General features: G+C 43.3%; 5 protein-coding genes, 4 long non-coding RNA genes and 1 pseudogene across 16 annotated transcripts; 6 read left to right on the plus strand and 4 right to left on the minus strand.

Moving 5' to 3' along the window:
- Window positions 1-9,345: 9,345 nt before the first annotated feature.
- Window positions 9,346-16,001, minus strand: Gm7347 (predicted gene 7347). 2 transcript variants are annotated; one of them, NM_001378635.1, is made up of 5 exons: window positions 15,839-16,001; window positions 14,690-14,849; window positions 13,210-13,353; window positions 12,391-12,574; window positions 9,346-11,646 (listed from the first exon to the last, which is right to left on the minus strand). In NM_001378635.1, exons 1-5 carry the CDS (start codon window positions 15,975-15,977, stop codon window positions 11,470-11,472), a joined length of 804 nt encoding a protein of 267 aa, NP_001365564.1. In that variant the 5' UTR covers window positions 15,978-16,001; the 3' UTR covers window positions 9,346-11,469. The 2 variants fall into 2 exon arrangements, with proteins under 2 accessions (NP_001365564.1, NP_001365565.1); NM_001378636.1 differs by having other exon boundaries at window positions 9,346-12,574.
- On the plus strand, window positions 27,909-28,941 carry Gm6089 (predicted gene 6089; annotated as a pseudogene).
- On the minus strand, window positions 39,639-46,731 carry Gm10471 (predicted gene 10471). Its single transcript, NM_001177579.1, has 5 exons — window positions 46,552-46,731; window positions 45,408-45,567; window positions 43,876-44,019; window positions 43,057-43,240; window positions 39,639-42,312 (listed from the first exon to the last, which is right to left on the minus strand). Exons 1-5 carry the CDS (start codon window positions 46,643-46,645, stop codon window positions 42,136-42,138), a joined length of 759 nt encoding a protein of 252 aa, NP_001171050.1. The 5' UTR covers window positions 46,646-46,731; the 3' UTR covers window positions 39,639-42,135.
- Window positions 45,555-48,693, plus strand: Gm52807. Its single transcript, XR_003955877.1, has 2 exons — window positions 45,555-45,740; window positions 46,395-48,693. It is a non-coding gene; the product is annotated as a predicted gene, 52807 (long non-coding RNA).
- A 7,437-nt stretch (window positions 48,694-56,130) lies between these two features.
- On the minus strand, window positions 56,131-62,813 carry 5031410I06Rik (RIKEN cDNA 5031410I06 gene). 2 transcript variants are annotated; one of them, NM_207657.3, is made up of 5 exons: window positions 62,620-62,781; window positions 61,471-61,630; window positions 59,995-60,138; window positions 59,176-59,359; window positions 56,135-58,431 (listed from the first exon to the last, which is right to left on the minus strand). In NM_207657.3, the coding sequence occupies exons 1-5, from the start codon at window positions 62,756-62,758 to the stop codon at window positions 58,255-58,257; spliced, it is 804 nt and encodes a 267-aa protein (NP_997540.2). In that variant the 5' UTR covers window positions 62,759-62,781; the 3' UTR covers window positions 56,135-58,254. The 2 variants fall into 2 exon arrangements, with proteins under 2 accessions (XP_030110476.1, NP_997540.2); XM_030254616.1 differs by having other exon boundaries at window positions 56,131-59,359; window positions 62,620-62,813.
- Window positions 61,618-67,105, plus strand: Gm46905. The gene is made up of 2 exons (XR_001784828.2): window positions 61,618-61,803; window positions 62,463-67,105. It is a non-coding gene; the product is annotated as a predicted gene, 46905 (long non-coding RNA).
- Window positions 67,106-72,230: 5,125 nt separating this feature from the next.
- On the minus strand, window positions 72,231-78,892 carry Gm10220 (predicted gene 10220). The gene is made up of 5 exons (NM_001134299.1): window positions 78,679-78,892; window positions 77,526-77,685; window positions 76,072-76,215; window positions 75,253-75,436; window positions 72,231-74,512 (listed from the first exon to the last, which is right to left on the minus strand). Exons 1-5 carry the CDS (start codon window positions 78,815-78,817, stop codon window positions 74,336-74,338), a joined length of 804 nt encoding a protein of 267 aa, NP_001127771.1. The 5' UTR covers window positions 78,818-78,892; the 3' UTR covers window positions 72,231-74,335.
- Window positions 77,673-81,734, plus strand: Gm46906. The gene is made up of 2 exons (XR_001784829.2): window positions 77,673-77,858; window positions 78,522-81,734. It is a non-coding gene; the product is annotated as a predicted gene, 46906 (long non-coding RNA).
- An 18,599-nt stretch (window positions 81,735-100,333) lies between these two features.
- Window positions 100,334-124,309, plus strand: Gm34067. The gene is made up of 2 exons (XR_389787.1): window positions 100,334-100,480; window positions 123,765-124,309. It is a non-coding gene; the product is annotated as a predicted gene, 34067 (long non-coding RNA).
- Window positions 124,310-135,679: 11,370 nt separating this feature from the next.
- On the plus strand, window positions 135,680-221,779 carry Gm7361 (predicted gene 7361). Of its 6 annotated transcripts, none has more exons than XM_006535787.4 (9): window positions 135,680-141,800; window positions 142,317-142,458; window positions 182,999-183,208; window positions 195,031-195,229; window positions 198,190-198,315; window positions 216,355-216,514; window positions 217,773-217,916; window positions 218,552-218,735; window positions 219,479-221,779. In XM_006535787.4, exons 4-9 carry the CDS (start codon window positions 195,190-195,192, stop codon window positions 219,653-219,655), a joined length of 831 nt encoding a protein of 276 aa, XP_006535850.1. In that variant the 5' UTR covers window positions 135,680-141,800; window positions 142,317-142,458; window positions 182,999-183,208; window positions 195,031-195,189; the 3' UTR covers window positions 219,656-221,779. The 6 variants fall into 6 exon arrangements, with proteins under 6 accessions (XP_006535850.1, XP_006535852.1, XP_006535854.1 ...); XM_006535789.4 differs by having other exon boundaries at window positions 142,317-142,384; XM_006535791.4 differs by lacking the exon at window positions 198,190-198,315 and having other exon boundaries at window positions 135,683-141,800.
- Window positions 221,780-288,358: the final 66,579 nt, after the last annotated feature.

Consider the following 288,358-nt stretch of genomic DNA (forward strand, 5'->3'; position numbering starts at 1 on the left):
CTCCTTCCAAACTCTGCCAAATTAAAGCACATCTGAGCATTAGACTTTGGCAGAGTTTTGAACACTCAATGCCCATTGCAAATTCTTTCTATCTTAACTCCCTCTGCAGAGCCTCCTTCTGACTCTTAAAGGGGTTGGGGGAGGCAGAGACACCTTCCATTACCTTGCCTCCCTCCGGAGCACAGCCCTGGCCTATGTAGCAAGCACAATGACACCTGCTTTCTGGCCTTTGCTACCTCTTGTCCCTTCCCAATCCTAACGTTGTAAGACTTGGTCCAGATCTCCCAATCCAGATCTCTGGCCAACAGGAGAGTAGTTGACCAATGGCTCTTTCCACTGAGTGGCTCACTAGTCCTGAAAATAAAAGTTGCTAGCATTCTCCATGTCCTGCACACTAAAGAGGTGCACAAGCCACAGCCCAGAACACTGCTCTAATGCCTCCCATCTCATGGTAGACAGGCTGAATACTTTGGTGTGTATTCCTAACTTTGACCTACTAGTCTAAAAAAACCTCTTCATTATTGACCTCTGTGAGCCACATGATTGGGACAATGACTTGATTAGTATTCACATATGGGTGAAAATGTCCTTAGATTTTCACAAGTCTATACCTGTGATGGTTTGTATATGCTTGGCCCAGGGAATGACACTATTAGAAGGTGTCAGAGTAGGTCTGTCATTATGAGCTTGGGCTTTAAGACCCTCATCCTAGCTGCCTGGAAGCCAGTATTCTGCTAGCAGTATTAAGATGAAGTTGTAGAACTCTCAGCTCCTCCTGCACCATGCCTGCCTGGATGGCACCATGCTCCCACCTTAATCATAGTGGACTAATTTGAATCTGAAAGCCAGCCCCAATTAAATATTGTTCTTATAAGAGTTGCCTCGGTCATGGTGTCTCTTCCCAGCAGGTAAACCCTACCTAAGACAATAATTAATAGAACTAGTTTCTATTCGAAATAAAGACATTTTTCTATATTGATTTGTACAAAAGCCAGAAAGATCCATGGACTTTTTTTTGTTGTTATCCCAACAAATCTCTTTATTGACATGTATTCTAGAATGTACCCCTCACATAGCATCCTCATAGATTACATAATTTCATTAACAGTGCTGTGTATTAATTTTCTCATTGCATTCTCTGTCCTCATTTCCTTATATATTTCCCTGCACTGTTTAGTTTAAATGTTTACCATTTGTCTTCTTAGTAGAATATTGATGGAAAAAACATCTTGTGTCACCAAGTATAAATACCTCAACCTCTATTTGTGCTTCATGTGCTTCTATTAATTAAAAAGGGATGTGTTTTGTGTCTGTATGTGTTCTGTGTGTGTGTGTGTGTGTGTGTGTGTTTGTGTGGATATACAGATACACGCACAAATGTGGTCCCTAATACGATTATTTCATGGCTGCTATTATATATTCCAAGCATCTAGCAAGGAATAATATTATGCTAATGATTATGCCCTCTTGCTCAGGAGTCCACAGTCTTCCTATGTATAGAGGCATACACAGGTATTTATCCTGATCTGCACACATGTGCCTGTCTTCCTGATCTGAACTAATGTGCCTGTCTTTATTTCCTGATTATATAACTTGAATTTTATATGGCCTGGAGAAAGAACATACAAATTCTTACCTGTTGTGCCCGCTCATGACCACCAGCAAGAACGACGCGACCACCAGTCCTTCTAACAGCAGTTTATTCAGTCCTGATTCTTCTTGTTTATATCTCCCCCGAACCCTGGGCCTCTCACTCCTTTTATACTCTCTCTCATCCACGCACCGCAGGCCACGCCCCCTTGCCAGTCACGAGGCTTCAGCTAATCAGGGCAGCAGGGGCAAATCTCCACCAAATTGGATTCACCTGTATCCTGGTACACCTGCGCAGCACTCAAGATGTTTGTGTCTTATATGAGGAAGTCAGGTGCAAGTCATATGACTTAGCTGCAGTCCCTGGCGCCTTTGGGACTGCTGCCACACCTGCTCCCCACAATTCCCCCTTTTTTCTTTTTTGGCAGAGAGAATGTCTGTAGATAGCCCCTTGCAACCATGCCCCTTACCTGTCTTTGGGAGACAAACAGCATTGGTTTGATCACTTTCTTAGGTTGGTGACATGCCCAGGGAGTCTTATCACTGACTACCTCTTAATCATGCCAAGCCACTCCTGGGGAGATTGTGTTTTGCTTGTGGCAGGTGCATCAAAAGGCCAGGATGTTAATTAACCTATGGCCAGATCTTAATTGCTGCAAGCAAGCCTCATGGGTGAAGGTAGAGGTCTGATCCCCAGTGTGCAAGCATAGGGGCCCTACACAAAACCATCCCTTAGGCTCATCACCCAGAGAGGTCTTGGCCAGCTCCCGTGTCGTTTTTCCTGGGGGAAGGGAACTAGGACACTGAACCTTCATGCAATCAGACGTGCCTTCTTCCACAGGATGCCAACAGCAAGCTATCCTCTGTGCAGTGCTTAGCCTCGCACCCCACGGCATAACGCAGCATAATTTCTTTTAGAATGGCAAACCGAATCTGAGGAGATTGTCCCGCCTCCACTGCAGCAAAAGCCTACGCTACCATGGCGAAAGTGCGGGCTGCACACTCTGCACCTAACACATGTGCCAAACACAAAACACACACACACTATAACAAGCATACATCCCAGGGCTCTCATCCCCGCTCATCTTCCCTGAAGCAAGGGATAGATGGCCAGCGGGGCTATCTCTTTAGGGGGAATTCAGGGATCAAAAAGCATGGAAAAATTTGAATGTCATGTCGAGCTGGTATCGGCTTCTGGAATACCGAAAGGATCTCCCATCTCGGCTCCATTGTTTGTGCTTGTGGGAATATCCACCACATCCACAGGGGCAACTGGATCAGGAGCCTCATTCTTGCTGCGTCTCACCAATCTCTCCGGCACCCAAAGAGGTTCCGTCTGGTCCTGTGGAAACACACAAACAGACCCTCTTGCCCATGTCAACACCTGATCTACTCGATCCCCATGGGGGATGGACACAATACCTCGTGGTGACGATACCATAACCTCAATCACCTGTGTGTCCATCTGGGGAGTCAATATGAGAGTCAAGTTTTCACTAACTTCCCCTCTGTTAGGCAATGATTTCCACGCCCTTATAGGAATCTGATTCACCTGCTCAAACACCTGCACTGGATATCCTGTCTGTTGTTGTGCAAATCTACCTTGATCAAGCAGCATATCCCTATCCCATGCTGGATTTCCTGCAGCAACGTTAGCCACTGCCTGTTCATTTGCAAATTCAATAAGGAAGGCTTTCCAATCTAAATACTGCCCAGGTGAAAGGTATGCCTTCACCAAGCCTGCCCAATTTGACAGCATCATGCAGTGTCTATTCAAGGCCTCTACTTGAGCCACAGTATAGGAAGCACTTAAGCCATATGTCCGCACGGACTCAGCCAAATTCCCAATTACTTTGAAATCTAGAGGCTCATGATATCTCTGCCCTGCTTGGTCAGTGAAAATAGGACATCCCAGCAAGGAGAATCTATCCTCTCTCCAGACCTCCGGACAGAAGGTCTGCCTATAGGTGGCTGCCGAGGAGGCATAGGGAGGGGGCGCAGAAGCTAATTCACCTTCCTCCTCCGCCTCGGCTCTTTTATTTTGTCCTTTCTGTCCACCTGATAACACTGTGTCTCCTTTCTTTTTCCTTTTTCTTTTTAAGCCCTTCTCTTCCTCCGACATACTCTCTTGTTGCTCTGTAAGGATTTCCTGACCTGTCTTGACTGCCTCTCGATTCAAACAGTAACAAAAGTCCATATATCAGAACAAACAAGACCAAAACTATCAGACCTACCCACAAAGGGTTAATGGGAGAAAAAAGCATAACTACACAGCGAGGATCTATTGATCACTACACTGAGGTTATCATAGTCCCTTAACTTGTCCCCAAACCGGGAACCTTAACTTGTCCCAAAACCAGGAACTTTAACTTGTCCCAAAGCTGGGAACCTTAACTTGTCCCAAAGCCGGGAACCTTTCGTTACCTTGTGCCTGCTTCCTGGCAACTTTATGCTTGCCTCTATTTTATCCGAGGTCCTTCCCAAACTCCTGGGTTACTTTGTGCCTACTTCCTGGCAACTTTATGTTCACCTCTATTTTATCCGAGGTCCTTCCCAAACTCCTGGGGTCGAAAGTTTCACTCACCGTGAACTTACCCTGCCAGCAACCACTGACTGCTGAAAGTTCTGAACTGGTGGAGGAGTCGGTTCCCCTTACGGGCCACCAATTGTCGCGCCCGCTCTCGACCAGCAAGAACAACGCGACCACCAGTCCTTCTAACAGCAGTTTATTCAGTCCTGATTCTTCTTGTTTATATCTCTCCCGAACCCTGGGCCTCTCACTCCTTTTATACTCTCTCTCATCCACGCACCGCAGGCCACGCCCCCTCGCCAGTCACGAGGCTTCAGCTAATCAGGGCAGCAGGGGCAAATCTCCACCAAATTGGATTCACCTGTATCCTGGTACACCTGCGCAGCACTCAAGATGTTTGTGTCTTATATGAGGAAGTCAGGTGCAAGTCATATGACTTAGCTGCAGTCCCTGGCGCCTTTGGGACTGCCGCCACACCCGCTCCCCACACTTACCTATATTGACAAAAACATAAATAAAATGTCTCAATCCATGTGTGTCTTTAACTGTTCTTTTACAAGATACTTCAGTCAAATTCCGCAACTCACTTTGCCTCAATCCACTTTACTTTTCTTTTTTTTTTTAAATTAGGTATTTTCTTCATTTACATTTCCAATGGTATCCCAAGAGTCCCCAATACCCTTCTTCCCACTCCCCTCCTCCCCACACACTCCCACTTCTTGGCCCTGGTGTTCCCCTGTACTGAGGCATATAAAGTTTGCAAGAACAATGTGCTTCTCTTTCCACTGATGGCCGACTAGGCCAGCTTCTGATACAGATGCAGCTAGAGACACAAGTTCTGGGGACAGGGGGGTACTGGTTAGTTAACATTGTTGTTCCACCTATAGGGTTGCAGACCCCCTTTAGCTCCTTGGGTACTTTATCTAGCTCCTCCATTGGGGGCCCTATGATCCATCCAATAACTGATTGTGAGCATTCACTTCTGTGTTTGCTGGGCCCCAGCATAGTCTCACAAGAGACAGCTACATGAGGGTCCTTTCAGCAAAATCTTGCTAGTGTATGCAATGGTGTCAGCATTTGGAGGCTGATTATGGCATGGATCCACAGGTATGGCAGTCTCTAGATGGTCCATCCTTTCATCTAAGCTCCAAACCTTGTCTCTGTAACTCCTTCTAAGGGTGTTTTGTTTCCAATTCTAAGAAGGGGCAAAGTGTCCAAAGTTTGGTCTTTGTTCCTCTTGAGTTTCATGTGTTTTGCAAATTGTATCTTGTATCTTGGGTGTTCTAAGTTTCTGGGCTAATATCCACTTATCAGTGAGTATATATTGTGTGAGTTCTTTTGTGCTTGGGTTACCTCACTCAAGAAGATGCCCTCCAGGTCCATCCATTTGCCTAGGAATTTCATAAATTCATTCTTTTTAATAGCTGAGTAATACTCCATTGTGTAAATGTGCCTCATTTTCTGTATCCGTTCCTCTGTTGAGGGACATTTGGGTTCATTCCAACTTCTGACTATTATAAATAAGGCTGCTACGAACATAGTGGAGCATGTGTTCTTGTTACCAGTTGGAACATCTTCTGGATATATACCCATGAGAGGTATTGCAGGATCCTCTGTCCAGTTTTCTGAGGAACCACCAGACTGATTTTCAGAGAGGACCCATGGCTCTAGCTGCATATGTTGCAAAGGATGTCCTTATCTGGCATCAATGAGAGGGGATGCCCTTGGTCCTGTGAAGGCTAGATGCTCCAGTGTAGGGGAATGCTAGGACAGTGAGGTGGGAGTTCTTGGGTGCATGGGTGCGTGGGGAAGTACCCTCATAGAAGCAGGGGGAAGATGGATGGGATAGGGGGTTTGGGGAATGTAAACTGGGAAAGGGATAACAGTTGAAATGTAAATGAATGCAAAACCCAGTAAAAACCAAATTATTAAAAAAAAAAAAAAAAAGAATCACTGGCAACATGCTTCCAAGTCTAGAAATGCTTTGCAGTCTGGAAGAGAAAATGAGACACTGTGATCCACACTGCACATTAAGGACAGCTTAGTCTGGTAAGGGCTGACATGAAATATTATTTCATATAACAAGTGCCAGTAGAAAAATCCAGGATAATGTATACATCTGGTAGCATTTACCAAACAAACCACACAATGTTGTGAGGACCCATACTTGAGTAGGCTTTGTAAAACCCAGGCCCCTTCCAGTTCTAAGATGGAGAAGGAGAACCAACCACTATAGTAGTATCTTGGCAGTGTGGGCTAAATCAAGTTTCACCCACTTTCCACTGTGTTGCGGATGACCCTTTCTCTGGCTGAATCAGTTCATAAAACCCAGAGGAACTGTGCCAGTGTATAATCAAACCTCTACCCTGCTTGTGTAGGTGCTGAACTTTTAAAAATCCTGCCTTTCCAGCAACTCTTTGTGGAAGCACAGGATTAATTCATTCACACATTAACTCTCTGATTGATCTCCACGCAGAGTCAGTTCCATTCAGTAAAACTCACCCAACACGTACTTCCACAATATACTCTTATATCTGCTATGGCAAAAGGGGAGCTTCAAATGTCCTTCCTAATTAGCAACAACAAAACACAGCAAGTGTATGGTCAAGGACAACCGCATCTATCAAAGCTATTTCCCAGAGTGACTTTGAAGGTTATCATATCTGGTGTGTGGTTATCACTGATGCTGTATTGCAAGCAAAACTGAGGCAGGTGACTCTGGCCTTCCTGATTTATTTTATATACTTTTGTGATTGTTTTTATTTCATCAGCAGCTGTAGAGCAATGACTGTATATTACTCAGTGTTTGGCTACAGAGTCATGAATGAATGTGTGTTACAGAGTACTATATGTTAGGAGTATGAGAATTCATGACAACGTGGATACAGTATGGTGGTGAATACATCTTAGTGTGTACATGGGGTAAGCCACTTGATCCACACACAAGAGACCATCACCTCGTGTATCCCTAGGTGGCTATGACTTCACACATATACAGAAAAGGATAGCTGGGTCTGGGTTTAGTCAGAGAAGATGCAACTGACCCTAAAGAGACCGAGGTCTCTGGAAGTTCAGAGGTCTGGTGGGGTGGGTTTGGGGATCCCCGTTCAGAGGAGGGGCAGGAGAGAGGTATGGGATGTGGAAGAGAAAGAGGGCAGATCTGGAGTTTAAAAAAACATAAATAAAACAAAAGCATAAAAGTGTTATTTTTCTTGTGTTTCAGCCTTGCTTTTCTTTCTAAGCAGAGTAAGTTTGTCACCTTTCTGGATAGATAGAATTAATAGGAGCTAGAAAGTTGAAAGCAAAGATGGCTATTATATCAGTATGGGTTCAGAACATCACCAAATCAAGGACAGGGTGAGGGAGTGAGTAATGGAGCCAGCTGAGAGCCACAGCCTCATGACTGGAGGCCTGAGCATGCCAGGCTTCCCTGGGCCTCACTCAGTCCTCACTCACCTCACAAGATGAGGACTTGCTCTTGCTTGTAGAGAGTAGAACATTGATCACTGTGACCACTAGGAGGCGCAGTGATGAGGGGTCAGGACTAATTCAATGATGTGGGCAGATGGTCTGTTACCCTGCAAGTTGGGTGTGGTATCAGAGAAGGAAGAGTGGGTGAGCATAATCAGGACTGACATTTTCTCAGAGCCAAGCTCTAAGTACAGCCTTGGGCAAGTGGGCCCATCATACTGAGCTTTGGCTTCCTTTTCTGTCATTGATGATAAGAATCCAGACCTCACATTGATGTTGTTTAAGTGAGATTCTGAGACAGCTGCCTAGCTATTGAAAAGAGATCAATATTATTGCTTATTACAGTGTAGACCCAGGGCCTTCACTGGGAATAACAACAATAACAATTGTTTTAGCAGCAATAATAGTAAACGAAGGAATCATTGTTAGGTTTTTCCCATCCTTTCTTTCAGTCAGGTCCAAATTTAGGAGTGCAGAGGACTGGGCCTGGAGACTGCTGTAGCTGGTTCAGATTCACAGTTGCTTAGCTGGCCCCTCTGGAGAAACAGTGAAAGCCACTTTTGGCTACTTAGGTCCAAGGCATGCATAGGTAGGATAGCCTCTACTAGTCACATGCATGGTGGTGGCTGTCTTGGGTTGAATCATTGTCCCTTGCACTGCAGCTCAAGGCTTTTCTTAGGATTAAATCAGGGAGAACTTAGGGGGATTTGACCAAGAAGAGACTTTTATGAGATGTACAGCAAATCCCCACTGTGACAGGCGGCTTTGTTATGAATACCTTCCTTATAAACAGTCCTGGAAATGCCTGAGTCACTTTTTCCACGGGAGGCCACACAGCATGGTAATTCACTTTATGTAGCCTTCCCTTCTGGATTAAAATTCCATGTAGAGAATAAAGTAGATCCTATGACATCTGTACTCTTAAAATTGATCTGTGTGGACTGGGGTTTTGTTTTGTTATTTTTTGTTAATTTTTGTGGTTTCTGAGCCTATTTGTTTGCAAGAGGAGTATGTATTCTACAGGACTGTGACTGTAGCAATTCTGAATTTGTGTGGAGGGAAGCATGTTCCAATATTCCATTCTTTCAGTAAGTAAACTTTTTTATAACCCAAATTTAAAAACTATGTACAAATTACAGAAGCTGACAGAATAGTCTCTTACATGTAGAAATATGGATAAGATTAGACACAGCAGGGGATAATAGGTGTGTATGCTGAGTGCTTACAGCAGCTGGCCTGCCCTAGGCCACCCAATACTCTTCCAGATTCCCCCATCACACCCTTCATTCCACCACCTAACCTGTGCTTATGTTAAGACTCCCACTTTGCAACAAACTTATCAGACAGGGCTTTTACACAGTTTGGGGAGGGGTTGGATCACAGACAAAAGAAACAGAGCATGGGGGATCTTTTATTTTTTTCTTCAAGTTGGACAGATTGCTACTATGCTTAGCACAAAAGGAAATACATGATTGTAGCTTTTAGCAAAAAAAGAAACTTAAAAAAACCCAAAACCAAAACAACAAAACATAAAAACAAAATTCAATCCATGCTAATTTGGTTAGGGACAGGCAAGATGATCTCAGTAACCTCGAGTGGCCAGCCCCATGCAGCACTCTTGCCCTGTTTCCCATGGTTAGCTGCTGCCAGGCTGTTCATACTTCCAATGCCATCCACCACCTGTGGCTAGCCTACAGTGAGCTGGCTGCCACTCACACTTCCCCTTTACCTCTTAAAATAATAACACAAAAGACTTGTAATATGCCAGCCAAATTTATTAGGGGAAATCTACAAGCACAAAGTGCCCATTCAAGCAATACAAAACTCAACACATATAAATACAACCTGCACACTTAGATCAGGAAAATGTACCTACATTACTCTATTTCCCATTTATGAAATCCCCAGTTATTTTTGGACACTAGGGCCCCGTAGTCTAGCACCATCTTCCCATTCCTCTATCTTTGTCCTCCGTTCCCTCTCTCTTCTCCATCACACTTCCACTCTCTAATATTTCAGCTCTGCATTTCTTCCCAATTGTCCAATAAGAGCCTCTAGCCTTATCTGACCAATTAAGATTTCCCCTGACTGCACCTGTGTTTAGGGACTCTTGAGGGAGCAGAACACACAAACTTCAATCCACAATTTTCCGTCTACCCCATTTTGTCCAAATAAAAGGCTCTGAACACAGAACTGCCAGGGGTAACATCAGAGCCCTGCATACATACCTGGCAGCATAGGACAATGAGTATGAGCAGGTCAGGCACTGTACCTACACATCTCCTGAGATTTCTCCACTCAACTGGACTTGATCCTGGCCATCTAAAACAGCACATTCTCTGGAAGGACAAAAGCCAACTGCAGGAGGTGTGGGGATGCCTCACAGGTTAGCGCACCTGCTACTCTCTAGAAGACCCACATGGTGCCTAACAACCATCTCCAGGAATGGTTGTGGTTCCTTCTTCTGTCCTCTGAGGGAAATGTCCCTCAGGAGGAGCCACATACAGTATTACATTCAGTAGGAAAGACACCCATTCACATAAATGTTAAACATAAGTCTAATCAGCAACAGCAAAAACACAGCAAGTTTATGGCCAAGGACAGCAGCATCTATCAAAACCTATTTCCCAGCAAGCCATGGAAGGTCATTATATCTGCTATGTGGTTAACATTTGATGAAGACCAGCTTGGAGAATGCCTTAAAGAAACAGATGGACTACCGCTCTGCTGGCAAGTAGCAAAGCTTTACTGATTTCTACAGCTTAAAAACATGGGGTATGACTTTGCAAATTTTGCTCAAAAAATAACATTTTTACTTAGTTGCATCTGGCAAACAATATTATCAATTTTGGAGTCATTTTCTCATAACAAGAATGAATTTCAGAAGAAGAAACTGTTATCTGAAGACCCAAGGACATCTTCCTCTCAGGGTAAATATTAACTCTTGACTAGGAAATGGAAAAACTCTGGCTCACAGAAAGTCATGTTTAGACATCCCTCCCTTTCAGGAGGAACGACCCCTGAACTTTCTCCCAGTTAACAGCTCTGACCCTTTCAGGCCAGAACCAAAGGGAAGCCATTGTTCTCCTCAATCACTGATGTTCTATTGAAAGTAAACTGAGGCAGCTGGCTCTGGCCTTCCTGATTTATTTTATATTCCTTTCTGAGTGTTTTTATATCCGCAGCAGCTCTAGAACAATGGCTGTATATTACTCAGTATCTGGTTCACGGGATCATGAATGAATGTGTGTTATAGAGTGCTATATGTTAGGAGTAATAGAATTCATGACACCATGGATGCAGTATGGCAGTGATTACATCATCAAGTGTGTGTCCATGGGGTAAGTAAAATTATCGACACAAAAGATCATCACCTTGTATACCCCTAGGTGGCTAGGCTCTGACTTTATTATACAGCCCTGGCTGCCTGGAACTTACAAAGATGCATCTCTGGATGTGAGTTCTAGGTCTACAGCAGGGGATAGAACACCTGAATAAGGAAGATGGTCTCAAGAGTCACTACTTGCAAATCAATTTTTCTGCATAAGAAATAGAATTTTTAAGAAATAGGTTTTAAAATTCAATTAATATAGAGATAAAGGCAAAAACAAACAATGAAATACAAGAACAAGAACATATAACTTCTAAATAACATAACAATAACTCAAAGAACAAAAATGAAAACTTCAACCAAAACTCTAAAGGAAAATTATTGTTCAGCAGCATTTTTCTGCACTTTTAGCAGCACAGCCCTCCAGGCTGCTGCTCCTCTTGGACACTTGGTAGCAGTGCAGCTGCCTCAGTTTTCTACCAAGAGTCGTTGTCTGAAGAGAAAAGGGAACAACGCCCTGAATCAGCCATGGCTTCCTCGTTAGGGCCTATTCCCACTCAGGACATGTGCTATAAGAAGATTCATCTGAGGAAGATTCATCCGAGGAAGATGATGGGTGCTGGGGATGGTGCTCAGCAGGAGCCTCCTGGCATGGCAACTCATTCTGCAAGATGCTGTCTTCTTCAGCTGTGGCCAATCCCAGCTCTCTTGCAGCTTCTGAGACCTGGGAGAGGAAGGCAGTTACTAAGACACAGGAATGGTGGGGATGGGCATGGCCGCTCTCAGGCTGCATTCTCCCACTTCCTCAACTTTACTTGACAGTCAACATTAATATTTTAACTGAAATTACAGATTTGAAAACTGCAGACAGGCAAAGTATTCAAAAACAGTCACAAAACAGGGACTGAAAAAGATCAACTCAGGCTTCTATCAGCTCCAAACAAGAACATGGCAAAGGAAGAGACCTCAGTGGATTACAGGAAGAAAGGAGAAGGCCACATGCCACCCAGATCAATGATAATGAGAAGTACTCATTTGACATTTGTACTTGGCTCTAATCCCTCCAAGGTGAATTGACCTAGAATGTCATATGACCTCTGCCTGTCTCCTGTCTAAGGACCCAGGACTCACTTAAACCTCCACATAGCATTCCACCTATCATGAAGACATGCATGCAAGAATGTGACATGTTATTCACCTGTCACCCTGAGTGGAATGCAGACTAAAGCAGAGTTGAAAATACACTTGCCAGTGGTAACAGTGTCTCAAAAGAGGCTAATTCAGTGTCTCACAAGAGGCTAATTTCCCAGAATATTTGTGTGAAGACAGAGCAAAGAACAGCTACATTCCATGAGGAGGGTGGCTGCTTGGAAGTATGGACTAGAAAGTTGGCGGGGGGAAGCAAAGATAGATCTAATGTGTCAATGGTATCAGATAGTCATAGCCTGACTGAATTGTTTTTCCCTACCTGATTTTCTTGAGCTTCCAGGTTGCTGGTCTTCTCCTGTTCATCTTTACCACTCAGGTTCAACTCCACCAAACGTTGTTGAATGATGGCCCAATCAGCATGTATTTCCTTGCTCTCCTGCTGCAATATCGCCAACTTCTTCTTTATAAGATTCTCCCCCAGCAGGATCCGGGTGTGCAGGTTACTGGAAACACAGTCTGCATGTTAAGATCCTGCAGCCTCCTCCTCCCATTTCTACTTACAGGTCCCATTAACCTGACCTGTACCCTGGTTCCCATGAAGACCTAATACAATCCACCTCAATACATCCATGACAGCTGTACAAACAGCAAAGAGCCATTTCAAGGAAGAAGAAATTTTTGCTGTAGTCCAAACACCAAAAAGGGTCCATGTTTCTCCAAAAGAAAGAGAGATCTCCATCTACCTATGACAACCAATGCATTGGGGCAATCCCAATTAGTAGGCTGCACATGGAATCAGGGAAGTCAGTAGAACCACAGGGAGGGCACTCTATCGTTGTGTTACACCTCAGTTAGCTCTGTAAAACCTGCCTGAGCCCCAGAGGCCCAGTACAGCATAATAACCTTCTCATGATCTGAATCACTTGTCTGTCTAGAGGCTCCAGAGGATGCCTGGAGAACACTGGCAGTGGTAAGAGTCTCTTAGAGGCCTAGGAAAACTGAGTCCAAAAGATCCAAGGCAAACTGATGGCTGAAAAGCAGAAAGGGTAGAAGGAGACCTGCAGACTCTCCAGACCAGAAACAAAGGAAAGTAGAAACGGCCATTTCACAAGGGTTGGCCTCCCTGACAAGAACTTACCGATAGAAATTTTTCTCCTTCTTGAGCTCCTGATTGTTCTCTCGGGCCTCCATGTTCTTCATCTCTAAGTCGTGTAGAAATGTCATGATCTCCTTCTCCTTTAATTTCAGTTCTTTATAATGTCGAGTTTGCCTGTGGTAGGGCCTGACCCCAGGAAGACAGAACTCCATGAACTTAGGCTTTTAGTAACACATGAACTCAGGCTGGGTCCTGGACTACTGCAGCCATGGAAACCACACTCTGCATTCTAAATGCTGGGATTTTCTTATCCTTGGGAAACTGGCTATCCTAGTCCCAGAACACCAGAAGCTGGGCATCCAGATGGAGGGTGACCTGGCTCTCTGCCTTACTCAGTAGTGCTGAAGGGCAGACTAAACAGTTATGTTCTCAGGAGCCTAGGCTACGGGTCTTTGCCCACCAGACACCTGTGATGGTGTTTCTCCTGTTTTCATAAAGGGGATTCTAAATCCTGGATACCTAATAATGTAGAGACAGATATTACATATAATTCTGGAGATGAGGCCAGAAATCTCCACAGATATATAATCTGCTCAATAGATACAAATGTATGAACACTTCTGACCACATAGTCAAAGTGCAATGCTATTTAAAGTGGGGACTACCAGACCTCAGGACCCACCTCACCTGGAAACTGTTAGGCAGGTAAATCCTCAGGCCAAAACACCTACCCCTAGATTCCAAATTGTGGAGAGAAATAAAAACATACAAAACATCTTCACAGGTCAGTACCTGTGCATGCACATAGACTCACAGACTTAGACCTATACACAAGATGGAGAAACAAAGAGTGAGAGAATGGGGGGGGAGAGAGAGAGAGAGAGAGAGAGAGAGAGAGAGAGAGAGAGAGAGAGAGGAGAGAGAGAGAGACAGAGACAGAGACAGAGACAGAGACATAGAGACAGATAGAGGCAGGCAGACAGATAGACAGACAAAGACAAAGGGAACACAATGACAGGTAGAATAATGTATGCAACATTACTGCCTCAGACTATAAGGCACACAGACAAGGAGGGACAGGCATGAACTTCAGGCATTCTAATCAAGCACTGAGAAGAACCATGTGGGGACCAGGCCCCTCCAGCTGCTACCTGGAGGTGCCAGCACTGTCACCTGCGAGACAAGTAAAAACACAACTACAAACTCCCATCACCTAGAAACCTGCTGTCACAGGCTTTCCAAATGAACCATAGGAAATCATCACTGCCTCTATCCCTGAGTTCTTCACTCAGACTCCAAGTTCCTCTTTTCAAGTGGAGGGAGCAGAGGAGTCTATTACCCTTCTCACTCCTGACAAATCTTCAGGTGCAGCCTCTCCTCTAATTAGGATTTAGGGGCATGAAGTGGGGCCCAGGTATGTTCTGGTGGCATAGCTTCCTAGAACCCACACCTTTAAAAGCATAAGATGAGGGAGGCATTGCAGACCCCAGACTGACACCACAGGTTTTGGAGCAATGTATACCTCTTGTTCATGGATCCCTCGGTCACGTAGATCAGGCGATCTCTCAGCTCATTTGTCTCCTTGGTAGTGAGCTGGATCTTTTTGATCAGCTCCTTCTCTTCCTTCTCAAACTGCTTTTTGCTTTTGACAGGTACAGGGGATGTTGTCTGTCTGTGAGCCACTGTACGTAGATGAATACCAGAATATTAGATGTGAGAATGCAAAGAGTGTAGACTGACCACAGAGAAGGAAAAATGCCTGTAACCTCGTGACACCACCAAGAGATTGGTGCCAGCATGAGATTTCTTCTCAGTGGATCTCAGTTCTACCATCACTCTAGAGAGATCAGGCGATGTAAGTAGGCAGATGTTTCCTCATTCTCCTTAAACATGCTTATGAGGACCAGAGAGATGTCTTCTCCAGGGTACAATTTGGCTTCAGAGCCCTGAGCCCTGTGGTTTCACAAGTCAGATGATAAATACACTATTCAAAAGTATTTGAGATCTTGGAGATGCTCCAATATCCTACCTGTTACTCTAAGCCAAGGAATTGGCTTAAAAAGTCATGCAGGGGGCAGAACATAGTCAACACATTGATCAATTTCCCAACCCGCCCCTAAACACAAAACATCCCAGAAGTAGGAATAGAATCCCCCTGTGGGTCTATCAACTGATAGTTGTTTACAGTGTAGAAATGCCTGCCCCCTACAATTGGTGATAAAGAAAGTTAAGGTAGGAACTGTCACAAACAGGAGGTCAGAGTAGTTCTGAGAACATGAGGTCTTGGTCTGGAGCACCATTCTCTCCCTGTCACTAATGTCAGATAACTACAGGAGCTAAAAGAAGCCATGGACTGAAGTGTAGGATTTCCTTCCCTAAAACTGGCATAGCTTAGACCCGCTGTCACTCCTGATGGTCTCATTCTGTCCCCATGTAACACCCACAATACCCAGTGCAAAAAAAGACTTGAAGTTCATGGCATAACAGCTTTGACCTTGTCAATTCCTTCCTTAGGGGATGGAAAAGTACTGTTCTGAAATCCTTGATGTTCAAGAATTGTGATAACCATGGAAATGTTTTCGCTACCCAGAGTCTCCAGTTCCACATTACTGGAAAGGCCAGCTCAGGCCACCCCTACCAGGAAGCTCAACATCCACTTCCCAGGACTTACTGCACATTCGCCAAGTCCACCTCCTTCGTCCTTCATTCCTCTCAGATGGAAGGTCAGCATCCTTCCTCCCCTCTCTGGTCTCTCTCCCATCCACATTGACTCTCTGAAAAAGTCTGCAGAGTCGGGCAAACAAGGCCATCACTGCAATGTCCAGCCTCTGACTGAGAAATCTCAGTGGGTTTGTTGTCACTACAACACTGGTGACATCACGGAGGTTGCTAAGAACTCTCCAGGAGACAATAGAATGTCCAAGAAGGGACTGCTGATGTCATGGACTACATACAGCCTTTGGTTCCCTGCTAATGTTTCCCTGTACTGATAGGAAAATGAGCTGCCCTTTCCTGGGGCATAGCCATTGAGCACATCCTCCTTCCAAAGCCAGGGTTTGCTCTAGGCTTGATTGGCAACAACTAAGTAATTCCTATGTATCTAACTGAGTGTTTCCTTTCCAAACCCTTCTCAGAAATATCTCATCCTACCTTAAATTTTCCTCAATCAGCAGTAGGAGCCATTAAAAGCTACTGAGAAATCATACCAGTTCGAATATGCAGCCAAAATCTACTCCTGTCTCATCATGTACAGGTGCATGAAATCTCATCCAGGCTGAACCTGCAGGGCTGGGTGTAGTGTGGGTGTGTGTTAGGGGCCACACTCATGAAGCCTTGTGCTTAGCATTTGAAATTTGCCCCAAGATCCCTTAGGAGGGAGACTTGCAGTCATCATGCAGTCATCACTCAGTCATTATGCTTCTGACAACAGTCTAGAGATCTGTTGGCAGAGGAAACTGAAATATTGGAGCCACCAATGAGTGGCCCTCAGATTGTGTGGGGGCTTTTCTCACTGCACCAAACTCACCAATCAGTATTGCTTATAGCCCTCTGTGTGCTAGACCATGAGATTTTGTTTGTAATAAATAATATATTCAACAGAGTTGCAGATGTGCAGGTAGAAAGTGTAGTCTAATACTATAGACAGGTTAGTTGACAGAGCAAGGGTCTAGCATCTTGTATTTGGGTTCATGTTTGGATCCACAAACCACACAAAACCCAATCCTAGTCAAACATCAATGATTCATTAAATGCAGACCCTAAAGTTGATTGATCAGAACCATAGCTCAGGTTTTGGGGGTTGAGCCATAGCTTCAAAAATCTATCTTTGTTAACTTATAAAGACAAAAAAACCGAAAACCAAAACCCTAAAACCAAAACAAACAAACAAACAAAAACAAATGAAAAAACACAATTAGTTCATTTAAAGTTAGGGAAATATTCAGTGGTCTGTTCTGATCACACCATTTTAGATATAACTGCATACTGTCCTTTAATTGGAGGGGTCCCATGGATTGGTTTATGGACCATTGTAAGATTAACAAACCTCATACAGAACACAACAGGATGTGGATACCATGACTTTGCTCTGAGTCAAGTTGTTTTTCTGTGTTGATGATTGGCTGTCATATGACAGCAACTATCTGAAATAGGGGGCAGACATAGAACACAATGGCTCTTGCTATACTGGGCAGTACATGCATTAGCATTAGATTATCTAGGTCTCTCACAATGACCAGTTCTGTGTTCATAGTACTTGGAGACCCCACTTGGAAGCCCAAATATATGAACGTGGAAGCAGAATTGTCTGAGCTCAAGGTTAACCTGGTCCACATGGGGTATTTGAGACCCTGTTTCAGAAAACAACACTGAAACACACGCTACATGCAAGGCCTCACTAGCCAATTCTGGTCTATTATAAAGAACTTACCATTCTCTCCCTTCCAGTCTTTCTTTCTGGGAAGATGGAGACGTGAAAATGATCTTTCCATTCTAAGGACCATGTTCTCTTTTCCCCTCAGCCCACAATAAGAACAAATGAAAGTGAATACCATCATCTGAACAACTGAGTAATATCCACTGCTGCTAGCGTGGTACTGTGCCGATGATAATCTTAGCTTCCTTAATGTTGCTGCACCAGCAGGAAGTATTAAGTGTTGAGGCCGAAGCTCAGAGAACCTTTCAAGGGGCTAGAGAGAAGCCATCAGAGACTCTCCACTTCCTTGTCCTGAGATGAAATCCAGGAACACAATGTGAACTTGGTTGCTAATTAACCATACATCATACTTCTACCTCCACCTTTCTATGTTCAGTACAGGAAAGTGTTCATGCACCTCCATGACAGGTTTATCTTGATATATGTTGCAGGGCGCAGACTTTTTAGAGAGTTGCGTGTAGTCAAGAAGTTGGTGAATTCAGTAAGATGTCAAGACTATCAATAACAAGTGACCACACTGTATTTGTTTAAAAAGTTCATTAGCTGAAAATTGAGCATAAGTGAGGAGTGGGACACCTGCACTGTGCCCTGGCATTTTTGTGCCTAGACACGGCTCAAAGGGAAGGTGTGAGGACAACTTGGGTTCCTCTGAATGGACAGAGTAAGGTGAAATAGGCACTGACCAGGCTGAGCAATACTTCTGAGGCCCCTTATTACAGGTAACAAACACATTCTCTGTCCACCTTCCAAAGAGCTTCTGTTGAGACCATGGATCTTGTAAGGTAAGGCTATAGTAAGGTCACGCAGACTTCTTTCCTAGTGATACAAAGGTCTCTCTGATAAGGCTTGCCCCATACTATATCTGTAGCAAATTTGTTACAAGCCAGCAGTCTATTTCATGCTCTTCCTGTAATATGCTTCCCAGTCATGGATGTAAAACCTTTCAAGGAGCTAGACAGAAGCCATCAGAGACTCTCCACTTCCTTGTCCTGAGATGAAATCCAGGAACACAATGCTAACTTGGTGGCCAATTAACCATGCATCATACTTCTACCTCCACCATTCTGTGTTCAGTACAGGAAAGTGTTCATGTACCTCCATGCCAGATTTATCTTGATATATGTTCCAGACTGGGACCCTATAGGTGGAACAACAATATTAACTAATCAGTACCCCCACTCAGAACTTGTGTCTCTAGCTGCATATGTATCAGAAGGTGGCCAGGTCGGCCATCATTGGAAAGAGAGGCACGTTGGTCTTGCAAACTTTATATGCCTCAGTACAGGGGAACACCAGGGCCAAGAAGTGGGAGTGTGTGGGGAGGAGGGGAGTGGGAAGAAGGGTATGGGGGACTCTTGGGATGCTCCAACTCCATAGCTGTTCAGGACCATCACCTCATTACATTCCTACCCTGTTGAAAAATATCTTAATAAAAACTCCTTCAAAACTCTGCCAAATTAAAGCACATCTGAGCATTAGACTTTGGCAGAGTTTTGAACACTCAATGCCCATTGCAAATTCTTTCTATCTTAACTCCCTCTGCACAGCCTCCTTCTGACTCTTAAAGGGGTTGGGGTAGGAAGAGACACCTTCCATTACCTTGCCTCCCCCCGGAGCAGAGTCCTGGCCTATGTAGCCAGCACAATGACACCTGCTTTCTGGCCTTTGCTACCTTTTGTCCCTTCCCAATCCTAATGTTGTAAGACTTGGTCCAGATCTCCCAATCCAGATCTCTGGCCAACAGGAGAGTAGTTGACCAATGGCTCTTTCCACTGAGTGGCTCACTAGTCCTGAAAGTAAAAGTGGCTAGCCTTCTCCATGTCCTGCACACTAAAGAGGTGCACAAGCCACAGCCCAGAACACTGCTCTAATGCCTCCCATCTCATGGTAGACAGGCTGAATAATTTGTTTTGTATTCCTAACTTTGACCTACTGCCTAAAAAAACCTCTTCATTATTGACCTCCGTGAGCCACATGATTGGGACAATGACTTGGTTAGTATTCACATATGGGTGAAAATGTCCGTAGATTTTCACAAGTCTATACTTGTAATGGTTTGTATATGCTTGGCCCAGGGAATGTCACTATTAGAAGGTGGCGGAGTAGGTGTGGCCTTGTTGGAGTAGGTCTGTCATTATGAGTTTGGGCTTTAAGACCCTCATCCTAGCTGCCTGGAAGCCAGTATTCTGCTAGCAGTATTAAGATGAAGTTGTAGAACTCTCAGCTCCTCCTGCACCATGCCTGCCTGGATGGCACCATGCTCCCACCTTAATCATAATGGACTAATTTGAATCTGAAAGCCAGCCCCAATTAAATATTGTTCTTATAAGAGTTGCCTCGGTCATGGTGTCTCTTCCCAGCAGGTAAAACCCTACCTAAGACAATAATTAATAGAACTAGTTTCTATTCGAAATAAAGACATCCTTTCTATATTGACTTGTACAAAAGCCAGAAAGATCCATGGACTTTTTGTTGTTGTTGTTATACCAACAAATCTCTTTATTGACATGTGTTCTAGAATGTACCCCTCACATAGCATCCTCATAGATTACATAATTTCATTAACAATGCTGTGTATTAATTTTCTCATTGCATTCTCTGTCCTCATTTCCTTATATATTTCCCTGCACTGTTTAGTTTAAATGTTTCCCAATTGTCTTCTTAGTAAAATATTGATGGAAAAAACATCTTGTATCACCAAGTATAAATACCTCAACCTCTATTTGTGCTTCATGAGATTCTATTCATTAGAAAGGGATGTGTGTGTATGTATGTGTATGTGCGTGTATGTGTGTTTGTATGTGTTCTGTGTGCATGTGTGTGTGTGATTGTGTGGATATACAGATACACGCACAAATGTGTGCCCTAATAGGATTATTTCATGGCTGCTCTTATATATTCCAAGCATCTAGCAAGGGATATTATTATGCTAATGATTATGCCGTCTTGCTCAAGAGTCCACAGTCTTCCTATGTATAGAGGCATACACAGGTATTTATCATGATCTGCAGGCATGTGCCTGTCTTCCTGATCTGAACTAATGTGCCTGTCTTTATTTCCTGATTATATAACTTGAATTTTATATGGCTTGGTGAAAGAAAATACAAATTCTCACCTATATTAACAAAATCATAAATAAAATGTCTCAATCCATGTGTGTCTTTAACTGTTCTTTTACAAGATACTTCAGTCAAATTCCACAACTCACTTTGCCTCAATCCACTTTTCTTTTTTTTTTAAATTAGGAATTTTCTTCATTTACATTTCCAATGGTATCCCAAGAGTCCCCAATACCCTTCTTCCCACTCCCCTCATCCCCACACACTCCCACTTCATGGTCCTGGTGTTCCCTTGTACTGAGACATATAAAGTTTGCAAGACCAATGTGCCTCTCTTTCCAATGATGGCCGACCTGGCCAGTTTCTGATACAGATGCAGCTAGAGACACAACTTCTGGGGACAGGGGGGTACAGGTTAGTTAACATTGTTATTCCACCTATAGGGTTTCAGACCCCCTTTAGCTCCTTGGGTACTTTATCTAGCTCCTCCATTGGGGGCCCTGTGATCCATCTAATAACTGATTGTGAGCATTCACTTCTGTGTTTGTTGGGCCCCTGCATAGTCTCACAAGAGACAGCTACATGAGGGTCCTTTCAGCAAAATCTTGCTAGTGTATGCAATGGTGTCAGCATTTGGAGGCTGATTATGGCATGGATCCCCAGGTATGGCAGTCTCTAGATGGTCCATCCTTTCATCTAAGATCCAAACCTTGTCTGTGTAACTCCTTCTAAGGGTGTTTTGTTCCTAGTTCTAAGAAGGAGCAAAGTGTCCACAGTTTGGTCTTTGTTCTTCTTGAGTTTCATGTGTTTTGCAAATTGTATCTTGTATCTTGGGTGTTCTAAGTTTCTGGGCTAATATCCACTTATCAGTGAGTACATATTGTGTGAGTTCTTTTGTGCTTGGGTTACCTCACTCAAGATGGTGCCCTCCAGGTCAATCCATTTGCCTAGGAATTTCATAAGTTCATTCTTTGTAATAGCTGAGTAATACTCCATTGTGTAAAAGTGCCTCATTTTCTGTATCCGTTCCTCTGTTGAGGGACATTTGGGTTCTTTCCAACTTCTGGCTATTATAAATAAGGCTGCTATGAACATAGTGGAGCATGTGTCCTTGTTACCAGTTGGAACATCTTCTGGATATATACCCATGAGAGGTATTGTGGGATCGTCTGTCCAGTTTTCTGAGGAATCACCAGACTGATTTTCAGAGAGGACCCATGGCTCTAGCTGCATATGTTGCAAAGGATGGCCTTATCTGGCATCAATGAGAGGGGATGCCCTTGGTCCTGTGAAGGATAGATGCTCCAGTGTAGGCGAATGCTAGGACGGTGAGGTGGGAGTGTGTGGGTGCGTGGGGAAGTACCCTCATAGAAGCAGGGGTAAGATGGATGGGATAGGGGTTTTGGGGAAGGTGAACTGGGAAAGGGTTAACAGTTGAAATGTAAATGAATGCAAAATCCAGTAAAAACGATATTATTAAAAAAAAAAAAAAAGAATGGCTGGCAACATGCTTCCAAGTCTAGAAATGCTTTGCAGTCTGGGAGAGAAAATTAGACACTGTGCTCCACACTGCACATTAAGGACAGCTTAGTCTGGTAAGGGCTGACATGAAATATTATTTCATTTCACAAGTGCCAATAGAAAAATCCAGGATAATGTATACATCTGGTAGCATTTACCAAACAAACCACACAATGTTGTGAGGACCCATACTTGAGTAGGCTTGCAAAACCCAGGCCCCTTCCAGTTCTACTATGGAAAATGAGAACCAACCACTAGTAGTATCTTGGCAGTGTGGGCTAAATCAAGTTTCACCCACTTTCCACTGTGTTGCGGATGACCCTTTCTCTGGCAGAATCAGTTTTTAAAACCCAGAGGACCTGTGCCAGTGTATAATCAAAACCTCTACCCTGCTTCTGTAGGTGCTGAACTTTTAAAAATCCTGGCTTGCCAGCAACTCTTTGTGGAAGCACCGGGTTAACTCTTTCACACATTAACTCTCTGATTGATCTCCACGCAGAGTCAGTTCCATTCAGTAAATACTCACCCAGTCACCTGGAACAAGTACTTCCACAATATACTCTTAGATCTGCTATGGTAAAAGGGGAGCTTCAAATGTCCTTCCTAATTAGCAACAACAAAACACAGCAAGTGTATGGTCAAGGACAACCGCATCTATCAAAGCTATTTCCCAGAGTGACTTTGGAGGTTATCATATCTGGTGTGTGGTTATCACTGATGCTGTATTGCAAGCAAAACTGAGGCACATGACTCTGGCCTTCCTGATTTATTTTATATACTTTTGTGATTGTTTTTATTTCCTCAGCAGCTGTAGAGCAATGACTGTATATTACTCAGTGTTTGGCTACAGAGTCATGAATGGATGTGTGTTACAGAGTACTATATGTTAGGAGTATGAGAATTCATGACAGCATGGATACAGTATGGTGGTGAATACATCTTAGTGTGTACATGGGGTAAGCCACATGATTCACACACAAGAGACCATCGCCTTGTGTATCCCTAGGTGGCTATGACTTCACACATATACAGAAAAGGATAGCTGGGTCTGGGTTTAGTCAGAGAAGTTGCAACTGACCCTAAAGAGACCGAGGTCTCTGGAAGTTCAGAGGTCTGGTGGGGTGGGTTTGGGGATCCCCGTGGACAGAGGAGGGGCAGGGGAGAGGTATGGGATGTGGAAGAGACAGAGGGCAGATCTGGAGTTTAAAAAACATAAATAGAACAAAAGCATAAAAGTGTTATTTTTCTTGTGTTTCAGCCTTGCTTTTCTTTCTAAGCAGAGTAAGTTTGTCACCTTTCTGGATTGATAGAATTGATAGGAGCTAGAAAGTTGAAAGCAAAGATGGCTATTATACCAGCATGGGTTCAGAACGTCACCAAATCAAGGACAGGGTGAGAGAGTGGGCCTTTGAGCCAGCTGAGAGCCACAGCCTCATGAGTGGAGGCCTGAGCATGCCAGGATTCCCTGGGCCTCATTCAGTCCTCACTCACCTCACAAGATGAGGACTTGCTCTGGCTTGTGGAGAGTAGAGCATTGATCACTGTGACCACTAGGAGACGCAGTGATGAGTGGTCAGGACTAATTCAATGATGTGGGCAGATGGTCTGTTACCCTGCAAGTTGGGTGTGGTATCAGAGAAGGAAGAGTGGGTGAGCATAATCAGGACTGACATTTCCTCAGAGCCAAGCTCTAAGTACAGCCTTGGGCAAGTGGGCCCAGCATATTGAGCTTTGGCTTCCTTATCTGTCATTGATGATAAGAATCCAGACCTCACATTGATGTTGTTTAAGTGAGATGCTGAGACAGCTGCCTAGCTATTGATAAGAGATCAATATTATTGCTTATTACAGTGTAGACCCAGGGCCTTCACTGGGAATAACAACAATAACGATTGTGTTAGCAGCAATAATAGTAAACAAAGGAATCGTTGTTAGGTTTTCCCCATCTTTTCTTTCAGTCAGGTCCACGTTTAGGAGTGCAGAGGACTGGGCCTGGAGACTGCTGTAGCTGGTTCAGATTCACAGTTGCTTAGCTGGCCCCTCTGGAGAAACAGTGAAAGCCACTTTTGGCTACTTAGGTCCAAGGCATGCATAGGTAGGATAGCCTCTACTAGTCACATGCATGGTGGTGGCTGTCTTGGGTTGAATCATTGTCCCTTGCACTGCAGCTCAAGGCTTTTCTTAGGATTAAATCAGGGAGAACTTAGGGGGATTTGACCAAGAAGAGACTTTTATGAGATGTGCAGCAAATCCCCACTGTGACAGGCAGCTTTTTATGAATACCTTCCTTATAAACAGTCCTGGAAATGCCCGAGTCACTTCTTCCACAGGAGGCCACACAGCATGGTCATTCACTTTATGTTGCCTTCCCTTCTGGAGTTAAAATTCCATGTAAAGAATAAAGTAGATCCTGTGACATCTGTACTCTTAAAATTGATCTGTGTGGACTGGGGTTTTGTTTTGTTATTTTTTGTTATTTTTTTTGGTTTCTGAGCCTGTTTTGTTTGCAAAAGTAGTATGTATTCTACAGGACTGTGACTGTAGCTATTCTGAATTTGGGTGGAGGGAAGCATGTTCCAATATTCCATTCTTTCAGTAAGTAAACTTTCTTATAACCAAAATCTAAAAACTATGTACAAATTACAGAAACTAACAGAAAAGTCTCTTACATGTAGAAATATGGATAAGAATAGACACAGCAGGGGATAATAGGTGTGTATGCTGAATGCTTACAGCAGCTGGCCTGCCCTAGGCCACCCAATACTCTTCCAGATTCCCCCATCAAACCCTTCACTCCACCACCTACCCTGTGCTTATGTTAAGACTCCCACTTTGCAACAAACTTATCAGACAGGGCTTTTACACAGTTTGGGGAGGGCTTGGATCACAGACAAAAGAAACAGAGCATGGGGGATCTTTTATTGTTTTCTTCAAGTTGGACGGTGTAGTGGCTATTCCTGGTTGTCAACTTGACAATATTTGGAATGAACTACAATCCGGAATTGGAAGGCTCACCAGTGACCCTTATCTTGAGGCTTGGAGATCCTTATCTGGATCTTGGTTTCGAGATCTTGAGCCATAGTGGCTATGGATTCCAGAAGATTGAATCTCCAAGTTTAAGGAAAACACCTTTAATCTGGGCTACACCTTTCATCTGGGATTAAAGGTGTGGTGGAACACACCTTTAATCTGGGCTACACCTTCTGCTGTAGACAGTATAAGAACATTGGAAGAAGGGAGTCTAGCTCTAGCTCTTGCTCCTTCGCCTGCTTGCTGCGTGAGACTGAGTAACTGCTAGATCCTTGGACTTCCATTCACAGCTGTGACTGAATCATTGTTGGGAATTGGGCTGCCGACTGTAAGTCATCAATAAATTCCTTTACTATCTAGAGACTATCCATAAGTTCTGTGACTCTAGAGAACCCCGACTAATACAGACAGATTGCTACTATGCTTAGCACAAAAGGAAATGCATGATTGTAGCTTGTAGCAAAAAAAGAAACTTAAAAAAACCCAAAACCAAAACAACAAAACATAAAAACAAAATCCAATCCATGCTAAGTGGTTAGGGACAGGCAAGATGATCTCGGTAACCTCGAGTGGCCAGCCCCATGCAGCACTCTTGCCCTGTTTCCCATGGTTAGCTGCTGCCAGGCTGTTCATACTTCCAATGCCATCCACCACCTGTGGCTAGCCTACAGTGAGCTGACTGCCTGAGCCTGCAGGGCCGGGTGTAGTGTGGGTGTGTGTTAGGGGCCACACTCATGAAGCCTTGTGCTTAGCATTTGAAATTTGCCCCAAGATTCCTTAGGAGGGAGCCATGCAGTCATCATGCAGTCATCATGCTTCTGACAACAGTCGAGAGATCTTTTGGCAGAGGAAACTGAAATATTGGAGCCACCAATGAGTGGCCCTCAGATTGTGTGGGGGCTTTTCTCACTGCCCCAAACTTACCAATCAGTATTGCTTACAGCCCTCTATGTGCTAGACTATGAGATTTTGTATGTAATAAATAATGTATTCAACAGAGTTGCAGATGTGCAGGCAGAAGGTATAGGGAAATACAATGGACATAGGTTAGTTAACAGAGCAAGGACCTAGCATCTTGTATTTGGGTTCATGTTTGGCCCCCCAAATCACACAAAACCCAATCTCAGTCAAACATGAATGATTCATTAAATGCAGACCCTAAAGTTGATTGATCAGAACCATAGCTCAGTTTTTGGGGGTTGAGCCATAGCCTCAAAAATCTATCTTTGTGGGCTGGTGAGATGGCTCAGTGGGTTAGAGCACCCGACTGCTCTTCCGAAGGTCAGAAGTTCAAATCCCAGCAACCACATGGTGGCTCACAACCATCCATAATGAGATCTGACTTTCTCTTCTGGTGTGTCTGAAGACAGCTACAGTGTACTTACATATAATAAATAAATAAATCTTTAAAAAAATATCTATCTTTGTTAACTTATAAAGACAAAAAAAAAAAAAACGAAAACCAAAACCCCAAAACCAAAACAAACAAACAAACAAACAAAAACAAATGAAAAAACACAATTAGTTCATTTAAAGTTAGGGAAGTATCCAGTGGTGTTCTGATCAGACCATTTTAGATATAACTGCATACTGACCTTTAATTGGAGGGGTCCCATGGAATGGTTTATGGACCATTGTAAGATTAACAAGCCTCATACAGAGCACAACAGGATGTGGACACCATGAATTTGCTCTGAGTCAAGTTGTTTTTCTGTGTTGATAATTGGCTGTCATATGACAGCAACTATCTGAATAGGGGGTAGACATAGAACACAAAGGCTCTTGCTATACTGGGCGGTACATGCATTAGCATTAGATTATCCAGGTCTCTCACAATGACCAGTTCTGTTTTCACAGTACTTGGAGACCCCACTTGGAAGCCCAAATATAGGAAAGTGGAAGCAGAATTGTCTGAGCTCAAGGTTAACCTGGTCCACATGGGGTATTTGAGACCATGTTTCAGAAAACAACACTGAAACACACACTACATGCAAGGCCTCACTAGCCAATTCTTGTCTATTATAAAGAACTTACCATTCTCTCCCTTCCAGTCTTTCTTCCTGGGAAGATGGAGAAGTGAAAATGATCTTTCCATTCTAAGGACCATGTCCTCTTTTTCCCTCAGCCCACATGAAGAACAAATGGAAGTGAGTATCATCATCTGAACAACTGAGTAATATCCACTGCTGCTAGCGTGGTTCTGTGCCGATGATAATCTTAGCTTCCTTTAGTGTTGCAGCCCCAGCAGGAAGTATTAAGTGCTGAGGCCAGAGCTCAGATAACCTTTCAAGGGGCTAGACAGAAGCCATCAGAGACTCTCCACTTCCTTGTCCTGAGATGAAATCCAGGAACACAATGTGAACTTGGTGGCTAATTAACCATACATCACACTTCTACCTCCACCTTTCTATGTTCATTACAGGAAAGTGTTTATGCACCTCCATGCCAGATTTATCTTGATATATGTCGCAGGGCGCAGACTTTTTAGAGAGTTGCGTATAGTCAAGCAGTTGGTGCCCTCAGTAAGATGTCAAGACTATCAATAACAAGTGACCACACTGTATTTGTTAAAAAAGTTCATTATCGGGATTATGGATCTGGACGTCTGCATGTGGTTGCTGGTTTAGGGTGCTGCTGTAGTGGCAGTATGTCCCGCTGCTGTCCAGAAGTGAGGGATCTGAACTGCAGCAAGAGCCATGGAGGGCCAGTGGGTGGAGGAGCTGCTGGCCAAGGCAGAGCAGGAGGAGGCTGAGAAGCTGCAGGGTATCAAGGTGCACAAGGAGCTGGAGCTGGGCAACCTGCTGGCTTTGAAAGGCAACCCCTGACTGTGCTGTGCCAGGCTGGGCCATCGCAGGAGGTGGAGCTGCAGGCCCTGGAGTGGGACAACAGGCAGCTGCTCATCAACCAGCTGTGGGGGCTGCCAACCGAGCGCGTGGAGGAGGCAGTGGTCGCGCGTTTGCTGGAGCCCGCCACTCGCCTGCCCCGCGAGAAGCTGCTGCCCCGACCATGGCCGCTCACATGCTGGCAGCAGTTCGCGCGCCTTAAGGGAATCCATCCCAAGAAGAAGACCAACCTCGTGTTGGACAAGAAGTGTGGCCAGTGGCGGCGCTGTTGGGGCTACAAGCGCTCCCGGGATGACACTAAGGAATGGCTGATCCAGGTGCCTGGGAGAGCAGACCCCATGGAAGACCAGTTCGCCAAGAGGACTGAGGCCAAGAAAGAACGCGTGGCCAAGAATGAGTTGAACCGTCTGCGGAAACTGGCGCGCGCGCACAAGATGCAGATGAGCAGCTCAGCAGGCCTGCACCCTACAGGACACCAGAGTAAGGAGGAGCTGGGCCGCGCCATGCAAGTGGCCAAGGTTTCCACTGCTTAGGTGGGAAGCTTCCAGGAGCGCCTTCCCAAGGAGAAAGCTCCCAGGGGTTCTGGCATGAAGAGGAAGTTTCAGCCCCTCTTTGGGGACTTCGCAGCCGAGAAAAAGAACCAGTTGGAGCTACTTCGAGTCATGAACAGCAAGAAACCTCGGCTGGATGTGACGAGGGCCACCAACAAGCAGATGAGGGAAGAGGACCAAGAGGAGGCTGCCAAGAGGAGGAAAATGAGCCAGAAAGGCAAGAGGAAAGGGGGCTGGCAAGGACCTTCGGGCAGGAGAAAGGGCGGCCCTCCGGGTCAGGGAGAAATAGGAAAGGAGGCTTGGGAAGCAAAAAGCATTCCAGGCCTTCTGCTTTGTGGGAAGCCACATGTGCCGTTGCTGAGTGGCACTGACTACTGCTGGCCACCACGCATAAGATTGGACAAACAACCAATGTGTACATATGCAGTAAAGTTTTTTGCAAAGATACTGCCTGGCCCAGGCATGATAATGAGGTTCTGTAAGGTACTGAGAGTATAACCAATCAGATGTGAGACATGCAAATGAGGTATGATAATGAGGTTCTGTAAGGTACTGAGAGAGAGTAGCCAATCAGATGAGGAACATGCAAATGAGGCTTAGTGCATAACCAATCCGGGTGTGAGACACGCCCCTCCTAGGCCTATAAAAGCAGCACCAGTTCTGGGCTCGAAGTCTTTTCGCCTCTACAATCAAGCTCTCCCAATAAACGTGTGCAGAAGGATCCTGTTGCAGCGTCGTTCTTCCTGGCCAGTCGAGCGCGTGCAAGAAGTGGTGCCAAAACACGGGACAAGAAACATCTTCAGGTACGAGCAAAGACCCCCTGCTACAGGGAGGATTCAGAACTGCATCATGGGGAAGGAGTGGTTAATAAAGGTTCCCGTAAAACAGACTGCTGAGAAGGATCCAGAGTGGATTCAAAACTCTTCAGCTGGGGAACGGTGATAATGAAGTGTTCCTGCAAAACAGACTGCTAAGAAGGATCCGGCGTGGATTCAAAACTCTTCAGCTGAGGAACAGTGGTACCGGTAAGTCTCCCAAATTGATCCCCAGGTTAAAGGGGGATATGTTTTTTAAGAAAAAGAAAAGGGAAGAAAAATAAAAGGAATCAGTGATAAAGAAAAGGAAATAGTAAAGGGAAAGAAAAGGGAAAGGAAAGAAAAAAAAAGGAAAGAGAAAAGGGAAAGAGAGAAGAGAAGGAAAGAAAGGATTGGGACAAGTTAAGGTTCCCAGTTTTGGGACAAGTTAAGGTTCATGAGTTATGCTTTTTTCTCCCATTGACCCTTTGTGGGCAGGTCTGATAGTTTTGGTCTTGTTTGTTCTGATATATGGACTCTGTTACTGTTTGAAACTGTGTGTAGAGGCAGTCAAGACAGGTCAGAAAATCCTTACAGAGCAACGAGAAAGTATGTCGGGAGAGGAGAAGGGCTTAAAAAGAAAAAGGAAAAAGAAAGGAGACACAGTGTTATCAGGTGGACCAGAAGAAGAAAGTATACAGCAAGCTTATGGCTTGCTTAATGAAACTTTAAAAAATAATGGCTTGATTATTGCACCAGAAAAGGTACAGCAGTCTAATGTTAGTCATTTTCTAAGAGCCACTATTACTTTACGATGTGTCACCCCACAAAAGATTAGTATAAGAAAAGATCATCTAAAGACACTAAATGATTTTCAAAAATTATTAGGAGATATTGTCCTACAGTGTGGTAAATGTGTAGAATTTATTAATACCCCTTCCGTGGGTGTTAATCCTCGCGGATTGCGACCCCTAGATGTTTGGCAAATGGACGTCACGCATATCCCATCTTTTGGGAAATTACAATATGTACATGTAACCATCGATACCAGTTCTGGTGTCCTACATGCCTCTCCCTTGACAGGGAAAAAAGCAGTTCATGTCATATCTCACTGCTTAGAGGCTTGGGCTGCATGGGGCAAGCCCCTAGTGTTAAAGACAGATAATGGTCCTACATATACTTCTTCTAAATTTAGCCAATTTTGCAAACAAGTGCAAGTAAAATATATTACTAGATTGCCCTATAATCCACAGGGCCAAGGCATCATTGAGAGAGCCCACCGCACTCTGAAACAATATTTACAAAAACAGAAAGGGGAAATAGAGGCTATGACGCCAAAGATGGCTCTATCCCTTACAATATTTACTCTTAATTTTTTAAAATTGGATGATGCTGGAAGATCACCAGCTGAAAGGCACGGACAATGGCCTCAATCGCCCAATGAAATGGTCAAATGGAAAAATGTCCTTGATAATAAATGGTATGGCCCAGATCCTATCTTAATCAGATCCCGGGGAGCTATTTGTGTTTTTCCACAGGGTGAAGAAAATCCACTTTGGGTCCCGACACGACTGACAAGGACCATGAAAGAGCAAGATGAACCCCAAGATGATTCTCCTGCTCCTGATGATTGAAACCAGGATAAGTATACCTTTATGGGCCATAGTAAGATCATGGCCAGTACCTTTACGAGTACATTCCAATTCTTCTACCTAGCCTTTGTTTTTTGCAAAGGAATGTTTTTTGGATGTGCCTTATGCACGACAAACTCCTCAAGAGTCACGGGTGTATAAGAGTACTAGTTTTCATTTAAATTATATATTATGCTTTGTGCATAATGTAGATAAACCTTTTACACCCTGTATACTTTTAAGAAAAAGATTATCTCTAATTGGGCAGATCAAATTAATACTGCTGACACTATAAGTCAGATAGCAGAAAAAAACGTCTGAAGCATTGCTTACCCTGCAAAGGGTGGATTCTCATATCACCTCAGGGTTAATGTTAGTGAATCAGAGAGTGGATATTTTACAACATGACATGGAACAGATGATGGATGTCATACAAATGAGTTGTGTGGCATCCACTTCGCATGTATGCATTACTCCCAATAGGTATATTAATAATTCTCTTATTAAAAGTACAGACCTATCAAATTTCCTGAAGGGGAACTGGTCGCAGGAGCTGAAAGGGTTACAGACGAGGTTGCAGATACAGATCCTGAACCTTAATGGGACCAGAGTGGAACCAGTGACCCTTGGAGACTTTACCTCTTGGCTTACCTCTGCTTTTTCTTACTTTAAGGAATGGGTGGGAGTGATTTTGTTTGGTGCTGCCATATGCTGTGGACTGGTGTTCATGCTCTGGTTGGTATGCAAATTCAGAACCCAACAAAAACGTGACAAGGTGATTATAACTCAGGCACTTTTAGCTATTGAAAACGGCTCCTCCCCTAAAATTTGGTTATCTATGCTCAAGAATTAGTCAGCATGAGATGGGATGAGAGAGACTCAATGATCATTGATCAGCCCTTGCTCATCAATAGGGTGATCATGATTTCCCCACTAATTCATTTTTTGGCTGGCCTCTTTTGCAGAGTTCGCCCTAGGTCATTTAGCAGTTATTGTCACACAGCACTGCAGTATCCAGAGACGGGCAACTTTCCTCGTTCACAGTCCAACCTAAGACATGGGGCCCGGTGGCGATAGGGTTACCCTATGACGGGTAAGGCTGTGATATTAGAAGAACAACCTAAAACAGGAGCCACGGCGGATGGGCATAATTGCACAGGCCTAGTCCAGCCTCATTTTATTAAAACAAACAGGGGGAGATGTGGGAAGCCACATGTGCCGTTGCTGAGTGGCACTGACTACTGCTGGCCACTACGCATAAGATTGGACAAACAACCAATGTGTACATATGCAGTAAAGTTTTTTGCAAAGACACTGCCTGGCCCAGGCATGATAATGAGGTTCTGTAAGGTACTGAGAGTATAACCAATCAGATGTGAGACATGCAAATGAGGTATGATAATGAGGTTCTGTAAGGTACTGAGAGAGAGTAGCCAATCAGATGAGGAACATGCAAATGAGGCTTAGTGCATAACCAATCCGGGTGTGAGACACGCCCCTCCTAGGCCTATAAAAGCAGCACCAGTTCTGGGCTCGAAGTCTTTTCGCCTCTACAATCAAGCTCTCCCAATAAACGTGTGCAGAAGGATCCTGTTGCAGCGTCGTTCTTCCTGGCCAGTCTAGTGCGCGCAAGACTGCTTTAGGTGGCAAGAAGAAAGGAGTGCTGCCCCAAGGTGGGAAGAGGAGGAAGTAGTGTTCTCCCCTCAGGACCTGTTCTGAAAAGCTGGGACTGTACTAAAAGTTAACTTGGGCGGTATAGGTGGCCGCTGCCCTCAATGACATTTGACATTAAAGGTACGGGTTTGCCTTCCCTCGAGTCTGTGCTGGACGAATTAATAGAGACACTGACTGGAAATTGGTGTATTTTGAGAATATGAGAATTATAGAAATGATATAGCCAGAACCAGGAATAAGTTAAGGACTGCCTTTTTTACTTTACTTTGGATACTGCATTATAGTAGATTGGTTTCAACATTTTTGCATTATTTTTATAACAAAGCTTGTGTATTTATCAAAGCGGGGAGGGCAGGGGAAAATTATATCTACCTGTGATTTGCAAGTACTGTAAATGGATGCAGGTACCTGGTGTTGCTTTTAACTTTTACTGTCGGTAGAGGTTGTATGTGAAGCCAGTAACCTGGGCACCAATGTGGAGTGTGCTTGAGAAAAACAAAGTAGTTACAGTGGTTCTAAATAAGACCCCTTGTATTAGGAAAACTTTGGCACTAAATATAATATTAAAAGTAGAGTGCTTTTTGATGTTGGTTCGGGTGATGCATTTAGCCAATGGATTGCTTTAAGTGATAAACTGGAACCACACTAAGTAATGTTAATTAACCTTGTTACTCCAGAAATAGTTGTCATTTTGTTTGTAACCGGTGGCTTTTGTTTAATTGGCTTGGGTTTTAGATATTGTCAAGTGCAGGGCTGGCATTCACTATGGAACCAAGGCTGCCCTGGAACTCAGGGCCAAGTGCTGAGATTATAATCGAGCAGCTACGCCCAGCAGCAGATTTCATGGTTATTTCTGTCCTAGATGTTTTTTCCCTGTTTCATTGTCTTATTTTGTTCTTAATAAACTTATCTTTGCATAATTAAAAAAAAAGAGTTCATTAGCTGAAAATTGAGCATAAGTGAGGAGTGGGACACCAGCACTGTGCCCTGGCGTTTTTGTGCCTAGACACGGCTCAAAGGGAAGGTGTGAGGACAACTTGGGTTCCTCTACATGGACAGAGTAAGGTGAAATAGGCACTGACCAGGCTGAGCAATACTTCTGAGGCCCCTTATTACAGGTAACAAGCACATTCTCTGCCCTCCTTCCAAAGAGCTTCTGTTGAGACCATGGATCTTGTAAGGTAAGGCTATAGTAAGGTCACACAGATTTCTTTCCTAGTGATGCAAAGTTCTCTCTGATAAGGCTTGCCCCATACCATATCTGTAGCAAATTTGTTACAAGCCAGCAGTCTATTTCATGCTGTTCCTGTAATATGCTTCCCAGTCATGGATGTAAAACCTTTCAAGGAGCTAGACAGAAGTCATCAGAAACTCTCCACTTCCTTGTCGTGAGATGAAATCCAGGAAAACAATGTGAACTTGGTGGCCAATTAACCATGCATCATACTTCTACCTCCACCATTCTGTGTTCAGTACAGGAAAGTGTTCATGTACCTTCATGCCGGATTTATCTTGATATATGTTCCAGACTGGGACCCTATAGGTGGAACAACAATATTAACTAACCAGTACCCCCTCTCAGAACTTGTGTCTCTAGCTGCATATGTATCAGAAGCTGGCCTAGGGGGTACTGGTTAGTTAACATTGTTGTTCCACCTATAGGGTTGCAGACCCCCTTTAGCTCCTTGGGTACTTTATCTAGCTCCTCCATCGGGGGCCTTGTGATCCATCTAATAACTGATTGTGAGCATTCACTTCTGTGTTTGTTGGGCCTCTGCATAGTCTCACAAGAGACAGCTATATGAGGGTCCTTTCAGCAAAATCTTGCTAGTGTATGCAATGGTGTCAGGATTTGGAGGCTGATTATGGCATGGATCCCCAGGTATGGCAGTCTCTAGATGGTCCATCCTTTCAACTATGTTCCAACCTTGTCTCTGTAACTCCTTCTATGGGTGTTTTGTTCCCAATTCTAAGAAGGAGCAAAGTGTCCACAGTTTGGTCTTTGTTCTTCTTGAGTTTCATGTGTTTTGCAAATTTTATCTTGTATCTTGGGTGTTCTAAGTTTCTGGGCTACTATCCACTTATCAGTGAGTACATATTGTGTGAGTTCTTTGTGCTTGGGTTACCTCACTCAAGATGATGCCCTCCAGGTCCATCCATTTGCCTAGGAATTTCATAAATTCATTCTTTTTAATAGCTGAGTAATACTCCATTGTGTAAATGTGCCTCATTTTCTGTATCCGTTCCTCTGTTGAGGAAAATTTGGGTTCTTTCCAACTTCTGATTATTATAAATACGGCTGCTATGAACATAGTTGAGCATGTGTCCTTGTTACCAGTTGGAACATCTTCTGGATATATACCCATGAGAGGTATTGCAGGATCCTCTGTCCAGTTTTCTGAGGAACCACCAGACTGATTTTCAGAGAGGACCCATGGCTCCAGCTGCATATGTTGCAAAGGATGGCCTTATCTGGCATCAATGAGAGGGGATGCTCTTGGTCCTGTGAAGGCTAGATGCTCCAGTGTAGGGGAATGCTAGGATGGTGAGGTGGGATTGTGTGGGTGTGTGGGGAAGTACCCTCATAGAAGCAGGGGGAAGATGGATGGGATTGGGGGTTTGGGGAAGGTGAACTGGGAAAGGGATAACAGTTGAAATGTAAATGAATGCAAAACCCAGTAAAAACGAAATTATTAAAAAACAAACAAACAAAAAAAAGAATGGCTGGCAACATGCTTTCTCTGGCAGAATCAGTTCATAAAACCCAGAGGACCTGTGCCAGTGTATAATCAAAACCTCTACCCTGCCTTTGTAGGTGCTGAACTTTTAAAAGTCCTGGCTTGCCAGCAACTCTTTGTGGAAGCACAGGGTTAACTCTTTCACACATTAACTCTCTGATTGATCCCCACGCAGAGTCAGTTCCATTCAGTAAATACTCACCCAGTCACCTGGAACAAGTACTTCCACAATATACTCTTAGATCTGCTATGGCAAAAGGGGAGCTTCAAATGTCCTTCCTAATTAGCAACAACAAAACACAGCAAGCGTATGGTCAAGGACAACCACATCTATCAAAGCTATTTCCCAGAGTGACTTTGAAGGTTATCATATCTGGTGTGTGGTTATCACTGATGCTGTATTGCAAGCAAAACTGAGGCAGGTGACTCTGGCCTTCCTGATTTATTTTATATACTTTTGTGATTGTTTTTATTTCCTCAGCAGCTGTAGAGCAATGACTGTATATTACTCAGTGTTTGGCTACCGAGTCATGAATGGATGTGTGTTACAGAGTACTATATGTAAGGAGTATGAGAATTCATGACAGCATGGATACAGTATGGTGGTGAATACATCTTAGTGTGTACATGGGGTAAGCCACATGATCCCCACACAACAGATCATCGCCTCGTGTATCCCTAGGTGGCTATGTCTTCACACATATACAGAAAAGGATAGCTGGGTCTGGGTTTAGTCAGAGAAGATGCAACTGACCCTAAAGAGACCGAGGTCTCTGGAAGTTCAGAGGTCTGGTGGGGTGGGTTTGGGGATCCTCATGGACAGAGGAGGGGCAGGGAATGAGTAATGGGATGTGGAAGACACAGAGAGCAGATCTGGAGTTTAAAAAAACATAAGTAAAACAAAAGCATAAAAGTGTTTTTTTCTTGTGTTTCAGCCTTGCTTTTCTTTCTAAGCAGAGTAAGTTTGTCACCTTTCTGGATTGATAGAATTAATAGGAGCTAGATATTTGAAAGCAAAGATGGCTATTATACCAGCATGGGTTCAGAACATCACCAAATCAAGGACAGGGTGAGGGAGTGGGCCATGGAGCCAGCTGAGAGCCACAGCCTCATGACTGGAGGCCTGAGCATGCCAGGCTTCCCTGGGCCTCACTCAGTCCTCACTCACCTCACAAGATGAGGACTTGCTCTGGCTTGTGGAGAGTAGAGCATTGATCAATGTGACCACTAGGAGGTGCAGTGATGAGGGGTCAGGACTAATTCAATGATGTGGGCAGATGGTCTGTTACCCTGCATTTGGGTGTGGTATCAGAGAAGGAAGAGTGGGTGAGCATAATCAGGAATGACATTTCCTCAGAGCCAAGCTCTAAGTACAGCCTTGGGCAAGTGGGTCCATCATACTGAGCTTTGGCTTCCTTATCTGTCATTGATGATAAGAATCCAGACCTCACATTGATGTTGTTTAAGTGAGATGCTGAGACAGCTGCCTAGCTATTGAAAAGAGATTAATATTATTGCTTATTACAGTGTAGACCCAGGGCCTTCACTGGGAATAACAACAACAATAACGATTGTGCTAGCAGCAATAATATTAAACAAAGGAATCGTTGTTAGGTTTTTCCCATCTTTTCTTTCAGTCAGATCCAAGTTTAGGAGTGCAGAGGACTGGGCCTGGAGACTGCTGTAGCTGGTTGAGATTCACAGTTGCTTAGCTGGCCCCTCTGGAGAAACAGTGAAAGCCACTTTTGGCTACTTAGGTCCAAGGCATGCATAGGTAGGATAGCCTCTACTAGTCACATGCATGGTGGTGGCTGTCTTGGGTTGAATCATTGTCCCTTGCACTGCAGCCCAAGGCTTTTCTTAGGATTAAATCAGGGAGAACTTAGGGGGATTTGACCAAGAAGAGACTTTTATGAGATGTGCAGCAAATCCCACTGTGACAGGCGGCTTTGTTATGAATACCTTCCTTATAAACAGTCCTGGAAATGCCCATGTCACTTTTTCCACAGGAGGCCACACAGCATGGTAATTCACTTTATGTTGCCTTCTCTTCTGGAGTTAAAATTCCATGTAAAGAATAAAGTAGATCCTATGACAGCTGTACTCTTAAAATTGATCTGTGTGGACTGGGGTTTTGTTTTGTTATTTTTTGTGAATTTTTTTGGTTTCTGAGCCTGTTTTGTTTGCAAGAGGAGTATGTATTCTACAGGACAGTGACTGTAGCTATTCTGAATTTGGGTGGAGGGAATCATGTTCCAATATTCTGTGTTTTTTGGGCCCCTGCATAGTCTCACAAGAGACAGCTATATGAAGGTCCTTTCAGCAAAATCTTGTTAGTGTATGCAATGGTGTCAGCATTTGGAGGCTGATTATGGCATGGATCCCCAGGTATGGCAGTCTCTAGATAGTCCATCCTTTCATCTAAGCTCCAAACTTTATCTCTGTAACTCCTTCTAAGGGTGTTTTGTTCCCAATTCTAAGAAGGAGCAAAGTGTCCACAGTTTGGTCTTTGTTCTTCTTGAGTTTCATGTGTTTTGCAAATTGTATCTTGTATCTTGGGTGTTATAAGTTTCTGGGCTAATATCCACTTATCAGTGAGTACATATTGTGTGAATTCTTTTGTGCTTGGGTCACCTCACTCAAGATGGTGCCCTCCAGGTCCATCCATTTGCCAGGGAATTTCATAATTTCATTCTTTTTAATAGCTGAGTAGTACTCCATTGTGTAAATGTACCACAGTTTTTGTATCCATTCCTCTGTTGATAGGCATCTGGGTTCTTTCCAGCTTCTGGCTATTATAAATAAGGCTGCTATGAACATAGTGGAGCATGTGTCCTTGTTACCAGTTGGAACATCTTCTGGATATATACCCATGAGAGGTATTGCGGGATCCTCTGTCCAGTTTTCTGAGGAACCACCAGACTGATTTTCAGAGAGGACCCATGGCTCCAGCTGCATATGTTGCAAAGGATGTCCTTATCTGGCATCAATGAGAGGGGATGCCCTTGGTCCTTGAAGGCTAGATGCTCCAGTGTAGGGGAATGCTAGGACGGTGAGGTGGGAGTGTGTGGGTGCGTGGGGAAGTACCCTCATAGAAGCAGGGGGAAGAAGGATGGGATTGGGGGTTTGGGGAAGGTGAATTGGTAAAGGGATAACAGTTGAAATGTAAATGAATGCAAAATCCAGTAAAAACGAAATTATTAAAAAAAAAAAAAAAAAGAATGGCTGGCAACATGCTTCCAAGTCTAGAAATGCTTTGCAGTCTGGGAGAGAAAATGAGACACTGTGCTCCACACTGAACATTTAGGACAGCTTAGTCTGGTAAGGGCTGACATGAAATATTATTTCATATCACAAGTGCCAGTAGAAAAATCCAGGATAATGTATACATCTGGTAGCATTTACCAAACAAACCACACAATGTTGTGAGGACCCATACTTGAGTAGGCTTTGCAAAACCCAGGCCCCTTCCAGTTCTAAGATGGAAAAGGAGAACCAACCATTATAGTAGTATCTTGGCAGTGTGGGTTAAATCAAGTTTCACCCACTTTCCACTGTGTTTCGGATGACCCTTTCTCTGACTGAATCAGTTTTTAAAACCCAGAGGACCTGTGCCAGTGTATAATCAAAACCTCTACCCTGCCTCTGTAGGTGCTGAACTTTTAAAAGTCCTGGCTTGCCAGCAACTCTTTGTGGAAGCACAGGGTTAACTCTTTCACACATTAACTCTCTGATTGATCCCCACCCAGAGTCAGTTCCATTCAGTAAAACTCACCCAGTCCCCTGGAACAAGTACTTCCACAATATACTCTTCAAAAGGGGAGCTTCAAATGTCTTTCCTAATTAGCAACAACAAAACACAGCAAGTGTATGGTCAAGGACAAGGGAAGCATGTTCCAATATTCCATTCTTTCAGTAAGTAAACTTTTTTATAACCCAAATTTAAAAACTATGTACAAATTACAGAAACTAACAGAAAAGTCTCTTACATGTAGAAATATGGATAAGAGTAGACACAGCAGGGGATAATAGGTGTGTATGCTGAGTGCTTACAGCAGCTGGCCTGCCCTAGGCCACCCAATACTCTTCCAGATTCCCCCATCACACCCTTCACTCCACCACCTACCCTGTGCTTATGTTAAGACTCCCACTTTGCAACAAACTTATCAGACAGGGCTTTTACACAGTTTGGGGAGGGCTTGGATCACAGACAAAAGAAACAGGGCATGGGGGATCTTTTATTGTTTTCTTCAAGTTGGAGAGATTGCTACTTTGCTTAGAACAAAAGGAAATACATGATTGTAGCTTGTACCCAAAAAAAAAAAAAAAAAAAAAACCTTAAAAAAACCCAAAACCAAAACAACAAAACATAAAAACAAAACCCAATCCATGCTAAGTGGTTAGGGACAGGCAAGATGATCTCTGTAACCTCGAGTGGCCAGCCGCATGCAGCACTCTTGCCCTGTTTCCCATGGTTAGCTGCTGCCAGGCTGTTTATACTTCTAATGCCATCCACCACCTGTGGCTAGCCTACAGTGAGCTGGCTGCCACTCACACTTCCCCTTTACCTCTTAGAATAATAACACAAAAGACTTGTAATATGCCAGCCAAATTTATTAGGGGAAATCTACAAGCACAAAGTGCCCATGCAAGCAATACAAAACTCAACACATATAAATAAAACCTGCACACTTAGATCAGGAAAATGTACCTACATTACTCTATTTCCTATTTATGAAATCCCCAGGTATTTATGGACCTTAGGGCCCTGTAGTCTAGCACCATCTTCCTATTCCTCCATTTTTGTCCTCCGTTCCCTCTCTCTTCTCCATCACACTTCCACTCTCTAATATTTCAGATCTGCCTTTCTTCCCAATTGTCCAATAAGAGCCTCTAGCCTTATCTGACCAATTAATATTTCACCTGACTGAACCTGTGTTTAGGGACTCTTGAGGGAGCAGAAAACACAAACAGCAATCCACAACTTTCCCCCTACCCCATTTTGTCCAATTAAAAGGCTCTGAACACAGAACTGCCAGTGGTAACATCAGAGCCCTGCATACATGCCTGGCAGCATAGGACAATGAGTATGCGCAGATCAGGCACTGTACTTAGACATCTCCTGAGATTTCTCCAATCAACTGGACATGATCCTGGCCATCTAAAACAGCACCTTCTCTGGAAGGACAAAAGCCAACTGCAGGAGGTGTGGGGATGCCTCACAGATAAGAGCATCTGCTACTCTCTAGAAGACCCACATGGTGCCTAACATCCATCTCCAGGAATGGTTGTGGTTCCTTCTTCTGTCCTCTGAGGGAAATGTCCCTCAGGAGGAGCCACATACAGTATTATATTCAGTAGGAAAGACACCCATTCACATAAATGTTAAACATAAGTCTAATCAGCAACAGCAAAAACACAGCAAGTTTATGGCCAAGGACAACAGCATCTATCAAAAGCTATTTCCCAGCAAGCCATGGAAGGTCATTATATCTGCTATGTGGTTATCACTTGATAAAGACCAGCTTCAAGATCGCCCTAAAGAAACAGATGGACTACCGCTCTAGTGGCAAGTAGGAAAGTTTTACTGATTTCTACAGCTTAAAAACATGGGGTATGACTTTGCAAATTTTGCTCAAAAATAACATTTTTACTTAGTTGCATCTGGCAAACAATATTATCAATTTTGGGGTCATTTTCTCATAACAACAATGAATTTCAGAAGAAGAAACTGTTATCTGAAGACCCAAGGACATCTTCCTCCCAGGGTAAATATTAACTCTTGACTAGGAACAAGGAAAAACTCTGGCTCACAGAAAGTCATGTTTAGACATCCCTCCCTTTCCCCAGTTAACGGCTCTGACCCTTTCAGGCCAGAACCAAAGGGAAGCCATTGTTCTCCTCAATCACTGATGCTCTATTGCAAGTAAACTGAGGCAGCTGGCTCTGGCCTTCCTGATTTATTTTATATTCCTTTCTGAGTGTTTTTATATCTGCAGCAGCTCTAGAACAATGGCTGTATATTACTCAGTATCTGGTTCACGGGATCATGAATGAATGTGTTTTATAGAGTGCTATATGTTAGGAGTAAGAGAATTCATGACACCATGGATGCAGTATGGCAGTGATTACATCTTCAAGTGTGTGTCCCTGGGGTAAGTAAAATTATCGACACAAAAAATCATCACCTTGTATACCCCTAGGTGGCTAGGCTATGACTTTATTATACAGCCCTGGCTGCCTGGAACTTACAAAGATACATCTCTGGATGTGAGTTCTAGGTCTACAGCAGGGGATAGAACACCTGAATAAAGAAGATGGTCTCAAGAGTCACTACTTGCAAATCAATTTTTCTGCATAAGAAATAGAATTTTTAAAAAATAGGTTTTAAAAGTTCAATTAATATAGAGATAAAGGCAAAAACAAACAATGAAATACAAGAACAAGAACATATAACTTCTAAATAACATAAAAATAACTCAAAGAACAAAATGAAAACTTCAACCAAAACTCTAAAGGAAAATTATTGTTCAGCAGCATTTTTCTGCACTTTTAGCAGCACAGCCCTCCAGCCTGCTGCTCCTCTTGGACACTTGGTAGCAGTGCAGCCGCCTCAGTTCTCTACCAAGAGTCGTTGTCTGAAGAGAAAAGGGAACAACGCCCTGAATCAGCCATGTCTTCCTCGGTAGGGCCTATTCCCACTCAGGACATGTGCTATAAGAAGATTCATCTGAGGAAGATTCATCCGAGGAAGATGGTGGGTGCTGGGGATGGTGCTCAGCAGGGGCTTCCTGGCATGGCAACTCATTCTGCAAGATGCTGTCTTCTTCAGCTGTGGCCAATCCCAGCTCTCTTGCAGCTTCTGAGACCTGGGAGAGGAAGGCAGTTACTAAGACACAGGAATGGTGGGGAAGGGCATGGCAGCTCTCAGGCTGCAGTCTCCCACTACCTCAACTTTACTTGAGAGTCAACATTAATATTTTAACTGAAATTACAGATTTGAAAACTGCAGACAGGCAAAGTATTCAAAAACAGTCACAAAACCTGGGCTATAAAAGATCAACTCAGGCTTCTATCAGCTCCAAACAAGAACATGGCAAAGGAAGAGACCTCAGTGGATTACAGGAAGAAAGGAGAAGGCCACATGCCACCCAGATCAATGATAATGAGAAGCACTCATTTGACATTTGTACTTGGCTCTAATCCCTCCAAGGTGAATTGACCTAGAATGTCATATGACCTCTGCCTGTCTCCTGTCTAAGGACCCAGGACTCACTTAAACCTCCACATAGCATTCCACCTATCATGAAGACATGCATGCAAGAATGTGACATGTTATTCACCTGTCACCCTGAGTGGAATGCAGACTAAAGCAGAGTTGAAAATACACTTGCCAGTAGTAACAGTGTCTCAAAAGAGGCTAATTCAGTGTCTCACAAGAAGCTAATTTCCTAGAATATTTGTGTGAAGACAGAGCAAAGAACAGTTACATTCCATGAGGAGGGTGGCTGCTTGGAAGTATGGACTAGAAAGTTGGCGGGGGGAAGCAAAGATAGATCTAATGTGTCAATGGTATCAGATAGTCATAGCCTGACTGAATTGTTTGTCCCTACCTGATGTTCTTGAGTCTCCAGGTTGCTGGTCTTCTCCTGTTCGTCTTTACCACTCAGGTTCAACTCCACCAAACGTTGGTGAATGATGGCCCAATCAGCATGTATTTCCTTGCTCTCCTGCTGCAATATCGCCAACTTCTTCTTTATAAGATTCTCCTCCAGCAGGATCCGGGTGTGCAGGTTACTGGAAACACACTCTGCATAGTAAGATCCTGCAGCCTCCTCCTCCCATTTCTACTTACAGGTCCCATTAACCTGACCTGTACCCTGGTTCCCATGAAGACCTAATACAATCCACCTCAATACATCCATGACAGCTGTACAAACAGCAACCAGCCATTTCAAGGAAGAAGAAATTTTTGCTGCAGTCCAAATGCCAAAAAGGGTCCATGTTTCTCCAAAGAAAAGAGAGATCTCCATCTACCTATGACAGCCAATGCATTGGGGCAATCCCAATTAGTAGGCTGCAAATGAAATCAGGGAAGTCAGTATAACCACAGGGAGGGCACTCCATCTTTGTGTTACACCTCAGTTAGCTCTGTAAAACCTGCCTGAGCCCCAGAGGCCCAGTACAGCATAATAACCTTCTCATGATCTGAATCACTTGTCTGTCTAGAGGCTCCAGAGGATGCCTGGAGAACACTGGCAGTAGTAAGAGTGTCTAAGAGGCCTAGGAAAACTGAGTCCAAAAGATCCAAGGCAAACTGATGGCTGAAAAGCAGAAAGGATAGAAGGAGACCTGCAGATGGTCCAGACCAGAAACAAAGGAAAGTAGAAATGGCCATTTCACAAGTGTTGGCCTCCCTGACAAGAACTTACCGATAGAAATTTTTCTCCTTCTTGAGCTCCTGCTTGTTCTCTCGGGCCTCCATGTTCTCCATCTCTAAGTTGTGTAGAAATGTCATGATCTCCTTCTCCTTTAATTTCAGTTCTTTATAATGTCGAGTTTGCCTGTGGTAGGGCCTGACCCCAGGAAGACAGAACTCCATGAACTTAGGCTTTTAGTAACACATGAACTCAGGCTGGGTCGTGGACTACTGCAGCCATGGAAACCACACTCTGCATTCTAAATGCTGGGATTTTCTTATCCTTGGGAAACTGGCTATCCTAGCCCCAGAACACCAGAAGCTAGGCATCCCGATGGAGGGTGCCCTGGCTCTCTGCCTTACTCAGTAGGGCTGAAGGGCAGACTAAACAGTTATGTTCTCAGGAGCCTAGGCTACGGGTCTTTGCCCACCAGACACCTGTGATGGTATTCCCCCTGTTTTCATAAGAGGGATTCTAAATCCTGGATACCTAATACTGTAGAGACAGATATTATACATAATTCAGGAGATGAGGCCAGAAATCACCACAGATTTATAATCTGCTCAAGAGATACAAATGTATGAACATTTCTGACCACATAGTCAAAGTGCAATGCTATTTAAAGTGGGGACTCCCAGACCTCAGGACCCACCTCACCTGGAAACGGTTAGGCAGGTAAATCCTCAGGCCAAAACACCTACCCCTAGATTCCAAATTGTGGAGAGAAATAAAAACATAGAAAACATATTCACAGGTCTGCCCTGTGCACGCACATAGACTCACAGACTTAGACTTATACACAAGATGGAGAAACAAAGAGTGAGAGAATGGGAGAGAGAGAGAGAGAGAGAGAGAGAGAGAGAGAGAGAGAGAGAGAGAGAGAGAGAGACAGAGAGAGAGAGACTGAGAGAGACTGAGAGAGAGAGAGACACAGAGAGAGAGAGACAGAGAGAGAGACAGAGAGAGAGACAGAGAGAGAGAGAGACAGAGAGAGACAGGCAGACAGATAGAGAGACAGAGACAAAGGGAACACAATGACAGGTAGAATAATGTATGCAACATTACTGCCTCAGACTATAAGGCACACAGACAAGGAGGGACAGGCATGAACTTCAGGCATTCTAATCAAGCACTGAGAAAAACTTTGTGGGACCAGGCCCCTCCAGATTCTACCTGGAGGTTCCAGCACTGTCACCTGCGAGACAAGTAAAAACACAACTACAAACACCCATCACCTAGAAACCTGCTGTCAACGGCTTTCCAAATGAATCATAGGAAATCATCACTGCCTCTATCCCTGAGTTCTTCACTCAGACTCCACGTTCCTCTATTCAAGTGGAGGGAGCAGAGGAGTCTATTACCCTTCTCACTCCTGACAAATCTTCAGGTGCAGTCTCTCCTCTAATAAGTATTTAGTGACATGAAGCGGGTCCCAGGTATGTTCTGGTGGCATAGCTTCCTAGAACCCACACCTTTAAAAGCATAAGATGAGGGAGGCATTGCAGACCCCAGACTGACACCACAGGTTTTGGAGCAATGTATACCTCTTGTTCATGGATCCCTCGGTCACGTAGATCAGGCGATCTCTCAGCTCATTTGTCTCCTCGGTAGTGAGCTGGATCTTTTTGATCAGCTCCTTCTCTTCCTTCTCAAACTGCTTTTTGCTTGTGACAGGTACAGGGGATGTTTTCTGTCTGTGAGCCACTGTACGTAGATGAATACCAGAATATTAGATGTGAGAATGCAAAGAGTGTAGACTGACCACAGAGAAGGAAAAATGCCTGTAACCTGGTGACACCACCAAGAGATTGGTGCCAGCATGAGATTTCTTCTCAGTGGATCTCAGTTCTACCATCACTCTAGAGAGATCAGGCGATGTAAGTAGGCAGATGTTTCCTCATTCTCCTTAAACATGCTTATGAGGACCAGAGAGATGTCTTCTCCAGGGTACAATTTGGCTTCAGAGCCCTGAGCCCTGTGGTTTCACAAGTCAGATGATAAATACACTATTCAAAAGTATTTGAGATATTGGAGATGCTCCAATATCCTACCTGTTACTCTAAGCCTAGGAATTGGCTTAAAAAGTCATGCAGGGGGAGAACATAGTCAACACAATAATCCACCCCCCCCGAAACACAAAACATCCCAGAAGTAGGAATAGAATCCCCCTGTGGGTCTATCAACTGCTAGTTCTTTGTTTACAGTGTAGAAATGCCTGCCCCCTACAATTGGTGATAAAGAAAGTTAAGGTAGGAACTGTCACAAACAGGAGGTCAGAGTAGTTCTGAGAACATGAGGTCTTTGTCTGGAGCACCATTCTCTCCCTGTCACTAATGTCAGATAACTACAGGAGCTAAAAGAAGCCATGGACTGAAGTGCAGGATTTCCCTCCCCAAAACTGGCATAGCTTAGACCCGCTGTCACTCGTGATGGTCTCATTCTGTCCCCATGTAACACCCACAATACCCAGTGCAAAAAAAGACTTGAGGTTCATGGCATAACAGCTTTGACCTTGTCAATTCCTTCCTTAGGGGATGGAAAAGTACTGTTCTGAATTCCTTGATGTTCAAGAATTGTGATAACCATGGAAATGTTTTCGCTACCCAGAGTCTCCAGTTCCACATTACTGGAAAGGCCAGCTCAGGCCACCCCTACCAGGAAGCTCAACATCCACTTCCCAGGACTTACTCCACATTCGCCAAGTCCACCTCCTTCGTCCTTCATTACTCTTAGATGGAAGGTCAGCGTCCTTCCTCCCCTCTCTGGTCTCTCCCATCCACATTGGCTCTCTGAAAAAGTCTGCAGAGTCGGGCAAACAAGGCCATCACTGCAATGTCCAGCCTCTGACTGAGAAATCTCAGTGAGTTTGTTGTCACTACAACACTGGTGACATCATGAAGGTTGCTAAGAACTCTCTAGAAGACAATAGAATGTCCAAGAAGGGACTGCTGATGTCATGTACTACATACAGCCTTTGGTTTCCTGCTAATTTTTCCCTGTACTGATAGGAAACTGAGCTGCCCTTTTTTGGGGCATAGCCATTGAGCACATCCTCCTTCCAAAGCCAGGGTTTGCTCTAGGCTTGATTGGCAACACCTAAGTAATTCCTATGTATCTAACTGAGTGTTTCCTTTCCAAACCCTTCTCAGAAATATCTCATCCTACCTTAAATTTTCCTCAGTCAGCAGTAGGAGCAATTAAAATCTACTGAGAAATCATACCAGTTCAAATATGCAGCCAAAATCTACTCCTGTCTCATCATGTACAGGTGCATGAAATCTCATCCAGGCAGAGCCTGCAGGGCCGGGTGTAGTGTGGGTGTGTGTTAGGGGCCACACTCATGAAGCCTTGTGCTTAGCATTTGAAAGTTGCCCCAAGATCCCTTAGGAGGGAGACATGCAGTCATCATGCAGTCATCACGCAGTCATCATGCTTCTGACAACAGTCTAGAGATCTGTTGGCAGAGAATACTGAAATATTGGAGCCACCAATGAGTGGCCCTCAGATTGTGTGGGGGCTTTTCTCACTGCACCAAACTCACCAATCAGTATTGCTTATAGCCCTCTGTGTGGTAGACCATGAGATTTTTGTATGTAATAAATAATATATTCAACAGAGTTGCAGATGTGCAGGTAGAAAGTATAGGCTAATACTGTAGACAGGTTAGTTGACAGAGCAAGGGCCTAGCATCTTGTATTTGGGTTCATGTTTGGATCCACAAACCACACAAAACCCAATCTCAGTCAAACATGAATGATTCATTAAATGCAGACCCTAAAGTTGATTGATCAGAACCATAGCTCAGGTTTTGGGGGTTGAGCCATAGCCTCAAAAATCTATCTTTGTTAACTTATAAAGACAAGAAAACCGAAAACCAAAACCCTAAAACCAAAACAAACAAACAAACAAAAACAAATGAAAAAACACGATTAGTTCATTTAAAGTTAGGGAAATATCCAGTGGTCTGTTCTGATCAGGCCATTTTAGATATAACTGCATACTGACCTTTAATTGGAGGGTCCCATGGATTGGTTTATGGACCATTGTAAGATTAACAAGCCTCATACAGAACAAAACAGGATGTGGACACAGTGACTTTGCTCTGAGTCAAGTTGTTTTTCTGTGTTGATGATTGGCTGTCATATGACAGCAACTATCTGAATAGGGCACAGACATAGAACACAATGGCTCTTGCTATACTGGGCGGTATATGCCTTAGCATTAGATTATCCAGGTCTCTCACAATGACCAGTTCTGTTTTCACAGTACTTGGAGACCCCACTTGGAAGCCCAAATATAGGAAAGTGGAAGCAGAATTGTCTGAGCTCAAGGTTAACCTGGTCCACACGGGGTATTTGAGACCCTGTTTCAGAAAACAACACTGAAACACATGCTACATGCAAGGCCTCACTAGCCAATTCTTGTCTATTATAAGGAACTTACCATTCTCTCCCTTCCAGTCTTTCTTTCTGGGAAGATGGAGAAGTGAAAATGATCTTTCCATTCTAAGGACCATGTTCTCTTTTCCCCTCAGCCCACATTAAGAACAAATAGAAGTGAGTATCATCATCTGAACAACTGAGTAATATCCACTGCTGCTAGCATGGTACTGTGCCCATGATAATCTTAGCTTCCTTTAGTGTTGCTGCCCCAGCAGGAAGTATTAAGTGCTGAGGCCAAAGCTCAGAGAACCTTTCAAGGGGCTAGAGAGAAGCCATCAGAGACTCTCCACTTCCTTGTCCTGAGATGAAATCCAGGAACACAATGTGAACTTGGTGGCTAATTAACCATACATCATACTTCTACCTCCACCTTTCTATGTTCAGTACAGGAAAGTGTTCATGCACCTCCATGCCAGATTTATCTTGATATATGTCGCAGGGCGCAGACTTTTTAGAGAGTTGCGTGTAGTCAAGCAGTTGGTGCCCTCAGTAAGATGTCACGAATAAGAAGTGACCACACTGTATTTGTTTAAAAAGTTCATTAGCTGAAAATTGAGCATAAGTGAGGAGTGGGACACCTGCACTGTGCCCTGGCGTTTTTGTGCCTAGACATGGCTCAAAGGGAAGGTGTGAAGACACCTTGGGTTCCTCTACATGGACAGAGTAAGGTGTAATGGGCAGTGACCAGGCTGAGCAATACTTCTGAGGCCCCTTATTACAGGTAACAAGCACATTCTATGTCCTCCTTACAAAGAGCTTCTGTTGAAACCATGGACCTTGTAAGGTAAGGCTATAGTAATGTCACGCAGACTTCTTTCCTAGTGATACAAAGTTCTCTCTGATAAGGCTTGCCCCATACCATATCTGTAGCAAATTTGTTACAAGCCAGCAGTCTATTTCATGCTGTTCCTGTAATATGCTTCCCAGTCATGGATGTAAAACCTTTCAAGGAGCTAGACAGAAGCCATCAGAGACTCTCCACTTCCTTGTCCTGAGATGAAATCCAGGAACACAATGTGAACTTGGTGGCCAATTAACCATGCATCATACTTCTACCTCCACCATTCTGTGTTCAGTACAGGAAAGTGTTCATGTACCTCCATGCCAGATTTATCTTGATATATGTTCCAGACTGGGACCCTATAGGGGGAACAACAATATTAACTAACCAGTACCCCCACTCAGAACTTGTGTCTCTAGCTGCATATGTATCAGAAGGTGGCCAGGTCAGCCATCATTGGAAAGAGAGGCACGTTGGTCTTGCAAACTTTATATGCCTCAGGACAGGGGAACACCAGGGCCAAGAAGTGGGAGTGTGTGGGGAGGAGGGGAGTGGGAAGAAGGGTATGGGGGACTCTTGGGATGCTCCAACTCCATAACTGTTCAGGTCCATCACCTCATTACATTCCTACCCCGTTGAAAAATATCTTAATAAAAACTCCTTCAAAACTCTGCCAAATTAAAGCACATCTGAGCATTAGACTTTGGCAGAGTTTTGAACACTCAATGCCCATTGCAAATTCTTTCTATCTTAACTCCCTCTTCACAGCCTCCTTCTGACTCTTAAAGGGGTTTGGGTAGGCAGAGACACCTTCCATTACCTTGCCTCCCCCCGGAGCACAGTCCTGGCCTATGTAGCCAGCACAATGACCTGCTTTCTGGCCTTTGCTACCTCTTGTCCCTTCCCAATCCTAATGTTGTAAGACTTGGTCCAGATCTCACGATCCAGATCTCTGGCCAACAGGAGAGTTGTTGACCAATGTCTCTTTCCACTGAGTGGCTCACTAGTCCTGAAAATAAAAGTGGCTAGCCTTCTCCATGTCCTGCACACTAAAGAGGTACACAAGCCACAGCCCAGAACACTGCTCTAATGCCTCCCATCTCATGGTAGACAGGGTGAATACTTTGGTGTGTATTCCTAACTTTGACCTACTAGCCTAAAAAAACCTCTTCATTATTGACCTCCGTGAGCCACATGATTGGGACAATGACTTGGTTAGTATTCACATATGGGTGAAAATGTCCTTAGATTTTCACAAGTCTATACTTGTGATGGTTTGTATATGCTTGGCCCAGGGAATGACACTATTAGAAGGTGTCAGAGTAGGTGTGGCCTTGTTGGAGTAGGTCTGTCATTATGAGCTTGGGCTTTAAGACCCTCATCCTAGCTGCCTGGAAGCCAGTATTCTGCTAGCAGTATTAAGATGAAGTTGTAGAACTCTCAGCTCCTCCTGCACCATGCCTGCCTGGATGGCACCATGCTCCCACCTTAATCATAATGGACTAATTTGAATCTGAAAGCCAGCCCCAATTAAATATTGTTCTTATAAGAGTTGCCTCGGTCATGGTGTCTCTTCCCAGCAGGTAAAACCCTACCTAAGACAATAATTAATAGAACTAGTTTCTATTCGAAATAAAGACATCCTTTCTATATTGAATTGTACAAAAGCCAGAAAGATCCATGGACTTTTTGTTGTTGATGTTATACCAACAAATCTCTTTATTGACATGTATTCTAGAATGTACCCCTCACATAGCATCCTCACAGATTTCATAATTTTATTAACAGTGCTGTGTATTAATTTTCTCATTGCATTTTCTGTCCTCATTTTCTTATATATTTCCCTGCACTGTTTAGTTTAAATGTTTCCCAATTGTCTTCTTAGTAAAATATTGATGGAAAAAACATCTTGTATCACCAAGTATAAATACCTCAACCTCTATTTGTGCTTCATGAGATTCTATTCATTAGAAAGGGATGTGTGTGTATGTATGTGTATGTGCGTGTATGTGTGTTTGTATGTGTTCTGTGTGCATGTGTGTGTGTGATTGTGTAGATATACAGATACACGCACAAATGTGTGCCCTAATAGGATTATTTCATTGCTGCTCTTATATATTCCAAGCATCTAGCAAGGAATATTATTATGCTAATGATTATGCCTTCTTGCTCAGGAGTCCACAGTCTTCCTATGTATAGAGGCATACACAGGTATTTATCCTGATCTGCACACATGTGCCTGTCTTCCTGATCTGAACTAATGTGCCTGTCTTTATTTCCTGATTATATAACTTGAATTTTATATGGCCTGGTGAAAGAAAATTCAAATTCTCACCTATATTAACAAAATCATAAATAAAATGTCTCAATCCATGTGTGTCTTTCACTGTTCTTTTACAAGATACTTCAGTCAAATTCCGCAACACACTTTGCCTCAATCCACTTTTCTTTTTTTTTTAAATTAGGAATTTTCTTCATTTACTTTTCCAATGGTATCCCAAGAGTCCCCAATACCCTTCTTCCCACTCCCCTCCTCCCCACACACTCCCACTTCTTGGCCCTGGTGTTCCCCTGTACTGAGGCATATAAAGTTTGCAAGACCAATGTGCCTCTCTTTCCAATGATGGCCGACCTGGCCAGTTTCTGATACAGATGCAGCTAGAGACACAAGTTCTGGGGACAGGGGGGTACTGGTTAGTTAACATTGTTGTTCCACCTATAGGGTTAGAGACCCCCTTTACCTCCTTGGGTACTTTATCTACCTCCTCCATTGGGGGCCGTGTGATCCATCTAATAACTGATTGTGAGCATTCACTTCTGTGTTTGTTGGGCCCCTGCATAGTCTCACAAGAGACAGCTACATGAGGGTCCTTTCAGCAAAATCTTGCTAGTGTATGCAATGGTGTCAGCATTTGGTGGCTGATTATGGCATGGATCCACAGGTATGGCAGTCTCTAGATGGTCCATCCTTTCATCTAAGCTCCAACCTTGTATGTGTAACTCCTTCTAAGGGTGTTTTGTTCCTAGTTCTAAGAAGGAGCAAAGTGTCCACAGTTTGGTCTTTGTTCTTCTTGAGTTTCATGGGTTTTGCCAATTGTATCTTGTATAATGGGTGTTCTAAGTTTCTGGGCTAATATCCACTTATCAGTGAGTACATATTGTGTGAGTTCTTTTGTGCTTGGGTTACCTCACTCAAGATGGTGCCCTCCAGGTCCATCCATTTGCCTAGGAATTTCATAAGTTCAATCTTTGTAATAGCTGAGTAATACTCCATTGTGTAAAAGTGCCTCATTTTCTGTATCTGTTCCTCTGTTGAGGGACATTTGGTTTCTTTCCAACTTCTGGCTATTATAAATAAGGCTGCTATGAACATAGTGGAGCATGTGTCCTTGTTACCAGTTGGAACATCTTCTGGATATATACCCATGAGAGGTATTGCGGGATCCTCTGTCCAGTTTTCTGAGGAACAACCAGACTGATTTTCAGAGAGGACCCATGGCTCTAGCTGCATATGTTGCAAAGGATGGCCTTATCTGGCATCAATGAGATGGAATGCACTTGGTCCTGTGAAGGCTAGATGCTCCAGTGTAGGGGAATGCTAGGACGGTGAGGTGGGAGTGCATGGGTGCGTGGGGAAGTACCCTCATAGAATCAGGGGGAAGAAGGATGGGATTGGGGGTTTGGGGAAGGTGAACTGGGAAAGGTATAACAGTTGAAATGTAAATGAATGCAAAATACAATAAAAACGAAATTATTAAAAAAAAAAAAGAATGGCTGTCAACATGCTTCCAAGTCTAGAAATGCTTTGCAGTTAGGGAGAGAAAATGAGACACTGTGATCCACACTGAACATTTAGGACAGCTTAGTCTGGTAAGGGATGACATGAAATATTATTTCATATCACAAGTGCCAGTAGAATAATCCAGGTTAATGTATACATCTGGTAGCATTTACCAAACAATCCACACAGTGTTGTGAGGACCCATACTTGAGTAGGCTTTGTAAAACCCAGGCCCCTTCCAGTTCTAAGATGGAAAATGAGAACCAACCATTATAGTAGTATCTTGGCAGTGTGGGCTAAATCAAGTTTCACCCACTTTCCACTGTGTTGCAGATGACCCTTTCTCTGGCAGAATCAGTTCATAAAACCCAGAGGACCTGTGCCAGTGTATAATCAAAACCTCTACCCTGCTTCTTTAGGTGCTGAACTTTTAAAGTCCTGGCTTGCCAGCAACTCTTTGTGGAAGCACAGGGTTAACTCTTTCACACATTAACTCTCTGATTGATCTCCATGCAGAGTCAGTTCCATTCAGTAAAACTCACCCAGTCACCTGGAACAAGTACTTCCACAATATAATCTTCAAAAGGGGAGCTTCAAATGTCTTTCCTAATTAGCAACAACAAAACACAGCAAGTGTATGGTCAAGGACAATCACATCTATCAAAGCTATTTCCCAGAGTGACTTTGAAGGTTATCATATCTGGTGTGTGGTTATCACTGATGCTGTATTGCAAGCAAAACTGAGGCACATGACTCTGGCCTTCCTGATTTATTTTATATACTTTTGTGATTGTTTTTATTTCCTCAGCAGCTGTAGAGCAATGACTGTATATTACTCAGTGTTTGGCTACCGAGTCATGAATGGATGTGTGTTACAGAGTACTATATGTTAGGAGTATGAGAATTCATGACCGCATGGATACAGTATGGTGGTGAATACATCTTAGTGTGTACATGGGGTAAGCCACATGATTCACACACAAGAGACCATCGCCTCGTGTATCCCTAGGTGGCTATGACTTCATACATGTACAGAAAAGGATAGCTGGGTCTGGGTTTAGTCAGAGAAGATGCAACTGACCCTAAAAGACCGAGGTCTCTGGAAGTTTAGAGGTCTGGTGGGGTGGGTTTGGGGATCCTCGTGGACAGAGGAGGGGCAGGGGAGAGGTATTGGATGTGGAAGAGACAGAGGGTAGATCTGGAGTTTAAAAAAATAAATAAATAAAACAAAAGCATAAAAGTGTTATTTTTCTTGTGTGTTCAGCCTTGCTTTTCTTTCTAAGCAGAGTAAGTTTGTCACCTTTCTGGATAGATAGAATTGATAGGAGCTAGAAATTGAAAGCAAAGATGGCTATTATACCAGTATGGGTTCAGAACATCACCAAATCAAGGACAGGGTGAGGGAGTGTGCCATGGAGCCAGCTGAGAGCCACAGCCTCATGACTGGAGGCCTGAGCATGTCAGGATTCCCTGTGCCTCACTCAGTCCTCACTCACCTCACAAGATGAGGACTTGCTCTGGCTTGTGGAGAGTAGAGCATTGATCACTGTGATCACTAGGAGGCGCAGTGATGAGGGGTCAGGACTAATTCAATGATGTGGGCAGATGGTCTGTTACCCTGCAAGTTGGGTGTGGTATCAGAGAAGGAAGAGTGGGTGAACATAATCAGGACTGACAGTTTCTCAGAGCCAAACTCTAAGTACAGCCTTGGGCAAGTGGGCCCATCATACTGAGCTTTGGCTTCTTTATCTGTCATTGATGATAAAATTCAGACCTAACATTGATGTTGTTTAAGTTAGATGCTGAGACAGCTGCCTAGCTATTGAAAAGAGATCAATATTATTGCTTATTACAGTGTAGACCCAGGGCCTTCACTGGGAATAACAACAATAACGATTGTGTTAGCAGCAATAATAGTAAACAAAGGAATCGTTGTTAGGTTTTTCCCATCTTTTCTTTCAGTCAGGTCCAAGTTTAGGAGTGCACAGGACTGGGCCTGGAGACAGCTGTAGCTGATTCAGATTCACAGTTGCTTAGCTGGCCCCTCTGGAGAAACAGTGAAAGCCACTTTTGGCTACTTAGGTCCAAGGCATGCATAGGTAGGATAGCCTCTACTAGTCACATGCATGGTGGTGGCTGTCTTGGGTTGAATCATTGTCCCTTGCACTGCAGCTCAAGGCTTTTCTTAGGATTAAATCAGGGAGAACTTAGGGGGATTTGACCAAGAAGAGACTTTTATGAGATGTGCAGCAAATCCCCACTGTGACAGGCGGCTTTGTTATGAATACCTTCTTTATAAACAGTCCTGGAAATGCCTGAGTCACTTTTTCTACAGGAGGCCACACAGCATGGTAATTCACTTTATGTTGCCTTCCCTTCTGGAGTTAAAATTCCATGTAAAGAATAAAGTAGATCCTATGACATCTGTACTCTTAAAATTGAACTGTGTGGACTGGAGTTTTGTTTTGTTATTTTTTGTTAATTTTTTTGGTTTCTGAGCCTGTTTTGTTTGCAAGAGGAGTATGTATTCTACAGGACTGTGACTAGCTATTCTGAATTTGGGTGGAGGGAAGCATGTTCCAATATTCCATTCTTTCAGTAAGTAAACTTTTTTATAACCCAAATTTAAAAACTATGTACAAATTACAGAAGCTGACAGAAAAGTCTCTTACACGTAGAAATATGGATAAGAGTAGACACAGGAGGGGATAATAGGTGTGTATGCTGAGTGCTTACAGCAGCTGGCCTGCCCTAGGCCACCCAATACTCTTCCAGATTCCCCCATCACACCCTTCACTCCAACACCTACCCTGTGCTTATGTTAAGACTCCCACTTTGCAACAAACTTATCAGACAGGGCTTTTACACAGTTTGGGGAGGGCTTGGATCACAGACAAAAGAAACAGAGCATGGGGGATCTTTTATTTTTTTCTTCAAGTTGGACAGATTGCTACTATGCTTAGCACAAAAAGAAATACATGATTGTAGCTTGTAGCAAAAAAAGAAACTTAAAAAAACCCAAAACCAAAACAACAAAACATAAAAACAAAATCCAATCCATGCTAATTTGGTTAGGGACAGGCAAGATGATCTCAGTAACCTTGAGTTGCAAGCCCCATGCAGCACTCTTGCCCTGTTTCCCATGGTTAGCTGCTGCCAGGCTGTTCATACTTCCAATGCCATCCACCACCTGTGGCTAGCCTACAGTGAGCTGGCTGCCACTCACACTTCCCCTTTACCTCTTAAAATAATAACACAAAGACTTGTAATATGCCAGCCAAATTTATTAGGGGAAATCTACAAGCACAAAATGTCCATGCAAGCAATACAAAACTCAACACATATAAATAAAACCTGCACACTTAGATCAGGAAAATGTACCTACATTACTCTATTTCCCATTTATGAAATCCCCAGTTATTTTTGGACACTAGTGTCCCGTAGTCTAGCACCATCTTCCCATTCCTCTATCTTTGTCCTCCGTTCCCTCTCTCTTCTCCATCACACTTCCACTCTCTAATATTTCAGCTCTGCATTTCTTCCCAATTGTCCAATAAGAGCCTCTAGCCTTATCTGACCAAATAAGATTTCACCTGACTGCACCTGTGTTTAGGGACTCTTGAGGGAGCAGAACACACAAACTTCAATCCACAACTTTCCCTCTACCGCATTTTGTCCAAATAAAAGGCTCTGAACACAGAACTGCCAGTGGTAACATCAGAGCCCTTCATACATGCCTGGCAGCATAGGACAATGAGTATGAGCAGGTCAGGCACTGTACCTACACATCTCCTGAGATTTCTCCACTCAACTGGGCTTGATCCTGGCCATCTAAACAGCACATTCTCTGGAAGGACAAAAGTCAACTTCAGGAGGTGTGGGGATGCCTCACAGGTTAGAGCATCTGCTACTCTCTAGAAGACCCACATGGTGCCTAACAACCATCTCCAGGAATGGTTGTGGTTCCTTCTTCTGTCCTCTGAGGGAAACGTCCCTCAGGAGGAGCCACATACTGTATTACATTCAGTAGGAAAGACACCCATTCACATAAATGTTAAACATAAGTCTAATCAGCAACAGCAAAAACACAGCAAGTTTATGGTCAAGGACAGCAGCATCTATCAAAAGCTATTTCCCAGCAAGCCATGGAAGGTCATTATATCTGCTATGTGGTTAACATTTGATGACGACCAGCTTCGAGAATGCCTTAAAGAAACAGATAGATTACCGCTCTGCTGGCAAGTAGCAAAGCTTTACTGATTTCTACAGCTTAAAAACATGGGGTATGACTTTGCAAATTTTGCTCAAAAAATAACATTTTTACTTAGTTGCATCTGGCAAACAATATTATCAATTTTGGAGTCATTTTCTCATAACAACAATGAATTTCAGAAGAAGAAACTGTTATCTGAAGACCTAAGGACATCTTCCTCTCAGGGTAAATATTAACTCTTGACGAGGAACAAGGAAAAACTCTGGCTCACAGAAAGTCATGTTTAGACATCCCTCCCTTTCAGGAGGAACAACCCCTGAACTTTCTCCCAGTTAACGGCTCTGACCCTTTCAGGCCAGAACCAAAGGGAAGCCATTGTTCTCCTCAATCACTGTTGCTCTATTGCAAGTAAACTGAGGCAGCTGGCTCTGGCCTTCCTGATTTATTTTATATTCCTTTCTGAGTGTTTTTATATCCGCAGCTGCTCTAGAACAATGGCTGTATATTAATCAGTATCTGGTTCACGGGATCATGAATGAATGTGTGTTATAGAGTGCTATATGTTAGCAGTAATAGAATTCATGACACCATGGATGCAGTATGGCAGTGATTACATCATCAAGTGTGTGTCCATGGGGTAAGTAAAATTATCGACACAAAAGATCATCACCTTGTATACCCCTAGGTGGCTAGACTATGACTTTATTATACAGCCCTGGCTGCCTGGAACTTACAAAGATCCATCTCTGGATGTGAGTTCTAGGTCTACAGCAGGGGATAGAACACCTGAATAAGGAAGATGGTCTCAAGAGTCACTACTTGCAAATCAATTTTTCTGCATAAGAAATAGAATTTTTAAGAAATAGGTTTTAAAATTCAATTAATATAGAGATAAAGGCAAAAACAAACAATGAAATACAAGAACAAGAACATATAACTTCTAAATAACATAACAATAACTCAAAGAACAAAAATGAAAAATTCAACCAAAACTCTAAAGGAAAATTATTGTTCAGCAGCATTTTTTTGCACTTTTAGCAGCACAGCCCTCCAGGCTGCTGCTCCTCTTGGACACTTGGTAGCAGTGCAGCTGCCTCAGTTTTCTACCAAGAGTCGTTGTCTGAAGAGAAAAGGGAACAACGCCCTGAATCAGCCATGGCTTCCTCGTTAGGGCCTATTCCCACTCAGGACATGTGCTATAAGAAGATTCATCTGAGGAAGATTCATCCGAGGAAGATGATGGGTGCTGGGGATGGTGCTCAGCAGGAGCCTCCTGGCATGGCAACTCATTCTGCAAGATGCTGTCTTCTTCAGCTGTGGCCAATCCCAGCTCTCTTGCAGCTTCTGAGACCTGGGAGAGGAAGGCAGTTACTAAGACACAGGAATGGTGGGGATGGGCATGGCCGCTCTCAGGCTGCATTCTCCCACTTCCTCAACTTTACTTGACAGTCAACATTAATATTTTAACTGAAATTACAGATTTGAAAACTGCAGACAGGCAAAGTATTCAAAAACAGTCACAAAACATGGACTGAAAAAGATCAACTCAGGCTTCTATCAGCTCCAAACAAGAACATGGCAAAGGAAGAGACCTCAGTGGATTACAGGAAGAAAGGAGAAGGCCACATGCCACCCAGATCAATGATAATGAGAAGCACTCATTTGACATTTGTACTTGGCTCTAATCCCTCCAAGGTGAATTGACCTAGAATGTCATATGACCTCTGCCTGTCTCCTGTCTAAGGACCCAGGACTCACTTAAACCTCCACATAGCATTCCACCTATCTTGAAGACATGCATGCAAGAATGTGACATGTTATTCACCTGTCACCCTGAGTGGAATGCAGACTAAAGCAGAGTTGAAAATACACTTGCCAGTGGTAACAGTGTCTCAAAAGAGGCTAATTCAGTGTCTCACAAGAGGCTAATTTCCCAGAATATTTGTGTGAAGACAGAGCAAAGAACAGCTACATTCCATGAGGAGGGTGGCTGCTTGCAAGTATGGACTAGAAAGTTGGCGGGGGGAAGCAAAGATAGATCTAATGTGTCAATGGTATCAGATAGTCATAGCCTGACTGAATTGTTTTTCCCTACCTGATTTTCTTGAGCTTCCAGGTTGCTGGTCTTCTCCTGTTCGTCTTTACCACTCAGGTTCAACTCCACCAAACGTTGTTGAATGATGGCCCAATCAGCATGTATTTCCTTGCTCTCCTGCTGCAATATCGCCAACTTCTTCTTTATAAGATTCTCCCCCAGCAGGATCCGGGTGTGCAGGTTACTGGAAACACACTCTGCATGTTAAGATCCTGCAGCCTCCTCCTCCCATTTCTACTTACAGGTCCCATTAACCTGACCTGTACCCTGGTTCCCATGAAGACCTAATACAATCCACCTCAATACATCCATGACAGCTGTACAAACAGCAAAGAGCCATTTCAAGGAAGAAGAAATTTTTGCTGTAGTCCAAACACCAAAAAGGGTCCATGTTTCTCCAAAAGAAAGAGAGATCTCCATCTACCTATGACAACCAATGCATTGGGGCAATCCCAATTAGTAGGCTGCACATGGAATCAGGGAAGTCAGTAGAACCACAGGGAGGGCACTCTATCGTTGTGTTACACCTCAGTTAGCTCTGTAAAACCTGCCTGAGCCCCAGAGGCCCAGTACAGCATAATAACCTTCTCATGATCTGAATCACTTGTCTGTCTAGAGGCTCCAGAGGATGCCTGGAGAACACTGGCAGTGGTAAGAGTCTCTTAGAGGCCTAGGAAAACTGAGTCCAAAAGATCCAAGGCAAACTGATGGCTGAAAAGCAGAAAGGGTAGAAGGAGACCTGCAGACTCTCCAGACCAGAAACAAAGGAAAGTAGAAACGGCCATTTCACAAGGGTTGGCCTCCCTGACAAGAACTTACCGATAGAAATTTTTCTCCTTCTTGAGCTCCTGATTGTTCTCTCGGGCCTCCATGTTCTTCATCTCTAAGTCGTGTAGAAATGTCATGATCTCCTTCTCCTTTAATTTCAGTTCTTTATAATGTCGAGTTTGCCTGTGGTAGGGCCTGACCCCAGGAAGACAGAACTCCATGAACTTAGGCTTTTAGTAACACATGAACTCAGGCTGGGTCCTGGACTACTGCAGCCATGGAAACCACACTCTGCATTCTAAATGCTGGGATTTTCTTATCCTTGGGAAACTGGCTATCCTAGTCCCAGAACACCAGAAGCTAGGCATCCAGATGGAGGGTGACCTGGCTCTCTGCCTTACTCAGTAGGGCTGAAGGGCAGACTAAACAGTTATGTTCTCAGGAGCCTAGGCTACGGGTCTTTGCCCACCAGACACCTGTGATGGTGTTTCTCCTGTTTTCATAAAAGGGATTCTAAATCCTGGATACCTAATAATGTAGAGACAGATATTACACATAATTCTGGAGATGAGGCCAGAAATCTCCACAGATATATAATCTGCTCAATAGATACAAATGTATGAACACTTCTGACCACATAGTCAAAGTGCAATGCTATTTAAAGTGGGGACTACCAGACCTCAGGACCCACCTCACCTGGAAACTGTTAGGCAGGTAAATCCTCAGGCCAAAACACCTACCCCTAGATTCCAAATTGTGGAGAGAAATAAAAACATACAAAACATATTCACAGTTCTGTACCTGTGCATGCACATAGACTCACAGACTTAGACCTATACACAAGATGGAGAAACAAAGAGTGAGAGAATGGGGGAGAGAGAGAGAGACAGAGAGAGAGAGAGAGAGAGAGAGAGAGAGACAGAGAGAGACAGAGAGAGAGACAGAGACAGAGACAGAGACATAGAGACAGAGAGAGGCAGGCAGACAGATAGACAGACAGAGACAAAGGGAACACAATGACAGGTAGAATAATGTATGCAACATTACTGCCTCAGACTATAAGGCACACAGACAAGGAGGGACAGGCATGAACTTCAGGCAACCTAATCAAGCACTGAGAAGAACCATGTGGGGACCAGGCCCCTCCAGCTGCTACCTGGAGGTGCCAGCACTGTCACCTGCGAGACAAGTAAAAACACAACTACAAACTCCCATCACCTAGAAACCTGCTGTCACAGGCTTTCCAAATGAACCATAGGAAATCATCACTGCCTCTATCCCTGAGTTCTTCACTCAGACTCCAAGTTCCTCTTTTCAAGTGGAGGGAGCAGAGGAGTCTATTACCCTTCTCACTCCTGACAAATCTTCAGGTGCAGCCTCTCCTCTAATTAGTATTTAGGGGCATGAAGTGGGGCCCAGGTATGTTCTGGTGGCATAGCTTCCTAAAACCCACACCTTTAAAAGCATAAGATGAGGGAGGCATTGCAGACCCCAGACTGACACCACAGGTTTTGGAGCAATGTATACCTCTTGTTCATGGATCCCTCGGTCACGTAGATCAGGCGATCTCTCAGCTCATTTGTCTCCTCGGTAGTGAGCTGGATCTTTTTGATCAGCTCCTTCTCTTCCTTCTCAAACTGCTTTTTGCTTTTGACAGGTACCGGGGATGTTGTCTGTCTGTGAGCCACTGTACGTAGATGAATACCAGAATATTAGATGTGAGAATGCAAAGAGTGTGGACAGACCACAGAGAAGGAAAAATGCCTGTAACCTCGTGACACCACCAAGAGACTGGTGCCAGCATGAGATTTCTTCTCAGTGGATCTCAGTCCTACCATCACTCTAGAGAGATCAGGCGATGTAAGTAGGCAGATGTTTCCTCATTCTCCTTAAACATGCTTATGAGGACCAGAGAGATGTCTTCTCCAGGGTACAATTTGGCTTCAGAGCCCTGAGCCCTGTGGTTTCACAAGTCAGATGATAAATACACTATTCAAAAGTATTTGAGATCTTGGAGATGCTCCAATATCCTACCTGTTACTCTACGCCAAGGAATTGGCTTAAAAAGTCATGCAGGGGGCAGAACATAGTCAACACATTGATCAATTTCCCAACCCGCCCCTAAACACAAAACATCCCAGAAGTAGGAATAGAATCCCCCTGTGGGTCTATCAACTGATAGTTGTTTACAGTGTAGAAATGCCTGCCCCCTACAATTGGTGATAAAGAAAGTTAAGGTAGGAACTGTCACAAACAGGAGGTCAGAGTAGTTCTGAGAACATGAGGTCTTGGTCTGGAGCACCATTCTCTCCCTGTCACTAATGTCAGATAACTACAGGAGCTAAAAGAAGCCATGGACTGAAGTGTAGGATTTCCTTCCCTAAAACTGGCATTGCTTAGACCTGCTGTCACTCCTGATGGTCTCATTCTGTCCCCATGTAACACCCACAATACCCAGTGCAAAAAAAGACTTGAAGTTCATGGCATAACAGCTTTGACCTTGTCAATTCCTTCCTTAGGGGATGGAAAAGTACTGTTCTGAATTCCTTGATGTTCAAGAATTGTGATAACCATGGAAATGTTTTCGCTACCCAGAGTCTCCAGTTCCACATTACTGGAAAGGCCAGCTCAGGCCACCCCTACCAGGAAGCTCAACATCCACTTCCCAGGACTTACTGCACATTCGCCAAGTCCACCTCCTTCGTCCTTCATTCCTCTCAGATGGAAGGTCAGCATCCTTCCTCCCCTCTCTGGTCTCTCTCCCATCCACATTGACTCTCTGAAAAAGTCTGCAGAGTCGGGCAAACAAGGCCATCACTGCAATGTCCAGCCTCTGACTGAGAAATCTCAGTGGGTTTGTTGTCACTACAACACTGGTGACATCACGGAGGTTGCTAAGAACTCTCCAGGAGACAATAGAACGTCCAAGAAGGGACTGCTGATGTCATGGACTACATACAGCCTTTGGTTCCCTGCTAATGTTTCCCTGTACTGATAGGAAACTGAGCTGCCCTTTCCTGGGGCATAGCCATTGAGCACATCCTCCTTCCAAAGCCAGGGTTTGCTCTAGGCTTGATTGGCAACACCTAAGTAATTCCTATGTATCTAACTGAGTGTTTCCTTTCCAAACCCTTCTCAGAAATATCTCATCCTACCTTAAATTTTCCTCAATCAGCAGTAGGAGCCATTAAAACCTACTGAGAAATCATACCAGTTCGAATATGCAGCCAAAATCTACTCCTGTCTCATCATGTACAGGTGCATGAAATCTCATCCAGGCTGAACCTGCAGGGCTGGGTGTAGTGTGGGTGTGTGTTAGGGGCCACACTCATGAAGCCTTGTGCTTAGCATTTGAAATTTGCCCCAAGATCCCTTAGGAGGGAGACATGCAGTCATCATGCAGTCATCACTCAGTCATTATGCTTCTGACAACAGTCTAGAGATCTGTTGGCAGAGGAAACTGAAATATTGGAGCCACCAATGAGTGGCCCTCAGATTGTGTGTGGGTTTTTCTCACTGCACCAAACTCACCAATCAGTATTGCTTATAGCCCTCTGTGTGCTAGACCATGAGATTTTGTTTGTAATAAATAATATATTCAACAGAGTTGCAGATGTGCAGGTAGAAAGTGTAGTCTAATACTATAGACAGGTTAGTTGACAGAGCAAGGGTCTAGCATCTTGTATTTGGGTTCATGTTTGGATCCACAAACCACACAAAACCCAATCCTAGTCAAACATCAATGATTCATTAAATGCAGACCCTAAAGTTGATTGATCAGAACCATAGCTCAGGTTTTGGGGGTTGAGCCATAGCTTCAAAAATCTATCTTTGTTAACTTATAAAGACAAAAAAACCGAAAACCAAAACCCTAAAACCAAAACAAACAAACAAACAAAAACAAATGAAAAAACACAATTAGTTCATTTAAAGTTAGGGAAATATCCAGTGGTCTGTTCTGATCAGGCCATTTTAGATATAACTGCATACTGACCTTTAATTGGAGGGTCCCATGGATTGGTTTATGGACCATTGTAAGATTAACAAGCCTCATACAGAACACAACAGGATGTGGACACCATGACTTTGCTCTGAGTCAAGTTGTTTTTCTGTGTTGATGATTGGCTGTCTTATGACAGCAACTATCTGAAATAGGGGGCAGACATAGAACACAATGGCTCTTGCTATACTGGGCAGTACATGCATTAGCATTTGATTATCTAGGTCTCTCACAATGACCAGTTCTGTGTTCATAGTACTTGGAGACCCCACTTGGAAGCCCAAATATATGAACGTGGAAGCAGAATTGTCTGAGCTCAAGGTTAACCTGGTCCACATGGGGTATTTGAGACCATGTTTCAGAAAACAACACTGAAACACACGCAACATGCAAGGCCTCACTAGCCAATTCTTGTCTATTATAAAGAACTTACCATTCTCTCCCTTCCAGTCTTTCTTTCTGGGAAGATGGAGACGTGAAAATGATCTTTCCATTCTAAGGACCATGTTCTCTTTTCCCCTCAGCCCACATTAAGAACAAATAGAAGTGAGTATCATCATCTGAACAACTGAGTAATATCCACTGCTGCTAGCATGGTACTGTGCCCATGATAATCTTAGCTTCCTTTAGTGTTGCTGCCCCAGCAGGAAGTATTAAGTGCTGAGGCCAAAGCTCAGAGAACCTTTCAAGGGGCTAGACAGAAGCCATCAGAGACTCTCCACTTCCTTGTCCTGAGATGAAATCCAGGAACACAATGTGAACTTGGTGGCTAATTAACCATATATCATACTTCTACCTCCACCTTTCTATGTTCAGTACAGGAAAGTGTTCATGCACCTCCATGACAGGTTTATCTTGATATATGTTGCAGGGCGCAGACTTTTTAGAGAGTTGCGTGTAGTCAAGCAGTTGGTGAATTCAGTAAGATGTCAAGACTATCAATAACAAGTGACCACACTGTATTTGTTTAAAAAGTTCATTAGCTGAAAATTGAGCATAAGTGAGGAGTGGGACACCTGCACTGTGCCCTGGCATTTTTGTGCCTAGACAAGGCTCAAAGGAATGGTGATAGGACAACTTGGGTTCCTCTGAATGGACAGAGTAAGGTGAAATAGGCACTGACCAGGCTGAGCAATACTTCTGAGGCCCCTTATTACAGGTAACAAACACATTCTCTGTCCACCTTCCAAAGAGCTTCTGTTGAGACCATGGATCTTGTAAGGTAAGGCTATAGTAAGGTCACGCAGACTTATTTCCTAGTGATACAAAGGTCTCTCTGATAAGGCTTGCCCCATACCATATCTGTAGCAAATTTGTTACAAGCCAGCAGTCTATTTCATGCTGTTCCTGTAATATGCTTCCCAGTCATGGATGTAAAACCTTTCAAGGAGCTAGACAGAAGCCATCAGCGACTCTCCACTTCCTTGTCCTGAGATGAAATCCAGGAACACAATGCTTACTTGGTGGCCAATTAACCATGCATCATACTTCTACCTCCACCATTCTGTGTTCAGTACAGGAAAGTGTTCATGTACCTCCATGCCAGATTTATCTTGATATATGTTCCAGACTGGGACCCTATAGGTGGAACAACAATATTAACTAATCAGTACCCCCACTCAGAACTTGTGTCTCTAGCTGCATATGTATCAGAAGGTGGCCAGGTCGGCCATCATTGGAAAGAGAGGCACGTTGGTCTTGCAAACTTTATATGCCTCAGTACAGGGGAACACCAGGGCCAAGAAGTGGGAGTGTGTGGGGAGGAGGGAAGTGGGAAGAAGGGTATGGGGGACTCTTGGGATGCTCCAACTCCATAGCTGTTCAGGACCATCACCTCATTACATTCCTACCCTGTTGAAAAATATCTTAATAAAAACTCCTTCAAAACTCTGCCAAATTAAAGCACATCTGAGCATTAGACTTTGGCAGAGTTTTGAACACTCAATGCCCATTGCAAATTCTTTCTATCTTAACTCCCTCTGCACAGCCTCCTTCTGACTCTTAAAGGGGTTGGGGTAGGAAGAGACACCTTCCATTACCTTGCCTCCCCCCGGAGCAGAGTCCTGGCCTATGTAGCCAGCACAATGACACCTGCTTTCTGGCCTTTGCTACCTTTTGTCCCTTCCCAATCCTAATGTTGTAAGACTTGGTCCAGATCTCCCAATCCAGATCTCTGGCCAACAGGAGAGTAGTTGACCAATGGCTCTTTCCACTGAGTGGCTCACTAGTCCTGAAAGTAAAAGTGGCTAGCCTTCTCCATGTCCTGCACACTAAAGAGGTGCACAAGCCACAGCCCAGAACACTGCTCTAATGCCTCCCATCTCATGGTAGACAGGCTGAATAATTTGTTTTGTATTCCTAACTTTGACCTACTGCCTAAAAAAACCTCTTCATTATTGACCTCCGTGAGCCACATGATTGGGACAATGACTTGGTTAGTATTCACATATGGGTGAAAATGTCCGTAGATTTTCACAAGTCTATACTTGTAATGGTTTGTATATGCTTGGCCCAGGGAATGTCACTATTAGAAGGTGGCGGAGTACGTGTGGCCTTGTTGGAGTAGGTCTGTCATTATGAGTTTGGGCTTTAAGACCCTCATCCTAGCTGCCTGGAAGCCAGTATTCTGCTAGCAGTATTAAGATGAAGTTGTAGAACTCTCAGCTCCTCCTGCACCATGCCTGCCTGGATGGCACCATGCTCCCACCTTAATCATAATGGACTAATTTGAATCTGAAAGCCAGCCCCAATTAAATATTGTTCTTATAAGAGTTGCCTCGGTCATGGTGTCTCTTCCCAGCAGGTAAAACCCTACCTAAGACAATAATTAATAGAACTAGTTTCTATTCGAAATAAAGACATCCTTTCTATATTGACTTGTACAAAAGCCAGAAAGATCCATGGACTTTTTGTTGTTGTTGTTATACCAACAAATCTCTTTATTGACATGTGTTCTAGAATGTACCCCTCACATAGCATCCTCATAGATTACATAATTTCATTAACAGTGCTGTGTATTAATTTTCTCATTGCATTCTCTGTCCTCATTTCCTTATATATTTCCCTGCACTGTTTAGTTTAAATGTTTCCCAATTGTCTTCTTAGTAAAATATTGATGGAAAAAACATCTTGTATCACCAAGTATAAATACCTCAACCTCTACTTGTGCTTCATGAGATTCTATTCATTAGAAAGGGATGTGTGTGTATGTATGTGTATGTGCGTGTATGTGTGTTTGTATGTGTTCTGTGTGCATGTGTGTGTGTGATTGTGTGGATATACAGATACACGCACAAATGTGTGCCCTAATAGGATTATTTCATGGCTGCTCTTATATATTCCAAGCATCTAGCAAGGGATATTATTATGCTAATGATTATGCCCTCTTGCTCAAGAGTCCACAGTCTTCCTATGTATAGAGGCATACACAGGTATTTATCATGATCTGCAGGCATGTGCCTGTCTTCCTGATCTGAACTAATGTGCCTGTCTTTATTTCCCGATTATATAACTTGAATTTTATATGGCTTGGTGAAAGAAAATACAAATTCTCACCTATATTAACAAAATCATAAATAAAATGTCTCAATCCATGTGTGTCTTTAACTGTTCTTTTACAAGATACTTCAGTCAAATTCCACAACTCACTTTGCCTCAATCCACTTTTCTTTTTTTTTTAAATTAGGAATTTTCTTCATTTACATTTCCAATGGTATCCCAAGAGTCCCCCATACCCTTCTTCCCACTCCCCTCATCCCCACACACTCCCACTTCATGGTCCTGGTGTTCCCTTGTACTGAGACATATAAAGTTTGCAAGACCAATGTGCCTCTCTTTCCAATGATGGCCGACCTGGCCAGTTTCTGATACAGATGCAGCTAGAGATACAACTTCTGGGGACAGGGGGGTACAGGTTAGTTAACATTGTTGTTCCACCTATAGGGTTTCAGACCCCCTTTAGCTCCTTGGGTACTTTATCTAGCTCCTCCATTGGGGGCCCTGTGATCCATCTAATAACTGATTGTGAGCATTCACTTCTGTGTTTGTTGGGCCCCTGCATAGTCTCACAAGAGACAGCTACATGAGGGTCCTTTCAGCAAAATCTTGCTAGTGTATGCAATGGTGTCAGCATTTGGAGGCTGATTATGGCATGGATCCACAGGTATGGCAGTCTCTAGATGGTCCATCCTTTCATCTAAGATCCAAACCTTGTCTGTGTAACTCCTTCTAAGGGTGTTTTGTTCCTAGTTCTAAGAAGGAGCAAAGTGTCCACAGTTTGGTCTTTGTTCTTCTTGAGTTTCATGTGTTTTGCCAATTGTATCTTGTATAATGGGTGTTCTAAGTTTCTGGGCTAATATCCACTTATCAGTGAGTACATATTGTGTGAGTTCTTTTGTGCTTGGGTTACCTCACTCAAGATGGTGCCCTCCAGGTCAATCCATTTGCCTAGGATTTTCATAAGTTCATTCTTTGTAATAGCTGAGTAATACTCCATTGTGTAAAAGTGCCTCATTTTCTGTATCCTTTCCTCTGTTGAGGGACATTTGGGTTCTTTCCAACTTCTGGCTATTATAAATAAGGCTGCTATGAACATAGTGGAGCATGTGTCCTTGTTACCAGTTGGAACATCTTCTGGATATATACCCATGAGAGGTATTGTGGGATCCTCTGTCCAGTTTTCTGAGGAACCACCAGACTGATTTTCAGAGAGGAGCCATGGCTCTAGCTGCATATGTTGCAAAGGATGGCCTTATCTGGCATCAATGAGAGGGGATGCCCTTGGTCCTGTGAAGGATAGATGCTCCAGTGTAGGGGAATGCTAGGACGGTGAGGTGGGAGTGTGTGGGTGCGTGGGGAAGTACCCTCATAGAAGCAGGGGTAAGATGGATGGGATAGGGGGTTTGGGGAAGGTGAACTGGGAAAGGGTTAACAGTTGAAATGTAAATGAATGCAAAATCCAATAAAAACGATATTATTAAAAAAAAAAAGAATGGCTGGCAACATGCTTCCAAGTCTAGAAATGCTTTGCAGTCTGGGAGAGAAAATTAGACACTGTGCTCCACACTGCACATTAAGGACAGCTTAGTCTGGTAAGGGCTGACATGAAATATTATTTCATTTCACAAGTGCCAATAGAAAAATCCAGGATAATGTATACATCTGGTAGCATTTACCAAACAAACCACACAATGTTGTGAGGACCCATACTTGAGTAGGCTTGCAAAACCCAGGCCCCTTCCAGTTCTACGATGGAAAATGAGAACCAACCACTAGTAGTATCTTGGCAGTGTGGGCTAAATCAAGTTTCACCCACTTTCCACTGTGTTGCGGATGACCCTTTCTCTGGCAGAATCAGTTTATAAAACCCAGAGGACCTGTGCCAGTGTATAATCAAAACCTCTACCCTGCTTCTGTAGGTGCTGAACTTTTAAAAATCCTGGCTTGCCAGCAACTCTTTGTGGAAGCACCGGGTTAACTCTTTCACACATTAACTCTCTGATTGATCTCCACGCAGAGTCAGTTCCATTCAGTAAATACTCACCCAGTCACCTGGAACAAGTACTTCCACAATATACTCTTAGATCTGCTATGGCAAAAGGGGAGCTTCAAATGTCCTTCCTAATTAGCAACAACAAAACACAGCAAGTGTATGGTCAAGGACAACCGCATCTATCAAAGCTATTTCCCAGAGTGACTTTGGAGGTTATCATATCTGGTGTGTGGTTATCACTGATGCTGTATTGCAAGCAAAACTGAGGCACATGACTCTGGCCTTCCTGATTTATTTTATATACTTTTGTGATTGTTTTTATTTCCTCAGCAGCTGTAGAGCAATGACTGTATATTACTCAGTGTTTGGCTACAGAGTCATGAATGGATGTGTGTTACAGAGTACTATATGTTAGGAGTATGAGAATTCATGACAGCATGGATACAGTATGGTGGTGAATACATCTTAGTGTGTACATGGGGTAAGCCACATGATTCACACACAAGAGACCATCGCCTCGTGTATCCATAGGTGGCTATGACTTCACACATATACAGAAAAGGATAGCTGGGTCTGGGTTTAGTCAGAGAAGATGCAACTGACCCTAAAGAGACCGAGGTCTCTGGAAGTTCAGAGGTCTGGTGGGGTGGGTTTGGGGATCCCCGTGGACAGAGGAGGGGCAGGTGAGAGGTATGGGATGTGGAAGAGACAGAGGGCAGATCTGGAGTTTAAAAAAAACATAAATAAAACAAAAGCATAAAAGTGTTATTTTTCTTGTGTTTCAGCCTTGCTTTTCTCTCTAAGCAGAGTAAGTTTGTCACCTTTCTGGATAGATAGAATTAATAGGAGCTAGAAAGTTGAAAGCAATGATGGCTATTATACCAGCATGGTTTCAGAACATCACCAAATCAAGGACAGGGTGAGGGAGTGGGCCATGGAGCCAGCTGAGAGCCACAGCCTCATGACTGGAGGCCTGAGCATGCCAGGATTCCCTGGGACTCACTCATTCCTCACTCACCTCACAAGATGAGGACTTGCTCTTGTTTGTGGAGAGTAGGGCATTGATCACTGTGACCACTAGGAGGCGCAGTGATGAGGGGTCAGGACTAATTCAATGATGTGGGCAGATGGTCTGTTACCCTGCAAGTTGGGTGTGGTATCAGAGAAGGAAGAGTGGGTGAGCATAATCAGGACTGACATTTTCTCAGAGCCAAGCTCTAAGTACAGCCTTGGGCAAGTGGGCCCATCATACTGAGCTTTGGCTTCCTTATCTGTCATTGATGATAAGAATCCAGACCTCACATTGATGTTGTTTAAGTGAGATGCTGAGACAGTTGCCTAGCTATTGAAAAGAGATCAATATTATTGCTTATTACTGTGTAGTCCCAGGGCCTCCACTGGGAATAACAACAATAACGATTGTGTTAGCAGCAATAATAGTAAACAAAGGAATCATTGTTAGGTTTTTCCCATCCTTTATTTCAGTCAGGTCCAAGTTTAGGAGTGCAGAGGACTGGGCCTGGAGACTGCTGTAGTTGGTTCAGATTCACAGTTGCTTAGCTGGCCCCTCTGGAGAAACAGTGAAAGCCACTTTTGGCTACTTAGGTCCAAGGCATGCATAGGTAGGATAGCCTCTACTAGTCACATGCATGGTGGTGGCTGTCTTGGGTTGTCCCTTGCACTGCAGCTCAAGGCTTTTCTTAGGATTAAATCAGGGAGAACTTAGGGGATTTGACCAAGAAGAGACTTTTATGAGATGTGCAGCAAATCCCCACTGTGACAGGCGGCTTTGTTATGAATACCTTATTTATAAACAGTCATGGAAATGCCTGGGTCACTTCTCCTTCCACAGTAGGCCACACAGCATGGTAATTCACTTTATGTTGCCTTCCCTTCTGGAGTTAAAATTCCATGTAAAGAATAAAGTAGATCCTATGACATCTGTACTCTTAAAATTGATCTGTGTGGACTGGGGATTTGTTTTGTTATTTTTTGTTATTTTTTTTTGGTTTCTGAGCCTGTTTTGTTTGCAAGAGGAGAATGTATTCTACAGGACTGTGACTAGATATTCTGAATTTGGGTGATGGGAAGCATGTTCCAATATTCCATTCTTTCAGTAAGTAAACATTTTTATAATCCAAATTAAAAAACTATGTACAAATTACTGAAGCTTTCAGAAAAGTCTCTTACATGTAGAAATATGGATAAGAGTAGACACAGCAGGGGATAATAGGTGTGTATGTTGAGTGCTTACAGTAGCTGGCCTCCTCTAGGCCACCCAATACTCTTCCAGATTCCCCCATCACACCCTTCACTCCACCACCTACCCTGTGCTTATGTTAAGACTCCCACTTTCCAACAAACTTATCAGACAGGGCTTTTACACAGTTTGGGGAGGGCTTGGATTACAGACAAAAGAAACAGAGCATGGGGGATCTTTATTTTTTTCTTCAAGTTGGACAGATTGCTACAATGCTTAGAACAAAAGGAAATACATGATTGTAGCTTGTAGAAAAAAAAAAAAAACTTAAAAAAAAAAACCCAAAACCGAAAAAAAAAAAAAAAAACATAAAAACAAAATCCAATCCATGCTAAAGTGGTTAGGGACAGGCAGGCTGATCTCATTAACCTTGAGGGGCCAGCCCCATGCAGCACTCTTGCCTGTTTCCCATGGTTAGCTGCTGCCAGGCTGTTCATACTTCCAATGCCATCCACCACCTGTGGCTAGCCTACAGTGAGCTGAATGCCACTTGCACTTCCCCTTTACCTCTTAAAATAATAACACAAAAGACTTGTAATATGCCAGCCAAATTTATTAGGGGAAATCTACAAGCACAAAGTGCCCATGCAAGCAATACAAAACTCAACACATATAAATACAACCTGCACACTTAGATCAGGAAAATGTACCTACATTACTCTATTTCCCATTCATGAAATCCCCAGTTATTTATGGACACTAGGGCCCCGTATTCTAGCACCATCTTCCTATTCCTCCATCTTTTGTCCTCCATTCCCTCTCTCTTCTCCATCACACTTCCCCTCTCTAATATTTCAGATCTGCCTTTCTTCACAATTGTCCAATAAGAGCCTCTAGCCTTATCTGACCAATTAAGATTTCACCTGACTGCACCTGTGTTTAGGGACTCTTGTGGGAGGAGAACACACAAACAGCAATGAACAACTTTCCCCCTACCCCATTTTGTCCAATTAAATGGCTCTGTACACAGACCTGCCAGTGGTAACATCAGAGCCCTGCTTACATGAATGAGTATTCATAGGTCAGGCACTGTACCTACACATCTCCTGAGATTTCTCCACTCAACTAGACTTGATCCTGGCCATCTAAAACAGCACATTCTCTGGAAGGACAAAAGCCAACTGCAGGAGGTGTGGGGATGCCTCACAGGTTAGAGCATCTGCTACTCTCTAGAAGACCCACATGGTGCCTAACAATCATCTCCAGGAATGGTTGTGGTTCCTTCTTCTGTCCTCTGAGGGAAACATCCCTCAGGAGGAGCCACATACTGTATTACATTCAGTAGGAAAGACACCCATTCACATAAATGTTAAACATAAGTCTAATCAGCAACAGCAAAAACACAGCAAGTTTATGGTCAAGGACAGCAGCATCTATCAAAAGCTATTTCCCAGCAAGCCATGGAAGGTCATTATATCTGCTATGTGGTTATCACTTGATGAAGACCAGCTTCGAGAATGCCTTAAAGAAACAGATGGATTACCGCTCTGGTGGCAAGTAGCAAAGCTTTACTGATTTCTACAGCTTAAAAACATGGGGTATGACTTTGCAAATTTTGCTCAAAAAATAACATTTTTACTTAGTTGCTTCTGGCAAACAATATTATCAATTTTGGAGTCATTTTCTCATAACAACAATGAATTTCAGAAGAAGAAACTGTTATCTGAAGACCCAAGGACATCTTCCTCTCAGGGTAAATATTAACTCTTGACTAGGAAATGGAAAAACTCTGGCTCACAGAAAGTCATGTTTAGACATCCCTCCCTTTCAGGCGAATGACCCCTGAACTTTCTCCCAGTTAACGGCTCTGACCCTTTCAGGCCAGAACCAAAGGGAAGCCATTGTTCTCCTCAATCACTGATGCTCTATTGCAAGTAAACTGAGGCAGCTGGCTCTGGCCTTCCTGATTTATTTTATATTCCTTTCTGAGTGTTTTTATATCCGCAGCAGATCTAGAACAATGGCTGTATATTACTCAGTATCTGGTTCACGGGATCATGAATGAATGTGTGTTATAGAGTGCTATATGATAGCAGTAATAGAATTCATGACACCATGGATGCAGTATGGCAGTGATTACATCATCATGTGTGTGTCCATGGGGTAAGTAAAATTATGGACACAAAAGATCATCACCTTGTATACCCCTAGGTGGCTAGGCTATGACTTTACTATATAGCCCTGGCTGCCTGGAACTTACAAAGATCCATCTCTGGATGTGAGTTCTAGGTCTACAGCGGGGGTTAGAACACCTGAATAAGGAAGATGGTCTCAAGACTCATTACTTGCAAATCAATTTTTCTGCATAAGAAATAGAATTTTTAAAAAATAGGTTTTAAAAGTTCAATTAATATAGAGATAAAGGGAAAAACAAACAATGAAATACAAGAACTAGAACATATAACTTCCAAATAACATAACAATAACTCAAAGAACAAAAATGAAAACTTCAACCAAAACTCTAAAGGAAAATTATTGTTCAGCAGCATTTTTCTGCACTTTTAGCAGCACAGCCCTCCAGCCTGTTGCTCCTCTTGGACACTTGGTAGCAGTGCAGCCGCCTCAGTTCTCTACCAAGAGTCGTTGTCTGAAGAGAAAAGGGAACAACGCCCTGAATCAGCCATGGCTTCCTCGGTAGGGCCTATTCCCAGGAAGGACATGTGCTATAAGAAGATTCATCTGAGGAAGATTCATCCGAGGAAGATGGTGGGTGCTGAGGATGGTGCTCAGCAGGGGCCTCCTGGCATGGCAACTCATTCTGCAAGATGCTGTCTTCTTCAGCTGTGGCCAATCCCAGCTTTCTTGCAGCTTCTGAGACCTGGGAGAGGAAGGCAGTTACTAAGACACAGGAATGGTGGGGATGGGCATGGCCGCTCTCAGGCTGCAGTCTCCCAATACCTCAACTTTACTGGACAGTCAACAATATTTTAACTGAAATTACAGATTTGAAAACTGCAGACAGGCAAAGTATTCAAAAACAGTCACAAAACATGGACTGAAAAAGATCAACTCAGGCTTCTATCAGCTCCAAACAAGAACATGGCAAAGGAAGAGACCTCAGTGGATTACAGGAAGAAAGGAGAAGGCCACATGCCACCCAGATCAATGATAATGAGAAGTACTCATTTGACATTTGTACTTGGCTCTAATCCCTCCAAGGTGAATTGACCTAGAATGTCATATGACCTCTGCCTGTCTCCTGTCTAAGGACCCAGGACTCACTTAACCTCCACATAGCATTCCACCTATCTTGAAGACATGCATGCAAGAATGTGACATGTTATTCACCTGTCACCCTGAGTGGAATGCAGACTAAAGCAGAGTTGAAAGTACACTTGCCAGTGGTAACAGTGTCTCAAAAGAGGCTAATTCAGTGTCTCACAAGAGGCTAATTTCCCAGAATACTTGTGTGAAGACAGAGCAAAGAACAGCTACATTCCATGAGGAGGGTGGCTGCTTGCAAGTATGGACTCGAAAGTTGGTGGGGGGAAGCAAAGATAGATCTAATGTGCCAATGGTATCACATAGTCATAGCCTGAGTGAATTGTTTGTCCCTACCTGATTTTCTTGAGCTTCCAGGTTGCTGGTCTTCTCCTGTTCGTCTTTACCACTCAGGTTCAACTCCACCAAACGTTGTTGAATGATGGCCCAATCAGCATGTATTTCCTTGCTCTCCTGCTGCAATATCGCCAACTTCTTCTTTATAAGATTCTCCCCCAGCAGGATCCGGGTGTGCAGGTTACTGGAAACACACTCTGCATAGTAAGATCCTGCAGCCTCCTCCTCCCATTTCTACTTACAGGTCCCATTAACCTGACCTGTACCCTGGTTCCCATGAAGACCTAATACAATCCACCTCAATACATCCATGACAGCTGTACAAATAGCAACCAGCCATTTCAAGGAAGAAGAAATTTTTGCTGCAGTCCAAACACCAAAAAGGGTCCATGTTTCTCCAAAAGAAAGAGAGATCTCCATCTACCTATGACAGCCAATGCATTGGGGCAATCCTAATTAGTAGGCTGCAAATGCAATCAGGGAAGTCAGTAGAACCACAGGGAGGGCACTCTATCGTTGTGTTACACCCCACTTAGCTCTGTAAAACCTGCCTGTGCCCCAGAGGCCCAGTACATCATAGTAACCTTCTCATGATCGGAATTACTGTTCTGTCTAGAGCCTCCAGAGGATGCCTGGAGAACACTGGCAGTGGTAAGAGTCTCTTAGAGGCCTAGGAAAACTGAGTCCAAAAGATCCAAGGCAAACTGATGGCTGAAAAGCAGAAAGGGTAGAAGGAGACCTGCAGACTCTCCAGACCAGAAACAAAGGAAAGTAGAAATGGCCATTTCACAAGGGTTGGCCTCCCTGACAAGAACTTACCGATAGAAATTTTTCTCCTTCTTGAGCTCCTGATTGTTCTCTCGGGCCTCCATGTTCTTCATCTCTAAGTCGTGTAGATATGTCATGATCTCCTTCTCCTTTAATTTCAGTTCTTTATAATGTCGAGTTTGCCTGTGGTAGGGCCTGACCCCAGGAAGACAGATCTCCATGAACTTAGGCTTTTAGTAACACATGAACTCAGGCTGGGTCCTGGACTACTGCAGCCTTGGAAACCACACTCTGCATTCTAAATGCTGGGATTTTCTTATCCTTGGGAAACTGGCTATCCTAGTCCCAGAACACCAGAAGCTAGGCATCCAGATGGAGGGTGACCTGGCTCTCTGCCTTACTCAGTAGGGCTGAAGGGCAGACTAAACAGTTATGTTCTCAGGAGCCTAGGCTACGGGTCTTTGCCCACCAGACACCTGTGATGGTGTTTCTCCTGTTTTCATAAAAGGGATTCTAAATCCTGGATACCTAATAATGTAGAGACAGATATTACACATAATTCTGGAGATGAGGCCAGAAATCTCCACAGATATATAATCTGCTCAATAGATACAAATGTATGAACACTTCTGACCACATAGTCAAAGTGCAATGCTATTTAAAGTGGGGACTACCAGACCTCAGGACCCACCTCACCTGGAAACTGTTAGGCAGGTAAATCCTCAGGCCAAAACACCTACCCCTAGATTCCAAATTGTGGAGAGAAATAAAAACATACAAAACATCTTCACAGGTCAGTACCTGTGCACGCACATAGACTCACAGACTTAGACCTATACACAAGATGGAGAATCAAAGAGTGAGAGAATGGGGGAGAGAGAGAGAGAGAGAGAGAGAGAGAGAGAGAGAGAGACAGAGACAGAGACAGAGACAGAGACATAGAGAGAGAGAGAGGCAGGCAGACAGATAGACAGACAAAGACAAAGGGAACACAATGACAGGTAGAATAATGTATGCAACATTACTGCCTCAGACTATAAGGCACACAGACAAGGAGGGACAGGCATGAACTTCAGGCATTCTAATCAAGCACTGAGAAGAACCATGTGGGGACCAGGCCCCTCCAGCTGCTACCTGGAGGTGCCAGCACTGTCACCTGCGAGACAAGTAAAAACACAACTACAAACTCCCATCACCTAGAAACCTGCTGTCACAGGCTTTCCAAATGAACCATAGGAAATCATCACTGCCTCTATCCCTGAGTTCTTCACTCAGACTCCAAGTTCCTCTTTTCAAGTGGAGGGAGCAGAGGAGTCTATTACCCTTCTCACTCCTGACAAATCTTCAGGTGCAGCCTCTCCTCTAATTAGTATTTAGGGGCATGAAGTGGGGCCCAGGTATGTTCTGGTGGCATAGCTTCCTAGAACCCACACCTTTAAAAGCATAAGATGAGGGAGGCATTGCAGACCCCAGACTGACACCACAGGTTTTGGAGCAATGTATACCTCTTGTTCATGGATCCCTCGGTCACGTAGATCAGGCGATCTCTCAGCTCATTTGTCTCCTCGGTAGTGAGCTGGATCTTTTTGATCAGCTCCTTCTCTTCCTTCTCAAACTGCTTTTTGCTTTTGACAGGTACCGGGGATGTTGTCTGTCTGTGAGCCACTGTAGGTAGATGAATACCAGAATATTAGATGTGAGAATGCAAAGAGTGTAGACTGACCACAGAGAAGGAAAAATGCCTGTAACCTCGTGACACCACCAAGAGATTGGTGCCAGCATGAGATTTCTTCTCAGTGGATCTCAGTTCTACCATCACTCTAGAGAGATCAGGCGATGTAAGTAGGCAGATGTTTCCTCATTCTCCTTAAACGTGCTTATGAGGACCAGAGAGATGTCTTCTCCAGGGTACAATTTGGCTTCAGAGCCCTGAGCCCTGTGGTTTCACAAGTCAGATGATAAATACACTATTCAAAAGTATTTGAGATCTTGGAGATGCTCCAATATCCTACCTGTTACTCTACGCCAAGGAATTGGCTTAAAAAGTCATGCAGGGGGCAGAACATAGTCAACACATTGATCAATTTCCCAACCCGCCCCTAAACACAAAACATCCCAGAAGTAGGAATAGAATCCCCCTGTGGGTCTATCAACTGATAGTTATTTGTTTACAGTGTAGAAATGCCTGCCCCCTACAATTGGTGATAAAGAAAGTTAAGGTAGGAACTGTCACAAACAGGAGGTCAGAGTAGTTCTGAGAACATGAGGTCTTGGTCTGGAGCACCATTCTCTCCCTGTCACTAATGTCAGATAACTACAGGAGCTAAAAGAAGCCATGGACTGAAGTGTAGGATTTCCTTCCCTAAAACTGGCATAGCTTAGACCCGCTGTCACTCCTGATGGTCTCATTCTGTCCCCATGTAACACCCACAATACCCAGTGCAAAAAAAGACTTGAAGTTCATGGCATAACAGCTTTGACCTTGTCAATTCCTTCCTTAGGGGATGGAAAAGTACTGTTCTGAATTCCTTGATGTTCAAGAATTGTGATAACCATGGAAATGTTTTCGCTACCCAGAGTCTCCAGTTCCACATTACTGGAAAGGCCAGCTCAGGCCACCCCTACCAGGAAGCTCAACATCCACTTCCCAGGACTTACTGCACATTCGCCAAGTCCACCTCCTTCGTCCTTCATTCCTCTCAGATGGAAGGTCAGCGTCCTTCCTCCCCTCTCTGGTCTCTCTCCCATCCACATTGACTCTCTGAAAAAGTCTGCAGAGTCGGGCAAACAAGGCCATCACTGCAATGTCCAGCCTCTGACTGAGAAATCTCAGTGGGTTTGTTGTCACTACAACACTGGTGACATCACGGAGGTTGCTAAGAACTCTCCAGGAGACAATAGAACGTCCAAGAAGGGACTGCTGATGTCATGGACTACATACAGCCTTTGGTTCCCTGCTAATGTTTCCCTGTACTGATAGGAAACTGAGCTGCCCTTTCCTGGGGCATAGCCATTGAGCACATCCTCCTTCCAAAGCCAGGGTTTGCTCTAGGCTTGATTGGCAACACCTAAGTAATTCCTATGTATCTAACTGAGTGTTTCCTTTCCAAACCCTTCTCAGAAATATCTCATCCTACCTTAAATTTTCCTCAATCAGCAGTAGGAGCCATTAAAACCTACTGAGAAATCATACCAGTTCGAATATGCAGCCAAAATCTACTCCTGTCTCATCATGTACAGGTGCATGAAATCTCATCCAGGCTGAACCTGCAGGGCTGGGTGTAGTGTGGGTGTGTGTTAGGGGCCACACTCATGAAGCCTTGTGCTTAGCATTTGAAATTTGCCCCAAGATCCCTTAGGAGGGAGACATGCAGTCATCATGCAGTCATCACTCAGTCATTATGCTTCTGACAACAGTCTAGAGATCTGTTGGCAGAGGAAACTGAAATATTGGAGCCACAAATGAGTGGCCCTCAGATTGTGTGTGGGTTTTTCTCACTGCACCAAACTCACCAATCAGTATTGCTTATAGCCCTCTGTGTGCTAGACCATGAGATTTTGTTTGTAATAAATAATATATTCAACAGAGTTGCAGATGTGCAGGTAGAAAGTGTAGTCTAATACTATAGACAGGTTAGTTGACAGAGTAAGGGTCTAGCATCTTGTATTTGGGTTCATGTTTGGATCCACAAACCACACAAAACCCAATCCTAGTCAAACATCAATGATTCATTAAATGCAGACCCTAAAGTTGATTGATCAGAACCATAGCTCAGGTTTTGGGGGTTGAGCCATAGCTTCAAAAATCTATCTTTGTTAACTTATAAAGACAAAAAAACCGAAAACCAAAACCCTAAAACCAAAACAAACAAACAAACAAAAACAAATGAAAAAACACAATTAGTTCATTTAAAGTTAGGGAAATATCCAGTGGTCTGTTCTGATCAGGCCATTTTACATATAACTGCATACTGACCTTTAATTGGAGGGTCCCATGGATTGGTTTATGGACCATTGTAAGATTAACAAGCCTCATACAGAACACAACAGGATGTGGACACCATGACTTTGCTCTGAGTCAAGTTATTTTTTCTGTGTTGATGATTGGCTGTCATATCACAGCAACTGTCTGAAATAGAGGGCAGACATAGAACACAATGGCTCTTGCTATACTGGGTGGTATATGCCTTAGCATTAGATTATCCAGGTCTCTCACAATGACCAGTTCTGTTTTCAAAGTACTTGAAGGCCCCACTTGGAAGCCCAAATATAGGAAAGTGGAAGCAGAATTGTCTGAGCTCAAGGTTAACCTGGTCCACATGGGGTATTTGAGACCCTGTTTCATAAAACAACACTGAAACACACACTACATCCAAGGCCTAATTTACCAATTCTTGTCTAAGAACTTATCATTCTCTCCCTTCCAGTCTTTCTTTCTGGGAAGATGGAGCAGTGAAAATGATCTTTTCATTCTAAGGACCATGTTCTCTTTTTCCCTCAGCCCACGTTAAGAACAAATGAAGGTGAATACCATCATCTGAACAACTGAGTAATATCCACTGCTGCTAGCGTGATAATGTGCCGATGATAATTTTAGCTTCCTTTAGTGTTGCTGCCCCAGCAGGAAGTATTAAGTGCTGAGGCCAAAGCTCAGAGAACCTTTCAAGGGGCTAGACAGAAGCCATCAGAGACTCTCCACTTCCTTGTCCTGAGATGAAATCCAGGAACACAATGTGAACCTGATGGCTAATTAACCATACATCGTACTTCTACCTCCACCTTTCTACGTTCAGTACAGGAAAGTGTTTATGCACCTCCATGCCAGATTTATCTTGATATATGTCGCAGGGCGCAGACTTTTTAGAGAGTTGGGTGTAGTCAAGCAGTTGGTGCCCTCAGTAAGATGTCAAGACTATCAATAACAAGTGACCACATTGTATTTGTTTAAAAAGTACATTAGCTGTAAATTGAGCATAACTGAGGAATGGGACACCAGCACTGTGTCCTGGCTTTTTTGTGCCTAGACACGGCTCAAAGGGAAGGTGTGAGGACACCTTGGGTTCCTCTGCATGGACAGAGTAAGGTGAAATGGGCACTGACTAGGCTGAGCAATACTTCTGAGGCCCCTTATTTCAGTTAACAAACACATTCTCTGTCCTCCTTCCAAAGAGCTTCTGTTGAGACCATGCACCTTGTAAGGTAAGGCTATAGTAAGGTCACGCAGACTTCTTTCCTCGTGATACAAAGTTCTCTCTGATAAGTTCTTCTTATCAGAGAGAACTTTGTATTGCTAGGTATGGTATGCACCATACCATATCTGTAGCAAATTTCTTATAAGCCAGCAGTCTATTTCATGCTGTTCCTGTAATATGCTTCCCAGTCATGGATATAAAACAAACAAAAAAAATCTTGGCTCAGAGCAGAGTTATGCTGTCCATGTACCCTGTCACGTTCTGTATGTTATGAGGTTTGTTAATCTTATGAAATTCCACATCTATATGTTTCACATAAGACTTCAAATTCAAGGTCAATATGAACTATTATGTCTAAAACAGCTTGAGTCAGGGCAGCATTTCCAGCCCTTGTGCGTGAGCTCTTTGTGTTTTTTTTCATGGAGCTGCCCCTAAGAAATGCCTAGCATACAGTTTTCAGCTGTTACCCTGGTTGTTCAGTCATGGGGTGTGCATTCAATAAACCTTCCCTGTTTAACTGAATTCAGTGTTTCTGTGGTTTGTTTGGTGACTCTTGGACAGAAATACTTCCATTCAGCAGCACATAGGACATTGAGCCAAGATTGCCTAGTCGGCCATCACTGGAAAGAGAGGCCCATTAGACACACAAACTTTATATGCCCCAGTACAGGGGAACACCAGGGCCAAAAAAAATGAGAATGGGTGGGTAGGGAAGTGGGGGGGGGAGGGTATGGGGGACTTTTGGGACAGCATTGGAAATGTCATTGAGGAAATTACATAATTAAAAAAAAAGAATGGTGATATCTTGCCATAAATTATGTGACAAGGGGGAAAGGGAATTTATCCCTTATGATAAGGATCAGGGGTAGCTTGATGCTTTTTAGGTTTCTATTTGCCATGTGCAACAGCTTCAAGAGCCCATTTCTGATGTCCTTGGAGTCATCGTGTTCCCATGATGATGCACTCAGACATGCCTGGAAACAACCAGGACACTTGTCAGAGAGCTTGATTTCTATAAGGGAGGAAATATTGTTAATTTGTGCTGCACAATTTGGTCACATTGTAAACCCCAAGATTGTGTTAATTCCTGAAAGAAAAAAGGAAAAAAGTGAAAATCCTTTTTATGGTGTAGCTCAGCTCTAGCTCAGACCTATAACCCAAGAGCTTTGAGGGTACTTTTTTCCTGTGGCTCAGGCCTAGCACGCTCACTTATTGCCAAGCAAAATAAAGTCAACTCCAGGTCAACAGGTAGAGCAACTAACCAGTTGAAAGGGAATGAAATTCCTCCCGACACATAATAATCAGAACAACAAATGCACTAAATAAAGATAGAATACTAAAAGCAGTAAGGGAAAAAGGTCAAGTAACATATAAAGGCAAGCCTATCAGAATTACACCAGACTTTTCACCAGAGACTATGAAAGCCAGAAGAGCCTGGACAGATGTTATACAGACACTAAGAGAACACAAATTCCAGCCCAGGCTACTATACCCAGCCAAACTCTCAATTACCATAGATGGAGAAACCAAAGTATTCCACGACAAAACTAAATTCACCCATGATCTCTCCACGAATCCACCCTTCAAAGGATAATAACAGAAAAAAAACCAATACAAGGACGGGAACCACGCCCTAGAAAAAACAAGAAGATAATCCCTCAACAAAACTAAAAGAAGACAGCCACAAGAACAGAATGCCAACTTTAACAACAAAAATAACAAGAAGCAACAATTACTTTTCCTTAATATATCTTAATATCAATGGACTCAACTCCCCAATAAAAAGACATAGACTAACAAACTGGCTACACAAACAAGACCCAACATTTTGCTGCTTACAGGAAACTTATCTCAGAGAAAAAGATAGACACTACCTCAGAATGAAAGGCTGGAAAACAATTTTCCAAGCAAATGGTATGAAGAAACAAGCTGGAGTAGCCATTCTAATATCTAACAAAATCGACTTCCAACCCAAAATAATCAAAAAAGACAAGGAGGGGCACTTCATACTCATCATCATTCATTTACTCAAAGGTAAAATCCTCCAAGAGGAACTCTCAATTCTGAATATCTATGCTCCAAATACAAGGGCAGCCACATTCATTAAAGAAACTTTAGTAAAGCTCAAAGCACACATTGCATCTCACACAATAATAGTGGGAGACTTCAACACACCAATTTCACCAATGGACAGATCATGGAAACAGAAACTAAACAGGAACACAGTGAAACTAACAGAAGTGATGAAACAAATGGACTTAACAGATATCTACAGAACATTTTATCCTAAAACAAAAGGATATACCTTCTTCTCAGCACCTCATGGTACCTTCTCTAAAATTGACCACATAATTGGTCACAAAACAAGCCTCAACTTATACAAAAATATTGAAATAGTCCCATGCATCCTATCAGATCACCATGGACTAAGGCTGATCTTCAATAACAAAATAAATAATAGAAAGCCAACATTCACATGGAAACTGAACAACACTCTTCTTAATGATACCTTGGTCAAGGAAGGAATAAAGAAAGAAATTAAGGACTTTTTGGAGTTTAATGAAAATGAAGACACAACATACCCAAACTTATGGGACACAATGAAAGCATTCCTAAGAGGAAAACTCATAGATCTGAGTGCCTCCAAAAAGAAACTAGAGAGAGCACACATTAGCAGCTTGACAACACACCTAAAAGCTCTAGAACAAAAAGAAGCAAATTCACCCAAGAGGAGTAGAAGGCAGGAAATAATCAAACTCAGGGGTGAAATCAACCAAGTGGAAACAAGAAGAATTATTCAAAGAATCAACCAATCAAGGAGCTGGTTCTTTGAGAAAATCAACAAGATAGATAAATAGATAAACCCTTAGCCAGACTCACTAGAGGGCACAGGGACAGCATCCTAATTAACAAAATCAGAAATGAAAAGGGAGACATAACAACAGATCCTGAAGGAATCCAAAACACCATCAGATCCTTCTACAAAAGGCTATACTCAACAAAACTGGAAAACCTGGATGAAATGGACAAGTTTCTAGACAGAGACCAGGTACCAAAGCTAAAGCAAGATCAGGTTAATGATCTCAACAGTCCTATATCCCCTAAAGAAATAGAAGCAGTCATTAATAGTCTCCTAGCCAAAAAAAGACCAGGACCAGATGGGTTTAGTGCAGAGTTCTATCAGATCTTCAAAGAAGACCTAATTCCAGTTCTTCACAAACTATTCCACAAAATAGAAACAGAAGGTACTCTACCCAACTTATTCTATGAAGCCACAATTACTCTGATACCTAAACCAAAAAAGGACCCAACAAAGATAGAGAACTTCAGACCAATTTCCCTTATGAATATCTATGCAAAAATCCTCAATAAAGTTCTTGCTAACCGAATCCAAGAACACATCAAAACAATCATCCATCCTGACCAAGTAGGTTTCATTCCAGGGATGCAGGGATGGTTCAATATACGGAAATCCATCAATGTAATCCAGTATATAAACAAACTCAAAGACAAAAACCACATGATCATCTCCTTAGATGCTGAGAAAGCATTTGACAAAATCCAACACCCATTCATGATAAAAGTCTTGGAAAGGTCAGGAATTCAAGGCCCATACCTAAACATGATAAAAGCAATCTACACCAAACCAATAGCCGACATCAAAGTAAATGGTGAGAAGCTGGAAGCAATCCCACTAAAATCAGGGACTAGACAAGGCTGTCCACTCTCGCCCTACCTATTCAACATTGTACTTGAAGTCCTAGCCAGAGCAATTAGATAACAAAAGGAGATGAAGGGGATACAGATTGGAAAGGAAGAAGTCAAAATATCACTTTTTGCAGATGATATGATAGTATATATAAGTGACCCTAAAAATTCCACCAGAGAACTCCTAAGCCTGATAAACAGCTTCAATGTAGTAGCTGGATATAAAATTAACTCAAACAAGTCAATGGCCTTTCTGTACAAAAAGGATAAAGAGGCTGAGAAAGAAATTAGGGAAACAACACCCTTCTCAATAGTCACAAATAATATAAAATACCATGGCGTGACTCTAACTAAGGAAGTGAAAGATCTGTATGATAAGAACTTCAAGTCTCTAAAGAAAGAAATTAAAGAAGATCTCAGAAGATGGAAAGATCTCCCATGCTCATGGATTGGCAGGATCAACATTGTAAAAATGGCTATCTTGCCAAAAGCAATCTACAGATTCAATGTAATCCCCATCAAAATTCCAACTCAATTCTTCAACGAATTAGAAAGGGCAATCGGCAGATTCATCTGGAATAAAAAAAAACCGAGGATAGCAAAAACTCTTTTCAAGGATAAAAGAACCTCTGGTGGAATCACCATACCTGACCTAAAACTACTACAGAGCAATTGTGATCAAAACTGCATGGTACTGGTATAGTGACAGACAAGTAGACCAATAGAACAGAATTGAAGACCCAGAGATGAATCCACACACCTATGGTCACTTGATCTTTGACAAGGGAGCTTAAACCATCCAGTGGAAAAAAGAAAGCATTTTCAACAAATGGTGCTGGCACAACTGGTGGTTATCATGTAGAAGAATGCGAATTGATCCATTTCTATCTCCTTGTACTAAGGTCAAATCTAAGTGGATTAAGGAACTTCACATAAAAACAGAGACACTGAAACTTATAGAGGAGAAAGTAGGGAAAAGCCTCAAAGATATGGGTACAGGGGGAAAATTCCTGAATAGAACAGCAATGGCTTGTGCTGTAAGATCAAGAATCGATAAATGGGACCTCATAAAATTGCAAAGCTTCTGCAAAGCAAAAGACACCGTCAATAAGACAAAAAGGCCACCAACAGATTGGGAAAGGATCTTTACCTATCCCAAATCAGATAGGGGACTAATATCCAATATATATAAAGAACTCAAGAAGGTGGACTCCAGAAAATCAAATAACCCCATTAAAAAATGGGGCTCAGAGCTGAACAAAGAATTCTCACCTGAGGAATACCGAATGGCAGAGAAGCACCTGAAAAAATGTTCAACATCCTTAATCATCAGGGAAATGCAAATTAAAACAACACTGAGATTCCACTTTACTCCAGTCAGAATGGCTAAGATCAAAAATTCAGGTGATAGCAGATGCTGGCGAGGATGTGGAGAAAGGGGAACACTCCTCCATTGTTGTTGGGATTGCAAGCTTGTACAACCACTCTGGAAATCAGTCTGGCAGTTCCTCAGAAAATTGGACATAGTACTACCGGAGGATCCCGCAATACCTCTCCTGGGCATATATCCAGAAGATGTCCCAACCGGTAAGAAGAACACATGCTCCACTATGTTCATAGCAGCCTTGTTTATAATAGCCAGAAGCTGGAAAGAACCCAGATGCCCCTCAACAGAGGAATGGATACAGAAAATGTGATACATTTACACAACGGAATACTACTCAGCTATTAAAAAATGAATTTATGAAATTCCTAGGCAAATGGATGGACCTGGAGGGTATCATCCTGAGTGAGGTAACACATTCACAAAGGAACTCACACAATATGTACTCACTGATAAGTGGATATTAGCCCAGAAACTTAGGATACCCAAGATATAAGATACAACTTGCCAAACGCGTGAAATTCAAGAAGAACTAAGACCAAAGTGTGGACACTTTACCCTTTCTTAGAAATGGGAACAAAACACCCATGGAAGGAGTTACAGAGACAAAATTTTGAGCTGTGACGAAAGGATGGACCATCTAGTGATTGCCATATGCAGGGATCCATCCCAAAATCAGCTTCCAAATGCTGACACCATTGCATACACTAGCAAGATTTTGCTGAAAGGACCCAGATATAGCTCTCTCTTGTGAGACTATGCCGGGGCCTAGCAAACACAGAACTGGATGATCACAGTCAGCTATTGGATGGGTCACACAGCCCCCAATGGAGGAGCTAGAGAAATTACCCAAGGAGCTAAAGGGAACTGCAACCCTATAGGTGGAACAACAATATGAACTAACCAGTACCCCGGAGCTCTTGTCTCTAGCTGCATATGTATCAAAAGATGGCCTAGTCGGCCATCACTGCAAAGAGAGGCCCATTAGACTTGCAAACTTTATATGCCCCAGTACAGGGGAACGCCAGGGCCAAAAAGGGGGAGTGGGTGGGTAGGGGATTGGGGGGTGGGTATGGGGGACCTTTGGGATAGCATTGAAAATGTAAACGAGGAAAATACCTAATTAAAAAAAAAAAAGAAAGGGAATGAATATAACTAAAGAGAAGGAAGGTCTTTTTTTTTTTTTTTTGGTTTTTTGAGACAGGGTTTCTCTGTATATCCCTGGCTGTCCTGGAGCTCAGTAGGGTAGACTAGGCTGACCTCGAACTCAGAAATCCAGTTGCCTCTGCTTCCCAAGTTCTGGGATTAAAGGTGTGTGCCACCACTGCTCGGCCTCAGAAGAAAGTTGGTTTTTTGTTTTGTTTTGTTTTGGTTTGGTTTTTTGTCTATTATTTTATTTTATTTTATTAGATATTTTTTATTTACATTTCAAATTCTATCACGAAAGTTCCCTATAGTCTCCCCCTGCCCTGCTCACCTACCCACCCACTCCCACTTCTTGGCCCTGGCGTTCACCTGTACTGGGGCATATACAGTTTAGTTGAAGAAGGATATTTAAGACAGTGTGGAGAGGGATAAAGAAGGCTTTCCTTTTGGGAAGTCAACAGGGTAGGAAGGTCAGCTGGGTGCTTTCCCTGTCTCTCTGAGATGGCTACTTAGTCTTCATTGGTAAAGTTAAATGGCTGGCATATATGTGGGTTTTTTTTAACATATTTATTAATCATTCCATTGGATTACATCTCACATGATATAACACTTCCTGGTTATCCTCCACCAACCCCTCAAATTACATCTGCACTCTCTCCCTCCACTTTGCCTGGATGAGGATTCTCCTTCACCCATCCTGCCTTTCCTGCCCTACTGATTCAGAAACACAGTACACTGGGGCATCAAACATCCACAGGACCAATGGCCTCCCCTCCCATTGCTTTCATCAAGGCATTTCTCTGCTACAATGTATCTGGAGCTATAAATCCCTCCTTATACAGTCCTGGGTTTGTGGTCTACCATCTGGGAGCACTGTGTCTGGTTTGGTGTCTGAAGACAGGATGGATCCCCAGGTAGGGCAGTCCCTGGACAGTCCTTCCTTCAGTCTCTGCTCCATTTCTTGTCCCTGTTCTTCCTTTACTCAGGAAGGTTTCTGGGTTAAAATCATTGAGATGGTTGGATGGCACCATTCCTTGACAGAGGGCATTGGCAGGGGCTGTGGTGGAGGTTGGGGTTGTGGGGGAGGCATATCTATCTACTGGAGGTGGTCTCTAGGTTCTATCTCCCCCTTCTCTGTTCATTTTGACTAAATTCATCCTCTTTGGGTCTAGGGAGCCTCTTGTTTCCCTGATGTCTGAGACCTTCAAGAGTCTAAGCCCTGTTCCTCATCCTCCCACCCACTACATGTTTTTTTCTATTTCCTGACCTCCTGTACTTCTCTCCCATCCCTTCCAGTACCTGATACTGCCCACCTTATTTCCTCCCCCTCCTCTCACCCTCCCAGGTCCCCCTCTACCTCTATCTCCCATAATCATCCTGTTCCCCCCTTAATGCAGGATTGAAGCATCTCTACCCTTGTCTTCATTTTAAGCTCCACATGTTCTGTGAGTTGTATCATATATATCCTGAGCTTTTGGGTTAATATCCACTTAACAGTAAATACATACATGTCTCTTCTTTTGTTCATGGGGTTACCTCACTCAGGATGAAATTTTCTGGTTCCTTCCAATTGCCTGTGAATTATATGAAGTCATTGTTTTTAATCACTGAGTAGTACTCCATTCTATAAATGTACACATTTTCTGTATCCATTCTTCTGTTGAGGGACATCTGGGTTCTTTCCAGCTTCTGGCTATTATAAATAAGGCTCCTATGAATGTAGTGGAGCATGTGTCCTTGTTCCATGTTGGAATATTTTTGGGTATTGCCCAGTATTGGTATATCTGCGTCTTCAGGTAAAACTATTCCCAATTTTCTCACGAACCACCAGGTTGATTTGCAAAGTGGTTTTATCAGCTTAGAGTCCCACCAGCAATGGAGGAGTGTTCCTCTTTTTCCACAGCCTGTCCAACATCTGCTATCACCCGCATTTTTGATCTTAGCCATTGTGATTGGGGTAACATGGAATCTCAATGTTGTTTTGATTTGCATTTAAGTGATGAGTAAGAATGTTGAACATTTTTTGAAGTTCTTCTCAGCCATTCGAGATTCCTCTTTTGAGACTTCTCTGTTTGGCTCAGTATTCCAATTTTTAATAGGATTATTTGGTTCTCTGGAGTCTAACGTCTTGAGTTCTTTGTATAGTTTAGATATGAGGCCTCTATCAGATGTAGAGTTGGTAAAGATCTTTTCCCAATCTTTGGGTTGCCATTTTGTCTTATTGACAGCTTCCTTTGCCTTACAGAAGCTTTTCAATTATATAAGTTCACATTTGTTGATAGTTGATCTTAAAACATAAGCCATGTTTTTTCCATTCAAGAAATTTACCCCTGTGCTCAAGTATTCCAGGGTCTTCCCTACTTTCTCTGCTACTAGATTCGGCATATCTGTTTTTATGTAAAGGTAGGTCCTTGATCCAATTGGAATTGAGCTTTTGACAAGGAGATAAGGATGGATGAATTTGCATTCTTGTACATGCTGACTGCCAGTTGAACCAGCACCATAAATTGAAAATGCTGTCTTTTTTCCACTGAATGGATTTAGGTCCTTGGTCAAAAATCAAGTGACCACAGGTGTGTAGGTTCATCTCTGGGTTTTCCATTCTGTTTCAATTCTTCACCTACATGTCTCTGTACCAATACCATGCAGTTGTTATTACAACTTCTCTGTAATACAGCTTGAAGTCAGGGATGGTGGGATTCTTCCACAAGTTCATTTCTGAATAATTATCACTACCTTGGGGTTTTTTTTTGTCATTTGTTCAAAATGATTTTGAAAATTGTTCTTTCTAACTCTATGAAGAATTGAGTTGGAATATTGATGGGGATTGCATTGAATTGGTAGACTACTTTCAGTATGATGACCATTTTTACTATGTTGATCATGCTAGCCTATGAGCTTGGGAGATATTTCCATCTTCTGAGTTCTTCCATTTCTTTCTTCAGGGATTTGAAGTTCTCATTATACAGATCTTGCACTTGCTTGGTTAGAATCACACCAAGATATTTTACTTTATTTTATTTGTGATTATTCTGAAGGGTGTTGTTTCCCTAATATCATCTCAGCCAATTTATACTTTGAGTAGAGGAAGGCTACTGATTTATTTAGAGTTAATTTTATATCAGTCATTTTGCTGAAGGTGTTTATTAGTTGTAGGAGCTCTCTGGTCAATTTTTTGGGGTCATTTTGTATACTATCTACCATCTACAAATAGTGATAGTTTGAATTCTTCCTTCCAGTTTGTATTACTTTGACTTCCTTTTGTTATCTTATTGCTCTAGCAAGAACTTTGAGTATTAAATTGAATAGATAGGACCTTGTCCCTGATTTTAATGGGATTGATTTGAGTTTCTCTCCATTTAGTTTGATGTTGGCTCTTGGTTTCTTGTATGTTGCTTTTCTTATATTTGCATATGAAGCTTGAATTCCTGATCTCTCTAATACTTTTAACATGAATGGGTGTTGTATTTTGTCAAATGATTTTTCAGCCTGTAATGAGATGATCATGTGGCTTTTTTCTTTGAGTTTGTTATATAGTGAATTACATTGATTGATTTCCATATACTGATCCATCCCTGCATTCCTGGGTGAGACCTACTTGATCATAGTGATTGATTATTTTGATGTGTTCTTGGATACAGCTTGTGAGAATTTATTGAGTATATTTGCATCAACGTTCATAAGGAAAATTGGCCTGGAATTCTCTTTCTTTGTTGGGTCTTTTCATGGTTTAGTTATCAGTATAACTGTGGCTTCATAGAAAGAATTGAGTGGTGTTCCTTCTGTTTCTATTTTGTTAAAGAGTTTGAGAAGTATTGATATTAGGTCTTTTTTGAAGATCTGATAGAGTTCTGTACTCAACCATCTGGTCCTGGGCATTTTTGGTTGGAAGACTTCTAATGACTGCTTCTATTTCCTTGGGGGATATGTGGTCATTTAGATGGTTTATCTGATCATGATTTAATTTTAGTACCTGTTATCTGTCTCGAAAATCATCCATTTTATCCAGATTTTCCAGTTTTGTTGAATATATTCGTCTGCATGGGATCTAAATTTTTGTTAAAGTTCCTCGCTTTAGGTTATTATGTCTTCTTTTTCATTCCTGATTTTGTTAATTTGGATACCGTCTCTGCGCCCATTGGTTAGTCTTGCTAAGGTTTTATCTATCCTGCTGATTTTCTCAAAGAACCAACTTCTAGCTTTGTTGATTCTTTCTAGAGTTCTCTTTGTTTCTTCTTGGTTGATTTCAGCCCTGACTTTGACAATTTACTGCCATCTACTCCTTTTGTGTGTATTTGCTTCTTTTTGTTCTAGAACTTTGACATGAACTGTTGAGCTTCTAGTGTATGATTTCTCCAATTCCTTTATGAAGGCACACAGGACTATGAATTTTGCTCTTAGCGCTGCATTCATTGGGTCCCATAACTTTGGATATGTTGTACCTTCATTTTTATTAAATTCCAAAAAGTCTTTAATTTCTTTCTTTATGTCTTTCCTGACCAAATTATCATAGAGTAGGTAGTTGTTCAGCTTCCATGTGTATGGTTTTTTATTTTGTTTTGTTTTTTTGTTTTTTATTGCTGAAAACCAGCTTCTGTCCATGGTGGTCCAATAGAATACGTGGCATTAATTCCATGTTCTTGTATCTGTTGAAGTTTGTTTTGTGTCTGACTACATTTATAATGAAATTTTCTATAGATAGCTGTTAAATTAATTTGCTCCATAACTTCGTTTAGTTTCACTGTGTCTTTGTTTGTTTTCTGTTTCTATAATCTGTCCATTGGTGAAATTTGAGTGTTGAAATCTCCTAGTATTATTCTGTGAAGTTAAATGTGTGCTTAGAGCTTCAGTATTGATTATTTTACAAATGTGAGTGTCCTTGCATTGGCTGCATACATGTCCAAAACTGAGAGTTCATCTTGATGGATTATTCCTTTGATCAATGTGAAGTTTCCTTCTCCAACTTTTTTGATAATTTTTGGTTGAAAATCTATTTTATTGGCGATTAGAATGGCTACTCCAGCTTGTTTCTTGGGCCCTGTGTTACATCCATTAGCTGACTGTGAGCTTCCACTTCTGTGTTTGCCAGGCCCTGGCATAGCCTCACAAGATACAGCTATATCAGGGTATTTCAGCAAAATCTTGCTGGTTTATGCAATGGTGTCAGCGTATGGAGGCTGATAATGGGATGGATTCCCAGGTATGGGAATCTCTAGATGGTCCATCCTTTTGTCTCAGCTCCAAACTTTGTCTCTGTAACTCCTTCCATAGGTGTTTTGTTCCCATTTCTAGGAAGGGGCAAAGTGTCCACACTTTGGTCTTCATTCTTCTTCAGTTTCATGTGTTTTGCAAATTGTATCTTTTATCTTGGCTATTCTAAGTTTCTGGGCTAATATCCACTTATCAGTGAGTACATATCACATGAGTTCTTTTGTGATTGGGTTACCTCACTCAGCATGATGCCCCCCAGGTCTATCCATTTGCCTAGGATTTTCATAAATTCATTCTTTTTAATAGCTGAGTAGTACTCCATTGTGTAAATGTACCACATTTTCTGTATCCATTCCTCTGTTGAGGGACATCTGGGTTCTTTCCAGCATCTGGCTATTATAAATAAGGCTTCTATGAACATAGTGGAGGATGTGTCCTTCTTACCAGTTGGAACATCTTCTGGATATATGCCCAGGACAGGTATTGTGGGATCCTCCAGTAGTACTATGTCCAATTTTCTGAGGAACCGCCAGATTGATTTCCAGAGTGGTTATACAAGCTTGCAATCCCACCAGCAATGGAGGAGTGTTCCTCTTCCTCTACATCCTCGACAGCATCTGCTGTCACCTGAATTTTTGATCTTAGCCATTCTGACTGGTGTGAGGTGGAATATCACGGCTGTTTTGATTTGCAATTCCTGATGGTTAAGGATGCTGGACATTTTTTCAGGTGTTTCTCAGCCATTTGGTATTCCTCAGGTGAGAATTCTTTGTTTAGCTCTGAGCCCCATTTTTAATGGGGTTATTTGGTTTTCTGGAGTCGACCTTCATGAGTTCTTTATATATATTTGATATTGGTCCCCTATCTGATTTAGGATAGGTAAAGATTCTTTCCTAATCCGTTGGAGGCCTTTTTGTCTTATTGACAGTGTCTTTTACCTTACAGAAGCTTTGCAATTTTATGGGGTCCCATTTGTCGATTCTTGATCCAACAGTACAAACCATTGCTGTTCTACTTAGGAAAATTTCCCCGGTGCTCATATCTTTGAGGCTTTTCCCCACTTTCTCCTCTATAAGTTTCATTGTCTCTGGTTTTATGTGAAGTTCCTTGATCCACTTAGATTTGACCTTAGTACAATGAGATAGGAATGGATCAATTCGCATTCTTCTACATGATAACCGCCAGTTGTGCCAGCACCACTTGTTGAAAATACTGTCTTTTTTCACTGGATGGTTTTAGCTCCCTGTTCAAAGATAAAGTGACCATTTGTGTGTCGGTTCATTTCTGGGTCCTCAATTCTATTCCATTAGTCTACTTTTCTGTCACTATACCATTACCATGCAGTTTTTGTCACAATTGCTCTGTAGTACAGTTTGAGCTCAGGCATGGTGATTTCACCAGAGTTTCTGTTATCATTGAGAAGAGTTTTTGCTATCCTAGGTTTTTTGTTATTCCAGATAAATTTGTAGATTGCCCTTTCTAATTTGTTGAAGAATTCAGTTGGAATTTTGATGGGGATTGCATTGAATCTGTGGATTGCTTTGGGTAAGATAGCCATTTTTACTATATTGATCCTGCCAATCCATGAGCATGGGAGATCTTTCCATCTTTTGAGATCTTTAATTTCTTTCTTCAGAGACTTGAAGTACTTATCATACAGATCTTTCACTTCCTTTTTAGAGTCACGCGAAGGTATTTTATATTATTTGTGACTATTATGAAGTGTTTGTTTCCCTAATTTCTTTCTCAGCCTGTTTATCCTTTTTGTACAGAAAGGCCATTGACTTGTTTGAGTTAATTTTATATCCAGCTACTTCACTGAAGCTGTTTATCAGGTTTAGGAGTTCTCTGGTGGAATATTTAGGGTCACTTATATATACTATTATATCATCTGCAAAAAGTGATATTTTGAATTTTTCCTTTCCAATGTGTATCCCCTTGATCTCCTTTTGTGGTTGAATTGCTCTGGCTAGGACTTTAAGTACTATCTTCAATAGGTAGGGAGAAAGTGGGCAGCCTGGTCTAGTCCCTGAATTTAGTGGGATTGTTTCCAGTTTCTCACCATTTACTTTGATGTTGGCTACTGGTTTGCTGTAGATTGCTTTTATCATGTTTAGGTATGGGCCTCAAATTCCTGATCTTTCCAAGACTTTTATCATGAATCGGTGTTGGATTTTGTCAAATGCTTTCTCCGAATCTAACTAGAAGATCAAATGGTTTTGTCTTTGAGTTTGTTTATATAGTGGATTACGTTGATTGATTTCCATATATTAAACCATCCCTACATCCCTGGAATAAAACCTACTTGGTCAGGATGGATGATTGTTTTGATGTGTTCTTGGATTTGGTTAGCGAGAACTTTATTGAGTATTTTGCATCGATATTCATAAGGGAAATTGTTCTGAAGTTCTCTAACTCTGTTGGGTCTTTCTGTGGTTTAGGTATCAGAGTAAATGTGACTTAATAGAATGAATTGGGTAGAGTACCTTCTGCTTCTATTTTGTGGAATAGTTTGTGAAGAACTGGAATTAGATCTTTGAAGATCTGATAGAACTCTGTACTAAACCCATCTGGACTTGGGTTTTTTTTTTTTTTTTTTTGGTTGGGAGACTCTTAATGACTGCTTCTATTTCTTTAGGGGATATAGGACTGTTTAGATCATTAACCTGATCCTGATTTAACTTTGGTACCTGGTAAATGTCTAGAAATTTGTTCATTTTATCCAGGTTTTCCAGTTTTGCTGAGTATAGCCTTTTGTAGAAGGATCTGATGGTGTTTTAGATTTCTTCAGGATCTGTTGTTATGTCTCCCTTTTAATTTCTGTTTTTGTTAATTAGGATGCTGTCCCTGTGCCCTCTAGTGAGTCTGGCTAAGGGTTTATTTATCTTGTTGATTTTCTCAAAGAACCAGCTCCCCGATTGGTTGATTCTTTGAATAGTTCTTCTTGTTTCTACTTGGTTGATTTCACACCTGAGTTTGATTATTTCCTGCCATCTACTGCTCTTGGTGAATATACTTCCTTTTGTTCTAGAGCTTTTAGGTGTCTTGTCAAGCTCCTAGTTTGTGGTCTCTCTAGCTTTTTTTTTTTTTTTTTTTTGGAGGCACTTAGAGCTATGAGTTTTCCTCTTAGAAATGCTTTCAATGTGTCCCATAAGTTTGGGTATGTTGTGTCTTCATTTTCATTAAACTCTAAAAAGTCTTTAATTTCTTTCTTTATTCCTTCCTTGGCCAAGGTATCATTGAGATACCTTTCCACGTGAATGTTGGCTTTCTATTATTAATGTTGTTATTGAGGATCAGCCTTAGTCCATGGTGATCTGATAGGATGCATGGGACAATTTGAATATTTTTGTATCTGTTGAGGCCTGTTTTGTGACCAATTATATGGTCAGTTTTGGAGAAGGTACCATGAGGTGCTGAGAAGAAGGTATATCCTTTTGTTTTAGGATAAAATGTTCTGTAGATATCTGTTAAATCCATTTGTTTTATAATTTCTGTTAGTGTCACTGTGTCCCTGTTTAAACTGTTTCCACGATCTGTCCATTGATAAAAGTGGTGTGTTGAAGTCTCCCACTATTATTGTGTGAGGTGCATTGTGTGCTTTGAGCTTTACTAAAGTTTCTTTAATGAATGTGGCTGCCCTTGTATTTGGAGCATAGATATTCAGAATTGAGAGTTCCTCTTGGAGGATTTTACCTTTGATGAGTATGAAGTGTCCCTCCTTGTCTTTTTTGATAACTTTGGGTTGGAAGTCGATTTTATTGGATATTAGAATGGCTACTCCAGCTTGTTTCTTCAGATCATTTGCTTGGAAAATTGCTTTCCAGCCTTTCATTCTGAGGTCGTGTCTGTCTTTTTCCCTGATATGGGTTTCCTGTAAGCAGCAGAAAGTTGGGTCCTGTTTGTATAGCCAGTCTGTTAGTCTATGTCTTTTTATTGGGGAGATGAGTCCATTGATATTTAGAGATATTAAGGAAAAGTAATTGTTGCTTATTATTTTTGTTGTTAGAGTTGGCATTCTGTTCTTGTGGCTGTCTTCTTTTAGGATTATTGAAGGATTACTTTCTTGCTTTTTTCTAGGGCATGGTTTCCGTCCTTTTATTGTTTTTTTTTTTTTTTTCTGTTATTATCCTTTGAAGGGCTCGATTCATGGAAAGATAATGTGTGAATTTGCTTTTGTCGTGGAATACTTTGGTTTCTCCATCTATGGTAATTGAATGTTTGGCTGGCTATAGTAGCTTGGGCTGGCATTTGTATTCTCTTACTTCCTGTATAACATCTGTCCAGGATCTTCTGGCTTTCATAGTCTCTGGTGAAAAATCTGGTGTAATTCTGATAGGCCTGCCTTTATATGTTACTTGACCTTTCTCCCTTACTGCTTTTAATATTCTATCTTTATTTAGTGCATTTGTTGTTCTGATTATTATGTGTCGGGAGGAATTTCTTTTCTGGTCCAGTCTATTTGGAGTTCTGTAGGCTTGTTGTACATTCATGGGTGTCTCTTTCTTTAGGTTTGGGAAGTTTTCTTCTATAATTTTGTTGAAGATATTTGCTGGCCCTTTAAGTTGAAAATCTTCATTCTCATCTACTCCTATTATCTGTAGGTTTGGTCTTCTCATTGTGTCCTGGATTTCCTGGATGTTTTGAGTTAGGATCTTTCTGCATTTTGCATTTTCTTTGCTTGTTGTGTTGATGTTCTCTATGGAATCTTCTGCAACTGAGATTCTTTCTTCCATCTCTTGTATTCTGTTGTTGATGCTCACATCTATGGTTACACATTTCTTTCCTAGGGTTTCTATTTTCAGAGTTGCCTCACTTTGCATTTTATTTATTGTGTCTTCTTTCCTTTTTAGTTCTAGTATGCTTTTGTTCATTTCCATCACCTTTTTGGATGTGTTTTCCTGTTTTTCATTAAGGACTTCTGTTTGGTTGTGTTTTCCTGTTTTTCTTTAAGAACTTCTACCTGTTTGGTTGTGTTTTCATGTTTTTCTTTAAGGACTTGTATCTGTTTAGCAGTGTTCTCCTGTATTTCTTTAATTGAGTTATTAAAGTCTTTCTTGATGTCCTATATCATCATCATGAGATATGATTTTAAATCTGTGTCTAGCTTTTTGGGTGTGTTGGGGTGCCCAGGACTGGCTGAGGTGGGAGTCTGTGTTGTGATGATGGCAAGTGGTCTTGGTTTCTGTTAGTAAGATTTTTATGTTTGCCTTTTGCCATTCAGTAATCTCTTGAGTTAGTTGTTATAATTGTCTCTGGTTAGAGCGTGTTCCTCTAGTGATTCTGTTAGCCTCTATCAGCAGACCTGGGAGACTAGCTCTTTCCTGAGTTTCAGTGGTCAGATCACTCTCTGCAGGCAAGCTCTCATCTTACAGGGAAGGTGCACAGATATTTGGCATTCAGACTTGCCTCCTGGCAGAAGATGAAGGCCCAAAACAGGGCCTGACCCAGAAGCTTTGTGGCTTCTGCCTGTCCCAGAAGCTGTCAGCTTCTGTAGTCCATACTCTCACCTGCACAGACTAGTCTCAAAGGTATCGGGAACTAAGATGGCTCCCCAGGTGCTCTGACAAAGCCCTCCCAGGTGGGGCAGACACCTCTCCTCTGGCAGGGAAGCTGCCCAGATGTCTGGAGCCCGAAACAGGGTGTATCTCAGAAGCTGTGTGGCTTCTGCCTGTCCCAGAAGTTGTTGGCTTCTGTAGTTCACACTCTCACCTGTGCAGAGTAGTATTGGAGGGATCCAGGAACTAAGATTCCTGTGTGCTCCAGTAAAACCTTCCCAGGCAGGGCGGATACCTCTCTTCTGGCAGGGAAGATGCCTGGATGTCTCTAATTAGCCTTTCTGACCAAAATAAAATACAATGGGAACCTATATAAGGTTTTGTGTCCATGTCTCTCAGATCTAATCTTATAAATGGCCATGAGTGGGGCCCTGGATAAATCTGTGTCAGGTATGAGGGGTGTTTAGTGTGGTATATGTGCTTCTAGGGCTTGTGCATTTTGGGGTCACCTACCTCCTCTGTCTGTGCAAGAGAAATGACATATACATTACGATCCTGAAGAGATTTGACCCATCTCCCACAAAAGCCAGGTGAAAACAAAACAACATCCAACCTTTCAGAAGTCAAGGATGTAGTATGAGCCAGATCTACTTACTGAAGGTAGATTGGCCAAGGGCAACAGCTTATGAGGTACTTTACTTAGAGCATTAGGGTGTGTCTGGGACTAGTGAAATATTAGGATCAGGAAGAAGGAAAGATGAGGGTGGCCATGCTGAATCCTCATCACTGCTTGATAGAGGCCTTTTCCATTAGCTCTTACCAACTCTGGCCCCCTCTCCTAGCATCATACTGACTGGAACATAAAGCGCCCCATTTGGTTCCCAAATGGAGGAAGCTCTAAGCTGGTAACCTAGGAAGAGGAATGAGAGAAAGAAATGGTGATGTTAGATCCTAGTGTGGGAGGAAGTCACATAGAATTTTCTATTTTAGGGGATAAGTCCTGATGTATCCATCTCTGGTTGGACTTTATCCATCTTCCAGGATCCTCCAGGGTTGGTGGGAATAAGCACCATAAATGGCAGTCTGAAACTGTCCCATTGCTTAACATTTGCAAAAGCTCAACCATAGACTGGCCATAATCATTGATCTATTTCATAGAAGGAAAACTCAGAGGAAAGGTAAACAACCAATGTGGTCATTGTTCCTATCTGGTGATAGGCATGGGGTTTCTAGCTCTTGATTCCAAGAGGTAAAAATGCAGGTATTAACAGGGCCATCTGTCTCTGAATGTGCAAGGGCAAGGCTCCTGTCTGATTCTTCCAGCTTCTGGACATTGCCAAGGGCTGCCTTACATTGAATGGGCTATAGTTCTGGACTGAATGAAAAAGAGACAGGTAGCTGAACACCAGCATCCATCTCTTCTTGCTGACTGTGGGTGCAGTGTGACCGGCTGCTTCAATATCCTGCTGCTATGACCTCCCCACCACAATATAGTATATCTCCTTGACTTTTGAACCAAAATAAATATTTCCTTAGGTTGCTTTTGCCAGATGTTTCAACCCAGAGATCAGAAAAATAACACAAGGGGGAAGGGTGTGGGGTTGTCTTTTATTTTGGTTCACAGTTTGGGAGGATACAGTCCATCATGGTGGAAAGAGCAGCAGCAGGGATGTGAAGTGGCTAATTACATCATGCAATAGTGTAATTATGCAACTAGTCTACAGTCAGTAAGCAGGGAGGGAACAGGAAGTGGGGCAGGGATACCAAACCCCGAGTCTTCCCTCCCCTCCAAAGACCTATTTTTTCCAGGGAAGCTTTAATCCTTAAAGATTCCACAACCATCCCAAACTGCAAGACCAAGTGTTCAAACACATGAGCCTGTGGGAGACACTTCAGACTCAAGGCGCAGCAGCTGGTGACTGGCAGTCAGTTATTTGAACGAAGTACCTGAGACATACCCACTTTGATCTGCCGTGGCTGCCTTTCTGACTTTTCTGTTTCCTATGGTACCTGCAGCTTTGCCCTTGGGCAGGGCCCTCTGGAAAGCAAGCCTCAGAAACTAAAGCCAAGCTGCTGGTTTACACTAAATCCTAAAGAGAGAATCTGACCCTGCGATCAGTGGGAATAATCTGGTTCTTATCATAACAGTCTTCTTTTACTGTCCCTGCAGCTGTTGTTATTTGCCACTGGGAAAATGTCTCCTAAGATGTTGTTTGCGGTTCTGATAAATCGATGTCTTCTAAATGAAGTGCTGTCCAGGCTGGCTGTTATGAATTCTGCTGGAGCAGCCCATTGCATTTTGGCAAGAGCATCCACTTGGGGTGAGCCCTGTATTAGCATTTTAATTGCTGTCTGATTGCTTTCCTGTTGCCAGACTCAGCCCACAAAGGTACAGCCAGCAAGTTTCAATTAGTTCTTATCCTGTGATTTACGGGGTCTATAAAGAGCATCTCCCTGTAGCACTTGGAAAGTAATACCCTTAATGTACTAAAAGCAATATAGAACATTAAAGCAAAAGAATCGGCTGTACGAAGGTGTGGGTACCCAGCGGTGCTGGGAAAGGTCCTATTTGAAGGATGGCTTTCTTGGTTGGCTTCTCACTGAAATAAAATGAGACACAAAATCCAAAGATCCTCTGAATCCCACACTAAGCATTGTCTCCTTAATGTGAAGGCATTAGTCAACTCTTCCCCTTTGGTATGTTTTATTTTCTGGGACAGCTAGTTCATCAGAATGACATGCACCTGCGGTGTGGATTTCTTTCTTTTTATTTTTTAATTTTTTTATTTTTTATTACTTATTTTCCTCAATTACATTTCCAATGCTATCCCAAAAGTCCCCCCACCCCCCGCTCCCCTACCCACCCATTCCCATTTTTTGGCCCTGGCATTCCCCTGTACTGGGGCATATAAAGTTTGCCTAACCAATGGGCCTCTCTTTCCAGTGATGGCAGACTAGGCCATCTTTTGATACATATGCAGCTAGAGTCAAGAGCTCTGGGGTACTGGTTAGTTCATAATGTTGTTCCGCCGATAGGGTTGCAGATCTCTTTAGCTCCTTGGATACTTTCTCTAGCTCCTCCATTGGGGGCCCTGTGATCCATCCATTAGCTGACTGTGAGCATCCACTTCTGTGTTTGCTAGGCCCCGGCATAGTCTCACAAGAGACAGCTATATCACGGTCCTTGCAACAAAGGCTTGCTAGTGTATGCAATGGTGTCATCGTTTGGGGGCAAATTATGGGATGGATCCCTGGATATGGCAGTCTCTAGATGGTCCATCCTTTTGTCTCAGCTAGAAACTTTGTCTCTGTAACTCCTTCCATGAGTGATTGTTTCCAATTCTAAGAAGGAGCAAAGTGTCCACACTTTGGTCTTCGTTCTTCTTCAGTTTCATGTGTTTTGCATATTGTACCTTATATCTCGCTATACTAAGTTTCTGGGCTAATATCCACTTATCAGTGAGAACATATCGTTTGAGTTCTTTTGTGATTGTGTTACCTCACTCAGGATGATGCCCTCCAGGTCCAACCACTTACCTAGGAATTTCATAAATTCATTCTTTTTAATAGCTGAGTAGTACTCCATTGTGTAAATGTACCACATTTTTTGTATCCATTCCTCTGTTGAGGGGCATCTGGGTTCTTTCCAGCTTCTGGCTATTAAAAATAGGCTGCTATGAACATAGTGAAGCATGTGTCCTTCTTACCGGTTGGGACATCTTCTGGATATATGCCCAGGAGAGGTATTGTGGGATCCTCCAGTAGTACTATGTCCAATTTTCTGAGGAACCACCAGACTGATTTCCAGAGTGGTTGTACAAGCTTGCAATCCCACCAACAATGGGGGAGTGTTCCTCTTTCTCCACATATTCACCAGCATCTGCTGTCACCTGAATTTTTGATCTTAGCCATTCTGACTGGTGTGAGATGGAATCTCAGGGTTGTTTTGATTTGCATTTCTCTGATGATTAAGGATATTGAACATTTTTTCAGGTGTTTCTCAGCCTTTCGGTATTCCTCGGGTGAGAATTCTTTGTTCAGCTCTGAGCCCCATCTTTTAAGGGGGTTATTTGATTTTCTGGAGTCCACCTTCTTGAGTTCTTTATATATATTGGATATTAGTCCCCTATCTGATTTGGGATAGGTAAAGATCCTTTCCCAATCTGTTGGTGGCCTTTTTGTCTTATTGACGGTGTCTTTTGCTTTGCAGAAGCTTTGCAATTTTATGAGGTCCCATTTATCGATTCTTGATCTTACAGCACAAGCCATTGCTGTTCTATTCAGGAATTTTTTTTCTGTGCCCATATCTTTGAGGCTTTTCCCCACTTTCTCCTCTATAAGTTTCAGTGTCTCTGGTTTTATGTGAAGTTCCTTGATCCACTTAGATTTGACCTTAGTACAAGGAGTGAGGAATGGGTCGATTCGCATTCTTCTACATGATAACAACCAGTTGTGCCAGCACCATTTGTTGAAAATGCTGTCTTTCTTCCACTGGATGGTTTTAGCTCCCTTGTCAACGATCAAGTGACCACAGGTGTGTGGGTTCATTTCTGGGTCTTCAATTCTATTCCATTGGTCTACTTGTCTGTCACTATACCAGTACCATGCAGTTTTTATAACAATTGCTCTGTAGTAAAGCTTTAGGTCAGGCATGGTGATTCCACCAGAGGTATTTTTATCCTTGAGAAGAGCTTTTGTTATCCTAGGTTTTTTGTTATTCCAGATGAATTTGCAGATTGCTCTTTCTAATTCGTTGAAGAATTGAGTTGGAATTTTGATGGGGATTGCATTGAATCTGTAGATTGCTTTTGGCAAGATAGCCATTTTTACAATGTTAATCCTGCCAATCCATGAGCATGGGAGATCTTTCCATCTTCTGAGATCTTCTTTAATTTCTTTCTTCAGGGACTTGAAGTTTTTATCATACAGATCTTTCACTTCCTTAGTTAGAGTCATGCCAAGATATTTTTTATTATTTGTGACTATTGAGAAGGGTGTTTTTTCCCTAATTTCTTTCTCAGCCTGTTTATTCTTTGTGTAGAGAAAGGCCATTGACTTGTTTGAGTTAATTTTATATTCAGCTACTTCACCGAAGCTGTTTATCAGGTTTAGGAGTTCTCTGGTGGAATTTTTAGGGTCATTTATATATACTATCATATCATCTGCAAAAAGTGATATTTTGACTTCATCTTTTCCAATTTGTATCCCCTTGATCTCCTTTTGTTGTCGAATTGCTCTGGCTAGGACTTCAAGTACTATGTTGAAGAGGTAGGAAGAAAGTGGGCAGCCTTGTCTAGTCCCTGATTTTACTGGGATTGCTTCAAGCTTCTTGCGGTGTGGATTTCTTGTATATTTTCCCTATGAAGCCCCCTTTAGGTTCACAAGTGTTTTCCACTCTCCAGGCCACCTGCTTGTTTTAGTTCCATATGTTAGTTTTTCCTTGTTGTCTGTGTTTTTTTGTATCTGCAAAATACATGGACTGGGAGATAGCTCAGTTAGTAAAACTGCTTTCTGTGCAAAGATGTGCCCCCAGATGTGCATACAATGCATTCACATAGACATGTGCATGCATGTACACACACACACACACACCAATGACAAAATGGACAGATGGCCCAAATAGATATTTTACATCAAAGAAGGTAAAGTAGCCAACAGGTGTTTGAAAAGTTTCTTGATATTAGAATTGGTAAGAAGAATGCAAGACAAGTTTATAAAGAAATGCCACTTCACACCTATTGAGATGACTGTCACCAACAGACAAAACATAACAAATGTGAACCAGAAGTGGAGAAAAAAGAATCCCAGCACACTATTGTGGGAAGTACATTGTGGCAGCCATGAAGAAAAACAGTATAGAGGCTCCTCCCAAACCCCCAAAACTGACAGCACAGCTAGCATGGACCAAGAGGTCCACTTGGGGACAGTGCTGGGGTCATCTGTCAGGCCGAGTCTGCAGCACCTTCCTGACCCTTGCTGACCTCCTGCCCCAATTTTCTTTCTCTCTTGATGTGAACTAAAGAATCCAGGATTTCCCTTTCACATGGCAGATTTCAGGAACTGACATTCTCCCCACTCATGTCTCTCTGTGTGAGAGCTGCTTAAGAAACTCTCACCTGCCTGGTCTGATAGCCAGACCTGCTGGACCTCATTCTGTGCCCAGCTCAGAAGGAAGGCCTGCTCCTTGGAGGCTGACAATCTGGTGGACAGGCTTGAGGTCCTCACCGGTCTGCTCCCATAGATCAGATTCTCTTGTCTACTCAGTTGATTCTGAGTGGCAGAAGTGGTTTTCCCCAAACTTTGGAAGTATTCATTTCCAAAGGATCTGTTAGCCAGGGCCATGTCATTTTGAAAGGCTCCTCCATTTTTGATGACCCAATGTTCTCCAACTGCTACTTGTTGGCTACCTCTAGCAACAGCCAATTGCAGGCCAAACCAGAAGCCTTTCCATCTTCCTCCCCTCTTTCTATAAGCAGGGACCCACTTTCCATGTGAGCCTAAGCCCTGAACATGTTGGCTGCTGTCTGGTTTTGGCACTAATAAATCCTTGAATAAAATTCTTGTCCCAAAAGATAATTGATATAAAGGTCCCCATGTCTCTAAACTTGAAATACTTCAGATTCTACAACACATGAGACTTGAACTACATGTGATTTTCCTTCTCCTTAAATTTAGTTCTTTGTGTATGTGTGTGTTTGTGTGAGTATACATGTGTGTACGTGTGTGTGTTTGTATGTATGGGTATATGTATACATATGTATATGTGTATACATGTGTGTATGTGTGTTTGTGTATGAGTATACTTGTGTGTACGTGTGTGTGTTTGTATGTATGGGCATATGTATACATATGTATATGTGTATACATGTGTGTATGTGTGTTTGTGTGTGAGTATACATGCATGTACATGTGTGTGTGTACAGGTATGTGTGTGTTTGTAAGTGTAAGTATACATGTGTGCATGGAGGTTAGAGGTCAATCTAGGATGTTGTTCTTGTCTTTTGAGATAGGGTCTCTCACTGGCCCAGAGCTCATTAGGCCAGGAATCCTATTGTCTCTGTCTCCCCAGATCTGGAATTACAAACATGTGCTCCCGTACCTGGTTTTAATGTTGACTCTGCATATAGAACTCAGTTTAACATGCTTACGTAACAGCCACTTCACTGACTGGACCACCTCCTCAGTCTTCTGTTATGCTTTTATTATGCTCAAAGCTCCCCTTTCATGATGGAAGTCCAGGCTTCCACCTGACACTGAAGACTCTGATAAAATGAAAGCAGTCTCTTGTGGAACTGTTTACATCCCAGTCACTGTGGGTTGTTTTCAGGAGATGAGACACAGCTAACAGTGGTGGTGGCAGAAGTCTGTTAGGGCAGTCCTCCAGTCTCCTTACCACACACTAGAGGTAGCGACACAAGGGGAAGGAGGCTGTGGTGTTTTGAATGAGAATGCTCCCATCAGCTCATACATTTTATACTTGGCCCCAGTTGGAAGTGTTTGGGAAGGGTTAGGGGAGGTGGCCTTGTTGGAGAGGTGTGTCACTGGGGCAGGCTTTGATGTTTCAGAATACCTGTGTCATTCCCCATATTTCTCTTGCCTTGGAGTTTTATCTCAAGATGTGGGCTCTCAGCTACTGCTCTAGTGCTATGCCTGCCTGCTGCCATGCTCCCCACCATGATGGCCATGGACTCCAACCCTCTGAAACCGTAAGCCACAAGTTAAACACTATAAGTTAAAAACTATAGTTAAAAACTATAAGTTGCATTTATCATGATGTTTTATAGCAATTCTGTGACAGATATCTTCCCTGATCACTCTTCACTTTATTTATTGAGGCAAGGTCACTTGCTAAACCCAGAGGTCCCTGATTCATATAGCCCAAGTAGCCAGTGTGTCCAGGGTCTCTGCCTCTAAAGTGCTGCTGGGATTATAGGTCAACCGCTATGCCTGCTTGGCATAGGATTCAAATTCTGAGGTTTCCATCTGAGCCCTGGAACTGACCCTGTGCCACAGCTCTCTGTGCCGAAAGGCTACTTGGTATCATCAGAATCCATTTCTCCCAACACAGCAAACCCTGGATACCCCAACACACAGGAAAAGCCAGACTCTGATTTAAAATCGCATCTCATGATGATAATAGAGAACTTTAAGAAGGACATAAATAACTCCCTTAAAGAAATACAGAGAGCATAGGTAAACAGCTAGAAGTCCTGTCTTAGTTAGGGCTTTACTGCTGTGAACAGACACCATGACCAAGGCAACTCTTATAAAAACAACATTTAATTGGGTCTGGCTTACAGGTTCAGAGGTTCAGTCCATTATCATCAAGCAGTATCCAGGCAGGCATGGTGCAGGCAGAGCTGAGAGTTCTACATCTTCATCCAAAGGCTGCTAGTGGAAGACTGACTTCCAGGAAACTAGGGTGAGGATCTTATGCTCACACCCACAGTGACACACCCATTCCAACCAGGTCACATCTATTCCAACAAAGCCATACCTCCAGATGGTGCCACTCCCTGGTCCAAGAATATACAAACCATCACATTCCACTCCATGGCCCTCATAGACTTGTTCAAACACAAGAGTCTGTGGGGGCCATACTTAAACATAGTATAATGCAAAATGCATTTAGTCCAACTTTCAAAGTCCTCATAGTCTATAGCAGTTGCAACAATGTTAAAAGTCCAAAGTTCAAGGTCTCTTCTGAGATTCATTCAACTAATTAACTGTAATCCCTAAAGCAAGGCAGGAAATCAGCTGGGCAAACTCCAAACTCCGCAGATCTCCACTCCTTTTTCATCTTTGTTGACTGCAACAAACTGCTTTCTCCTGGGCTGGTTCCACTCCCTGTTAGCAGCTTTCCTCAGCATGTATCCCATGGCTCTGGCATCTTTAACTTCTTTGAGTCTCCAAGGCAATTTCAGTGTTACAGCATCTTGTATCAGTGTCTGGGATTCCACTTGATCTTTTGGACTCCTCCTAAGGGCTGGCATCACTTCTCCAGATCTGCCCTCTGTAGCACTCTAAGCTCAGGTTGATCCACTCCACTATGGCTGCTGTTCTTGGTGATCATCCCATGGTACTGACCTCTCCAATACACTGGGGTGTTCCACTCCAACTAGGCTTCATCAATAGCCTCTCATAGGCTCTCTTCATGGTGCCAAGCCTCAAATCCTTTCAATGACCCCTTCAGTCCTGGGCCATCAACTACAGCTGAGGCTCTACCTTCTCACAGTGCCAAGCCTCAGCTGTTCTTCATGACACCTTCATGCCTTCAAAACCAGGGTGATTCTTACACATGACCAAGTTCAGCTGCAGCACGAGATACAACCTTGGCTATCTCTGGAACACAGCTTCTTTGTGCTCCCAGAAAACACTTCCCAGAAGAGTTCACCTCAGTGATGCTGGTCTCTTCATAGTCACTGCTAATTTCTTAGCTCCATCTAACCAGCATCAATTGTCCCAGTACTTCCTTCCATTCTTAACTCTAGAGCCAGAGCCACATGGCTGAAGCTGCCGAGTTCTGCTGCTTGCAGGAATTAGAACATGACCCCCTTGTACTATTACATCCTGGCTTTATGTTTTCCAAATCCTTCATTGCCCAAGGTTGGCTATCCTGGATCTTGCTCTGCAGATTGACCTTGAATGCAGAGATCAGCATGCCTTACTCCTGGGATTAAAGGTGTGTACCACCATGCCTCAAGATCTCCATACCAAGATCCAGATCAGAAACTTCTATCTCCAAGCCTCCAGATAAGGGTCACTGGTGAGCCTTCCAATTCTGTACTGTAGTTCATTCCAAATATAGTCAAGATGACAACCAGGAATAGCCACTACAAGTCCTTAAAGAGGAAACACAAAAATCCCTTAAAGAATTATAGGAAAACAAAACCAAACAAGTGAAGGAATTGAACAAAACCATCCAGGATCTAAAAATGGAAGTAGAAAAAACAAAGAAATCATAAAAGGAGACAACCCTGGAGATAGAAAACTGAGGAAAGAGGCCAGGAGTCATAGATGCAAGCATCACCAACAGAATACAAGAGATAGAAGAGAGAATCTCAGGTGCAGAAGATACCATAGAAAGCATTGACACAACTGTCAAAGAAAAGGCAAAATGCAAAAAGCTCCTAACCCAAGACATCCAGAAAATCCAGGACACAATGAGAAGACCAAACCTAAGGATAATAGGCATAGAAGAAAGTGAAGATTTTCAACTCAAAGGGCCAATAAATATCTTCAGCAAAATTATAGAAGAAAACTTCCCTAACCTAAAGAGAGAGATGCCTGTGATCATACAAGAAGCCTACAGAACTCCAAATAGACTGGACTAGAAAAGAAATTCCTCCTGCCACATAATAGTCAAAACATCAAATGCATAAAACAAAGAAAGAATATTAAAAGCAGTAAGGGAAAAAAGTCAAGTAACATAAAGGCAGACTTATCAGAATTAGACCAAGCTTCTCACCAGAGACTATGAAAGCTGGAAGATTCTGGAGAGATGTCATACAGACCCTAAGAGAACATAAATACCAGCCCAGGGTACTATACCTAACAAAGCTCTCAATTACCATAGACAGAGAAAACAAGATATTCCATGACAAAACCAAATTTGCACAATATCTTACCACAAATCCAGACCTACAAAGGATAATAGATGGAAATCTCCAACACAAGGACAGAAACTACACCCTAGAAAAAGCAAGAATGTATTCTTTCAACAAACCCAAAAGAAGATAGCCACACAAATGTGATTCCATTGCTAAAAACAAAAATAACAGGAAGCAACAATCACTATTCCTTAATATCTCTTAATATCAATAGATATTTCCCCACGCCCCCCCCCAAAAAGACATAGACTAACAGACTGGATACCCCAGAGAACCAAATAACCCTATCAAAAAATGGGTAACAGAGCTAAACAGAGAATTCTCAACTGAGGAAACTCGAATGGCTGAGAAGTACCCAAAGAAATGCTCAGAATTCTTAGTCATCAGGGAAATGCAAATCTAAAGAACCCTGAGATTCCACCTCACACAAGGCAGAATGGCTAAGATCAAAAACTCAGGTGACAGCAGATGCTGGCGAGGATGTGAGAAAGAGGAACACTCCTCCATTGTTGGTGGGATTTCAAGCTGGTACAACCACTCTGGAAATCAGTCTGGTGGTTCTTCATAAAATTGGACATAGCACTACCTGAGGACCCAGTTTTACCATTCCTAGGCATATACCCAAAAGATGCTCCAACATGTAATAAGGACACATGCTATGTTCATAGCAGCCTTGTTTATAATACCCAGAAGTTAGAAACAACCCAGATGTCCCTCAACAGAGGAATGGATACAGAAAATGTGGTATATTTACACAACGGAGTACTGCTTAGCTATTAAAAACGTTGACTTCTTGAAATTTGCAGGTAAATGGCTGGATCTAGAAAATATCCTGAGTGAGGTAACTCAGTCACAAAAGAACAACCATGGTATGCACTCACTGATAAGTGGATATTAAGCAAAGGGCATGGACTATCCATGATACAACTCACGGACCACATGAAGCTCAAGAGGAAGCAAGACCAAAGAGTGGATGCTTCAGTCCTACTTAGAAGGGGGAACAATACAATCAAGGGGAGTAGAGGGTGGGAGAGACTTGGGAGAAAGAATGGAGAGGGAGGGGAAAAAGAAGGACACAGTCAGGTATGGGAGGAGATGGAGGAGATGTACAGAGGGTCAGGAAATTGAACAGAGGTGTGTAGCAATGGGGGATGGGGAACTTGGGGTAGTAACCAGAAAGTCCCAGATGCCAGGAAAGCAAGGGCCTCCCAGGACCCCATGGGGATGACATTAACTGAAATTCCCCCACAGAGGAGAGGGAGAACGTGTTGAGACCATAACTAGAGGTTAGGCATGGCATCCCAGTTAAGGAATCGGGCCACCCACACATATCCAAAAATTTAACCTAGAATTGCTCCTGTTTAAAGGGAATACAGGGACAAAGAGTGGAACAGAGACTGAAGGAAAAGCCGTCCAGAGACTGCCCCACCTAGGGATCCATCCCACATGCAGACACCAAACCCAGATACTATTGCTGATGCCAAGAAGTGCTTGCTGACAGGAGCCTAATATAGCTGTTTCCTGAGAGGCTCTGCCAGTGCCTGACCAATACAGATGTGGATGCTCATATCCAACCATTGGATTTGGCACAGGGACCCCCGTGGAGGAATTAGGGGAAGAACTGAAGGAGCTGAAGGGGCCTTATCTGGCATCAATGGGAGGGGAGACTTTTGGTCCTGTGAAAGCTTGATGTAGAGGAATGCTAGGCAGGTGAGGTGGGAGTGGGTGGGTTGGTGGGAGAGCACCCTCATAGGAGCAGGGTAATGGAGAATGGAATAGGGGTTTTGCAGAGGGGAAACCAGGAAAAGGGATAACATTTGAAATGTAAACAAATAAAGTATCCAATTTTTAAAAAAATGTGAACTAGACTGGAAAAAAAAAGCAAAAAAAAAAAAGGATTCAAATTCTGGTCCTCATGGGTTTATCCATGGATCCATTTCCCAGCCTTTAGAAGTATTAGATCACTGGAGCTTTTAGCAGTATTAGATCACTGGAGCTGAGTAAATGGGTTTGAATGCTGCCAATGTACATTTAAGGTCTTGGGTCTATGTACTGCATTCTGTCTGAATGCTTTGAGCAGGTGTTTGGGCCGTTCTGATCACAGGGATGACACATCACTGGTAGAACACTGGTGACTCTGCGGTGCCTCATGTTACTGAGGACATTCCCACAGCCACATGGAACTAATTACCCTACTGTGTTTTGTACCATCTATTCATTGGATCTTGGATTTCTTTTTAAACTGTCGCTGTAGAAGGTGTAACTATAATAGCAACCTTAGCAGTTGTAAAACCTCTCTGTATTTTTAAGGCTATAAAAATTATCCAGGACCTCCTTTCCCTGACTCCTTTAATGTCAGGGTTTCCAGAATAACAGAGCTAGTGTTACTTGGTCAGCAGGGAAGCAGGGCTTCCTGATGTCGACTTTCACTGCTGCTTGACTGGTGGTACCTTGTGTTCTTAAGACCTTTACCTGAGAACTGGCCCAGGATAGGGAGCCAAGTGGGGAGTAGATGGCACACTTAATTTTACAAGTCTTTAGACGATCCCTGCACCCATCACAGGTCAGCACAGTTCTCACCTCACCAGAGATGGCTCTTTGTGCAATAGATGGCAGTTCCAACATAAACCCATGATTTACCAAAGCACACAGGATAAATGCTTATGAAATGCTCAGCCACAAATAGATATCTATCTATCTATCTATCTATCTATCTATCTATCTATCTATCTATCTATCTATCTATCTATCTATCTAGGCTTAGTCACCATTTAGGAAGAGGGGGTAGAAAGACAGCAGAAGCCAGAGATCAGGAATGTTCAGGATCAGCAGAGTCTCCTGGACATGACAGGGTGCTGTACTCATGAGATCACACAAGAACAAGCCATTGTCTGTTCCAGCACTGATGGGAAGAGGCTCACAGTTGGTGGCTTTTGGGGGAGGAAGAGTCAGCTTTTTCTTTTTTTATTGGATGTTTTCTTTATTTACATTTCAAATGTCATTCCCTTTCCTGATTTCCCCATCCAAAAACACCTTCCACCTATCACCTCCCCCTCCTCCTGCTCATCAACCCATCCACTCCTGCTTCCCAGCCCTGGTATTCCCCCACACTGGGGCATAGAGACTTCACACAACCAAGGGCCTCCCCTCCCATTGATGTCTGACCAGGCCATCCTCTGCTACATATGCAGCTGGAGCCATGAGTCCCACCATGTATACTCTTTGGTTGGTGATTTAGTCCCTGGGAGCTCTGGGGGTACTGGTTAGTTCATATTGTTTTTCCTCCTATGGGGCTGCAAACCCCTTCAGCTCCTTGGGTCCTTTCTCTAGCTCCTTCACTGGGGACCCTATGCTCAATCCAATGGATGTCTGTGAGCATCCACTTCTGTATTTGTCAGGCACTGGCAGAGCCTCTCAGAAGATAGCTATAGCAGACTCCTATCAGCAAGCACTTGTTGGCATCTGCAACAGTGTTTGGGTTTGATGATTGTATATGGGATGGATCTCCAGGTGGGTCAGACTCTGGATGGTCATTTCTTCAGTCTCTACTCCAAACTTTGTCTCTGAGACTCCTTCCATGGGTGTTTTGTTCCCCTTCTTAGAAGGATCGAAGTATCCACAGTGTGGTCTTCCTTCTTCTTGAGTTTTATGTGGTTTGTGAATTGTTTCTTGGTTATTCCGAGGTTCTGGGATAATATCCACTTACCAATGTGTTCATAGCATGTGTGTTCTTTTGTGACTGGGTTTCCTCACTCAGGATGATATCTTCTAGATCCATCCATTTGCCTAAGAATTTCATAAATTCATTGTTTTTAATAACTGAGTAGTACTCCATTGTGTAAATGTGCCACATTTTCTGTATCCATTCCTCTCTCGAGGGGCATCTTGGTTCTTTCCAGCTTCTGGCTATTATAAATAAGTCTGCTATGAACATAGTGGAGCATGTTCTGGGTATATGCCCAGGAGTGGTATTGTTGGGTCCTCAGGTAGTACTATGTCCAATTTTCCGAGGAACCACCAAACTGATTTCCAGAGTGTTTGTACCAGCTTGCAAGCCCATTAGCAATGGAAGAGTGTTCCTCTTTCTCCACATCTTCGCCAACATCTGCTGTCACTTGAGTTTTTGATCTTAGCCATTCTGCTGAGATCATTCTGGTGAGAGGTGGAATCTCAGGGTTGTTTGGATTTGCATTTCCCTGATGACTAAGGATGTTGAGCAAGAGGGCTAATATCCAATCAAGAAGTTAGACTCCAGAGAAACAAATAACCCTATTAAAAGTGGGGTACAGAGCTAAAGAAAGAATTCTCAACTGAGGAATACCGAATGGCTGAGAAAGTCAGTCTTCTTTAGGGGAGGTAGGCAGGGGTCAACTTTGATCCAGCGAATGACTCCACCCTTGGGAGTATATGGGCAGCTCAAATTGGATGTGTTAGGTTATTAAAAATAGAAAAGAGGACAGGAATCTGGGTGGAGAAGGGCTGGGGTAGATCTGAGAAGAAGGAATATGATCTAAATATATAGCATACACATATAAAATTAACAAAGAAATACAAATATGATGTTAAAATGTTTGGACAGGTTAATAGCAAACCAATGTTCTTACAGTAATATTTAACTTTTTTTCTTTTTCAGTTCTCCATTTTTGTTTCAATTCAGTAATATGAAGGGACAAAGCCAAAGGTGGTGATAGTGGTTTTGTTCAAGTCAATCTTTTCACCTTTGTATTTTCCTCAAATGGTAACACGTTTTCAATGTTATGTAAAATATGGTGCTTGGAGATGGTGTGGCAGAAATTCACATGTCCCATGTCTCGAGAGAGGGCAGAACATTTTGATAGTGACCAGGTTGGAGGAGCTCTTTATGGCCACAGCCAAGATCTGGTGGTGACATTACACGATTTAGAAACATCCTTAGATGACTCTATTGAGAAGATGAATGGACAAAGGCCTGGAAGGCCCTGGGGGAATGAACATAAACACATGAGTCTCCCTCAGCTCAGCTGGAGATGGGTGCTAGATTCATGTTGTTACCACCATTGCTGAGAGGGTGGCTTGAGGGAAGCATTGCCAAGGACCAAAGAGGTATCCTCAACCCAGATCACTTGCCCCACTCTGGGTGCCATCCTATCCTATCCTGGTTGCTAAGGGGTGGCAACTTAAGCAAAGCAATTACCATGCTGATGGAGTAGTCAGGGAGTGGTGAAACCTTGCACTCTAAGATCTGTGGCCTCACCACCAATCAACAGGGTCTTGAACCGTGTCATAAGGAAATAACATCACTCTGACGAACTGCTGATGCCCAATATCTATTATTGCAGTCGGTAAGATAAATCTACTTTTATAGGCTATTTGCTTTTGAAGGGGAAAGCTCTTGGAAATTACATGTGGGCCCATTTTTCTGTCAACAAGAGTAGTCCAGGCGATTGCTGCTTTCTTTATTGGGTCTCAGGCTTCAGGAGAAGAGGCTATCCATCATTCAGTTGGTCTGCCACACAGAGCTCAGGAGCATGGTATTGAGGCACCTGTGGATAATGTTTGAGGAATCAGAGGACAGGGATCCTGGCTCTCCCACAAATGGCCGGGAAGGGAAAGGTGAAGCCTCAGTTGAACCTGTGGGTACCAGACCCTGGCTGGGACATCATGCCATAGGACTCATAGCATCTTTAATAAGGAATGCTCTGACGAACTGCTGATGCCCAATATCTATTATTGCAGTCAGCAAGATAAATCTACTTTTATAGGCTATTTGCTTTCCAAGGGGGAAAGCTCTTGGAAATTGCATGTGACCCCATTTTTCTGACAACAAGGGTGGTCCAGGAATAGTCAGAAGGAGAGGGGAACAGGAAACAATTGGTGGAGAGGTTTTAGAGAGATCTTGAATCTGTAGGGCAGCTGGCCTAGAGGAAAGGTGGTAGCCAAGTCAGGACTGTTCCATTGCTTTCGGTTTACTCAGTGATCTTGAGACAATTACTCCATCAATAATTCCCTGTAAACACTTGAACTTCATTTTTCTTTCTCTTCACCGGCCCCTTCCTCTGCCTGCTGATTTACTCAGAACATAGTTATTTCTTAGTATTTCCTTAGGCATTTGAAAGTACTTTTATCATGACTTATTGGAAATGATTCAAGTACAAGGGAAAAAAGTACTGGAAATGCTATGCCTCTTGGCTGGAGATGGTGAGCTCAGTGGTGATGGCCCCGGGCCTTGGATGCCAGCGAGTCTCTGAGCTCTGAACAAATATAATTAGGTCCATAGCTGGCCAAGTGATTCACTGGAGCTGAGGCAGCCTTCACCAGTTTGAAGAACGGGTTCAGAGATGAGATTGTGCCCTACGAGTCTGTAGGAAGTCATAGTACCCTCTGGGTTCATGGGTGTTAAGCTATTCCCAGAATTCCACTAGAGAGCCTACAGGAAGATGAATTTAGAGCTGATCCCAGATGTACCCTGTGTGCGTGGATCAGCACCTCGGAACCACAACCATGGCCATTCATCTCCCTCTGTAGTAATCCTCTGCAGAAAGTATAACCGGTAAATGACCCTGACCAGAGGAAGTCAAGACTTCAGCTGAGCACTCACAATGGCTGTGCTTGCGACAACTCCCAGCAAGGACTTTGGAATGCAGCCAATCCATTAGAGAGACTTGTAGTTTCTGAGCATTCTTCCGTCTGTATACTCACTCAAGGTCTCTGTCTGATTTGGGGAAAGTACCATTTCCACATCAGGAAAATTATACTCACAACTCTCAGGAACTCCAATTTTGGCCGGGAGCCACAGCAATGAGTTTACTAGAAGTGAGGTGGCTAGATGAAAGCCATGTTTATTGCATTCACAGTTTTCAGGCTAAATTTCTGACAGAATCATCTTCCTGGAGGAAAAGTCATGGTTTCAGCCCACTGTGGCTGGGATTGCATAGCAGAACAGCTAAGTTCATGGCAGTGGGAACAGGTACTGGAAGTCATGCTCTATATTGTTGGGGATCAAAAGAGGAAGAATAAGGCTGGAGCTACAGGCTGATATAAACTTTTAAGGCCTGCTCCTCACAGCAGGCTACACTCTACTTCATAGATGCTACTGTATCCCTAGGTCATATCACCATCTGGGGAACTTATATGAAAAGCATTGTGCTACCCAGGTGTTGGGGCTCATATCTTTTATCCCAACATGTAGGAGGCAGAGGCAGGTGGATTCTTTAAGTACAAAGCCAGCCTGGTTTACATAGTGAGTTCCAGGTCTGCCAGGGCTATTTAGTGAGATTCTGCTTCAAAACAGACAAAGGAATCAACCAACCAAGATCCTAAGAGAGACATTTCAAATTCAAGCCATAATATTTCTCTCCTGGCCCCAAAGTCTCATAACTATCTTATAATGAAAACTATGCTCAGTCCAACATCTGAGTTCCCATAGTCTTAAGCATTCCAACATTATTCAAAAGATCCAGATTCAAGGACTTTTCTGAGGCTCAATAGAAGAAGAGTTGTATGTGTGCGGCTCTCTTTTGGGGCAGAAGCAGCTTTCCTAATAGAGATTGCTTATTGCTGTTGTTTGAAACCTCCTCAGGTCTCTATTTCAATTCCATTTCACCCCCACAGCCTCATGCATTTTCTTGTTTGGGGGCTCTCTATGAGGACTCCAACCCTGCTACACACTAGTTTGTGAAGGTCTCTATGACCCTATGACCCATGCCTGCAAACTTAAGACCATGTGCAGATGTCAGGTCGAACAGTAGCCATGGGCTCCTCTTGGATTGTGTTTGCACAATCTTCTTAGTACTAGAGTGGCTAAACTCAGGAAACAACTTTCTCTGAGCATGGTGTACTGGTACATCTCTTCTCAAAAGGCTTTGAAAAGGGTTTGCTGTTAAGCCTGCAGTGGGTGGGACCTCCCCAATTCCTGAAACACCCTCAAGACATTCTTCCTATTGTTCCAGCACCAAAGACTTGGGTTTTTAAAGGCTTACTTATTTTTATCGTTTGACAGTCCCACACATGTATATGACGAACATTAGTTAGTCCTTATTCTCAATTACTTCTCTGTCTCCTTCTCCCACCAAAACCCTTCTTCTTTCCCATAAGTCCCTTCCTGCTTTCCTGTGTGTCCCACCAAGGTAACTAGGGCTGCTTACCTGAACATGGGTGAGAGGTTTCTTCTTAGATCATGGGCAATTTATTGGTGGGTACACCAGGGAAGAAAATGACAGCCCCTCTCCCAGCCACCATTAACTATCAATCTTCCCTCAGGGAGGGATGGGGGGGCTTCATGAGCCTTCCTCTACTTTCATAAGGAAATGTTCTCATTATTGTACAGGTAACCATGGCTGAGTTAGCGTGTGAGTGTGTCAGCCACGCCATGCCCAGAAGACAATGTGTTCCATCAGTCTTCCCATCTGCTGCCTCTTAAACTGTGTCCTTTTTTACATGATATTCCCTGACCCTTAGGGGTGGAGGAGTGTGATGGATGTTTCATTTGGGGCTGAGAACTCCTATCTTTCTTATTCTATGCACTTTGACCGGTTGCAAGTCTCTTCAGTAACTGCTGACCACTGCTTCTTTGATGAGGCTGAGCTGTACCGACCTGTGGGTATAAAATATTTAGTTGACAGGAGGGATGGCTCAGCAGTTCAGAGCACTTGTCGTTCTGTGCAGGGCCTGAGTTTGGTTTCCAGCCTCTTCATGGTGCCTCACAGACATCTGTAACTCCAGTTCCAGAGGATTTGATACCCTCTTCTGACCTCTGTAAGCACAAGACATGCATGTTATACATATGTATATCTAAAGGCAAAATATTCATACACATAAAAATAAATCTTAAAAAGCATAAATATTTAGAAGGCAGTTTTATGTTGTGTCAGTTTAGTAAAATAACAGTAGTGTCTTAGCTAGGGATTCCATTGCTATGATGAAACACCTTGGCCAAGTCAACTCTTATAAGGACATTTAATTGGAGAATGCTTACAGGTTCAGAGGTTCAGTCCATTATCATCAAAGTGGGAAGCATGGCAGCATCCAGGCAGGCATGGTTCAGGAGGACATGAGAGTTTTATCTTTTCATTTGAAGGCCACTAGGAGAAGACTGACTCCCAGGCATCCAGGAGGAGGGTCTTAAAGCCCACACACACAGTGACACACTTCCTCCAACAAGGTCACACCTCCTAATAGTGCCACTCCTTGGGCCAAGCTTATTCAAGCCACCACAAGTAGTATGTTCTCTCCTATGACATTACCAGCTTTAGATTCTAGGCCATGTTCATAGTATATTGCATGAGTTCTCCTCTGTGGAGTACTCCTTAAAGCCCACCCAGATAGGCATTTGTGCTACCATTACACAGATGGGTACATGTTGCCAGACAGGTTGTTATTGTAGCTCAGGGGGTTCACACTTGGCTTCACTCTAATTGAATTAACTTCTTTAACAACTGCCTCTGTCTGCAGCTTTGTATGTACTCCTTCTCTGACTGAATTGTGCTTTTCAAATCTATTTGCTTTGCTGTTTGCTTCTGATTCTTATCATAAACCTGGTTAAAGACAGTGAGTAATAACCATGCTGCATTCTTAATGCTATGATGTCTTGAAATTTCCCTGGCAAGATAAGTCCATTATTTTTTTAATTCAGACCATCAGTTTTTTAATTCACCAAGATTTCAGGAAGTGGGCAAAATGGACATATTCTTAGAATGCAATAAGTATAGCCTTCAGTCCTGTTTGCAATAGAATCTCATGCCCATCTTTACTGCTCTTGCTTCTATTGGTATTTAGAGCTCTTAATGCCTACCAGAACCACCTGCTAGTCTCTGTAACAATCCAGAGTCATCTAGCCAACACCCCCAATTTCTTTTACATTCTTCCTTCCAATCAGCTCTAAAGTCGAGGGCCTATAAAATCAAGTTCAGTCGTGACAATGACCCCACTTCTATAATACCAGTTTTCTGTATTAGTTACTTTCATGTTGCTGTAACAAAATGCCCTACTGGTGCAACTAAGTGGAGGGAGTTTTGTTTTGGCTGAATGTTTCAGTCCACCCACCGTGTCAGAAAATGCACAGGGCAGCTGAATTCATGGCGATGGGAGTGTAAGTCAGAGGCTGTTCATGTCATAGTTAATCAGGAGGCAGATCTAGTGAGAGACCAGGACTAGGGCCCAAGTATAACTTTCACAACTCTTCTTTCGTTGGCCCACATCCACCAGCTGCATTCCATCTCCTAAAGATTCTACAGCCTTTCAAATATTTCCTCCATCTAGGGAACCAGCATTCAGAACAAGAGCCTGTGGGAGAATCTTTCAAATTCAACCATAACAGTAGCTCGGGACCTTGGGGTGCATGGTGGCTCAAGCCTGTTATCCTAGCACTTAGAAGGCTGAGGTAGGAGGATTACTGTGAGTTTGAGGCCAGCCTGTGCTACATTGTGAATTCAAGCTGGCCTGAGCTAAAGAGTGAGACCCACAGGGAGTAGCTGTCCCTCTTTGCATGGTGCACAAAACAAGTATTCACTGGTGACAATTCTACACCAAGATGACAAGCTTGGGAAGCACCCCGGTGTCAAGCAAGGAGTCCATGGCTTTCCTGGGTATGTACATCTACCAGCCTCACCTCATGCCCTTCATGTTTGTGCCTCCCTCCCTGCAAAGCTCCCCGTAAACCAGGCCAACTTCACCTACAAGAAAACAGTTATCTGTGTCTTTCCCACTTTCCTCTCAACCTGCAGTAACTAGCAGGTCATGCAGTGACACCCGGCAGAGCATCCTCTTCTGAGTGTGGCTTCTTTGTGGTCTATGTCATTGGAGGTGGTCACCTGCTGCTGGGTGTTTCCCCTGTGCTCTGCTCCACTGTGAGGATCTACACCTGTCTGTCTGTCTGTCTGTCTGTCTGCATGTTCACTTCTGTGGTTTACTTTCATATCTTTTACTATTCACAGATGCACTCTTTTCAAAAAAATATGTATTTTACTTGTAATTACACATAATGTGTCTCTGTGTGGGTATGTGCACAGATGCCCATGGATGCTGCAAGAGGGAGTCAGACCCTTCATCTAGGGTTTTAGGTGGTTGTGACCTATTCAGGGTCAGTGCTGGGAACCATACTCAGGTCCTCTACATTACCACTCTTAGCCCTGGAGCCATCTCTCCAGCTCCTAAATTTCTGTTTTGTAAAGTTCTTCAGAAAATGTTTTTATTTGTTCACATAGCTATACTTATAATAAGTTCATAGATACTCTTGTTTTAAAAGAATTACTTTGGTATGTGTATGTGTGTTTGCTTATGTGTGTGACTGTGGGTTTGTGTGCCCTGTCATGCACATGGAAGTCAGAGGACAACCTCAGTTGTCATCTTCAACTTCTACTCTGTCTGAGGCAGAGTCTCTTATTGGTTTCTGCTGTGTACACCAGGTGATCTGGCTGTCAAGCTTCTAAAGATTCTCCCATCTTGCTGTAGTAACCCTGGGATTATAAACGTGCACCATCCCATGCGGCTTTAAGTGGGTCATGATCTGAGGATCTGAACTTGGGTCCTTTTGATTATGAGGCAGTGTTTTGCCCATTGAGCTATTTCTCTAGCCCCAAATCCATTGTCGTTTACTTTCTTGTTTCTTAGTATATAGCCCAGGTTGTTCTTGAACTCATGGTAATTCTCCTGTCTCAGATTCCTGAGTGCTGGTATTGTAGAGCCACCATACCTGGAGAAGCACCATAGCTTCTGTAAATGAAGCAAGCAGCATAATGTTCTGTTTTCTATCTCTTCTCTACCATTGAAAAAAGTTTTCTGTTCATCTCTACAGTGTCAGACACATGGCATTTGTGTTTCACAGGGTCATCAGTCCTCTTAACCAATTTAGACTTTTCTACTGCAAAATACAGACAAACTCCACCTTGGTTGGTTTGGTTTAGTTTAGTTTCCCTACTCAGTCCTAAGATGATCTGTTTTCTTCAGGGAAGGTTCCCAGAGGCAGTGGTGTTTGGATTTTCTGCAAAAGTGTCTGTTGTGTTCTGTATGGAGATATAGCACTGTTTGGCCTGACTCGAAACCCCTGACTTTCTCCTTACTCAAGGACCTGGAAGCTATCATGCTTTTGTCTTCTGGCATCAGGTGCTGCTGAGGCAGGCCAGGCTTCTTCCTGTCAGAGTGGGTTTATCTTTTCATCTGGCTTCAAGGATTTTTTTTTCTTTTGGTATATTTGGGTTCAATAACTTTAATGGCCTAAGTTACAGGGTCAATAATTCTAGGCTAATTTTTTTTCCTGGTACACTGAATTTCTTATAAATGTATATTATAAAAACTTGCAATTCAAAGAAAGAGTTCTTAAATTATAAATTAAATTTGTTCCATCACTTCTATTTTCTTTAAAATATCCAATAATGTATTCATGAGCTTGCTTTCCCCATTTCTAGTTCTGTCTTAAGTTTCTTCAGTCTCTGTTTTCACTGTACTTACATCTGTAATTTAGAAAGCTTTGTTTTTATTTTTAAAGTGTGTGTGTACCCCTCTCTCTCTCTCTCTCTCTCTCTCTCTCTCTCTCTCTCTGTGTGTGTGTGTGTGTGTGTGTGTGTGTGTGTGTGTAGTTTGAGCACATGAATGCAGGAGCCTGAGGAGGCCAGAAGAGGGCATCAGATACCCTGGAGCTGAGTTAGAGGCAGTTGTGAGCTGCCTGATGTGGGTGCTGGGAACCCAACTTAGGTCCTCTGCAAGAGCTTTATGTTCTCTGAGCCATCTCCCCTGCCCCTCCTTGCATAACTTTTATCCTTTGGGGGAACTTAGCAGTTTTATCACTACCCAGTTCTCATTCCAGATTCCCCTCATTCTGTGGGGTGCTTTCACTTCCTCCTTCAACGTATCCACAAGTTTGTTCACCTATGCTTCCCCCCAGCCTCATTACCTTTCTCTCTCCTGAGTGACTGTTTCTGCGTGGTGTTTTTCCTTTGTAGAGGTGGTTCATAAGAGGAAGAAAAAGTGCACGTGAGATGCTGGTCTACTTTCAAGTGCTATGTGGCAGTGCTTCTTAGTGATCCTTTTCTTCTAGCATAGTCTCCTGTCTCCTGTCACAAACAGCATGACTCCTGTCACAAACAGCATGGCCAGAAGCAACTTACGGGAGCAGAGGGTTTACTGCAGGTTCATGGCACACACAATCCATCATTAAAAGAAATAAGGGCAGAAAATCAATCCTGAACTTGAAGCAGAAACCATGGAGGAGGGCTATGCTTAGCCAGTTTTCTTATACTGCTTAGATTATCTGCCTAGGAGTGGTGATGCCCACAGTGGACTGGACTTTCTTCACCAGCAAGACAATTCTTCATAGGTGTATCCACCAGGTAATTTGTTCCGGGCAATCCTTCAATTGAGACTCTCTTCTCACAAGACTCTAGGCTGTGTTAACTTGACAGTTTAAGCAAACCAGGACAATTATCTTGCAATAATTGTCATTAAATAAGTTAGACCTTCTTGGTGACTTGAGGGTCTTCTAGATTCTTTTGCTGCTGCCATAGAAGCAAATGTTTCCTGAGCAGCTTTGGTCTTAACAGTAAGATGGACAAAGAGCTCTGACTGGAACAGTTCTTCCAAGATGTATAATGTATACATACTCTAAAATATGCTACTGAGGGCTGACTTTCAGTGATTAGTTGGAGCCTTCTTTTTGGCTGAGAGTGACTGATTAAAAATCATTAAGAACAGAGACTGAGAGATGGCTCAGTAAAGTACTTTCCCTGAAAACACGAGGGTCCAAGTTCAAACCCCACATAAACCCACATAAGAAACCCACAGACCTCCTAGTTTAATTGGTGAACCCAGGCCATTGAGAAAACCTGTTTTTTAAAAAGAAGAAAAAGTAGAATCAGGTATGAAATACCCCCTTCCTTCGTGGATGCCCTAGCCTGGGTGGGGCTTGGCAGGCAGGCTTTAGAGAATGGAAGGCCAGAGGTAACCAAGACAGTGTTCTGAGGGTGATGGTGGGCACAGCAGTGTGGGGGTACTATAAAGGGCAGTGCTCTATGGAGTAGCTGCGATGGTTTGTCCTTCAGGTTTGGTAGGTGGTGAGTGAAGTGCGTCTGAGGCATTCAGAATGTTGATGGTAGAGAATCAAGTCCACAGTCACAAACACAAGGGGTGTGGCCGCCTGGAAGTCTGGAGAGAGAGAGAGAGAGAGAGAGAGAGAGAGAGAGAGAGAGAGAGAGAGAGAGAGAGAGAGAGATTTCTGAATTAGATCTGGTGACCACAGGCAAATGATTCCTGTCTGAGTCCCTCCTTCAGATGCAGGACAGGGGGTGGGGCCTCTGTGACCTCCTCTTCACAGCAATTTCATTATCAGAGTCAGCCTTGGAAACAGGGTTGGACAGCCTGTCTCCTGGCAGCCAGTCTGCTCCTGAGTCACTGCTCTTCTCCGAGGGCCTGTTCTGCGGGATGTTAGCTTTGCCTAGTGCCAAGAGCGAGAGAAAGAGAGTGCCAGTGACTGGAGGATCAGGTTATATGAGTGTTTATTCGTAAACAACAATAAAACAAATAGAAAGTGAAATGGGGTCTCATCCATTCCCACACTTACTTCACTCACCCCCGGTCTGGCATATGCCGTAGCCTGGTTCCGATGGCTGCGCAGGCAAGGCCTGCAACATTTCCTGATGTGCTTTGGTACAGAGTTGGGGTGTCTGGAATCAATGGGCTGGCTCCAGGGATGAGCCAGTCTCAACTCAAAGAGTCTCCCTTGGGCCCTGGGACCTGGCCAGTTGCAATTGCCAGACCGGGGGTTTTTAAGTCTCTTTCAGCTCAAGCATTCAGTATTATGTTATCTGACATTGGGCCTTATCATCCTTCATTCACACACTCCAGGCTTGGGTTCCATGGTAACATTTTAGCCAATCAAAATTGAGGCTTTCACTTAGTCAGGGCATTTACCTTATCACATTTCACACACACACACACACACACACACACACACACACACACACACACACAGGACTGGGATACATTGGCCTTTTCTTTTATATTGCTTACATTTATTCTCTATACCTAGACACCAAGTGGGCGGAACAGTAGTGCCATGGACTGCGAAGGAAGAAGAGTATGAAGAAGAGCGGCTGCTGGCTTCCTAGGCCCGTCCTCCAGCTTCTGGAACTTCAAGGGATTTGACTTGATTACAGGAAGTCCCAGCAATTGCAAAAAGATGAAATTGTTGTCACCATCCTACACACTGCCACTGAATTCTTTTCTGAACACCAGTCCTGCTACTAACCCCCCAGTGTTTGCAGACTCTCTGGCATGCAGTCTCTGTTTTGAGACCTTCAAGGAGGAACTGTGCACAGTGAATCTTTGTGTTCCCAGAACTTACACCACTTGTGCATAAGAGCCGGCCTGATGCTGAAGGCCATCTTCATGTTATAAAGTTGCTAGGTTCAGAGCTGGGGCCATGGCAGCCCTAAGTAGTCAGACTCAGCCATCAACTTCAGTGGGCTAGTTAGGCAACTAAAACAGCAAAAAACACACAGAGAAAAAGTGAGCCAGAGAGAAGGGGGTGGGGAAAGGGAGAGAGAGAGAGGGAGTGAGGGGGAGAAGAGGAAGGGAGAGGCAGAGACTGGGAGGGAGGGAAAGAGGAGAGAGATGAGGGGGGAGAGAGAGGGAGGGAGAGAAGAGAGGGGAAGAGAAAGAGAGAAAAGAGATAGATATAGAGAGAGGTAGGGAGAGAGAGGAGAGAAAAGAAAGGGAGAGGAAGAGAGGGGATAGCTGGGAAGAAGGGGAGGAGAGAGAGGGAGGAAGAGAGAGAGAGGAGAAAGAAGAGAGGAGAGAGAGACAGAAGGACAGAGGGACAGAGCAGAGGAGGGAGAGGGAGGGAAACAGGAAGGAAGGGAGGGAGGGAGAGTTATTTATTCAATGTGGCCACATTAGGAAGAGAATGAAAGTCACCAGTGATTCTCCAAGTCCGTCTTCCAGGTGCTGACCTGAGGATTAAGTTAAAACAGAGGGCAAGAGATGAAGTAGAAATTTCTGGTTTCTTTGGAGACTCAGTTGTGTCATGTGTTTCCCAGATATTTTTCTGGAAACTAACTTATGAGAAGATGTTTTGCTGAGGACAGACATTTGGTGTTTTCCTGGAAGCAGCCTGATAAAAGGGTTGGTGATGTTTTGCTGGAGCGGATGCTTGAGAGGAGAGAGTAAAAGTATAATCCAGCAGACAGTGGATGATGCTCTGGCATGGGCTCACCTTGCCCTTCTTTGCTGGTCTTCACTGGGCTTTGCTGACAGCACTCTGGTATTGATTAGCCTTCCTTTCTTGGCTGATCATTGTTTGTTGTGATGGTGTTTGCAAATGGATCGAGCTACCTCTGCTAATTCATGTGAACTGATCTGCTGATATCCTGACAGTGAAGATTGCAATCACCCCAAAGAACTACTTCTAAACAGGCCCACATCCTCCTTTGCCCTATTAACCTTTCCTTTCCACTACTTCTGGTGTGTGGTTGGCTAGAAGGAAGGTTAAAGCATTTAAGAACCCTTATTAAAGCATGATAGGTGAAGAGATATACAGAACTAAGCAGTTTCTGCTCATAGTGTGGTCCTGCCCATCCTCATAGTCTTGGCTTTGTCTGTCCTACACGGAATCTGACAAATTGTCCAGAACTGTGGGAAATTCTTACCAGGATACAAGTTCCCTTTGGTACCAGACTTTGGGTTTTTCCCTCTCCTATGAAGATTCTCCAGGACATTTCAGTATTCTTGGGTTCATTTTTTTTTCAATAATCCTTCACACAGAGGGCATAAGTTCTTTCTAAAATGTCCTCAATTTTGCTAGGACTGTTATATCCAGGACTGTAATTTTTCACAGTTCCATGGTCTTTGAGTTAAAGCTAAGTGAATCAGTGATAGAGATGGCTAGTCACTGACTAAGACCAGGGCTATGGCTGACCCAGCCAGAACCCTTCCAGTTAGCATCAACTATCCCTTGTGGTCCCAGGGCTTCACTATGACCAACCCTTGTGTTGCAAGTATGTTCTAAGTGCTTGGAGGCTCCTCCCAGAGGTGGAGACGAGGGCTGATCTCTCTTTGGGTGAACAGAAGACTATGCTAAGGATTGTTTGAGGTTGGGTGTGGATTGTGTCAGGGCTTGGAGACCTGACAGACAAAACTTCAACTAGGAGCAAGTTTTATTAAAAAAAAAGTGTGAAACTCAAGAGTAGGCAAAAAAACCTTGGCTCCACTTCCTTTGGTTATCATGCTATGGTATTTTCTAGTGAGTCCACCTGGGGCTCATTGGGCTTTCTTAGAAGTAACTGTGTTCAGTGACAACTGATTAAGATTCAGAGGTTTACAACCCTGTGAAATGAAAGGGTGGCTCATACGGTCACAGGTACTTTGAAGTTGCCTTAGCTGAAAGCAGTTTCTCCTGTAGAGCCCTCAAGTTCACGTTATCAGGATGCAAGCCTGGTATCACAGTCTTCCTTTTGCATGTCTCTGCTTTCTTGAAACTTTGGATGAAATATCTTAACTCTGCTTGGGGGTCTGCTAATTACTAAGGAGTGTTTTTCAAGATCCACTTATTTTTATGTGTATGAGTACTTTGCCTGAATGCATGCATGTATACTGCTTGCCTGGCTGGTACCTGCAGAGACTGGGAGAGGATGGTGGATCTCCTGGAATTGGAGTTAAGGATGATTTTAAGCCACAGTGTGCAAGTGGAAACAACACAGGTTCTATTCCAGAACCCCAAGTGCTCTTAACAGATGGGCCTCCTTTCTCCCTGCCCCAAGACTGGTTTCACAAAGAGCCCAGAACTCATCTCATTCCCCACAAGGATGAAGTTACCAAGATAAGTAGCTGAGGCATGCAAGCTTTTAGGGGGTCTTGTTCTATACTGTAGTCTAGTCTATAGTCCTGTCCTAAACCAGCAGTCACCTCAGATTTTAGGAGTAGCAGCTTTCCAAACATCACCCCTTCATGTGATCACTCCAGAAGCAAAGAGGAATGCTCTCATGGGAACCAGCTTGCTCTAGCAATAAGGACTCTTCAAACTACTCTGTTGCAGTTGCTAATAAATACTACTCAAATCGACCAGGTGGCAGCCGTGCATTTCTCGATACCCACCCCAATGTTCTGGGTTCCCAAATGAAAGAAACATGCACGCACGCACCCACGTGCCCGCGCGCACACAGCCTTAAACAGCTCAATGGCTGGGCTACTTCCAAATCTCCATGAGGCTAACACACTGTCCCCTCCGGGAATCCTGAGTTATTATTACTTACTGAGACCTATATTCCATCTTTGCTGCCCTAGATGCAGTCATGGGGGCGCTGGGGCTGCTCTTCCCCAGCTCTCATATGTTGGCTGTCTCTCTGTCTTGCACTTCTCAGACATGGAATCTACTCCTCTCCTGGCATGGCAGCTCCCTCCTTCTTCTTCCTTTGGTCCCTCACCCGGGAATCCTAAAAGTCCCACTTCTATGTCTCTGCCCAGCCATTGGCCACCAGCAACTTTATTTACCAATCAAAACCAAATGGGGACAGGAACCCTCAGTATCTTATACATAGAGGCATGGAGATTCTCCTGCAATTTTGGGGACCAAATTAATACAATGCATTGAGCATCAAACCAAGTCCTCAACACTGCTCTGTAGATCAGAAAAGAGGAGATGACAGACAGATGGCATAGTGACTAGGATTCCTTGCTCATGCATGCCTCTAACGCCCAATTCTTCCTCCATTTCACCATAAAGATTATGTCATCCCTCAGAAATGGGCAGACACCCTCAGCTGTTGTCTTTCTGTGGGAGTTGTGCTGACTCAATCTTCTCTGCCTTCCCTCACTTTGGGGTGAAGGGCTTGACTGGGCATGTGAAAGCCCTGAGTCAGGCCTCTGCTCCAGGACTCCAGTTACAGTGGAAAATGAAAAATGTTCTGGTCTTGATGCACAGCAACAAAGGTAAAGATGAGGTTTTGTTGTCTAACACCAGCAAAAGAGATTAAGATAATTACTTTGTATGTCTGGTGTGTGTGTGTGTGTGTGTGTGTGTGTGTGTGTGTGTGTGTGCATTTGCATATGTATGTATGCTGAGGAATGCAGAGGCTAGACGTCGGCCTGGGGTGTTGTTCCTCTGGAGCTGTCCACCATGTTATTTTGAAACAGGGTCTCTCATTGGACCTGATGATCTCCACTGAGTAGGTTATGGTGGTCAACTAGCCAGTCCAGGGATCCCTGTCTCTGCATCTCCGCTTGCTTGCATGCCCATTGTTTTACTAGGGTGTTGGAGATTAACCTCAGTTCCTCACACTTGCATGGTAAGCACTTGTGCCTGAGCTACCTCTGTAGACCTCAGGATGCTTTTACAAAATTCTCTACCTTTTCTTATATTCTGCTTTCTGTTTTCTCTTTCCTGCCCTTGCTTCATTATAGGATCCTTCGCACCCTCACCTCTCATGACCCACTCTCTCACAGTGACAACCACAGCAGCTTGCTTCTGTTTTCTTGTTTCTTCCTGTCAGGTCAGAGGTGGAGCCTGCATGTTCCCAACTCCAGAACATGCCCCAGGGGCATTCTTCAACAGTAATAGTTAATTTCTTTGTGAATAGCACAGAAGAATTCCCATTGCAAATCTGGCTCATTGAGCCTCTGTATGTTACTCCCTGCAGGAAGCAATATATCTATGTGTCCTTAACTGTTTCTGCAGATCAGGGCAAAGCCAAAGTAGAGGGGAGAGGAATAAATTATAGGATGAATGAAAATATACACAGGACCTCTGCAGTTTTGTCTGAATCCATCGCTAGGTTCTAATCAATAAAATGTATTTTTTTATTATTTGATAGCCCACTCTAATATAATAGGGCAATAAATACCGATGAAAGTGTTCCCAGTGAGCAATCCCTTTTGGAATAATGACTATTTGATTATAGAATGATTTGGCTTTTAATTTACACCAGTGCTTAATGTGTTCTGTTAACTTAATATCCTCCCAGTGGTAAAAGTGCAGCCGCACTCCAAGGCAGTGATGAATGTAAACGCAGAGGGAGCCTCATTATGGAGTTGGATCCTGTGTGGGCATGTCAGAGTCCTGTGGCCTGCAGAGCCAGCTTCCTGCTGCTGGGGTGCTGCTTGGTCTGGCTGGGCCAGGGGTGGAGGAACACAGTGGAGGTGGCTGAGATCTTGTTCTTTCTGTCCACCTCTTCCTTTGCTGATTTGTGGGTGTAAAATAAATACACAAGGCATCCATTCATCAAGAGAACTTTGAAAGCCTACTGTGTGGCAGCCAAGTTTAAGAGAAGTATTAAGAGAAACAAATCCAGAACGCTAAGGATTGTGGGCCTTGGGAAATCTCTCTGTGTGATGAGAGTGGACACTGGCTCTGGGTGTCAGGGAAGCTGTAGTGAGAAGCTGGTTGCCTCTCCTTTCTGACTTCAGCTATTAGTGACTTTCCCCAGCTTTGATCACCAAGAGGCACAACTGCTGTACCCAAACTTTCTCAGATGAAGCGTTTAACCTGTGAATCCAATGTCATTTTTAGCTCATTAAACACACAGGCTGTACTCAGCCTCATGCTCACCTGTGTTAGCTCCTCCCACTGCTCCATACTCCCTAGGCCACTGTCTTCCTGGCTTTGTGCATCCTTAGACCCTCACTTGGCCCCCTGGGTGTTCCTGTTCGGCTTGTGTGGGCCCTGCTCTGAGACAGTTCTTGAAAGGGCAGCAGACGAGCAGACTTTCCCCTTCCATAATCCTGGCCCTCCAGATGGTCACTGCGAGCTCAGAGGACAGTTCAATATTGACACAAAATGAAACTTACAGTCAAGCTAATCAAACGTGTGCATAATTACATACACTATGGTCATTATGCTTCTTGGTAATGAGACATGGGTGATTAGCAGCTTTTGAGTGGCTGTAATTAGGCTTGCTTGTTGGAGTCAGAGACTGTGCTGGGTGTGTGTGACTGTGTGTGTGCAAGCCCACACTTGTGTGTGTGTGCACTAGTGCATAGGAATGTGTGCATGTGAATCTGTGCAAGTGTGCATTTGCATCAGTGTGCATGTGTGTGCAAGTGTGAATGCATGAGTGTGTGAGTACCTGTGTGCATGTGAATATGTGTGTGAGCATGCATGGGGAGAGAGAGTGCTGGAGCAGAGGGAAGAGCTTTGGCCCCTTACAGTGCACAGGGAAATGGTGTCTTCAATAACACCAGTTATGCCCGCATACTTTATCCACCTCACTGGCTCCTCCCTGCTGAGCATCCCTAAAGCACTTTCCCAGTCTCTTTTAAAACTTTTTATCCCTTCCTCTGATTGAAGAAGAGTAGGGCCTCAACAGGCCAGCTACTCTCATGGAAAAGAAAGCCTCTGCTTCAAGTTTCCTCTGGGTGTGTCCCTGGCAGCTCCTTGGATGGGCAGGCAGGGCTAGTGGAGCCTTAGGGTGGATTGTGAAGAGCTGAGCCAGTGTGTCTCAGTCTCTGACTGAGGAGGTGTTGCTTGGGGTCATCTTTGTCTGACTTACATTTGTGTTCATTCTCTCCTACCACAGTAGTAATCTAGTAAGGGATTACTCACTAACCATCTGATGAATTCAGATGCTCCTATGTAGAGGGTCCTCCATATCAGGTACTCAGTATACTACAGGGAAGTTAACCTTGAATATGAGCTTACATGAATAATCAACAAAACGTGTGTGTGTGTGTGTGTGTGTGTGTGTGTGCGTGTGCGTGTGCGTGTGCGTGTGCGCATGCATGAGAGAGAGAGAGAGAGAGAGAGAGAGAGAGAGAGAGAGAGAGAGAAAAGAGACCATCTTGCAGAAAGAACAGAAGAACAATAGATTTGCTTCCCAGCACTGGAGGAAGCAGACATTTTATAAACATACTTAAAGTGTTAAAACACACCAAAAAGCCACATGGAGCCATAACACATAGCAGGCACATCTTAAAGATAACCAGAAAGTAATCTTATAACTAATCATTATGTTACAGTTGTAGAACAAGAGACAGAGAAGAGGAACAAGAATAACAGGAAGAGCTTTGTAAATCAGAAGATAGATCCAGGGAAACTGACCTTAGTGTAGAACAAATTAAATAAAAAAAAATAAAAAAAAAGAATGTTGCACACAGGAAAGAGGACAGAAGGCAAATATTTCTTTGATTATTTTTTTTCCCCTGCTTTTAGACCCGCTATAGTTTTCTTTCCATTCTTGGTAGCTAGGTAGATTTCAACTTCATGTGCACTGAAGTAGCAAGGAGCACATTTTGGGTTCCAAAAGAATCCATTGTGAGCTATTCTGAAAGAGTAGTAAACTCAGTGCTCCAAGGTATGCTAATCATAAAACAGATAGTGACATTCCTCCACCCACCCACTTCCTGAGTTCAAGGAGTATTCATTCAAAGAAAGTCACCCTGACCATACTAGAAGCTGCAATGCAAATGTGCTATTGTTAGGAGCTCTTAGAAACTTTCTTGAGAGTTAACAATTACCAGGTATTCCTTGTGACACCTGTGACTTTGTACTTCCTTGTGACTCTTATCTGGTATTTTTGGTATTTTCCAACAACGCCCTTCCCACCTCCTTGAGTTGTGGTTTTTTCCTTTAAATACCCCCTTACTCAGCTACTCGGGGCGCCACAGTCCTCTACCCCTGCGTGGTGTATGACCGTGGGCCCGAGAGCGCTCTTGAATAAAAATCCTCTTGCAATTTGCAGCAAGACCGTTTCTCGTTGGTGATTTTGGGGTGTCGCCTCTCCTGAGTCAGAACGTGGGGGAGTCCTCACGTTGTGGGTCTTTCAATTCCTTTGAAGCAGTGATCGTTAAGCACATTGACCGAAAGCAAGTTGGAGTTAGACAGTGAGTGCACCTGTCACCTGGCTCACTCAGAAAGGTTGTTTTGGGGAGGGATTTTGAAACCCGAAGTCTCTCTCTCTCTCTCTCTCTGTCCTTCTATTGTTACAGGAAAATGGGAAAGAGAAACACACCCTCAGAATAGCCAGTAGAGACTGAGTAGGGATTGAAAGTATTTATTTACTCTGGTCGAGTCAGGGGTACCTGCTGGAAATCTCAGCCCGTGGTCCACGGCTTCTTGCATAGCTATAGGGCACTCAAGGTCATACCAGACCCTTCTGTTGTTGATGGGTTTAAATTATAGCCTATGTGACAAGGGCCATGCATGGGAAATGAGCCTATGTGATGAAGGACCAAGAGCAGGAAATTCCAGCAGCAAGCACATTAACAGGAGTGGAAAGAAGGTCAAGCCATGCAGGTCCTTCACCGGCAGCCACAATGTAAGGCAAGGCACTGTGGTTACTTCCCAATGGACTCTAGCCTTTTCCTAACTGACTACAATAGTATTATTTAATAAGTAAATTGTGTTACTATATATAAACTAAAGTGTGGTTTAAAAATGTTGCAGGCCAGGCGTGGTGGCACACACCTTTAATCTCAGCACTTGGGAGGCAGAGGCAGATGAATTTCTGAGTTTGAGGCCAGCCTGGTCTACAAAGTGAGTTCCAGGATAGCCAGGGCTACACAGAGAAACCCTGTCTCGGAAAAAAAAATATGTTGCAGACATGGATATCAGAGAGTAGAGTGGAAAATGCAATGTATGTATACAGTACTTACAAGGCATGGGGAGAAAAATATTTAACAACAAAGCTTTATACTGATAGAAAATTCTGAGCATTTTTCATACTTAAGGGAATATCTGAGCTGTGGATGGATGAGGCACGAGAATGATTTACAGCAGTGCACACCATGCCGAACCCATAGATCATCAAAAGGAAAAAACTGAAGAGCCTTATATGAAGGAGGAATAATTAGATAATAAGCAGAAGCCATATTGTCAATAAGTGTAACAATGTAATCAAATATCTTTCAATCAGATTTTATACTCAGCTAAACTTTCATTAGAACCTGGGGAAAATGCAGGCATTTTATGTACATAAACAACAATTTGCTTCTAAAAAATGGTTTACAAGAGACTAGAGTAAATGAATCAACAACATACAATGAAGGAGGGAAGCGGGGAACCAAACAATCAGATTGAAATAAAGACTAGACATATATCTATTAAAACACCATTATCTGTTTTATAAAAATAATAATTTGGGAATATAAAGGGAAAACTACTAAAATATTGATTTTAGAAAGAATACATTCTATTCTGATTCTGTCTGTGGCTCCATAACATGTATCTGACAAACCTTTTGGTTAATCCATGTGCCTAGCTTCCCTCAAAACAAGTGCCCTAGCACTTACTTAGAATCTTCTGCTTGCTTTGAGATCTAGCATTCCCATCTTAGCCTTTGAGACCCACTGCTTCAGCTGCAAGAAGGGGGATTTCTCCAGCCTTCTAGAACTTATGGAGGAGGGAGAGCTGCTGTCTGCAGACTGTGTCTGCCAGGGACTGCTTTTGGTTGAGATGCTCTGTAGCTTACAACTGATGGGACGCTGATGGAACTCTTTCGACCACAGCCTGAAGCCTGCAGAGAGTAATCCTCACTTCTTTCATTCGGTGTCCTAATGCCACAAAGACTTTCAGAGTTTCTATGTTCCCGTTCCAGTTTCTTTTTTCTCATTTGGATCATTACTCATGTGTGGCAAATAGAAATGTCCCTTGTTTGTTTTCCCTTTTCTGTCTGCTCACTTCATTCTTGGAGGGAAGGGAAGACAAGAACTTGGAATAAGAATGAACTATCTAAAAAATAGCAGCAACAACAAAACAGAATGGACTGTCTCAATATTTATACTTGAGAACATTTGTATATCTTTAAAGTTCACAAAAATTATGCAAAAAACATGAAAAGTGGAACAAAAGATGCATGCAGATTCATCATGGTAATTACATCTGGGAGGGAGGAAGAGTAACAAGATGCAAAAGAGGAGAACATAATTTTAACTATGTACACAGAGTTCTTTATGCAAAGTATTCTGAAGCAAACAATGAGAGAGTTAATTAGCTTAATTAGTTCTTGCTACTTGCCAGTGTGCTCCTCTTCCTAGGGTATAGCAAGTTTCCAAACAGCTAAATTACACATCTCCATGGGCCATCTGGAGTGATAGGAACTCAGGCTTCATGATAGCACAGAACAAGGGTCTTCTGGGACAGGCATCCTCTTGGCGTCATGGTGAGAAAGTGAGTGTGTCATGCCAAGGGAGAACATTTTTATTGCATGACTAAGGGTGGTTAGTACAGAGTCGTGGATGCTAGTACTATGCCCTAAGCCTCTTTGTGAGGGTCACAGCTTTGGGCACCTACCTATTACTGCCTGGCTTCCAGAGATTCCCTTTGGTCCATTCTGAGAAAAGGTCATGATAAGCAGATGAAATGAGAGGAACTCACCCATGACTCATTGAGCACTCCGGATAAATCCTCTGATTCTGTAACACTGTTCAGAACTTTGCTTCTAGCACATCTATGGTGTTACTAGGTAGGAATCATGGCAACAGCTTCAGAGAACTGGTTCTGTTTATTGGGGGTGGGAAGAAGGGGTATTTATGTACTTGGGATGGTGGCCAGGGTCTCTAGTGACTGTGTACCATTGACCAGGGCAGAAGTGCTGGAAGGTGCTTTATCTACATACTCAGGGGCTGTAGGATCTCCTGGGGGGAAAATTGTATAAGGTCAAACCAGAATTGAAACCTGATAACTGTCAGGGTAATAAATTCTTACTAGAGTTGATAGGGTGCTTTATGGTGGCAGGTTGAAAGACAGAATGTAGCCAACACCTGCTGTCCTCATGTTGGAGGTATTCAGGATTGATGCTCCCTTGACCATAACCCTGGGCCATTATAGTCCCACAGTTGCATAAAGTCTATGGCTCAGTGGCACACTGGAAGGCACCAAGTGGTCATCACCAATGGATTCCAGTCCAGTGTTCTCTGTACCAATGGTGCTGGGTGACCTTGCACCATTCATCCTACCTTGCTGTGTCTTCCTCTCCATCTGCAAAGTGATGTGAAGCTGGATGGGAACTTGCAGGCTTTGGAACTATACTTTACTGTGCCTCTTGGATGTTTGTATCCAGCTTCATCAGAGAGTTAGGTGGACACTAGGAAAGCACCATGACAAGTAGGCTGTGTTAATAGGATAGAAGAAGAGATGGTTAGCTGTGCACCTTTGTTCTGATCTCTCCATCAGCCACTCTTGCTCATGCATGGGAGCATATCACAGTATCTGTGCACTCTGGAGCTCCCACTGGCTCATTCAGGAAACCTGTGAAGTGGGAAATGTCCTTATTCCGTTGCACACACATGACACTAAATGCAAGGTTTCTGTGTACAAGTGACAAGTAGCAGAGCAGGAATGAGGGCCAAAGAATTAGGGTTGAAATGCATTCCATGTATGTAGATGGCAGGATGCTGAAGGCAATCAGGAGTAGGTTCTGATGATCTAACGTGGGCCACAACGGCCATAGCTACTACTGCACTCAGACTTTAGTACTGTTCAAGGTGCTGACAGTGAGCAACTCTGTGCTCATCCTTAAGTGAGATATTTATATACACCCCACCATACCACCAAGGCTCAAAGAACATCATGGAAGAGGGGGCGGAAAGAATGCAAAAGTTGGAAGATGTGGCAGATTGCTGTGAAATGCTGTCCTCTAGCTGTTGCTCACAGACTCACAATGGTTGTGGTGATTTACAGAGAATCTGCACAATATCACAACAGTTAATTCCAGTGTGAATTGGAAAGCGACTGCCAAGGCCCCATCCACAGCTGAGGAGATCTTGTTGGCTGATAGCTGCTGGGGGAGTAGGAGTTGCCTTTGTTAGGAGAGCAGCCCATGTGCGTATGGGTAACACTAATCGGACTCTGTGGCTTGAAAGAATAAGTGAGTAATTGTAAAAGGGGCATGAAGTTGTGAGGGAGAAGTTATAGAGAGGGCCCTGAGAAGAGCTGGGGTGGGGGTGAGGGTGATATGATCAAGATACATTGAAAACATGTACGAAACTTTCAAAGAGTAAATAAAAACTAAAAAAAAAATATATTCTAGAGAGTAGAACTTAAAAGAATCTTACCTCTTCACATACAGTAAGTACAATGTGATGGGGAACATGTTCATTAGTTTGATTTAATAATTTGAATATAGATGACACTGTAAACATACATATAATTTTAATTTTCGCCTGTACCTCAATAAAGCTGAAGGGAAGAAAAGGAAGAAAAGGGTAAAAGAAAGAAGAGTAGGCGGACCATTGTTTTCAGTTTTATATCGAACTCCCTGTCCCTGCCAACCTGCAATCAATCCTTCAGAGATGCCCTGATTTCAATCTTGCTTGTCCAAATCATGCTAGAGTAGAGTGATACACAACAAAGGAACCTCTGTAGGGCATAAAAGCTGATATTAGTTAGCAAATCAGATCCAGTGCACAAAAAATCTGTGTCCATGGATAAAGCTGTGAGAGAATGGAGTTGCTGTTGGAGGCAACATTGTTTTACCTACAGCACAGTGCCCCCTCCCACTCAGGGAAAGGGAAAAGCACATCTCATTGTGTCCTGCTTATGACCATAGGAATGATGTGTTCACGTGGAAGGGAAGGGAGTCTTAAAAACCACTAGAGTAAGGAAGGAAACAGGCCTCTTCAGCACCTTTGGAACTTAGTGGGAACTAATTGGCCTTAAGTAATGTGCATTTGGCTTGGCAGTGACAAGAATATGTGCCTATGACCGATGTTGCTGTCACTAAGTACATGATGGACCTCCAAAGGGATCCAGGCCCCGGTCTACCTTTGTTGATGCTTCTCCTCTCAAGAGAAAGCTTTTCTTTTGATCAAAGTGCACAGAAGGATATGTGCCAATGACATGTATTAGACCACGTCCTTGAATGAGAAGTCATGGTGGAGAGGCAAGGCTGGGGAGACCAGGACTTCCTGTCGGCTGCAGCCAGCACTCCATGTAGGATCCTGACTCTGCCTCTTTGACCTTGATCTTGAGATGGCTCATGTTTTAGACTCTGCTGACCTTGCAGATGATGCAGAGTGGGGGTGAGAATACATCCACAGAGGAAAGCCTGGTGCAGCCAGCTCAGGTAGCATTTTCCCTTCAGGCCACACCTCCTTCCTGCCTTTCTTTCCCAGGTCCTTCCTGTGCTGGCTGTGTCCATCTGCATAGTCTTGCAGTTGGTGGGAGAAGCCAATTCTCCATGGCCTCAGAGCTTTTGCTGCTCATAACCAGCGGGCTTTTGTCAGCTTTGCATCCATGTGGCTGATGACCTATTCTGGCCATGTCTTGGAAAGCAATGACAAGTGACACAGAAAAATCCGAGTTTTCAGCTATCTTCATAGGAATAGTAATCACTGTGGCTGTTCTTAAAAATTTCCCCACTCTGACACCTTTGTCTTCGATCCCTAATAATTTATAGAAATGCCCCCGGTTGTCATTGAAGCCGCCTGTTTCTAACCCACTCACGGAACTCACGGTGATGGTAGTTGACTTGGTCCTCCTTGCCAGCATGGTGCTGCATGCTGTCATGTCTGCACTCGGAGGTGATTAGAACAGTCCTGCTCAGAAATCATGGTAGCTTAGCACGATTCCTTAGAGATCGAGAGAATACCTTCCCAGGGAGTGGCATGAATTGCACGTGGGAATGGGGGATTGCTCAAAGCTCAGAGTCAGGTTCTCCAGTAGCCCATTGTCATTATTAATACATTTCTGACTGAGGAACAGAGAATTAGCTTGCTTCTCCTAGTCTTCCTGTAAAATTTCAGAACTTCTAAATAACAGGGAATACTGATGTCTGTTTGGCCCACCTCCTCATCCACGTGACTGTTGTTGGAACACATTCAGGGGCAGGGATGTCTTTGCCAAAAACTTGGTCCATTTGGGCTCTTTGTGTTGGATTATATCTCCCTCCCTAGAGCTTTTAGCAATTGGACTTAGTTTTTTCCTCTGTATGAGCCCCCTGCACTGATAGATGCATTAGTTCTTCCTGGGAAAATAGAAATTTAGTTTTTCAAAATGCATCTATCTCTAGATGGTTCTTAAAGAGTGGTGCCCATCCTATGAAGAGGTAGGGGAGGGAAAATCCTCTATTGTGGGGGAATGTTCCCAGGGCTTGTATAGGCAGTGGGTTTTCCCTCTCAGAAGGCCAGGTCTGTTGTTCTCAGCTGCAGGAGGCTGGGGGAATTTGCAGATAGGGAGCCACAGGAAATCTATTGTCTCACAAGTATCCATGAACTCTCTCCATCCTCTATCCATATAGGTTAACTTACAAGTGCTTCTTAAGGGTTGAAACTACTTCCTTCTGGCTTCTGTGCTCTCCCTGTGTGCCATTTTGATGGATAGTAATTTTTTTCCACAATGTAAGCCATTTTGACATGAAGAGTGTGCTTTTCCAAGGCACTTTGGACTGATCGTTTGCCATCCGCCTTTGACAAAGCTACATATTATCAGAAATACCAAAGGAGCAGCTCGACTCTCCACCATAACTCACATTAACTCACTCGGCATATTAGGCCCTGAAATTCTAATACCTCATTTTCATGACAAATGACGCAACAAGAGCCCAAAATGGCTGCCATGAATTTCATTGCTGACTGAGGCCACAGGGGAGAAGAACAAGCAGACCGCTTAACCTCTCTGCTCTCCACAAAGTCACAGGAGGATAAGAAGCTGACCATGCATTAAGGCTGCCACTTCCTTGGCCTTGGTGCCTGCCCTAGTGACTTTGAGTGGATTGGATTCTGAAGATATGAACCCATCAAGAAAACAGGGTTGTAATGGTTACATCTGATACTATCTGGAAATGGTCTCTGGATGAGGGCCTGATTGACAGCCTCTAGATAAAGGGGTCTTCTCCCTAACACATCAACCATGTGCTCTCTAGGGGATGGCTGAGGGCATTGTGTTTCCCAGCAGTTTGTGAGCTTTCATTTTATACACTTGATATGCAATTAGCAATAGGATTCTGTGTTTGCCTTAAGCCTAGAGAAACATAGAGGAACTTCTGACCCTCATGGAAGGTACCCTAGCAGCAAAACCACAAGAGTTTTGTGTTTGTCAAGCTTTTTCACAGAAAACAGAACTGGTTGGATATATGTGTGTGTGTGTGTGTGTGTGTGTGTGTGTGTGTGCATATGCACACATGTATATGCATGCAGGATGAAGACTCATATTCTGCTTCTTCTCAGCCCTCTGATCCTGTCCTGGGTTCTGGATGAGGTTGCTTAGAATTGAGGCCTCTGGTTGGGTTGCTTTACTGTGCTTAGTCTTATGGTTAGGGAAAGTCTGAGAACTTCAATGCACTATGTTAAGCTTTGTTGAATGCATGACTTAATTTAATTCTTCTAACATGCTTATACAGTAGATACTATAATCATCAATTTAAGAAGTAAATAGTTCCTTCACTGTTAAAGTGCATAGAGTTTTATGTCTGATGTCTTTTTCCTGGTGGGTAATCTCTCATGACTAGCATGATTGCAAATGGTGTGTGAGCCATGGCTGGTGGCATAAGGGCTTGTATTGTTTGTTTACTCTTTACAGAAACACAGCATCAGAGAGTAGTGTCCCTTAGCTCTGTCTTAATGAAGTCCTAAATGGCAAAGACACTGTGTGGCTAACAATTCTACAGTCCCAAAAGCATTTACCAGGTCAGCAAGTCATTCAGCTGGGGAAGAGAATGAAATCTAAGGAAGAGAGAAACAGTGTAGGGAGGGAGGATGGTGTATCTCTAGAACACTAAGAAGGGGCTGTGGCCTCAGTGTTATTCAGACTACCAGGTTTAGATTCTAGAGATATAATTACACATGGTTCAGCTTTGATCCTTAAGTCAGACCAAGAGCACAGGCAGTCACAGCACAGTGTAATGTGTCATGCAATCATGGTGTCCTGTAAGAGAGGCTTCTAATCCAGCCTGGTGAGTCAAGAATGTTTTCCAGAACAGTGACAGCTAGGTGAAATTTCAGATGATGACAAGGTCCCATTCTCCATTGCTAAACTGACAATGAATGTGCTAGGTACCACCCTCCAGTCTCATCACATTGATGTATTAATGGGTTCCATGAAAACTCACAGTTGAGTGCTTTGGAACAGTGGACACTTTCTTCATCACCAGTCTCAGCTCTGTTCTACCACTGTCTGACATATGTGTTCATGCTTTCCCATGCACACCTTCTCCCTGGAGACATACAAACACACATGTGTGTATTTCAGCTTGGGGATGCTTGCATATCTTTTCTCATTTGGTGGCTATTCTTTGAAGGCTTGAACTCATGGCAGAAGAACTGTTTAATAGCCATGGCATGATGGGACCTAAAGCTAGAGAGCAGGTAGCAAATGCTAAGCAAGAGTAAGGTGATAACAATGATTGTAGCCAGCAGTGGAATTAGAATGACAGTCTGGGATGACTGGCAAAGAGCTATAGAGATGATCAGCCAAAGTGTAGGGTTAAGGGCAGCTTTTGAAGTTATCCTACACCTGTACAACCAAAACAAACCAAGAAGGGATATTTGGAAGATGGATCAGATTGGGACTTACAACTACTGTCTAAAGGACTGCCAGAGCGGTAAGAAGGCTCCAGCAATACAATATTTGTATATAATTATTGTCCTATTTTCTAAAAGGAGTGGTGGCATTTATGCAGGTAACATGCATTTGGAAATGGAAAGACGCAAGTGTTCTAATGATGCTTGGGCATCAGTGGAGTTGATATCAATGGCAGTTAATTATCATCATATCAAAGTGTCATCATAGCATTATGCATTACCCTAGCCCAACCTTTCTTAGAGTAAGGAGATGTGCAGAACTGTTGATATGTGAGGTCTTGTTCAGACTGACTGGTTTTATTGTCAATTTGGGATCTAGAATTATATAGAAGAAAAACACCTACTGGATATGTTTCTAGGTTGGGATAATTGAGGTTGGAAGACTCACTCTAAATATTGATGATGCCATTTTGTAGCCTGGGTCCCAAGCTGAATGAAGAGGAGAAAATGAGCTGAACATAGTATATCTCTTTCTGTGGTTTCTGACTACAAAAACAAAGTAGGCAGCTACCTCACACTCCTGCTGCCACGACTTCCCCTCCAGGTGGACTGCACCCTCAAACCTTGAGCCAAAACAAAGCCTTTCTTCCTTAAGTTGCTTTTGTCAGAATAATAGAAAAAGTAGTTAGTAGAGAAAATTGGTACCAGAAGTGGGGTTGATGTACTTCACCATATAGCTTTTATGCTTAAGGAACTGGTTTGCTCAAGGAATATGGTAGACTTCAGAGCTAGACAAATACCAGAGTTCTATAAGCAGAGGTTAATGGTTCACTCCTGGTGGGAGTTTGAAAGATCAGAATGATAATAGAAATGTGGATAGAGGGAATCCTAACCAATAAAATCTAGAGGTGACAGAGAAAGCAGCAATAATTGTTAAAAAGATTAGCTTCAGTAAAGTAAAGCCTTTCTTCTCATCAAAAAGCTCTATCTTATAAAAGTTCAAGTTCTTTTGGAAGGGTCTAAACCAGCATCCATTTCTTTCTGACACCTGACTACAGACATAAGGTGTCCAGCTGCCCTGTTCTCACTCACAGCTAGAGCCACTCCTTCCTCCATGTCTTCTTGCTATGGCAGATTTGACTTCAACTCTTCAGTCCTTGAGTTGCTTCACAGTAACTAAAACAAAACCTAACATTGCTTCAGACTGAAGATCTCGAATGGCTATAGGCACTGATGAGCCTACTGTACATGTCACCTGAGAGCTGCCTGTCTATAGAATAGATGGAATGCCTGCTTATATAGATTACCCTGTGAAATGGGGCACCAGTTTCCAGAATACAGTTTACACTAACTCATAAGGATGGCCATTGTGTGTTGGATTGCTCCCCAACCACTGGCAGAAAGCATGGGCTTGTCACCTGTCCTTCCCATGGCTTGCCTCACAATTGGGCATCCTGACCACGGATCTGGGCTCTGCAGGAGAGGGCAGCTGGAGCCCAGCGGTCAACACATCCTCATTTGGCTTAAGGTCTGGCTGTGGCCTGTTCAATTCAAACTTTCATCCAGCATGGGGAGCAGACTGTCTTATATCTTCAATCAACAAGAGGAGTCTTCTAGGTGGAGCAAGCCCTGTGCAGCACCCAAATCTGGCAAACCCCTGATGTCTTGATAACAGAAATTGGTATGTTGTGGGTTTGTACATTTATTTATTGTTTGAGAAAGCATACATTTCAGGTCTTTGCTAAAATGTACCAGCTGTGTGATCTGTGCAAATTCCTGACTTGAAAATGGGTGATCAGTCCCACCAATGTTCAGCAAAGCCTTTATGTTTGCAAAGCCACTGGAGACATAATCATTTTAACTGATCTTATTAATAAAAGTGAAGAACCAGAAGGTGGTAGTTTTTTTTAAAAAGGCAGCTAAGGAGCTGCAGCATATCCTCAGGTGATGAGGATATGAGCAACCACACCCAGGTACACAGGGGTGGGTGGTGTGGTGTGAAAGTTTGGTCATATTCCCGTAGGAGGAAGGGGATTGCTCTCTCCTAGTCCCTTCACATAAATTTAAGGCCCTCTTGGTCTCCAGAGAGTCTTCTGAGATGCTCTTGTCACCAAAGCCAGCAGTTGAGGTTTTAGATTGTTCTGTTCTGCTCTGGGCTGGGAGTTGTCTCCACAGTGCATCTTGTGTTTCATTGCAGGTGTGATAGAGAGGGCCAGTTTGCTGGAAGAAGCTGAGTGAATCCATGAAAAGAGCCCTGCTGAAGAGGTAATGGAGAGCGGGGGAGGAGGCACTGCCTGCTGCACAAGCATGAGAAGCCAAGTCTGATTCTCACAACCCAGGTAGAAAATACAGATATGATGGTGTCACGGGGTCCCAGCAGTGGGAGCACACGTCTACAGGAGGCAGTAGGAACAAATTCGGGAGGCAGGAGAGACTTGACTGATTTCCCCATCCTCCTCCAAAACTTGATTACATTTGATGAGAGTGCTTTCTGCTTAGCTGGCTGGCATGAGAGGGATTAAGCTGTAGGGAGCTTTTCACACCTAAGATGTAGCTCATCACCTGAGGATATGCTGCAGCTCTTAGCTGCCTTTTTTTTTTTTAAACTACCACCTTCTGGTCCTTCACTTTTATTAATAAGATCAGTTAAAATGATTATGTCTCCAGTGGCTTTGCAAACATAATTTATTGAATATAAAAAAAAATATGGAAGGGAGGTTAGATACAATCCAAGTTCAAAACCTTGTTTTCCAGACTTGAGAACCAGAAAGAGGCTAGCTTATCTGTGCTGGGTAAACCAGTATACCAGGGACCCTTGTGACCTGAAGCAGCAGGCTCTCTTTGTTCCCTGTGGAGATGGGGGCTGAGCCATGCTGACTCTGGACAATGAGGGGGACATGTACCCCGGAGCCGGCACACCCTAGCACTGTGTTCCCTGCTCTGTCTATCAGAGCACATACACCGCCTTTGAGCAGCACAGCTCTGACATTTACCAGGCAATACCAAGGGATCTGTGCTAGAGAGAATTATAGGATTATGGAACAGCGGGGAAGTGAAAGGGCAATATGGAAATGTGGTGGAGAAAGGCTCCTTGGTGATCAATACTACGAGCTCTGTGTTAATCTCCTGTTTTGTATTTATGACCACCATAAAACTTAGAGCTAGGCCAGCGAAACCCTGGCTGAGTGGGCAGCTGTGAGGGCTGCACAGTCCTTCCCCTAAGATCAGAGAATTGCTCAATCAGTTCTCTGCAGGCACAGAAAACTGATTTGCTAAGATCATGGCTGGTCGGGGTAATGTAGGACCCGTGCAGGGTCCTGCTTTCTCCTTTTCCACTCCTGGGTAGCTCAATCGACGAAGGAGAGGTGAGATCATGCCTTGGGCTCAATTCCTCTGAACTTGCTGGTCTTCTGATACTTGGAAATGACTGTTGGGAGTATGGCCAGACATCAGTACCTTACTGGGAAGCAGCTGGTTCTTGTCTGGGCACAGCTCTTATACCTGGTTCACCTTTTAAGCAGCTGTTTCAGCAGGCAGGCAAGGTTCAGCGCGCTGGGAAAGCCCTAAGTCCAGAAGGAACCATCCTCAGCAGGGCCAGGTGCTGTGGGGCATAGCTGTGTACCTAGTAGGTCTGCAGAATTCTATGGGCAGGTAGCAGAGTGCTGAGCACAGCAGGAGGCTCAGGAGGGATGGAGGGGATGAACACAAGGATGGGAACCCAGATCTTTTCCAAAGGATGGAGGTCATTCTGCATTTCACCAGGAGGCTGGAGACCTTTGGTCACATCCCTGGTCCTCACACTGGGCTGGTCTCAGACATGACAGTGTGTGTGACAGAAAGCACCAGGGCCTGGTGTCTTTGTCCAGAACTCTATAAACGCCATTCTGCCTGCTCTGTTCTTGCTGACAGCTAGACTGTCTCCCTGATAGTCCTTCTGCTGACCACATCATGTGCCAGGGTCCCCTGTGGCCTGCTGCATCTAGCCAGTGACCTCAAAGGTTCTCACCCATAATGGACAGTAGATATGGGGATCAGGTAGTGCAAACATGGGAGGGAGGGTATTTCAGAAAGGGCAGGACACGCCATGCAGAGGTGACAGGAAGCAGAGCACATGTGTCCTGCCTGGTGCTCATGTTCAGGGGAAGACATCCAGCAGACTGGAGCTCATTGCTTACTGAAATCTAAGTTGTCCCGAGAAAGGCATTTGGCAGTGCAGTAAAGGCCATTAGGAGCCCTCCTTGTCTAAAGGTGTTACTAATCAGGTGGCTGGGTTCCCTTTGCTCTACCTGGGTAGAGACAATGGGTGGACAAGGAACTCTCTGGGTGCTGGTTTCTGGCAGCTTCTGTGCTTGATGGCAGTGAGGTGGTGGCAGGTGGGCAGGAGCAGCAGCAGGTGACACCTCTCATGTTACAGCTGTCTTGCAGGCAAGGAGTACCAGGATCCTCAGCTCTGCAGTGGCAGGTGAGCCCACTCTAGTGTAGATCTAGGAAGTCAGGAATTAGGGTTCTTCTGGTCTAGATAGCAGCCAGCATTACAATTTCTGGTCTAGGATAACTCAGCTCTGAATGGCCAGTGGCTTTAATTCTTCCAGTGGCTGGGGCCCTGGGGCCTGTAGCTTTTCTTCCCCGGTCTGCTCTCCATCTTCTATCTACTGCTGGCCTTCTTGTTCCATCTCTGGTCACTCCCTCAAGCTGGTCAAGCTGTCACTTCCTATCCAGCCATCAAGCAGCAGCTGCCCTGTCACGCACCTTAGCCCTCTGCTCTGAAGTCAAGGTCAAGCAGCCGGGTGCCTTGCGATGGGTTGCAGCTGGGTGAGCTGCTCACCGTCTGGTGTTACTGCTGCGGAGTCGCCTTTGCTATCACTGCTGCGTTATTGCCTGACACCTCTTCCTTCATGTCACCAGCCTAGCTCACATCACTAACAGTGGGCAAGGAAAGACCACTCAGAGAAACCCTTTATTGGCTCTAATACTGCAACACTGGGGAGGGGCACTGGAAGGTGTCCTGCAGCTCTGGAAAAGGGATGTTTGTATCAAGCAAGGCTGACCTTCCATGCAAATGAAGGCCAGTGTTTGCACCAATCATACACAACTCTGCCTCTCTGGCACCTGTCACAGCAGTTCCTCTGTTAGCCCAGCAAGGCTTCCACTCTGGCCTAGGTAGAAGTACTAGCAGAGTTGTCTAGAGTCACCAAGGTTTGTGATAGCAAAAAGTCCAGTGTGAACGATTTGAAATAGCCCTGAGAAGGGCTTCAGAAGCCAGAACAAACAGCTGTCATAGTGTGGTTTCCTCAGGGTGTGTGTGCAGTGTTTAAATGGCCACTGCTGGTGTAAGAATAGGCTAACTGGCTGTTTGACTGAGAAGCCTTTTGCTCAACTAAGACAGCCAGGATGGCAAGGGAGAGTGTAACAGTTGCCAGTTAGGGAACCAAATTGCTTTATCCCAGCACCATTCCTTGTACCAAAAAAAAAAAGTATTTTATTTTAAAATTAAGAATGTAGTGTGTATGTGTGCATGTGTTTGTGTATGTGTGTGTATGTTTGTGTGAATGAGCATGCTAGTGATGGTGCCTATGGAGGCCAGAAGAAGCCATCAGATGTGAGCTGCAGATGCCTTGGAGCTGAAGTTACAGACAGTTGTGAGCTGCACAAGCTGGTGCTGGAAACACTGGTCTTCTGTAAGAGCAGGATGTGTTTGTAGCCACCCAACCATCTCTCCAGCCCCACCAGAAATGTCCTGGAACTCACTCTGTATACCAGGCTGGCCTTGAACTCAGAAATCTGCCTGCCTCTGCCTCCTGAGTGCTGGGATTAAAGGCGTGCGCCACCATCGCCGGGCTTTAGTAAGGTTTAACACCTACCCAGGGCCTTAGGGAGAGAATGCTGTCCTTTCTGTCTCAGAGGCTCCTCTCTGCCCATGTCTGCAATGCGGCAGGAGTCTAACTCTGCCACTCCGTGCTTTGATTCTTGCCTTTCAGAGAACATTGGCTTATTTATTGGGGAGCCTCCCTTCTATGGCTTCCTTTCTTTTTGGTTCTGGTTAGGACTGGCTGGAATGGAACTCTGGGTTTGGAAAGTTGGAGGTGCAGGCACGGTCACCCCAGGGTTAGTGTTGCTGGAACTCACACATGTTGGTGTCTAGTAGCCTGGAAGGATGCTCTGGTGAGAGGGAGCATGGGGCAGAGGCTAGCCCATACTGCCGTGGTCTCCTTTAGTCTGGCAGGTTGACTTGAGGCCAATAGCAACTGTTGAAGTGACGGTTTTGTGGTGTACCTGTGTAGCCCGTGAAACTGCACATGAGCTGAGTTCTGTAGTTTTTAGCTCTTGCTCATGATAAACGCTAACATTGCATTACTGTGAAGCCCCCTGACTGTGGGAGATGGGCATTGGCACTTTATTTTATTTATTAGGATACTGTCTTTTTTCTTTTTGTTTATTTCTCTCTGTTTATTTACTTTATTTCTCAAGTCATATGGCAGGAACTATGACCTTTCCCCAACTTATTGGTCTGCATATCTAAAACGTGTGTGTGTGGTATGTGTGTGTGGTATGTGTATGTGTGTGTATATGTGTGTGTATATGTGTACATTCATGAGTGAAACCTATTCAGTAGCTTTCAATTCTTGCCTTTCACCATAGTTTTCAAATGCTAGTATGATCCCCATTCCCTAACTGATTTTATTACACATCTATAATTTTTATTATTAATTTTGTTATGTACTAGAGGAAAGGGGTTATGTGGTCTGGCTTCATGTTTTTTTTTCCTAGAATACAATAAGTTTCGCAAGGACAGACATGGCTCCCTCATTTGCTCTCTATGTCACATGCTGTAGGGACCTATGAGTGCCTGTTATGTGGAATTCTTCCAAACTATGCTTCTTGCCATCTCTAATACCGGCCAGCAGGGGTCGCTATGCTTCCGTTATTCTGAACAAATTTCTTAGGAAGGGGTTATGTCCTCCCCGGGGCTTAGGTACTGGTGTGTTTCTTACCTTCCTGTCCTTCAAGGTGTCATGACTTTGCTGTCTCCATGCAGGTAATCTGACAGTTCATCTATGAAGCCTCAAAATATTCCTGCAGTTAAATTAGCCTGAGTCTGTTCCTGTGTTTGAACTTGTACCTTTGGGCACATTGCTGGGTCTGAACTGTCCAGTGTCCTTTAGTACCACGTTGAGTGGCTTCTGGGGAGAGACTCTTCCCTACGGCCATATGTTCACCTCCTCCTTTCTGTGACTTGCCCCTTTACTGTGCCATAGGCTTGTCATGAAAGTGTGTATGCTGCTGAAGCTGCAAATAACTCTTTGTTATAAATAATAGAACACCCAACTCAAGTTCATTTAAATAATTTAATTGATTTATTGAGCCATGAAACTGGGGAAAAGATACAGAAGTAGGCTGGGATCTAGGCATGGTTTAATGAGGATTTTGTGTCTCTTTCTCTGGGGCTGTCTTAGCTTTGCCCTAAGTTCTATTCCATGTTTCAATCTGTCTACAAATGTTTCAAATGGCTACAAATGGCCATTGGCGACAGCTAGGCAGCTGCCTTCTTGTGCATATTTGGAGGAAAAGGGTGTAGCTGCCAAAATTTCCAAGCCATGTTTCTGGCTCACCATGGCACCCATGGTGGTGGCAGCGAGAGGCCATGTAGTATAGGCACTCCAGTTCTCTCTTAGCAGAGATACTTGATTGGAGGCCATTCAAGATGCCTTCCATGCTGACCATGAAGTCCCACACTGTGACAATGAAACAGTAGAGACTGTGGCAGTGCATGGAGGTGGACAGCCATGATATCAACCAACCACGACTTCAATCAGCCATGACTTCAACCAGCCATGATGTCAACCAACAATGACATCAACTAGTCATGACATGAACCCGTTGGAAAGGGGAATAGAATCAGACAGGCCTTAATGGACAGACAGATATACATGTGCTCATTAAACAAAGGCCCTGAATTTGACTTCCTTGTCTATCAAGAACCCATAGCCCTGTCCTCATCATATTTGGGTACCTGGTGGTGGTCTAGGCAGAGTGTGAGTGTCCTAAGTCAAAGCTGAGTGAGGCAGGTAGAGGAGGGGTAGTGAGACAAAGTGGCAGTGGGGTGGGTGGCTCTTCTACTGGAATAACTTCATAGGTTTTTCCTCTCCTGGAACATTATTTTGATTGCCTAATTACATGCTTTAAGATGAGATTGAATTCCACAAGGAAACACTTGGGTGGAAATGGGTACAGGTAGAGTGGCTTTATTGGCATTCCTAGAGACCTCTGATGAAGAATAATGATATCAACTGCTAATAGATATTTTCAGCTGCTTTAACAGTTAAATCTGCTCCACAGCCAGCTTCACAATTTTACAGCCATTACCAGAGCCCTGTGGGGTGATCTCATAAAACGCATCACATAAATGTGTATTGCAGCCATCTCACAGCTATGATTGGCATTTGAGAGATCCATGGTATCATTTCTTGGTGAGGCAGTCATGAAGGAGAGCATGGAGAGTGGGGAACGGCTGGTTCTAGGGAAGGGGCCCTAGCACTGCAAGGCAGGACCAGGAGCAGGGGCTGGGTGGAGTTAATGATGCATGGGTGCAGGGACAAGTGACAAAAGAAACAAGCAGGGTTGGTAACCAAGGATATGACCCTTTCTACACACTGTGCCTGCTTCAATATTCTTTCTGGTGTTTCATAGATTTTCCAGAATAGGGTCAGCAATGAATGATTTTGAGATTTATTCCACCATTCCCTGGGGGGGGGGTTCTGTGAAACCTTCATAGAGATGTGTCTCTGCTGTCCCAAAAATCCACAGAGGGATGTTCTCTTTGATATTCTCTAGGCCTCTTGAATCTTTGCAGTGGGCCATAAGGGTCTTAGAACAGGAAAGCCAAGGCTAGGAGGCAGAGGAGAAATGCATCTATAGTGTCTCACTGCCTGCCACTCACCACGTTGTCCCAGGCCATGGAACTCTTTTTCCTAGGGTGATTTTGAAACTCAGCAATCCTTTCTAGGCATTGCAAAGTTCAGGTGTGAAACTTACCTCCTCCAGATGAAGGGAAAGCAAGGCAAGGGGCTGCCACTGTTGTTGACAGTGTTAGAGTTTTTTCATAGCTTGAGTGTGGTTCTAACTACACTTAGGCTGGGAAAGCTAAAGTCCAAGCATCAGTAGTATCTTCATCAATGCATCAGATGCTGGAAGGAACAGTCTCTAGCATCACTGCCCTCAGGGCCTGAAAGGGGAATTCTGAGGGCGATGTACCTACTGGCTTGTAGGACTCCAGTTCCTGAAGAAGAAATACAGACTCTGCTAAGACCTGAGAAGAATTCCTATGGCCAAAAAATATAATGAATCAATGAAAAAGGTCAGCAGCTTGAGGGAAAATAGACCATGGCAGGAACAGTCAAAGCTTCTTGGTTCTACAGGGTTTGGGCCATGGTAGTTTGGCTCTGTGCACTCTGGCAGCACATCATGGCAGAGGGACTGTGTCTTTGAATGTCACCTCATTTGCACCCAGCAATAAAACGTGGACATGAGTCGTCATGTACATTATGCTTTCCATGCTTGCTAACAGTTTTAATCACAGTGTTGAAACTATTTAAAATATGTACTCACTGATAAGTGGATATTAGCCCAGAAATTTAGAACACCCAAGATATAAGATATAATTTGCTAAACGCATGAAACTCAAGAAGAACGAAGACCAAAGTGTCGACACTTTGCCCCTTCTTAGAATTGGGAACAAAACACCCATGGAAGGAGTTACAGAGACAAAGTTTGGAGCTGAGATGAAAAGATGGACCATCTAGAAACTGCCATATCCGGGGATCCATCCCATAATCAGCTTCCAAACGCTGACACCATTGCATACACTAGCAAGATTTTGCTAAAAGGACCCAGATATGGCTGTCTCTTGTGAGACTATGACGGGGCCTGGCAAACACAGAAGTGGATGCTCACAGTCAGCTATTGGATGGATCACAGGGCCCCCAATGGAGGAGCTAGGGAAAGTACTCAAGGAGCTGAAGGGATCTGCAATCCTATAGGTGGAACAACAATATGAACTAACCAATACCCCCCTGGAGCTCGTGTCTCTAGCTGCATATGAATCAGAAGATGGCCTAGTTGGCCATCAGTGGAAAGAGAGACCCATTGGTCGTGCAAACTTTATATTCCTCAGTACAGGGGAACGACAGGGCCAAGAAGTGGGAGTGGGTGGGTAGGGGAGTGGGTGAGGGAGCGTGTGGGGGACTTTTGGGATAGCATTGGAAATGTAATTGAAATAAATACCCAATTAAAAATATGACAATGGGTTGATGGGAGGTTAAGCAGGCCTTTTAAGAGAGGACTGTACACCAAGACTCTGTACTTCTCCTGACATTGTCTCAAGCCATCAGTGTCAGTCTTCCAGTCCTGTTGGCGTGTTAGCACATGTTGCACAGCTGGTCTTTACAACCACCATCCACCCATGAGCTGACAACTAGAGAATTATTACATGTCGCTACCTTTTCTTCATGGTTCACACTTATGAAGGGCATTTTGATCAAGTATAGCAAACTGAGAGGGGGCAAAATACAAAATGTATGGCCCAAAGATTAAAGGTGCACCAGGAAGTGGAGTGGAGCTAAACTCTGTGTTCAAGGATGTTAAATGTAATTAAGGGAGTGATGATCACAGGGCAAGATCCCATCCAGCTAGGCTTATTAATGTTTTTGCAGTTGAACAAGGGATAGTTATATCATGTTAGGCATTATTATGATCTGGTTATTGTTTTCATAAGGAGTTATGATTATGCACCAAACTGACAAAAAATAGATTGTGATGGATATTCTCAGTTGTCAGCCTGACTATATGTGGAATGAACTACAATTCAGAACTTATATGATCTTGTGAAAAGCAATTAAAGAAAGCTTAGGTCCAGACATGGTGGTCTATGCCTTTAATCCCAGCACTCAGGAGACAGAGGCATACAGATCTCTGAGTTCAAAGTCAGTATTCAGGGCAAGTGCCATGGCAGCTAAGCTTAGGTAGTAAAGGAAACTAATAAAACAATTGAAAATGTGATTCAACAAGGGGTGCATGTTCCAGCTCCAGAAAGCAGCAGAACTTGACAGCTTTGGCCACGTGGTTCTGGCTTTAGAACTGTTTTAATTTGGATTTCCATTGCTCTGAAGAGACACCATGACCAAGGAAACTCTTATAAAGGCAAACACTTAATTGGGGCTGGCTTACAGTTTTAGAGGGTCAGTGCATTATCATCATGATGGGAAGCATGGCAGTGTGCAGACAGGTGTGGTGCTGGAGAAGAAGCTGAGAGTTCTACATCTTCATCCAAAGGCAGCAGACGGAGTCTGTCTGGATCGCACTAGCCAGACTTAGGTATATAGATGAGACCTCAATGCCCTGCTTCCACAGCAACACACTTCCTCTAACAAGGCGACACCTACTCAAATAAGGCCACATACCTCTTAATAGTGCCACTTCTTGTGGGCAAAGCATATTCATATTACCACACAAATCAAGGATGGAATTTTCCCCTGAAACTAGGAAAGCTGCTGAGGCCAGGTATTTGGCAGGGTTGCCCCTGCACAGTGGCCCAGAAAGGCCATTGTGTGAGGCAGCCAAGGTTGTATCTTTTGCTGGCATCTGGTAATGTGTGTCACCCAGGTGGTACTGGTTTTGAAGGCATGAAGGAGCCATGAAGAGCAATTGAGGGTTGGCACTGTGAGAGGAAGGGAAGGCCACTGGTGAAGGTGCAGCTTAAGTTGCAGGTTATAATCCAGAATTGAAAGGGTCATGCAAAGAAGTTGAGGTTTGGCACCATGAAGAGAGACTTTGAGAGGCTATTGGTGAAAGTGCAGTCTAGTTGCAGCAGAAGACCCCAGCATATTGGAGATGCCAATACCATCATGGGATGATCACCAAGAACAGTAGCAGCAGTGGAGTGGAGTCAGTCAGAGCCTACAGTGCTACAGAGGGTAGAGCTGGAGAAATGACCCAGGCCTTTTGGAGGAGCCAAAAGATCATGTGTGGATCCCAGACATTGAACAAGAATCTATGAAGTTGACATTGCCTTGGAGACCTCAAAATGTTAGAGATGCCAGAGCTATAGGATACTTGCCAAGGAAAACGGGGAGTGGAACCAGCCCAAGAGAAAGAAGTGTGTTGCAGTCAACCAAGATGAAAGAAGTTAGGCATCAGACATAGAGATGCAGAGTTTGAAGTTTGCCCAGCTGGATTTTAGTCTTGCTTTGGTCCAGTATTTTCTCATTATGATGTTTTGGAATTGTAAAGTATATCCTGAGATGTTGGATGCATGTGATCGGTTTTTTGATTTTGATTTTATAGGGGATTACAGTTAAGAGAATGCATAAATCTCAGAAAAGACTTTGGACTTTTAAACATTGTTGAGACTGTGATAGAATATGGGGACTTTTGAACTTGAACTAAATGCAAATTGCACTGTGTTATGGCTACAAGCCTATGGGGACCAGGGAGTGGAATGTGGCATTTTGAATAGATTTGGTCTCCCATATTCATGTGTTTGAATGCTTGGCCATAAGGAATAGCATCATTTGGAGGTGTGACCTTGTTGGAGGAAGTGTGTCACTGTAGAGGTGGGTACACACACACACACACACACACACACACACACACACACATATATATGTACATATATACATACACACACATATATGCATGATCAAGCTCCACCCAGTGGAGCCTAGTCTCCTCTTGGCTGCCTGTGGAGGACAGTCTCTTCTTGGCTGCCTTCAGATCAAGATGTAGAACTTGGCTTCTCCAGCATTGTATCTGCCTGCATGTTTCCATGCTTCCTATCATGATGATAACAGACTGAACCTCTGAAATTGGCCCCAATTAAATGTCTGCCTTTATAAGAGTTGCCTTAGTCATGGTGTCTCTTCACAGCAATGGAACCCTAGCTATGACAGCAGCAATGACCAATTCCTCATATTCTTGGCTCAGGATTGAGGAGTGAGTTTTTGGAAGAGCTTTGAAAGATATAAGAGATTGGACATCAAAAATAAAAGGGGTCTGAGGAGATGGCTCCGTGAGTAAGAATGCTTGCTGTGCAAGCAGGAAAGCTTGAGTTCAAATCCCCACTGCCTATACAAACAGCCTAGTTTGGTTGAGTACCTCTGAAGCCCCAGCATTAAGGGATGGATACATGAATTTCTGAGAGCTCACTGGCCAGTTAGACTGTTGTAGATGAAGAGCTTCCGGTTCTGGTCCATCTTAAAGTAATAATGTAAAGAGAGATAGGGAATGATGTTTGATGTCTTGCTGTAGTCTCTGCATGAATGTGTACACACAGGCACATGCACACACATGCACATGCACACAAACACACACACAGAGACAACCACCCCCCCATACACACATACACAGAGGCCCACACATGTAAGGTGCATTTGAGGTCATTCTATGCTCATGCTTGTGCACTCTTTAACTTGGCAGGACCCAGTAACTCTAGATGAGAGTGGTACATGTGGAGGGATGTCTGTTTCCACAAACCTTTACTATTTCCTCTGTCTCTCTCCTGCCCAGCAGGTCTCCCATTCTCAGGTTTCTGTGTATCCCTTGGCATCCCTCCTTCTCTAAAGCTAGTCAGGTCTCATCTGCTCTATAGACCATCCACGAATACATGCTCATTTCTGTTTTGTTTATAATTTGTTATTTTTTGAGTATTTCATATGTAAGTACTGTGTTTACAACATTTCCTCCTGCCTTTTATTCTCTAACTTCTCTCATGTTTCTCTAAGTCCTTCTCAAATTCATGGCTTCTCATTCTTTATATACACACATACACATACATGTACACACACTCACACAGCTACTACACATACATACACACATTCACACACATACACACACATACACAGGTACATGTACACCTACATACACACATTCACACAATACACACATATACACACATTCACACACCTATACATACATGCACACATGCACATACATATATGATGACTAATGCTGTGACTAATGCAGATGGCAGAGTCATAATTATTATCTTATTAACATATATATGGCATATATGGTTATCATTGGGCATCATATATATGAAATATATGATAAACTATATCAGTCCCTGGAGCAGGCTGATTCTTCCTCTCTCAGCAACCATTGGTTACCTGTAGTATTTCATCTAATGGAGGGCCTTGTGAGCATTCTCCCTTTCACACTGGCATGTCAGCTTCTGTTGTTCAAGTCATTTTTAGGCAGCCATATCATTGAGAGTTCTTGGGTGCAGGTTTCACGTTACATGTCAAAGACACTGTCTTGCAGAAGACATGCAGGTCCTCGACTTGTATACTCTTTCTGATCCCTTTTCATCACAGAAACACTCTCTGAGTGTTAGGCATAGGAGTTGTGCTGGAAATGTGTGAGTTGGGGTTGGGCAATCCACATGAGCTCACTTGACAGTGAGTCCAGTCAGGGACTGGAAGCTACCACAGCATCACAATCCGCTATTGTCTGACAGCAGAAGATGAGGGGACAGCATGAGCTTTGCTGCAGACAGATTCAGACTCCCATATTCATGAGCTGTGATCCTGTACAGGCCACTTATCATGAAGGGTTTCCTTGCACAGAAAATGCAATGGCAATGGTCTTTTCACAGGAAGGTGGTTGTGTGTGCTCATATGTTTAGCTACTATTAAGGACTCTGCATGTATTGTGTTCTAGACATGGGTACTAGTCCCTTTTATACACCTACACATGTAATTTCTTTAAACAAACAACAAAATACTAAGGTCATTCGGGGAGGGTGAGAAGGCTCAGCAGGAAAAAAACAAAACAAAACAAAACAAAACAAAACAAAACAAAATAAAACAAAACAAAACATACTTGCTGGATGGCTTGAGTTCATTTTTCAGAACCCACATAGAATAAAGCTGTATGCAGTGGTCCATATCTACAATATCAGCATTTCTATGCTTAGATAGATAGATGTGGTTAGATAGGGGGAGAATAACCTAGAAGTTAGGTTGGAGCACATCGCTTGGCAATGTAGTTACGGTTGATGCCCAAGGCCTCTGCTCAGGGGTCTAAGGTCTGCTATACCTCACTCTTGAGTTTGTGTTTCTCCATCTGAGGCACCTGCTCTCTGGGAGCTTCCTGATAGCATATTGGGAGTGAGGTGTCTCTCAGAGCCACTTATTATTGGAGGATCAAATTTCCTTCAAGGCTTAGCAAAATCCAGTCTTTAATATTAATCACCACAGAGTAGAAATCATTCAGTTTTACATTAAAACATGAGACTTCTGTGAAAGCATGTGATTTGGTGAGCTGCTTCTGTCCAGGAAGCCATCCTTTCGAGTTTAGTGAAACTGTCTGAGAAGGGCTGGTATTGGTTGTTGATTATGCTTTTATTTTCTTTTTTCTCAGAAGAGAAGGAAGAGTTCTCTGAGATCCAGAGTGTCCCTCAGAGAAAACTCTTCTTAGTATGGCTTGACTGTCACTGTTAGTTCCAAGGAATCTCCAACTCAGATTGGCCTGAATAGTTAGGAGCTTTTTCATCAGGTCAAAGGAAGTCACAACACTAGATTCCCCATCCTGCATGTAGCCTGTGGTCACCAGATAATGAGTTGGTGGTGACAGCTGTACCTGCCCCCTTGCTTGAACCCAGCAGGTTAAAGTTACAGAAGTTAGTGATCACATCTCTCAGTGACTGCCCACCAGCTGGTCTGCTTCAGGTCAACTGGGTACCTCTAATCAATTCCCGTGGGTGAGCAACTAGGTTGGGGCTACCACACAAAGCGTGGGTGTGGCTTTGTAAAGGAAGAAAGGGAGCATCGCAGTGGATGGATGCTTGCAGTGTCTGATGAAAGTGTTCTGCAGGGAGAGAGAGCAATGACCTCTGGAAGTTTGGCCAGGGCTCTGGGGACTTTCTACTGGGCAGTTCTATCCTGTGGTACTGAGGTAATGGAGGGCACTGTGCTGGAAATGTCTATGTCTTGATTTTGATTTCTGTCTCATTTGGCCAGGTATTGATCTGTCTATCATCTATCTATCTATCTATCTATCTATCTATCTATCTATCTATCTGTTTTTCTCTCTCTCTGAAAGAGGGAAAGGAGAAATTATGCTGAGCATAAGAGTTGCTTCTGGGACTGGTGAGATGGCTCAGCGGGTAAGAGCACTGACTGCTCTTCTGAAGGTCATGAGTTCAAATCCCAGTAACCACATGGTGGCTCACAACCACCCATAATGAGATCTGACACCTTCTTCTGGTGTGTCTGAAGACAGCTACAGTGTACTTACATATAATAAATAAATGAATAAATCTTTAAAAAAAAAAAAAGAGTTGCTTCTGACACACAGTACCATCTCATATTCTCTGAAAGTAAATGACTAATAGTCTCAAGTAGTTTTCCATAATATTTCAATATAAAAGAGCACACATTTTAGCAATATAGTTAATTTAAGTTAATATTTTGAGCCAAAATGTTATTGACACTTGGAGTTTTTGCTTAACTCATAGGCATCTATTTGTATATTTATGCAACTATTTTATTCTGTCTATAGATCCTACTTACCCTCTACCATGTAACAGGCACAGACTCACACGCTGGGAAGCTAGATATGAAGCAAAGCAGTCTTAGCCCTCCTGCTGCTCACAATCAGTGTGAGGAGATTCAGAAAACAAAGTAGGAGGATGAAGGAGAAGGGAGACAGTCTGGGCTGCTATGGCTACTGCTCCTTCTCCAGACAGTGTCAGCACTGGGAACTAAGAAAGGGAGGCAGAAGGTATTGTCTCCAGAGGGTGTCCAGCCCCTGGAAGCACAGTGCAGCCCCTTAGGAACTTCCTTAAAGCTTCCTGTTTTCTGGTACATACTGGGCTGCCCCTACTCTCTCACATTAAGAGTTGGTGAGCAGATTCTCATCTGGTTATCTTTGAGCTTTCTAAGTTATTAGCAGACTTCTTCTGCCATCTTGAACATACTTATTTCTGTTTATTTTAAATAGTTTTAAAACAATTACTGGACAGATGATAATTATAGATTTATGGGGTAAATGGGATATTTTAATTCATGTAAGCATTGTATGAAGATCAAGTCAGACTAATTAGCAGATAGCTCACCTTGAATGATTATCACTTCATTCTGTTGCGAACATCAAAATCCTCTCTTCCGGCTATTTTAAAAATACATGGCAAGTGATTTTTCCTTTTAGTTACTTTACTGTTGACACCAGAACCAAATATATGTGTGTGTTTTATCCATTCATTGGTATTTTAAATTTGTGTATCTGTGTGATTATAAGTGCATACGTATGTTTGTGCCCTCAGAGGCCAGAAGCTGTTGGATGTCCTGACATTGGTGTGACAGAGATTGTCACCTACTTCTTTCATCCTCTGCAAGAACAGTGTGTGCTTTCAGGCACCATGCCATCCCTTCAGCTCTCATTTGACACTTTAAAAAACAGATATTTTCATCTATATCCACCTGTGTATATAAGATATAAAAAAAAGTTTTGGAGAAAACAAAAATGATTGGAGAAAAAAAGAGGCACACAGGATCCCAAAAGGAAGCTGATATTATATGAAAAGTCTGTCCTTCTAGTCAATGGGGGCAGAGTTAGCCACTTCTCCATTCCCACCATCATTTTCAGGAGTCTGGGAGTGATTGTGCAGTTCCAAGGGTTGATGAACTCATCCAATTCATTTTAGCAGTTGCTGATATTTTTGTGCTGGAGTTGTGGAGTACAAAGATGGACCAGGCTTGCTCTTGAGAACTGCACTGTGGTCCAGGAGAGGTGACCCAGGGAGGTCCATGGCTGCTGTGCACAGAGCTGCAGAGGGAGCTAGCTGGGCAGGAGTGAGGCCCACAGATCACCTGCCCTGAACTGAGCCCTATTCTAAGGCATTACCTCAGCTCTAACTTCCTCAACAGTGAGATGAAGTTTTTCTTCATCTATAACTTTGGCAAGGACCAGAAGAGTATGTATAATTACGCTGTATTGAGCACTCCCTCAACATGGTGGTGTTGTGTCTGAGTCATGATTCTCATGTGATTTTTCTCTTTTATCTTGAGACACAGGCACCCTGTGCTTCTTCAGGTCTCAGAGCCTGGAGGCTGGAATGATAAGCTTTGTTTGGTTATGCTACTGCCCTTGGGTGGCAAATTCAGTTTTAGGCTGCCTTTCACATGCCCTGAGTAGGTGTTGGTGTTGCACAAGCCCAGCACCATCATGGCAGAAAGGATGAAATGTAGCCTAGCCTAGCTCCTCCTCATTTCACCTGTGGAGCAGCAAGGAGGAACATGAACCCACATCTGCATACACACACACACACACACACACACACACACACACACACACACACATCATTGCAGATACAATACATTAACAAAATTATCAAGAGGGATGGGTTGGAGAGCCGGGCCTGGGAGTCTCCAGCTGCCCTCCCAGCTACTCTGGAGGACTGCCTGAGCTGTAGAATGACTTTGATATCATTCTGAGAGATTAAGAGAGATTCTGTCTCAAGTAAAATATAGAAAAAAGCCTGGGGGAAACACTTCCCTAGTGTGTATGAAGTCCTAGTTTAGGACTATGGCAGGTAAGGGCAGAAAGGGGCTGGTTTCATGCTGGGAGATAGTTCAGACAAGATGGTTCAGTCACACCCTGGTGAACCTTGAAGGGCCTTCCATGTCGTAGTTACTTCAGGTCATGGGAAATTTGTCACCACCACTATCATCATCATCATCATCATCATCATCACCATCCATATACTATGAGAGTAAGCACATCCCAGAGGCTGGGCTCCTTGGGACGCAGATGCTAAAGTTTGCACAGACAGAGGTTATGGAGATGATAGTGACCCCAGGGAAATGCACCGGAGAGTTGTGAAGGAATTTGGATTTGACAAAGGAAACTGCGGTTCTAGTGAGACAGCTTGGTAGCTGTCTTAGTCAGGGTTTCTATTCCTGCACAAACATCCTGACCAAGAAGCAAGTTGGGGAGGAAAGGGTTTATTCAGCTTACACTTCCATGCTGCTGTTCATCACCAAGAAAGTCAGGACTGGAACTCAAGCAGGTCAGGAAGCAGGAGCTGATGCAGAAGCCATGGAGGGATGTTCATTACTGGCTTGCCTCACCTGGCTTGCTCAGCCTGCTCTCTTATAGAACCAAGACTACCAGCCCAGAGATGGTCCCACCCACAAGGGGCCTTTCCCCCTTGATCACTAATTGAGAATATGCCTTACAGTTGGATCTCATGGAAGCATTTCCTCAACTGAAACTCCTTTCTCTGTGATAACTCCAGCTGTGTCAAGTTGACACAAAACTAGCCAGTACAGTGGCTAAGGTGCTGCCACACAGGCCTCGTGACCTGAATTTGACCTCCAGAATCCACATTGTATAAGGAGAGAGCCATCCACTTCTCACAGACACAGAACTGTCCTCTGATCTCCACGTCTGCACTGTCCTGTGTACCCTCAAGCTCAGATGCACCTAATAAAGAAAATAGATTTCAACTAAGGCTTCAGCTGATGCTTAAGTGTCCAAATGGAGGTATGCATCTGCTTCAAACTGTCATCGAATGGAGTAGATACAGCTTGTCCTCAGGGATAGGTAGGGCTAGGTGACTTGGCTCCCTCAGGCCCAGCCTAATTCCTGAAGACAGATTTAGCAGTTATTCATCTTGCTAGAAGAGTATCTTATTCCCTAAGGGTGCCAGGACCGTACCCATTCCACAGAGGAAAGCAAAAGAGCATAGAGTCTCTAGCTAATCCTACTCCAAGGACTTGTCAGTTGTCACCAGCCCTTAGTTAGATGAAGCGGTCTCAATATAGAGCTTCCTTCATGGAGAAAGCCTTTCTAGAAAGAATAAGTAGGGGCTGAGCCAGAAGTGTGTCTAGAAATTGTGTTGACTTGTGTCTTGGCACAAACTCTATCCACCAGCAGCAAACACTTGTGGAGCACCAGCCCTACCCCATCACCCAGGAAAACCACCCCAGTCATGTTGTTCTGTTTCGAGCTGGCCTTGCGTGAACTCCTGGAGCCTGGGAGACAAAGCTTTGCTTACACTCCGCTTGATAACAGATCATTTCTTTTTCTTGGCCCTGGGTGGTGATGAGGAGGTTGATTTATCTTGGTCGATCCTGTCACGCTGTGTCTGATGACATATATTCTGTCTCCCCAACAGTCCAATCGTCAGTTGAGAAATAGTTGAAGTGCTGACAAGGCTCTTGAGGATGAGTCACCTATCATGGTGGAGTCTGTAGGATTAATTCCTTCTAATGACGTTAGTGCTAGGCCATCATTCAAGTTTATTGATGCTGTCTGGTCATGTCAGAAAGATTTATAGGTATCTATATTCATCAGACATAGAAGAGGCCACGAATAACTTTGCTGTCTTTGGAGTATCTTTTTGTGTGAAACAGTTGTTACACATTTAGTAAAGAAAGCTTTTTAATAAATATACATTTGTGTCTTTAGGCTTTCTTCCTGGGGTCCTGAGAGGGGAGTTTAAGAATCTGACATTATCTATGTAGGTTTTATCCATAGCTTCCTCTTTAGATGAGTTTAAAAGAAAAAAAAATTTGTTCTTCAATCAAAGTGTTTCATTTCCTGTACAGGAAATGTTCTTGAGAATTACATAGAAGTTCACCAGGCAGAATTTAATCATTTTAATGTCCATGGCCTTTGGATTTCACATCATTGAGTGTGAAATGATGAGATGTCAGATGACCAGAAAGAAATGGGGTGAACTCGGTGCCACAGATGAGGAAAGATGGGAGAGAAAATGAACTCTGACTAGCCTGGTGTTCCCTTTTCCTGGTTGCCAGTCTTCGTTTTCATGGATGGCGACCCTGCCCATCTTGGGTAGTATTTCAGCATTTGTAAGTTTCAGAGCTTTGCAGGTGATCAGAATGCTCATCTGGGTCCAGTGCCTAGCAGTAAACACTGGAATAGACAGTATCATGTCCCAGGCTAAACTCCGGCTGTACTGGACTTGACCATACCCAGTGTAATTCCACAGAACCCATTGTCAGTCATCTAGCTCCAACAGAGACCAGGAGAGGCACAGTAGTTTGAGCAAGATCATACCAAGAGCAAGCCAGAGTCAGTCGGAGACTCGGGCATTTGTGTCAGGACAGCTTCTCTCACATCTTTATTAGAAAAAGACTAACCAGCATCCCTGCAGGGCTCAGTTATAATTTTCCTAGGAACTCATGTGATATAACGCATGCCTGTGGGCGTTCATGAATGTCTGAGCATGCTGGTTTTGCAAATTGAATCTAATTCTTTTTGTGCAAAGAAAGGAAACAGTAGGCAATAAAATGGGGGAAGGAGAGTTGAGGCAAGAGAAGGGGCAGGAAGTGATGATTAACAATAGAGAAGAGAATAGTCAAAGACAACATATGGCCCAGAAAGAATGAAAAGCATACACGAACGTGTCTGCAATAGACTGAAGCTTCTTCGTTTGAACACATTGTTTCCAATGGAGAGATCAAGGTTATCATTCCACTTAGAAGCACACAAATCAATTATTTAGTAACATGTTAAACTTCCCTGCTAATTATAACTCCTTAAGAGAAGACTCTGGGGTACATCTTTCTCAATACCTAATTCTTGCTTCTATTTTAGCAAACTATTCAAGGCCATCCTGAATCATATACATATTCTTGTACAGTGGAAAGGGTTTTCTCCTTCAAATAGATTTTCCTGTTTCTAGTCTGTGTAAGGACAACAAACAGATAAACAGCTATAAGATGCTGGCAGAGCTGGATATTAAAAGTCAGGGCTTCCAGGGGAGAGTGGGTCCAGTTGCTGGATTGCTGGTCCCTGATGTGTTTACACTGTCAGTTGGAGCCCTGGGACAAAATGGCTGTCCTTCGTGGACATCCTCCAGCTGAGATGTACAAATATTAGCAGCAAGTCAAATATTGTTCTGACTCAAACCCAAGAACAGTTTGTGTATGGATACCTAATGGAAGGCATTGATGGTTTTCCAGCGGGCGGTGAGAAGAACAAGGAAGACTCTAAAACCAGTTGGAAATTGGAGGAACAGGGTGTTGCCAGCTCAAATAGCCTCCAAAATGCACAGCCAGCCAAACTGGGACACCCGTTACCCAGTATTGCTAACTGAGACCACTCTCATAGATGGCTATTAGGCTTGAGGCTGCCTGGCTTCAGAGAGGACCAGAGGAACGTGGGGATTCATACTCTGACCATTATTCACAGTTGATGCAAGCATGGGAGCCCAGCATCCTTGCTTCAGGATAGTGCAGAAGCTGAGATATATCTGTCTTGCAGGATTTCCTGGGGGCCAGGTTATTGCCTGGCTCTTTCTGCTTCTGTTCTGAGCCCTTTCTGGCCCCCAGTAATGGACTCCACCAGGAGCCCTTCTTTCATAATTTTCTTGTGCTCAGCTCAGGTGGGCTTTTGGGAGACACTGGACTACAGAAAAGAGCCTTTTATTTTAGTTTAGCTTTTTTGTTTATTTATTTTATTTCATTTATTTTATATAAATGAGTCTTTTATGCGTATGCAAATGTATATGCACCAAATACATGGCTGGTACACCTAGGGTTAGAAGAAGATATCGGTTCCCCTGGCAGTGGGGTTACAAATGGTTATGAGCCACTGTGTGGCTATTGAGAACTGAACCTAGGTCCTCTGCAGGAACATCCAGTGCTTTTAACCACTGAGCCATTATCCAATGTCCCAGACAAGAGTTTTGGGGTCAAAGCATGAGGATCCAAGATGTTCCATTATTTAGAAACTGTTTGGGCTTTGGGTGTGTCTCTCACAAGCTCATGTGTTTGAACACTTGGTCCCCAGCTGTTAGTGCCATTGTGAGCGGTTGTGGAGTCTTTAGGAGGTGGGTCTACCTGGAGGAAGTGGGACTCTGGTGGTGGACTTGAGGGTTACATGTCATACAGCCATCCTTTCTACCCCAATCTCCCTGCTTCCTGGTTGGTGGCATGTAATAAACATTTGTTATAGTCAGCAAGCCTTCTCTACCACAAAGGACTGAATTCTCTCCAATTGTGAGCCAGAACAAATTCTCTCTCCCTTAAGTTGCTTCTTTAACTTATACTAATAACTAACCTATAACCACATGTCCTGGGGTGACTGCCATGGTCCAATGGATGCTGTTACATTGATTACACGTGTGCCTTGGTGCATTGTGGGAAAGACAAACGTTCCTGGTTTAGGGTCCTGGGAAGGCAGAACATGGTAGCCAACATTGGCTGATAAGCTCTCCAGTCAGTTAGGGAGTAGCCATGTGATCCAGGACTGCATGCAACCACTCTAGGAATAGATTGGATAGGAAAGGCTATTGTTGGGGACAGGCTTTGTATTAAGAAAAAAGTGAGGTGTTACTAGTCTCCACAGGAGTGTGTCGCTGGCTGGTTTGCATAATCTTACAATTTGTGGGTTTTTTTTGAGCTGCACCAGGCATTGCTGTCAGGAAGGTTGTGGGCCAAGGGGGTCTTACCTGCCATTGTGAGGGGTTGTGGAGTCTTTAGGAGGTGGGTCTACCTAGAGGAAGTGGGACTCTGGGACAGGGTGGAGAGGCAATGCAAAGCTGTGTTCTCCATGAATTCCCCCGCCCACGTGACCAGATGCCAGCTGGTCACACAGTATTAAGTCTGGATTTTGGACCATGAACCACAGCTGTAGCTTGCTCAGAATGCTGTGAAAATGACAAGGATGGGCTCGAGTGCCACACCAGCATGCCAGGGAGCACCTCCCAAGTGGGGAGCCAGACACTTGTATGTGCCAAGCTAGGAGCACCTCCCAGGCAGGGAGTGGGAAGCTTGCACACTGATAACTTGTTTTCTCTATGTACCTGCATGGAATCGTTCAAGTCTGAAGTTTTCATTTTGCTCTGTAATTATGCATTAATTCTTTGAGCCTCCTGGGGTATGAGATGAAGCAGGCATATCTGAGTTTATTCTCATCTGTGATGCACCGTGTCCTGCTGATCTGCCAAGACAAGCAAGGCAGAGCCCCTGACAGTGCAGAACCCTGAGGTTGTGGAAACTTAATATGTCGTATGTTGTTTTCTTTTGCTTAAAACCAAACTGAACAATTTCCAATGAAACTGGGTGGGAAAGGGATGTGGAATGTAAGAGCCAAATACAATTTTAAGTTTTATCCAGAAGATCCCTTTTTGTGTCTGACTATCACCACTATTTCCTTATTTAAACAGTTTAAATGATTAGTATTCTGCTTTCCAAATATGGCGCTCCTCCTCTGGGAGGTGATAGCGGTGACCAATTATATGGTTGGCTAGTTGCATATAAAGGACTCATTCACTGGGGTGATGGGCCCCAGTGAGCTGGAGGGTTTCATTCCAGCTGAAGGAGATGTGGCTCAGAGCTTCTAGAGGAGTCTTCACTCTTGGTTTATAAATGGAGATTACAGAAACTGGCAGTGAGTTACAATGCATGGATTCCTAGACAAGGGAAGGAAGCAGAGTGGGGATGGGAAGGAGTCACAGGAATTGAGCCCCTAGTTGGTAAGTCACTTCCTACAGATTTAAGTAGCGAATTTGCTCACATTAAAGTGCAAATTTGTTTTTGAACAAGTTCATCGTGCTTAACACTGGTAAGTAACCACAGCCATCTCCCTGGAGCAGAAAGATGTAGTGCAGCAAGATGAGGATGCTGTCCTCCTTTGGAGGAGTGTTCCATGGGTTCTCTCTGTCTCACCACATTCAGTGGTACCCGCAATAGTTCAATTCTATTCCTGTGAGAATTTGGGAAATGACATAAGTCCCATACTTAAGATTTCTTCTCAGCTACACCAAGGATTAATTACTCTATCATAGAATTATTTCTTTGTGCAAGATATTTCAAGTAGAGTTGGAGAAAAAGCCAGAGGAATCACAATGCCAAGCTATGGGGCTTGATGACTCCAGGGCTCATGAGTAGCTTGAGAGGCAGGGTTTACCTGGGATCTGCTAAATAAAGGTGAGGCAGAGAATGCTGCTTGGTTCTTACCCTCATGATCATGTCTTGTGGGCTGGGGGGCTATGGAGATGTGTTCCAGAAACATCTCTGCCGATGGTTCTGTCTCATTCAATCCTTCAAACAGGGCAGAAGAGAAAGATCAGTTGACAGATATTTACACAATTGGAGAGAAACAGCAGTCTATCCTACCCCACTCTCCTATCCCCATGGCACCCAGGGACCCATGTGCCTGCCCTTAGGGAGGTGTGGGCTTAGACCACCCTGCTGAGGAAAGGTGACTGGCTCAACCCTGGCCCATGGAGACCACCATGACACATGTTAATAATTCCTCAATAAAGTAGGTTTAAATAAAGAAGAATAATAGGTACATGTAAGGCAATGGGCTATGTACAGACGGCCTGGTCTCCAGTCGAGCTGAGGTGTGGAACCCGGTAGGACCTGGTGATAATTCTCACCTACATGGGACAGAAGGCGTTCCCTCATGTCTCCTGGACCCCTGGCTCCTGTCAAAGTTACCCCCCCCACAGCCCCCACAGAAGAGGCTCGTGACTAGCAGTCCACAATGTCCTAAGCTTCCGACCTTCAGGCTAGACTCTACCCAGTTACCTAGGAATAGCAAGATAACAAGCCCACTATAAGAGGGGCTGCTTGGCCCCACCTTGCTCTCTCCCTTTACTTTCTCTCTCTTACTCTCTAAGCTTTTACCTCTCTCTTTAAGCTTTTATACTTTCTAGCCTTTCTCTCTCTCTTTCTCTCTCTCTCTCTCTCTCTCTCTCTCTCTCTCTCTCTCTCTCTCCTTTTCCCCCTTCTCTCCTCTTGGCCATGGTTGGTCTCTCTCTCTTTCTACCTTTTTCTCTTTCCCACTGCCTTTCTACAATAAAGCTCTAAAACCGTAGACTGTCTTTGTTCATCTAGGCCCGGACTAAGGACTCTCGCCTGCATAGGAACCTCTCTCCCTCTTCCCTCTTCCCTCTTCCCATATCTCGGGGCTGAGAGTGTTGCCCTGGGGCCCCTATTCTGTTTTCAGCTCCTCTGCGGTATCCAGCCTGGGATGCCAGAGACTGAGAACCTGGTACCAGGGACTGCCCCTTGTCGACCCCCTGCTGTGTGTGGGTCAGTGGCTTCACACAGCCAGATGCCCACCCGGGACCACGTGGAAAGTGTCCGGCAGTTGTCCTGCATCCACCTGCCCAGAACACAGGAACTCTGGCCGGATGCAGGCTCTCTCCTTACCCCCCTCTTCCCCTACATCCTCAGCCCCGAAGGTACATATATAAAACATTAGCTTTATTTGTATGGTGTGTTCTGCTAAGCCTGAAAGCTGCGTCAGCTATATATTTAAGTGGGCCTTGGAATTACAGAAAGATGGGGTAACAAGAGGGATGTTACCCCTGCTCTTAGAGGCAGCAGACCCCACCATGTACACTGTGAATTCTGTTTCAGCCCAGCAGTTGGACAGCATTGCAGGAGGGGTTCCAAGGCTATAGACCTGATGATTAGACCAACCACTATGTTCAGTGGAAATATAGAGGTGGACTTGGGGAGCACTGTTTCAAGTCCCATGAGCATCTGCACTAGGGCCCGATGGGTGTCACAATTCACTGTTGAGTAGTGCACAAAATGCTGGGGAAGAGTAGGGGAGAGGCCATCAGGCAACAGGTCCAATGCCTCCATCAGACAGAGGGAATATTTGTGTGTCCTACAGCACAGTAGGAAATGACAGCAAGCTGTTGAATTCCTAAGTCTCAAAAATAGCAAGAAGAGACAATTTGGAGTGTTCACCCCACAAAGAAACGATCCATGTTGAAGGTGATGCATAAGCTAATAATCCTTACACAAAGTAGACACACACCCAAACAGCTCATTATGCTCCATTAATATGTACAATTATCATGCATCAATCAAAATGGAAATCAAACAAGAAGTTCAAAATCCAGCCAGGCAGCTTCTCTGTACTTGTCCATACCCTGCTAGCCATTGTTGTGACTATGAGCCTGCCACTAGAAAAGAAACTTGAAGGCTGGACCCCTTGTTGAGAAACACACACACACACACACACACACACACACACACACACACACATTTGTGCAAACATCACTATCACCAATGCCATAGGTATGGCCTCACCTCCAAAGCTCCTCCTATGTCTTAGTTACTTTTTTGTTGCTGTGACAAAACACTTTACCACAGCAATTTATAAAAGAAAACGCTGGGGGATCATGTGTAGTTTCAGAGGGTCAGTCCATTATGATGGGAAGCATGGCAACAAGTAGGCAGGCATGGTGCTGTATCGATAGCTGAGAGCTTACATCTTATTGGACATGTTATGCTACAAATCCTACTAGTTAAAATGTCGATGGCTCTAACATCTACCTTTCTGTAAATAATTTCTAAAGTAATTGTGAATAACAGTGACATTTAATCTTGCAAATTATTTGCATGAGAACGTGTGTTTTTATAGAGGAGAGAGGAAGATAAAGATAGAGACTTATGTGGACACTGTCTCATGAGAACAAATGCAGCAGAAATTGGGGTATTTGAAAAACCCAAAAGGTTGGCACCTGCCAGCAAAGTGGGCAGTGGCCTGGCTGTTCCCTTAGCAAAGCAAATGCTTTGCACCCTTCTTAATGGAAGGTAGCAGCCTGGAGAAGAAAGAGCAGGTCTGGAAGCTATTAGAGCTGCACAGAGCCATTATCTCCTGTGCAAAGACTATTTCTCTAGGAGAAAGGCAGGTCAAGGTGGCAGTAGGCACATGGCATTGTAAAGATAAAATTAGATTTTCCTGTCACTGCTCCTAAAAACCTAGCGATCATATTATATTTCATTTTTCCCCATCACAGAGACCAGCAGTAGATGGCTGTGCTTGTGATCCTGAAAAATGCCAACGAGTAGAATTCTTGTTTTTCATTCTGATCGTTCTGAAGCCGCAGGTGAAGCTGTTAGAAAGCAGGTGCTGAGCAGGGAGGGAGCTGAGAGTCAGCACTGAAATTCTTTCTGCAGTTTGTTGCCCTTGCAGGCTCTGACTCCCTGATAACCCAGGCAGAAGTGAAAAGATCTCAGTGGTAAATTCAGCCATGGAGCTGAACGTGCAGGCGACAGACCCAAAAAGAAGCGGGAAGAGCCTGTCTTGCCCTCCCAGAGGACAATGTCCTGGAAGCTAACATTGCCACTGCAGTAGCAGAAATCCACTATATTGTCCCCCGTACTCTAAATGTGTGCCGCTGGTGTCCAAGGGGGATGAGCATGACAGCTACGGCACTGTGGCTGCTGCCCATGCCCACTGATCGCTCTCCTCACCTACTTCCTCCAAGATTAGAGCAAATTCTCAACTGGAGGTTTTGCTTGGATGCTGACCTTTGCCAAAAGCGTATTTCGAAGGGACTTCACACTTAGCCTCCTTTGTCTTATCTCTTATTATATACACTGCCAATTGCTGCTGTATTCAATTCTGATACAGCGTATTTGCAGTTCCACCCCAGGAAGCCTGCAAACTCAGAATGACTGCTTAATCGTAAATCCCTGAAGTATGCTTTAATCCAAAATCCAATCAAAATGAGAAAACCCCCTGTGCGCATGGCCTTTTCTGTCAATCCACTCTTCTGAATACATCACTCACTAAATGAAATGAGAACAAGAGATAGATTGCATACTGTGCTGAGGGTGTGGGGGAGCCAGGATGTTGTAGAGCTCCTGCTATTTCTTGCTTAGGTATAGAAAAAGAGCTGAAGGAGCTGCCAAGGCTCATCATCTGCCGGCTGCAGCTGGGAGCCCAGCCTTCCTGCTTTGCCTTCAGTGTTTGTCTGCAAGATGGAGGCTTGTCTCTAACTCTTAATTAAAGGGCATGTAATTGGACTCTATAGCATATGAGACCCACACAGGAAATGTACAGGTAGATGGAGTAGCCAGGGCTAAGATCTGAGGAGGGTGAGCAGACCTGAGAGTAAAGTTTGAGATTGGATGCAGTTAAGAAACCAGGAAACGAGTGACTCACATGTCCATTAGCTCAGAACCTGAATACAGGGCCCTCAGAGCCTCCCAGCTGTTTGGTAGTCAACAGGAAGGAATCGCTCTTTCTATCCTCTCCCAGGCTGCCTGGAGCCTTTCTTTCCCCATCTGCCAAGGTCTGATTTGTTCTGTCTTTTTTTTTTTTTTTTTTTTGAGACAGGGTTTCTCTGTGTAGCCCTGGCTGTCCTGGAACTCACTCTGTAGACCAGACTGGCCGCAAATTCAGAAATTCGCCTGCCTCTGCCTCCCGAGTGCTGGGATTAAGGGCGTGTGCCACCACCGCCCAGCGATTTGTTCTGTCTTAAACTCCACATCCATCATGGTACCCTCGAACTCAACTTTCAAATGTGAGACTGTAAAGAAACAGTCTCCTTGATCCCTTCTAACCTGGGGGAGGGTAATTGTGACCCTTAGAAGGGTCACCAATAGTTTCTCATTTGATGCATGGCATACACTTGTCTTCACATCTCTAACACACCCTGTTAGCAGCTCTAAGTAAACATGGCTTCACACGGCACTCCTTCTTCCCAACCTAACACGTGTTGTAAGCATTGTTTTCTGGCACAACCTTTTTCATGTCCTGTTAGAGACACTGGCATCTTCCTGGGATCCCCAGTTGGTCCCTCAAGCAACTTCCTTTGTAGCCGAGATGCAGCTTTTCTCTGAGCATCTTCTCTAACAAGGAGTGCTAGATGTGGGAAGGAAAAAAAAGAGCAATCTTAAGAAATTGGGTTGAAATTGAGTTAGTTACAAAACCAAACAATTTTGATATGTTAAATAAATTTTTTATCAAAATATATAGTAATGTATGCATATGTGTGATATGTGTGGGCATCTATGTAGCTGAAGAAATGAAGGTAGATATAAATATGTATACGAAGGTTGTGTAATGGAGATGTTTCACAGCTCTATCTCTGAGAACACACTGAAGCAGTGACACTCTTTCTGAGTCCCTAGGGCTAACCCAGGAATGGGGAGGAGAGAGTAGGGTTGAGCATGGGGAATTTTTAAAAAAAGGTTCTATATTTTATTACTGGACAAACCACAACAACAATTTAAACAAGATCAAGTCTCCAGGTTAAAAATGTGGAGATCCACCTGGTAAGGTTGATGGATGACCATGATTCAGTATAAACCTTCAGTCTTGCCATTGTGTGGATCTTACAGACTCAGCTTTGTTCTCCTCCAGTGTCCTCTCCTAAACTTGTACCTGATTTTGTTTTCATCTAAATCCATTGAGAAATAAGACAAATTTGCTTTTGCTTCTTGACCAGGAATCACTTGATTCTCAAAGTCTTTCTAGGAGGCATGGTGGGAAGTCAAGTCAGGAATGGCTTTTGATGGTGGAGGAAGGACATGAGCAAACATAGCAGCCAGCATCAAAGGGTGGGATGAGGTGTGTTCACAGAGCACAGCTAGCTCGAGGAACTTCCGACTTCCTGATGAGGGGAAAAACACATCCCAAGAAGTTCTTCCTTCTGAACAACTTCTCTTAATGGCATTGGTGTGGGAGCACTATGAGGTGTTCATGGTGGCAGGGGGCAGTGAATACAGCAGCCCAGCAACAGATGATAAGCTTCCAGTATCATGGAGAAGTCCTTGTGAGGATTGAATTAAACCATGACAATAACACATGATAAACCAATGGGGGAAACAGAATCCTGGTCCATATCAGGGCAGAAACCAAGCTGGAAAATTGGGTGGGGAAGGGGTATTTACCTAGTTGTGAAGATATCTCTACAAAATGCCCATTAAAGGAGCATCCTGGAAAGCACCATCCTCACCTCCTGCTCAGAAGGACCATCCCCAGCAGTAGGAGAGATTGAAACCCTGTGTGGTCCCGCAAGGCAGCTAAAGGGTGTGCTATTCCGCAGGGCAGTATCACCCCCATAGGTGTGGTTTACATAGCCATAGACAATTTAAATTGAAGGACATTTGGGTTAAGGTCAAGGGAGCCAAGCAGAGCCCAGGGAACTGCTTCTTCCACTGAGTACTTGTGAAGACTGGCGATGCCTGAATGGATGGAACACTTGATGGTTGAGCAGAGTCTTCTAAAGCATCCACACGGTGACTGAAGTCTAAGAGCCAGCGTGGCATGTCGTCACATCCGCTCACTGAGGGTTATGTCAGGAACCACCCTTCTTTGTGAAAAATGCCTGCTCATGCCATCTGGATGGCAACTTGCCCCAAATAGTTTAGAAAGACGTTCCTTGTACCATAGTGTGAATTTCTCCTAAGTTCAGGGTTGTTTCTAAAGAAATAACCAAAAAACAAAACAAAACAAACAAACAAAAAACAAAACAAAAACAAAACACCAAAAACCAGAAAACTATGTAGGAATGTTTCACATGTATTATGCTTTTGAATTTTTGTAATTTTTTTTTGTGAATAAAAGCTATTTTTTTTTCAGACATTAAATAAAAAGGCTCATGGAGAAAGTCTTAAACAACATTCCAGTCAAAGTTAGAACTTACTCTTGGGCCTTCTGACTTCTACCCACACCATCCAAATCAGTGCCTATATAACTGTGCCTGCTTTTATCTCTCCCCAAGGATGCTCACAGGCCCCTAGGATCAGGTACCAAGCAGATAGCCTCTCCACAGGGCTCTAGTTCTCCAATTACCATGCCTAAGACTCAACCACATAGGAAACCTGCTTAAAATGCCTGTCTGTACTCCTCCCTCAGTGATTCTGATTCTGTAGGTTTGGAGTAAGAACCAGAAAATTCTGCTTTTTAACAAGCAATCCAAGTGATTCTGACATAGGTCATCCATGGGCCAGACTCTGAGCCTCATTGGACCTGATTAGCTGTCTTCGGTGGCTACTGAAATAAATCTAAATCAGGTGCCATATGTGCAGTCTCATCACCCCGCCCCATGCAGCCCAGAACTTAGAGACAGGGTGCATCACTTGCAATGCAGCCTGCCTCTAATTGTGAAAGTAACGCATTGACCACCTTTCAGGGCATAGCACTTCTTGAAGTCCTGTGGGACAAGTCTGCTGAGTCACTCATCCTTGGAGAAGGAAGGGAGAGTGTCTTGCTTCTTGTTCAGTGAGTGAACACCTCAGGGGCACATCATCACTGGGTGTAGTACCTCAGGGGCACACCATCACTGGGAGCAGTACCTCAGGGGCACACCATCACTGGGTGCAGTACCTCAGGGGCACACCATCACTGTGTGCAGTACCTCAGGGACACACCATTACTGGGTGAAGTACCTCAGGGGCACACCATAACTGGGTACAGTACCTCAGGGGCACACCATCACTGGGTACAGTACCTCAGGGGCACACCATCACTGGGTGCAGTACCTCAGGGGCACACCATCACTGGGTGCAGTACCTCAGGAGCACACACACCATGCTGCTTTAGTTTGGGTATCTTTACATTGTCATATGTTCACTAATCCCCGTTCCAGAAAGAAAGAAAAATGAAGTTAAAAACCAGGTCACATTCACTCCTGCAACCTCTGGGGAGGTGCCTCTGTGACCCTGTGGGAGCCTTCTTTACATTGTCAGGGCTTCATCTCAGACAGCTGAGAAACATCTCTAGTCCCAGAGCAAAATGAGCAATACCCAATTTTCTCGAGTTATTTGGCCAGCATTTTGTGGCCCTGCCATTTGCCTTGGGTTTATTCTCTGATTTTTGTAGTTTTTGCTGGAGCTCTGCTGAATTCTCAGCATCAGGAAGCCACAGTTCTTTGGAGATAGGGTGCTACTTAATGCTTCTGGGCTCGGGTACAAACAGAATATATCAGCTGCAGAGGTCTCCCCTGGGGTAAAGTGCTTGCTCTGCAAGCCAGAGGACCTGAGTTTGGATCTCCAGCACTTAAGCAAAAAGCTGGGCGTGTCTCCATTTGCTTTAATTCCAGTCCTGATGGAGTAGAGACAGGAGGACCCAGGGGCTTGCTACTCAGGCATCCCAACCAATTCTCCAGTCTCACTGACTCACCCCGTCTCAAAACAAACAAACAAACAAACAAACAAACAAACAACATCAGACATCGATGGAAAAAGAGCCCAAAATTGATGTCTACATCCACACGTCTTTGTATGGGTGCGTGCACTCCTGCAAGTGCAAGTGCTTGTAAACAACACACTCAGTAAGAGTCTGGTCTCTGCTTCTATGATGATGCCTTTCTTTTTTCTGTGCAGGGGAGAAAAATACTGTGTCTTCTGTGGTGAGAGGTGGAAGGGCAAATTTCCTCAACAATGCCCTTTCATAAGGGCACCTCATTCATGAGGGAGGGGTCCTCATGGCTCTAGCATCTCTTTAAGGCCCCATCTCCTAATACTGTTACTTTGGTCATTAGGTTGCAATCCCTGAATTTTGGATTCATGCAAACATGAATGTTATAGCACTGATTTTCATAGAAATTGAAGAAGCTATCTTAGCTATCTCTTTCATTCACAAGTGAGTTTTATTTTAATCACCTTGATTAAAGTGTAATTGATTATGTTAGGTCTGAAAGCACCCCACAGAGACCACCACACTTATAGAATAGGCAAGAAGAAGCCAGAACACAAGCTTCCCTGGGAAAATGAAACGTTTTCATTCCCAAGGTTTTAAAATGTTTTTAGGGGGCCTCCCAATCAGATAAATAACTGAACCTTCCAGAGATGGAGTTGGGGTGACTGGATTCAGAACTCAAATACTAAATTCAACATGTCCCCTTTCTCTTCCCCTTTAAAGACTGTTTTATACAAGCTTGTCTGTTTCACTTGGTAAAATGTGGCAGGCCTCATCTCATTGATCTTTCTTATAGTTAACTATTCTGAAAAGCAATACAAAACCAAAAATCTTGTCTCTGAAAACTTTGACATTATGTCCAACAATTGGAACTGGCCTAGGTTTGGTGCCACCCTTCCCTGGGCAGATGAGTGTCTAATTTGGTCTGGCCTGGGGTACATGTTCAGCTCTGGGGCAGCAGGTAGGGAACCAGGCAGGTCTATGTGCCAGCTTATTGCTCAGCTCTTCATCAAGCCATAGGCAGGCGGCCACTGATGGCAATTTTGTGAAGGCAAATCTAAAAAGAACCCATTGTTGGGGGAATTGTCCATCTTACTGATATAGAGATGTTTTAGGCATGGTGGATTGTGATTGAAATCCAGACTGTGGAGGTGAGGACAGGTGGCTGGCTGGGGCTTCCTGGCTGATGAGTCTAGCATACTTGGCAATCTTTAGGCCAGGGAAAGACTCTCAAAATGTAAGCTGGAAGGAGACTGATGTAAAATATCCAGTACTGACCTCCAGCCTCCACGTGAATGCATTTACAGTGCCTCTCTCACAAATCAATACACACACACACACACACACACACACACACACACACACACATACATGCACAGGCATGCACACCACCCCTCCACAGGTTTGCACACACAATCATATGTATCCAGGCACAATGCGTCACATGCACACCCCCATGTACACACACAGCATTTGTGCACACACATAGAGAAGCTGCCTTCAGCAGGAGCTTTGAGTCCAGTTACTAATTACTGTCATGAGAGTGGGGCTCCACAGCCTCTCACCAGATGCAGTGTTCATGATGTGAGTTATTAATGTGGATGGCGGTTTTCAAGTTGCTTTTGCTTAGCATCTGATCCATAACTGGCAGCAATCAGATGGGTCTCCCTTTGACTGACTTCTCTCCTTCTCATTCCTGGTTACGCTTTCATTCCTTGAACTGCTCAGGGGACTTTGGGGTTGCTACCTTGGGTTTGAATCCTAGAATGCTTTGAATATCTTTCTTAGTGAATTTGCCAGCTCTCGGTTTCTTTCTTACTGGTAGAATGAGGTGTATCTGCTTGGAGTGTGGGAGCCACTTGCCCTGGTCAAGTGCAGCATAGCAACTTTATTTAAAAGAACTGACCGGAACATGGATATGTGAGTAAGCCCAAGAGACGCAGAACCCTGACTCCCCTGGGATATGAAGATCTTTCCAATGTATCTCCTTTTAAAACTTTATTATTATATGTATGTGAGAGAGTGGTATGTGTGTGGAGGTCAAATGACAACCTGTGAGAGTCTATTCTTCCTAGGCATCAAACTCAGGTTGATTGACTTGGTGACAAATACTCTTACCCACCAAGCCATCTCATAGGCAATATGGCTTTTGCTTTTAATAAAAAAATGCACGCATATGTTTTAAAGTCAAATTATTTTGCAAAGAACATTAGGAGACAGGCTGTTTCCCTGTCTCAGCTCCAGTCACCCATTCCCCAAAGCTGCCATTTAAAGTATGGCAGCTGAGTGTATCGGATTTTCGTCTATGGTCACTTCCATTTTTCCATCCTGGATGTCATTGGGCATTCTCTCTTGTTTACCTGTGAAGACGATGAGGGCTTAGTGAATTCGCTTGCTGCTCCTCACATGGCTGTGGGCATAAGTTTATGTTGATCACATGCTGGGTTTTGTGTGTGTGTGTGTGTGTGTGTGTGTGTGTGTGTGTGTGTAGGTGTTGAGGCCAGATGTGGACATCAGGCACCTTCCTTAGTTAGGCTTTTCTTTATTATTTAAGACGGAGTCTCAGGCATTCTCCTGTTACTGCCCTCCTACACTGGGATTACAGGTGTATGCTGCTGCTCTGGAGTTCACACTGGTGGTGGGGATGAACTCAGGTCCTCACCGTTATATAGAAAGTACTCTTAACCAACTGAGTCATCTTGCCAGCCACCATAGGTTGGCATTTCCATGACTGTAAATCATGAGGATGTTGGCACTTTGTGTTCTTTACCTCTGATAGAAAATCCCTCTCTTCCTCTTTCCTCCCTCTCTTTCTCTTCTCTCTTCTCTTCCTCTCTCCTTCACCCCCTTTCCCTATCTCCTCCCTCTCCCTCTTTCCCTCCCTCCTTTCTTCATTTCTCTTTCCTATAATGTCTCCCTCCTACTTGCCTCCTCTCCCTCCCCCTCCTCTCTTTCTATCCTCCATCTTCTTTCTTTGGTGTTCTGACTGTTTGTCATTAACTCAATCCCCAATTCTCTCATCTTGTGTGAACCCCTTCATCTTCTTGAGAGAATCTCTCAGGGATGATATCAGGCAAGCCCCCTTATTTTTCCTTAATAACAAGACAAGGTTATCAGCAGTGGGATTCATAGGTGAGGATGGGCCAAGGACTAACTGTGACCTTTCCTCATGTCCCAGATGCACAAGCCCAATGACAGGAGTAATTTCCATTCATTATGGCTCATTAATCTATTTTTTTTTTGTTCTTCCATCTAAACCCATGTCTCAAGTACCTTGATATGACATGCTGCCAATCTAGTCCTGCTTGACTCCTCTCAGCGCCCTTGATTGCTGATGATAGACTCGGACTGACCCCATACTTTCTCAGTCTCCAGGGATGTGTCTCTTTACTTTTCAACCTTCACGGACATGAATGGGAAAAAAAGATCCCAACTGTATTTTCTTTTCTAAATTTTATTTTATTTATTTAATTTTTTATTAAATTGATAACATTTATTTAAAAATATACAACTCAGTATTGACATTTGTTAAGTCATCAAAATAATTTATAATAGTTGAATGCCTCTTAAATATACATGATATCTTCTGAAGTTAAAAGTAATATGCACTCAACCAGTTTTTTGTTTGTTTGTTTGTTTGTTTTGTTTTTTTGAGACAGGGTTTCTTTGTGTAGCCCTGGCTGTCCTGGAACTCACTTTGTAGACCAGGCTGGCCTCGAACTCAGAAATCCGCCTGCCTCTGCCTCCCAAGTGCTGGGATTAAAGGCGTGCGCTACCACCGTCCGGCTCAACCAGTTTTTAAAATCTATTTGGAATATTAAACATGATAGAAGTAGAATAAAATCTCTTATGAAGTCTTCTATGAAAGGAAATTGTGACAAGTTCCTGATTAGACAGAAACCATTCCATCTCCAAGGGAGAATATGCAGCGTAATTGTGGCTTCAAAGAATGAATTGGGTAGTGTTCCTTCTGTTTCTATTTTGTGGAATAGAAGAGTATTGGTATTAGGTCTTCTTTGAAGGTCTGATAGAATTCTGCACTAAACCCAACTGGTCCTGGAGTTTTCTTGTTAGGAGACTTTTAATGACAGCATCTATTTCTTTTTGGGTAATGAGAATGTTTAGATGGTTTATCTGATGGTATCTGTCTAGAAAATTGCCCATTTCATCCAGATTTTCCAGTTGTGTTGAGTATAGTCTTTTGTAGTAGGATCTAATGATTTTTTTGAATTCCCTGTTTCTGTTGTTATATCTCCTCTTTCATTTCTGATTTTGTTAATATGAATACTGTCTCTGTGTCCTCTAATTAGTCTGGCTAAGGGTTTATCTATTTGTTGATTTTTTTCAAAGAACCAGTTCCTGGTTTTGTTGATTCTTTGTATAGTTCTTTTTGTTTCTACTTGGTTGATTTCAGTCCTGAGTTTGATTATTTCCTGCCATCTACAAATTTTCAAAACATTTGTATCATCCTCAAAGATAGCCTGGAACCCAGTTTGTAGCTGCTCCTTCTCTTTCCATTCTGCCAGCCACTGGTAAACCCCAATCCACTTTCTATCTCTAGGATTTATCTAATCTTGACATTTCATACATATGGAATCCTAATGCATGGTCTTTTGCCATGTATCAGAATTTCCTTTTAATGACTGAATAATACCCTACCATATGGATAACTCACAGTTAGTTACCCGTGCACATGTTGATGGACATGAGTGGTACCCCACCTTTTGGCTTTTAGGATAGCTGTAGTATAAACACACACACACACACACACACACACACACACATTTGTTTCCATTTATTTGTAGAAGATATATTGAGGTTGGAATTGCATGCTTACATTATAATGATATACTTAGCTCTTTGAGAAGTTCCCAAATTATTTTCCACAGAGAACAAATGTTTAGGTGTCCACAGGGTCCATAAAAGGGCACTGGATCCGCTGGAGCTGGAATTAAGGACAGTTATGCTGTCATGTGGATTCTGGGAATCAAACTGAGGCTCTCTGAAAGAGCTCTTACCTGCTGAGCCATCTCTCTAACCCCAGTCACCTTATTTTCTGAGACAGCAATCTTTCCTTAAACCTGAGCTCACCACTTTGGCGGGCAGTATTGGCTGTGAGCTCTGGGGATCCCCCATCTCTGCTCCTTTGCATTGGATAAATCCTCCTAGTCATACCAGCCTTTACATGCATGCTGGAGAGCCAAACTCAGGGAGGTCCTTAAGCTTACAAGGCAAGTACTTCACCACTGAGCCACCTCCTAGTTCTGCTTTCCAATTAAAAAAATATGACCACCTTAGTGGATATAAAGTGGTACCACAGTATATTTTCAATTTTCATTTCCCTAAGATGTGCATCTTTTTGTGGGACATCTGAGCATCTTTTGCATGGGAGCCTTCCATAATCGATGTGTTGTTAGCTAAGCATTTTAGCAAACATTCTCAGAATTCACGAAATTCAACGAAACCCTTGCATAGGCATATCACCTAGGGCAATACTCACTTTCCTTGTTGTTGTGACTGACTACCTGACAAGAAGGAATTTAAAGAAGAGAAGGTTTATTTTGACCCTCAATTTGAAGGGATACAGTCACCATGTCAGGGAAGGCTGGGCAATAGGAACCAGAGGCAGCTGGTTACATTATTCTCATAGTAAGGAAGCTAGACGTGAATAGAAAGTGTGGCTCTGAGCCAACCACAGTGTCCCACTTCCCCAGCAAGTCTGTACCCCCTAAAGGTTCCCTATCTCCTCAAACAGCACCACCAGCCAGGGAACGGTGTTCATACACTTGAACCTGTGGGGAGCTGTGCATTCAAACCACCACAATTGGCTTTCTTCTGATGGCATCTGTAGTGCTATAGCCACAGCTTTGGTCCTGTTAGTCCTTAGCCTTTCCTTAGAAAGCAAAATTTCCAGAGAGCTCAGAAGGTCTGGTTTTTTTGTACTTAGTCCTGGAATTCTCGGCAGTGCGTGTCCACTGAAGGCTGTTGCTGAGTCTGGGCTCCAAGAACTCAGATGGTGAGGAAGGAATGCAAGTGTGGATTTCGTAGCCCTCCTGTGCACATCGTCTGTAAGCAGTAAAGAGAGTGGCTAAACTTGGTCCTGGAGGAGGGAAGCCTGGACTCCCATGCTCTTGGTGACTTCCTGCCTGATACCTGGAGATGTTGAAGTTCATGTTCCAGGACTTGAGAGAACCCAGGCAGGCAGGACTTCTGTTGTGACCTTAGCATAGACTTAAGCTAGTAGCTTTTCCATTTGGGACTTTAGGAAGACATTTCTACCTTCTTCTCTCAACAACCACCTTTGGACTTTTGGCAAGTCAAAGGAAGTAAACAGAAAGACTCCTCAGACTCTGTCTGAGGCACAATGCTCACCTACAGCAGTCAGTACCGGTGGTGGTTATTGGATGGTAGAATAGGATCTTCCCCCACCCCGTGTCCTTCTGTTATGGACACCTTGGATCATAAACCTTTGCCTCATGCTGGCTCACTTGCCATGTCATAGGGATGTCCAACAGTATAGAAGCAGCCTGGCTCTATAATACCAACCATCACTGTTTTTATAGCCTATCATCCAGGACCACAGACAAGAGATTATTTCCTAACACTGTTAGGAACTGCATTCCCGCAAGTTTGTGTTATACATTCCACAGCTGTTTGTGGCTTCCCAATACCAGCAGCTGTTGCTGTAAGCTCTGTGTGGACACAAATGAGCACATGCTAGAGCAGGTGCCAAGGCTCCATGCAGAGAACAAGGTTGTGCATCACATTCTTCATAGAATTCTGGCCCCTGGAAACACATTAAGGAGCTCCACAGCATATGTCTGGCAAGGCTGTTATAGCCACCAGAGGATTTTTGGTTGCACAGCTACACATGTGTGGTGTTCAATCTAGTCAACAGGTTTATAAAGGTTTTATTTTGGTATTCAGGTTAGCCAAGATCTGTTTCCCTGAATAATAACTTTTCCTGGTAGTTCTTTTCTTCTTGCTGAGAGAATCCAAACAAATACTGTGAAGGGAGACATGGCCACTGTGAATGAACATAGCCACCATTTCTGCCTTATGTCAGAGTAGGTTTTTCGTCAGAGGTATCCTTGTATTGGTATGTGAAGGAAGTGTTTATTAATTCCTGTCCTCTGAAATGAATTATCAAGGGTGGATGCTTGTCTGAAGTTTCATATTTGACCTTTTCACTATCTACTAAAACTAATTTAATAACACATTTATTTATAACTTTTTAGAATGTAAACTATACTCATATATTTCTTTTGTAGGAATATCCCACGTTACTGCAGGTGAGGTGTTATGATATTTATAGATTTATTGCAGTGTTGGGAACAGAACCCAGGTTTCTAGACCAAGCTCCATCCCAGACCTCTGTTTACTTTGTATCTGCAAACATTTTTAGGATAGCTCTTGTCAACTTCATTTCGTGGCAACTGCATCCTCTTTTTTTTTCAAGTTACATCTTTATATATTGTGTGTTTAGCAACTTCAGGTTTATTATTTTTGCTTTTATGCAGCTGCATATTAGAGCATGCCTACATAATACAAAAGTAATTGTGAATTCCCAAGTCCGTGTGCTCTGCCTTTCACATTTGCCCACACACATCTTTACTGGCCTTCATTTCTGTGTGTTCAAGTTCTAGGCAGTGCCCTTGGAGAGTCTGTCTTCAGTGTCTCTTGTAGGTCTGGCAAATCTTAATGTCTCCTCCATTTTAAGGTAGTTTTACTAACATACTCTTACATCACCCAGTTCACCTATTCTAAGGTACAAACTTCAGTGGTTTTTAGGCTTTTCACAAATGTATGTAATCAAGTTTAAACTGTTTTCATCACCACAGAAAGAATTCCCATTCAGACACGTCTAACCTGCCCCATTCAGCCATGTCTAACCTGCTGCTCAGAACTGCATATGGTGATAGTTACAAACATCCCAGCCTTCATCATAACCTGCTTAAACACTTTGAGATTTTTTTTGTTTTTGGCAACTCAATTAGATGACTCTTGAGCATGAACTCTTGATGATGAAATCACGTCACAGTATTAACTGGTGCCACACACACAAGAACTTTAGTGATCATGCCCCTAGATCTGTATCGAGTTTGATAAGAGCTGATTTGGTCCAGCTCTGATCTGAATTCTGTTGGATGATTAGTTGTATCAGAAGGTCTGTGTAAGGTTCTAATGATCTTGTCTGTGTCCTGGAATCTCAGCTGAGACAAGTGTAGAGTAAATGGTACTCAGAGAATCAAAGCATCCATGCCAAGCAGCTTGTCAGTCTACCCTCCCTGTCAGAACAAGCTTTGACACTGAGACCCACACAGGCAAGATGAGTGGTTGGCCGTATAGACACTTGACTGAACTAAATGGCCATTGTCTGGGATGTAGTTTCCAGCAGGGTGCCATGGAGGTTTGAATAAGAAACACCTCCCTGGGTGAGTCTGGTCTGGATGTTACTATATCTGCTATTCTGCCTCACACAGTAAGGTTTCTGATTTTTCCCTGGAGGCTGGCACCATCCTCTGCCAACTTTTTGAAGCTGTCTAGGTTTAGGATTTCTTGTGCTGGAGGATTTTTTCAGGATGACAGTTTCTCAGCTTTATTGGGGATGAGTGACTATGTTTTCCTCCTTCATATTCCTTTTCAGTTTTCATTTGTTCCTGGTCATTAAATTTGCCCAGGGTAAAGGGTTGTCTGGCTATGTACTGGCTTTGTACCTTTATTCAGAAAAGCTGTTAGTTCCTGGAATCTGAACGTCTAGAGTCCTACTATATTATGATTTATGTGTAAGCCACACAGATGTCTGTGTCTTACATCTGCCTCTAATTGTCATGGTCTGAAAAATTCAGAAATCACATGGATAGAATATATCATCTAGGAAGGTGACTTCAACTCAAGATCTTTTGTAATATGAATGCTTCCCAAATAGTAAGGCCTTAAACTATTTTAATTCCATTGAAACCAACCATTGAAACAATGTTTAACATCTTCAAACTTCAACCTTCTGTCATGAAGGCCATAGTAAGTCAGTAGTTCTGAAATCTATGGAATTTACCTTGTGAGGTATATGAAGGAACTTTCTACTCTCATACTGTCACACTGTCTGCCCATATGGTCACTTGTCATTGCCACATCCCTTGGGCAGTCTACTTTGAGAAGAAGAAATTCACAGATGGCTAATCTATGCATTACTCTCAGAGTTGAGTGCTCTTGCCATGACCCCTGGAAACTAAGTACTTCTTGGAAAAAAATCTATGAAAAAAAATGTTCTCGTTATTGCTGCCATCCCTGTACTGGGTCCGTTGCAAAGATACTCCCAGAATATTATAGCTTACCCAATATATTAGCTTTAGGTTGTTTTATATTATTTTATTATATTTTTATTTTTGTCACCTTGACAATGTCCCTGACATAAACAGCTTAGTAGAGGAAATACTTCTTTTAGTTCATGGTTTCAATAGTGTTGGTCCAGGGCTGGCTCCATGGCTACAGCCTGCAGCTAAGCATCATATCAGTTAACGAGACTGAGCAGACCAGTGCATCTCGTGGTGGACAGGAAGCAGAGACAGAATTCCAGTTCCACAATTCATCTGGACTTCCAGGCTATGTGGTATTGCTGGCATTCAGAACAGTTCTTTTCTCCCTTGGTCAGTGCCCGTCACCTATACATTTGTCAGTCTGATGAAGGGGATGGAAAATACTAGCCATGATGGTCAGGTAACATATTTGCAAATATGAACTCAGAACTATCACATGCCACCCTAGGTAATAAATGTGCGGGTACCACACACATGCTCAGATGCATCCCATTCCATCCTGGGTGGTAACTGTGTGGCACACAGGATACCCACTGGCTCCCTCCCAGCTTCTGAGACTTTGTTGTACTTTCTATCTCGAATGCTCCTGCTTAATTTTCTTATTCTAAACCATTGCTACTCATATTTCAAGGTCGAATATGAATTTTGCCTCTTCTGTGGAATCCGTCTGAACACCGTACCCTCCTGTGAGCCGTGTTCCTGGTTGGACTCACTCCACTTAACATCTTTGCCATCCACTTGAGCACTTGAAGCAGGTTGACTTATCACACAGCATCCCACTAAGTGGCTGGAAGGCAGAATGGCACCTGCATTGCTTGTAGAGTCCAGCAAAGGGCAGACAGTAAGTACTCTTTTGGACTGTATAATTTCAGGGGGGAAATGTTGTCTTTTCATGCCACAATTCAAATTTGCCTTCTTTATGTTTTTACATTTATCTATTTACTATTATTGTGTGGTAATGTATATGTATTTATGTCAGCATGCATACGCCTGGGCATACATTTGAAGGTCTGAGGACAATTTGCAGGAGTCCAATTTTTATGATGTGGTTCCCTGGATTGAATTTAGGATGCTAGAGTTGGTGGTAAAAACATCTACCCCGTCTTTATTTATTTATTTATCTGTTATTTTTTATTAGATATTTTCTTCATTTACATTTCAAATGCTATCCCATCCCATAATCAGCCACCAAACGCAGACACTGTTGCATATGCCAGCAAGATTTTGCTGAAGGGACCCTGGTATAGCTGTCTCATGTGAGGCTTTGCCAGTGCCTGGCAAATACAAAAGTAGATGCTCAGTCATCTATTGGATGGAACACAAGGCCCCCAATGGAGGAGCTAGAGAAAGTACCCCATCTTTATTTTTAAAGTCCATTCTCCAATATAAATTTATGCCATTGTCATATTACCCAGCCCCTGACAGAAGCTGGCACAGTGGCTGTGTGTTGTGGTGTCTGAAGCGTGTCTGTGTTGGCTGTCACAGATGTATTTGCCTGCCTCCTTTATCTATGGTCTTCTTTTTAATTTGTTTTTAATTGCCTATTTAACACACCTAGCAATTAAGGTGAAATGGCTCTTTGACAAATGTGAGTGCTTTTAAATTAGTGCTAATTGCTTTTGTTAATTAAAAGTAATGCTTTATATTGTGTTATTGGTATTCTCCTATATAAAGCTGGATTAATGACTTCCAATCAATCCTCTACTAACACTTTTCTCTGCAATTGCTGGGACTTTGGGGTCTTCCACTTCTGCAGAATGAGGGCAATGGCCTGGACTTCAGAGTGAGATCAATAGGAGACATCTGAAACGGATTCACCAGGAGTTCCTACTGAGGGCAATTTGGGCAGATGTGCCAGCCAGAGTTCCAGCAAGTGACATTCATAGGTCAGGACCATTGGAGAGTAACTTCATAGAGGGAAGGTTCTGAGCTGAGAAAATGAGCGCAAAACAGAGGCTGTTGCTGCCTGTTGTGGACTCTCATTGCTGCCTTTGCATAAGAACGGCCTTCATTACTGGAAGGAGGCTCGCAGAAGACTGTGCCCACTAGCATCGTCTTCCTGGTGGGAGCAGAGATGGTGCAAAAGGCTGGGCTCCACCTGTCTCTGAACAGTTTACTATTGCTGGAGTGGGAGCTTTGGCCCTATAGCTGCTCTTAAGTTGCTCATGCTTGGTAAATAACCAAACTAGGCCCTGGTAAGTTTGCTTCTCTGGGCTGTTGTTGGTGCCTTATGCAGGAGAGAATAAACTTTTGTTCATGTAACCATTCAAAAGTCATGCAATACCACATTTAGGCCAGGGAGTAAGAGAAGGGTTGCCTCCTGCAACTGAAGATCAGACAATAGTGTGGGCTAAGAAAGCTTGGCCTGCATACTCTGTGTCTATGAGCAAAGTTTCGGGCTGTAGGAACTCTACAGAGATAGAAATGGGGCACCAATTTGTTTTCACTTGCCTGCTTCCCTAAGAACACAGGCTATGCCATCCAATGGGGTGAACTTGCATATGGGTCAGAGAGAGTGATAAAATCCATCCAAGTCAGACCTCTGGGACAGTGCACAAAAGACCTGTAAATAACCAGATGAACACATCTGGGTGAACTCACCCGTGAGAAGGTTGAATTTCCTTTCTCTCAACAGTCATTGGTTGCCTGTAGTTTTGTCTCGGGTGAGATCCCTTGAGGTTTCTTTCCCCTTTCTGCAGCAGTCTGTTGATATTACCATTGTTCAAATCTTGTTTATGCAGACATATTGTTGAGGGTTCATGAGTAGCTTCATTGCCATTTCCAGGAGACACAATCTCACAGCAGACTTCTTGGTTTTCCGGTCCTTACTCTCTTTCTGCCCCTATTTTGTGATGTTCTCTGAGTTTTACAGGCAGAGGTTGTGCTGTAGTTATTTCCATTAATACTGGGATCCCCATGATCCATTGATCTCTGCATTCTGACTAGTTGTGACTTTCTGCTATGGTCTGATTCTGCTGTGATGAGGGGCTTCTTTGATGAGGTATAGAAACTGCACTATTGTGGCTATAAGGATAAGTTAAAGAATGGACTTAGGAATTATGCTGGCCTAGTAAAGTGGTGCTAAGAGGTCCTCTTCTGGGATCCATGACTTGAATAGCTTTCAGTAGTTGACTAAGTGTCTATTACCAGGCATGATTTCCTTCCTGTTGAGTGGCCTTAAGGTCAAATAGGTAGCTGTTGGTTACCTCCAAGATAAGAGTGCCACTGTTGCACCATTCGGGATGTCTTGTCATGCTGGTCATGAGCACAGAGTCTCAGTTAGAAGGGGCTAATGATTGTTTCCCTCCATCAGCAACTTACTTAGTACTTTCTGGGCCTACAAAAGCTAGATAGAAGGAGGAAGGCTCTCAGGTCTCATCCAGCTCAAATCTTCTGAGTCCTGTGTCAAAGTGTGTGGTACCTTCAGCAACAGGGATTTATTTTCACCTTCTGAGAGGTGACCATGGGCAACAGCAGTAACTATATTAGTTTTGGAGTCACTTGAGCTACCCTAACCAACAACTTAAAAGGAGGGAACCCATGGTCAGAGTAGGATGTCATTGGAGGATGGTAGAGAAAGGAAGCAATGGAGGGAAAGGGGATCAGGGGAAAGTAAAAGGAAGAAGGCCAGGAGGGAGGGAGGGAGGGAGGGAGAGAGAGAGAGAGAGAGAGAGAGAGAGAGAGAGAGAGAGCACATCACTGATTCTGTTTGTATTTCTATTAGAAATTTATACAAATGTTCAAAGAAAGCAAAAATGATTTCAATACCTTGTAATATTTAGCAATTTTTTTGGGTTTTGGTTTTGGTTTTGTCTTTTAGATTCACTGTGTGTGTGTGTGTATAACTGTCTATGTGCAGGCTAGAGGCCAACACTAAGCATTTTTCTCAACAACTCTCTTCCTTACCTTTTTGAGACAAGATCTTTGATTAGTGAGCACTAGAACTCTCCAGTTTTTGCATCCCCGTGTCTCAGATCATAGGCAGGTGCTGTGGCAACTGACTTTTACATGGATGCTGGGAATCCAAGCTTAAGTCCTCATGTTGGCATGCTAAACACTTCAGTGATAGAGCCATCCTCAGGCCCTACTTCCTACTTCCAGCCCTCAAGTGACTTAATGAATACATAATTGGTCTTAATTTTATCAGAGAGAACAGACTAAATTTGAAAATTGAACTAATGTAAAAAAAATCTCATCATTATTAGAATTTTTTAAAAAGAAATTTACTTTTAAATTACTTTGTGTTATGAAGATGTGTGGTTATATTCAACAAGAATGGCAGGCCACAAAATTGCTAATGATGCTAACAACTACAGACAAATCAGTGACCTATTTTTTTTTTTAAAGCTGAATATTTTCCAACTGTTATAACAAGAAAAACAACAGTGATTCCCCAAACCTCATTGTTGGGAGTTTTATTTACAAGACAATGACTTTAATTTTTGAGGAATTGCTTATTTTTAATAAAAGGAGCAGAAATTGGTGCTCTGCTAACACATTGAGATATGGCTTATGGCATTCAACCACGAAGCAGTACCTTGATATATTTAACTCATGTATTGCATCATCTAAGCTGAAAATTTCTTGTTGACAAACTGTTCCAAGGCCTTCCTTTTGTGAAGGGCTCCTGTGTAGTGGACACACACTAGGATGTGTTGTTGGTGTTTTCTGTTTACCACGACTGATTGATCGTGGCTTGTAGAAGACCCATCTCTCCCCTCCTAATATATGAACATTTTATTGGATGAGTTAGAATTTCCAAAGCTTTTGACACTTGAGTACAACTGAGCTACACAAGAGAAGGAATGGCTTTCAGGTCTAAGACTAAAATATTTACCCATCATTATGCTACACCCCAAGCCTAAATCTCTGGCAGATTTATCTGGAAGGGCAGGTGGCCCACATAACATTAAAGAATCTGTTGAAGGTGTCTGTGGTAAGCCCAGGCACCCATGCTTTTTATTTTTTTTTTGTATGGGTGCTTTGTCTGTATTCATGAATGTGCATCATATGCCTGCAGAGCCTGCAGAGATCAAAAAAGGGCATCACTTGGGACTGCAGTCATAGAGAGTTGTGAGCTAACACTGGGTGGTGGAAACTGAACACTGGTCTTCTGAAGAAGAGCCGGTGGTTTTAACCACCTGGCCATCTCCCTGTGCTTTTTCATATACAAACACCCTGCTTTATTGTCAGTAGCTACTCTGATTCCTTTATAGTGCTTCTCAGAGAGATGTGTCCCCTGCACCTCCACTATGACAACTAATGTGTGATTCTGAGCAACCCTTCCTGAATGGCTTTCTTTCACCATAAATTACAATAGGTGTTTGAACCAATGTAACAAACTTAAGTATAGAAGAAAATTAGCAATTCAGTTCAACAAGTCAATTTATCAGTTCTACAGCAGTCTGAGTACTTTCATTTCTACAGCCCTTTTCTTTTGTGTGTGTAGTATGGAACTTTTGTTGATGTCCCCACAGTGTGCTCTCAACCCTATGGTCAAATGTCATCTGCTTCCAGGGGAGAAATATCTAAAAAACAAACATGCTTGAAGAAATGGAAGTAAGAAAAGTTTTGAATCATATTTATTGATTTTTGCGTCTTAGCTTTTGTTAGTGTAAGAAATTGGTGTGTAAGCATGATGATCTATCTGCACAAATTTCCATTTTCAGACAAATGCTATACTTCCATTCTTTGGTGTCTGTTATATATTTACTTAGTGTTATTTAGACACACAAAGATAATAGGATTATTTTTAGATATATAAAGCCACTTATATGGGACAAAAATGCAGAGAGAAACTAGGGGAAGGAAAGCTATTAGAGGGGGTAGTGGGGGAGGGGAAGGAGGAGGGGAGTGGGCTGGGGAGAACCTGCTCATGATTAAATGTATGGAGAGAATTCTCTCTTTAACAGCAAACACTATGTGAGAGGAATGTATGACAAAAAAAAAAAACAGATTTTGAAAAGGATTACAAAAGATTTGCACTGGCTAAATGTGATAAAATTCTGCAAGTTGCTTAAAACACAGCATTCTAGCCTAAATCTTTGAACCTAAATTATGGTCGCAGGTGTGTCTCTGGAGTTCAGCATTGGCTTATGGTATTGTAGAGGCATTGTGCTGTGGTCAAAAGACACTCTTGTGGTGTGTTGCTGCTAGCATCATGGTGGCCAAGGCATTTGACCTATTCACACTCTGTAGGGCTAAGATCTAAGCATAGGGCAAAGATATCAGGTACTATCTTTCCTTATCCCAGTCTACCACACCCCAATAAGAAAGACTCCATTTTCAAATGCTTGTAGTAGCCTTTCCCCCTTCACCCCAAGAATGAAGATAACTCATTTAAGTTAGGAGTGGCCCTTAATAGGAATGGACAGGACAATCTACTCTGCTGGGACACTTTTTAAAAAAGTCTTTCTGCCTTCAGTGGAACTCTCTCTCTCTCTCTCTCTCTCTCTCTCTCTCTCTTTTCTCTCTCTTTTCTCTCTCTCTCCCCCCCCTCTCTCTCTCTCTCTCTCTACCTCTGCCTCTCCCTCCCCCCATCTCTCCGTGTGTGTCTGTATGGTATTTGTGTGTGTGTGTTCAGGTGATCACAAAGGTAGGGACCAGAAAGCAGGCAGTTGTGAGATGCCCAACTTTGGTGTGAGAACTAATTCCAAGGGCAGGTCAGACTCTTAATATTTGAGCCATCTCTCTAGACCCACATCTGTGATATTCCTGTGATACTCGAGTCCCTCTCCCAAGAAAAGTGTGACATTCTCATAGCTTTTTTCTTCTCCTAGTGACTTCTACTTCCATATGTTGATCCATTCTCATGTGTGCCAGTCTTTGAGAGACCTACCAGCTGCTGCCTTCCTTTGTTCTTTCATAAAGAAAGAGAAGAGTAAGACAGAGACATTGTGTACATGCACAGGTGGAGTTTGAGTAAGACAGAGCCATTGTGTACATGCACAGGTGGAGTTTGAGTAAGACAGAGCCATTGTGTACATGCACAGGTGGAGTTTGAGTAAGACAGGGACATTGTGTACATGTACAGGTGGAGTTTGAGTAAGACAGAGCCATTGTGTACATGCACAGGTGGAGTTTGAGTAAGACAGGGACATTGTGTACATGCACAGGTGGAGTTTGAGTAAGACAGGGACATTGTGTACATGCACAGGTGGAGTTTGAGTAAGACAGGGACATTGTGTACATGCACAGGTGGAGTTTGAGTAAGACAGGGACATTGTGTACATGCACAGGTGGAGTTTGTGGTGTAACTTTAGTGAACACCTGCATTTGAAGAAGACGCAGCTAGAGTTCATGGGCCTTGTAAACCAGAAAAGACCCTTTGAGGTCAATGGGAAAGGGATGGTGATTCAAGCTGTAGGCAGAGACCACAGTACAGTTAGGCAGTCAGTGCTTTCTACATCAGGATCTTTTGTCCAAGATGGCCAAACTTGCAGAGAGGGGGGCTTTTCTAGCTCTTAGTGGCATGCACTGGGGTGAAGTCTTCATTCTGGTATTCCTTAAAGAATGACCAGCAGCCATCTCAGCAGATAGGGGGCTAAATACTTCAGTCCTGTGAGAATATGGTCTTCTAATAGCATTCATTATGAACAGTTATTGTGGTTTTCTGCGTCATTTGCTTTCTAAAAAGATGGCTTTATGAAGGGGTTAGGAGTGTTTTAAGCTTTGAGATAGGAGGGCACCCATAGGCTGTGAAGGCACACCAAAGTTGCTGGAGTGGGAGGCATATATGCCATCATTAGCAGACCTCATGGCATTGCTTTCTGTACATTTTGTCTTGGCAGGCACTGTAGCAATACCCCATTGATTTGCATTTCCCAGTGCCCTGCTGTTGGGGTGCCTATCTCATTACCCATTCTGCTGGGTGTCAGCATTTTTGTGATACAATTAGAGGCATGTAATTCCCAGAAGAAATGAGCTATCTGGAATATTGTGAGATGTGTAATTCAATATTATATGAGCCTGTAACCTAATTGAGTTTCAAGAAACAAACAGCCAGGAGTTTGGGCTGAATAACCTGTCAGACTTCTGGAACCTTTGCTCGTAGGAAATGCCACCTAAGGCAGGGCCAGAAAAGAACACACATACTTGTACTCTTGGACTCAGAAGAGTCATTCAAACTAAGCAAGAACAAAAGTGAAGGCCAATGTGCACAGGTAGGAGTGAGATTGGTTTGTTCTTCTGTTTCCCTGTTACTCAGACTGAGCCAGAGCTGAATTCCATTCCTGTCATTTCAGAACACACCAGCTCATTTGATGAGTTCCATTCTTCAGTGAGACACACTAAGTCCCTTTCATTCGTCATTTAGTCACTAGTTCCTTAGGTCATTTTCTGAGACCCAGGGGGGGGGGGGATTGATTTGTAGAAGGAATTGTGCAAATGATCAGATCATCAACTGGATGGCATGACCTAAAGCTGGGGTAGGGAATCTCGAGGTTGCATCCCCCTTAACAGCAAGGAATTGGCCACCTACCAAGAGCTGCATCAGTCTGGACAGAGAAGTATCACAGCCTCAGGCACACTATGCTCACCTGACCCTCTCTAACTGCAGTGTGGCCCTGTGAAGTCACTTGGTGGCAGGTGCTACCCACTGCCCCTGTTCCCTCTCTTGCGCTGGAGCTAGGATCACACTCTTCCTGCTCCCAGCCTTGTATCTACCACTGCCGCACTCTTTGTCTCCTACCCATCACTGGTGTTCTTACTCTGTAGTAGGTTAGTCTGTTAAGAATTTCAATGTGTAGGCTACTTAATAGTGTGCCCCTATTTACTCTGCAATAGGAAACAACATCAGATAGTGAATCCAGTGTGTTTATGTAAAACAAAGAAATTAAGTCTATTTTATAAATGTCTTAAGACAGCTTAGGTCCAACTATAGATGTAAGGCAATCTCTGGACCCTCGGGTAACACTTGTGCTCTACCCCTACCTAGGCCAGAAATTTAGAGTAAAAGTTAACAGCTAGTTTATGTAACAACCTGAAGACATGGCAAGGTTATATGTGCCTGAAAAGCTTTAAAATGAATATGATGGGATAAAGAAAATGGTACATCTATACAATGGAATACAACTCAGCTATTGAAAACAAGAATGAATCATGAATTTTGCAGGCAGGTGGATGGAACTAGAAAATATCCTAAGTGGGGTTACCCAGATCCAGAAGGACATGCATAAGTGAGACTGAGTCACCAATTGAAGAGCTTACAAGAGCTCTTGCACATATGTAACAGATGTGTAGTTCAGTCTTCATGTGCGTCCCCTAGCAACTGGAGTGAGGGCTACCCCTAAATCTGTTGCATGTCTGTGCAATCAGTTCCTCTGGTTGGGCTGCTTGTCTGTCCTCAGTGGGAGAGGGTGCAGAGCCCAGCCTAGCCCTGCAGAGAATTGGTGTGCCAGGGTAGGATACCTGGGGGCGGGGGGGGGGAGGGGGAAGTGGGCTCCACCCTCTCTGAGAAGGGGGGGGCAGGAAGTGGGCAGTGACTGGGATGTAACGTGAATAAATAAAGTAATTAATAGAAAAAATAAAATAAAGTGAACAGCGATGAACCCATGCATGCATGGTCTTTGTTGAGAAACAGACACACAGGAGTGGTAGATGATGGGAAGATTGTAACCCGTCCCCCCTCCCCAATTACTCAATGAGGAAAGTGGGGAGAGGCCTGTGTTTGGAGCTATGTAAAAACTTTCTCTGTGCTCCCAAGGTGCACCTGCCATTTTGTCTCTGTTGGTGGCTCACAGGGCTATGACAGGAACTACAGTGCTCTTGGTCTCTAGTGCTCACTATCTGGGGCTGTGCCTTTGTCCCTCACATTCTGAAAGTCTTTCCACACTGGACTGACTCCACCTCTTGTTTCTGCTATTATTCCCATCTTTGGAGATGAGAAAACTGAACTAGAAAGAGCTGCAGGAAAGAAACATCCCAACAGCAGGGGGCTGGTTGACATGTACGTACCTGGAGAATAGAGTACTTCAAACCCAGCAACTAAGTTTCCAAACAGAGTCCTAGTGTGCTGGTCCTGTGTTCTCAGGCAGATACTCATGATGTCTCGACCTATGAGAACACAGGACACAGCACAGATGTTGCAGGACCTCCTATTCATCACTGCAGTCCCTCGTGTTAGCCTTGAGGGTCCAGTACAGGCTCTGTTGCTGAATAATGTATTTGAAAGTTCAGCCTGAATGTGATGTGTGAGTGTGGGGACACTAGGGTGCAGAAGGAGCAACGAACTGCTGAAACAGTCACCCATGTCTTTGTCTTCTGCTTGCTGACATGCAGGGACTGGTGCTTGGTGATCAGTTCCATTTATTTGAAAGATGTGATTTCTCCAGTGACGATCAATGGTGGGTGCTGCAGGGGGAAATGGAAAGACAGTGACAAAGAACAAAGAGGCAACATTCTTTTAGATTCAACCCAAATCTCACAAGTACAGAAAGATAGCCAAGTTCAGCAGCCACTTGTTACCATGATGTGACTTATCTGCTACACAACATGCCAATTCAAACAGCGGAAGAATTGTTCAAGACAAGAACAACATGAGTGGTCTTCAGCAGGAATACACTGGGAGCCCAGAGACATACGGATAGTCAAGCCCTTCTGATGTGAACACAGAAGCTTTGAGAGAGTGTGGGTGGCTCCCGGGTAGGCAGCACTCTGGAGCCGCAGGTGACTGTCCGTGGTGGGACTCTCCAGCAGATTGTTACTGTGGGCAAGTGCAGACCCTGGCATCCATGCCAGCGTTTCCTATGGAGCAGAGGGGAATGTGGAGGAGTCTGGGAATGAGCTTCATTCAGCACATCTCTTTCTGGCAATGGGGCCAGCTTATAAAGAAGGAGCTATGTTTAAATAAGGCCCTAAAAATTCAGAGGAGCAAGACATTTTTTATGGGTTTCCTAAGTATTTTTTCAGAGTGTTATTTATGAATCTTGGGACTAATGAATTGTGTTTAATGATAAGGAGTTTATTATTATTATTATTATTATTATTATTATTATTTGTGTGTGCATACATGGGTGTGGATGCATATACATTGTGTGTTCAAGTGTATAGAGGTTAGAAGTCAATGTTGAATATCATTTCTCAGGTGCTGTTTTCCCTTCCTTCCTTCCTTCCTTCCTTCCTTCCTTCCTTCCTTCCATCCATCTTTGAGGCAGTGTTTCTCATTGTCCTGAAATTTGCCAGCTTGGCTAGGCTAGCTGATCAACAAGCCCCAGGGTCTTGTCTATCTCTGTGTCCTTGGCACTGGTATTACACACACATGCCACCAAACCTGGCTTTTCATGTGGATTCTGGGGATTGGACTCAGGTCCTCATGTTTGCCAACTGAGACATCTTTCCAGCCACAAAACATGATTGAAATGTTTATATTTGCCAGTGTTTATCTGTGACTTTTCTGTAACACACACACACACACACACACACACACACACACACATTCACACTCGTACTCACAGAGACAAGGTCATGGAGACAGTTGTACTGAATGATGGCTGGAGTTTGAGGATGCTCAGGTCAGTAGATTTTTAGAAGCTCTGACCAGGAAGACTGTATGGAAAGAGCTCAGAAATCTGCAGAGCTTTCACGTGTTAGCACACTAAGCTACCTTCTCCCTGGATACCATGTGGTCCTTCAGGGACCGAGTCTAAGGGCGTTTGTGAGCTCTACAGAACTGTTAAGATGTTTTATACAATAAGCTGACATTTTGACTACCCAGACAAAAGTGCTGTACCTGCAGAGTGCTGTGGCTGGTGCATCCCACAGGATTTAAGTAGCCCTGAGTCCTGGGATGGCAGGGCAGGCTCTCTCAACCCTGGGACTAGATATTTTAACCTGGTGATTCTTCAATGAGAGTCTTCTGATCCATACACTCCAGGGTGTTTAGCATCACCCCAGAAGCTACATGCCATGGGCTAGTAGTTTGTTCCAGGTAGAAAACAGAAATCACAGCCTAGTTGGGGAACACTTGTTACAAAGCTGAAAAACAAGCTTCAAGGGACTAGAGTAAGCCACAGTTGCCTTATAGTGAAAACATCAGTACTCCCAGAAGGAAGGCAACTAAACTCTTTTGGTACACAGGTTTGTCAGCCCAGCATGCAGACTGGTGACTGCTGTGTGTCTTGTGCTAATACTGTTCACAGTCAAAATGCATCCCTAGCCACAGTGACTGTTTCTGGTGGGCAGTCTCTATTGTCACATTTGCCTCTGTGGGAAGACTTATCTGTCTTAGGGGCCACCTCTTTTCTGGGGTTGCCCAGCTTGGTGACTGGTTGCCAGGGGGGTTCCAGACTGCCATCCTGGCGGTGTAGTGAGAATCTCTTTTGATCCCAACTTCAGAGCCCTTGGTGACTGAACTGGCACTTATATTGGGAGTATGTCGCAGCTCACCTTTGCCCTTCACCTGCTTGTTCCTGGTTTGTTCTTCCTGTAGGCATTGCACTCTTAGGTACTCTCTGGTTATTATCCTTCACAACAGTGTCTACCTTAGTTCAGATTCTAGGGAACTGTAATGCTTAACACAGTAATAACACCTCTACTGTGAAGATACAGGATCTTATAACTCACAACCGATGTTTTGTTTGTTTGTTTGTTTGTTTGTTTTTTGTCTTGTTTCATGATTTGTTCTGTTTTTTTGTTTGTTTGTTTTGATTTGTTTTGTTTTGGCAGGGGTAGTGGTGGACCAAAAAACAGCCAATAGAATAGAAATGGCATATAGGAATTCGCTGGAGAAGATAGCTTCAAAAGGATGATTATAAATATGCTCAAGGGTTTAAAGGAAACAAGGTCTAATAGGTAAAAATCTCATGAAGAAACAGAGAGGAAAAAATGAACGACATGGAGAAATCTCCTGAAAGACACATTCCAGGTGGGTGGGGCTTACACTGCCCAATGTCTGCTTTTGTTGCTTTAAATACCCCTTTTCATTTTCTCCTGGTTTTCATTATTTATAAAATCAGTAACATTTGCATAATGTGCTTGTCTTTCTTTTGGCTTATTTTTCAATTGTTTGCATATGCATGCTTCTATGTGTTCATGTGTGCCTCATGTATGTAATCCCCACGGAGTCCAGAAAAGAGTGCAGCTTATTCCTGGAATTGGAATCACAGGTAGTTGTGAGCTACCTGATATGGGTGCTGCAGAGGACCTGAACTGAGGTCCTCTGAAAGATAAGTATATGCTCATAAACCACTAAGCTGTCTCTCCAGCTCCTTTCATTTTCTCTGTCTCATATTTTCCCTTTGCATCCTTTGTCTTCAGAAGTTTGGCTAGCTTATATCGTGTTGAACACTGATAGGTGGTCTTATTCTGCTTGGAGTGTGTTGGGTTTTTTTGTGTCTGCAAATTCTTATTTCCCATCCAATATTCAACACTTGAATCTGACAATACTTCAGATATTATTTATGCCCCAATATTTTATTTTCCTCTGTAATTCAAATTATACACATTATCTTACTTGATCCTGTCCCATAGGACACAGAGATAATTTTGAAACTTAACCCACTCATACCTTAGAGTTCTGATGAGGCAGCTGAACAGATAAACTCAGTGGGATTGGGCACATTAGTATTAGACAGATTTGACTTTGGGGAAGAGAGTATCAGCAGAGACAAGTTGGAAATTTCACAATGCTAAAAGTTCATTTTACCAAGAGGAAACTCTGACAGAGAAGGATCAACTGCCCAGCTGTCTGGAGTGTGGCCAGCAATGAACTCTGAGTTCTGCCCATCAAAGCTTAGTTGGAGACAGCTGCAATACTCAAAGCCAAACCTTCCCCACTTGCAGTAGTCCAAAGGAGTGAGGCAGACTATCAGACCTACAAACTCCAACCTCCTGTGGGAGATGCTCACTCCAGAGCTCTGCAGAATATTCTAGCACAACCTGGAAACCTCAGGTGTTGATTATCAAGTTAGGATATTGTGTGAAGTAGAGGGCAAGGTTCTAGAACCTTACAGATCATTAATCTGACATTTCCAACACTAATATCTGCCAGACAATCCCTCTCCTACTCCAAAACACACTTGAAAACAAATTTTCCAAACTGCATGAATCAAAATCAAGAATGTTGTTCTTTGTAGTTGTCTATTGAGTCAGGAGGAACCCCAGAGGGTCCTATCAGTTCCCATGCCCTTTTCTTCACTGTTGCTGAAGTAAGGTACTACACCTGGTCCACTGTTGTAGAGGGGCTATAGATATGCCTCAGACTATTGGGCATAAAAGTTTTTATGGCAAGCTGTCAAGACCCAGCAGTCAGCACTAACAGACCTCACTGGTCCTAGCAACATAACATATACAGCGTCTGGTCCCTTAGCATTCTGGCTGGTGAGTTAGAATCACCCACCCTGAGACAAAGTGCTCCCTAGTCCAGATGTTTTCCATTATGTTCAAGCTACTGTGTGTTTCCTGTTCACTAGGACGTTATAATGGAGACCTTTGAAGCAACAGAGGTGAAGCTATCTGCTGACCAACTTCAGGTTGTGGAGCCCCTCTTTTGTAAGGGCAAACCTAGCTGCAAAGAAACCTTAGTCATGACAACAGAAATACCTCTTGAATTGTTACAAGGAGAATTGCATGTGTCCTACTTTGGTGGCTCTTCTCCACGGCAAGGCTGTGGAATTAAATTTGTTTAAAAATCCATCACAGGCCAAGTCCGTAGGCAGTGTATTGTTTTGAATTTGAATCAGCAGTGTAAACAATTTCATGTTTCAAATGAAATTTCTATAAAAACACTCATCCTAGAATACAACATAAAACACTATAGATTTGACAAATAGGCCACGGCTGCTGTGTTGGAAAACACTGGTACAGATGAAAATGTTTTATTCACACCAACTCTTTCCTCTGCTTTGAAACTGAAAATGGTTCCTGTGGCCAGCTTTGGAATCTGTTCCTGGACAAGTGTGGTCTATTCATCTAACTTAAGTGAGATGTGGAAATGTCATAATGCCATTCCATACTTCACCATCCTTTTCTTTGGGAAATCTCTCTCTCTCTCTCTCTCTCTCTCTCTCTCTCTCTCTCTCTCTCTCAGTGGTACAGAGTTCTTTTCTGATAGCAACTGGCCTGGGTCTGGTTCTGGGTCTGAGATTTACCTAAATTTGGATTTGTATTGACTTTTTTCATTTCTGGGACAAGACACTTAAGCATAACAATTTGATGCAGTAAAGGTTCATTCATTGCTTTGGAGGTTTCTTTTGGTGGTCGCATGGTACCATAGATGATGGCCTGTGATGAGGCAGAACCTTGTGGGGGTCGGAGCATGTGATGAGAGCTATTCACTTCATGATGGATAAGAAACCAAGAGCTGGAGAAAGAGAAAGGGACCATAAATGCTATAATTCAATGAAGCACTTCCAGTGACCTACTTTGGCTCACTAGGTACCACCTCCCAAAGTTTCCAGGCCCTCTCTAAAGAATGCTTCCAGCTGATAATGAATGGAAGGATTAACGTAATGCCCATGGAGGGCATTGCATAGTCAAACTTAACTGGGACAGGTGGATGCCTTCAGTTACATTGTTCAAGGAAGCTCAATGAGTTCTAGTCAAAGTAATGGGTGTGACAATGACATCAGACATTGTGGGTTAGGGAACACTGATTCCAGGGCAAGGGGTCAAATAGTAATGCCCACCTAAGAGTATGAAATAAGAGTTGAAGACTTCAGGGTAAAATGTGAGGAGCACAAAAGTCCAGAATTCATGGCTCCAGCCATGGACTTTTATAGCAAGCATGTGTCTCAGACCACAACATTTTAGACAATATGGGAAATCAATGCGAATTAAATCTTTCTTTCAATCAGTAACTTTTGTTTTTTTTCTTCTCTGCCCTAGGCTCCAACCCATTTCTAGAGACAAACATTGGTGCTGTTGCCCGAAGGCCTCTGAAAATTCTGCCAAGGACTCAGACCTCACTGTGCCACCATGGTTCCTTCGGAGTCAGAGCCATCAGTTGCCTCTGTAAGCTCTCTGAACCATGGTTGGCTTACAGTCCTTAGTAGGCTAACACTTCTGGGTATCCTAAGGCTTCTCATCCTGCAAGTGTCACTCTTAGATTTAAGTGCTGGTCTAATTTTATCCCTGCTGTGCTAAGAGTGTCTGCAGCCAGGATTCCCCAGTGGAGTACAGCTCCTGTGACTGTAGATAGACGCTGACGAGAAGCTCACAAACTTACACTATCATTCTCTTATACATAGCACGAGAGTCCTTGTAACACAGACTAAAGAAATCCTGTTTTGGTGAAAGTGGCATAAATGCAGTGTTTTATTCATAAGCAGTTCATTCAAGTGGTTGCTGGGATGATGAGCCTAACGTCTGTAAAGCAGAGAAGCAGGCTGGAGGATTGAGTGAGCTGTTGGGCTCAGGCACTCAATGGGTGTTGTCTTATCTCTCCTGTGCCCCACTCAGGGGAAGGGAGCAGGCTCCTTTAAGGTGCAGGCTTCTAGGTCCACTCTGAGTTTCTATTCTGGTCCCCTCATCTCCCTCAGCCAAAAGGTCTGAGGTTTCTACCACTTAAGCTCCCCATCTCTCCCCTCAGCCATCTTCCTTTACAAACCTAACTGGAAAATGAATCTTTGGACTTAATTAATTAGTAATTTTTCCTGCAAAATCAATTTTCTATGCAGAGTCATTATAGTTCCCTGGAGTCTTCAGATTATGATATTCAAAATCTAAAACTTGATTGTTTTCATTTTCTTCTATTAGTTTTTACTTCAGCTGGTGTCTCTGAAAAATGGCTAATGTGACAATAAGAGGTGTTCCATCATGGAGGAAAATGTTCCAAGACCCCTTCAGTGGAGGTTCAGAACTGAGTCCTATAATTGAATGCTGTTTCCATCTTAACTGGGTGTGGTGGTTTGAAAGAAAATGACCCTGATAGGCCCATAGGTAGTGGCATTATTAGGAGGTGTGGCTTTGTTGGAGAAAGTGGGTCACTGGGTTAGGGAGATGCTTTGAGGTCTCAGAAGCTCAAGCTATGTGGCAGTCTCCTTCTGCTGCCTGCAGATCAGGATGTAGAACTCTCAGCTCCTTCTCCAGTTCCATGTCTGCCTGCATGCTGCCATGTTCCTCATCTCTGAACTCATTATGAACTAAACCTTAGAAACTGTAAGCCAGCCCCAGTTAAATTTTGTCTTTTATAAGAGTTGCCATGATCACGGTGTTTCTTCAAGCACTAGAAACCCTAAAACACTGGAAGTTTATCATATTCTGTGATCATAATTTTTTCCAGTTGAAGTATGATGCAAAATTTGCATGGATTTTTTTTCTCAAAACTTCCTGGATAGAATGTTTGTTCTGATTGCACATCTTTGCAGCTTCATTATATGAATTTCTTCTCTCTTAAGTTAAGAACTTTTGTTTCATTTGCAAAAGAGCCCCTCATAGATTCTTCCCAGCAGGACTATCAGCTTGACTGGATTTAGACTCACCTAGAAGATTGCCGAGGCAGACCTCTGCAGTGACTCTGAGGACATTTCTAAAGACGATCAATCAAGAGTATGAGACTAACTCTGAATGTGAGGCCATCCCCACAGGCAGAGAAGATGTGTCCTTCCTTCCCTGCCTCTTGGTCAATCAAGAAGTCCATAGCTCTGGTAATGGCATGTTCCCACCACCGTGATTATCTGTCAAGCTCATGGGGCCACACAACCAAGACTGAACCTCCTAAAACTGTGACGAAAGAACCAAATTCTTCCCTTGTTAAATTGTTTCTGTCAGACATTTGGCCACTCGATTGTGTGAAGCAGTCAGCGTAAGGTCAGTTGTTAAGAGCCAAAGCCGCTTGAGTATAAACACTGCAGTGCTGTGGCGGTGATCTGATAGTGGAGCAGGCCACTCAGTAACTACTGGGTATGTGTGTTCAATGCAGTGAACGTTCACACCCCAGATAGGACAGAGGAGGATGGCATTCGCGTTCATCACATTCCTCAGAACAGGATTTTCTGCAATTTAAGATAATTATTTATCTCTGAAGTTTCTGTTTAATATTTTTGAGTTATGGTTGACTGTGGGTACCCAGAAGCACAGAAAGCAAGACCGCAGATGAGTGAGCACTGAAATAACCAAATCAAGCGTAGATATAAAAGTGTTATTGTGTTACAAATAACTATATGACTTCAAAAAGTTTTACGTAGCATCCTCTCCCTGCCTCAACATGTTGGGATCTACATCCAGCTTCCAAATTCAAAGTGACTATCCCGCACTAAACCATAACATGGTGTACTATCAAAGCTTTCTGTGGACTGAGAAAAGCTAATCTCTGTTCACTCTTTGGAGTAGTGAGCTGAGCTGAGATACTTTTATTGTTTGAAAACGTCAAATGACATACATTTTTGGTAGTCCCCAGCTAGTTTCTCCTATTCAAGTTCAGTCTCCTGCCACAATGGGGGAGAAGGGGCTATTCACTGAGTTTTTTGGTTTTTTGTTTTATTGTTTTTTGCTTTTTTCATCACTGTGACCAACTCACCTATCACTGACAACTCAAGGAAGGGATTACCTGCATCCACCATGGTAGGGAAGTCATGGCAGTGCAAGCGTATGGCAGAGGATACTTGTATCATGGTGAACCACGAGACAGTGTGCAGGAACTAGAGGAAAGGCTCTACCCTTCAAAGACTGGCTCATAGTGGTCTACTTCTGCTAGCCAAGCTCCATAGCCTCTCAAAATAGCACCATCTTCTGGGGAAGAAGGATTTGAAACACTTGAGCTTATGGTAGGGACATTTCAGATTCAAATCACAACATTCTATGCCTGGCCCCCAAAGGCTCATGGCCTTTCAGAAGGTAAAGTACATGTAGTTCAACTCGAAGAATTTTCAAGGTCTTAATGGTTCCAACAGTCCCTAAAGTTTCTTCTGAGACTCAAAGCAAATGCTCAACTCTGAGCCCTTCTTATAAAAGAAGACACACACCTGGGATACACTAGCACAGAATAAACAGTTGGGGAGTAGCACAAAGACACTGACCAAAGCAGGCCTGAACCCAGCAGGGAAAACATTAAATCCTGCAGCTCTAAGTCTAGCCATGTGGTACTATAATGTGAGCTCCACCAGGCTTGGGAAGCCAGCCTATAGCACATTTGAAGTTTCTCTTGTGCTCGTCCTCCTGAGTGGCTTTTTTCAACAGATGTCTCCTGTTTCTAGCATCTCCTACCTCTGATTACAATGGATTCCCATTGTACTTCAGTTTTAACCCTTACACCTTCATGCACACTTTACCCAGGGTCTTCCTGTAGTGATCATGGCCACACTGCACATTGTGGCTTCATACAATCTTCTCTTAGACTTTGGTGCAGCTTCTATTGCCCTTAAAATCTTACATACCAGATGCCTGCAAAGCCAACACAAATGACTGATGTCAAGCTCTGTGGCCAGCTCAGTAAGTGCCCCCACACCCTTAGTCCAGGACATTGGCAGACCCTGGGCACCTGCATGATTGCACTCGGAAAAATGCTTCCCTAGGTAGCTCTGTTCAAGCAGTGCCTCACTGCAGCTCTTTCTAAAAGAAAATCTTTCAAAACTATTTATTCTTTGTTACCCTGAACCTACAGTGGTGGAGTCTCTGAAGTCGCATTTCCTTCTGTCTTGGGGCAAAGTCTGCAGCTTCTTCGAATTGGTGCTGATCTAATTATTTCGAATGCACACCTGCTTTGTCTGCAGTTTTGTAAGCTCCTTTTTCTGACCAAACTGCATGCTGTTATTACACATGGTTTTTATGTATCCACTCTGATTTTTGCTCCTGATTCACCCTGAAAACTAGCTAAAAGCAGCTACACCACAGACTAGATGCTATACTATATTGAATATTTTTTCCTATCAAAAGTCAAGTCAATTACTTTAAAGTTTAGCTGCATTCCATATGTCAGATGTGGATGAACGATGACAAGCACTGTGTTCCCGAGTTTTGGGAATGATACCTATTCAGATTCCTAGTAGACTCCTTTTTTATACTTAAAACCCCAGGAGCACAGGCTTGCTTCCTCTTTTCAAAATATTTATTTCTGTTTATTTTATATATCTCGGTATTTTGCTGGCATATCTGTGCACCATGTTCATGAAGTACCTGGGGAGGCTGGAAGAGAGTGTTAGAGTCCCTGGGACTTGCTTCCATATGGGAACATGGCCTCTGCAGGAACAGTCAGTGACTTTAGTGCTGAGTCATCTCTCCAACCTTGAGAAAAGACTTTGTGATTCATGGTTAGTAGGGTTTTAATGTACAATGGTGGGTAAGGCATGGATGAATTCAGGGGAGAGGGACTGTGGTAAAGTGTCCTCACAATATGGTGAAGTAGAAAGCATGAAGGCTAGAACCAAGACCAAGTTCATTTCCAAAACCTATCTCTGGTGACTCTCTTCTGCCAAGCAGCCCCTCCCCCATATCTCTTTTTCCCTCCATAGTGCCCTAAAGGAGCTTTGAACCTGACACCAACTAGAAAACAATTGTTTGAATTGCAAGCCTGTGGGGACATTTCAGATTCTAAACAAGCACAGGATTGTCTTCTGCAGGGCTGTGGGCAGGGAGTTCCCTGCCCCTGGTGGGAGTCTGAGATATCCTACCATGCAGGAATCACACCTCAGTTTCTCCTACATGCTGTGTGGATGGATTTCCTCTGCCCACTAAGTACTGCCAATACTATTCTAGGACACCTCCAGCACACATTCAAACTTCCAATTCCTCCTGCAGAGCAATAATGTATCAGTTTCTAGCTGCCCCCCCAGTAGCTCCCTAGGTAGCCACATCCTGGGTGTTGGATTTTGTCAAATGCTTTCTCAGCATCTAACGAGATGATTATGTGGTCTTTGTCTTTGAGTTTGTTTATATAATGGATTACATTGATGGATTTCCGTATATTGAACCATCCCTGCATCCCTGGGATGAAACCCACTTGGTCAGGATGGATGATTGTTTGGTGTGTTCTTGGATTCGGTTAGCAAGAACTTTATTGAGGATTTTTGCATAGATATTCATAAGGAAAATTGGTCTGAAGTTCTCTATCTTTGTTGGGTCTTTTTGTGGTTTAGGTATCAGAGTAATTGTGGCTTCATAGAATGAGTTGGGTAGAGTACCTTCCGTTTCTATTTTGTGGAATAGTTTGTGAAGAACTGGAATTAGGTCTTCTTTGAAGGTCTGATAGAACTCTGCACTAAACCCATCTGGTCCTGGGCTTTTTTTGGCTGGGAGACTATTAATGACTGCTTCTATTTCTTTAGGGGATATAGGACTGTTGAGATCATTAACCTGATCTTGCTTTAGCTTTGGTACCTGGTATCTGTCTAGAAACTTGTCCATTTCATCCAGGTTTTCCAGTTTTGTTGAGTATAGCCTTTTGTAGAAGGATCTGATGGTGTTTTGGATTCCTTCAGGATCTGTTGTTATGTCTCCCTTTTCATTTCTGATTTTGTTAATTAGGATGCTTTCCCTGTGCCCTCTAGTGAGTCTAGCTAAGGGTTTATCTATCTTGTTGATTTTCTCAAAGAACCAGCTCCTTGATTGGTTGATTCTTTGAATAGTTCTTCTTGTTTCCACTTGGTTGATTTTACCCCTGAGTTTGATTATTTCCTGCCTTCTACTCCTCTTGGGTGAATTTGCTTCTTTTTGTTCTAGAGCTTTTAGGTGTGTTGTCAAGCTGCTAATGTGTGCTCTCCCTAGTTTCTTTTTGGAGGCACTCAGATCTATGAGTTTTCCTCTTAGGAATGCTTTCATTGTGTCCCATAAGTTTGGGTATGGTGTGGCTTCATTTTCATTAAACTCCAAAAAGTCCTTAATTTCTTTCTTTATTCCTTCCTTGACCAAGGTATCATTGAGAAGAGTGTTGTTCAGTTTCCATGTGAATGTTGGCTTTCTATTATTTATTTTGTTATTAAAGATCAGCCTTAGTCCATGGTGATCTGATAGGATGCATGGGACAATTTCAATATTTTTGTATAAGTTGAGGCTTGTTTTGTGACCAATTATGTGGTCAATTTTAGAGAAGGTACCATGAGGTGCTGAGAAGAAGGTATATCCTTTTGTTTTAGGATAAAATGTTCTGTAGATATCTGTTAAGTCCATTTGTTTCATCACTTCTGTTAGTTTCACTGTGTTCCTGTTTAGTTTCTGTTTCCATGATCTGTCCATTGGTGAAAGTGGTGTGTTGAAGTCTCCCACTATTATTGTGTGAGGTGCAATGTGTGCTTTGAGCTTTACTAAAGTTTCTTTAATGAATGTGGCTGCCCTTGTATTTGGAGCATAGATATTCAGAATTGAGAGTTCCTCTTAGAGGATTTTAACTTTGATGAGTATGAAGTGCCCCTCCTTGTCTTTTTTGATTATTTTGGGTTGGAAGTCGATTTTGTTAGATATTAGAATGGCTACTCCAGCTTGTTTCTTCATACCATTTGCTTGGAAAATTGTTTTCCAGCCTTTCATTCTGAGGTAGTGTCTATCTTTTTCTCTGAGATGAGTTTCCTGTAAGCAGCAAAATGTTGGGTCTTGTTTGTGTAGCCAGTTTGTTAGTCTATGTCTTTTTATTGGGGAGTTGAGTCCATTAATATTAAGAGATATTAAGGAAAAGTAATTGTTGCTTCCTGTTATTTTTGTTGTTAAAGTTGGCATTCTGTTCTTGTGGCTGTCTTCTTTTAGTTTTGTTGAGGGATTATCTTCTTGTTTTTTTCTAGGGCGTGGTTCCCGTCCTTGTATTGGTTTTTTTCTGTTATTATCCTTTGAAGGGTGGATTCGTGGAGAGATCATGGGTGAATTTAGTTTTGTCGTGGAATACTTTGGTTTCTCCATCTATGGTAATTGAGAGTTTGGCCGGGTATAGTAGCCTGGGCTGGAATTTGTGTTCTCTTAGTGTCTGTATAACATCTGTCCAGGCTCTTCTGGCTTTCATAGTCTCTGGTGAAAAGTCTGGTGTAATTCTGATAGGCTTGCCTTTATATGTTACTTGACCTTTATCCCTTACTGCTTTTAGTATTCTATCTTTATTTAGTGCATTTGTTGTTCTGATTATTATGTGTCGGGAGGAATTTCATTCCCTTTCAACTGGTTAGTTGCTCTACCTGTTGACCTGGAGTTGACTTTATTTTGCTTGGCAATAAGTGGGCGTGCTAGGCCTGAGCCACAGGAAAAAAGTACCCTGAAAGCTCTTGGGTTATAGGTCTGTGCTAGAGCTGAGCTACACCATAAAAAGGTTTTTCTCTTTTTTCCTTTTTTCTTTCAGGAATTAACACAATCTTGGGGTTTACAATGTGACCAAGTATCCTGCAGCACAAATTAACAATATTCCCTCCCTTATAGGAGTCAAGCTCTCTGACACGTGTACTGGTTGTTTCCAGGCATGTCTGAGTGCATCATCATGGGAACACGATGACTCCAAGGACATCAGAAATGGGCTCTTGAAGCTGTTGCACATGGCAAATAGAAACCTAAAAAGCATCAAGCCACCCCTGATCCTTATCATAAGGGATAAATTCCCTTTCCCCCTTGTCACATAATTTATGGCAAGATATCGCCATTCTTTTTTTTTAATTATGTATTTTCCTCAATGACATTTCCAATGCTGTCCCAAAGGTCCCCCATACCCACTCCCTCAATCCCCTACCCACCCACTCCCCCTTTTTGGCCCTGGCGTTCCCCTGTACTGGGGCATATAAAGTTTGTGTGTCCGATGGGCCTCTCTTTCCAGTGATGGCCGACTAGGCAATCTTGGATCAATGTCCTATGTGCTGCTGAATGGAAGTATTTCTGTCCAATAGTCACCAAACAAACCACAGAAACACTGAATTCAGTTAAACAGGGAAGGTTTATTGAATGCACACCCCATGACTGAACAACCAGGGTAACAGCTGAAAACTGTATGCTAGGCATTTCTTAGGGTCAGCTCCATGAAAAAAAACACAAAGAGCTCATGCACAAGGGCTGGAAATGCTGCCCTGACTCAAGCTGTTTTAGACATAATAGTTCATACTGACCTTGAATTTGAAGTCTTATGTGAAGCATATAGATGTGGAATTTCATAAGATTAACAAACCGCATAACATACAGAACGTAACAGGGTACATGGTGAGCATAACTCTGCTCTGAGCCAAGATTTTGTTTTGTTTTGTTTTATATCCATGACTGGGAAGCATATTACAGGAACAGCATGAAATAGACTGCTGGCTTATAAGAAATTTGCTACAGATATGGTATGGTGCATACCATACCTAGCAATACAAAGTTCTCTCTGATAAGGAGAACTTATCAGAGAGAACTTTGTATCACTAGGAAAGAAGTCTGCGTGACCTAACTATAGCCTTACCTTACAAGATCCATGGTCTCAACAGAAGCTCTTTGGAAGGAGGACAGAGAATGTGTTTGTTACCTGTAATAAGGGGCCTCAGAAGTATTGCTCAGCCTGGTCAGTGCCCATTTCACCTTACTCTGTCCATGCAGAGGAACCCAAGGTGTCCTCACACCTTCCCTTTGAGCTGTGTCTAGGCACAAAAACGCCAGGGCACAGTGCTGGTGTCCCACTCCTCACTTATGCTCAATTTTCAGCTAATGTACTTTTTAAACAAATACAGTGTGGTCACTTGCTATTGATAGACTTGACATCTTACTGAGGGCACCAACTGCTTGACTACATGCAACTCTCTAAAAATTCTGGGCCCTGCAACATATATCAAGATAAATCTGGGCCCCTTCTGCTCCACTCGAGCCCGAGTGTACCTTGCCAGCGGACTCGCCCGACACCCGCACGGGCCCACACAGGATTCCCCACGGGATCCTAAGACCTCTGGTGAGTGGAACACAGCGCCTGCCCCAATCCAATCTCGCGGAACCTGAGACTGCGGGAAATAGGGAAGCAGACTACCGGGGCCTGACCTGGGGCACAAGCCCCTTCCGCTCCACTCCAGCCCCAGGGTACCTTGCAGGTGGAGTCGCCTGACACCCGCAAGGGCCCACACAGGATTCCACACGGGATCCTAAGACCACTAGTGAGTGGAACACAACATCTGCCAGGAGTCTGATTCGAACACCAGATATCTGGGTACCCTCCCTGCAAGAAGAGAGCTTGCCTGCAGAGAATACTCTGCCCACTGAAACTAAGGAGAGAGCTACCCTCCCAGGTCTGCTTATAGAGGCTAACAGAGTCACCTGAAGAGCAAGCTCTTAACAGTGACAAGTATAACAGCTAGCTTCAGAGATTACCAGATGGCGAAGGGCAAACGTAAGAATCCTACTAACAGAAATCAAGACCACTCACCATCGTCAGAACGCAGCACTACCACCCCACCTAGTCCTGGGCACCCCAACACAACCGAAAATCTAGACCCAGATTTAAAAACATTTCTCATGATGATGATAGAGGACATCAAAAAGGACTTTCATAAGTCACTTAAAGAATTACAGGAGAGCACTGCTAAAGAGTTACAGGCCCTTAAAGAAAAGCAGGAAAACACAACCAAACAGGTAGAAGTCCTTAAAGAAAAACAGGAAAACACATCCAAACAGGTGATGGAAATGAACAAAACCATACTAGAACTAAAAGGGGAAGTAGACACAATAAAGAAAACCCAAAGCGAGGCAACGCTGGAGATAGAAACCCTAGGAAAGAGATCTGGAACCATAGATGCGAGCATCAGCAACAGAATACAAGAAATGGAAGAGAGAATCTCAGGCGCAGAAGATTCCATAGAGAACATCGGCACAACAATCAAAGATAATACAAAATGCAAAAAGATCCTAACTAAAAACATCCAGGAAATCCAGGACACAATGAGAAGACCAAACCTACGGATAATAGGAATTGATGAGAATGAAGATTTTCAACTTAAAGGGCCAGCTAATATCTTTAACAAAATAATAGAAGAAAACTTCCCAAACATAAAGAAAGAAATGCCCATGATCATACAAGAAGCCTACAGAACTCCAAATAGACTGGACCAGAAAAGAAATTCCTCCAGACACATAATAATCAGAACAACAAATGCACTAAATAAAGATAGAATATTAAAAGCAGTAAGGGAAATAGGTCAAGTAACATATAAAGAAGGGCCTATCAGAATTACACCAGACTTTTCACCAGAGACTATGAAAGCCAGAAGAGCCTGGACAGATGTTATACAGACACTAAGAGAACACAAATGCCAGCCCAGGCTAATATACCCGGCCAAACTCTCAATTACCATAGATGGAGAAACCAAAGTATTCCACGACAAAACCAAATTCACACAATATCTTTCCACGAATCCAGCCCTTCAAAGGATAATAACAGAAAAGAAGCAATACAAGGACGGACATCACGCCCTAGAACAAGCAAGAAAGTAATCCCTCAACAAACCAAAAAGAAGACAGCCACAAGAACAGAATGCCAACTTTAACAACAAAAATAACAGGAAGCAACAATTACTTTTCCTTAATATCTCTTAATATCAATGGTCTCAACTCCCCAATAAAAAGACATAGACTAACAGACTGGCTACACAAACAGGACCCAACATTCTGCTGCTTAAAGAAACCCATCTCAGGGAAAAAGACAGACACTACCTCAGAGTGAAAGGCTGGAAAACAATTATCCAAGCAAATGGTATGAAGAAACAAGCTGGAGTAGCCATTTTAATATCGGATAAAATCGACTTCCAACCCAAAGTTATCAAAAAAAAAAAAAACAAGGAGGGACACTTCATACTCATCAAAGTTAAAATCCTCCAAGAGGAACTCACAATTCTGAATATTTATGCTCCAAATACAAGGGCAGCCACATTCATTAAAGACACTTTAATAAAGCTCAAAGCACACGTTGCACCTCACACAATAATAGTGGGAGACTTCAACACACCACTTTCATCAATGGACAGATCGTGGAAACAGAAACTAAACAGGGACACAGTGAAACTAACAGAAGTTATGAAACAAATGGACCTGACAGATATCTACAGAACATTTTATCCTAAAACAAAAGGATATACCTTTTTCTCAGCACCTCACGGGACCTTCTCCAAAATTGACCATATAATTGGTCACAAAACAGGCCTCAACAGATACAAAAATATTGAAATTGTCCCATGTATCCTATTAGACCATCATGGCCTAAGACTGATCTTCAATAACAACATAAATAATGGAAAGCCAACATTCAGGTGGAAACTGAACAACACTCTTCTCAATGATACCTTGGTCAAGGAAGGAATAAAGAAGGAAATTAAAGACTTTTTAGAGTTTAATGAAAATGAAGCCACACCATACCCAAACCTATGGGACACAATGAAAGCATTTCTAAGAGGGAAACTCATAGCTCTGAGTGCCTCCAAGAAGAAACAGGAGAGAGTACATACTAGCAGCTTGACAACACATCTAGAAGCTGTAGAAAAAAAGGAAGCAAATTCACCCAAGAGGAGTAGACGGCAGGAAATAATCAAACTCAGGGGTGAAATCAACCAAATTGAAACAAGAAGAACTATTCAAAGAACTAACCAAACGAGGAGTTGGTTCTTTGAGAAAATCAACAAGATAGATAAACCCTTAGCTAGACTCACTAGAGGGCACAGGGACAAAATCCTAATTAACAAAATCAGAAATGAAAAGGGAGACATAACAACAGATCCTGAAGAAATCCAAAACACCATAAGATCCTTCTACAAAAGGCTATACTCAACAAAACTGGAAAACCTGGATGAAATGGACAAATTTCTGGACAGATACCAGGTACCAAAGTTGAATCAGGATCAAGTTGACCTTCTAAACAGTCCCATATCCCCTAAAGAAATAGAAGCAGTTATTAATAGTCTCCCAGCCAAAAAAAGCCCAGGACCAGACGGGTTTAGTGCAGAGTTCTATCAGACCTTCAAAGAAGATCTAACTCCAGTTCTGCACAAACTTTTTCACAAGATAGAAGTAGAAGGTATTCTACCCAACTCATTTTATGAAGCCACTATTACTCTGATACCTAAACCACAGAAAGATCCAACAAAGATAGAGAACTTCAGACCAATTTCTCTTATGAACATCGATGCAAAAATTCTTAATAAAATTCTCGCTAACCGAATCCAAGAACACATTAAAGCAATCATCCATCCTGAACAAGTAGGTTTTATTCCAGGGATTCAGGGATGGTTTAATATACGAAAATCCATCAATGTAATCCATTATATAAACAAACTCAAAGACAAAAAACACATGATCATCTCGTTAGATGCAGAAAAAGCATTTGAAAAGATCCAACACCCATTCATGATAAAAGTCTTGGAAAGATCAGGAATTCAAGGCCCATACCTAAACATGATAAAAGCAATCTACAGCAAACCAGTAGCCAACATCAAAGTAAATGGAGAGAAGGTGGAAGCAATCCCACTAAAAACAGGGACTAGACAAGGCTGCCCACTTTCTCCCTACCTTTTCAACATAGTACTTGAAGTATTAGCCAGAGCAATTCGACAACAAAAGGAGATCAAGGGGATACAAATTGGAAAGTAAGAAGTCAAAATATCACTTCTTGCAGATGATATGATAGTATATATAAGTGACCCTAAAAATTCCACCAGAGAACTCCTAAACCTGATAAACAGCTTTGGTGAAGTAGCTGGATATAAAATTAACTCAAACAAGTCAATGGCCTTTCTCTACACAAAGAATAAACAGGCTGAGAAAGAAATTAGGGAAACAACACCCTTCTCAATAGTCACAAATAATATAAAATATCTTGGTGTGACTCTAACTAAGGAAGTGAAAGATCTGTATGATAAGAACTTCAAGTCTCTGAAGAAAGAAATTAAAGAAGATCTCAGAAGATGGAAAGATCTCCCATGCTCATGGACTGGCAGGATCAACATTGTAAAAATGGCTATCTTGCCAAAAGCAATCTACAGATTCAATGCAATCCCCATCAAAATTCCAACTCAATTCTTCAACGAATTAGAAGGAGAAATTTGCAAATTCATCTGGAATAACAAAAAACCTAGGATAGCAAAAACTCTTCTCAAGGATAAAAGAACCTCTGGTGGAATCACCATGCCTGACCTAAAGCTTTACTACAGAGCAATTGTGATAAAAACTGCATGGTACTGGTTTAGAGACAGACAAGTAGACCAATGGAACAGAATTGAAGACCCAGAAATGAACCCACACACCTATGGTCACTTGATCTTCGACAAGGGAGCTAAAACCATCCAGTGGAAGAAAGACAGCATTTTCAGCAATTGGTGCTGGCACAACTGGTTGTTATCATGTAGAAGAATGCGAATCGATCCATACTTATCTCCTTGTACTAAGGTCAAATCTAAGTGGATCAAGGAACTTCACATAAAACCAGAGACACTGAAACTTATAGAAGAGAAAGTGGGGAAAAGCCTTGAAGATATGGGCACAGGGGAAAAATTCCTGAACAGAACAGCAATGGCTTGTGATGTAAGATCGGGAATTGACAAATGGGACCTAATGAAACTCCAAAGTTTCTGCAAGGCAAAAGACACCGTCAATAAGACAAAAAGACCACCAACAGATTGGGAAAGGATCTTTACCTATCCTAAATCAGATAGGGGACTAATATCCAACATATATAAAGAACTCAAGAAGGTGGACTTCAGAAAATCAAATAACCCCATTAAAAAATGGGGCTCAGAACTGAACAAAGAATTCTCACCTGAGGAATACCGAATGGCAGAGAAGCACCTGAAAAAATGTTCAACATCCATAATCATCAGGGAAATGCAAATCAAAACAACCCTGAGATTCCACCTCACACCAGTCAGAATGGCTATGATCAAAAATTCAGGTGACAGCAGATGCTGGCATGGATGTGGAGAAAGAGGAACACTCCTCCATTGTTGGTGGGATTGCAGGCTTGTACAACCACTCTGGAAATCAGTCTGGCGGTTCCTCAGAAAATTGGACATAGTACTACCAGAGGATCCAGCAATACCTCTCCTGGGCATATACCAGAAGATACCCCAACTGGTAAGAAGGACACATGCTCCACTATGTTCATAGCAGCCTTATTTATAATAGCCAGAAGCTGGAAAGAACCCAGATGCCCCTCAACAGAAGAATGGATACAGAAAATGTGGTACATCCACACAATGGAGTACTACTCAGCTATTAAAAAAAATGAATTTATGAAATTCCTAGCCAAATGGATGGACCTGGAGGGCATCATCCTGAGTGAGGTAACACATTCACAAAGGAACTCACACAATATGTACTCACCCATAAGTGGATATTAGCCCAAAACCTAGGATAACCCAAGATATAAGATACAATTTCCTAAACACATGAAACTCAAGAAAAATTAAGACTGAAGTGTGAACACTATGCCCCTCCTTAGAAGTGGGAACAAAACACCCATGGAAGGAGTTACAGAGACAAAGTTTGGAGCTGAGATGAAAGGATGGACCATGTAGAGACTGCCATATCCAGGGATCCACCCCATAATCAGCATCCAAACGCTGACACCATTGCATACACTAGCAAGATTTTATCGAAAGGACCCAGATGTAGCTGTCTCTTGTGAGACTATGCCGGGGCCTAGCAAACACAGAAGTGGATGCTCACAGTCAGCTAATGGATGGATCAGAGGGCTCCCAATGGAGGAGCTAGAGAAAGTACCCCAGGAGATAAAGGGATCTGCAACCCTATAGGTGGAACAACATTATGAACTAACCAGTACCCCGGAGCTCTTGACTCTAGCTGCATATGTATCAAAAGATGGCCTAGTCGGCCATCACTGGAAAGAGAGGCCCATTGGACATGCAAACTTTATATGCCCCAGTACAGGGGAACGCCAGGGCCAAAAAGGGGGAGTGGGTGGGTAGGGGAGTGGGGGTGGGTGGGTATGGGGGACTTTTGGCATAGCATTGGAAATGTAAATGAGCTAAATACCTAATAAAAAATGGAAAAAAAAAAGATAAATCTGGCATGGAGGTGCATGAACACTTTCCTGTACTGAACATAGAAAGGTGGAGGTAGAAGTATGTTGTATGGTTAATTAGCCATCAAGTTCACATTGTGTTCCTGGATTTCATCTCAGGACAAGGAAGTGGAGAGTCTCTGATGGCTTCTGTCTAGCCCCTTGAAAGGTTCTCTGAGCTTTGGCCTCAGCACTTAATACTTCCTGCTGGGGCAGCAACACTAAAGGAAGCTAAGATTATCATCGGCACAGTACCACGCTAGCAGCAGTGGATATTACTCAGTTGTTCAGATGATGGTATTCACTTTCATTTGTTCTTAACGTGGGCTGAGGGAAAAAGAGAACATGGTCCTTAGAATGGAAAGATCATTTTCACTGCTCCATCTTCCCAGAAAGAAAGACTGGAAGGGAGAGAATGATAAGTTCTTAGACAAGAATTGGTAAATTAGGCCTTGGATGTAGTGTGTGTTTCAGTGTTGTTTTATGAAACAGGGTCTCAAATACCCCATGTGGACTAGGTTAACCTTGAGCTCAGACAATTCTGCTTCCACTTTCCTATATTTGGGCTTCCAAGTGGGGCCTTCAAGTACTTTGAAAACAGAACTAGTCATTGTGAGAGACGTGGATAATCTAATGCTAAGGCATGTACCACCCAGTATAGCAAGAGCCATTGTGTTCTATGTCTGCCCTCTATTTCAGACAGTTGCTGTGATATGACAGCCAATCATCAACACAGAAAAAATAACTTGACTCAGAGCAAAGTCATGGTGTCCACATCCTGTTGTATTCTGTATGAGGTTTGTTAATCTTGCAATGATCCATAAACCATTCCATGGGACCCCTCCAATTAAAGGTCAGTATGCAGTTATATCTAAAATGGTCTGATCAGAACAGGCCACTGGATATTTCCCTAAATTTAAATGAACTAATTGTGTTTTTTTCATTTGTTTTTGTTTGTTTGTTTGTTTTGGAATTTGGCTTTTGGTTTTTGGGTTTTTGTCTTTATAAATTAACAAAGATAGATTTCTGAGGCTATGGCTCAGCCCACAAAACCTGAGCTATGGTTCTGATCAATCAACTTTAGGGTCTGCATTTAATGAATCATTCAAGTTGGAAAGAGATTGGGTTTTGTGTGGTTTGTGGGGCCAAACATGAACCCAAATACAAGATACTAGGACATTGCTCTATCAACTAAAGTATGTCTATAGTATTACCCTGTGCTTTCTACCTGCACATCTGCAACTCTGTGAATATATTATTATTTCATGGTCTAGCACACAGAGGGCTATAAGCAATGCTGATTGGTGAGATTTGCTGTGAGAAAAGCCCCCACACAACCTGAGGGCTACTCATTGGTGGCTCCAATATTTCAGTTTCCTCTGCCAACAGATCTCTAGACTGTTGTCAGAAGCATGATGACTGCATGATGACTGCATGTCTGCCTCCTAGGGGATCTTGGGGCAAATTTCAAATGCTAAGCACAAGGCTTCATGAGTGTGGCCCCTAACACACACCCACACTACACCTGGCCCTGCAGTCTCAGCCTGGATGAGATTTCATGCACCTGTACATGATGAGACAGGAGTACATTTTGGCTGCATATTCGAACTGGTATGATTTCTCAGTAGGTTTTAATGGCTCCTATTGCTGATTGAGGAAAATTTAAGGTAGGATGAGACATTTCTGAGAAGGGTTTGGAAAGGAAACACAGAGTTAGATACATAGGAATTACTTAGGTGTTGCCAATCAAGCCTAGAGCAAACTCCGGCTTTGGAAGGAGGATGTGCTCAATGGCTATGCCCCAGGAAAGGGCAGCTCAGCTTACTGTCAGTACAGGGAAAACATTAGCAGGGAACCAAAGACTGTATGTAGTCCATGACATCAGCAGTCCCTTCCTGGACATTCTATTGTCTCCTGGAGAGTTCTTAGCAACCTCAGTGATGTCACCCGTGTTGTAGTAACAACAAACTCACTGAGATTTCTTAGTCAGAGGCTGGGCATTGCAGTGATGGCCTTGTTTGCCCGACTCTGCAGACTTTTTCAGAGAGCAAATGTGGATGGGAGAGAGACCAGAGAGGGGAGGAAGGATGCTGGCCTTCCATCTGAGAGGAATGAAGGACGAAGGAGGGGAACTTGGCGAATGTGGAGTAAGTCCTGGGAAGTGGATGTTGAGCTTCCTGGTAGGGGTTACCTGAGCTGGCCTTTCCAGTAATGTGGAACTGGAGATCTGGGTAGCGAAAACATTTCCATGGTTATAACAATTCTTGAACATCAAGGATTTCAGAACAGTACTTTTCCAACCCCTAAGGCAGGAGTTGACAAGGTCAAAGGTGTTAAGCTATGAACTTCAAGTCTTTACTTGCACTGGGTATTGTGGGTGTTACATGGGGACAGAATGAGACCATCAGGAGTGACAGTGGGTCTAAGCAATGCCAGTTTGTGGGAGGGAAATCCTGCACTTCAGTCCATGGCTTCTTTTAGCTCCTGTAGTTATCTGACATTAGTTACAGGGAGAGAATGGTAATCCAGACCATGACCTTATGTTCTCCGAACTACTCTGCCCTCCTGTTTGTGACAGTTCCTACCTTACCTTTCTTTATCACCAATGTAGCAGGGCATTTCTACACTGTAAACAAAGAACTATCAGTTGATAGACCCACAGGGGAATTCTATTCCTACTTCTGGGATGTTTTGTGTTTTGGGGCGGGTTGGGAAATTGATCATTGTGTTGACTGTGTTCTCCCCCTGCATGACTTTTTAAGCCAATTCCTTGGCTTAGAGTAACAGGTAGGATATTGGAGCATCTCCAAGATCTCAAATACTTTTGAGTAGTGTATTTATCATCTGACTTGTGAAACCACAGGGCTCAGGGCTCTGAAGCCAAGTTGTACCCTGGAGAAGACATCTCTCTGGTCCTCATAAGCATGTTTAAGGAGAATGAGGAAACATCTGCCTACTTACATCGCCTGATCTCTCTAGAGTGATGGTAGAACTGAGATCCACTGAGAAGAAATCTCATGCTGGCACCAATCTCTTGGTGGTGTCACGAGGTTACAGGCAGTTTTCCTTCTCTGTGGTCAGTCTACACTCTTTGCATTCTCACATCTAATATTCTGGTATTCATCTACCTACAGTGGCTCACAGACAGACAACATCCCCTGTACCTGTCACAAGCAAAAAGCAGTTTGAGAAGGAAGAGAAAGAGCTGATCAAAAAGATCCAGCTCACTACCGAGGAGACAAATGAGCTGAGAGATCGCCTGATCTACGTGACCGAGGGATCCATGAACAAGAGGTATACATTGCTCCAAAACCTGTGGTGTCAGTCTGGGGTCTGCAATGCCTCCCTCATCTTATGCTTTTAAAGGTGTGGGTTCTAGGAAGCTATGCCACCAGAACATACCTGGGCCCCACTTCATGCCCCTAAATACTTATTAGAGGAGAGGCTGCACCTGAAGATTTGTCAGGAGTGAGAAGGGTAATAGACTCCTCTGCTCCCTCCATTTAAAAAGAGGAACTTGGAGTCTGAGTGAAGAACTCAGTGATAGAGGCAGTGATGATTTCCTATGGTTCATTTGGAAAGCCTTTGACAGCAGGTTTCTAGGTGATGGGAGTTTGTAGTTGTGTTTTTACTTGTCTCACAGGTGACAGTGCTGGAACCTCCAGGCAGCAGCTGGAGGGGCCTGGTCCCACATGGTTCTTCTCAGTGCTTGATTAGAATGCCTGAAGTTCATGCCTGTCCCTCCTTGTCTGTGTGCCTTATAGTCTGAGGCAGTAATGTTGCATACATTATTTTACCTGTCATTGTGTTCCCTTTGTCTCTGTCTGTCTATTTGTCTGTCTGTCTGTCTGTCTGTCTGTCTGTCTGTCTCTCCCCCATTCTCTCACTCTTTGTTTCTCCATCTTGTGTATAGGTCTAAGTCTGTGAGTCTATGTGCGTGCACAGGTACTGACCTGTGAATATGTTTTGTATGTTTTTATTTCTCTCCACAATTTGGAATCTAGGGGTAGATGTTTTGGCCTGAGGATTTACCTGCCTAACAGTTTCCAGGTGAGGTGGGTCCTGAGGTCTGGTAGTCCCCACTTTAAATAGCATTGCACTTTGACTATGTGGTCACAAGTATTCATACATTTGTATCCCTTGGGCAGATTATAAATCTGTGGTGATGTCTGGGCCTCATCTCCAGAATTATGTGTAATATCTGTCTCTACATTATTAGGTATCCAGGATTTAGAATCCCTTTTATGAAAACAGGAGAAACACCATCACAGGTGTCTGGTGGGCAAAGACCTGTAGCCTAGGCTCCTGAGAACATAACTGTTTAGTCTGCCCTTCAGCCCTACTGAGTAAGGCAGAGAGCCAGGTCACCCTCCATCTGGATGCCTAGCTTCTGGTGTTCTGGGACTAGGATAGCCAGTTTCCCAAGGATAAGAAAATCCCAGCATTTAGAATGCAGAGTGTGGTTTCCATGGCTGCAGTAGTCCAGGACCCAGCCTGAGTTCATGTGTTACTAAAAGCCTAAGTTCATGGAGTTCTGTCTTCCTGGGGCCAGGCCCTACCACAGGCAAACTCGACATTATAAAGAACTGAAATTAAAGGAGAAGGAGATCATGACATTTCTAAACGACTTAGAGATGGAGAACATGGAGGCCCGAGAGAACAATCAGGAGCTCAAGAAGGAGAAAAATTTCTATCGGTAAGTTCTTGTCAGGGAGTCCAACACTTGTGAAATGGCCATTTCTACTTTCCTTTGTTTCTGGTCTGGAGAGTCTGCAGGTCTCCTTCTATCCTTTCTGCTTTTTAGCCATCAGTGTGCCTTGGATCTTTTAGACTTAGTTTTCCTAGGCCTCTAAGGGACTCTTACCACTGCCAGTGTTCCCCAGGCATCCTCAGGAGCCTCTAAACAGACAAGTGATTCAGATCATGAGAAGGTTATTATGCTGTACTGGGCCTCTGGGGCTCAGGCAGGTTTTACAGAGCTAAGTGAGGAGTAACACAACGATAGAGTGCCCTCCCTGTGGTTCTACTGACTACCCTGATTGTAGTTGCACCCTACTAATTGGTATTGCCCCAATGCATTGGCCTTCATGGGTAGATGGAGATCTCTCTTTCTTTTGGAGAAACATGGACCCGTTTTGGCGTTTGGTCTGCAGCAAAAATTTCTTCTTCCTTGAAATGGCTGGTTGCTGTTTGTACAGCTGCCATGCATGTATTGAGGTGGATTGTATTAGGTCTTCATGGGAACCAGGGTACAGGTCAGGTTAATGGGACCTGTAAGTAGAAATGGGAGGAAGAGACTGCAGGATCTTACCATGCAGAGTGTGTTTCCAGTAACCTGCACAGCCGGATCCTGCTGGAGGAGAATCTTATAAAGAAGAAGTTGGCGATATTGCAGCAGGAGAGCAAGGAAATACAGGCTGATTGGGCCATCATTCACCAACTTTTGGTGGAGTTGAACCTGAGTGGTAAAGATGAACAGGAGAAGACCAGCAACCTGGAGACTCAAGAACATCAGGTAGGGACAAACAATTCACTCAGGCTATGACTATCTGATACCATTGGCACATTAGATCTATCTTTGCTTCCCCCGCCAACTTTCTAGTCCATACTTGCAAGCAGCCACCCTCCTCATGGAATGTAGCTGTTCTTTGCTCTGTCTTCACACAAATATTCTGGGAAATTAGCCTCTTCTGAGACACTGAATTAGCCTCTTTTGAGACACTGTTACCACTGGCAAGTGTACTTTCAACTCTGCTTTAGTCTGCATTCCACTCAGGGTGACAGGTGAATAACATGTCACATTCTTGCATGCATGTCTTCAAGATAGGTGGAATGCTATGTGGAGGTTTAAGTGAGTCCTGGGTCCTTAGACAGGAGACAGGCAGAGGTCATATGACATTCTAGGTCAATTCACCTTGGAGGGATTAGAGCCAAGTACAAATGTCAAATGAGTGCTTCTCATTATCATTGATCTGGGTGGCATGTGGCCTTCTCCTTTCTTCCTGTAATCCACTGAGGTCTCTTCCTTTGCCATGTTCTTGTTTGGAGCTGATAGAAGCCTGAGTTGATCTTTTTCAGTCCATGTTTTGTGACTGTTTTTGAATACTTTGCCTGTCTGCAGATTTCAAATCTGTAATTTCAGTTAAAATATTAATGTTGACTGTCCAGTAAAGTTGAGGTATTGGGAGACTGCAGCCTGAGAGCTGCCATGCCCTTCCCCACCATTCCTGTGTCTTAGTAACTGCCTTCCTCTCCCAGGTCTCAGAAGCTGCAAGAGAGCTGGGATTGGCCACAGCTGAAGAAGACAGCATCTTGCAGAAGGAGTTGCCATGCCAGGAGGCCCCTGCTGAGCACCATCCCCAGCACCCACCATCTTCCTCGGATGAATCTTCCTCAGATGAATCTTCTTATAGCACATGTCCTGAGTGGGAATAGGCCCTACCGAGGAAGCCATGGCTGATTCAGGGCGTTGTTCCCTTTTCTCTTCAGACAACGACTCTTGGTAGAGAACTGAGGCGGCTGCACTGCTACCAAGTGTCCAAGAGGAGCAGCAGCCTGGAGGGCTGTGCTGCTAAAAGTGCAGAAAAAGCTGAACAATAATTTTCCTTTAGAGTTTTAGTTGAAGTTTTCATTTTTGTTCTTTGAGTTATTGTTAGTTATTTAGAAGTTATATGTTCTTGTTCTTGTATTTCTTTGTTTGTTTTTGCCTTTATCTCTATATTAATTGAACTTGTAAAACCTATTTTTTTAAAAATTCTATTTCTTATGCAGAAAAATTGATTTGCAAGTAGTGACTCTTGAGACCATCTTCCTTATTCATGTGTTCTATCCCCTGCTGTAGACCTAGAACTCACATCCAGAGATGGATCTTTGTAAGTTCCAGGCAGCCAGGGCTGTATAGTAAAGTCATAGCCTAGCCACCTAGGGGTATACAAGGTGATGATCTTTTGTGTCGATAATTTTACTTACCCCATGGAAACACACTTGATGATGTAATCACTGCCACACTGCATCCATGGTGTCATGAATTCTCTTACTCCTAACATATAGCACTCTATAACACACATTCATTCATGATCCCGTGAACCAGATACTGAGTAATATAATATACAGCCATTGTTCTAGAGCTGCTGCGGATATAAAAACACTCAGAAAGGAATATAAAATAAATCAGGAAGGCCAGAGCCATCTGCCTCAGTTTACTTGCAATAGAGCATCAGTGATTGAGGTGAACAATGGCTTCCCTTTGGTTCTGGCCTGAAAGGGTCAGAGACGTTAACTGGGAGAAAGTTCAGGGGTCCTTCCTCCTGAAAGGGAGGGATGTCTAAACATGACTTTCTGTGAGCCAGAGTTTTTCCTTGTTCCTAGTCAAGAGTTAATATTTACCCTGAGAGGAAGATGTCCTTGGGTCTTCAGATAACAGTTTCTTCTTCTGAAATTCATTCTTGTTATGAGAAAATGACTCCAAAATAGATAATATTGTTTGCCAGATGCAACTAAGTAAAAATGTTATTTTTTGAGCAAAATTAGCAAAGTCATATCCCATGTTTTTAAGCTGTAGAAATCAGTAAAGCTTTGCTACTTGCCACCAGAGCAGTAATCCATCTGTTTCTTTAAGGCATTCGAGAAGCTGGTCTTCATCAAGTGTTAACCACATAGCAGATATAATGACCTTCCATGGCTTGCTGGGAAATAGCTTTTGATAGATGCTGCTGTCCTTGACCATAAACTTGCTGTGTTTTTGCTGTTGCTGATTAGACTTATGTTTAACATTTATGTGAATGGGTGTCTTTCCTACTGAATGTAATACTGTATGTGGCTCCTCCTGAGGGACATTTCCTTCAGAGGACAGAAGGAACCACAACCATTCCTGGAGATGATTGTTAGGCACCATGTGGGTCTTCTAGAGAGCAGCAGATGCTCTAACCTGTGAGGCATCCCCACACCTCCTGCAGTTGGCTTTTGTCCTTCCAGAGAATGTGCTGTTTTAGATGGACAGGATCAAGTCCAGTTGAGTGGAGACATCTCTGGAGATGTGTAAGTACAGTGCCTGACCTGCGAATACTCATTGTCCTATGCTGCCAGGCATGTATGCAGGGCTCTGATGTTACCACTGGCAGTTCTGTGTTCAGAGCCTTTTAATTGGACAAAATGGGGTAGGGGGAAAGTTGTGGATTGCTGTTTGTGTTTTCTGTTCCCTCAAGAGTCCCTAAACACAGGTTCAGTCAGGTGAAATCTTAATTGGTCAGATAAGGCTAGAGGCTCTTATTGGACAATTGGTAAGAAATGCAGATCTGAAATATTAGAGAGTGGAAGTGTGATGGAGAAGAGAGAGGAAACGGAGGACAAAAGATGGAGGAATAGGAAGATGGTGCTAGACTACGGGGCCCTAGTGTCCATAAATAACTGGGGATTTCATAAATGGGAAATAGAGTAATGTAGGTACATTTTCCTGATGTAATTGTGCAGGTTGTAATTATATGTGCTGCGTTTTGTATTGCTGCATGGGCACTTTGTGCTTGTAGATTTCCCCTAATAAATTTGGCTGGCATATTACAAGTCTCTTATGTTATTATTTTAAGAGGTAAAGGGGAAGTGTGAGTGGCAGCCAGCTCACTGTAGGCTAGCCACAGATAGTGGATTCCATTGGAAGTATGAACAGCCTGGCAGCAGGTAACCATGGGAAACAGGGCAAGAGTGCTGCATGGGGCTGGCCACTCGAGGTTACCGAGATCATCTTGCCTGTCCCTAATCACTTAGCATGGATTGGGTTTTGTTGTTTTGGTTTTGGTTTTTTTTTTAAGGGTTTTTTTTTTTTTTTTTTTTTTTTTTGCTACAAGCTACAATCACGTATTTCCTTTTGTTCTAAGCATAGTAGCAATCTGTCCAACTTGAAGAAAACAATAAAAGATCCTCCATGCTCTGTTTCTTTTGTCTGTGATCCAAGCCCTCCCCAAACTGTATAAAAGCCCTATCTGAAAAGTTTGTTGCAAAGTGGGAGTCTTAACATAAGCACAGGGTAGGTGGTGGAGTGAAGGGTGTGATGGGGGAATCTGGAAGAGTATTGGGTGGCCTAGGGCAGGCCAGCTGCTGTAAGCACTCAGCATACACACCTATTATCCCCTGCTGTGTCTACTCTTATCCATATTTCTACATGTAAGAGACTTTTCTGTTAGTTTCTGTAGTTTGTACATAGTTTTTAAATTTGGGTTATAAAAAGGTTTACTTAATGAAAGAATGGAATATTGGAACATGCTTCCCTCCACCCAAATTCAGAATAGCTACAGTCACATTCCTGTAGAATACATACTCCACTTGCAAACAAAACAGGCTCAGAAACCAAAAAAATTAACAAAAAATAACAAAACAAAACCCCAGTCCACACAGATCAATTTTAAGAGTACAGATGTCATAGGATCTACTTTATTCTTTACATGGAATTTTAACTCCAGAAGGGAAGGCAACATAAAGTGAATTACCATGCTGTGTGGCCTACTGTGGAAAAAGTGACTCGGGCATTTCCAGGACTGTTTATAAGGAAGGTATTCATAACAAAGCCGCCTGTCACAGTGGGGATTTGCTGCACATCTCATAAAAGTCTCTTCTTGGTCAAATCCCCTAAGTTCTCCCTGATTTAATCCTAAGAAAAGCCTTGAGCTGCAGTGCAAGGGACAATGATTCAACCCAAGACAGCCACCACCATGCATGTGACTAGTAGAGGCTATCCTACCTATGCATGCCTTGGACCTAAGTAGCCAAAAGTGGCTTTCACTGTTTCTCCAGAGGGGCCAGCTAAGCAACTGTGAATCTGAACCAGCTACAGCAGTCTCCAGGCCCAGTCCTCTGCACTCCTAAATTTGGACCTGACTGAAAGAAAAGATGGGAAAAACCTAACAATGATTCCTTTGTTTACTATTATTGCTGCTAACACAATCGTTATTGTTGTTATTTCCAGTGAAGGCCCTGGGTCTACACTGTAATAAGCAATAATATTGATGTCTTTTCAATAGCTAGGCAGCTGTCTCAGCATCTCACTTAAACAACATCAATGTGAGGTCTGGATTCTTATCATCAATGACAGATAAGGAAGCCAAAGCTCAGTATGATGGGCCAACTTGCCCAAGGCTGTACTTAGAGCATGGCTCTGAGAAAATGTCAGTCCTGATTATGCTCACCCACTCTTCCTTCTCTGATACCACACCCAACTTGTAGGGTAGCAGACCATCTGCCCACATCATTGAATTAGTCCTGATCCCTCATCACTGTGCCTCGTAGTGGTCACAGTGATCAATGCTCTACTCTCCACAAGCCTGAGTAAGTCCTCATCTGGTGAAGTGAGTGAGGACTAAATGAGGAGGCACAGGAAAGCCTGGCATGCTCAGGCCTCCAGTCATGAGGCTGTGGCTCTCAGTTGGCTCCACGGCCCGCTCCCTCACCCTGTCCTTGATTTGGTGACGTTCTGAACCCATGCTGGTATAATAGCCATCTTTGCTTTCACCTTTCTAGCTCCTATTAATTCTATCAATCTAGAAAGGTGACAAACTTACTCTGCTTAGAAAGAAAAGCAAGTCTGAAACACAAGAAAAATAACACTTTTATGCTTTTGTTTCATTCATGTTTTTTCTTTTAAACTCCAGATCTACCCTCTGTCTCTTCCACATCCCATACCTCCTCCCCTGCCCCTCCTCTGTCCACGAGGATCCCCAAACCCACCCCACCAGACCTCTAAACTTCCAGAGACCTCGGTCTCTTTAGGGTCAGTTGCATCTTCTCTGACTAAACCCAGACCCAGCTATCCTTTTCTGTATATGTGTGAAGTCATAGCCACCTAGGGATACACGAGACGATGGTCTCTTGTGTGTGGATCATGTGGCTTACCCCATGTACACACTAAGATGTATTCACCACCATACTGTATCCATGCTGTCATGAATTCTCATACTCCTAACATATAGTACTCTGTAACACACGTCCATTCATGACTCTGTACCAAACACTGAGTAATATACAGTCATTGCTCTACAGCTGCTGAGGAAATAAAAACAATCACAAAAGTATATAAAATAAATCAGGAAGGCCAGAGTCACGTGCCTCAGTTTTGCTTGCAATACAGCATCAGTGATAACCACACACCAGATATGATAACCTTCAAAGTCACTCTGGGAAATAGCTTTGATAGATGCGGTTGTCCTTGACCATACACTTGCTGTGTTTTGTTGTTGCTAATTAGGAAGGACACTTGAAGCTCCCCTTTTGCCATAGCAGATATAAGAGTATATTGTGGAAGTACTTGTTCCAGCTGACTGGGTGAGTTTTACTGAATGGAACTGACTCTGTGTGGGGATCAATCAGAGAGTTAATGTGTGAAAGAGTTAACCCTGTGTTTCCACAAAGAGTTGCTGGCAAGCCAGGACTTTTAAAAGTTCAGCACCTACACAGGCCGGGTAGAGGTTTTGATTATACACTGGCACAGGTCCTCTGGGTTTTATGAACTGATTCAGCCAGAGAAAGGGTCATCCGCAACACAGTGGAGAGTGGGTGAAACTTGATTTAGCCCAACTGCCAAGATACTACTATAGTGGTTGGTTCTCCTTCTCCATCTTAGAACTGGAAGGGGCCTGGGTTTTGCAAAGCCTACTCAAGTATGGGTCCTCACAACACTGTGTGGTTTGTTTGGTAAATGCTACCAGATGTATACATTATCCTGGATTTTTCTACTGACACTTGTGATATAAAATAATATTTCATGTCAGCCCTTACCAGACTAAGCTGTCCTTAATGTGCAGTGTGGAGCACAGTGTCTAATTTTCTCTCCCAGACTGCAAAGCATTTCTAGACTTGGAAGCATGTTGCCAGCCATTCCTTTTTTTTTTTTTAAATAATTTCGTTTTTACTGGATTTTGCATTCATTTACATTTCAACTGTTATCCCTTTCCCAGTTCACCTTCCCCAAACCCCCTATACCATCCATCTTCCCCCTGCTTATATGAAGGTACATCCCCCGTACCCACACACTCCCACCTCACCGTCCTAGCATTCCCCTACACTGGAGCATCTAGCCTTCACAGGACCAAGGGCATCCCCTCTCATTGGTGCCAGATAAGGCCATCCTTTGCAACATATGCAGCTGGAGCCATGGGTCCTCTCTGAAAATCAGTCTGGTGGTTCTTCAGAAAACTGGACAGAGGATCCCGCAATACCTCTCATGGGTATATATCCAGAAGATGTTCCAACTGGTAACAAGAACACATGCTCCACTATGTTCGTAGCAGCCTTATTTATAATAGTCAGAAGTTGGAAAGAACCCAAATGTCCCTCAACAGAGGAACGGATACAGAAAATGAGGCACATTTACACAATGGAGTATTACTCAGCTATTAAAAAGAATGAATTTATGAAATTCCTAGGCAAATGGATGGACCTGGAGGGCATCATCTTGAGTGAGGTAACCCAAGCACAAAAGAACTCACACAATATGTACTCACTGATAAGTGGATATTAGCCCAGAAACTTAGAACACCCAAGATACAAGATACAATTTGCAAAACACATGAAACTCAAGAAGAACAAAGACCAAACTGTGGACACTTTTCCCCTTCTTAGTATTGGGAACAAATCACCCTTAGAAGGAGTTACAGAGACAAGGTTTGGAGCTGAGATGAAAGGATGGACCATCTAGAGACTGCCATACCTGGGGATCCATGCCATAATCAGCCTCCAAATGCTGACACCATTGCATACACTAGCAAGATTTTCCAGAAAGGACCTTCATTTAGCTGTCTCTTGTGAGACTATGCTGGGGCCCAGCAAACACAGAAGTGGATGCTCACAATCAGTTATTGGATGGATCACAGGGCCCCCAATGGAGGAGCTAAAGTACCCAAGGAGCTAAACGGGGTCTGCAACCCTATAGGTGGAACAACAATGTTAACTAACCAGTACCCCCTCCCCCCCACCAGAACTTGTGTCTCTCGCTGCATATGTATCAGAAGCTGGCCTAGTCGGCCATCAGTGGAAAGAGAAGCACATTGGTCTTGCAAACTTTATATGCCTCAGTACAGGGGAACACCAGGGCCAAGAAGTGGGAGTGTGTGGGGAGGAGGGGAGTGGGAAGAAGGGTATCTGGGACTCTTGGGATACCATTGGAAATGTAAATGAAGAAAATACCTAATTAAAAAAAACAAAAAGAAAAGAAAAGTGGATTGAGGCAAATTGATTTGCGGATTTGACTGAAGTATCTTGTAAAAGAACAGTTAAAGACACACATGGATTGAGACATTTTATTTATGATTTTGTTAATATAGGTGAGAATTTGTATGTTCTTTCTCCAGGCCATATAAAATTCAAGTTATATAATCAGGAAATCAAGACAGGCACATTAGTTCAGATCAGGAAGACAGGCACATGCGTGCAGATCAGGATAAATACCTGTGTATGCCTCTATACATAGGAAGACTGTGGACTCCTGAGCAAGAGGGCATAATCATTAGCATAATAATATTCCTTGCTAGATGCTTGGAATATATAATAGCAGCCATGAAATAATCCTATTAGGGAACACATTTGTGCGTGTATCTGTATATCCACACAATCACACACACACATGCACACAGAACACATACAAACACTCATACACACACATACACATACACACATACAGACACATACACACACACATCCCTTTTTAATTAATAGAAGCACATGAAGCACAAATAGAGGTTGAGGTATTTATACTTGGTGACACAAGATGTTTTTTCCATCAATATTCTACTAAGAAGACAAATGGTAAACATTTAAACTAAACAGTGCAGGGAAATATATAAGGAAATGAGGACAGAGAATGCAATGAGAAAATTAATACACAGCACTGTTAATGAAATTATGTAATCTATGAGGATGCTATGTGAGGGGTACATTCTAGAATACATGTCAATAAAGAGATTTGTTGGGATAACAACAACCAAAAAAAGTCCATGGATCTTTCTGGCTTTTGTACAAGTCAATATAGAAAGGATGTCTTTATTTCGAATAGAAACTAGTTCTATTAATTATTGTCTTAGGTAGGGTTTTACCTGCTGGGAAGAGACACCATGACCGAGGCAACTCTTATAAGAACAATATTTAATTGGGGCTGGCTTTCAGATTCAAATTAGTCCATTATGATTAAGGTGGGAGCATGGTGCCATCCAGGCAGGCATGGTGCAGGAGGAGCTGAGAGTTCTACAACTTCATCTTAATACTGCTAGCAGAATACTGGCTTCCAGGCAGCTAGGATGAGGGTCTTAAAGCCCAAGCTCATAATGACAGACCTACTCCAACAAGGCCACACCTACTCTGACACCTTCTAACAGTGTCATTCCCTGGGCCAAGCATATACAAACCATCACAAATATAGACTTGTGAAAATCTAAGGACATTATCACCCATATGTGAATACTAATCAAGTCATTGTCCCAATCATGTGGCTCACAGAGGTCAATAATGAAGAGGTTTTTTTAGGCTAGTAGGTCAAAGTTAGGAATACACACCAAAGTATTCAGCCTGTCTACCATGAGATGGGAGGCATTAGAGCAATGTTCTGGGCTGTGGCTTGTTCACCTCTTTAGTGTGCAGGACATGGAGAATGCTAGCCACTTTTATTTTCAGAACTAGTAAGCCACTCAGTGGAAAGAGCCATTGGTCAACTACTCTCCTGTTGGCCAGAGATCTGGATTGGAAGATCTGGACCAAGTCTTACAACATTAGGATTGGGAAGGGACAAGAGGTAGCAAAGGCCAGAAAGCATGTGTCATTGTGCTTGCTACATAAGCCAGGGCTGTGCTCTGGAGGGAGGCATGGTAATGGAAGGCATCTTTGCCTACCCCAACCCCTTTAAGAGTCAGAAGGAGGCTGTGCAGAGGGAGTGAAGATAGAAAGAATTTGCAATGGGCATTGAGTGTTCAAAACTCTGTCAAAGTCTGATGCTCAGATGTGCTCTAATTTGGCAGAGTTTTGAAGGAGTTTTTATTAAAATATTTTTCAACAGGGTAGGAATGTAATGAGGTGATGGTCCTGAGCAGCTGTGGAGTTGGAGCATCCTTCAAGGGTGGCTCAGCAGAGCAGTTTGTCTTCACTCTGCCTGGCTTATGAGCCTGAACCAATATATTACCCTTCAGAACAGAAGATCCAAGAAACAAATCCTCTGGAAAGCTCAAGAGATTTATATTCACTGGTTTTTCATTCCCATTATATAAGCCAAGCTTTGTGGTGCTAAGGATGGGATGGACAGAAGGCGTCCATGACTCAGATAAGGCTGTGCACCTTGTAAATATCAGGCATGATGTGAGGTCTTGGAGACCTAAAAGATAAGAGAACAGTCCTTCATATTAGGACGGGACAAAGACCCTGAGGGATGAGTACTTGCCTAGCATGTGAGGTCCTGGGCTCCAGCAACAACTAAAACATACAGGCCAATTCTTATTGAGCATTAGAACTCAGTATGGTGAGCTTTTATGCAGCAGATGGGAGGGGCTTTAGCCTCCCTGAAAGGAGGCCACTGCTGGGTCACAATTTTAAAGAGAAGGTACATCGGCAGAGTACTCTAGAATCCGCCATTACTACTTTGATGAACCAAACAACGATCAAAATTAGGGACTATGCTAATAGATACTCAAAACATTTTATTCTAGATTAGCACAGTGAGGGTCAGAGAGGAGGGCAAAGAATACAGATTGTCTCCTAAATTGAGGCATGTCAACAATTTAATCCCAAAATATCGTTAGAATGTGTCTGCTTTGTTGCCGTGATGCATCAGGTGTTCTTTCTGCTTATTGATTTCTGAAAAGTGCAAGTGCAGGAGGCTGGGCTAGGTTCAGTGGGTCAGGCACTCACCATGCAAGCGTGAGGAGCAGAATTTGGATTCTCTTCATCCAGGCAAATGCTGGGTGGCTACGGCAGTCTGATTATTAAAACACCAGATGCACAGATGAGAGCAGTGTAGGAAGACACCCAACATAGACCTTTGACCACACACACATACGGGTACTCTCACTCATGCAAACATGCTTCTACACACACACACACACACACACACACACACACACACCATCTGCTTACAGACACATATACACACATACATAAAACACATCTGCTTATATACACATGCACTCAGATACATACACACTAAGACACACATACCACATGCACATACACAACACACACATGCACCTACACACACACACAGAACTCTGAAAAAAAAAACAGGAATACAGGTTTTCTTTAACACTTGTCAAAAGTTCACAGTGATTCGGCCTCTTGACACACACAGCTTCTGTGAAATGCTGGCATTCACGCAGCAGGTCAGTCACTGAGCACTGTTTTCTGTTTTGAAGATGAAAAATATCCCATTGTGACAAATAATACAAAAATTCACAGCGATGCCTTCAGTAATGAATCATCTGCAGTTTCTGAAGGTGATTGACCGTGTAAGATAGTTTTTTACTAAGTCAAGGGAAAAAAAACCCTATGACTCTAAACACAGTATTGCAAAATATGTGAATTAATAGTTCCTCAGAGATGGTGGTGTCCATGGATTCAAGTTCCTGAATGTTCTCACCAAAGACAGTAGAACACTTTTTTTAAAATGCAATTTGCAAGTTAGTCCTGAATCCTGAGAAGTAATATACTAGTGGCTAGCATATCTAGTTTGCTGTTCTTGGCTCCCCCTGTTTAAATCAACTCTCTGCTTAAGACAGCTTGGCTGGCTTTTCACAGCTGCTTTGTCAATTGAACTGCTAGCATCAGGGTGGAAATTTGGCCCTGTCCTTAGGGTGCTGTTCAGGGATCAATGTTCATGGATTTATGGTTGGTGGAAGTCTCCATTCGTCCATGTCTTGTCATCAGCTGCCCATGTGGGGAGTCACAGGACAACTATTCCCTTTGTGATTCCACAGACTCTCAGATGTGGATTGCTGTCTATATGCAGATGAGGGCAGACGCAAGATAAGGTGAAAGCCTGTGATTGGACAGTAGAAAAGGAAGGTAGGCTGAGAATTTTAGGGATGAGTACAGAGAGTAGAGGGAGAGAAGGAGGAAAGGAGAGGAAGATACAAGATGGAACCTATAGGAGAAGAAGAGGAGCCAGAACCATACAGTTCTGGGAGCCAAAATATTGGGGATTTCTTAGAACTATGACTAAATAATATGTAGGGTGCATTTGCCTCATGTAGGTGTGTAGCCTGTGTTTATATTAATTGAATTTTGAGTTCATTGTGTGGGTGTTTTGTGAGTTGAGAATTTACTAATATAAATCTGACTGATAAATTACAAGCCTCTAGAATTTTGATTTTACTGGGTTTCTGGGATTTGTGACTGCTAACCACAGGGGGCAAATGGTTGGGAATGTGAGCAGAATCCAAAGCAAGAGAACAGCTAGATGGGCGGTCGTTGCATGGGTCTAGCCATGGAGGCAGCAAGATCACTGGGGGCCAAAGAGTAGCTGGTGATAGCATGGGATGATGGCATTTTATATTTTGAGCAACACCCAGCATCCTCAGAGATGTTGCCAGGGCATGGCCAGCTGTTCTCTTTCACAAAGTCAATCTTTATGTAATTGTAATCTGTTCAAGAATCCTGTTTTCATATCTTCACAATGAAAATTGTGTGGTAGAGTCAAGAAAAAGGCCTTGGGGAGGACATCTTTGAATGGGTGGTTTGTTAAAGCTCTGAGCCAAAATGAAGGAAGCGAGTCAAAACAGAACAGACAAGGGACAACCAACTTGGGGTCAGGTCAGGAAACACTTAAGCAAATGAAAGAAGGATAGAATCTGCAACACCTGAAAGCCCTGACCAATCACACTTGTTGCCATGGGAACTGGAGACAGCATCTGCATCAAGGGCTTGCCTGAGGGATCAAATAAAGATGCTCAAAGATGATTGTATTCATCCCCTTTCCATCGGGATTATAGTTATAATTATAAAGGAGAAAAGGTTCATTTAGTTCACAGGTCTGGAGGTTGGTAGCTGAAGCTTCTGCTAAGATCTGGTGGGATATGTCACACAATGAATGGCATCAGGGTGGGACCACATGGGAGGAGTAATAACCTGATGAGACATGGAGGCAGAGAGCAATTCAGGGGGAGGATTGCTCTTTTATTTCAGTCTACCCTATCCAATAGTGGTGTTCCACAAGAACCACTTAAAACCTTTCCAAGGGCAGTGATCCAGTGACCTGGCCCCCTCCCACTAAGCCCCACTTTTTAAAGAGTCCACAACCCAACAGTACTACATAGAGGATCAAACCTCCAGCATGCATCTAAACTATAGAACATAGGAGAGAGTCTCAGCATATAATGCTTTCTCAACCAATTGAGATTTTTATCCCAGTGCCAAGGAGCATGCAAACCCAGAGCAGATGCTAGGTGGCAGTTTAGACATGGCTCTGAGGAGTCTTGAAGCAGTAGATTGTTAATCCACTCTAAACTCCCCAGCAGGTGCAAGCAAACTCCTTGCTACCCACCCAAATGTTTTGGATTCAAAAATGAAACACACACACATGCAGCCTTATTTTTAATATACTCTAAACAGTTCAATGGTTGGGCCACTCCCAAACTTTCACATTGCTAATGTCTCCCCTCTGATATTCCTGAATTATTACTTACTAACGTCTATATTTCATCTCTGCTACTCCAGACCCTATTGAGGGCATGGCCCCTGGGGCTACTCTTCCCTGGCTCTTACACGGTTGTACGCTTTCTCTCCTGCAGCTCTCAGGCTCGATGTTTCTGCTTCCCTGGCATGATTATTCTAAAAACTTCTTCTTCACATGGCCCCTTTCCTGAGAAATCTAAAGTTCCTCCTTTGTTTCCCTGTCCAGCCATTGCCCACTGGCAACTTTTATTTACCAAACAAAGCCGACTCAGGGGACAGACCCTCAGCATCTTACAGGCAGACATGCAGGTTCCCATGTAATTTTGGGAGCCAAATTAACACAAATAGCATTAGAACCAATCCACAACAGAGTCTCAAAGAGAAGAGAGGCAAAAAGATATTTACTAGGTTGGCAAATAATTGCTTGATTTCACCATGAATGTGGGCCCTGCACAGCTGCCTCTTTGGACGTTGCTTTCGTAAGTGAAGCAGAAACTTCTAGTTCTTTGTAAAGTCAGTTATGTCAAATGATGTTTTCCCGGGACACATAGGCGAAAGGATATCTTGCTAAAGCAAACATGTGTAACACTGTTTTCCTGAAGCAGACATAGGCGAAAGGATGTTTGGATATAGCAAACATGTGAAAGGAGTTTGATGAAGGAGTATAAATATGACCCCAGAGACAGTGGGAGCTGAGCATTGAGCCTTGTTTTGGTTTGCTCTTCCTCACTATTCTTCACTAACCATACACATGTGTTGGTTCACTTTGCATAGTGTTGTTGAGCTCAACTTGTAGTAATGCTGCCATTGAGAGAAATTCACCCAACAACTGCTTGTGAGGTTCCTGTGGTGATTTTTGCTTCTGTGTCCTCACCTCAGGCTAGTTAACCAGTCTTGTAGTTTCTTCAGGACTGAGCTACAGCTGCCTGCTGTCTGCTTGCTGAAAGGACTGGACTGCAGCTGCTGGTTCATGCCTGGTGTCTGCCTGCCTAGAGGACTGCTCTATAGTTGTTGAGTTGTATTTGGTGTTTGTTATGGGACTGAACTGCTGCCAAAGAAGATCAAACTCAATCCCAAAGAACTATTGCTGAACAGGTCCACTTCCCCCATATCCTAATAACATTTCATTTCCACTACCTCTGCTGGGTGGTGGGCTAGAGGAGAGACTGAACCCTTAATAAAAGTGGGTTGCAAAAAAATTTATGCCAATAGATGGCACCCAACATGGTTTAACCATAATCGTTAACTCTGCTTCTAATGTGGTAGAGGAAATGGCAGATGATGAGGGGTTAGCAATGTTGCTTCAGGACATTGGCAAAATGGCAGCTTCTGCTACTGGGTGGTCTCCTACTGGGTTCCCAGAGGAGGTTTTCTGTTTTTGCCTTGTAGTGTTCTCATACACTATTTTGAAAAAGTTTGGAGGGAGAGCTGAAAACTCAGAAGGTTCACTCAATTCTCTTCTGCTGGAAAAGATTGCAGAGTTGTCTCTGTACATAGAGAGTTTGCAACTAGAGGTCAAAATGCTTGGAAAGCAAAAAGAGTCACAGGGAGAACAACAGAGTTCAGGCTTGGTGAATGAGACTTGGAATGTACCACATGATGTAAAGGGGAAAGAAATTTGGCCAGAGGTAAAGTGTCAACCTGCTCTGCTATACATACTTTCTCACCTCATTGAGACCAGAGACCTGGAAAAGCAGTAGGCAGCACAGGCACAAAGGGTTAATGTGTAACCGAGTGCACCACCAGAGGATTTGCTTGACCTACACAGGCAACTTCCGTCTTCACAGTCTTTGTGCAGCATTTGCCTGCTAATGATTCCCGCATATAATGAATTGACCTGGTAGAAATACTATATTTAAAGCATTTTAAAGACTATTGTTTTGTATAGTTTACGTTCTTCCTTTGTCAAAGAAATTCTAACTAGCTGGGCTATTCAGCATAGGGTGATTCCCTCAAGATTGGAAGGGATTGGTGTCAGCTGTTCTAGAAGCTGGTCAATAATGTCAATGGTTGTTGTAGTGGAGGCATGAAGCCAGAAAGCAACATAATTTAGCGAGGGGAATAAATGTTACTAAAGACCAGCTGCCTGGTGACGGGTATTATACGACTTACAAGAACAAGTCAGATCTGATGGTGGTGTAATTGAACAATGCCATGTTGCAGCTTTAAGAGCTTGGGATTTGGTTGAAGAACCTGAGAAAAAGTCCACCTCATTTACTAAAATGATACAGGATTATGGAGAAACCTTTACAGGATTCTTACAGAGGTTGAGTTTAGCTGTGAATAGAGCCATATCAGACCCTAAAACTAGATGTCATTGATAGAAATATTGGCCTTAGAGAATGCAAACACTGAATGTCAGAGAGCAAACAGACCATTGAAAGCACATGGAGCCGCTATAGATGAATGGATAAGGGAAACAGCTGGTATTGGTTCTCAGGAGTATAATGCAAATATCATAGAACAAATATCAGAAATCAAAATGGTCGATGTTTTAATTGTGGTGAATTTGTTTATTTCCAAAGAAATCATAAGGCTAAGAGATTCAGAGCTAAAAATAACAGGCATATTGCTTCTAGATAATATGGTAGTTGGAGAAGAGAAGGTTATTAGGATATGGAGGAAGTGGACCTGTTCAGCAATAGTTCTTTGGGGGTGAGATTGATCTTCTTTGGCAGCAGTTCAGTCCCATAGCAAACACCAAATACAACTCAGCAGCTGCAGAGCAGCCCTCTAGGCAGGCAGACACCAGGCACGAACCAGCAGCTGCAGTCCAGTCCTTTCAGCACGCAGACACCAGGCAGCTGTAGTTCAATCCTGAAAAAACTACCAGGCTCACCAACCAGCCTACGGTGAGGCTGTGGAAGCAAAAGTCACCACAGGAACCTCACAAGCAATTGTTGGATGAGTTTCTCTCAATGGCAGTTGAGCTCAACAACACTATGTAAAGCAAACCAATATGTGAGTATCGTTAGTAAAGAATAATGAGGTGGAGCAAAGCAAACCAAGGTTCAGTACTCATCTCCCACTGTCTGTGGGGTCATATTTATACTCCATCAAAACTCCTTTCATGTGTTTGCTGTATCCAAACATTCTTTCACTTGTGTCTGCTTCAGGAAAATAGTGTTCCATGAGATTGCTTTAGTAAGACATCCTTCCACCTGTTTGCCTCAGAAAAACAAAAAACAAACAAAAACAAAAAACAAACAAAACAAAACAAAAAACCACCACCACCACCACCACCACCACCACCAAAACCATCATTTGGCATAACTGACTTTACAAAGAACTAGATGTTTTGACTTCAGGTAAGGACCATAGTGTAACACATGAGGCTATGGAGAACTGAAAGGTTCCATGGGCACAGGGAAAAGGCTTGTCCTCAGGGGCTTCCAAACCTTGTGTATCCCTGTTCTCTTCACAGAGTCAGCAGAGCCGTGAGAGTCAAGTTCATTTGAGACTTTTCCAGGAATATAGCTACTGTGTGAAGCTGGTGTCTCATCATCTGTGTGAATAGTGTGTTTGGGGGGTGAGGAAGGGGGCAGTGTCTGTGGGTGGTGTGTGTATGTATGTGTGAGTATAGGCAGTGTGTGGTGGTGGTGGTGTGTGGGGGGGGGGGAGGCAGTTTTTGGAGGTGGTGGTGGTGGGAAAGTAGTGTCTAGGGGTGATGTGTGTGTCAGTGTATGGGGTGGTGTGTGTGTATGTGTGTGAGGCAGTGTCTGGAGGTGGGGTGTGTGTGTGTGTACATGAATGCTTGTGTGTGTGTGTGTGTGTGTGTGTGTGTGTGTAGGCAGCAGAGGAATCAAATGTTCAGAGCTCCTGATTAGGACCTGCTGTGTGCTAGTAAGCTTTGCTGTTATCCCTTGCTGTCATTTACAGGTGCCAGCACTTATTCTTAGCTAGTGTCCCCATGTGGGTCACTACTGCTCAAAAGCAATGTGTTTACAACAGTGGCTAGATGACAAATCTCCACAGAGCACAGACTTCTCTGAGCCGGCAGTCTCATTGATTGGAATCGTATGTTTTGTTTGTTGGGGGAAAGGTTTGTATGTTTTATTCTGAACCAGTAAACATTTCCCAGACCTGAAGCAACAGAGCAGCTCAAGAAGTACAAGTGATGTTAATGGCTTTGCTGCCCAAGGGCCAGGGCTTCAGAGCCTGCCTGTGATGGAGCTACATCTGTATAATGAGGGGCAGGCGTTATACCCACCCACCCACCCACCCACCCTCCATGCTGGGACTTTGTCTGGCTTGAGCTTATATAGGCCTTGTGCATGTTCTGGGTTCATATGTATGGCTGCCCTGCTGTGTCCAGAAAACAGTTTTCTTATAGTCATCAACTATCTCTGGCTCATCCACGCTTTTTGTGCCTGCTTCCTCACCAGTCCCTGGGCCTTGAGAGGAAGCAATGTGATGTAGATCTTCCTGAATTATCTGGGACGGCAATTTGAACTTTTTGAACAACTTGAAATATATGGGAGAGTTGAAATGTTTTAAAAAAAATCAACCAAAAGTTATTTTAACATTTATAAAACAAATGGCCTAGCAGAGAGAAGGTTTTTTTCAGAGAAACATCTGAGTTTCTCCCTTAGCTTATAAGAATATCAAAACAATAAACCCAAAGAATTAAAAATTTCCTATGACTCCGTGCTAAGGGAAGGAGTAGTTTGGAGCCCCAGTGCCTACCAGAGAGGGAATTGTCTCCCAATTTGGACCACCTTACTGGATAGACTGGTGCCAAGACACTGATGTGTCAGTGTAGGAAAGATCACAACTTGATCAGGCCACATGTATACTTCTGCTCTCTCTGGAAACTGCAATTCCCAGGGGACACACATGCCCATGTCTGACCCCTGTGCCTCTCCACCAACTTGTTTAAAAACATGCTTTGATTTAGAACTTATTGTTTTGATATGAAATTAATACCATGTTGGGATAGAGTTTGGGGGTGACTTGAAGCCCTGTTTCTGGGCCATTCTCACATTTGGCTCCAGAATAAACTATCTCTTATTCCTTCTTAGGTTAGAGCTATAAACATGTCAGTGTCACACTCTGGGGACATTACTGTGGTTGAGCGTAACCTCTCAGCATGGTCCTCACTAGTACAACAGCAGTGTCTTACAGACATATGTAAAGGACAGGTCCTTAAAATACTGGGGAAAGGGCTAGAAGGGAAGAAAAGGTAAATAAAAACAAACAAACAAACAAGGCAAGATGTCTAGTAGAGACAACACTCAAACCCCCTCAGTTTCTCCTTCTAACTTTCTCCTCAAGCGTATGGTTGTAGACACCAGGAGTGTTAATGCAACTGGATGGTGACATCATCAGGCCTTCCAGCTATAAAGGATGTGAGTGTCTAGGTTCTTGCTGCTTTCTGCTGAGTGGGGGCTGAGCTGGGGTCTTGGAATGGAAAGGGCCTGACAAGCCATCTGTGGGCTCTGCAGAGGGGCCAGTTTGTCTTCCTCTCAGACTGCCTGCAGCTAGCTAACTAAAACCTTGGGAAGGGCTTCTGAGCAGAGGACTACAGTGGGGAGAAGGCTTCTGGAAGGGACAGGGAGCAGGAGCGGTGTCAAGTGAACCTCAGTTACAGTTTCATCTTCTTAGGTCAACACAGAAACCAAAGGGTTGAAAGTGGAAGTAACCAAGAGCGGAGGGAGCCCTGATTACCATGTGACACATCTGGATAAGTGTCACTTCACGATCAATGGCATTCAGGTTGGACTTTGCAGTGAAATCATAGCGGGTTCATGGGCCGCCTGTTTGACAGTGGCCACTGCCTTCATTGACAGGGGGCTTCCAGTGTAATGTAAGATGAGGCTGGTTCCAAATGCATAAGAGGTCAGGAGTTTTGAGCCCCTTCATGCAAGAAGTGAGTGGCCTTCCTGAGGGACCACGGCTGTGGGCAGGGCCAGCATTTATACTCTGTGCTTTGTCTAGGTCTCTTGTCTCTGTGCCTCTTTTCTGCTGAGGTCCAGGTTCTGTAGTCCCTGAGCACCTCCCTGGATTGGGTCAGGAAGGGCAAGTCCAAAGAAATGAAATCTGTCTTTTTCCATTTGGCAGTTTGCAAAAGTCTACTAAAACGAAATCGCCTGATATTACTTCTCTAGGCCATGGGCAAACAGCCAGAAGGGGGAGATCTGATTATCTCCTAAACTCTGCCTTGCCCTCTCCCCTCGCCGGCGTTATCTGTGAGGAGCAGGAACCATGATCCAGCCACTCCTCTCTTCCTTTCCAGACCCTTCTCTCATATCCCTGCAGCTTGGTCTCTGCAGCTTTGAGATGTCACTAAGCCTATTCTTGAAGCTGCATTCTTTTCTCAGCTTCTCACCTTGTCCCCTTTGCCCTCTGAGTGGGTTCATTCACTTAGGAAACTGTATAACCCATTATCTGACATCCAGGACTCTTCTGCAAAGTCTCGGCAGAGGCACAAACCAAGAATTCTTGTGGTGGTTTCCATGTTGGGAAGGGCTAGATTATACATGTCTGGGTACTCTGAGGTCTCGGAAAGAACTGTCAGCACTTTCCCATCTATCAGGATTTATATTTTTATGATCTCAGCTTTGAATTTAATGTGGATGAAGGGACAAAATTGGTTTCAAGTCTCACAGGAACCTTGACCTTTAGTGTGAGGAGTTTACTGAACCAATTTATTAAGCCTCTCCATTTCTATATTTGGAAAGAGGATTTCCCAAGGAAAGTGATGGGGGTCCTCTAGTTTGTACTGAGCTATGAGATAATCACTCCATAGCCATCTGGTAGCTGTGGCAACCATGTAGCCATGGGTGAGTAGTAAGGGCTTCTCTCTGCAGTTTAGTGGAGACAATGTAGTTGAGCTGGGTTCTGCAACTAACTTGACTGTGCCTTTTGGCTGGCTGCTGGTGTCTGAGTCCTTTATATCTTGGTAGTACATTCCCTTGGCCTTATCTATCTGTGATCAAAAAGATCTTAGGAATCCCTTTGGGTAATTAAGTGTTGAGGGACTATCGAACTTTTAGATTCATGCTTCACTCCCCTGTTCTGGGTGTCCACCATACCATGTTCCTTACATGTTTGGGTTGTGGTATAAACTTCTAATTTGACATGAGATAGTCTAGATGTTGCAAATACCATGACAGTTGAGTTTCAAATGTTTTTCTCTATTGATTAAAATGGCACTGGATGCAAACCTGTATTTATGTACTTGACACTACATTCACCATTTCTCTCAGTTCTCCTTTCCTTAGTTTTGTAGTCTGAGACTGTCTGAGAAGGAGCCAGATTGAGCTCAGCCATTCCTGAGGCAAGCTTATTGGGAATGGTGTCCTGCAGAGAAACCCACAACGCTGGGCAGCACACACCAAAGATGGTATGCCCAAAACACTGAGCAGCACACACAAGGGGCACACACAAGGGGCAGTGTCAAGTAGAGACATTCATGACACAGCAGCACACACCAGGGGCAGTGTCCTGCAGAGATATCCATGATACTGGGCAGCACACACCAAGGGCAGTGTTCTGTAGGGATATCCATGATATTGGGCAGCACATGCAATATGGTGTCCTGTTAGGTGCCCATGACACTGGGCAGCATATGCCAGGGGTGGTGCCCTGTAGAGCTGTCCCTCATAGTCTCCATTTGTTTGTCAGAATAAGACAGTCTCCTTGAACCCCACTTTCTCCCATCAGATTGATTGTCTTATGGAACATCTATTCACGAAGCAGGACTCCACAGGTCACCTGACACCACTCATGCCCCATGGTAAGTGTAGCTCTGAATCCCATTGCATTCAGGTATCATAGCCATCCATATCCCCTTTGATCATTTATTGGACTGATGGCTGCCTTTAGTGGCTTTCATTTGGAAGCAGTCATCAGTGGGTAGAATTATAGGACTTGACTCCTGTATTCACCTTGCTCCTTCTGTCCTCCATGTGGGTCAGTTCCTTCAGGCATTGTTGGGGTTCTCTCTCTGGTGCATTGCTTCAGGGCTCCAGTCTGCACTGGGCTATGTCAACATTTTCTAGCAATCTGGTAAGGTCAGCTTATAGGTCCTTCTAGCTAGGTCTGGGGAGGAGCCTGAAAAACAACCTCTTAGGAACTTGCTCTTCCCAGTATGCTGCTGAGCTCACAGGGCCCACAAGGTGGCGCATGAGCTGCAGCTATGGAAGATGGCTGTGGACACGTAGTTTTCACACAAGGAAGTCAGAATGTCCATATGGCTGGCCTTTTCTCTCACCTCACGGTTCCATGCTTAAATATTTCCATCTTATATCTGTCCCTAGGTTTTTCTCTTGTAAAAGCAGGCTCGGTTTCCTGTGGTTTCTCTAATAAAGCAAGTGGAAGTTGTTTAAATTCTTGATAACTTGATTTCATCCCGTGGACTCCAGCAGGCATTGAATTTGTTTTTAAAGCCCTACTACCTTAAAGTGATATTCTCTAGTGTTTGGAAAAAAAATCTCATGCTCAACAAAGGATTGTATCTAGACCACATAGGGAACTCTCAAAACCAAAAATATACAATTCTGAAGGGAGCACTGCCGTCCATGTGACCTTATGAAAAAGACATTTAAGTGACTTCCAGATCTGCAGATGAGATGGTTACAGGACAGGGGAACAGATCAGTGGTTATTGAGCAGAGCGGGGTGGGAGGCAAAGGTGTGGCTGTATGTGGTGGCATCGGTGCACCTTGTGATGTTTGGCACAGTTGAATATTAACTTCAGGGAGCTACTGTATGGAGCTATACTTTAAAATGTTCTAGACACAGCTGAGCTTGTGTAGGGATATCTGAACATGCTCTGGGGATTTCACCAGTATCCAATCCTGTTGTTGATGTGGAGTGTTTAAATAAGATGCTATCACTGGGGGAAACTGGGTGACAGTTTCCCTGTAAAGGTTTTGCAACTTCCTGTAGCGTTTTTTTTTTTTTTAATTTGAAAATGCTTAACTACAGAAGTATGTGTGTGTGTGCCCAAACCCTACTTTCTGAGCACATTTCAATATACTATACGATTAACTATAGCTCTCATTAGATGTCTAGACTTAGTCATTCCACATAACTGAATTCTGTGTCCTTTGACCAGAAATTTTTCAAAGTAAGCTAAAAAAAAAAATGTACTGGAGATGAAAAGAATTAAGAAAAAGGTTTACAACAAAGCTGCCATGGTGAGAAAGACACTGGGCTGGGCCTACCATTGCTGGGTTCAAAGTCTGATATGTCTGCAACAGGCAGATGGTCCTGATCAGTGCACTTCGGACCCATGGATCTTAATTGCCTGTTGATACCAAGCAGGTTATGGCTATGAGAATTTTAACTTTTTATAAGGGGACTCAGTGGACTCAAGGAGCTGTTACCAGGAAAAACACTCTCCACAGCCTTGAGCACAGTCAGCATGTGGTAAGGGTTTGCCCCCATGCAGCTGACAGCAATTAAATATTTCCAGCTAGCTAAAATGAGAGGGGGCTTACAAGTGTCCCTCTTACAGACAAGGAACACATATTTGAGATTACTAATGAGCCTCACGACATGTTATAAATGTGTACTGGAAGATCACACAGTGACCTGTAAGTATGTACAATCGAAGTTAAAACAAATATAGGTGGGCTGCAGACAGCTCAGGAAGGAAAATGTATAAAATGAGACTTTGAGTTGGGACCTCTAGTGTATGTGTAAGCAGACAGTTGTGGCAGTGCACACCTGTAATCCTGACACTTGGGAGGTAGAGGCAGGAGGATCCCTGGGGCTCCCTAGCTGGCCAGTCTAGCTGAATCAGTGAGCTGAAGGCTCACAGAGAGACTCAATTTTCAGGGAATAAAGTAGAAAGTAGAGGAAGATACACAAAGTCCTACACCTGATTTCACATACATATTCCTTATGTGCACACACACATACACACACACACACACACACACACACACACACACACACACACGCGCGCGCACACTTCCTCACTATTGAGGAAGACACCTGAAGTTGACCATGTTCATGTATATCCATGAATACATACACATGTATACTGCCCCAAGCACAAATGACACAAATATATGTTATGTTATATGACACAGATGACACAAATGACACAAATATATGTTATGTGCTGGTTACTTTTTGTTAACTTGACATAAACTAGAGTCACTTAGACTCTTGACATAAACTAGAGTCACTTAGAGTACCTCAACTGAGGAATTGCTTCCATCAGACTGTCCTGTAGGCAAATCAGTGGGGCCTTTTATTGATTAATGATTGATGTGGGAGGGCCCAGCCCACTGTTTGTGGTGTCATCCCTGGCCTGGCGATCCTGAGTTGTAAAAGAAAGCAGGCTGAGAAAGCCATAGGGAGCAAGTAAGTGAGCAGCACCCCTTCATGGTCTCTGCTTTAGTTCCTGCCTCCAGGATCCTGCCTTGAGTTCCTGCCTCCAGGATCCTGCCTTGAGCTCCTGCCTCCAGGATCCTGCCTTGAGTTCCTGCCATGACTTCTGTTTATGATGAAGCTGTTATATACAGATGTTATATATAAGCTGAAATAACCGCTCTCTTCTCATGTGACTTTGAGGAAGTGTCTGTCACAGGGACAAGAGCAACTAGGATGAAGTTGCTATCATGTGAACCTGTGTTCACATATGGAAACCCTGTTTATTTTCACATAAAATTTGGCCATGTTTTTAGACTTTTTACCAGACCATTTGGAAGTCATTCATTTGTATGTGTGTGTGTGTGTGTGTGTGTGTGTGTGTGTGTGTGTGTGTCAGTATACAAGTATAAGCATTCTACATGTGAGCTACATCCAAGCCCAGGCTTGTTCTTTTCGTAGCAACTTGTTTACAGGGATAAAACTAAGATAATGTCCCACCACCTTCAGAAAAGCTTCCTTTCCAAGGAGAGAAGAGAGAGAATGCTCAAACTTATTACAAAGTTTTCCCGACCAAACCACTGTCACTGGAGACTTCGTTCTCTGTGTCCACTGTGGAAAGCCAAACTCATCAACAGACTTGAATTCTGGGTTTGGAAATCCCTCTTCCCACTCTCACTTGAAGACATCCTCTCCCTAGACCTGTTGAATTTCCCATTTTCAAGATTGGGGTTTTGTGGCTACTCCAAGGTTATCTTGTTGCTATTTATTTATATTTATTTATGAGATATTTATTTATGAGACAGGGTTTCTTTGTGTAACTTGCCCTGGCTGGCAAGAATTCACTCTGTAGACTAGGCTGGCCTCAAACTCAGAGATCTGCCTGCCTTGCTTGGCCTTCCCAGTGCTGGAATTAAAGGTGTGTACTACCAAGTCAAGCTCTTGTTATTTTTGCATTCTGAGCTGAACCATGAAATATTTTCCTTTTCTATTGAAAACACTGCCAGGCTGTAAAAAATTGAAACTCAGGGACTGCAAAGCTAGTAATTGGTCCATTCTCTCTGCTCATAACCCCAGCATGGGTCCACTCTCCTCTGCTCTCACTACCTCCCGCCCCAGCATGAGTCTACTCTCCTCTGCTCTCACTCCCCCTACATCATGGGACCACTCTTCTCTGCAATCACTCCCCCCCACAGCATGGGTCCACTTTCCTCTGCTCTCACCACCCACACCATGAGTCCATTCTCCTCTCCTCTCACTCTGCCCCCAATGGGTCCTCTCTCCTCTGCTCTCACTCCCCCTACAGCATGGGTCCACTCTCCTCTGCTTTCACTCCCCCCACAGCATGGGTCCACTCTCCTCTGCTCTCACCACCCCCACCATGAGTCCACTCTCCTCTCCTCTCACTCTGCCCCCAATGGGTCCACTCTCCTCTGCTCTAACTCCCTCCCCCCATAAGTCCACTCTCATTTGCTCTCACCAACCTCCCTTGGGTCCACTCTTCTCTGCTCTAACTCCCTCCCCGATAGATCCACTCTCCATGGCTCTCACTCATCTCTTCTAGCATTTCCTCCCTTCCAGATTCCCATGTTCATTTACATGTACTTTTAGCTCTTCTATGTCAACAGAGTCCTACCTCCAACTCTGCAGAAATGCATGCACATTTGCAGGTTATTTACCCTGTGAGCTGATAGAAGCCCCTACTGGATGAAGGGAATGCCACCCACTAATTATTCACATGATATGAAAAAAAAAAAAAAAACCAGCGCTTGTTAGCAAGGATGCCACTTAGCCAGTTGGCTTGTGTCTTAGTTAGGGTTTTACTGTTGTGAACAGACACCATAACCAATGCAAGTCTTATAAAAGACAGCACTTAATTGGGGCTGGCTTACAGTTTCAGAGGTTCAGTCCTGTATCAAGTCAGGGACATGGCAGCATCCAGGAAGTCATGGTGCAGGAGAGGCTGAGAGTTCTAAATCTTCATCTGCTGCTAGTAGAAGACTGACTTCCAGACAACTAGGGTGAGGTTCTTAAGGCCAGGTCCACAGTGACACACCTACTTCAACAAGGCCATACCTCCTAATAGTGCCACTCCCTGGACTGATCACATACAAGCTATCACATTTCACTCCCTGGGTCCCTTAAGCCTGTCCAAACACATGAGTTTATGGGGGTCATACCTAAACATAGCATAATGCAAAATACATTTAATCCAATTTCTAAAGTCCTCATAGTCTATATAGCAGTCTCAACAATATTACAAGTTCAAAGTTCAAGGTCTCTTCTGAGATCCATCCAATGTCTTAATTTGAATCCCCAAAGCAAGACCGGAAACCAGCTATGAAAACTTCAAACTCTGCATCTCCATATCTGATGTCAAAGCAGTCGTTAGATGTTCAACTCCTTTTTCATCTTTGTTGACTGCAACAACCTTCTTTCTCCTAGGCTGTTTCCACTCCCTGTTAGCAGCTTTCCTCAGCAAATAGCCCATGGCTCTGGCATCTTGAACATCGTGGCATCTCCAAGGCAACTTCAATGTTACAGCTTCTTGTTTCAATGTCTGGGATCCACACATGATCTTCTGGGCTTCTGTAAAGGACTGGTGTCACTTCTGCAGCTCTGTCCTCTGTAGCTCTAAGCTCAGGTCAATCCCCTCCACTGCTGCTGCTGTTCTTGGTGATCATATTACTGGCATCTCCTAATACACTGGGGTCTTCTGCTGCAAGTAGGCTTCACCAACAGCCTCTCATAGGCTCTTTTTATGGTGCCAAGCCTCAATTCCTTTGCGTGACCCCTTCAGTTCTGGGCCATCAACTGCAACTGAGGCTGCTCCTTCACCAATGGCCTTCCCTGGCCTCTCACAGTGCCAAGCCTGAGCTGCTCTTCATGACACTTTCATGCCTTCAAAACCAGTACAACCTGGGTGACTCTTATAAGTAGTCCCTTATATTTTTCACTCTAAAGGCATAGCCACATGGCCAAAGCTGCTGAATTCTGCTGCTTACAGGAGCTGGAACATGGCCTCTTTGTTCTATTACACTATCACTAGCTTTCTGTTATCCAAATCTTTCACTACCTAAGCTGAACTCCTAGGCTCTCCAGGAATTTTCTTTGTAGACTTACTGAATTCAGAGATCTGCATGCCTGTCTCCTAAGCACTAGAATTAAAACTGTGGTCCACCAAACCTGGATTTAAGTTTTTCTTCACCTAGAACTTACTCTGTTCTAGACTGGTCTTAAACTCGGAGATCTGCTTGTCTTTGCCTTCTGGGATTAAAGGCATGTACTACCACTCCTGGATCTAAATTTAGCTGGGTGGAATCTTGCCACAAAGTCATTACTCCCTTAATTCAATTTAATATTCTTGAACACAGTCAGCCTCATTTTGCTTCTTGGAGCTCCTTTAATACTCAAATCATATATTTTATAGTTTTCCTTTCTTAGTTTGCTATCCTTATTAAAAATACTCTTCATGAGACTTAACCAAAGAACAAAATCTATGATGTGAGTCTCTGAGACTTCCTTTGTCAATGCAACTAATCTGAGTCTCTTCACCTTAGCCTCAGTCAGAATATTCATACAAGTGCAAAAAAACCATCCATGTTCTTTACCAAAATACTATAAAAACAGTCTCTAGGATTCATACTGAAGTTCTCCACTGTAACCTCTTGGGCCAGGTGTGCACATTCAAAATTACTCTCAATAACAAAGTCTTCCATATTCCCACTAGGATAGCCCATTAAGCCCCATTTAAAGCATTCCACTGCTTTCCAAATCCAAAGTCCCCAAATCCACATTCTTCCAAGCAAAATTATGGTCAGTCTTAACACAGCAAACCCCAGTCCCTGGTACTAACTTCTGTCTTAGTTAGGGTTCTACTGCTGTGAACAGACACCATGACCAATGGTGTCTTATAAAAGAGAACATTTAATAGGGGCTGGCTTACAGGTTCAGAGGTTCAGTCCTGTATCATTAGGGTGGGGACATAGCAGCGTCCAGGTAGGCAGGTGCAGGAGGAGCTGAGAGTTCCACATCTTCATCTGAAGGTTGCTAGTGGAAGACTGACTTCCAGCTAGGATGAGGTTCGTAAGTATACCCCCACAGTGACATACCCACTCCAACAAGGCCACACCTCCTAATTATGCCACTCCCTGGGCAGAGAATATACATACCATCACAGCTTGCTTTTAGGCATTTCTTTGATGCTTAAGTAGCATTAGATGCTGCCTAACTGGCGGAGGGTGGGGGGGGGGGTCTCAGGTTTTCCCATTTAGTAGCCACTTCCTTTTTCTTGTGCATTGTTATGTTTTACCAACTGCTTGAGGATTTTATACAATGCACTTTGATATCATCCTTTCTCAGTTTCCCCCCAACCCCTCACAGACCTGACCCCCACCTTCTTACCCTACCAACACTGGGACCTCTTTTTTTATTTACTGGCTACTGATTCCATTTTTGCTGTCCATACCTGTACTTCTGGGTGTGAGGCTATCCACTGTAGTGTGAGCCACCTTCCAGGACCTCTGCCTTCTTCTTGCCTGAGTGATTTCTGCAGGGAGAGCAAAGGGTAGGGGACATGGAAGCCTTGGTCCCCAGAAATTGTAAAAAGAGCCCACATTTTATGGTTGGACTTGCAAGAAGCTGTGGGTTCTAGGAGAACCTTGGGCCTTATGCACTGCTTCTCTTGACATAAATAATTCATTCTCTTAATTAAGCTTTCTGGCTGATGTTCTGGCCTTTATGTTCCTCTAGTTAATGATAGCAGACTTTGCCATTGGGGAGGGACAGTAAAGCACCATCTCATAGCCACTGGCTCCATTTCACAGTTGTGCTTGAACTGGGGGAATTCCTAGCTCAGACTGACTAAACTCTAAACCAATTGAAAATGGAAGTAAGACACAAGCTTAGGAGACATTACAACTTAGAAATAAGTTGCTTAACTGTGAAAGTCAAAGGAAGAGGTTTGTCCTAAATATGACAAGAACATCCCCTTCCTCCTTCCTATCCTGACTTCACACACGTCAGGTTCTTTTGAACTCAGCTTCTTAAGAAATGTGGGTTAGGACTCAGTACAGTATGACAGAACTGAATGTGGACGTTGTGAAGAATTTGGCAACATGTTTCTCAATGCACAATGGCTAAAATTCATCCAATACAGAATGAGTAAGGAACTTGAAGTGTTTCCAGCAGAGTTGTATGGTGTGCCTTACATGAGTTCGCTGAACGTGTGATGCTGAACACACAACATGTGCACTGCACACTGCACATGCCAACTCATCCTGCAACCACCCAGCACCACCTGAAACATGTCTGCTCAGATTCTAGGTTACTGAAGTTATGAATTGCAGGATTTTTATTGAATGTGGGAAGTGTTTTCTTCTCTTATTAAAAACAATGTTTTAATTCAGAGTGCACACACACATGCTCTATCTATCTATCTATCTATCTATCTATCTATCTATCTATCTATCTATCTATCTCTATATATCTATTTTTCTCTATATATATAATCTGCTGAATTGATTTAGTATTGCTTATATATATATATATATATATATATATGTGTGTGTGTGTGTGTGTGTGTGTGTGTGTGTGTGTGTGTGTGTGTGTTTTGAGATGACTGCTTGAGTTGAATACCCTAAAGAAAGATTGCAAGAACCAGAGGACCATGCCATCTGCTGTGAGTAATGCCTTCTATATATACCAAGGAGTTGCACACATGAAATCTTAATGATATCATCACCCACACAAGACCAACCCAATGACAAACAGCTGATATTCCAATGTGGATGGGGGGAATCTCGCAAGGCCCCACCCCTAGATGGAGAGCCACAGGCAACATCTACTGAGAGAGGAAGAGTCAGATTCATCTCAAACGAGCACCGTGATAAATTCCATTCGAATGAATGGCTTTTGCGGATGAGGTTTAAGGGTTAAGCCTGCAGCTGTGCCTGTGAGGAGCAGATATACTTCTTCTTATGGATGATGGGCATGCTTACTTCTTAAACTTTCACTTCAAAGGACTTACGTCATCTTCTAAGCATGCGTGTAGCACTGCTGTTTTGATATTGGAGAAATGTTTACATACCCTGTCCCAAGGTATCCTCAAGGGTGTCTTTGTAAGCCAGCTGTTTATCCTGCCTCGGGTGATAGAGTTGTGCTTCCCAGACTCTCTTGGCTTCTGTTAGTGGGTACTCCAGTAAAAGTGAGGAGGGTGGAACTAGTCAGGAAGAAGAAAAGCTAGGGACTGGGCTTCACACTGCACTTCAGGCAGCCTTTCCTCTGTATTCCTAACTCTGTCCTGGCAGCCCCATGGGTTCATTCTGTTTGTAGCTATAGACCTGCATCATGCCTGCTGCTGGAAGTGGCACCTACCATTTGTGTGACATGGTGTCCTCATGACTTTGTCCAATACACTGTGTACCTGTATAGGCAGTTCCCACATTAATTTCCCTGTGTTTGAAATCCTGGCCCAGTTTATCTTTCTGACCCTGACTGATGATACTCATCTTGTTTCCCAGCAATTCTTCTATTGATTAAAAGATAACTGTGCTCTAGAGGATAGAGGGAAGAGGAGTTAGCTTGAGGGCAGATGACAGGCACTAAAACACAGCTACGTGGGAGGAATGTGTGCTAGTGGTCCACAGCTCAATAGAGCTAACCCCAGTCATGGCTTTCTATTATATCTTTTAAAACCAGAAGAGAGGCAGCTGAAGGCTCCCAACTCAGATAATAGATGCTTGGGTATACGGGAATGTTGATTGCCTTGAGGATATAGCCATGCTCATTGCCTTGACTTACTGCACCTTCAGTTAATTGTCTACTTTTGGGGTTTAAGCTTCATAAACAGTGCTATTTCTGCATGGTGGGTATTGTTGGAAGCTGGAGATTGAAAGGTCCAAAGAGAGGTGAGAGGATTCATTATGTATTGAAATCTGGTGAGTGCCAAATGTATGAGAGGTGTCCTTCCTGCCCTGAACTCCTAAAGAAGTTGACACCAGTGTGGAAACACTGCTTCTGGAAGTGCCTAAATGCCCAATTCTTGGCTGATGAGTTCTGTCCATGATAGTGGTAGCAGGCAAGGAGTTAAACTTGAGGCTTCTGCAAGGTCAGCATTTTACATCACCGTCCCTCATAGTGCCTGGGTGGGAGTGCAGGGCTGCTCTGAAGCAGAGAACTGAGTGATGCACCATTGCCCTCTTGAGCATTTGTGTAATAAGATTCCTTTAGATTCCTGGAAGGAGCAGATTTGGTATCATTGTTGAACATTTCCAGGAGCCTAAGCTCAGGTTTTCAAAGTGGAAGGAAATGGCCCTGATTTGAGATAGCATTGACTGAATCAGTATGCCAAGTACTGCCTGGAGCCTCTGCCATGTCTTGCCTACACCTGGAGTTTCTGATAGGAATGATTTTAGAAATTGGATTAGGAGGGTCCTCATTAGATACTGCTCTGTGCCTTGAGCGATGGTTCTTTAGGCAAAGCACAGTGTGGCCTCCACTTAAGCCCTGCAATGGCCTCATACAATTTGATGGATCGTTTAGCATTTATCAGCCTTTGCAGCTCCATGCCCAGAAGTGACATTTCCCTGGAATCAAAGTCTTTAAAAGCTTACAGGAGCACTAGATGAGATGGGAGGGTGATTTATTGGACTGCTAGGCGATTCGAAGTTTCTTTGACTGTGGCACAAATGCCGCTTAGTGCCCCGGATGATGATAAATGATGCTCTCATAGGAGTGTGACCTCAGAGAAGGTGTGTCTTACCGTGGTGAGCCAGACAATTTTCTCAGTATAGAATGAAGTTCCCAGCATTTTCTTCTGTGAAGGGAAGTCATGGTCCCTTTGAGGACTGAGTGAAATATAAAACTATAGATCCTTTTATTAGAAAAGTGTGTTTGTAGGCTGCCTAAGTCAAGGCAATGAACTTCATAGTTTCAGGGAGAAACCATAAAGTGGAGGGTGACTGAGAAGATAGCGGACTTTGACCCGTGGACTTCAAACACATACATATGTGCATGCACACCAGCACATACCACACATGTACACCACACCACACACACACACACACACTCGCATATAATTGTTATAATTGTGTGTACAGGCTTTGTAGCAATTGTGGGCTGCAGATGAATGACTGAAAAAAATAGATTACATCCTGCTGACAGATGCTGGAGAAACTGGTAGACATCCTGTGGCTGTACAGTATATATGTTCTATGTATACCAGAAAGCTGCTCAAGGCAGTGTGTGATTACAGCAAGTCAGTATGTGCTCAGACAAAGCCTCCTTAATGCTATAGCTTTTCTATTGCACTTATCTGGTTAGTGGGTGGCTGTGTATGTATGTGCACAAGCATGCAAATGTACATGCGTACATGTATGTGCATGTGTGCACTTGTCATGGCATATGTGTGGAGGTCAGAGGACAATTTGGGGAGTTGCTTCTTTCCACCATTCCAGACCCAGGATGAGATGCTAATTGTCAGGCTTGATGGCAGTTCTTTTACCCATTAAGTCCTGGTGCCAACCCCCATGGAGCAGCAGTTTTACAGATTTGATGCTTTGCAGATGTTTGGATTTGATGCTATCTGACTTTTTTTTCCCCTTTTGTTTCAGACATTTCTATGTGGTTTGCCCTCCTTCCATAATCTAGAAATCTTGCAAACTTACCAGCAGCCTCATCTTTCCAAACCTCATGTTTCTATTTTTCTGTGTTACCCTGTAGGATCTTATGTAATTGGCTGCTCCATCTGTGAGATCTCCTTATCCTGTCCCTTCTCTGCTCTGCTGCTTCCTTTGCTGACTCCTTCTCATCCCACATTGTAACTGTTCTGTGTCCTGGAGCTTCTACCCTCTGACATACTTCATCTCGCTCTGCACTTAATCTCTAGATGTCAGTTTTGTTGCTTTCAGTCTCTCCTGGATACTGGTGTCTCCAACACTGGCCAACACAGTGAGATCTGTTCCATGAATACAGACACTTTCTTCAGATATATAGTTGGGTAAATGAGCATTTGCATACAAATGAAGCTTGTGATTGCCATTGCCCCCACCTACACCCCCAGATGAGTCTGCAGGAACCTTGGAGTTCAGGAGGAAAGGAGCACAGTGCTTACCCAAACATTTGTGAAACATCCTTTGTGCTCTTTATAGCTTACCTTATCTTGACAACCAAGTCCATCTAACAATGCACTCAGATTTCTAGCTTCTAAACTGATAACATTTCTCGGTCTCTCTTCATGCATTTTACAGTGGACCAAAGCAACTACATTTCTCACATAGGTAACCACAGTAGTTTCTCTGCTAATCTCCTGGGCTCTTCTGTGATATTTTAACCATCGTCTACAGCAACCAAGGTGACCCCATACACAGTCATATTACATGATACCAGTTTCTTTCCAAAACCAGGGCCTGTTAGAATGAAAAACAGAAAGCTTCCTTGTATACTTCTATGTCTGTCCATCAGCTTCTGTCACGTATCCTCGTGTGTGTGTGTGTGTGTGTGTGTGTGTGTGTGCAGGCCAGAGGTCAAAGTATGGTGTCTTCCCTAACCTTTCTTGTCCTCACATTTTAGGACAAAGTCAGCCACTGAACTTGCTGCTTCCTGATTTTAGCAAGTCCCTGGGATCCTTCTGACTCAGTTTCCCCAGTCCTGGGATTATAGATTGTTGTTTCTATGCCTGGCTTATTTATATGAATGCTGGGGATCAAGCTCAGCCAATGTGCTTGCACTCTTGTAGATGGAGCTGTCTTCCCGGTTTGCTGTCTCATGCCCTCAGATTCTGTCCTTCATCATACCTAAGCTCACTTAGTGGCGGTGGTGGTTTGAATAATAATGTGTCCCACAGCCTTGGGGAGTTAAATGCTTGGCTCTTGGTTGACAGCACTGTTTGGAGAGGCCTGGGGTCTTGTTGGAGGAAGTGTGTTACTAGAAAAGTTTAAAGTCTAGTGCCATTTCAAGTTTGAGCTCTCTGTTTCCCATTTGTGATTTGAGATGTGAGCCCTTAGAGTCCCTGCTGCCAAGTCTGTGACCTGCTGCCATGATTGCCCACCATGATGGAATTATAACACTATGGAGCAGTAAAGTTGACTCTGTTCTCACATTTTATCTCAGCAATAGAGAAGCAACTCGCACAATGGCTGGCTTTCTACTTCTAAAAATATGTACAGTTTAACTCCTTTGAGGCTAGAGAAGAATTCTAGAAATTACAAAACAAATTAATTATTTTTCACATGCATGCTGACTTATCTCTCCAGTAGGATGTAAACTTTTTGGGAGCAGGGAATCATTTAATGCCACCTCCAGCATTTACCCCTCCAGCTTCTTTTCTGGCTGTGTCAAGTGCTGGGAGGTCAGAGGGAGTTAGATGTAAGGTAACATCTCTCTTGGTTTAAAACTATGAGCCAGGATGAAGGGAGGGAGGGAGGGAGAAAGGAAGGAAGGAAGCAAGCAAGCAATCAATCAAGGAAGGAAGGAAGGAGGGAAGAACTTGCAGCTATAAGAGAGAAATGTGCCAAAGCAAAATTCTGATTTGGGCAGAAATGCATCATTCTAATACATTTCGAAAACTATGGCAAGCTAACTTCATTGATATTTGGTTAGTAATTGACAAAATAGTGTCTTAGTTGCTTGCAAGAATAAATATAATTTCCCAAAGTGCTTAACTGTCTCCCAGACTGTAACCAGGAGAATCAAACTTAATAGAAAATAATGATATTCCTAACTTGAATGGACAACATGCAAGGTAAACCATTGGCTATCTGCCTTTGCCCTGATGGACAGTTTCTACTAGGCTTTGTCTGGTACACAGTAGACTGGTAAGTCAAAAAATATAGAGAAGAAATCTGTACTGTTTTATTCTCCCCATCCAGCTTCAAACACAGCCATTAAAACAAGGAGTGTGGCTTGGCCCTGGGTGGTGCCATGCTCAAGATTGGAGACAGACTTTGCTTCATCTTTTCTACAAAGCTTTGCCTTGTGTGAATAGAAAGCATATGCCTGCTAGGTGATGACCCGAAGCTTCTTTGCTACTGCAAGTATAGTGAACCTCCAGGCAGGAACTATGCACAGAGCTCAGTACTCTGCATGTAGGAAGGAAGACTAAGCACATCCTGTAAATTTTAAGTTGTTGACTCCAAGAGAGCTGAGCAACTTGATTCATTTTCGACAGAAGATATTTCTACCTTGATTAGCAGTCTTAAAGGGCTAGGGGGAATGGGTATAGTGGTATTTAAAATATCAAAATACACAAGGTAAAGTTTATAAATATAGATAAACTATAGAAAATATAAAATATATAAACTATATTTTAAATGTTTCACTTCAATGTAGAGTCAGAGGAACTTGAGGCAAACATACATATAACATATTTTGAGCACACCCACCCTGTATCCTTTCCTCCAATCCTCTGCTGCCCCTCCACTATTTCCCCTTCCAACTTCACTTCTAAGAGTCAAATATGTGTTACTTTCAGCCATAAGCTCTAATTCTCAAGTTCTGGAGAGTAACTGGCAGTAGTGGCAATAGACTGTGATGTTTGGGGGCTCAATGGAACCCCTGTTTGTTTGTTTACTCCTTCCTTCCTTTCTTCCTCCCTTTCTTTCTTTCTTTCTTTCTTTCTTTCTTTCTTTCTTTCTTTCTTTCTTTCTTCCTTCCTTCCTTCCTTCCTTCCTTCCTTCCTTCCTTCCTTCCTTCCTTCCTTCCTTTCTTTCTTTCTTTCTTTCTTTCTTTCTTTCTTTCTTTCTTTCTTTCTTTCTTCTATGTATGTATGTATGTATGTATGTATGCATGTATACATACCTGAGTGTAGATATGTGCACCATATGTATGTAGGAACCTACAGATGTTACAAGAGGTGTTGGATCTCTGGAACTGGAGTTACAGATGGTTGTGAGCTACCATGTGAGTGCTGGGAACCAAACCTGGGTCCTTTGCAATAGCAGTAAGTGCTATTAGCTGCTGAGTCATCTCTCCAGCCCTGATGTTTTATTCTTTTTGATATATTCCTAAGGGGAGCTATTTTTATTACTTCTTCATATCATTCCTGTTAGTGTATACAAATACAACTGATTTTTGTCTGTCAAATAGCTTCCTGATAAAAATCCTTAACAAAGTAAGCATAGATAGAAACAATCTCAACATAACAACAAGAAACCACACATGAAGCCTCCAACAAGCATTAGCCAGATTAATATGCAAGTTCTAATTTCAGTATTTGACACTGGCTAATGCTTGTTAGAGGTTTTTATCTATATGGGGTTTGTTGTTATGTTGAGATAGTTTCTATCTACTCTTGTTAAGGATTTTTATCAGGAGACTGTTCCATGTTGTCAGAAGTTTTGCTGCAATAATTGAAGTAATTAGGCTATCCTTCCTCCTTATGTAATGGCTTGCTTTAATAGTCAACTTCAAAAAATCTAGAATCAGCTAGGAAGAAAGTCTCAACAAGCTGATTATCTTGATTATGTTCATTGATGTGGGAAAACCCAGCTCACTGCGGGTGGCATCATTCCCTGGGTTTGGGTCATGGAGTATATAGGAGAGGAGGAAGTGAGCTGGGTAATAGGAATGCAGAGATGCATTTTCTTTGATCTTGACTGTGGATGTGATGTAAGTAGCTGTTTTAAGTTCCTGCTGCCTTCTGTATTTGCTTGTTCTATTACTGAGGTTAGAATATTAAGTTCAATTATAGAATTGCTTATTTTCTTCTTCAATTCTGTCAGTTTTTGATGTGTGTATTTAGATAGTCTCTTATTTGGTATATAGTTAATTACAGTTATATCTTCTTGGTATACTTAACAAAGATTTGAAATATATTTTGTCTGATGTCAACATAGCCACTTCTGCTTTTACTAGTTACTAATTTCACAGAACACCTTTTTCTAAATTGTGCTATCACTTTGAAAGTGAATTTCTTGTAGACAATTTGATCATGTGGTTTTATCTATTCTGTGGATCCTTGTTTTTGATTGGAGCATTTCATCAGCTATATCTCAAGTAATTGTTCATAAAGAAGGAAAGTTTTTAATCTTCCAATTTGTTTTGTATATGTCTTATAAATTTTTGTTGCTTGCATCTTGGATTTCTATCTTCTTTTGATTTTGGCTCAGTTTTTTTGGTAGTGAAATGTTGACATACTTTATCATTTTCTTTTGTGTATGTTCTATAGCTATTAGGAGTTGCCATGGAGATTAGATTTCGTATCCAAATTCTTAACAGCCTAATTTGAATTTATGGCAGTCAGCTTCATTGCCATGCAGATGCTTTGTCCCTTTACAATTCCATCTCATGTCTTTCAAGTTTGTTCCTGCCACAGAATTACATCCTTAGGTATCAGGTCTTTGAAAACATAATCCTTTTAAATGTAGCAGTGTTACAAATTATACAGTAAACACAGTGTGAAGTTACAAACCAAAATTACAATAATAATATCTTTTAGACTAATCTTTAAAAAAAATCCATTAGTGTCTTAAATCATGCAGGAAACAAAAGTGGAGCTACCAACTAAGGTTATTTGTGATTGCCCATGGACTTACCTTTACTAAGGTCTGACTATTTTACTGCACTTTTGAATTATTGTCTAGTGTCCTTCCATCTCACCAATAGAACTCTTGAGTATTTCTTATCATACAGGTTCAGTTACAAGAAGTCATCACTCCCATCTGGCCTGAAACACTCTCTATAATCCAGTTGGCTTCAAACTTGTGATGTTTGTGATGTTTTAGCATGCTGAGTTCCCATTATGCCCACTTATAATTCACCTTTGAAAATGTTTTGTTTTCTTTTTTTTTTTTTTACATTTTTTTTATTACGTATTTTCCTCAATTACATTTCCAATGCTATCCCAAAAGTCTCCCACACCCTCCCCTCCCCACTCCCCTACCCACCGATTCCCATTTTTTGGCCCTGGCGTTCCCCTGTACTGGGGCATATAAAGTTTGCCTGTCCAGTGGGCCTCTCTTTCAAGTGATGGCCGACTAGGACATCTTTTGATACATATGCAGCTAGAGTCAAAAGCTCCGGGGTACTGGTTAGTTCATAATGTTGCACCTACAGGGTTGCAGATCTCTTAAGCTCCTTGGATACTTTCTCTAGCTCCTCCATTGGGGGCCCTGTGATCCATCCAATAGTTGACTGTGAGCATCCACTTCTGTGTTTGTTGGGCCTCGGCCTAGTCTCACAAGAGACGGCTATATCACAGTCCTTGCACCAAACGCTTACTAGTGTATGCAATGGTGTCATCGTTTGGAGGCTAATTATGGGATGGATCCCTGGTGTTTTCGTTTTTGATGTAGCAATTTTGTTTAATATTTTTTCTTCCAGTATTATGAATCAATCAGCCTGATAACTCTTGGCTGCAGAGTTTTCTGATGAGAAATCCAGTTTTAATCTTATTGAAAGTTGCTTGTATGTGTCAAGTTGCTTCTTTGCTTTTGAGACTCTCTAGCCTTCAAACATTTGATTAATTTATGACTTGGTGTGAGTCTCCTGAGTTCATCTTACTTAGAGGGTTTTTGTTTGTTTGTTTGTTGTTTTGTTTTTGTTCTTACATACCTTGGAGGTGTATGCTCTGTCACTCCTAAAATTAGAGATAATTTCACTCATTGGTTCTTTATTTCTTGTTTAAATTTAGTTTTATTTGTAATTCATTTTTTACACTCCATATTCCATTTTCTGCCCCTCCCCATCCACCCTCCAGACTGCTCCACATCCCATACCTCCTCCCCACCCTGTCTCCAGGTGGATGCCACTAACCCTTACCCCACCTGACCTCTAAACTCCCTGGGGCAACCAGTCTCTTGAGGGTTAGGTGCATCATCTCTGAATGAACACACACATGGAAGTCCTCTATTGTACGTGTGTTGGGGGCCTCATATCAGCTGGTATATGCTGCCTGTTTGGTGGTCCAGTGTTTGAGAGATCTCAGGGGTCCAGATCAATTGAGACTGCTGGTCCTCCTACAGAATTGTCCTTCTCCTCAGCTTCTTTCAGCCTTCCCTAATTCAACAACAGGGAAACCTGCTTTTGTCCATTGGTTTGGTGCAAGTAATTGCATCTGACTCTTTTAGCTGCTTATTGGGTCTTTTGAAGTGAAGTCATGATAGATCCCTTTTTGTGAGGGTTTCATAGTCTCAGTTATAGTGTCAGGTCTTGGGACCTCCCCTTGAGCTGGGTCCCACTTTGGGCCTGTCTCTAAACCTTCTTTTCCTTAGGGTCCTCTCCATTTCCATCCCTGTAATTCTTTTAGACAGAAACAATTATGGGTCAGAGGTGTGACTGTGGGATGGCAGCCCCATCCCTCACCTGATGTCTTGTCTTCCTGCTGCAGTTCCCTCTATAAGTTCCCTATAAGTTCCTATATACTTCCTCTATCAGTTCCCTCTCCCTACTGTTGGGCATTTCATCAAAGGTCCCTCCCTATGAGTCCTGGGAGTCTCTCACCTGCCAGGTCTCTGGTGCATTCTGAGGGGGTCCCCCCAAAACCTCCTATATCCTGAGGTTGCCTTTTGCATTCTTTCTGTTGATCTTCAGGACTTCAGTCCTTTTCCCTCACCCAATACCAGATGAGGTTCCTCTCTACTGCCCATTGTTGCCCCACCCCATCTCTTTACCCCTTCTCTCTCTCTTCTTCTGGTACCCTGTAATACATATCTTGGTTCCCTTCACAGTTTTTAAATGTACTGTTGGTTTTGTTACTTATAACTTTTTCTTTCTGTTCCTGAGATTTAGTAATTTCTACAATCTGATCTTCATGTTCCCCAATTCCTTCTCTCCTCCCTCTCAAATCTGCTTTTGGATCTCTCAAGTGAATCTTTCAACCATCAGCTACTACCATTAGTTTCACTGTCAATTTGATACTACTGAATCACCTGGAAAAAGTCTTAATGATGGAATATGTAGATCAAGTTGGCCTGTGGGTATGTTGCGGGGAATTGTCTTGCTAATTGATATAGAAAGACCCATTTCATGTGTGCCATTCCATAGGCAGGGGGCCCTGAACAATTTAAGAGAGGAGAAAGGCAGCTGAGAGCAACTGAGCAGGTATAGAGTCATACACTCATTATCTCTTGACTCTTGACTGTGGTTGTATGTGGTGCTTTAAGTTTCTCTTATAACTTCTGCACAGTACTGTACTGTGCTTGGAATTATAACCCCACATCTCTCTTTTTTTTTCCAAGTTGTTTTTATGTCAGGGTTGCTTGTTACACAACAGAAATGAAACTATGGTAGCTTCCGTAAAAAACTTAATTTACACTGATGTTTGGCTGTTGCTAAGTATCATATGTAAACTCTAAGCACAAAGACATAAACATCATGAAAGGGGCTGAAGATGAGAGATGTGGCAGTGGCTCAATGGTACTTTACAGAAAAGCTTCAAACCGCCATGTGATGAGTAAGTCAAAAGGACACTCATGAAGCTTGTCTGAGGGCCCTCTCTATGTTCAAGTCTCTGGCAAACTCCCTTACGATTATACAGAATGTATGAAACTAGTAAGTAATCGAAACACATTTTACTTAATCTTGCAGAGAAATTTGGATTGAAACAGGTAATTAATGCTTTGTTTTGAAGACAGCCTAGATGAGAACCTTGCCATTTTCATGGGGTCTACATTTTCTTCATCGTGACCATTTAGAACTCTCCACTCTCCAATTATTTGATGAACTTTTTAGGTCAGAACAGAACAACCAAATGACAAGTCCTGTGACTTGCCCTTTATTATTATATCCACAAAACCTAACAAAGTATGAATTGCATTTCATGAGGTGATGCTGTATTTCTACTTGAATTTAATTCAACTCAGACCTTCATTATTGAGCACCATCTAGGGGCCAGACGACCATGACCTCTATTTCAGACCTTGCCACTTCCCTCTGTGCTAATGACTTACTCTTCATGAGGCACTGGGTCTGTGAAGTTGGATAATGAATGTCCTTGTTATTTCCTGGCATTATTGGATTAATCATACTTTAATTTCTTTATATGTATGCAGTAGGAAGAGGCTGTCATTACTGCTGTTATTACATACAAACCTGCAGTAGGCAGGAACAATGTCTATACTAAACTAAAAACTGGAAGATCAATTGGTATTACTTACTTTTCTGTTGCTGTGATAAAATACCATGACCTAATGTGACTTTTTGAATAAAGTTTTTTTTTCTGAATTAAGGTTCAGAGAGAGAGAGAGAGAGAGAGAGAGAGAGAGAGAGAGAGGACATGGGAGGCATGGCAGCAGGTGGCTGGAGCAGGAAGCTGATTTGTCACATTTCAACCACATGCAGAAAACAAACTGGACTGGAAGTGGGGTGAAGCAAAGAGCACTCAGAGACCTATTCCCTGTGATGTTTGTCCTCTGACATGGCTCCTCTTCCTAGAGGGGCTCTGACTTCTCCTCCATAATATCACTAGCTGGGGACCAAGTGCTCAAATACCTGAGCCAATTCTCATAGGATGTTTCTCATTTTAACCATCACAGTGATCCAAGTATACTGGTTCTTCTATATTTTTCAAGTCACAGAAAAAAAGACGAGAATGATCCAGATATTAAAAACAAAACAAAAATTTATGCTGGCCGACTTGTCCCTGTGTGCTGGTAGAGCCTTTTCTGGTCCAGCTGCTTTCTGTTTGTCTGTGGAGTACATCACCCCTATTGCTGCTTGCTCAGAGATTCTGGAGTCTGGTGATCATCTAAATTTGGAGGGATGTCTGACCTGCAAGCTGAATGCCTCTGTTTTTCCCTCCAGTGTCCTATCAGTCCAGTACTTCTGTAACAATCAATATTGGACACATCATAGAAAGCACTTGGCAATCCATTGTCAATTTGAAACCTCCGGAAACTGGATACCCGTGTTTGGCCTGCTCTTGATTCTCAATTTGGCACATTCTCTGTCTGTCCTCTTGAGTGGGTGCTGTCATTACTAGCATTGGACCACAACAGTGATGAAGGGGTGTCATTTTAAATTAAAAGGCAGGCCAGCTTTCCCAGCTGTGTTCTCCTTTCTGCCTGGCTGTCCTCTCTCTCCAGCTCTGCTCACACTGCACCTGGTCATTCTCAGCCTAGAGGAGAGTTAGCTGCCTCAGCTCCTTGACTCCTCATCTTCCAGGCAGCCTCCTGTGCTGGTGTGAAACACACAAAGTGGCCGGATCACCTGGAAGGGACTTGCCTCACTGTGACCTGGAATAGTGAGGGGTTGGGGTTCCATGTCTAACACATCACAAGGGTGCTTGATCCAGCCATCACAGTCAATTTCTAGATCCCACAAAACCTCTACCTCATGTAATTGTCCTGTCCTTGGTGAGATACCCTTTTATCCTTGATGGTTTCAGATGAAGATGTTGGTGGATAGTAAACAACTCAACATGCTCTGTATATGGCTATGGAAAAGCAGTGTCTGTCCAGTGCCTAGCACTACAGACATGGCTGAAATCTTATTCGTATCTCTCATCATAATTCTACCAAAACCTTCTAGTCACAGGACAAGTGGACAGTATTTTCTGCACCCCTCTGGAAGTCCTTCAGACCAACTGTGGTTGGGAATATATTTTCCCTGATTAAATGTGTACAGTAGCTGTACCCTATATAGTAATACATACTCAGCATAACTCCAAATTAAACATTTCTTCTAAGCAATATATGCATAATTGGTGGGGGGGGGGAATTGAGACTGGAAATCACGTCACGTTAGTATGGGCCAGAGTATTGTCAAACGTTGTGGAAAGAAGCAAGTTTCAGAACTTTGTAGATTTGGGAATTGTGAAAATTAGATCATATGTCTGTCCACTTGTACATCTGTCTGTCTATTCTATCTATCCACTTACCCTTCCTATTTTCCTTCTATCAACTGATCCATCATCTATTGTTTATCATCTATGTCAGTGGTTCTCAACCTTCCTAATACTGTGACTGTTTAATACAGTTCCTCATGTTGTGACCCCAACCATAAAATTATTTTGGTGTTGGTGGAGATGGTACCAAAGAGCTGTAAGTGTGGAAGAGTTGTCTGGTAAGAGCTGAAGCCATTGGATGGGGTGGGAACATTATCATGATTTGTGATGCTGGCTGAGGCTCAGGAAGTGAAAGTGAAGGCACACAGCCTCCTTATCTCCATCACTACTGTAGCCTATTTGGGAGATACAGTTCTCAGCAATCGAGAGAGGATGAAGGACTGCATCTGACAACCTACAAATCACATCACCAGCACAGCTGTCAAATGGTTGGCAAAGTTTTCTACTGGTTGCATTCTGCCTGTAAGCTGCTTATATAGTTGACAGGAAAGTATCCTTGGACGGTCTCAGGATGCAATATATGCTGAATAGAAAGGATGCAGGGAGGTGCAAAGATGACTGAGGATAGAAGGTGATTGGATGGCTTCCTGTATCTACAGAGCTCAGCATGCATGAAGATACAGGATGACATTACCATCATATGCTCATTAGATTAGAATAGGAATAACTCCATAGGCTCATAGATTTGAATGCTTGGTCATTAGGGAGTAGCTCTACTGGACAGGGATTAGGAGGTGTGGCTTTGTCAGAGAAAGTGTGTTACTGGGGATGGGTTTTAAAGCTTCAAATGTTCAAGCCAGGCCCAGTGTCTCTCTGTGTGCTTCCTGTGGATCCCAGATAGAGCTTTTTTAGTTCCTTCTCCAGCACCATGTCTGCCTCCATGCTGCCGTGCTTCCCACCATGATGACAATGGACTCTGAAGTGTAAGCCAGCCCCAATAAAATGCTATCTTTTATAAGAGTTGCCATGGCCATGATGTCTATTCACAGTAATAGAACACTGACTAAGGCAGGGTGAGACCAGGTGGTAAGTACCCACCTTTATGACAAGGGTTTATGTAGTGCTGGTCTCTCTGGTGTCTTTCAGGTGTTGTGGTAATGTTGACTCAGCCAGCTTAATTTACCAGTAAACACAGATTTGGGCTGGTCTGAGACTCTTTTTTTGTCCTAATACCACTTTTGAAATATTAATGGATGCTAGCCCACATTTTGAAGATTCATGATGCAAAGTGAGTGTGCCAAAGCTCAGACACAACTCATTATTACTACACACTAGGCTATTCCTTGATTCTCAGAATTGTTCTTCTACCCAAAGTCTTGGGAGGTTTTTAATCAGGTCACTTTGGGATTGACTCTTTAGTCCCCCCTTGAATTAATTGCTTTCTAAACATGCTTTCTTTAATTAAGTTGTAAATTCAGAGCTTAAGCCACAAGAACAAATACTTCTTAAAAATACACATATTTAGGAGCTGAAGAAGTGGCTCAGCAGTTGAGAGCACATATGGCTTTTGCAGGGCACCTGAATTCAATGGCCAGGATTCATGCTGAGCAGCTCACAACCACCTATAAATTTGGCTTCAGGGGATTTAAAACCTTTGTCCTCTTGAGGTCCCTGGACTCATGTGTGTGTGTGTGTACATGTGTGCACATGCACACACACACACACACACACACACACACACACACACACACACACACACATTTTAAAAGCAATAAAACAAATCCTTAAAAACACAAACCACATTTTCCATCTAGTTATAGATGGAGTGGAGCTCAATGGCATCCTGCCCCACCCAGGGGAGCCAATGGCAGTCTAGGGCTTCTGGCGGAGAAGCAGTAATTTTCGTTAATGACATCGTGCTGTTGAGTTGCCTCAATGCCTATGACTTTGTGGACAAACTCAGCTAAACCCAGTGAGCCACAAAGAAAACCCGACCCAAGGCAGAAAGACATGGGTGAGATAGGAACATAGTGGTAGGAGATGGGACAGTTTGTAAGGGTGGGGGAGGTTGAGAGAGATGGAGGGGTAAGTGCAGGGAGAATGCATTATATATAAATACATGAAATTGTCAATAAATGACAAAGGAAAAACCCACATGTGCCTGCAAGGTAGCAAATGGAAGCAACAGCTGCTTAAATGCACATTCACCACACATAAAGAATAGCATAGAGGAGAACCTGAAACCTACCCAGGGCCCAGGGCTCACCTCGGCCTCTGAGGCTGGCAATGGCACTGCCACAAGAAAGACAAAGCAGGGGACTAGTGACATGCAGGCCCTGAGTCATTCCAAAGCCATCCAGCTGGACAGCTGAGTCAATGGATCCCAGCCTGAGTACAGGGCAGAGACTTGGACTAGTGCAATTCGAGGGGATGCTCCTGTCAGCAGTGTGAAGGATGGAGGCACAGCTCTGCACTGCCATCTGAAGAAGCCCAAGGAAGTCCTTTAACCACAGAATTGGGTTTCATGATGAGGGCTGCCCAGAGAGCTCTCCCAACCTCACATAAAACCTGCCTGCCTCCCAGCAAACAAGTGGGCGACTGCGTGTGATCAGCACATAGGTTTTAGTTCAGAAACCTAGGAGATGTATCTTGGCTGTCACACTGAGCAGAATAAGTAGCAAGGATCCATTGGCGTTATGCCTGTTATCAGTCCGTAACTCATACAGAAGTAATCAATTCTTCATGGCTGAGTGGTGTCCTGTAAGTCTACAATTTCTGATCCCCCTGAGTTCTCTCCCACAAAAGACCACAGTAATCCTAAAGGTATTATCTAGATATGGTGTTTGTCTGCTGCTGGTTAGGCAAATGACAAACCAAAATGCCTGCTCGGGGGAATTAACAATCTCATTTGTCACTAGCTGGCACAGCAAACTTTTGGTCCTCTTTCTTGCTGATTGAGTAATGGTCTCTGAAAAGGAAAGTGAAAGGTGGAATGCTTCTCTGAGATGGGAAAACTGATAAAAGAAATTGACTACTCCAATCTCTCTCATTTCAATGAGGCACTCTTTCTGTTCAGATTAAATGAGCATGTCAAAATAAATAAGAAAGTATGGTTGCTTGGTATGGTGGAAGCTAGGTCCCTGGTGGAGGAAATCAATCTGGAGGTGGGGGGGGTGTAGCACTCACTCTCGAGGAAGCCTTTCTTCTTGTTAGGTGTGGACCCATTTCCTCCTGTCACTGGGACACACTCTAACCACTGTCTGAGCACAATGCCAAGCTTTGCCTTTGGAAGGCACGGTTGGCTTTTCTGAACTGCTGCTACTTGCACTTGGAGCAATGCATCCAGTTATTAAGCCCTCCCTTCTCCTGCCCTTCTTCTATGGTCCCACGAGGGTAGACTTGCCATGTGAGCAGTGGGAGCCTTTTACAGTCATCGATCATTTTGTTTTTAATTTATTTTTTGTAATTAGGTATTTTCTTCATTTACAATTCAAATGCTATCCCAAAAGTCCCCCAGACCCCCCCCCACTCCCCTACCCACGCACTCAAACTTCTTGGCCCTGGCATTCCACCATACTAAGGCATATAAAGTTTGCAAGACCAAGGGGCCTCTCTTCCCAATGATGGCCGACTAGGCCATCTTCTGATACATATGCTGCTAGAGACAAGAGCTCCGGGGGTACTGGTTAGCTCATATTGTTGTTCCACCTATAAGGTTGCAGACCCCTTCAGCTCCTTGGGTACTTTCTCTAGCTCCTCCATTGGGGGCCCTGTGTTCCACCCAGTAGCTGACTGTGAGCATCCACTTTTGTGTTTGCCAGGCCCTGGCATAGCCTCACAAGAGACAGCTATATCAGGGAATTTCAACAAAATCTTGCTGATTTATGCAATGGTATCAGTGTCTGGAGGCTGATTATGGAATGGATTCCTGGGTATAGCAGTCTCTAGATGGTCCATTCTTTTGTCTCAGCTCTGAAATTTGTCTCTGTAACTCCTTCCATGGGTGTTTTGTTCCCAAGGCTAGGAAGGGGCAAAGTGTCCATACTTTGGTCTTCATTCTTCTTGAGTTCCATGTGTTTTGCAAATTGTATCTTTTATCTTGGGTATTCTAAGTTTCTGGGCTAATATCCACTTATCAGTGAGTACATAACATGTGAGTTCTTTTTTTTTTTTAAATTAGGTATTTTCCTCGTTTACATTTTCAATGCTATCCCAAAGGTCCCCCATACCTACCCACCCCAATCCCCTACCCACCCACTGCCCCTTTTTGGCCCTGGTGTTCCCCTGTACTGGGGCATATAAAGTTTGCAAGTCCAATGGGCCTCTCTTTGCAGTGATGCCCGACTAGTCCATCTTTTGATACATATGCAGCTAAAGACAAGAGCTCCCGGGTACTGGTTAGTTAACATTGTTGTTCCACCTATAGTGTTGCAGTTCCCTTTAGCTCCTTGGGTAATTTCTCTAGCTCCTCCATTAGGGGCCGTGTGACCCATCCAATAGCTGACTGTGATCATCCACTTCTGTGTTTGCTAGGCCCCGGCATAGTCTCACAAGAGAGAGCTATATCTGGGTCCTTTCAGCAAAATCTTGCTAGTGTATGCAATGGTGTCAGCATTTGGAAGCTGATTATGGGATGGATCGCTACATATGGCAATCACTAGATGGTCCATCCTTCCGTCACAGCTCCAAATTTTGTCTCTGTAACTCCTTCTATGGGTGTTTTGTTCCCATTTCTAACAAAGGGTAAAGTGTCCACACTTTGGTCTTTGTTCTTCTTGAATTTCATGCGTTTGGCAAGTTGTATCTTATATCTTGGGTATCCTAAGTTTCTGGGATAATATCCACTTATCAGTGAGTACATAACATGTGAGTTCTTTTGTGATTTGGTTACAACACTCAGGACAATGTCCTCCAGGTCCATCCATTTGCCTAGGAATTTCATAAATTCATTCTTTTTAAAAGCTGAGTAGTACGCCATTGTGTAAATGCACCACATTTTCTGTATCCATTCCTCTGTTGAGGGACATCTGGGTTCTTTCCAGCTTCTGGCTATTATAAATAAGACTGCTATGAACTTAGTGGAGCATGTGTCCTTCTTACCAGTTGGAACATCTTCTGGGTATATGCCCAGGAGAGGTATTGCTGGATCCTCTGGTAGTATTATGTCCAATTTTCTGAGGAACCACCAAAATGATTTCCAGAGTGGTTGTACAAGCTTGCAGTCCCACCAGGAATGGAGGAGTGTTCCTTTCTCCACATCCTTGCCAGCATCTGCTGTCACCTGAATTTTTGATCATAACCATTCTGATTGGTGTGAGGTGGAATCTCAGGGTTGTTTTGATTTGCATTTCCCTGATGTTTAAGGATGCTGAACATTTTTTTCAGGTGCTTCACAGCCATTCGGTATTCCTCAGGTGAGAATTCTTTATTTAGCTCTGAGCCCCATTTTTAATGGGGTTATTTGATTTTCTGGAGTCCACCTTCTGAGTTCTTTATATATATTGGATATTAGTCCCCTATCTGATTTAGGATAGGTAAAGATAATTTCCCAATCTGTTGGTGGCCTTTTTGTCTTATTGACAGTATATTTTGCCTTAGAGAAGCTTTGCAATTTTATGAGGTCCCATTTGTAGATTCTCTATCTTACAGTACAAGCCATTGCTGTTCTATTCAGGAATTTTTCCCCTGTGCCCATATCTTCGAGGCTTTTCAAGACTTTCTCCTCTATAAGTTCAGTGTTTCTGGGTTTGTTTGTTTGTTTGTTTGTTTGGTTGGTTGGTTTTGTTTTTTTTTAATTATTATTATTATGTATTTTCCTCAATTACATTTCCGATGCTATCCCAAAAGTCCCCCATAACCTCCCCCACCAATCCCCTACCCACCCATTCCCATTTTTTGGCCCTGGCGTTCACCTGTACTGGGGCATATAAAGTTTGCATGTCCAATGGGCCTCTCTTTCCAGTGATGGCCTATTAGGCCATCTTTTGATACATATGCAGCTAGAGTCAAGAGCTCTGGGGTACTGGTTAGTTCATAATGTTGTTGCACCTACAGGGTTGCAGATCTCTTTAGCTCCTTGGATACTTTTTCTAGCTCCTCCATTGGGGGCCCTGTGATCCATCCGATAGCTGACTGTGACCATCCACTTATGTGTTTGCTAGGCCCCGGCCTATTCTCACAAGAGACAGCTATATCAGGGTCCTTTCAGCAAACGCTTGCTAGTGTATGCAATGGTGCCATCGTTTGGAGGTTAATTATTGGATCGATCCCTGGATATGGCAGTCTCTAGATGGTCCATCCTTTTGTCTCAGCTCCAAACTTTGTCTCTGTAACTCCTTCCATGGGTGATTGTTTCCAATTCTAAGAAGGGGCAAAGTGTCTACACTTTGGTCTTCGTTCTTCTTCAGTTTCATGTGTTTTGCAAATTGTCTCTTATATCTCGGTTATACTAAGTTTCTGGGCTAATATCCACTTATCAGTGAGTACATATCATTTGAGTTCTTCTGTGATTGTGTTACCTCACTCAGGATGATGCTCTCCAGGCCATCCATTTGCCTAGGAATGTCATAAATTCATTCTTTTTAATAGCTGAGTAGTATGCCATTGTGTAAATGTACCACATTTTTTGTATCCATTCCTCTGTTGAGGGGCATCTGGGTTCTTTTCAGATTCTGGCTATTATAAATAAGGCTGCTATGAACATAGTGGAGCATGTGTCTTTTTTACCGGTTGGGACATCTTCTGGATATATTCCCAGGAGAGGTATTGTGGGATCCTCTGGTAGTACTATGTCCAATTTTCTGAGGAACCACCAGACTGATTTCCAGAGTGGTTGTACAAGCTTGCAATTCCATCAACAATGAAGAGTGTTCCTCTTTCTCCACATCCTCGCCAGCATCTGCTGTCACCTGAATTTTTGATCTTAGCCATTCTGACTGGTGTGAGATGGAATCTCAGGGTTGTTTTGATTTGCATTTCTCTGATGATTAAGGATGCTGAGCATTTTTTCAGGTGCTTCTCAGCCATTCGGTATTCCTCAGGTGAGAACTCTTTGTTTAGCTCTGAGCCCCATTTTTTAATGGGGTTATTTGATTTTCTGGAGTTCACCTTCTTGAGTTCTTTATATATATTGGATATTAGTCCCCTATCTGATTTAGGATAGGTAAAGATACTTTCCCAATCTGTTGGTGGCCTTTTTGTCTTATTGACGGTGTCTTTGGCCTTGCAGAAGCTTTGCAGTTTCATGAGGTCCCATTTGGCAATTCTCGATCTTACAGCACAAGCCATTGCTGTTCTGTTCAGGAATTTTTCCCCTGTGCCCATATCTTCGAGGCTTTTCCCCACTTTCTCCTCTATAAGTTTCAGTCTCTCTGGTTTCAGTCTCCTTGATCAACTTTGATTTGACCTTAGTACAAGAGATAGGAAAGGATCGATTCGCATTCTTCTAAATGATAACCACCAGTTGTGCCAGCACCATTTGTTGAAAATGCTGTCTTTCTTCCACTGGATGGTTTTAGCTCCCTTGTCAAATATCAAGTGACCATAGGTGTGTGGGTTCAATTCTGGGTCTTCAATTCTATTCCACTGGTCTACTTGTCTGTCACTATACCAGTACCATGCAGTTTTTATCACAATTGCTCTGTAGTAAAGCTTTAGGTCAGGCATGGTGATTCCACCAGAGGTTCTTTTATCCTTGAGAAGAGTTTTTGCTATCCTAGGTTTTTTTGTTATTCCAGATGAATTTGCAGATTGCTCTCTCTAATTCGTTGAAGAATTGAATTGGAATTTTGATAGGGATTGCATTGAATCTATAGATTGCTTTTGGCAGGATAGCCATTTTTACAATGTTGATCCTGCCAGTCCATGAGCATGGGAGATCTTTCCATCTTCTGAGATCTTCTTTAATTTCTTCAGAGACTTGAAGTTCTTATCATACAGATCTTTCACTTCCTTAGTTAGAGTCACACCAAGATATTTTATATTATTTGTGACTATTGAGAAGGGTGTTGTTTCCCTAATTTCTTTCTCAGCCTGTTTATTCTTTGTGTAGAGAAAGGCCATTGACTTGTTTGAGTTAATTTTATATCCAGCTACTTCACTGAAGCTGTTTATCAGGTTTAGGAGTTCTCTGGTATAGTTTTTAGGGTCACATATATACACTATCATATTATCTGCAAAAAGTGATATTTTGACTTCATCTTTTCCAATTTGTATCCCCTTGATCTCCTCTTGTTGTCAAATTGCTCTGGATAGAACTTCAAGTACTATGTTGAAGAGGTAGGGAGAAAGTGGGTAGCCTTGTTTAGTCCCTGATTTAATTGGATTGCTTCCAGCATCTCATCATTTACTTTGATGTTGGCTACTGGTTTGCTGTAGATTGCTTTTTATCATGGTTAGGTATGGGCCTTGAATTCTTGATCTTTCCAAGACTTTTATAATGAATGGGTGTTGGATCTTGTCGAATGTTTTTTCTGCATCTAACGAGATGATCATGTGGTTTTTGTCTTTGAGTTTGTTTATATAATGGATTACATTGATGGATTTCCATATATTAAACCATCCCTGCATCCCTGGAATAAAACCTACTTGGTCAGGATGGATGATTGCTTTAATGTGTTTTTGGATTCAGTTAGCGAGAATTTTATTGAGTATTTTTGCATCTATATTCATAAGGGAAATTGGTCTGAAGTTCTCTATCTTTGTTGGACCTTTCAGTGGTTTAGGTATCAGAGTAATTGTGGCTTCATAGAATGAGTTGGGTAGAGTACCTTCTACTTCTATTTTGTGAAATAGTTTGTGCAGAACTGGAATTAGATCTTCTTTGAAGGTCTGGTAGAACTCTGCACTAAACCCATCTGGTCCTGGGCTTTTTTTGGCTGGGAGACTATTAATGACTGCTTCTATTTCTTTAGGGGATATGGGACTGTTTAGATCGTTAACTTGATCCTGATTTAACTTTGGTACCTGGTATCTGTCTAGAAATTTGTCCAGGTTTTCCAGTTTTGTTGAGTATAGCCTTTTGTAGAAGGATCTGATGGTGTTTTGGATTTCTTCAGGATCTTTTGTTATGTCTCCCTTTTCATTTCTGATTTTGTCAATTAGGATGTTGTCCCTGTGACCTCTAGTGAGTCTAGCTAAGGGTTTATCTATCTTGTTGATTTTCTCAAAGAACCAACTACTCGTTTGGTTAATTCTTTGAATAGTTCTTCTTGTTTCCACTTGGTTGATTTCACCGGTGAGTGTGATTATTTCCTGCCGTCTACTTCTTTTGGGTGAATTTTCTTCCTTTTTTTTCTAGAGCTTTTAGATGTGTTGTCAAGCTGCTTGTGTGTGCTCTTTCCAGTTTCTTTTTGGAGGCACTCAGAGCTATGAGTTTCCCTCTTAGAAATGCTTTCATTGTGTCCCATAGGTTTGGGTACTTTGTGGCTTCATTTTCACTAATTTCTAAAAAGTCTTTAATTTCTTTCCTTATTTCTTCCTTGAACAAGATATCATTGAGTAGAGTGTTGTTCATTTTCCACATGAATGTTGGCTTTCTATTATTTATGTTGTTATTTAAGATCAGCCTTAGTCCATTGTGGTCTGATAGGATGCATGGGACAATTTCAATATTTTTGTATCTGTTGAGGCCTGTTTTGTGACCTATTATATGGTTAGTTTTGGACAAGGTATCAAGAGGTGCCGCCATTGTGAAGCACCCAGGTGGGCTTATCTCTGATGTTGCTATGGTCTGAAGTGGTCCTCATGTTCAGATGCTGAACCCTAACAGCCAGTGTGACAAAACCAAAGAGACTCAGCCTTTTGGCAGTGATATATATTACCATGTGCACTTGCCACAAATTAGAATTACCTGAGTAGAGAGTCACATCTGAAGAACTCTGACTGTTGATTGACATGGAAAGGTCCACCCTGATTGTGGGTGGGACCCTCTGGTAGCAGCCCAGATAAAGTGATTATGTCACTGGCTTGATTTATTCTGCCGCTGCTGTGGATTCCGTCCCTGATATCAGAACTAGCTTTTCCACCATTGACTAAGGATTAGAGCATTTTAGGAATGCTTGGGGATCCCAGAGCCAGGTAGAGACTGCCAAGGCACTCAACCTTGCAGGCTGAGCAACCACTGGATTGTTGGTTTCCCCAGTAGGAGACAGCCACTGTGGGATGACTCCAACCTCTGAGACACCCAGCACCTCAGCTATGGTTTGGCTGCCGTTTTAACATAAAAACTCTTGATAAATTCTTGCATCATGAGATGGGGCCCTTGTAAGACAGGCCCAAGGGTTTATTCTTCTCATCTCACCATGATAGGTTACAAAGAAAAGACAGACTCTTACTAAACACCAAGTCACATTAACTTCAGGTCTGCAGGAAGGAAAGAAAGAAATTTCTGCTGTTTGAAAACCACCTGGTTTGTGGGGTTTGTCACAGAGTCCACAGAATAAGGCAGGTGTGTTGCCTAGCCACTCTTTGTAATAAGAAAGTGACCCAGTTCTCCTGATAGCACCCAGGCATATGTCTGACTTGAGAATGTTGCCTGGCCAAGGGGAAGGTGGACTTTACCTTCTCCATGCAGGGTGCACTTCAGGGTTGGTAGAGCTGGGTACTTACCACCTGCCACTTAACATTGACCTTCCCCTCATCACATACCATGGGCCCTTGGGAGGGGGGGGGTTTGGGTTGCCTTAGCTATACACTCTGTTGCTGGATCAAACACCCTGACAGAAGCAACTCATGAAAGGGCATGTTCAGGCTCACAGAGTGAGGGTGCCATCCACTGTGGAAGGTAGGCAAGGCTGCAGGAGCTGGATGCAGCTGCTTACATCAGCCACAGTCAGGAAGAGGAGAGGGATGGATGCTAAGGCCCAGCTTACTGCCTCAGTTTTTTTTTTTTTCAGCCAGGAGGGCAGTGCAGGAAATGGGGTTGCCATGTTTAGGGTGGGTCTTTACCGGAACTATCCTAGTCTAGGTAATCAGGCATATGTGTACCCAGAAGTCTGCCTCTAAGGTGATCCAGATAGGTCAAAAATGCTAACCACCACAGGGTCCTCCTCAGCTGTAGTCCTAGCTCTATAGGCTGGTGAGCTTTCCCTCCAGGTCCAGACCCAAGAGTGTTGCTGCACCTGCTTCTGTGCCTGCTGCTGCACCCTCAATGCTCCCTCATTTCCCATTGTTCTCCTTCAATACTGGCTTATCACTAGCCCACAGGTTACTTTGATCTTTAGTCTAAAAGTAGTCTGCTCTCAGATGCAGCTATGTAGTAAGTATAAAATCCAGTTACCCTGCACCCCTGGCTCTTACCCTGTACCCTAGCTCTTACCCTGTACCTCTCCCCACTGGTTCTTACCCTGTACTCTATCCCCTGGCTTGCATCCTGCACCCTGTACCCTGCACCCTGGTTCTTACCCTGTATCCTCCCCACCCCTGATTCTTACCCTGTATCCTCCCCACCCCTGGTTCTTACCCTGTACCCGCACCCCGGGTTCTTTACTTTTATTTCTGTCTTGCAGTGGATTGTGTGCTCTCAGGGTCTTCCTTGGGTTGGTGTTGTTCTTATCAGGATCATGTACCACTTCTCATTATTGGCCACCCTCATTCAACTCTCTTTGAACTACAGATCATTGTTTTTGTTGAGAATGTCACTGATGATACAGTAAGTACAGATGAGGTTCAGCACTGTTCCCACCATCCAAGCTGTGGAAAATACCTAAGAAACCTCTGTCAACAGGAACCAGCAGATGAGTGAATAAAGAGAATGTGGAATGTGTACTTAGTGGAGTATTAGCCCTTGAAGGGAGGCATTGCTGTTTTCAATAACATAGGAGAACCTGGAGAGCATTCTGCTATTTTTGATTAAGCCAAGCATAGGGAGACACAGGTCCTCACTGCTGTTTGAGATGGAGTACTAGACAGTAGTGTAATAACAAGGTACTAGAAATGTGCACAAAGCTTCAGTTATAGAGAAAATTCTGAATGTGTAATGTCCACCGCGATGACTTTAACCACGTAAGTCACATGCAAAATGTACTAAGAAATTTGACCTCAAGTGTTAATACCTGTCTCACTCTCTCTCTCTCTCTCTCTCTCTCTCTCTCTCTCTCTCTCACACACACACACACACACACACAGTCATCAACATCATCATCATCATCATCATGACAGGGTAAGAAAATAAATGTTATCTATCTTGATCACCGTGATTGGATTTGTGTATCAAACCACTTTAAATGCATATAACTTGTATCTGTCAATCAGCCCTCCTTATGGCAGGACACAGAGCATTATCCAGAGGAGCTGGTTGTGACTGCTCTTAGTAGCTGTTCCTGAATGTGTAGCAGAAACAGCCAGAGTCTCCAGGGGAGCCAGCCCGTACAGAAGGTGGATGACATTGGGAGGCAGCTGACTCCACTTTGCTATGGGGACCTTGCTTGGGGACTTTGATAGCAGGCTTGTTTTACAACATAAGGGTTAGAGGCGGGAGCATTGCACTGTTACTGAGAAACTTGGGGCATCCTTAGCTTTGTTGATAAAAGATTTTAAAACAAACTCAGTTTTGTTAGCCTTAGAGAGAAAGCAGGGTGACAAGCTGTAACTCTTGGCAGCTCTTGGGAGGAGGAAGATGAGCAGAGGGACAAAGAAAGCTGCACCCTCTGCAGGGGAATTGGCAAGGTGGGAGGGAATGAGAAAGTCCTGAGGGTCCAGGGGAAGTATGCTCTGGTTTGGGGCCAATATCTTAAAAAGATATAAAGAGAAGAAAAATCAAAACAAACAAAATCTTGTCTAGTGTTAGGCCATGGATCTGAGTTCAGAGGGAACTCCTGTGTCCTAGGACAGAGGACTGTGCCAGCAACAATGCTTTTTAGACAGAAGCTGGGGACCCAGCAGAGCAGGCAGTCCCTGTGGCTGCTGGTAATTGTTTGAACATTAGCAAAGATGGCTTCCCATTCTGTGCTTGCCTAGCTAAGCTGTGATTATAGCTTCTGCCTCTGCCTCAGAGGTCCTGGTTCTCAGACTGCTGAGTTCAGACTAGAATTGACACCATCAACTGTACTGCTGTGAGACACTGAGACCACAATAGGTTTGGTTCTGGGTTTCTTTCCACACAGCACTGATGGGTGCAGAGTTTATACACCTCCATCTTGTGAGCCAGTGCCCTTTAATGATCCCACCTGTTTTAGTCAGGGTTTCTATTCCTGCACAAAGCATCATGAGCAAGAAGCAAGCTGGGGAGGAAAGGGTTTATTCAGTTTACACTTCCACACTGTTGTTCATCACCAAGGAAGTCAGGACTGGAACTCATACAGGGCAGGAACCTGGAGGCAGGAGCTGATGCAGAGGCCATGGAGAAATGCTGCTTATTGACTTGCTTCCCTGGCTTGCTCAGCTTGCTTTCTTATAGTACCGAGGACCACCAACACAGAGATGGCACCACCCACAATGGGTCCTCCCACCTTGATCACTGATTGAGAAAATGCCTTACAGCTGGATCTCATGGAGGCATCTCCTCAAGAGAGGCCCCTTTCTCTGTAACAACTCCGGCTTGTGTCAAGTTGACACATAAAACCAGCCAGTATTCCACCTTTCTCAGCCTCTCTGGGTTTGGTGTGACTTGGGTACCCTGGCCAATCCAATGTTCCTCTGAAGTCTTTGACAGTCAGAACACCTGTTCCAGGTACATATACCTGTATCCCCTTCTGGTCTGTCACCATAGTTGCAAGGCTCATTGCCTTCCTGCCCTTTGGTTCCTATGAGGGATGTGTACACAGAACTTGTTGGCTACTGTGCCCTCTCTTTCATGTGTCATCCCAGAATGCTTCATAGCTCTGAGCAGGAATCTGGGTGTCTCTGTCTTTCTCAGTCTCAGATTCCAAGGCAGTCTGGGAAGGGGCTCTGCAAACTAGTCTCTAGCTAGATGAACTGACCAGGCTGTAGTCTCCCATGTAGGGGATTCTTTGCATTGGGCCACATGTCACTTCTTTGGATGTCTCTATTCTTAGCTCACATTTCAAAATAATGAAGTATGAATAATTTCAGTACCCAGAGCCAAAGAAAATGTCCCAGTGATTTGAGCTGACAACCGCCATAGACCCAAGAGGATCTGAGAAACAGGGCATAAACCTTTGGCTCCTGAACTTGGAGAGTTGGCGTAGGCAATCCCAAAGGACTGTCTGAATGACTCTGAATGGAACTTAATCACATTTAGGAAAATGCAATGATTCTGCTGTGGGACTCACCACCCTCAGAAGTGATCAGCATCTTTTTGGCCTTTTAGATCTAATTTGCAAATGGAAAGTAATTTAAAGGGGACAAATATTGAGTGTTCATTGCCAGCACAGTCTACCAGATTGGATCAGCAGGGAGCTTCTTGGGTTGTGATGATCCACTTGCTTCCTCCAAGAGCTACAGGCAGGACTGGAGGAACCTAGCACCACTCTGTGTTAGTGTGTAGATGAGTGAAAAAGAAAGTGACCTTTCAACAGTGGAAAATTTAATTTCATGATTTTCAAGTCTTGCTGCCCTAATTCCCATATCCTCATGTTTGCTCTGGCTTACAAGTTTTGCCTTTGTCTTCCAAATCTGGGATGAACACCTTTAGAGTCCTACAGCTCAAAACCACCAGGAACACAGTAAGTTGGACTCAAATTTGTCATGTAAGTTGGCTGCTTGATTTGGAAACCATGAGGGGTGGAGGTTCTATCTTTAGTGGTAGGGTCTTTTCAACTCTAGTTGGAATTAAATGTACCCATACAGGTCCGGACACTCGAACACTTGGATTCCAGTTGATGGCACAATTTAGGGAGGCTTTTTGAGGCGTGACCTTGGCAAAGGAAGTGTGTCATCCCCAGCTTTGAGGCTTTCAGAGCCACCTGCCTTGCTCTCTCTGCTTCCTGCTTGTGGTTTAGGATGTGAGCTCTCAGCTTGCTGCTCCAGACACTGTGTCTGCCCACGCCAAACTTTTTCACCATGACAGTGATGAACACTGATCCTTCTGTCACTGTAAGCTCAAATAAGCTCTTCTTTCTATGACAAGTTGCCATATTAGTCAGAGTTCTCTAGAGGAACGGAACTTGCAGATGCAGAATTGAAAAGATCTTACTGAGAGAAGAAGGTAAGACTAGGATCAATAGCTTAACTGGCTATGAAGTGGCTGTTGAGCTTGTCTCCTATTATGACCTGTGCTTAACCACTCTTCTATTGCAGTGAGAGACACCATGACCAGAGCAACTCTTGTGGCACCCAGGCAGGTGTTAGAGCATTAGTTGAGAGAGAGAGAGAAAAAGAGAGAGAGAGACAGAGATACATAGAGACAAAGACAGAAAGAGATACAGAGACAGAGAGATAGAGAAAAGAGACTAGGCCTAACTTATGCTTTGGAAACCAAGGCACACTTTCGCCCTCAAGGCCACAACTCCTAATCCTTCTAATCCTATTAAAAAGTTCCACTCTCCAGTGACTAAACATTTGAATATATGAGCCCATGGGAGTCACTCCTATTCAAACTATCACATGTAATTCAGACAGTGTAACATTGTCTTTGTTCCATCTCCCTCCTCCTGCAAGCTGATTAAACATTCATCTTGCCAACCCTGTTATTTCTTCTGTCAGATTACAACAAAACTGTACTTGAGTTACAGTATAAAAGAAGTGGTCTTAGCAATGGCTGGATATTTGGATGCTTTGCTCATACTTGTCTTCATCTGTAAGTGTTTAACGTTAGACCATGGAGGTCACCAACAACAGTCCATTAAAGTAACCAAGGCTGGCTTTTGGAAGTCCCCAAAGTAATTTCACACTATCCAGGAAGATCATCTTCTGAAGGTCAGCATGGTCATCCCTGGAGGTCATGGGCTGTTTTCCTTTTTGTCTTCATCTGACTTGCTGTCTAATCATATGGTTCCGAGGGAGAGTGTGTACTGCTAAGAATCTCATTATTCTACATATGAGTTCAAGAGCAGCTTAGGCCACATAGTGAGGCTCTGAACAATAACAATGATTTTGCTGAGATTTCATGTGCACACTGGTGCTGTCCTTGAGACTCTGTTTGGACTGAGCTTATGCTAAAGCCATCTGCTTCAGCTCAGCTCCCTTTTCTCCTCAAGGGACCCTCAATCATGCCACCTTGGAGGTCCCATTGGTCTTCTGTTCTACATTATGTAGCCTGGCAGTAGATGGGCTACTCTTGGAGGTTCCAGCCATGGAAATCCAGGGAAACCAGGCAGGACCCCGAGGGATGATAAGCCTCAGCACTGTACAGGAGGCCGTATGGCAGTTGGCTACCACGGTGGCATTCTAGGACAGCTTCAAGTGTCAGGCCCAACAGATTTGGTACATCTTTTAGAAGGCAGGAACGTGCTGAGGACAATGTTGCCTGTTGTAATGATTGACAGAAACAAGGACCAACAGTTTGTCTCCTGAGATGTCAGCAGAGTGACTCCCAGATGTGGCTTGGGAATAGGAAGGCTGTAAAATAGCGAGGCTATGTGTGCAACAGTGCCTCTTTACACTGCAGCAAGCAGAAGGGCTTCTCAGGCTTGTGTGCTCCTCAGTGGTGTGCAGCTGCATCACAGAAGGCCTTCTCTCTTGGAATAATGTTTAGGAGTCAGGTGGGATGGGATTCCTTTGCTCTTATGTGAAGAAGAGGGAGTTGGATGTTTCAGAAAGATGAAAGCACTCTGGAAAAAACACAGCAAGTCTGGAGTCAGAAGGATGGGGCTAGCATAGAAGCTTGTGTGTGTGTGTGTGTGTGACTATGTATTATGTGAATGTAAATGTATGTGTTGTATGCCTATGCATATGATGAATATGAGAGTGTGCAGTGTCTGTGTGGGGTGTGTGTTTTTCAGTCTGTGGAAGCTATCACTAAGAACTGACAAGCCTGATGACATGAAGTGACTTTCTGAGGCCAGACAGGGGGGGGGGGGTGAGACTGGGGGAGGGGGGCTGTGCATGCCAGGGGAAGGTATATCTAGGTCTTTCCTGGGCAGGCTTTGCTCTGGGGTTGTTAGGAACAACATGCCCTTTGCTCATACAGGGGTCTGTTTCCCAGACCATCTGTTGAAGACATAGAAGCCTCAGTTTTCAGAAGACAAACATTTTAAGAATAATCATGTAAGGTAATAATATGTTAAGTGGGCTGGCCGCACACTCATTTCCAAATACATTCATATGAATATCAAAACACAAAATTATATTTCTATCAAGCTGTTTCTAAAAAAACAACAAAAAATTCCACTAGTTAGACTTCAGGGACCCAGGTTTTTTTTTTTTCTATGAATTCATGATTCACATCTTTATGGCTCCAAAGAAATTAGGATCTTCTCTCCTCCCTCCCAGCATGTGCACAAGGTGACCTTCACAGAAGGAGAGAAGGACAAACAGTGGGTAGCCAAGAGAGCAAAAGCACCTTTTCCAGAATCCTGTACTCAGAAAGCATTGGGCAGCATTGTTGTTTTTATTCAATATGCAAATTACTTGGTCCTGACTAGCTTCAAGGAAAGCTTTGAGAAAATCAAACCAGATCTTTGTCTGAAAATTCACTTATATCCAGAGCTCTTAATCTTAGCATCTTTCCAGAAGACTAGCCTTCTATCCTTTCTTCCCTATTCTGCCTAATAAGGACCAAGTGTTGGCCTCTGTTCCTTTTATATGACTGTAGGCTGCATATGTGACCCCCTCATACTTCCACCTCAAATCTGGTCGAGCTTAGAGTAGGGACTTTGACAACTGTCCACCTGGCAGTCTGTGGGCACTTAATGAGGACTGATCCTGAGTATTAAAGCAGCCAGCCTCTGGGGTACCGAAGTCTTAAGATGGAATCAGAGGGGCATTTAAGGTGACTCAACTTAAGGAACCTGGAAGTCAAGAGTGGGTCTTGGGTTTTACACAGTGTAATACTTGTGCGAGAATGGGCAGACAGATATGTTGGTTATATCTTGAAAACCTGAAAAGGCAGCTTAAATGTCATATCTTACTTGTTTTTATAATATGTTGCATTTGCATGGAAAAACTTAACATCTAGTACACACACACACATACACACACACACGTATGTGTGTGTGTGCATCTGTGTATGTATGTGTATATTTAGAATAGCTTCCCTTAGGTGAGGGTGCTGTGCTAGGTATTTGTCTTCTTGATGTGGCAAAATAACCGACAAAGGTAGCATCAAAGGTTTGGGGTTTTTTTTGTTGTTGTTGTTTTTGTTTTGTTTTGTTTTTTTCTAGTTCACAGTTTCAGGGTGCAATTCATGATGACATCAGGAGTGTGAGGCAGAGGGAGGGACTCCTTATATCTGGAGTCAGGGAGCACAGGGCTGTGAATGCTGGTATGTGGGGCCTTGGGCTATACACAGACAGTCTGGTTTTCAGCCGAGTTGAGATCTGAACACCAGGACCCTGTGGTGATAATTCACCTACATGGGATGGAAGGAGTTCTCTCATGTCTCCTGGAACTCTGGCTCCTGTCGAAGTTACCACCCCTACAGCCCCCACAAGAGAGGCATGGTTAGTAGTCACGTAGGCCATGTCCCAAGCTTCTAACCTTCAGGCTAGACTCCTCCCCAGTTATCTAGCAACAGAAAAGATAGCAGAGTGTCATAAGAAGGGCTGTTTGGCTCCACCTCACTCTCTTACTCCCCTTACTCTTCTCTCCTCGCTCTCCTCTCACTCTCCTCTCCCCCTTCCTCTCACTCTTTCTCTTTCTTACTCTCTAGCCTCTCCTCTTTCTCTCTCTCTTTCCCCTTCCCTCCTCTTGGCCATGGCCGGTCCCTCTCTCATTTCACCTTCTCTTCTTTCTCCCTGCCTTTCCACAATAAAGCTCTAAAACCATGGATTGTCTCTGTTCATCAAGGTCCCTCTTGCCTGCATGGGAACCCCTCTCCCTTAGCCTTCTCTCCCATAATCCCAGGGCTATAGGATGTTATCCCAGGGGACCCAGTCGGGGGCTGCCCCTTGTCCACCCCCCAATTGAGTGGGGTCAGTGGCTTAGATGACCAGCCAGGACTGAGTGGAAAGTGTCTGCATGCCCTCCTGCGTCTGCCTGCCCAGAGCACAGGAGAAACTCTGGCCAGACTCTGGCTATCCTCCCTTCCCCCTCTTCATTCCCCCCCCCCCCTTTTAGTTCCCACACTGGTATTCAGCTCACTTTTTTTTCTATTCAGTTCTAGACTCCAGCTTCTGGAATGGCTCTGAGTACTTTCATCCCCACAGAGGTGCCCAGAGATGCATCTCCTAAGAGACTAAATTCTTTTAATTGACAGAGATGGGAAACTATCATGATGATATATATAGAGAGATAGTCTTGGCCTTTCTAACCTGCGTGTTGCAGATTAGAGTTCATAAAGAGCCCAAACACCTGTCTTTCAGTATGAACAGAAGAGGATATGAGTTTCAGTTTCTAATCACAAATGAGTGTCCTGGAAGTCTTGCATATGACGAAGATCATATTTTCAAAGTGTAGACACAGAAATGGCCTAGGAATGATAGTGTGTTTGCAGATCAAATGGAGAGAAGTCTGCTTTCCAGACAGCATGCTTCAAGAGACTTGAAATGTTCAAGTATAGAAGAGATCCCAAGTCTGTAAAGCTGGCTCCATGTGAGTCATGTCCTTATTTTGAAGTGATGTTAACCTTGTGACCAGAGAGCTAGGAAACACTCTTCAAAATCTTCTTAGTATTTTGGATGAAGGTTTCCAGCCAGGAATGAGATGCAGTAACTAACTGTAATGGGTGTTTTTCTGGGAAGCCAGGTACTCAGAGCAGATCAGCAACCTTCCCTGACAAGTCTGGAGCTTTGTCTGTTTCCCTGCCAGCAGACCCTGCAGGTTCTGAGATGTCTCCATGGAGCTTTCCTTGTGAGTCTTTCAAAGGTCCTGAAAAGTGATGCAAGAGCACATAGAGGACAATATTTGGGATGTAAATAAATAAAATAATTAATAATGAAAATGAGAATAAACAAATAAATTAATGGAAAAATGTCACACAGTCAAGATTAAGGTTTTTTTTATTTTAAAAGGTTTTTGTTCTAAATTTTATCTACATGCATAATTTAACTTTAAATTTTATCGTGTGTGTGTGTGTGTGTGTGTGTGTGTGTGTGTGCACATCCCGTGTAGGCCAGAAATGGGTGTCATAGGCTGGAGTTATAGGGGGTTGTGAGTTGTCTGACATGGGTGCTAGGAACTGAACTTGAGTCCTGTGGAAGAGCAGTATGTACTCTGAACTGCCGAACTATCTCTCCAGCTCCCTCTATTTAAAATTGTATTTTAATTTTCTGCTAACTCCATGTTCATAAAGAAATAAATTATTCTGTTGGAAGTCTACACTCTCAGATTCTGCTCAATTCACTTCTCAGGTGAGAATAGAGCATATCTACCTGCTGATAGCTGAGAATCATACCTTATCACAATGAGTCAATCAAGTTCCCAGGACTGTCTTAGAGGACCTTTGATATACCAAACATTGTATGGAATATGCAGGGAAGAGGTGGTTTCTATACTTGTCTCTTCCTAGATTACTCTGTCTGTCAGGATCTTTTTTTTTTTTTTTTTTTGTAATTTTTTCCAATTTTTTATTAGGTATTTTCTTCATTTACATTTCAAATGCTATCCCGAAAGTCCCCTATACCCTCTCCCCACCCTGCTCCCCTACCAACTCACCCCCACTTCTTGGCCCTGATCTTCCCTGTAGTGGGGCATATAAAGTTTGCAATACTAAGGGGCCTCTCTTCCCAATGATTGCCTACTAGGCCATCTTCTGCTACATATGCAGCTAGATTCACGAGCTCTGGGGTTACCAGTTAGTTCGTATTGTTGTTACACTTATAGGGTTGCAGACCCCTTCAGCTCCTTGAGTACTTTCTCTAGCTCCTCCATTGGGGGCCCTGTGTTCCATCGAATAGCTGACTGTGAGCATCCACTTCTATGTTTGCCAGGCACTGGCATAGCCTCACTTGAGACAGCTATATCCAGGTCCTTTCAGCAAAATCTTGCTGGCATATGCAATAGTGTCTGCATTTGGTGGCTGATTATGTGATGGATAACCAGGTGGGGCAGTCTCTGGATGGTCATTCCTTTCATCTCAGCTCCAAACTTTGTCTCTGTAACTCCTTCCATGGGTATTTTGTTTGCAATTCTAAGCAGGGGTGAAGTATCCACACTTTGGTCTTCCTTCTTCTTGAGTTTCATGCGTTTTGCAAATTGTATCTTGGATATTCTAAGTTTCTGAGCTAATATCCACTTATCAGTGAGTGCAAATCATGTGAGTTCTTTTATGATTGGGTTACCTCACTCAGGATGATACCCTCCAGATCCATCCATTTGCCTAGGAATTTCATAAATTCATTGTTTTTATTAGATATTTTCTTTATTTACATTTCAAATGGTATCCTGAAAGTTCCCTGTACCCTCTCCCTACGCTGCTCCCCTACCAACTCACCCCCACTTCTTGGCCCTGATCTTCCCTGTAGTGGGGCATATAAAGTTTGCAAGACTAAGGGGCCTCTCTTTTCAATGATTGCCTACTAGGCCATCTTCTGCTACATATGCAGCTAGAGACACAAGCTCTGGGGTACTGGTTAGTTCATATTGTTGTTCCACCTATAGAGTTGCAGACCCCTTCAGATCATTGTGTTCTTTTTCAAGCTCTTCCATTGGGGGCCCTGTGTTCCATCCTATAGATGACTGTGAGCATCCACTTCTGTATTTGCCAGGCACTGGCATAGCCTCACTTGAGACAGCTATATCCAGGTCCTTTCGGCAAAATCTTGCTGGCATATACAATAGTGTCTGGGTTTGGTGGCTGATTATAGGATGGATCCCTGGTGGGATCTCTGGATGGTCCATCCTTTCATCATAGTTCCAAACTTTGTCTCTGTTACTCCTTCCATGAGTGTTTTGTTCTCTATTCTAAGGAGGAATGAAGTATCCACACTTTGGTCTTCCTTTTTCTTGATTTTCTTGTGTTTTACAAATTGTATCTTGGGTATTCTATGTTTCTGGGCTAATATCCACTTATGAGTGAGTGAATATCAAGTGACTTCTTTTGTGATTGGGTTACCTCACTAAGGATGATATCCTCCAGATACATCCACTTGCCCAAGACTTTCCAAATTCATTGTTTTTAATAGCTAAGTAGTACTCCATTGTGTAAATGCACCACATTTTCTGTATCCATTCCTCTGTTGAGGGACATCTGGGTTCTTTCCAGCTTCTGGCTACTATAAATAAGGCTGCTATGAACATAGTGGAGCATGTGTCCTTATGCCAGTTGGAACATCTTCTGGGTATATGCACAGGAGAGCTATTGCTGGATCCTCTGGTAGTACTATGTCCAATTTTCTGAGAAAACACCAGTCTGATTTCTAGGGTTGTTATACAAGATTGGAATCCCAACAGAAATGGAGGAGTGTGCCTCTTTCTCCACATCCTTGCCAGCATCTGCTGTCACCTGAATTTTTGATCTTAGCCATTCTGACTGGAGTGATGTGGAATTTCAAGGTTGTTTTGATTTGCATTTCCCTGATGATTAAGGATGTTGAACATTTTTTCAGGTGCTTCTCAGACCCTCAGCATTCTTCCCTTGAGAAATCTTTGTTTAGCTCTGTACCCCATTTTTAATGGGGTTATTTGAATTTCTGGAGTGCAGCTTCTTGAGCTCTTTGTATATATTGGATATTAGTCCCCTATCAGATTTAGGATTGGTAAAAAATCCTTTCCCAATCTGTTGGTGGCCTTTTTGTCTTATTGACAGTGTCTTTTGCCTTACAGAAGCTTTGCAATTTCATGAGTTTCCATTTGTCAATTCTTGATTTTACAGCACAAGCCATTGCTGTATTGTTTAGGAATATTTCCCTAGTGCCCAAATCTTTGAGGCTTTTCCCCACTTTCTCCTGTATAAGGTCAGTGTCTCTGGTTTTATGTGGAGTTCTTTGATCCACTTAGACTTGAGCTTTGTACAAGGAGATAAGAGTGGATCAATTTACATTCTTCAACATGATAACCGCCAGTTGTGCCAGCACCATTTGTTGAAAATGCTGTCTTTCTTTCCACTGAATGGTTTAGCTCCCCTGTCAAAGATCAAGTGACCGTAGGTGTGTGGGTTCATTTGTAGGTCTTCAATTCTATTCCCTTAGTCTACCCATCTGTCGCTATACCAGTACCATGCAGTTTTTATCACAATTGCTCTGTAGTACAGCTTAAGGTCAGGCATGCTGATTCCAGCAGAGGTTCTTTTATTGATGAAAATAGTTTTTGCTATCCTAGGTGTTTTATTATTACAGATGAAGTTGCAAATTGCATCTTCTAACTCAGTGAAGAATTGAGTTGGAATTTTGATGGGGATTGTATTGAATTTGTAGATTGCTTTCAGCAGGTTAGCCATTTTGACTATATTAACCCTGCCAATCCATGAGCATGGAAGATCTTTCCATCTTCTGAGATCTTCAATTTCTTTCTTTAGAGACTTAAAGTTCTTATCATACGGATATTTCACTTCTTTAGTTAGAGTTACACCAAGGTATTTTCTATTATTTGTGACTATTGTGAAAGGTGTTGTTTCCCTAATTTCTTTCTCAGCCTGTTTATCCTTTGTTTAGAGAAAGGCCATTGATTTGTTTGAGTTAATTTTATATCCAGCTACTGGGCTGAAGCTTTTTATCAGATTTAGGAGTTCTCTGGTGCAATTTTTAGGGTCACTTATATGTACTATCATATCATCTGCAAATAGTGATATTTTGACTTTTTCCTTTCCAATTTGTATCCCCTTGATATCCTTTTGTTGTCGAAATGCTCTGGCTAGGACTTCAAGTACAATATTGAATAGGTAGGGAGAAAGTGGGCAGCCTTGGCTAGTCCCTGATTTTAGTGGGATTGCTTCAAGTTTCTCATCATTTAGTTTGATGTTGGCTACTAGCTTGCTATATATTGTGTCGCATCTGCTCACGACCAGCAAGAACAACACCACCACCAGTTCTTCTAACAGCAGTTTATTCAGCAAACTTCAGTCATTTTTTTCTCCCCTCATCTTTCTTCCCCGAACCCAGGGCCTCTCACTCTTATATACTCTCAGCCCCCATCCACTCACAGCAGGCCATGTCACCTCACCAGGCATGCAGCTTCAGCCAATCAGGGCAGCAGGGGCACGTCTCCACCAAATATGGACTTGTTTATACCGCCAGCATCATGGTGCATCTCATGATGGTTGTGGCTATTTTCAGGTGTATGAGGAAGTCAGGTGCAACTCATAAGACTTAGCTGCAGTCCCGGGCGCCATCTTGGGACTGCTGCCATACCCACTCCTCATATCTCCCCCTTTTTTTCTTTTTTTGGCAGAGAGAATGTCTGTCTTAGATTGCCCCCTGCGGCAATGCCCCTTACCCATCCTTGGGAGACAAACAGCATTGGTTTGATCCCTGTATTAGGTTGGTGACATGCCCAGGGAGTCTTATTCGTCAATGACTTCTCTAGAATGCCAAGCCACACATGGGGAGATTGTCCTGTCTGCATGCGGCAGGTGCACCAGAAGGCCAGGATGCTGATTAATCTATGGTCCGATCTTGATTGCTGCAAGCAGGCCTCATGGGTAAAGGTAGAGGTCTGATCCCCAGTGTGCAAGCATAGGGGCCCTACACAAAATCATCCCTTTGGCTCATCACCCAGAGAGGTCTTGGCCAGCTCCCGTGTCATTTTTCCTAGGGGAAGGGAACTAGGACACTGAACCTTCATGCAATCAGATGTGCCTTCCACAGGATGCCAACAGCAAGCTATCCTCTCTGCAGTGCTTAGCCTCGCAACCCACGGCATAATGCAGCATTATTTCTTTAGAGCGGCAAGCCAAATCTGAGGAGATTGTCCCACCTCCACTGCGGCAAAGGCCTGTGCCACCATGGTGGAAGTGCGTGCCTGCACACGCTGCACCCGACACATACACCAAACACACAACACACACACTATTACAAGCATACATCCCAGGGCTCCCATCAGCCCTGAGGCAAGGGATCAGTGCAACTACCATTCACCCCACATAACAACCATATATATAAGGGGCACTGCCTAAGGTGGAAGGGAATCAGGAACACTCCTACAAAAAGGAAGGGGGGCCCATCTAGGTTGGGAGGGTATAGTGCCATTGCTCTTGGATATACTGGCAGGCCATATCCCTCGAATCCAAGTAGCATTAGCTTTAGTAGATACAGATAAACACAATCACTCATCTGTGAAATATTTTGAATCATCTGAAAACACAACAATCTCTTTAGCTGAAGTAGCATAGAAAAAAGGCAATTGTAGTGAAGCATTAGATGTAAAGAATTGAGGAAACACTTGAATGCGTCAATGGCATGGGCCTCAGGAACACAGACATAATTCCCCAATGTAGCTCTTCAGTTCTCACTAGCGGGAGCATTCCCAGCCACAGGAACATCCACGTCCTCATAGCTCTGCTTGTTTTGAATTGCTCTGGTCAACCGTTCTGGGACCCACAGCGGTTGTCAGTGATCCTGGGGAAACACAAACAGACCCTCTCTCCCAAACCAATTGAGAGCGCTCCTCTCTCACCTGATTCAGCGCCTCATTACCTCTCTGGAGTTCTGCGCCACATCTTTCTCTATCTTCTATGCAATTTCTCACTCCCAAAACCATGAACCTTAACTTGTCCCAAAACTGGGAACCTTAACTTGTCCCAAAAATGGGAGCCTTAACTTGTCCCAAAACCGGGAACCTTATCATTACTTTGTGCCTGCTTCCTGGCAACTTTATATTTGCCTCTGTTTTATCTGAGGTCCTTCCCAAACTCCTGGGGTCGTAAGTTTCACTTACCGTGAACCTACCCTGCTGGAAAACACTGACTGCTGAAAGTTCTGAACTCCTAAGTGGGAGAGTCGGTTCCCCGTACAGGCCACCATTTGTCACATCTGCTCTCGACCAGCAAGAACGACACGACCACCAGTTCTTCTAATAGTTTATTCAGCAAACTTCAGTCATCTTTTTCTTCCCTCATCTTTCTCCTCTGAACCCAGGGCCTCTCACTCTTATATACTCTCAGCCCCCATCCACTCACAGCAGGCCACGTCACCTCACCAGGCATGCAGCTTCAGCCAATCAGGGCAGCAGGGGCACGTCTCCACCAAATATGGACTTGTTTATACCGCCAGCATCATGGTGCATCTCATGATGGTTGTGGCTATTTTCAGGTGTATGAGGAAGTCAGGTGCAACTCATAAGACTTAGCTGCAGTCCCGGGCGCCATCTTGGGACTGCTGCCACACCCGCTCCTCACGATATTGCTTTCATTATGTTTAGGTATGGGCCTTGAATTCCTGATCTTTCCAAGACTTTTATCATGAAAGGGTGTTGGATTTTGTCAAGTGCTTTCTCTGCATCTAACGAGATGATCATGTGTTTTTTTTTGTCTTTGAGCTTCTCTATATAGTGAATTATGTTGATGGATTTCCGTATATTAAACCATCCTTGCATCCCTGGAATGAAACCTACTTGGTCATGATGGATGATCGTTTTGATGTGTTCTTAGATTCAGTTTGCAAGTATTTATTGAGTATTTTTGCATCAATATTCATAAGGGAAATTGGTCTGAAGTTCTCTATCTTTGTTGGATCTTTGTGTGGTTTTATGTATCAGAGTAATTGTGGCTTCATGGAATGAACTGAGTATAGTAGCTTCTGTTTCTATTTTGTGGAATAGTTTGAGGAGAGTTGGAATTAGGTCTTCTTTGAAGGTCTGATAGAACTCTGCACTAAACCCATCTGGTCCTGGGCTTTTCTTGATTGGGAGACTATTAATGACTGCTTCTATTTCTTTAGGGGATATAGGACTGTTTAGATCATAAATCTGATCCTGATTTAACTTTGGTACCTGGTATCTGTTTAGGAAGTTGTCCATTTCATCCAGGTTTTCCAGTTTTGTTGAGTATAGCTTTTTGTAGTAGGATCTGATGATGTTTTGAATTTCCTCAGGTTCTGTTGTTATGTCTCCTTTTTCATCTCTGATTTTGTTAATTAGGATACTGTCCCTGTGCCCTCTAGTTAATCTGGATAAGGGTTTATCTATCTTGTTGGTTTTCTCAAAGAACCAGCTCCTCGTTTGCTTGATTCTTTGAATAGTTCTTTTTGTTTCCACTTGGTTGATTTCAGCCCTGAGTTTGATTATTTCCTGCTGTCTACTCCTCTTGGGTAAATTTGCTTCCTTTTGTTCTAGAGCTTTTAGCTGTACTGCCAAGCTGCTAGTGTATGCTTCTTTAGTTTCTTTTTGGGGCACTCAGAGCTATGAGTTTTTCTCTTAGGTCTTCCCATGAGTTTGGTTATGTTGTGGCTTCATTTTCATTAAACTCTAAAAAGTCTTTAGTTTCTTTCTTTATTTCTTCCTTGACCAAGGTATCATTGAGGAGAGTGCTATTCAGCCTTCACGTGAATGTTGGCTTTCTATTATTTATGCTGTTATTTAAGATCAGCCTCAGTC

Source organism: Mus musculus, chromosome 5 (genome assembly GCF_000001635.26).
Source record: "Mus musculus strain C57BL/6J chromosome 5, GRCm38.p6 C57BL/6J".
NCBI lineage: Eukaryota > Metazoa > Chordata > Mammalia > Rodentia > Muridae > Mus > Mus musculus.

Excerpts from the sequence above, each read along its gene's own strand:
- Gm7347 (NM_001378635.1), bottom strand. The coding sequence starts at position 15,977 with ATGGCCTTGTTTGCCCGACTCTGCAGACTTTTTCAGAGAGTCAATGTG. Across the intron at positions 14,850-15,838 it reads GTGGACTTGGCGAATGTGCA|TGGCTCACAGACAGACAACA; the intron begins GTAAGTCCTGGG and ends ATCTACGTACAG. Across the intron at positions 11,647-12,390 it reads TGGAAGCTCAAGAAAATCAG|GTCTCAGAAGCTGCAAGAGA; the intron begins GTAGGGAAAAAC and ends TTCCTCTCCCAG.
- Gm10220 (NM_001134299.1), bottom strand. The coding sequence starts at position 78,817 with ATGGCCTTGTTTGCCCGACTCTGCAGACTTTTTCAGAGAGTCAATGTG. Across the intron at positions 76,216-77,525 it reads GAGGGATCCATGAACAAGAG|GCCCTACCACAGGCAAACTC; the intron begins GTATACATTGCT and ends TCCTGGGGTCAG. Across the intron at positions 74,513-75,252 it reads TGGAAGCTCAAGAAAATCAG|GTCTCAGAAGCTGCAAGAAA; the intron begins GTAGGGACAAAC and ends TTCCTCTCCCAG.
- Gm10471 (NM_001177579.1), bottom strand. The coding sequence starts at position 46,645 with ATGTGGATGGGAGAGACCAGAGAGGGGAGGAAGGACGCTGACCTTCCA. Across the intron at positions 44,020-45,407 it reads GAGGGATCCATGAACAAGAG|GCCCTACCACAGGCAAACTC; the intron begins GTATACATTGCT and ends TCCTGGGGTCAG. Across the intron at positions 42,313-43,056 it reads TGGAGACTCAAGAACATCAG|GTCTCAGAAGCTGCAAGAGA; the intron begins GTAGGGACAAAC and ends TTCCTCTCCCAG.
- 5031410I06Rik (NM_207657.3), bottom strand. The coding sequence starts at position 62,758 with ATGGCCTTGTTTGCCCGACTCTGCAGACTTTTTCAGAGAGTCAATGTG. Across the intron at positions 60,139-61,470 it reads GAGGGATCCATGAACAAGAG|GCCCTACCACAGGCAAACTC; the intron begins GTATACATTGCT and ends TCCTGGGGTCAG. Across the intron at positions 59,360-59,994 it reads AAGGAGAAAAATTTCTATCG|TAACCTGCACACCCGGATCC; the intron begins GTAAGTTCTTGT and ends GTGTGTTTCCAG.
- Gm7361 (XM_006535787.4), top strand. The coding sequence starts at position 195,190 with ATGAACGACATGGAGAAATCTCCTGAAAGACACATTCCAG. Across the intron at positions 195,230-198,189 it reads TCCTGAAAGACACATTCCAG|GCTCCAACCCATTTCTAGAG; the intron begins GTGGGTGGGGCT and ends TCTCTGCCCTAG. Across the intron at positions 216,515-217,772 it reads GAGGGATCCATGAACAAGAG|GCCCTACCACAGGCAAACTC; the intron begins GTATACATTGCT and ends TCCTGGGGCCAG.